Genomic DNA, 212675 nt, shown 5'->3' with positions numbered 1-212675 from the left:
TGAGAGTAAAAGTGTAAAAGAGCGATATTGTTAAGAATGAAATTTGCTACAACTTTTGTATTAAAACTTTTTTTCTAAAACGTTCCGAATTTCTCATTCATCCTCTACGAACAAGATGTAAAACCACGATTTCATCTAATTGTCACCTTTTCGAATTTTTCTCGATTTCTATGCATCTGAGAGTAAAAGTGTAAAAGAGCAATATTGTTAAGAATGAAATTTGCTACAACTTTTGTATTAAAACTTTTTTCTAAAGCGTTCCGCATTTCTGATTCGTCCTATACGAACAAGATGTAAAACCACTATTTCATCTAATTGTCACCTTTTCGAATTTTTCTCGATTTCTATGCTTCTGAGAATAAAAGTGTAAAAGAGTAATATTATTAAGAATGAAATTTGCTACAACTTTTGTATTAAAACTTTTTTTCTAAAACGTTCCGAATTTCTGATTCGTCCTATACGAACAAGATGCAAAACCACGATTTTATCCAATTGTCACCTTTTCGAATTTTTCTCGATTTCTATGCATCTGAGAGTAAAAGTGTAAAAGAGCGATATTGTTAAGAATGAAATTTGCTACAACTTTTGTATCAAAACTTTTTTTCTAAAACGTTCCGAATTTCTCATTCATCCTCTACGAACAAGATGCAAAACCACGATTTCATCTAATTGTCACCTTTTCGAATTTTTCTCGATTTCTATGCATCTGAGAGTAAAAGTGTAAAATAGCAATATTGTTAAGGATGAAATTTACTACAACTTTTATACCAAAACTTTTTTTCTAAAACGTTCGGAATTTCTCATTCCTCCTCTACGAGCAAGATGCAAAACCACGATTTTATCCAATTGTCACCTTTTCGAATTTCTCTCGATTTCTATGCATCTGAGAGTAAAAGTGTAAAAGAGCGATATTGTTAAGAATGAAATTTGCTACAACTTTTGTATTAAAACTTTTTTTCTAAAACGTTCCGAATTTCTCATTCATTCTCTACGAACAAGATGCAAAACCACGATTTCATCTAATTGTCACCTTTTCGAATTTTTCTCGATTTCTATGCTTCTGAGAATAAAAGTGTAAAAGAGCAATATTGTTAAGAATGAAATTTGCTACAACTTTTGTATTAAAACTTTTTTTCTAAAACATTCCGAATTTCTGATTCGTCCTATACGAACAAGATGCAAAACCACGATTTCATCTAATTGTCACCTTTTCGAATTTTTCTCGATTTCTATGCATCTGAGAGTAAAAGTGTAAAATAGCAACATTGTTAAGGATGAAATTTACTACAACTTTTATACCAAAACTTTTTTTCTAAAACGTTCCGAATTTCTCATTCCTCCTCTACGAGCAAGATGCAAAACCACGATTTTATCCAATTGTCACCTTTTCGAATTTTTCTCGATTTCTATGCATCTGAGAGTAAAAGTGTAAAAGAGCGATATTGTTAAGAATGAAATTTGCTACAACTTTTGTATTAAAACTTTTTTTCTAAAACGTTCCTAATTTCTCATTCATCCTCTACGAACAAAATGCAAAACCACGATTTCATCTAATTGTCACCTTTTCGAATTTTTCTCGATTTCTATGCATCTGAGAGTAAAAGTGTAACAGAGCAGTATTGTTAAGAATGAAATTTGCTACAACTTTTATATTAAAACTTTTTTTCTAAAACGTTTCGAATTTCTCATTCTTCCTCTACCAACAAGATGCAAAACCACGATTTCATCTAATTGTCACCTTTTCGAATTTTTCTCGATTTCTATGCATCTGAGAGTAAAAGTGTAAAATAGCAACATTGTTAAGGATGAAATTTACTACAACTTTTATACCAAAACTTTTTTTCTAAAACGTTCCGAATTTCTCATTCCTCCTCTACGAGCAAGATGCAAAACCACGATTTTATCCAATTGTCACCTTTTCGAATTTTTCTCGATTTCTATGCATCTGAGAGTAAAAGTGTAAAAGAGCGATATTGTTAAGAATGAAATTTGCTACAACTTTTGTATTAAAACTTTTTTTCTAAAACGTTCCGAATTTCTCATTCATCCTCTACGAACAAGATGCAAAACCACGATTTCATCTAATTGTCACCTTTTTGAATTTTTCTCGATTTTTATGCATCTGAGAGTAAAAATGTAAAAGAGCAGTATTGTTAAGAATGAAATTTGCTACAACTTTTGTATTTAAAGTTTTTTTCTAAATCGTTCCGAATTTCTGATTCCTCCTCTACAAGCAAGATGCAAAACCACGATTTTATCAACTTTCGAATTTCTCTCGATTTCTATGCATCTGAGAGTAAAAGTGTAAAAGAGCAATATTGTTAAGAATGAAATTTGCTACAACTTTTATACCAAAACTTTTTTTCTAAAACGTTCCGAATTTCTCATTCCTCCTCTACGAACAAGCTGCAAAATCACGATTTCATCTAATTGTCACCTTTTAGAATTTTTCCCGATTTCTACGCATCTGAGAGTAAAAATGTAAAAGAGCAATATTGTTAAGAATGAAATTTGCTACAACTTTTGTATTAAAATTTTTTTTCTAAAACGTTCCGAATTTCTGATTCGTCCTCTACGAGCAAGATGCAAAACCACGATTTTATCAAATTTCGAATTTTTCTCGGTTTCTATGCATCTGAGAGTAAAAGTGTAAAAGAGTGATTTTGTTAAGAATGAAATTTGCTACAACTTTTATACCAAAACTTTTTTTCTAAAACGTTCCGAATTTCTCATGCATCCTTCCACCAAAGCACTTACCGAAAAGCTCTAAAGGGATGGGATATTTACGTATTTACGAATAAACACGGAACATATCGAGATAAAAGTGAACGCTGTCGGTCGTTCCTACAAGAACTAGACAACGTTAGAGCGCGATAGAACAACAACAAGAACGTTGTGGTGTCGGAGAGCTGGAGATAAATTTCAAACTTGCCAAGCGATTTCCCATGGGAAACACAAACCTATCCGAGCTTTTCCGGTTTCGACTTTTCTTTTGGTCCTTTTCGAATCGACGTCAAAACTTCTCCTTCCCCACTTTCCCATTCTTTTCTTATTTTCTCTTTTTTCTCCTCACATCTTTCCAAAATCACCCGATGTTTACATTGTGTAAGTGTTTCGATTGAAACTGATGTTTACACGGCTTCTAATTCCCTAAAGGGGTTTCTTACAAATCATTTTGTTCGATTTTTAACAAAAAAAAAGAATGAAAAATAGAAAAGTAGTGTGGTACGGATGGAATATTAAGTTCGTTATAAAGTTTTTGTTTTGTATGTGGAAGAGACCGATTGGTATAAAACCGCAACTGAAAGTTTAACGATTTCACTTGCGGTACGACCCATTTGGATGGTTTATAACGTGCCCCTAGCGCGTTTCCTCTTTAAAATTGCAGGAAATATCTAGTGTTGGTGGGTACGTGCTCGTAAATTCCCACGAAATTGCTACGTACTGGTTCAGAATAGGGAATAAATGGGTTGAATTGTTATCAAAAACTATAAATGAAAAGTTAAGTTTTATTTTGTTGCCTATTAGACTTATTACGAAACTACACTTTTGCTCTCAGATGCATAGAAATAGAGAAAAATTCGAAATTCAATTAGATGAAATCGTGGTTTTGCATCTTGTTCGTATAGGACGAATCAGAAATTCGGAACGTTTTAGAAAAAAAGTTTTAATACAAAAGTTGTAGCAAATTTAATTACTAACAATATCGCTCTTTTACACTTTTACTCTGAGATGCATAGAAATCGAGAAAAATTCGAAAAGGTGACAATTAGATGAAATCGTAGTTTTGCATCTTGTTCGTATAGGAGGAATGAGAAATTCGGAACGTTTTAGAAAAAAAGTTTTAATACAAAAGTTGTAGCAAATTTCATTCTTAACAATATCGCTCTTTTACATTTTTACTCTCAGATGCATAGAAATCGAGGAAAATTCGAAAAGGTGACAATTAGATGAAATCGTGATTTTGCATCTTGTTAGTAGGGGATGAATGAGAAATTCGGGACGTTTTAGAAAAAAAGTTTTAATACAAAAGTTGTAGCAAATTTCATTCTTAACAATATTGCTCTTTTACACTTTTACTCTGAGATGCATAGAAATCGAGAAAAATTTGAAAAGCTGACAATTAGATGAAATCGTGATTTTGCATCTTGTTAGTAGGGGATGAATGAGAAATTCGGAACGTTTTAGAAAAAAAGTTTTAATACAAAAGTTGTAGCAAATTTCATTCTTAACAATATCGCTCTTTTACATTTTTACTCTCAGATGCATAGAAATCGAGGAAAATTCGAAAAGGTGACAATTAGATGAAATCGTGATTTTGCATCTTGTTAGTAGGGGATGAATGAGAAATTCGGAACGTTTTAGAAAAAAAGTTTTAATACAAAAGTTGTAGCAAATTTCATTCTTAACAATATCGCTCTTTTACATTTTTACTCTCAGATGCATAGAAATCGAGGAAAATTCGAAAAGGTGACAATTAGATGAAATCGTGATTTTGCATCTTGTTAGTAGAGGATGAATGAGAAATTCGGAACGTGTTAGAAAAGAAGTTTTAATACAAAAGCTGTAGCAAATTTCATTCTTAACAATATTGCTCTTTTACACTTTTACTCTCAGATACGTAGAAATCGAGAAAAATTCGAAAAGGTGACAATTGGATAAAATCGTGGTTTTGCATCTTGCTCGTAGAGGAGGAATGAGAAATTCGGAACGTTTTAGAAAAAAGTGTTTTAATACAAAAGTTGTAGCAAATTTCATTCTTAACAATATTGCTCTTTTACACTTTTACTCTCAGATACGTAGAAATCGAGAAAAATTCGAAAAGGTGACAATTAGATGAAATCGTGGTTTTGCATCTTGTTCGTAGAGGATGAATGAGAAATTCGTAACGTTTTAGAAAAAAAGTTTTAATAGAAAAGTTGTAGCAAATTTCATTCTTAACAATATTGCTCTTTTACACTTTTACTCTCAGATGCATAGAAATCGAGAAAAATTCGAAAAGGTGACAATTAGATGAAATCGTGGTTTTGCATCTTGTTCGTATAGGAGGAATGAGAAATTCGGAACGTTTTAGGAAAAAAGTTTTAATACAAAAGCTGTAGCAAATTTCATTCTTAACAATATCGCTCTTTTACACGTTTACTCTCAGATGCACAGAAATCGAGAAAAATTCGAAAAGGTGACAATTAGATGAAATCGTGGTTTTGCATCTTGTTCGTAAAGAATGAATGAGAAATTCGGAACGGTTTAGAAAAAAAGTTTTAATACAAAAGTTGTAGCAAATTTCATTCTTAACAATATTGCTCTTTTACACTTTTACTCTCAGATGCATAGAAATCGAGAAAAAATCGAACAGGTGACAATTAGGTGAAATCGTGGTTTTGCATCTTGTTCGTAGAGGATGAATGAGAAATTCGGAACGTTTTAGAAAAAAAGTTTTAATACAAAAGTTGTAGCAAATTTAATTCTTAACAATATTGCTCTTTTACACGTTTACTCTCAGATGCACAGAAATTGAGAAAAATTCGAAAAGGTGACAATTAGATGAAATCGTGGTTTTGCATCTTGTTCGTAAAGAATGAATGAGAAATTCGGAACGGTTTAGAAAAAAAGTTTTAATACAAAAGTTGTAGCAAATTTCATTCTTAACAATATTGCTCTTTTACACCTTTACCTTCAGATGCATAGAAATCGAGAAATATTCGAAAAGGTGACGATTAGATGAAATTGTGGTTTTGCATCTTGTTCGTATAGGATGAATCAGAAATTCGGAACGTTTTAGAAAAAAAGCTTTAATACAAAAGTTGTAGCAAATTTCATTCTTAACAATATTGCTCTTTTACACGTTTACTCTCAGATGCACAGAAATTGAGAAAAATTCGAAAAGGTGACAATTAGATGAAATCGTGGTTTTGCATCTTGTTCGTAAAGAATGAATGAGAAATTCGGAACGGTTTAGAAAAAAAGTTTTAATACAAAAGTTGTAGCAAATTTCATTCTTAACAATATTGCTCTTTTACACCTTTACCTTCAGATGCGTAGAAATCGAGAAATATTCGAAAAGGTGACGATTAGATGAAATTGTGGTTTTGCATCTTGTTCGTATAGGATGAATCAGAAATTCGGAACGTTTTAGAAAAAAAGTTTTAATACAAAAGTTGTAGCAAATTTCATTCTTAACAATATTGCTCTTTTACAGTTTTACTCTCAGATGCATAGAAATCGAGAAAAATTCGAAAAGGTGACAATTACATGAAATCGTGGTTTTACATCTTGTTCGTAGAGGACGAATCAGAAATTCGGAACGTTGTAGAAAAAAAGTTTTAGTATAAAAGTTGTAGCAAATTTCATTCTTAACAATATTGCTCTTTTACACTTTTACTCTCAGATGCATGGAAATCGAGAAAAATTCGAAAAGATGCCAATTAGATGAAATCGTGGTTTTGCATCTTGTTCGTAGAGGATGAATGAGAAATTCGGAACGTTTTAGAAAAAAAGTTTTAATACAAAAGTTGTAGCAAATTTCATACTTAACAATATCGCTCTTTTATACTTTTACTCTCAGATGCATAGAAATCGAGAAAAATTCGAAAATGCTTCACCACGTCATTATTTTCAATTTATTTTAATTTTGATTTTTTTTTTAATAAAATCCAAGATCTCCAAAAACAAATGAAACATAAATATTACGATAGATAATGAAGAAACGTTCAAAATGAGTCCAAACTCGACATATCTAAGTGTTACAACCCCCAAGATATCCTTGTTTTTACAAAATCAAGATGGCCGAAAACAAAACACCAATTATTCGTGTCATTTATGCTTCCAAAAGTGAATTTATGATAAACATGGGATGTGGCGCATCAAATTAGATCAAAATTTTCAGATTTTGACGAAAATCTTAGTTTTTTTAATGAAATTGAATATTTGTGAGATTCAAGATGGCCGAAAAGAAGAACTTACTATTTCTGGAAGGGTTGATACCATGTCTAAATACTTCTTTACTACTGGAAAAGGACTAAATACTGCTTGGGAAGACTTATTAATATTTGCAGAAGATTATTTACTACTTAGAAAGACTCCTTAGTGCTTCCAAAGGCTACATAGTGCTTTTAAATACTTCCTTAGTGTTGGCAAAAGACTAAATACTGCTTAGGACAGCTTCTTAGTGCTTGCAGAAGATTAGATGCTGCTTTGGAAGGCTTTTTAGTGCTTCCAAAGTGCTAGATAGTGCTTCTAAATATTCCTTTCTACTGGAAAAGTACTAAACACTGCTTAGGAAAGCTTCTTAGTGCTTGCAAAAGATGAGATGCTGCTTGGGAAGGCTTTTTAGTGCTTGCAAAAGATTATTTCTTGTTTGCAGAAGATTATTTACTGCTTAGAAAGACTCCTTACTACTTCCAAAGGCTACATAGTGCTTTTAAATACTTCCTTAGTGTTGGCAAAAGACTAAATACTGCTTAGGAAAGCTTCTTATTGCTTGCAAAAGATTAGATACTGCTTGGGAAGGCTTCTTAGTGCTTGCAAAAGACTGTTTTCTGTTTGCAGAAAATTATTTACTACTTAGAAAGACTCCTTACTAGTTCCAAATGCTACATAGTACTTTTAAATTCTTCCTTAGTGTTGGCAAAAGACTAAATACTGCTTAGGAAAGCTTCTTAGTGCTTGCAAAAGATTAGATGCTGCTTTGGAAGGCTTTTTAGTGCTTCCAAAGTGCTAGATAGTGCTTCTAAATATTCGTTTTTACTGGAAAAGTACTAAATGCTGCTTAGGAAAGCTTCTTAGTGCTTTCAAAAGATTAGATGCTGCTTGGGAAGGCTTCTTAGTGCTTGCAAAAGACTATTTCCTGTTTGCAGAAGATTATTTACTGCTTAGAAAGACTCCTTAGTGCTTCCAAAGGCTACATAGTGGTTTTAAATACCTCCTTAGTGTTGGTAAAAGACTAAATACTGCTTAAGACAGCTTCTTAGTGCTTGCAAAAGATTAGATGCTGCTTTGGAAGGCTTCTCAGTGCTTCCAAAGTGCTAGATAGTGCTTCTAAATATTCCTTTCTACGGGAATAGTACTAAATACTGCTCAGAAAAGCTTCTTAATGCTTGCAAAAGATTAGATGCTGCTTGGGAAGACTTCTTAGTGCTTGCAAAAGACTATTTCCTGTTTGCAGAAGATTATTTACTACTTAGAAAGACTCCTTACTACTTCCAAAGGGTACACAGTGCTTTTAAATACTTCCTTAGTGTTGGCAAAAGACTAGATACTGCTTAGGACAGCTTCTTAGTGCTTGCAAAAGATTAGATGCTGCTTGGGAAAGGCTTTTTAGTGCTTCCAAAGTGCTAGATAGTGCTTCTAAATATTACTTTCTGCTTTAAATGTACTAAATACTGCTTAGGAAAGCTTCTTAGTGCTTGCAAAAGATTGGATACTGCTTGGGATGGCTTCTTAGTGCTTGAAAAAGACTATTTCCTGTTTGCAGAAGATTATTTACTACTTAGAAAGACTCCTTACTGCTTCCAAAGGCTACATAGTGCTTTTAAATACTTCCTTAGTGTTGGCAAAATACTAAATACTGCTTAGGAAAGCTTCTTAGTGCTTGCAAAAGATTAGATGCTGCTTGGGAAGGCTTTTTAGTGCTTCCAAAGTGCTAGATAGTGCTTCTAAATATTACTTTCTGCTTTAAATGTACTAAATACTGCTTAGGAAAGCTTCTTAGTGCTTGCAAAAGATTGGATACTGCTTGGGATGGCTTCTTAGTGCTTGAAAAAGACTATTTCCTGTTTGCAGAAGATTATTTACTACTTAGAAAGACTCCTTACTGCTTCCAAAGGCTACATAGTGCTTTTAAATACTTCCTTAGTGTTGGCAAAATACTAAATACTGCTTAGGAAAGCTTCTTAGTGCTTGCAAAAGATTAGATGCTGCTTGGGAAGGCTTCTTGGTGTTTGCAAAAGACTATTTCCTGTTTGCAGAAGATTATTTACTACTTAGAAAGACTCCTTACTACTTCCAAATGCTACATAGTGCTTTTAAATACTTCCTTAGTATTGGCAAAAGACTATATACTGCTTAGGAAAGCTTCTTAGTGCTTGCAAAAGACTATTTCCTGTTACAGAAGATTATTTACTACTTAGAAAGATTCCTTACTACTTCCAAAGGCTACATAGTGCTTTTAAATACTTCCTTAGTGTTGGCAAAAGACTAAATACTGCTTAGGAAAGCTTCTTAGTTCTTGCAAAAGACTATTTCCTGTTTGCAGAAGATTATTTACTACTTAGAAAGATTCCTTACTACTTCCAAAGGCTACATAGTGCTTCTAAATACTTCCTAAGTGTTGGCAAAAGACTAAATACTGCTTAGGAAAGCTTCTTAGTGCTTGCAAACGACTATTTCATGTTTGCAGAAGATTATTTACTATTTAGAAAGATTCCTTACTACTTCCAAAGGCTATATAATGCTTTTAAATACTTCCTTAGTGTTGGCAAAAGACTAAATACTGCTTAGGACAGCTTCTTAGTGTTTGCAAAAGATTATATATTGCTTGGAAAGACTTCATTAGTATTTGTAGAAGATTAGATACTGCTTAAGAAGCCTCCTTATTACTTGCAGATAACAAAATGCTGCTTGGAAAGATTACTAAATACTTCCAGAAGACTGGATACAACTGGTAATATATTAAACACTGTCAAAAATTGTCAAAATCAAGTTTCAAATTAGTTCTTTTGCTCTCTTTTTGCTTCCTTCAATTTTATTAAAATTACTGCCTTCATTCTGACTTTTAGGAATGACTTGGATAAGATCCTAAGAAGAAAAAGACCATCTATCGGGCTACTCAAAAGTAACTGCACATTATTTCAATTAATAGAAAATAGGTCATTCAAAAATATTACATTTAAGATTATAATTTCATTTAAAACTATAATAAATCTTTTATGTGGTTGAAACCGCAAAATGATCGATACCAACTGGCACGACATTTTCTTTTCCAGGAAAATGATCGGTCAAACGCTACGTAGCCCACTAATATTCCATTATAAATAATAAAAACCCTAATTGCGTGTTTCAGTACACGTTACCTAGCGAAGAAGAATCAATATCAAAACGACCGTAAAAAGAATAAAATAACAAAAAAACGGAAATAGAATCGAATTTCGATTAAACACCAACTGGAACGCGAATGCCACTACAATAAAAGTCTCATTATTTAATTTAGAACAAGGTAACAAAGCAACAAAGGCGCATTCTTTTCCTGTACGGTTCATAACCCAAGCGTTACGAACAGGAAACGAGGACTTTTTGTATTTTATTTCAAAATTGTAATTCCCCACTGACATATTTGTAATCTTCATTAAAAATCCTTTAAAATGAGTACAAACACGACATATTTATCTTCAATATTAACGAAGTTATGGTCAACTTCCGGTTAGAAACGTCAATGTCAATTTTGATATATTTGTAATTATCGCGAAAAATCCTTTAAAATGAGCCCAAACATGATAGGTTTAGTTCCAATATTACTCGAGATATAAGCAACTTCCGGTTTGAAACGTCAATGTCATTTTGACAAATTCTTAATTTTTATGAAATGTCGCAAAATTTATCACAAAAATAAAAATGCAATAAAAAAAATTAAAAATTAAGGTTGGTATTACTATTTAAAAATTAAATTGATATCTTCATTGTTGCCAACTTCGGGTTTAACGCTTTTTTATTCAAACTTTTTTGTTTTTTGAGATAAGTGCGTCGTGTTTGGACTCATTTTAAAGGGTTTTTAATGAAGATGACAAATATGTCAAAATTGACGTTGACGTTTCAAACCGGAAGTGATTGTATTTCCGTTAATATTAAAGTTAAATATGTCGAGTTTGGACTCATTTTAAAGGATTTTTTATGAAGTTGACAAATATGTCAAAATTAAAAGTTGAAAGTTTTTTGAGATAAATTCGTCATGTTTGGACTCATTTTAAAGGATTTTTAATAAATAATGCATCATGAAGGAACACCATGAAGTTGTCCATGATATGATAACTAACTCCAGATTTAAAATGTCAACCTCAATTGTGACATATTTGTAATCCTCATTAAAAATCGTTTAAAATGAGTACAAACACGACATATTTATCTTCAAAATTAACGAAGTTATGGTCAACTTCCGGTTAGAAACGTCAATGTCAATTTTGACATATTTGTAATCGTCGTGAAAAATCCTTTAAAATGAGCCCAAACATGACACATTTAATTCCAATATTACTCGAGATATAAGCAATTTCCGGTTTGAAATGTCAATGTCATTTTGACATTCTTAATTTTTATGAAATGTCGCAAAATTTATCACAAAAATAAAAATATGATAAAAAAAATTAAAAATTAAGGTTGGTATTAATATTTAATAATTAAATTGCTATCTTCATTGTTGCCAACTTCGGGTTTAACGTTTTTTTATTGAAACTTTTTTATTTTTCGAGATAAGTGCGTCGTGTTTGGACTCATTTTAAACGTTTTTTAATGAAGATGACAAATATGTCAAAATTGACGTTGACGTTTCAAACCGGAAGTGATTGTATTTCCATTAATATTAAAGTTAAACATGTCGAGTTTGGACTCATTTTAAAGGATTTTTTATGAAGTTGACAAATATGTCAAAATTAAAAATTGAAAGTTCGAAGTTTTTGATTTTTTGAGATAAATGCGTCATGTTTGGACTCGTTTTAATGTGATAACTAACTTCAGATTTAAAATGTCAACCTCAATTTTGACATATTTGTAATCTTCATTAAAAATCCTTTAAAATGAGTACAAACACGACATATTTATCTTCAATATTAACGAAGTTATGGTCAACTTCCGGTTAGAAACGTCAACGTCAATTTTGACATATTCGTAATCGAAATGAAAAATCCTTTAAAATGACCCCAAACATGACACGTTTAATTCCAATATTACTCGAGATATAAGCAATTTCCGGTTTGAAATGTCAATGTCATTTTGACAAATTCTTAATGTTTATAAAATGTCGCAAAATTTATCACAAAAATAAAAATGCGATAAAAAAAATTAAAAATTAAGGTTGGTATTAATATTTAATAATTAAATTGCTATCTTCATTGTTGCCAACTTCGGGTTTGACGTTTTTTTATTCAAACTTTTTTGTTTTTCGAGATAAGTGGGTCGTGTTTGGACTCATTTTAAAGGTTTTTTAATGAAGATGACAAATATGTCAAAATTGACGTTGACGTTTCAAACCGGAAGTAATTGTATTTCCTTTAATATTAAAGTTAAATATGTTGAGTTTGGACTCATTTTAAAGGATTTTTTATGAAGATTATGAATATAATAATAAAATTAAGTTATTTAACCCTAAATTCTTGTAATGAATTCATGAAGGAACACTATGAAGTTGTCCATGATATGATAACTAACTTCAGATTTAAAATGTCAACCTCAATTTTGACATATTTGTGATCTTCATTAAAAATCGCTTAAAATGAGTACAAACACGACATATTTATCTTCAATATTAACGAAGTTATGGTCAACTTCCGGTTAGAAACGTCAACGTCAATTTTGACATATTTGTAATCGTCGTGAAAAATCCTTTAAAATGAGCCCAAACACGATATGTTTAATTCCAATATTACTAGAGATATAAGCAACTTCCGGTTTGAAATGTCAATGTCATTTTGACAAATTCTTAATATTTATGAAATGTCGCAAAATTTATCACAAAAATAAAAATGTGATAAAAAAAAATTAAAAATTAAGGTTGGTATTAATATTTAAGAATGAAATTGCTATCTTCATTGTTGCCAACTTCGGGTTTAACGTTTTTTTATTCAAACTTTTTTGTTTTTCGAGATAAGTGCGTCGTGTTTGGACTCATTTTAAAGGTTTTTTAATAAAGATGACAAATATGTCAAAATTGACGTTGACGTTTCAAACCGGAAGTGATTGTATTTCCATTAATATTAAAGTTAAATATGTCGAGTTTGGACTCATTTTATAGGATTTTTTATGAAGTTGACAAGTATGTCAAAATTAAATTTTTTTTTGATTTAATCCACTTACCTTGCTTATAATTTCATCCATTTACCCATTTTAAATTAAACACAACCTTTTAATCCAATTAATTATGTATTTTTCATTAAAAAAACTTAAATTCAATTTCAATTTTGACAAGCACCATATTGCGATCTTAATCACCATGGTAACGGAGTCAAGTTCAAGTTGGATATCCTAACAATAATAAAATTGGATATTTCGCTTTATATTTTCATATTTATTTAATTCAATTTAATTTTTTCTTTTTAATATCTTCGTATATTGCTTTTTAAGTGAAATATACTGTATAATTAAGAATATAGAAATGTCAATTGACAGCGAGGCTACGTTCATAAACGGACCTTGCGCATAACCCCAAAACATCGAACTAACCTCGAAATAAATCATGTCTAATACCCATTTATTCTTAAAATCGGGGTTTTTAACCACCCCGGGGTACAATGGGGTTGGAAGATACGTTTGTCAGCTTCAAAGAGTGGTTTTAAAGTTTTGTAAAAATAACGGTTCAAGTCGAGGAATGAGGTTAGATTTATTTCAATTTTTTGTCCTAATTTAGCTAATTTATTATTATTTTTTAAGGGATTTCGTCGAAAAAGGTTTAATTAACTTTGCTGAATCAAATCCAGGAGTTGTTGTTTATTTAAAACCAAGAAGACATCGATCTCCAGTTATTATAGCAGAATATTGTATTTGTTGTCTCATAAAATTGGTTAAATACTAATTAAATCTTAATTTTGTAGTAAACGGCGATAAACAACACATTTCTTGTCGAAATTACACCGAGGAGGAAGTTTTGAAGTGGTTAAATTTGCTTCGAACTCAATCTGGGAATCATGAAGGGTTTCGATTGAGGAAAATGTGGCATACGGATCACCCATCCATTCAAGGGCCATGGACGCCCTTTACTTTTAGAGAGGAGGGTTTAAATTTGGTTAAATTCCCCCAAGAAAACCTTTCTGTGCCTTTGAATGAACCAAAAAGTGCCACCCAACAGCTTTTGGAGGCTTTTAAGAGGCAGCAAAAGGATGTTTGTGACTTGGAGAAGCAAAGGGGGGAATAAGATTTATGTTTTTTAGTCTTATTTTGTAGTTTGGATTCGGATTTCGTTTTATAAAGGAAAATATTAAGGTAAAGTTGTCTTATTTAACCTATAATTGATGTGAGAGGTTTTTAATGCTATATAATTACTAAATTATTTGTTTATTGTTAACTATTTGTGTGTATAGGGTTACTCTTTATCAATTAGTTGCTAGAAATTGAGATAAATAAGTTTTGGGAGTTAAATTTGATGATTTGGCATCATTTAACCATGTTAATTTAAAAAAATCATAACTTCTTTATTTATGAAGGTGGAGAATTGATTTATATCTCAAATTAAAGCTGAAGATGTCTTCTTTCGAAATCTGTATAATGTTTAATACGTTTATATACAAAAATTTTGAGAAAAACATTAATTTAGATCGCTTGAAAAGTGGTTAATTTAAAAAAAATCATAACTTCTTTATTTATGAAGATGGAGAATTGATTTATATCTCAAATTGAAGCTGAAGATGTCTTCTTTCGAAACATGTATAATTATTAATACGTTTATATAAAAAAAATTTGAGAAAAAAATTAATTTACATCGCTTGAAAAGTGGTTAATTTAAAAAAAATCGTAACTTCTTTATTTATGAAGATGGAGAATTGATTTATATCTCAAATTAATGCTGAGGATGTCTTCTTTCGAAACATGTATAATTATTAATACGTTTATATAAAAAATTTTGAGAAAAAAATTAATTAGATAACTTTGCATCGATTGAAAAATGGTTAATTTAAAAAAATCGTAACTTCTTTATTTATGAAGATGGAGAATTGATTTATATCTCAAATTGAAGCTGAAGATGTCTTCTTTCGAAACATGTATAATTATTAATACGTTTATATAAAAAAAATTTGAGAAAAAAATTAATTTACATCGCTTGAAAAGTGGTTAATTTAAAAAAATCGTAACTTCTTTATTTATGAAGATGGAGAATTGATTTATATCTCAAATTAAAGCTGAAGATGTCTTCTTTCGAAACATGTATAATTATTAATATGTTTATATAAAAAAATTTTGAGAAAAAAATTAATTAGATAACTTTACATCGATTGAAAAATGGTTAATTTAAAAAAATCGTAACTTCTTTATTTATGAAGATGGAGAATTGATTTATATCTCAAATTAAAGCTGAAGATGTCTTCTTTCGAAACATGTATAATTATTAATACGTTTATATAAAAAAATTTTGAGAAAAAAATTAATTTACATCGCTTGAAAAGTGGTTAATTTAAAAAAATCGTAACTTCTTTATTTATGAAGATGGAGAATTGATTTATATCTCAAATTAAAGCTGAAGATCTCTTCTTTCGAAACATGTATAATTATTAATACGTTTATATAAAAAAATGTTGAGAAAAAGATTAATTTAGATCGCTTGAAAAGTGGTTAATTTAAAAAAATCGTAACTTCTTTATTTATGAAGATGGAGAATTCATTTATATCTCAAATTAAAGCTGAAGATGTCTTCTTTCGAAATCTGTATAATGTTTAATACGTTTATATACAAAAATTTTGAGAAAAACATTAATTTAGATCGCTTGAAAAGTGGTTAATTTAAAAAAAATCGTAACTTCTTCATTTATGAAGGTGGAGAATTGATTTATATCTCAAATTAAAGCTGAAGATGTCTTCTTTCGAAACATGTATAATTATTAATACGTTTATATAAAAAAATGTTGAGAAAAAAATTAATTTAGATCGCTTGAAAAGTGGTTAATTTAAAAAAATCGTAACTTCTTTATTTATGAAGATGGAGAATTGATTTATATCTCAAATTAAAGCTGAAGATGTCTTCTTTCGAAACGTGTATAATTATTAATACGTTTATATAAAACAATTTTGAGAAAAAAATTAATTTACATCGCTTGAAAAGTGGTTAATTTAAAAAAAATCGTAACTTCTTTATTTATGAAGATGGAGAATTGATTTATATCTCAAATTAATGCTGAGGATGTCTTCTTTCGAAACATGTATAATTATTAATACGTTTATATAAAAAATTTTGAGAAAAAAATTAATTAGATAACTTTACATCGATTAAAAAATGGTTAATTTAAAAAAAATCGTAACTTCTTTATTTATGAAGATGGAGAATTAATTTTTATCTCAAATTAAAGCTGAAGATGTCTTCTTTCGAAACATGTATAATTATTAATACGTTTATATAAAAAATTTTGAGAAAAAAATTAATTAGATAACTTTACATCGATTAAAAAATGGTTAATTTAAAAAAAATCGTAACTTCTTTATTTATGAAGATGGCGAATTAATTTTTATCTCAAATTAAAGCTGAAGATGTCTTCTTTCGAAACATGTATAATTATTAATACGTTTATATAAAAAAAATTTGAGAAAAAAATTAATTAGATAACTTTGCATCGATTGAAAAATGGTTAATTTAAAAAAATCGTAACTTCTTTATTTATGAAGATGGAGAATTGATTTATATCTCAAATTGAAGCTGAAGATGTCTTCTTTCGAAACATGTATAATTATTAATACGTTTATATAAAAAAAATTTGAGAAAAAAATTAATTTACATCGCTTGAAAAGTGGTTAATTTAAAAAAATCGTAACTTCTTTATTTATGAAGATGGAGAATTGATTTATATCTCAAATTAAAGCTGAAGATGTCTTCTTTCGAAACATGTATAATTATTAATATGTTTATATAAAAAAATTTTGAGAAAAAAATTAATTAGATAACTTTACATCGATTGAAAAATGGTTAATTTAAAAAAATCGTAACTTCTTTATTTATGAAGATGGAGAATTGATTTATATCTCAAATTAAAGCTGAAGATGTCTTCTTTCGAAACATGTATAATTATTAATACGTTTATATAAAAAAATTTTGAGAAAAAAATTAATTTACATCGCTTGAAAAGTGGTTAATTTAAAAAAATCGTAACTTCTTTATTTATGAAGATGGAGAATTGATTTATATCTCAAATTAAAGCTGAAGATCTCTTCTTTCGAAACATGTATAATTATTAATACGTTTATATAAAAAAATGTTGAGAAAAAGATTAATTTAGATCGCTTGAAAAGTGGTTAATTTAAAAAAATCGTAACTTCTTTATTTATGAAGATGGAGAATTCATTTATATCTCAAATTAAAGCTGAAGATGTCTTCTTTCGAAATCTGTATAATGTTTAATACGTTTATATACAAAAATTTTGAGAAAAACATTAATTTAGATCGCTTGAAAAGTGGTTAATTTAAAAAAAATCGTAACTTCTTCATTTATGAAGGTGGAGAATTGATTTATATCTCAAATTAAAGCTGAAGATGTCTTCTTTCGAAACATGTATAATTATTAATACGTTTATATAAAAAAATGTTGAGAAAAAAATTAATTTAGATCGCTTGAAAAGTGGTTAATTTAAAAAAATCGTAACTTCTTTATTTATGAAGATGGAGAATTGATTTATATCTCAAATTAAAGCTGAAGATGTCTTCTTTCGAAACGTGTATAATTATTAATACGTTTATATAAAACAATTTTGAGAAAAAAATTAATTTACATCGCTTGAAAAGTGGTTAATTTAAAAAAAATCGTAACTTCTTTATTTATGAAGATGGAGAATTGATTTATATCTCAAATTAATGCTGAGGATGTCTTCTTTCGAAACATGTATAATTATTAATACGTTTATATAAAAAATTTTGAGAAAAAAATTAATTAGATAACTTTACATCGATTAAAAAATGGTTAATTTAAAAAAAATCGTAACTTCTTTATTTATGAAGATGGAGAATTAATTTTTATCTCAAATTAAAGCTGAAGATGTCTTCTTTCGAAACATGTATAATTATTAATACGTTTATATAAAAAATTTTGAGAAAAAAATTAATTAGATAACTTTACATCGATTAAAAAATGGTTAATTTAAAAAAAATCGTAACTTCTTTATTTATGAAGATGGCGAATTAATTTTTATCTCAAATTAAAGCTGAAGATGTCTTCTTTCGAAACATGTATAATTATTAATACGTTTATATAAAAAAAATTTGAGAAAAAAATTAATTAGATAACTTTGCATCGATTGAAAAATGGTTAATTTAAAAAAATCGTAACTTCTTTATTTATGAAGATGGAGAATTGATTTATATCTCAAATTGAAGCTGAAGATGTCTTCTTTCGAAACATGTATAATTATTAATACGTTTATATAAAAAAAATTTGAGAAAAAAATTAATTTACATCGCTTGAAAAGTGGTTAATTTAAAAAAATCGTAACTTCTTTATTTATGAAGATGGAGAATTGATTTATATCTCAAATTAAAGCTGAAGATGTCTTCTTTCGAAACATGTATAATTATTAATATGTTTATATAAAAAAATTTTGAGAAAAAAATTAATTAGATAACTTTACATCGATTGAAAAATGGTTAATTTAAAAAAATCGTAACTTCTTTATTTATGAAGATGGAGAATTGATTTATATCTCAAATTAAAGCTGAAGATGTCTTCTTTCGAAACATGTATAATTATTAATACGTTTATATAAAAAAATTTTGAGAAAAAAATTAATTTACATCGCTTGAAAAGTGGTTAATTTAAAAAAATCGTAACTTCTTTATTTATGAAGATGGAGAATTGATTTATATCTCAAATTAAAGCTGAAGATCTCTTCTTTCGAAACATGTATAATTATTAATACGTTTATATAAAAAAATGTTGAGAAAAAGATTAATTTAGATCGCTTGAAAAGTGGTTAATTTAAAAAAATCGTAACTTCTTTATTTATGAAGATGGAGAATTCATTTATATCTCAAATTAAAGCTGAAGATGTCTTCTTTCGAAACATGTATAATTATTAATACGTTTATATAAAAAAATTTTGAGAAAAAGATTAATTTACATCGCTTGAAAAGTGGTTAATTTAAAAAAAATCGTAACTTCTTCATTTATGAAGGTGGAGAATTGATTTATATCTCAAATTAAAGCCTCAACTCTCTACTTTTCAATGGTATATAATAACATATAGGTTGGATTAAAAAAATATTGAGATAAATAATAAATAATTCATTTTGGTCATAATCTAATTACCAATAAAAATGAAAAAATTCAAAAAATCGCTGTGGCTTTATTGATGGATATTAATTAATGATTTTTATATCAAATTAAAGCTTCAACTCTCTACTTTTCAATGATATATAATAAGATATAGGTTGGATTATAAAAATTTTGAGAAAAATTAAAAATTATGATGACGTTATTTTGACAGGTTAAAATTAGTTAATTTTCAAAAAATCATAACTTCATTATTTATGAATATAAAGAAGTGATTTATATACCAAAGTGAAGCTTAAGATGTCTTCTTTCGATACCTATACAATATTAATGGGTTGTATATAAAAAAATTTCGAGATAAATTAAAAAGTATGATGACGTACTTTTGACAACTCAAAATGGATTCATTTTCAAATAACCATAACTTCATTATTTATCAATATAAAGAAATGATTTATGTACCAAATTGAAGCTTAAGAAAAAGATGTCTTCTTTCGAAACATGTATAATTATTAATACGTTTATATAAAAAAATTTAAGTTAATTTAATTTTTTAATTTTAGTTTCGAACCAAATTTAACTTCAAAATAATTTCGATTAGTTCCGTAATTGAATAACAGATGGCGATATTAATTAAATTTGCTGGTTTGAAACTTCACTAATTGCAAGTAAAAAATTATACCGGGTGATTCAAAAATAATTCAATTTCGAAAAAATTTCAATCACAATTTCAATTGTTATTTGGACCACTCGGTATAATTTTTTAATTAGCCGAGTTTCGAACCAAATTTAACTTCAAAATAATTTCGATTAGTTCCGTAATTGAATAATAGATGGCGATATTAATTAAATTTGCTGTGTTCAAACTTTACTAAGAAAAAAATTATACCGGAATCACTTCAAATCGATTTTTTTTAATTAATTTGAAATTTCCGTTAAATTCCGGTTAAAACGAGCCCAAACACTCCATATTTATCTTTAAAAATAACCGAGATAACGCAATAAAATAATAAATTTCATCAAATTTTCGTATTCTTCTCGATATCTATTCATCTGAGAGCAAAAGTGCAAGAGGGCAATATTGTTAAGAATAAAATTTGCTACAACTTTTGTTCTAAACGTTTTTTTATCACATGCTCCGATTCAAAAATATTACCATTACCTACTTAAAACAATAAAATTCATCAAATTTTCGTATTTTTCTCGATATCTATGCATCTGAGAACAAAAGTGCAAGAAAGCAATATTGTTAACAATAAAATTTGCTACAACTTTTGTTCTGAAAGTTTTTTTATAACATGCTCCGATTCAAAAATATTACCATTACCTATTTAAAACAATAAAATTCATCAAATTTTTAAATTTTCGTATTTTTCTCGATATCTATTGATCTGAGAGCAAAAGTGCAAGAGGCCAATATTATTAAGAATAAAATTTGCTACAACTTCTGTTCTAAAAGTTTTTTTGTGACATGCTCCGATTCAAAAATGTTACGATCACCTACTTTAAACAACGAAATTCATCAAATTTTCCTATTTTTCTCAATATCTATTCATCTGAGAGCAAAAGTGCAAGAGAGCAATACTGTTAAGAATCAAATTTGCTACAACTTTTGTTCTGAAAGTTTTTTTATAACATGCTTCGATTCAAAAATATTACCATTGCCTACTTAAAACAATAAAATTCATCAAATTTTTAAATTTTCGTATTTTTCTCGATATCTATTCATCTGAGGGCAAAATTGCAACAGGGCAATATTGTTAAGAATAAAATTTGCTACAACTTTTGTTTTAAAAGTTTTTTGATAATATGCTCCGATTCAAAAATTTTACCATTACCTACTTAAAACAACGAAATTCATCAAATTTTTAAATTTTCGTATTTTTCTCGATATCTATTCATCTGAGGGCAAAAGTGCAAGAGGCCAATATTATTAAGAATAAAATATGCTACTACTTTTGTTCTAAAAGTTTTTTTGACATGCTTTGATTTTAAAAATATTACTACTACTTGTAAAACAACGAAATTCAACAAATTTTTAAATTTTCGTATTTTTCTCGATATCTATTCATCTGAGAGCAAAAGTGCAAGAGAGCAATATTGCTAACAATAAAGTTTGCTACAACTTTTGTTCTAAAAGTTTTTTATAACATGCTCCGATTCAAAAATATTACCATTACATACTTAAAACAATAAAATTCATCAAATTTTTAAATTTTCGTATTTTTCTCGACATCTATTCATCTGAGAGGAAAAGTGCAAGAAAGCAATATTGCTAAGAATAAAATTTGCTACAACTTTTGTTCTAATAGTTTTTTTATAACATGCTTCGATTCAAAAATATTACCATCACCTACTTAAAACAACGAAATTCATCAAATTTTTAAATTTTCGTATTTTTCTCGATATCTATTCATCTGACAGCAAAAGTGCAAGAGAGCAATACTGTTAAGAATAAAATTTGCTACAACTTTTGTTCTAAAAGTTTTTTTGTAACATGCTCCGATTCAAAAATGTTACCATCACCTACTTTAAACAACGAAATTCATCAAATTTTCCTATTTTTCTCAATATCTATTCATCTGAGAGCAAAAGTGCAAGAGAGCAATACTGTTAAGAATCAAATTTGCTACAACTTTTGTTCTGAAAGTTTTTTTATAACATGCTTCGATTCAAAAATATTACCATTGCCTACTTAAAATAATGAAATTCATCAAATTTTTAAATTTTCGTATTTTTCTCGATATCTATTCATCTGAGAGCAAAAATGCAACAGGGCAATATTGTTAAGAATAAAATTTGCTACAACTTTTGTTCTAAAAGTTTTTTGATAATATGCTCCGATTCAAAAATTTTACCATTACCTACTTAAAACAACGAAATTCAACAAATTTTTATATTTTCGTATTTTTCTCGATATCTATTCATCTGAGGGCAAAAGTGCAAGAGGCCAATATTATTAAGAATAAAATATGCTACTACTTTTGTTCTAAAAGTTTTTTTGACATGCTTTGATTTTAAAAATATTACCATTACATACTTAAAACAATAAAATTCATTAAATTTTTAAATTTTCGTATTTTTCTCGACATCTATTCATCTGACAATGAGAGCAAAAGTGTAAGAAGGCAATATTGTTAAGAATAAAATTTGCTACAACTTTTGTTCTAAAAGGTTTTTTATAACATGCTCCGATTCAAAAATTTTACCATTACCTACTTAAAACAATAAAATTCATCAAATTTTTAAATTTTCGTATTTTTCTCGATATCTATTCATCTGAGAGCAAAAGTGCAACAGGGCAATATTGTTAAGATTAAAATTTGCTACAACTTTTGTTCTAAAAGTTTTTTTGTAACATGCTCCGATTCAAAAATTTTACCATTACCTACTTAAAACAATAAAATTCATCAAATTTTTAAATTTTCCTATTTTTCTCAATATCTATTCATCTGGGAGCAAAAGTGCAAGAGAGCAATACTGTTAAGAATAAAATTTGCTACAACTTTTGTTCTAAAAGTTTTTTTGTATCGTGCTCAGCTTACCATTTTTTTTCCATGAGCAACTTGTGTAACTCCGAATTTTACGAATTTTCAAATTTTTGAATATTTCTCTACACTGATGCATCAGAGGGTAATGTGTAAAGGATACAAAAAAGAAAACACACTAAGCTGATATACCTTGTACTAAATCGGGTTAAATACTTATCCAATAGATGGCGCACTTACAGAAACAAAAACATTTAACTCATACTATTCCCCCTAGATGGTTCTAACTATACAAATTACCCCCAAAAAATTTATTTTTATGGCTTTCTTGGTCTAAATCGTGCTCTATAGGCGAAATAAACAGATCAACCAGCCGATAAAGTCAGCTAAAAAATTTCTTTTTATTTTGATTGAATAGATTCTTTCGTTGCGAAATCGCATTTCCGTTAAAATGGGTGATTGTTATGTTTTATTTTCGCCCTGCCTGTCGTGACTGTCGGTTGGATCGATGACTTGAATTCCCCATACAACCCCCGGTTTAATAAACACCGGCTGGGGCTCTTGGTAGTGCCACGCTGCAAAAGAGCAATGCAGCATTCCGTATCAAAGTTATCGATTAACCGTTAAATCCATGCCGCAAAGCAATCCTTTGTCTACTAACCTTAATATTAATCAAGGTGTTCATTTAGAAGTATTATTTTTTTATTTTAGACAATATTTATGGTTCTTTTTGCACTTATTTTTCTGCTTTTTTGAAATGGAAAGTACTGTAAGTGTATCAATGGTGTGTCGTGTAGATAATATCATGTAGATAAAGTGTGTTATTTCCGTTATCTATGCTTACGTGTGCATAAAAAATAGAGTAATGGAGATAATGCGATTTTATTTTTAACTGGGCGTGTGGGGTCAATGCACCTCAATGCATAGTATGTATCAATACTGCATTAACAGGGATGTGGGGTGGGAGAGTGAGATTATATCCATTTTATTATCAAGTTGTGCATCATTTCTGCCCAGGCTACTAGTTAAATGTAATGTAATATTTTTGTCATTCTGGAGAATCTTTATCTACCTTATTAAAGGTAACACTTAAGAATCGGAGCTTGCTATAAGAAAACTTTTATAACAAAATTTGTTGCAAATTTTATTGCTAACAATATTGCTCTCTTACACTTTTGCTCTTAGATGCGTCAATATCGAGATAGATACGAAAATATGAAAATTTGTTGCTCTTTCAAGCTATCATAGGTAACACTTAAGAATCGGAGTTCGCTATAAGAAAACTTTTATAACAAAAATTGTTGCAAATTTTATTGTTACCAATATTGCTCTCTTGCTCCAATTTCCAAGTATTACCTATAATAACTTGAAAGAGTAACAAATTTTCATATTTTCGTATTTACCTCGATATTGACGTATCTAAGAACAAACGTGCAAGAGAGCAATATTATTAACAATAAAATTTGCAAGAATTTTTGTTATAAAAGTTTTCTTGTAGCATACTCCGATTCCTGAACGTTACCTGCAATATCTCGAAAAATAAACAAATTCTCATATTTTTGTATTTTTCTCGATATTGACGCATCTAAGAGCAAAAGTGCAAGAGAGCAATGTTATTAACAATAAAATTTGCTACAATTTTTGTCATAAACGTTTCATTATAGCAAGCTCCGATTTCCAAGTGTTACCTATAGTAGCTTGAAAGAGCAACAAATTCATCAAATTTATATACATATTTTGGTATCTATCTCGATAGTGACATATCTAAGAGCAAAAGTGCAAGAGAGCAATATTATTAACAATAAAGTTTGCAACAATTTTTGTTATAACAGTTTTATTCTAGCAAGCTCCGATTTCCAAGTGTTACCTATAATAGCTTGAAAGAGCAACAAATTCATCAAATTTTCATATTTTGGTATCTATCTCGTTATTGACGTATCTAACAGCAAAAGTGCAAGAGAGCAATATTGTTAGCAATAAAATTTGCAACAATTTTTGTTTTAAAAGTTTTCTTGTAGCATACTCCGATTCCTAAACGTTACCTGCAATAACTCGAAAAATAAACAAATTTTCATATTTTCATATTTTTCTCGATATTGACGTACCTAAGAGCAAAAGTGCTAGAGAGCAATATTGTTAATAATAAAATTTGCAACAATTTTTGTTATTAAAATTTTCTTGTAGCATACTCCGCTTCCTAAATGTTATTTGCAATATCTCGAAAAATAAACAAATTTTCATATTTTTGTATTTTCCTTAATATTGACGCATGTAAGAGCAAAAGTGCAAGAGAGCAATATTATTAACAATAAAATTTGCAACAATTTCTGTTATAAAAGTTTTTTTATAGCAAGCTCCGATTCTCAAGTGTTACCTTTAATATCTTGAAAGAGTAACAAATTCATCAAATTTATATATTTTGGTATCTATCTCGATAGTGATGTATCTAAGAGCAAAAATGCAACAGAGCAATATTGTTAACAATAAAATTTGCAACAATTTTTGTTATAAAAGTTTTCTTATAGCAAGCTCCGATTTCCAAGTATTACCTATAATAGCTTGAAAGAGCAACAAATTCGTTAAATTTATATATTTTGGTATCTATCTCGATATTGACGCATCTAAGAGCAAAAGTGCAAGAGAGCAATATTGTTAACAATAAAATTTGCAACAATTTTTATTATAAAAGTTTTCTTATAGCAAGCTCCGATTCCCAAGTGTTACCTATAATAGCTTGAAAGAGCAACAAATTCATAAAATTTATATACTTTGGTATCTATCTCGATAGTGACATATCTAAGAGCAAAAGTGCAAGAGAGCAATATTATTAACAATAAAATTTGCAACAATTTTTGTTTTAAAAGATTTTCTATAGCGAGCTCCAATTTCCAAGTATTACCTATAATAACTTGAAAGAGTAACAAATTTTCATATTTTCGTATTTACCTGGATATTGACGTATCTAAGAGCAAACGTGCAAGAGAGCAATATTATTAACAATAAAATTTGCAAGAATTTTTGTTATAAAAGTTTTCCTGTAGCATACTCCGATTCCTAAACGTTAACTGCAATATCTCGAAAAATAAACAAATTCTCATATTTTTGTATTTTTCTCGATATTGACGCATTTAAGAGCAAAAGTGCAAGACAGCAATGTTATTAACAATAAAATTTGCTACAATTTTTGTCATAAAAGTTTCATTGTAGCAAGCTCCGATTTCCAAGTGTTACCTATAATAGCTTGAAAGAGCAACAAATTCATAAAATTTATATATTTTGGTATCTATCTCGATAGTGACATATCTAAGAGCAAAAGTGCAAGAGAGCAATGTTATTAACAATAAAATTTGCAACAATTTTTGTTATAAAAGTTTTTTTATATCAAGCTCTGATTCTTAAGTGTTACCTATAATAACTTGAAAGAGAAACAAATTTTCATGTTTTCGTATCTATCTCGATATTGACGTATCTAAGAGCAAAAGTGCAAGAGAGCAATATTGTTAACAATAAAATTTGCAACAATTTTCGTTATAACAGTTTTATTATAGCAAGCTCCGATTTCCAAGTGTTACCTATAATAGCTTGAAAGAGCAACAAATTCATCAAATTTTCATATTTTGGTATCTATCTCGTTATTGACGTATCTAACAGCAAAAGTGCAAGAGAGCAATATTGTTAGCAATAAAATTTGCAACAATTTTTGTTTTAAAAGTTTTCTTGTAGCATACTCCGATTCCTAAACGTTACCTGCAATATCTCGAAAAATAAGCAAATTTTCATATTTTTATATTTTTCTCGATATTGACGCATGTAAGAGCAAAAGTGCAAAAGAGCAATATTATTAACAATAAAATTTGCAACAATTTCTATTATAAAAGTTTTTTTATAGCAAGCTCCGATTCTCAAGTGTTACCTTTAATATCTTGAAAGAGTAACAAATTCATCAAATTTATATATTTTGGTATCTATCTCGATAGTGATGTATCTAAGAGCAAAAATGCAACAGAGCAATATTGTTAACAATAAAATTTGCAACAATTTTTGTTATAAAAGTTTTCTTATAGCAAGCTCCGATTTCCAAGTATTACCTATAATAGCTTGAAAGAGCAACAAATTCGTTAAATTTATATATTTTGGTATCTATCTCGATATTGACGCATCTAAGAGCAAAAGTGCAAGAGAGCAATATTGTTAACAATAAAATTTGCAATAATTTTTGTTACAAAAGTTTTTTTATAGCAAGCTCCGATTCCCAAGTGTTACCTTTAATGACTTGAATGAGTAGCAAATTTTCATATTTTCGTATCTATCTCGATATTGACGTATCTAAGAGGAAAAGTGCAAGAGAGCAATATTGTTAAGAATAATATTTTCAGCAATTTTTGTTATAAAAGTTTTTTTATAGCAAGCTCCGATTTTCAAGTGATACCTATAATATCTTCAAAGAGTAACAAATTTTCATATTTTCGTATTTATCTCGATATTGACACATCTAAGAGCAAAAGTGCAAGAGAGCAATATTATTAACAATAAAATTTGCAACAATTTTTGTTATAAAAGTTTTCTTATAGCAAGCTCCGATTCCCTAATGCTACCTACCATTATCTGCTAGTAACAACGAATTCTTCAAATTTCCATATTTTTGCATTTTTCTCGATATTGACGCATCTGAGAGCAAAAGTGCAAGAGAGCAATATTGGTAAGAATGAAATTTGCTACAACTTTTGTTTAAAAATTTTTTTTATAAAATACTCCGATTCCCCAGTACTACCTACCATTATCTGTTAGTCAAACAGCGAATTAAAAATTCGTATAAGACACGTTTCTTGGAATATGAGTAAGAATAATTAAAAAAAAAACTTTATTTACAAAATCTCGATCGATATTTACATCTTAGTGACTCACAACGTTCACCAAATTCGACCAGAACGTGTTGTAATCTTTCAAAACGGTACCCCTACAACAAAAATTTCATTCAATTCAATTCACAAATTAAATTAAACGGATTTACGTGAAATAAACTCGTCCTCCTTGCTTATTTTTGGGGGCTCGCCATAAAAATACAGCTTGTTGCTTTTCTTTGGGATCGGCGTGGGTTATTGCACTACATTCCGGATGTATGGTTACATTGGGCGTTTCAACCCATTCTCCAATCCATTCATTGGTACGAGCATCTCTTGCTTGCACAAAGAATCCTTTGAAATATTCATCACCACGAATCGTTACTGGTTCAAAGTAATTAATTGTGAGTTATTTGGAATCATTCATTGCGAAATGATTGAAAGAAGAACATACCAGTTATTTCTTGTCCAGGTCCGTATCGATCATGATTAGCGATAATTTGATAAGGATTGGATTCGATTGGTTGTGGTTTAGCTTGACCGTGATAAGGTTGATTTGGTTTTGGTTTAACGCAAGCATCAACCGGAGCCCCATCGGGAAATGCAAAAATTTCACCACAAAAATCAAAAAGGACCACAACAACAAAAAAGATCTTAAAATTTATCACCTCCATATCGAGTTGTTTTGGAGTTGTCGTCTTAAAACGAACTGGCTGAACTGTTGGATTCGAGATTACTTTCACTCTCTTAATGTAACCCAGAAAAGAAATTGCCAAAGACGAATTATTCCATCGGTCTCTTTCAGTCATCTCATTGTGTTATGTAATAATAGGGGATTGGCTCAAACTTTTTTTTTATTACCAAAGAAAAATGCGTTACGAAATCAAATCGATCGAAATATACGCAATAACATGCAATTTCTAATAATCTGGTTTATTTATCAACGTTGTAACCTTTTAATCATTTTAGATTGAAACGAAAATTTGTTGGAATTGCTCGACCTCATTGCGTTTATTACGGTGTAGTGCTAGTTATTAAATTCTTTACGATCTCGACCCCATTTCATTCCTTTCCTTTCACCCCTATAACGGGGTGAGAAAAATTTAAATTTATTCGCGATTGTTGATATTTATCTCTTAATCATGTCATGGTTATTACGAGAAATTAAGCTATAGGAAAATTTTTATAACAAAAATTGTTGCGAATTTAATTGTTAATAATATTGCTCTCTTGCACTTTTGCTCTTAGATACGTCAATATCGAGGTAAATACGAAAATTTAAAAATTTGTTACTTTCAAGTTATCATAGGTAACACTTGGGAATCGAAGCTTGCTATAAAAAAACATTTATAACAAAAATTGTTGCAAATTTTATTGTTAATAATATTGCTCTCTTGCACTTTTGCTCTTAGATACGTCAATATTGAGGTAAATACAAAAATTTTAAAATTTGTTACTTTCAAGTTATCATAGGTAACACTTGGGAATCGGAGCTTGCTATAAAAAAACTTTTATAACAAAAACTGTTGCAAATTTTATTGTTAATAATATTGCTCTCTTGCACTTTTGCTCTTAGATACGTCAATATCGAGATAAATACGAAAATTTGATGAATTTGTTACTCTTTCAAGCTGTTATAGGTAACACTTGAGAATCGGAGGTTGCTATAAAAAAACTTTTGTAACAAAAATTGTTGCAAATTTTATTGTTAATAATATTGCTCTCTTGCACTTTTGCTCTTAGATACGTCAATATCGAGATAAATACGAAAATTTGATGAATTTGTTACTCTTTCAAGCTATTATAGGTAACACTTGAGAATCGGAGGTTGCTATAAAAAAACTTTTATAACAAAAATTGTTGCAAATTTAATTGTTAATAATATTGCTCTCTTGCACTTTTGCTCTTAGATACGTCAATATTGAGGTAAATACAAAAATTTAAAAATTTGTTACTTTCAAGTTATCATAGGTAACACTTGGGAATCGGAGCTTGCTATAAAAAAACTTTTATAACAAAAATTGTTGCAAATTTTATTGTTAATAATATTGCTCTCTTGCACTTTTGCTCTTAGATACGTCAATATCGAGATAAATACGAAAATTTGATGAATTTGTTACTCTTTCAAGCTATTATAGGTAACACTTGAGAATCGGAGGTTGCTATAAAAAAACTTTTATAACAAAAATTGTTGCAAATTTAATTGTTAATAATATTGCTCTCTTGCACTTTTGCTCTTAGATACGTCAATATTGAGGTAAATACAAAAATTTAAAAATTTGTTACTTTCAAGTTATCATAGGTAACACTTGGGAATCGGAGCTTGCTATAAAAAAACTTTTATAACAAAAATTGTTGCAAATTTTATTGTTAATAAAATTGCTCTGTTGCACTTTTGCTCTTAGATGCGTCAATATCGAGGTAAATACGAAAATATGAAAATTTGTTACTCTTTCAAGTTATCATAGGTAACACTTGGGAAGCGGAGCTAGGTATAAAAAAACTTTTATAACAAAAATTGTTGCAAATTTTATTGTTAATAATATTGCTCTCTTGCACTTTTGCTGTTAGATACGTCAATATCGAGGTAAATACGAAAATATAAAAATTTGTTACTCTTTCAAGTTATCATAGGTAACACTTGGGAACCGGAGCTTGCTATAAAAAAACTTTTATAACAAAAATTGTTGCAAATTTTATTGTTAATAATATTGCTCTCTTGCACTTTTGCTGTTAGATACGTCAATATCGAGGTAAATACGAAAATATAAAAATTTGTTACTCTTTCAAGTTATCATAGGTAACACTTGGGAACCGGAGCTTGCTATAAAAAAACTTTTATAACAAAAATTGTTGCAAATTTTATTGTTAATAATATTGCTCTCTTGTACTTTTGCTCTTAGATGCGTCAATATCGAGGTAAATACGAAAATATGAAAATTTGTTACTCTTTTAAGTTATTATAGGTAACACTTGGGAATCTGAGCTTGCTATAGGAAAACTTTTATAACAAAAATTGTTGCAAATTTTACTGATAATAATATTGCTCTCTTGCACTTTTGCTCTTAGATACGTCAATATCGAAATAGATACGAAAATATGAAAATTTGTTACTCTCTCAAATTATCATAGGTAACACTTCGGAATCGGAGCTTGCTATAAGAAAACTTTTATAACAAAAATATTTGCAAATTTTATTGTTAACAATATTGCTCTCTTGCACTTTTACTCTTAAATGCGTCAATATCGAGGTAAATACGAAAATATGAAAATTTGTTACTCTTTCAAGTTATTAAAGATAACACTTGAGAATTGCAGCATGCTATAAGAAAACTTTTATAACAAAAATTGTTGCAAATTTTATTGTTAACAATATTGTTCTCTTGCACTTTTACTCTTAGATACGTCAATATCGAGATAGATACGAAAATATGAAAATTTTATGAATTTTATGACTTGGGAATCGGAGCTTGTTAGAAGAAAACTTTTATAACAAAAATTGTTGCAAATTTTATTGTAAACAATATTGCTCTCTTGCACTTTTGCTCTCAGATGCGTCAATATCAATAAAAATGCGAAAACATGAAAATTTGAAGAATTCGTTGTTTTACTAGCAGATAATGGTAACATTGGAGAATCGGAGCATGTTATCAAAAAATTTTTAGTACAAAAGTTGTTGCAAATTTTGTTATTAACAATATTGCTCTCTTGTATTTTTGCTCTCAGATGCGTCAATATCGAGAAAAATATGAAAATTTGATGATTTTCGTTGTTTTTCTAGTGGATGGTAACACTCGAGAATCGGAAAACTTTACAAAAAACTTTTAGACCAAAAGTAGTAGAAAATTTTATTCTTTCTCCATGTTCAGTCATCATACTTTTGTAACGTCAGTTATTTTAGTTTGTATTTTAAGTATCCTAATTTTAATTTATTAGTTCGAGTAACCCTTTTTGGGTTTTAATGATGCTATGTTTTCTGGTAGACCGTTGAAATGTTTCGCAATCGTGCCGCTTATCAACTAACATTTTTTTGCCTATAGAAGAAACAATTAGTTTCGACATATAGCAAAGAAAAATTTAGTTCTCTTTTTTTTTTTTTTCTTATACCGATCGCTGCACCCAATAACCGTATCATATTTGTCAATTTTTGCGATCAAAATACTCCATCTAACGAATTTTATTCTTAACAATATCGATAAAAATAAGAAAATATGAAAATATTAAGAATTCGTTATAACTAGCAGATAATGGTAGGTAGTATTAGGGAATGGGAGCATTTTATAAAAAAACTTTTAAAACAAAAGTTGTAGCAAATTTCATTCTTACCAATATTGCTCTCTTTTACTTTTGCCCTCAGATGCGTCAATATCGAAAAATATAAGAAAATATGAAAATTTTAAGAATTCATTGTAAGTAGCAGATAATGGTAGATAACATTGGGGAATCGGAGCATTTTATAAAGAAACTTTTAAAACAAAAGTTGTAGCAAATTTTATTCTTACCAATGTTGCTCTCTTTTATTTTTGCTATCAGATGCGTCAATATCGAAAAAAATAAGAATATATGAAAATTTTAAAAATTCATTGTAACTAGCAGATAATGGTAGATAACATTGGGGAATCGGAGCATTTTATAAAAAAACTTTTAAAACAAAAGTTGTAGCAAATTTCATTCTTACCAATATTGCTCTCTTTTACTTTTGCCCCCAGATGCGTCAATATCGAAAAAAATAAGAAAATATGAAAATTTTAAGAATTCATTGTAAGTAGCAGATAATGGTTGATAACATTAGGGAATCGGAGCATTTTATAAAGAAACTTTTAAAACAAAAGTTGTAGCAAATTTCATTCTTACCAATATTGCTCTCTTTTACTTTTGCTCTCAGATGTATAGATATCGAGAAAAGCACGAAAATTTAAAAATTTGATGAATTTTATTGTTTTAAGTAGGTAATGGTAATATTTTTGAATGGGAGCATGTTATAAAAAAACTTTTAGAACAAAAGTTGTAGCAAATTTTATTCTTAACAATATTGCTCTCTTACACTTGTTCTCAGATGAAGAGATATGGAGAAATATAGGAAAATATGAAAATTTGATGATTTTTATTGTTTTAAGTAGGTAATGGTAATATTTTTGAATCGAAGTATGTTGTAAAAAAACGTTTGGAACAAAAGTTGTAGCAAATTTTATTCTTAACAATATTGCTCTCTTACACTTTTTTTCTCAGATGAATAGATATCGAGAAATGTAGGAAAATATGAAAATTTGATGAATTTTATTGTTTTAAGTAGGTAATGGTAATATTTTTGAATCGGAGTATGTTATAAAAAAACGTTTAGAACAAAAGTTGTAGCAAATTTTATTGTTAGCAATATTGCACTCTTGTACATTTGCTCTCAGATGAATAGATATCGAGAAAAATACGAAAATTTAAAAATTTGATGAATTTTATTGTTTTAAATAGGTAATGGTAAAATTATTGAATCGGAGCATGTGATAAAAAAACGTTTAGAACAAAAGTTGTAACAAATTTTATTGTAAACAATATTGCTCTCTTGCACTTTTGCACTCAGACATATAGATATCGAGAAAAATTCGAAACTATGAAAATTTTATGAATTTGTTGTTTTTTCAAGTTGTTGATGGTGACATTAGGAAATGTGAGCAAGTGAGAAAAAAACTTTTAAAACAAAAGTTATAGCAAATTTTATTCTTAACAATATTGCCCTCTTGCACTTTTGCTCTCAGATGAATAGATATCGAGAAAAATAGGAAAATATGAAAATTTGATGAATTTCGTTGTTTTAAGTAGGTAATAGTAACATTTTTGAATCGGAGCATGTGATAAAAAAACTTTTAGAACAAAAGTTGTAGCAAATTTTATTCTTAACAATATTGCTCTCTTTTACATTCCTAAAGTAAGACAGCTAACAAAAAAATTAAGCTCAATGGACACCCTCTATTTTATTCCATGTTGCAGTTCATTTCGAAATTCTAAGTAAAACTCATATAGCACAGCATAAACTTTGAAAATCATTTTCCACATATTTCTTTACTTTAATATGTCTGTTCTATTACTATTTTAATTAAAATATGAAGAAATACATTTGCTTTGCAAAATTGTATTAGTTGCATTGAGTATAATCGAAAGCAAAATGTGAAAGAGAAAATACTGATAAAGGAGAAATTCCTTGGCAGAAAAAGCAGCTGCATGGAACCAACATATTTTGGCAATTAGAATAATTACAGATAGAGCAACATGTTTTACAAGCGATAATTTTAGACAGTTTTGTGATAAAATTGATATAAAATTACTACAAGTGGCAGTAGGAGCATTGAGAGGAAATGGGCAAATTGAGAGAACATTTTTACCATCATTATTATAATCAGTAGAAGACAAACCTGAAACTTTTTGATAATTTTGGAAATTCTTAGAAACTTCTGGATAACCTAGTACATCAGAAGAGAGCTTTTACAGGCATTTTGACAAACTTGAGTATCGTCTGGGAATCTCCAAAAGTGTTTAGACAGCGTTCAGACACTTTTAGACAATTTTGGAAATTCTTAGAAACCTCTGGATCAATAGAATGTTTCTAGAGAGTGGGGGAAAAAAGTTTTGTTATTAAAAAATATTCAGTAACATCCCCTAAAACATTTTCCATAATCGTTTTTGTTCCAGCTTTGACTATTTCGAATTTATTTGATTAAAAGTTAAAAAACCCGATTTTGGAGTTTTGAACATCAATGTGGGTTATATCTCAAAAACTAAAAGTGGGAGGAAAAAGTTTTGTTATTAAAAAATATTCTTTAATACCCCCTAAAACAGTTTCCATAATCGTTTTTGTTCCAGCTTTGACTATTTCGAACTTATTTGATTATAAGTTAAAAAACCCGATTTTGGAGTTTTGAGCATCAGTGTAGGTTATATCTCAAAAACTAAAAGTGGGGGGGGGAAGTTTTGTTATTAAAAAATATTCTTTAATACCCCCTAAAGCATTTTCCATAATCGTTTTTGTTCCAGCTTTGACTATTTCGATCTTATTTGATTATAAGCTCAAAAACCCGATTTTGGCGTTTTAAGCGTCAGTGTGGGTTATATCTCAAAAACTAAAAGTGGGGGGAAAAAGTTTTGTTATTAAAAAATATTCTTTAATACCACCTAAAACATTTTCCATAATCGTTTTTGTTCCAGCTTTGACTATTTCGAATTTATTTGATTAAAAGTTAAAAAACCCGATTTTGGAGTTTTGAGCATCAGTGTAGGTTATATCTCAAAAACTAAAAGTGGGGGGGGAAAGTTTTGTTATTAAAAAATATTCTTTAATACCCCCTAAAGCATTTTCCATAATCGTTTTTGTTCCAGCTTTGACTATTTCGATCTTATTTGATTATAAGCTCAAAAACCCGATTTTGGCGTTTTAAGCATCAGTGTGGGTTATATCTCAAAAACTAAAAGTGGGGGGAAAAAGTTTTGTTATTAAAAAATGTTCTTTAATACCACCTAAAACATTTTCCATAATCGTTTTTGTTCCAGCTTTGACTATTTCGAATTTATTTGATTAAAAGTTAAAAAACCCGATTTTGGAGTTTTGAGCATCAATGTGGGTTATATCTCAAAAACTAAAAGTGGGGAGAAAAGGTTTTGTTATTAAAAAATATGCTTTAATACCCCCTAAAACATTTTCCATAATCGTTTTTGTTCCAGCTTTGACTATTTCGAACTTATTTGATTATAAGTTAAAAAACCCGATTTTGGAGTCTTGAGCATCAATGTGGGTTATATCTCAAAAACTAAAAGTGGGGGGAAAAAATTTTGTTATTAAAAAATATTTTTTAATACCCCCTAAAACATGTTCCATAATCGTTTTTGTTCCAACATTGAATATTTCGAACTTATTTGATTATAAGTTAAAAAACCCGATTTTGAAGTTTTGAGCATCATTATAGGTTATATCTCAAAATCTAAAAGTGGGGGGAAAAAGTTTTGTTATTAAAAAATATTCTTTAATACCACCTAAAACATTTTCCATAATCGTTTTTGTTCCAGCTTTGACTATTTCGAACATATTTGATTAAAAGTTAAAAAACCTGATTTTGGAGTTTTGAGCATCAATGTGGGTTATATCTCAAAAAGTAAAAGTGGCGGGGAAAAGTTTTGTTATTAAAAAATATTCTTTAATGCCCCCTAAAACATTTTCCATAATCGTTTTTATTCCATTTTTGACTATTTCGATCTTATTTGATTATAAGCTCAAAAACCCGATTTTGGCGTTTTAAGCATCAGTGTGGGTTATATCTCAAAAACTAAAAGTGGGGGGAAAAAGTTTTGTTATTAAAAAATGTTCTTTAATACCACCTAAAACATTTTCCATAATCGTTTTTGTTCCAGCTTTGACTATTTCGAATTTATTTGATTAAAAGTTAAAAAACCCGATTTTGGAGTTTTGAGCATCAATGTGGGTTATATCTCAAAAACTAAAAGTGGGGAGAAAAGGTTTTGTTATTAAAAAATATGCTTTAGTACCCCCTAAAACATTTTCCATAATCGTTTTTGTTCCAGCTTTGACTATTTCGAACTTATTTGATTATAAGTTAAAAAACCCGATTTTGGAGTCTTGAGCATCAATGTGGGTTATATCTCAAAAACTAAAAGTGGGGGGAAAAAATTTTGTTATTAAAAAATATTTTTTAATACCCCCTAAAACATGTTCCATAATCGTTTTTGTTCCAACATTGAATATTTCGAACTTATTTGATTATAAGTTAAAAAACCCGATTTTGAAGTTTTGAGCATCATTATAGGTTATATCTCAAAATCTAAAAGTGGGGGGAAAAAGTTTTGTTATTAAAAAATATTCTTTAATACCACCTAAAACATTTTCCATAATCGTTTTTGTTCCAGCTTTGACTATTTCGAACTTATTTGATTAAAAGTTAAAAAACCCGATTTTGGAGTTTTGAGCATCAATGTGGGTTATATCTCAAAAAGTAAAAGTGGCGGGGAAAAGTTTTGTTATTAAAAAATATTCTTTAATGCCCCCTAAAACATTTTCCATAATCGTTTTTATTCCATTTTTGACTATTTCGAACTTATTTGATTATAAGTTAAAAAACCCGATTTTATAGTTTTGAGCATCAGTGTGGGTTATATCTCTAAAAGTAAAAGTGGGGGGAAAAAGTTTTGTTATTCAAAAATATTCTTTAATACCCCCTAAAACATTTTCCATAATCGTTTTTATTCCAGCTTTGACTATTTCGAACTTATTTGATTAAAAGTTAAAAAACCCGATTTTGGAGTTTTGAGCATCAGTGTAGGTTATATCTCAAAAACTAAAAGTTAGGGGAAAAAGTTTTGTTATCAACAAATATTCTGCAACATTCCATAAAACATTTTCCATAATCGTTTTTGTTCCAGCTTTGACTATTTCGAACTTATTTGATTATAAGCTAAAAAACCCGATTTTTGGAGTTTTGAGCATCAGTGTGGGTTATATCTCAAAAACTAAAAGTGGGGGGAAAAAGTTTTGTTATTAAAAAATATTTTTTAATACCCCCTAAAACATGTTCCATAATCGTTTTTGTTCCAACATTGAATATTTCGAACTTATTTGATTATAAGTTAAAAAACCCGATTTTGAAGTTTTGAGCATCATTATAGGTTATATCTCAAAATCTAAAAGTGGGGGGAAAAAGTTTTGTTATTAAAAAATATTCTTTAATACCACCTAAAACATTTCCCATAATCGTTTTTGTTCCAGCTTTGACTATTTCGAACTTATTTGATTAAAAGTTAAAAAACCCGATTTTGGAGTTTTGAGCATCAATGTGGGTTATATCTCAAAAAGTAAAAGTGGCGGGGAAAAGTTTTGTTATTAAAAAATATTCTTTAATGCCCCCTAAAACATTTTCCATAACCGTTTTTATTCCAGCTTTGACTATTTCGAACTTATTTGATTAAAAGTTAAAAAACCCGATTTTGGAGTTTTGAGCATCAGTGTAGGTTATATCTCAAAAACTAAAAGTTAGGGGAAAAAGTTTTGTTATCAACAAATATTCTGCAACATTCCATAAAACATTTTCCATAATCGTTTTTGTTCCAGCTTTGACTATTTCGAACTTATTTGATTATAAGCTAAAAAACCCGATTTTGGAGTGTTGAGCATCAGTGTAGGTTATATCTCAAAAACTAAAAGTGGGGGGGAAAAGTTTTGTTATTAAAAAATATTCTTTAATACCCCCTAAAACATTTTCCATAATCGTTTTTGTTCCAACTTTGACTATTACGAACTTATTTGATTATAAGTTAAAAAACCCGATTTTGGAGTTTTGAGCATCAGTGTGGGTTATATCTCAAAAACTAAAAGTGGGGGGAAAAAGTTTTGTTATTAAAAAATATTCTTTAATGCCCCCTAAAACATTTTCCATAATCGTTTTTATTCCATTTTTGACTATTTCGAACTTATTTGATTATAAGTTAAAAAACCCGATTTTGGAGTTTTGAGCATCAGTGTGGGTTGTATCTCTAAAAGTAAAAGTGGGGGGGAAAAGTTTTGTTATTAAAAAATATTCTTTAATACCCCCTAAAACATTTTCCATAATCGTTTTTGTTCCAGCTTTGATTATTTCGAACTTATTTGATTATAAGTTAAAAAGCCCGATTTTGGAGTTTTGAGCATCAGTGTGGGTTATATCTCTAAAAGTAAAAGTGGGGGGGAAAAGTTTTGTTATTAAAAAATATTCTTTAATACCCCCTAAAACATTTTCCATAATCTTTTTTGTTCCAGTTTTGACTATTTCGAACTTATTTGAGTATAAGCTAAAAAACCCGATTTTAGAGTTTTGAGCAACAGTGTAGGTTATATCTCAAAAACTAAAAGTGGGAGGAAAAAGTTTTGTTATTAAAAAATATTCTATAATACCCCCTAAAACATTTTCCATAATCGTTTTTGTTCCAGCTTTGACTATTTCGAACTTATTTGATTATAAGTTAAAAAAACCCGATTTTGGAGTTTTGAGCATCATTGTAGGTTATATCTCAAAAACTAAAAGTGGGGGGGAAAAGTTTTGTTATTAAAAAATATTCTGTAATACCCCCTAAAACATTTTCCATAATCGTTTTTGTTCCAGCTTTGACTATTTCGAACTTATTTGATTATAAGTTAAAAAACCCGATTTTGGAGTTTTGAGCATCATTGTAGGTTATATCTCAAAAACTAAAAGTGGGGGGGAAAAGTTTTGTTATTAAAAAATATTCTGTAATACCCCCTAAAACATTTTCCATAATCGTTTTTGTTCCAGCTTTGACTATTTCGAACTTATTTGATTATAAGTTAAAAAACCCGATTTTGGAGTTTTGAGCATCATTGTAGGTTATATCTCAAAAACTAAAAGTGGGGGGGAAAAGTTTTGTTATTAAAAAATATTCTGTAATACCCCCTAAAACATTTTCCATAATCGTTTTTGTTCCAGCTTTGACTATTTCGAACTTATTTGATTATAAGTTAAAAAACCCGATTTTGGAGTTTTGAGCATCAATGTGGGTTATATCCCAAAAACTAAAAGTGGGGGAAAAAGTTTTGTTATTAAAAAATATTCTTTAATACCCCCTAAAACATTTTCCATAATCGTTTTTGTTCCAGCTTTGACTATCTCGAAGTTATTTGATTATAAGTTAAAAAGCCCGATTTTGGAGTTTTGAGCACCAGTGTGGGTTATATCTCTAAAAGTAAAAGTGGGGGGAAAAGTTTTGTTATTAAAAAATAGTCTTTAATACCCCCTAAAACATTTCCCATAATCGTTTTTGTTCCAGCTTTGACTGTTTCGAACTTATTTGATTATAAGTTAAATAACCCGATTTTGGAGTTTTGAGCATCAATGTGGGTTATATCTCAAAAACTAAAAGTGGGGGGGAAAAGTTTTGTTATTAAAAAATATTTTTTAATACTCCCTAAAACATTTTCCATAATCGTTTTTGTTCCAGCTTTGACTATTTCGAACTTATTTGATTATAAGTTAAAAAACCCGATTTTGGAGTTTTGAGCATCATTGTAGGTTATATCTCAAAAACTAAAAGTGGGGGGGAAAAGTTTTGTTATTAAAAAATATTCTGTAATACCCCCTAAAACATTTTCCATAATCGTTTTTGTTCCAGCTTTGACTATTTCGAACTTATTTGATTATAAGTTAAAAAACCCGATTTTGGAGTTTTGAGCATCATTGTAGATTATATCTCAAAAACTAAAAGTGGGGGAAAAAAGTTTTGTTATTAAAAAATATTCCTTAATACCCCCTAAAACATTTTCCATAATCGTTTTTGTTCCAGCTTTGACTATTTCGATCTTATTTGATTATAAGCTAAAAAACCCGATTTTGGCGTTTTAAGCATCAGTGTGGGTTATATCTCAAAAAGTAAAAGTGGGGGGGAAAAGTTTTGTTATTAAAAAATATTCTTTAATACCCCCTAAAACATTTTCCATAATCGTTTTTGTTCCAGCTTTGACTATTTCGAACTTATTTGATTATAAATTAAAAAACCCGATTTTGGCGTTTTGGGCACCATTGTGGGTTATATCTCAAAAACTAAAAGTGGGAGGAAAAAGTTTTGTGATTAAAAAATATTCTTTAATACCCCCTAAAACATTTTCCATAATCGTTTTTGTTCCAACATTGACTATTTCGAACTTATTTGATTATAAGTTAAAAAACCCCATTTTGGAATTTTGAGCATCGTTGTGGGTTATATCTCTAAAAGTAAAAGTGGGGGGAAAAAGTTTTGTTATTAAAAATATTCTTTAATACCCCCTAAAACATTTTCCATAATCGTTTTTGTTCCAGCTTTGATTATTTCGAACTTATTTGATTATAAGCTAAAAAACCCGATTTTGGAGTTTTGAGCATCAGTGTGGGTTATATCTCTAAAAGTAAAAGTGGGGGAAAAAAGTTTTGTTATTAAAAAATATTCTGTAACATCCCCTAAAACATTTTCCTTAATCGTTTTTGTTCCAACATTGAATATTTCGAACTTATTTGATTATAAGTTAAAAAACCCGATTTTGGAGTTTTGAGCATCATTGTAGGTTATATCTCAAAAACTAAAAGTGGGGGGAAAAAGTTTTGTTATTAAAAAATATTCTTTATTACCCCTAAAACATTTTCCTTAATCGTTTTTGTTCCAACATTGAATATTTCTAACTTATTTGATTATAAGTTAAAAAACCCGATTTTGGAGTTTTGAGCATTAATGTGGGTTATATCTCAAAAACAAAAAGTGGGGGGGAAAAGTTTTGTTATTAAAAAATATTCTTTAGCACCCCCTAAAACATTTTCCATGATTTAAATATAACAACAACTTCTTGTTTCCCTCCGACTTAGTTGTGCGTTGAAAGGGGCTAAAACGTATGGATCCCATCGCGAGGGGTTGCCTTTTTCTTGGTGGACGTTGAAATGTGACGCCGGCGCCGTACGGAGGCGACGTCTGGGCGCCGCGACGCCGTCCGCTTTGTAGTGGTTATCCTTCGCAGTGCGTTCGCAGCATGTTGTGCAAACCGGACGTAAAATGTGATAAAGGTGCAAGGGCCGAGTGACCGCGATGTCGGGCTGGCATAGGCTCATCACGGTGGGCTTAGTGCTCCTTGGGGCCCTTGCCATCGCCCAAGACAACTTGCAACAACCTGGTAATACCTCCAATTTCATTTTAACTCACTCCAAACACTTTTTTTTTCTGGTTTTTGGCCCAATCAAATAATTAATCAAGTATCACACTCTACGTGACTCCTTATCGATTAGGGCAATTTTAAACTGTCTAAATCAACTTAAAGCTCTTATTTATAGTGACATAATAAACTCGTCGTTGTATCTCTTGGTGTTGCTTGTTTATCTTTGTGTTGATGTGATTTGGAGTTGTGCCAAAACCGGAAACAAGTTCTTATTTCTGTCTACAGATTTTTTAAAGATCATTAAGAAAGAAAAACCACCCCCTATACTCGGTTATTTTTTTTTTTAACACAATGAGTCATAAAATTTCCTTTGACGTGTTCGCTCAGATTTTAGATATATTATGCATAAAGAGGTGGATATTTTGCGTCCCTTTGTAAGCTGGAATAAATATTTTCAAAATGGGGTTAGAAAATCGGATGGGTAAGCTTTTGGAACAAGTCCAACTCTTTATACTGATATAATAAAATATGGAGAGTATCGAAATGGAATAGCAAAAAGGAATATGTTTGTTTAAAAATTTCTAAAAAATCGAAATCTCGGATTATTTTTTTGAAATGTTTATTAATTATCATTAAAAGTATGATCTTTCTGATAAAAATACCCGCTTTGCAAAATCACTTTTAGTTCTTGAGATATAAACGTTTTAATTCGATTAAAAATGATTAATTTTTAGCATTTTATTGATAACTTTAAAAAAAAATTTGTATCGAAAAATGTTTGAAATAATACTTATTCAGAATTGGACGACGAACAATTTTTGTTAATAACATTTTTCAAAATATCCGCTAGGTGTCGCTGTGTACTGGTATCGAAAACCAGCTTTTTTTAGGTTATGTTATTAATTATTGTTTGTATCGAAAAATATTTCAAATAATACTTATTCAGAATTGGACGGAGAACAATTTTGGTTAATAATATTTTTTTAAATATCCACTAGGTGTCGCTGTGTACTGGTATGGAAAACTAGTTTTTTTAAGGTTATGTTATTAATTATAGTTTGTATCGAAAAATGTTTCAAATAATACTTATTCAGAATTGGACGGAGAACAATTTTGGTTAATAATATTTTTCAAAATATCCGCTAGGTGTCGCTGTGTACTGGTATGAAAAACTAGTTTTTTTTAGATTGTTTTTAATTATAGTTTGTATCAAAAAATGTTTCAAATAATACTTATTCAGAATTGGACGGAGAACAATTTTTGTTAATAACATTTTTTTAAATATCCACTAGATGGCGCTGTGTACTGGTATCAAAAGCCAGTTTTTTTGGGTTATGTTTTTAATTGTTGTTTGTATCAAAAAAAAATTCAAATAATACTGATTCAGAATTGGACGAAGAACAATTTTTGTTAATAGCATTTTTCAAAATATCCGCTAGGTGTCGCTGTGTACTAGTATGAAAAACTAGTTTTTTTAGGTTATGTTATTAATTAGTTTGTATCGAAAAATGTTTCAAATAAAACTTCTTCAAAATTGGATGGAGAACAATTTTTGTTAATAACATTTTTTTAAATATCCACTAGGTGTCGCTGTGTATCAGTATGGAAAACCAGTTTTTTTAGGTTATGTTATTAATTATAGTTTGTATCGAAAAATATTTCAAATAATACTTATTCAGAATTGGACGTAGAACAGTTTTTGTTAATAAAATTTTTTTAAATATCCACTAGGTGTCGCTGTGTATTAGTATGGAAAACCAGTTTTTTTAGGTTATCTTCTTAATTATTGTTTGCATCGAAAAATGTTTCAAATAATACTTATTCAGAATTGGACGGAGAACAATTTTTGTTAATAACATTTTTTTAAATATCCACTAGATGGCGCTGTGTACTGGTATCGAAAACCAGTTTTTTTAGGTTATGTTATTAATTATAGTTTGTATCGGAAAATGTTTCAAATAATACTTATTCAGAATTGGACGGAGAACAGTTTTTGTTAATAACATTTTTTTAAATATCCACTAGATGGCGCTGTGTACTGGTATCAAAAGCCAGTCTTTTTGGGTTATGTTTTTAATTATTGTTTGTATCAAAAAAAATTTCAAATAATACTGATGCAGAATTGGACGAAGAACAATTTTTGTTAATAGCATTTTTCAAAATATCCGCTAGGTGTCGCTGTGTACTAGTATGAAAAACTAGTTTTTTTAGGTTATGTTATTAATTAGTTTGTATCGAAAAATGTTTCAAATAAAACTTCTTCAGAATTGGACGGAGAACAATTTTTTTTAATAACATTTTTTTAAATATCCACTAGGTGTCGCTGTGTATCAGTATGGAAAACCAGTTTTTTTAGGTTATGTTATTAATTATAGTTTGTATCGAAAAATGTTTCAAATAATACTTATTCAGAATTGGACGGAGAACAATTTTTGTTAATAACATTTTTTTAAATATCCACTAGGTGTCGCTGTGTATTAGTATGGAAAACCAGTTTTTTTAGGTTATCTTCTTAATTATTGTTTGCATCGAAAAATGTTTCAAATAATACTTATTCAGAATTGGACGGAGAACAATTTTTGTTAATAACATTTTTTTAAATATCCACTAGATGGCGCTGTGTACTGGTATCGAAAACCAGTTTTTTTAGGTTATGTTATTAATTATAGTTTGTATCGGAAAATGTTTCAAATAATACTTATTCAGAATTGGACGGAGAACAGTTTTTGTTAATAACATTTTTTTAAATATCCGCTAGGTGTCGCTGTGTACTGGTATGAAAAACCAGTTTTGTTACGAAAAACACAATTTTCGCTTGTAATCTTAGTCTAAACCAATATTTTCTTCAATATTTTCTTCAAAATCGAAATCTCTGGTTATATTTTTGAAATATTTACCGATTATCATTAAAAGTATGATCTTTCCGATAAAAATACCCGCTTTCCAAAATCACTTTTAGTTCTTGAGATATAAACGTTTTAATTCGATTAAAAATGATTAATTTTCAACGTTTTATTGATAACTTTAAAAATTTCTAAAAAATCGAAATCTCGGATTATTTTTTTGAAATATTTATCGATTATCATTAAAAGTATGATCTTTCCGATAAAAGTACCCGCTTTGCAAAATCACTTTTAGTTCTTGAAATATAAACGTTTTAATTCGATTAAAAATGATTAATTTTCAACGTTTTATTGATAACTTTAAAAATTTCTAAAAAATCGAAATCTCGGATTATATTTTTGAAATATTTAGCGATTATCATTAAAAGTATGATCTTTCGGATAAAAGTACCCGCTTTGCAAAATCACTTTTAGTTCTTGAGATATAAACGTTTTAATTCGATTAAAAATGATTAATTTTCAACGTTTTATTGATAACTTTAAAAATTTCTAAAAAATCGAAATCTCGGATTATATTTTTGAAATATTTAGCGATTATCATTAAAAGTATGATCTTTCGGATAAAAGTACCCGCTTTGCAAAATCACTTTTAGTTCTTGAGATATAAACGTTTTAATTCGATTAAAAATGATTAATTTTCAACGTTTTATTGATAACTTTAAAAATTTCTAAAAAATCGAAATCTCGGATTATATTTTTGAAATGTTTATTATTTATCATTAAAAGTATGATCTTTCTGATAAAAGTACCCGCTTTGCAAAATCACTTTTAGTTCTTGAAATATAAACGTTTTAATTCCATTAAAAATGATTAATTTTCAACGTTTTATTGATAACGTTAAAAATTTCTAAAACATCGAAATCTCGGATTATATTTTTGAAATATTTATCGATTATCATTAAAAGTATGATCTTTAAGATAAAGGTACCCGCTTTGCAAAATCACTTTTAGTTCTTGAGATATAAACGTTTTAATTCGTTTAAAAATGATTAATTTTCAACGTTTTATTGATAACTTTAAAAATTTCTAAAAAATCGAAATCTCTGATTATATTTTTGAAATGTTTATTATTTATCATTAAAAGTATGACCTTTCTGATAAAAGTACCCGCTTTGCAAAATCACTTTTAGTTCTTGAGATATAAACGTTTTAATTCGATTAAAAATGATTAATTTTCAACGTTTTATTGATAACTTTTAAAAATTTCTAAAAAATCGAAATCTCGGATTATTTTTTTGAAATATTTATGGATTATCATTAAAAGTATGATCTTTCGGAAAAAAGTACCAGCTTTGCAAAATCACTTTTAGTTCTTGAGATATAAACGTTTTAATTCGATTAAAAATGATTAATTTTCAACGTTTTATTGATAACTTTAAAAATTTCTAAAAAATCGAAATCTCTGATTATATTTTTGAAATGTTTATTATTTATCATTAAAAGTATGATCTTTCTGATAAAAGTACCCGCTTTGCAAAATCACTTTTAGTTCTTGAGATATAAACGTTTTAATTCCATTAAAAATGATTAATTTTCAACGTTTTATTGATAACGTTAAAAATTTCTAAAACATCGAAATCTCGGATTATACTTTTGAAATATTTATCGATTATCATTAAAAGTATGATCTTTAAGATAAAGGTACCCGCTTTGCAAAATCACTTTTAGTTCTTGAGATATAAACGTTTTAATTCGATTAAAAATGATTAATTTTCAACGTTTTATTGATAACTTTAAAAATTTCTAAAAAATTGAAATCTCGGATTATTTTTTTGAAATATTTAGTGATTATCATTAAAAGTATGATCTTTCGGATAAAAGTACTCGCTTTGCAAAATCGCTTTTAGTTCTTGATATAAACGTTTTAATTCGATTAAAAATGATTAATTTTCAATGTTTTATTGATAACTTTAAAAATTTCTAAAAAATCGAAATCTCGGATTATTTTTTTGAAATGTTTAGCGATTATCATTAAAAGTATGATCTTTCGGATAAAAGTACTCGCTTTGCAAAATCACTTTTAGTTTTTGAGATATCAATTCTTAAACACAAATCTGTTTTATTCTCATTAAATCATTTTCAAAAAATCGATTTTTAAAGATATCGTTATAAAATTTTCAGGAAATACTCAAAAAAGTATTAACTTTTTAATAGAAAAAACCGCTTTTGAAAATATCAATTAGTGTTTGAGATAAACATTGTTAAAAATGACGTTACTTTAATAATTAAGGAGATAACCTCAAAAATTTTGATTGTTATCTAGAGTACAGGATTGTCTAGGAGAGATATTAAAAATTTTTATTATAATAATATATTCAAAATTAAATTCTAAACAAATCTTATACGAAACATTTTTCGATAAAACACTAAATAGGTTAAATATGCCATGTACTGGTATCAAAAACTAGTTTTTTTTAGGTTATGTTATTAATTATTGTTTGTATCGAAAAATGTTTCAAATAATACTTATTCAGAATTGGACGAGGAACGATTTTTGTTAATAACATTTCTTTAAATATCCGCTAGGTGTCGCTGTGTAGTGGTATGAAAAACCAATTCTTTTAGGTTATGTTCATAATTATAGTTTGTATCGAAAAATGTTTCAAATTATACTTATTCAGAATTGGATGTAGAACAATTTTTGTTAACAACATTTTTTTAAATATCCACTAGGTGTCGCTGTGTACTGGTATCAAAAACCAGTTTTTTTAGGTTATGTCCTCAATTATTTTTGGTATCGAAAAATTTTTCGAATAATACTTATTCAGAATTGGATTGAAAACAATTTTTGTTAATAACATCTTTCAAAATATCCACTAGGTGTCGCTGTGTACTGGTATGGAAAACTAGTTTTTTTTATTTAATTATGTTTTCATCCATTATCACTACTTAATTATTTAGACAATAGAATGACCAAGTATATACAAAGTGATATCTTTTATTTATTTTTATCTTAACCAGTTTCGGTAATTAAATTACCATCTTTAGAAGACACGTCAAATTATTACTTTAAAAGTTAAAACAATTACCACACATCTTTATACGAACACAATGACTTAACATCTTATTTCTTAAAATAAAATAAATAAAAGATATCACTTTGTGTAGATGGCCATGCTATTGTCTAAATAGTTTTTTTAGGTTATGTTCTTAATTATTGTTTGTATCGAAAAAAGTTTCAAATAATGCTTATTCAGAATTGGACGTAGAACAATTTTTATTAATAATATTTTTCAAAATATCCGCTTGGTGTCGCTGTGTACTGGTATGGAAAACTGTTTTTTTTAGGTTATGTTATTAATTATTGGTTGTATCAAAGAATGTTTCTAATAATACTTATTCAGAATTGGACGGAGAAAAATTTTTGTTAATAAAATTTTTTTAAATGTCCGCTAGGTGTCGCTATGTACTGGTATGGAAAACTAGTTTTTTTAGGTTATTTTCTTAATTATAGTTTGTATCGAAAAATGTTTCAAATAATACTTATTCAGAATTGGATGGAGAACAATTTTAGTTAATAACATTTTTTTAAATATTCACTAGGTGTCGCTGTGTACTGGTATTAAAAACCAGTTTTTTAGGTTATTTTCGTAATTATAGTTTGTATCGAAAAATGTTTCAAATAATACTTATTCAGAATTGGATGGAGAACAATTTTTGTTAATAACATTTTTTTAAATATCCGCTAGGTGTCGCTGTGTACTGGTATGGAAAACCAGTTTTGTTAGGTTTAGTTGTGTTTTTTTATTTGTAACATCCCCTAAAACATTTTCTATAATCGTTTCTGTTCCAGCGTTGACTATTTCTAATCTATTTGAGTATAATTAAAAAAAACGATTTTGACGTTTTGAGCATCAGTGTAGACGATATCTCGAAAACTAACGGTAGGGGAAAATAGTTTTGTTATTAAAAAATATTCTGTAATATCTCCGAAAACATATATATATATTTATTTATTTATTAATTGGATATTTGCTTGGAATAGCGATTCGAACTGGTACAAGTGGTACCGTACTGTTCACAGGGAAATTAAAATGTTGTTATTTTAAAAAATGTTGTTAATAAAAGTTGTTTGTAATCGAATTTATATCAAATATTGATTACAAAAAATTTTGATAGCATAAATAATTAAGTAGATAACCTCAAAAATTTTGATTTTTATACTAGTCTACAGCACCATCTAGAAGAGATATTAAAAATTTTTATTAAAATAATATATTCAAAATTAAATTCTAAATAAATATTATACGAAACATTTTTCGATAAAATCACAATTAAGTTTAATAATAACACATTTTTAATTTCCCTGTGAATAGTACGGTAACATTTGACGTTTATTCCGAATAAATTGTTATAATCAAACATTTTTGACATCTCCAAGCTGAATTTAGACTTGAATTCAACTACACCGCATAATCTAAAACTGCTCGAAATTAATTAAGAAGTTAAACAAGAAAATACGAGCACAATAAAGACGTTTTCGCAAAACTTTGTGCTTTTGGGCTTTATTAGCGAAATGACTAACAATGAGAGCCTCCTCCGAGTAGAATAAAAAGGTCCAAAAAGTTAATAATAATTTTAAAGCGACTTCACGTAATTCATTCATCGATTTTTAATTCTTTCCACGTATATTTATGCGCGAGGTGGCGCAAGTGCGTGCTCACAACTCACAAAAGCTTCTCTCTGGGGAAATAAAAGGTGTGTTATTGTTATTACCCCCATTTTAACTCCTATTTTAACCCCTCTTAACCCCCATATACGAACCAGCTTTGTTCTTTTTTTTTTCTTTTTTATATATGTCACTAAGGTAATAACGAAATGGATGAATTTTAAATAAGATAACCCAACAATTATTATACATCATTTTAAACAATAATTATCGAGATAATTAATTTTAATACCATACTATTCAGAGGGAAATTAAAATTTCAAGTTAGCAAAAAATTTTATTAACAAATACTGTTCCTGAAGTGATTCTAAACAAATTTTGTTAATAACATTTTTTGATTAAATCAACATTAAGGATATAACCTCAAAAATATTAATTTTTGTACCATACTATTCAGTGGAAAATTAAAATTTCGAGTTAGAAAAAAATTGTGTTAACAAAAATTGTTTCTGAAACAATTCTAAACAAACTTTGTCAACAGTTTTTTTTGATTTGATCAATAATTAAGAACATAACCTAAAAAAAGTTTTTATATATACAGGGTGATTCATAAGTAATGGGCCAAATTGTAAATGTACGTTCAGGAGGCCAAAATAATAATATTTTCATTAACAATAATGGGTCTTAGTCTGCTCCTTACTGAGATACAGGATGTTAAAGCGAAAAAAATAAAATAGATTTTTGTTAATAGATCAGCTACTTTTCTACATAATGACTCATAGTTGACTTATAGTTTTTGTAAGGGTAAACAATAATGTGTGAGAGGATTTGAGTTAACTCGTAGATGTCGCCACATGCGCCATATGAATTATGAAACGTCAATGAGCTTTTACGTTTAATGAATAGTTTAAAACATTTTATTGTTAAGTAAACTGATTCATTCTTGTCCTAACATAAATCAAAATGCCGAGACATAATCACTTTTCAAACGAAGAAATGAGAGACATGTTATGCGTTTACGCACAAGAACGTTTTTCTGGGCAAGCAGCATCCAGAAAATATCGTGAAATGTACCCTTACAGAAGGCAGCCAAACCGGAAGATATTTCAAAATATTTATAATCGACTGGGTGAAACAGGTTCATTTCGTCCAAAATATCATACAGGACGTCCTAAGATTATCACTCCGCAGCAAGAAGATGAAATTTTGGTAAGAATTGCGCAAAATTCTGAAATAAGCACTCGTCGATTGTCTGCAGCAACTGGAATAAGCCAACCATCCGTGACTAGAATTTTACACAAGGAAAATTTATATCCCTATCATTTTATACCTGTGCAAAATTTACTTCCAACAGATTATCGAATCAGAGTTCAATTTTGTCAGTGGCTAAAAGGAAAATTGAATAATAATCCAACATTCCTAAATAACATTCTTTTCACGGATGAAGCAACCTTTACCAGACGCGGAGTTTTTAATTGGCGAAATAGTCATGCCTGGGAAACCGAAAACCCTCGTTTAAAAAAAGATAGACATTTCCAGCACGAGTTTAAAATAAATGTGTGGTGCAGTTGAATTACCTCCTAATTTAAATGGAGCTCTTGGGAGATCTTCCATTACAACTAAGAAGAAATATGTGGTTCATGCAAGACGGTGCTCCTCCACATTTTTCACGTGCTGTGCGCGAACATCTGAATGAAACATTCCCTCACCGTTGGATTGGACGTGGTAGTGAATTTCAGTGGCCACCATGTGTGGGGTTACATGAAATCAATGGTCTATGCTGAACCTACTATAAATACACGAGACGAGTTATGGAATAGAATTCAAGATGCAGCCAATTCAATACGAAATAATCCTGCTACATTTTTTAAAGTCAGACAATCCTTAACCAAACGGTTAAATGCGTGTATAAATGCTGGTGGTGGTCATGTTGAAAACCTTTTGCAGTAGCTCATAATTAAGCTTAAATTTAATTTAACTTCGCACAACATTAACATGTAGGTTTTGATAACAGTTGTCGTAAGTGGTCTTAGTTCAAGTCTGTTCTAATGTTGTATTTCGTTTTATTAACTGGCGTACAATAAATTCAGTTTAATATTGTTATCAATTATCAATTACGGTTAGGTAAATGTCAACATTCCATGCCATGCTTGTGTCTTAACAGATTAATGCTACGTCGACCACCGTGAAATGTAGTGTAGTGAATTAGTAAAATTCAAATATCTCGAAAATCGTTAATATTTTCAAGATCAAAGAAGTATAGCTTTTTTCTACAGAAATGATGGGGCTATCCAAATTAAACAAGTATGTTGTAAAATAATGAGCGATAAAAAATTTGTAGCTGATTTCATCTAATTCATATGGCGCATGTGGCGACATCTACGAGTTAACTCAAATCCTCTCACACATTATTGTTTACCCTTACAAAAACTATAAGTCAACTATGAGTCATTATGTAGAAAAGTAGCTGATCTATTAACAAAAATCTATTTTATTTTTTTCGCTTTAACATCCTGTATCTCAGTAAGGAGCAGACTAAGACCCATTATTGTTAATGAAAATATTATTATTTTGGCCTCCTGAACGTACATTTACAATTTGGCCCATTACTTATGAATCACCCTGTATAATTATACTTAAATGCTTAATTAATAGAGCTGTAAATTTTTTTAATTAAGATAATTGATTCAAAATCGAAATTGCAACAAATTTTATTTAAAACATTTTTTGATAAAAACAATAATTATCGAGATAATTAATTTTGATGGCATACTATTCAGAGGGAAATTAAAATTTCAAGTTAGCAAAAAATTTTATTAACAAACACTACTCCTGAAGTAATTCTAAACAAATTTTGTTAACAACATTTTTTGATTAAATCAACAATAAGGATATAACCTCAAAAATATTAATTTTTGTACCATACTATTCAGTGGGAAATTAAAATTTCAAGTTAGAAAAAAATTGTGTTAACAAAAATTGTTCCTGAAACAATTCTAAACAAACTTTGTCAACAGTTTTTTTTGATTTAATCAATAATTAAGGAGATAACCTCAAAGTAATAATTTTTTCGTTTTTGCACATAATTACACTTAGATGCTTAATTAATAGAGATGTAAAAATTTTTTATTAAGATAATTGATTCAAAATCGAAATTAAAACAAATTCTATTTAAAACATTTTTTGATAAAAGCAATAATTATCGAGATAATTAATTTTGATGGCATACTATTCAGAGGGAAATTAAAATTTCAAGTTAGCAAAAATTTTTATTAACAAACACTGTTCCTGAAGTAATTCTAAACAAATTTTGTTAACAACTTTTTTTGTTTAAATCAACATTAAGGATATAACCTCAAAAATATTAATTTTTATAACATACTATTCAGTGGGAAATTAAAATTTCAAGTTAGAAAAAAATTGTGTTAACAAAAATTGTTCCTGAAACAATTCTAAACAAACTTTGTCAATATTTTTTTTTGATTTAATCAATAATTAAGGAGATAACCTCAAAATAATAATTTTTCCGTTTTTACACATAATCACACTTAGATGCTTAATTAATAGAGATGCAAAATTTTTTTATTAAGATAATTGATTCAAAATCGAAATTGAAACAAATTTTGTTTAAAACATTTTTTGATAAAAGCAATAATTATCGAGATAATTAATTTTGATGGCATACTATTCAGAAGGAAATTAAAATTTTAAGTTAGCAAAAAATTTTATTAACAAACACTGTTCCTGAAGTAATTCTAAACAAATTTTGTTAACAACTTTTTTTGTTTAAATCAACATTAAGGATATAACCTCAAAAATATTAATTTTTATAACATACTATTCAGTGGGAAATTAAAATTTCAAGTTACAAAAAAATTGTGTTAACAAAAATTGTTCCCGAAACTATTCTAAACAAACTTTGTCAACAATTCTTTTTGATTTAATCAATAATTAAGGAGATAACCTCAAAATAATAATTTTTCCGTTTTTATGCATAATTACACTTAAATTCTTAATTAATAGAGATGTAAATTTTTTTTATTAAGATAATTGATTCAAAATCGAAATTGAAACAAATTTTGTTTAAAATATTTTTTGATAAAAACATTAATTATCGAGATAATTAATTTTAATACCATACTATTCAGAGGGAAATTAAAATCTCAAGTTAGCAAAAATTTTTATTAACAAACACTATTCCTGAAGTAATTCTAAACAAATTTTGTTAATAACATTTTTTGATTAAATCAACATTAAGGATATAACCTCAAAAATATTAATTTTTGTAATATACTATTCAGTGGGAAATTAAAATTTCAAGTTAGAAATAAATTGTAATCACAAAAATTGTTCCTGAAACAATTCTAAACAAACTTTGTCAACAATTTTTTTTGATTTATACAATAATTAAGGAGATAACCTCAAAATAATAATTTTTCCGTTTTTATACATAATTATACTTAGATGCTTAATTAATAGAGATGTAAAAATTTTTTATTAAGATAATTGATTCAAAATCGAAATTGCAACAAATTTTATTTAAAACATTTTTTGATAAAAACAATAATTGTTGAGATAATTAATTTTAATGGCGTAGTATTCAGAGGGAAATTAAAATTTCAAGTTATCAAAAAAGTTTATTGACAAACACTGTTCCTGAAGTGATTCTAAACAAATTTTGTTAACAATATTTTTGATTAAATCTACAATAAGGATATAACCTCAAAAATATTAATTTTTGTAGCATACTATTCAGTGGGAAATTAAAATTTCGAGTTATAAAAAAATTGTGTTAACAGAAATTGTTCCTGAAGCAATTCTAAACAAACTTTGTCAACAATTTTTTTTGATTTAATCAATAATTAAGGAGATAACCTCAAAATAATAATTTTCCCGTTTTTGCACATAATCACACTTAGATGCTTAATTAATAGAGATGCAAAAATTTTTTATTAAGATAATTGATTCAAAATCGAAATTGAAACAAATTTTATTTAAAACATTTTTTGATAAAAAGAATAATTATCGAGATAATTAATTTTGATAGCATACTATTCAGAGGGAAATTAAAATTTCAAGTTAGCAAAAAATTTTATTAACAAACACTGTTCCTGAGGTAATTCTAAACAAATTTTGTTAACAACATTTTTTGATTAAATCAACAATAAGGATATAACCTCAAAAATATTAATTTTTGTAGCATACTATTCAGTGGGAAATTAAAATTTCAAGTTACAATAAAATTTTATTAACAAAAATTGTTCCTCAAACAATTCTAAACAATCTTTGTCAACAGTTTTTTTTGATTTAATCAATAATTAAGGAGATAACCTCAAAATAATAATTTTCCCGTTTTTGCACATAATTACACTTAGATGCTTAATTAATAGAGATGTAAAAATTTGTTATTAAGATAATTGATTCAAAATCGAAATTGAAACAAATTTTATTTAAAACATTTTTTGATAAAAACAATCATTATCGAGATAATTAATTTTGATGGCATACTATTCAGAGGGAAATTAAAATTTTTAGTTAGCAAAAAATTGTATTAACAAACACTGTTCCTGAGATAATTCTAAACAAATTTTGTTAACAACATTTTTTGATTAAATCAACAATAAGGATATAACCTCAAAAATATTAATTTTTGTAGCATACTATTCAGTGGGAAATTAAAATTTCGAGTTAGAAAAAAATTGTGTTAACAAAAATTGTTCCTGAAACAATTCTAAATAAACTTTGTCAACAATTTTTTTTGATTTAATCAATAATTAAGGAGATAACCTCAAAATAATAATTTTTCCGTTTTTATACATAATTATACTTAAATGCTTAATTAATAGAGATGTAAAAATTTTTTATTAAGATAATTGATTCAAAAGCGAAATTGAAACAAATTTTATTTAAAACATTTTTTGATAAAAACAATGATTATCGAGATAATTAATTTTGATAGCATACTATTCAGAGGGAAATTAAAATTGAAGTTAGCAAAAAATTGTGTTAACAAAAATTGTTCCTGAAACAATTTTTAGGGCTAGGTGTTAACATGTCTTATTAAAATAGACCTATTTTTGTGTGTAAAACCAGAATATGTAATAAAAACTATATCATTGCGATTAAAATAACAATGCTTACTTCAATACGTCGATATGGAACAGCCTGTATGCATAAAAATATTTTCAGTTTATACTGTGTTAAATTTCCTACATCTTTTATCTAAAGAAACATTTCGTATCTCGGTTCATTTGTCATTTATGTACTTTCCCGCTTTTGTAGGATAACTGTATACAGGTGTCCTACAATACAAGGAGTAACTTAAAAAACTGTGGAAATTAAGAAATGATTTTGGTATCAAATTAAAACTGAAACATTTCTGTTTAAGATGATGTATGAGATATGTTGGGTTCAATTATAAAAATTATTAGATTTTTTACATTTTAAGAAGCTGAAGATGTCTTCTTACGAAATCCGTATGCTGTTTAAAAATTTTATATATAAAAATTTTGAGAAAACACCTTTGTTAGATAATTTTATTAAAACAGTAAATTTTCAAAAAATCATAACTTTTTTATTTATGATAATGAAGAAGCGATTTATGGCTCAAATTGAAGCTGAAGATGTCTTCTTTCGAAATCTGTATGTTGTTTAAAAATTGTATATAAAAGAATTTTGAGAAAAAAGCTTTTTTAGATAATTTTATTAAAATAGTAAATTTTCAAAAAATCATAACTTTTTTATTTATGATAATGAAGAAGCGCTTTATGGCTCAAATTGAAGCTGAAAATGTCTTTTATCGAAATCTGTATGTTGTTTAAAAATTTTATATGAAAAAATTTTGAGAAAAAGGCTTCTTTAGATAATTTTATTAAAATAGTTAATTTTCAAAAAATCATAACTTTTTTATTTATGATAATGAAGAAGCGATTTATGGCTCAAATTGAAGCTGAAGATGTCTTTTATCGAAATCTGTATGTTGTTTAAAAATTTTATATGAACAAATTTTGAGAAAAAGGCTTTTTTATATAATTTTATTAAAATAGTTAATTTTCAAAAAATCATAATTTTTTTATTTATGATAATGAAGAAGCGATTTATGGCTCAAATTGAAGCTGAAGATGTCTTCTTTCGAAATCTGAATGTTGTTTAAAAATTTTATATAAAAAAATTTTGAGAAAAAAGCTTTTTTAGATAATTTTATTGAAATAGTAAATTTTCAAAAAATCATAACTTTTTTATTTATGATAATGAAGAAGCGATTCATGGCTCAAATTGAAGGTGAAGATGTCCTCTTTCGGAATCTGTATGTTGTTTGAAAATTTTATATAAAAATATTTTGAGAAAAAAGCTTTTTTAGATAATTTTATTAAAATAGTTAATTTTCAAAAAATCATAACTTTTATATTTATGATAGTGAAGAAACGATTTATGTCTCAAATTGAAGCTGAAGATGTCTTCTTTCGAAATTTGTATGTTGTTTAAAAATTTTATATTAAAAAAATTTTGAGGAATAACCTTTATTGGATAAAAAAAAATAGTTAATTTTCAAAAAATCATAACTTTTTTATTTATGATAGTAAAGAAACGATTTATATCTCAAATTGAAGCTGAAGATGTCCCGTTTCGAAACGTGTATGATATTTAAAAATTTTATATAAAAAAATTTTGAGAAAAAGGTTAATTACTTTTATTAGATAATTTTATTGTATAAAAAAATAGTTAATTTTTAAAATATTGCAATAAATTGAAGGTTTAATAATTTTTTATAAAATTATCAACCCTTGTTGAACAAATCATAAGCTATCCAATGAAAGAATCGGATTTTAAAAATATCTTGTAGTTATTGAGATATTAATTTTTAAACATGAACTCACTTTTTTCCAATTTTTAAGCTATATTTCCAAGAATTTTTTATAAAATCAAGCGTGTGATACATCATTTTAAAAAGGAATGTTTGTGCTTTAATTTAAAATAAGTCTCATTCCTTAATTTCAATAAACACGGCTTCCATGAATTTTTAAATTAGCATCTTTTTTGACACTATTAGGTTATACGAAAATGTAAGTTTTGTTTCAACATTTTTTTTCTCAATATTTTTCCAATCCAACCCAACAATTATTATACATCATTTTAAAGAGAAAGCTTTGAGCTTTAATTTAAAATAAGTTTCATTCCTTAGTTTCAATAAACACAGCTTCCATGAATTTTTAAATTAGCATCTTTTTTGACACTTTTAGGTTATACGAAAATGTAGGTTTTATTTCAACATTTTTTTTCTCAATATTTTTCCAACCCAACCTAATAATTATTATACATCATTTTAAAGAGAAAGCTTTGAGCTTTAATTTAAAATAAGTCTCATTCCTTAATTTCAATAAACGCGGCTTCCATAAATTTTTAAATAAGCATCTTTTTTGCCACTTTTAGGTTATACGAAAATGTAAGTTTTATTTCAAAATTTTCTTTCTCAACATTTTTCCAATCCAACCCTACACTTATTATACATCATTTTAAAGAGAAAGCTTTGAGCTTTAATTTAGAACAAGTTTCATTCCTTAATTTCAATAAACACAGCTTCCAGGAATTTTTAAATTAGCATCTTTTTTGACACTTTTAGGTTATACGAAAATATAATTTTTATTTCATCATTTTTTTTCTCAACATTTTTCCAACCCAACCCTACACTTGTTGTACATCATTTTAAAGAGAAAGCTTTGAGCTTTAATTTAGAACAAGTTTCATTCCTTAATTTCAATAAACACAGCTTCCAGGAATTTTTAAATTAGCATCTTTTTTGACACTTTTAGGTTATACGAAAATATAATTTTTATTTCATCATTTTTTTTCTCAACATTTTTCCAACCCAACCCTACACTTGTTGTACATCATTTTAAAGAGAAAGCTTTGAGCTTTAATTTAGAACAAGTTTCATTCCTTAATTTCAATAAACACAGCTTCCAGGAATTTTTAAATTAGCATCTTTTTTGACACTTTTAGGTTATACGAAACTGTAGGTTTTATTTCAACATTTTTTTTCTCAACATTTTTCACATCCAACCCAATAATTATTATACACCATTTTAAAGAGAAAGCTTTGAGCTTTAATTTAAAATACGTCTCATTCCTTAATTTCAATAAACGCGGCTTCCATAAATTTTTAAATTAGCATCTTTTTTGCCACTTTTAGGTTATACGAAAATGTAAGTTTTATTTCAAATTTTTTTTTCTCAACATTTTTCCAATCCAACCCAACAATTATTATACATCATTTTAAAGAGGAAGCTTTGAACTTTAATTTAAAATAAGTTTCATTCCTTAATTTCAATAAACAGGGCTTTCAGGAATTTTTAAATTAGCATCTTTTTTGACACTTTTAGGTTATACAAAAGTGTAGGTTTTATTTCAACATTTTTTTTCTCAATATTTTTCCAATCCAACCCAACAATTATTATACATCATTGTAAAGAGAAAGCTTTGAGCTTTAATTTAAAATAAGTTTCATTCCTTAATTTCAATAAATACAGCTTCCATGAATTTTTAAATTAGCATCTTTTTTGACACTTTTAGGTTATGCGAAAATGTAGGTTTTATTTCAACATTTTTTTTCTCAATATTTTTCCGATCCAACCCAACAATTATTATACATCATTTTAAAGAGAAAGCTTTGAGCTTTAATATAAAATAAGTCTCATTCCTTAATTTCAATAAACACTGCTTCCATGAATTTTTAAATTAGCATCTTTTTTGACACTTTTAGGTTATACGAAAATGTAAGTTTTATTTCAACATTTTTTTTCTCAACATTTTTCCAATCCAACCCTACACTTATTATACATCATTGTAAAGAGAAAGCTTTGTGCTTTAATTTAAAATAAGTTTCATTCCTTAATTTCAATAAATACAGCTTCCATGAATTTTTAAATTAGCATCTTTTTTGACACTTTTAGGTTATGCGAAAATGTAGGTTTTATTTCAACATTTTTTTTCTCAATATTTTTCCAATCCAACCCAACAATTATTATACATCATTTTAAAGAGAAAGCTTTGAGCTTTAATATAAAATAAGTCTCATTCCTTAATTTCAATAAACACTGCTTCCATGAATTTTTAAATTAGCATCTTTTTTGACACTTTTAGGTTATACGAAAATGTAAGTTTTATTTCAACATTTTTTTTCTCAACATTTTTCCAATCCAACCCTACACTTATTATACATCATTGTAAAGAGAAAGCTTTGTGCTTTAATTTAAAATAAGTTTCATTCCTTAATTTCAATAAATAGAGCTTCCAGGAATTTTTAAATTAGCGTCTTTTTTGACACTTTTAGTTGTCCACAAAATCCCATTTCTCAACTTCCGGGTCTCCCAAATCGGAACATTTCGATTTATTATTCTTCCGGTTTTATTACCACTTCTCGGCAAAAACAATTTCGCCCCAAAACTACACCCCGAGTAATTGCTTTTAATATTTAAGCTAACAATTCTGCCCCCAACAACATCCTCTTAATCCAACCTACGTTTTTGGGTTAGATAAATTCTCTACATCCCTAGGTTTCGAGAAATAACTCCGGTTCGATTAATACCCCCACACACACAGATTAGTTACTAAATTATTTATGGAAGAATAGATTAGTACTTTTTTAGCTTTGGAAAAAATTTTAAGAAATTTCCTTTTTTACCTTTCAAAGTTGGTTTCGTTTTAAATAATTTAAAAAGTCTAAACGCACGCTTTGTGTTCGCCTTTATTCTTTTCCCCTCTGGAATGAGAGTTGGAAGAGTTCCAAGAATTTTCCAACGACTTAGTGAGAGAGGTTAGAGGTCAGGTTATTCAGCGCTAAAGAATCTCACAACTTTAGTGTGAAAAATCTTATTATTTGTATATTAAATTTGTTGTTTATTTAATGTACTATACATATAGTTAGTATCGTGTATATTAATTTTGATGGGAATTAATTTTTAACGAAATGACGAAGGTCACACACATAAAGTTCGTGATCGCCCTGCAACGCCGCAGGAACGATATCGAACGGCTCACAAAACCCCTTTGCGTTCTAAATCGTTCTTGTTGCTGCAGTCCGGGGGTGTAACTGCTCCCGCAGGGCTACTTAAAGTGGTACAAAAATAAATCGGTGTTTTATGAAATATATATATTTCTTGTTTTAGAAAATATTGGTTTAGACTTAGATTACAAGCGAAAATCGCGTTTTTGTAACAAAACTGGTTTTCCATACCAGTACACAGCGACACCTAGCGGATTGTTTGAAAAATGTTATTAACAAAAATTGTTGTCCGTCCAATTATGAATAAGTATTATTTGAAACAGTTTTTGATACAAACAACAATTAAGAACATAACCTAAAAAAATTGGTTTTTCATATCAGTACACAGCGACACCTGGTGGATGTTTAAAAAAATGTTATTACCAAAAATTGTTCTCCGTCCAATTCTGAATAAGTATTATTTGAAACATTTTCCGATACAAACTATAATTGATAAAATAACCTAAAAAAAACTGGTTTTTCATACCAGTACACAACGAAACCTAGCGGATATTTTGAAAAATGTTATTAATAAAAATTATTCTCCGTCTAATTCTTAATAAGTATTATTTGAAACATTTTTTGATACAAACAATAATTAAGAACATAACCTAAAAAAACTGGTTTTCGATACCAGTACACAGCGAAACCTAGCGGATATTTTGAAAAATGTTGTTAACAAAAATTGTTCTTCGTCGAATTCTGAATAAGTATTATTTGAAACATTTTTTGATACAAACTATAATTGATAACAAAATCTAGAAAAAACTAGTTTTTGATACCAGTACACAGCGACACCTAGTGGATATTTCAAAAAATGTTATTAACAAAAATTGTTCACCGTCCAATTCTGAATAAGTATTATTTGAAACATTCTTTGATACAAACAATAATTAAGAACATAACCTATAAAAATTGGTGTTTGATACCAGTACACAGCGACACCTAGTGGATATTTTGAAAAATGTTATTAACAAAAATTGTTCTACGTCCAATTCTGAATAAGTATTATTTGAAACATTCTTTGATACAAGCAATAATTAAGAACATAACCTAAAAAAACTGGTTTTTGATACCAGTACACAGCGAAATCTAGCGGATATTTTGAAAAATGTTATTAACAAAAATTGTTCTACGTCTAATTCTTAATAAGTATTATTTAAAACATTTTTCGATACAAACAATAATTAAAAATATAAATTAAAAAAATTGGTTTTTCATACCAGTACATAACGCCACCTAGTGGATATTTAAAAAAATGTTATTAACTAAAATTGTTCTCCGTCCAATTCTAAATAAGTATTATTTAAAACATTTTTCGATACAAACTATAATTGAGTTATAAAAGTTATTTTATAAAATACACCGATTCCCGAATCTTACCATTAACATCTAATAAAACAACGAAATTCTTCAAATTTTGACATTTTCGTATTTTTCTCGTTATTGACGCATCTAAGAGCAAAAGTAAAAGAGAGCAATATTGTTAAGAATAAAATTTGCTACAACTTTTGTTTTAAAAGTTTTTTTATATAATGCTCCGATTCCCGAGTGCTACCATTATCTGCTAGTAACACAACGAATTGTTAAAATTTTCATATTTTCGTATTTTTATCGATATTGACGCATCTGAGAGCAAAAGTAAAAGAGAGCAATATTGTTAAAAATAAGATTAGCTACAACTTTCGTCCCAATAGTTTTTTTATAACATGCTCCACTTTCTAAGTGCTACCATTGACTATTTGTAAAACAATGAAATTCATCAAATTTTCATATTTTCGTATTTTTCTCGATATTGACGTATCTAAGAGGAAATATACAAGAGAGCAATATTGTTAAGAATAAAATTTGCTACAGCTTTTGTTATAAAAGTTTTTTGATAACATGCTCCTATTCCCAAATGTTACCATTAAGAGTAAGATAACAAAAAATTCATAAAATTTTCGCATTTTTGTGTTTTCTCGATATTGACGCATCTGAGAGCAAAAGTGAAAGAGAGCAATATTGTTAGCAATAAGATTTGCAACAACTTTTGTTCTAAAGGTTTTTTGATGACATGCTCCAATTCCCAAATGTTACCATTAGCTAATAGTAAAACAAAGAAATTTATCAATTTTTTAAATTTTCGTATTTTTCTCAATATTGACTCATCTGAGAGCAAATATACAAGAGAGCAATATTGTTAAGAATAAAATTTGCTACAATTTTTATTATAAAATTTTTTTGATGACATGCTCCGATTCCCAAATGTTACCATTAGCTGATAGTAAAACAAAGAAATTGATAAAATTTTCCTATTTTTCTCAATATTGACGCATCTGGGAGCAAATATACAAGAGAGCAATATTGTTAATAACAAAATTTGCAACAACTTTTGTTTTAAAAGTTTTTTGATAACATGCTCCGATTCCCAAATGCTACCATTAGCTAATAATAAAACAAAGAAGTACCAACCAAACACGAAATATTACAATCCTCCATTACCAAAAAACAAAAAATAAACACACCACAACAACGAGGAGATATCAAAAGTTATATAAATAATCATCAATAATATCAAATAACGGAAACAGAACATGGTGAAGTTTTTATTCATAAATTTGACGTAAGTTTGCTTTGTTTTATTATATTTTAAGATATTTAGCCAATTAAGAACAAATTCAATAACATAACCTTAGATAATTTAAAGCGTAATTAAGATAATAATAATGAACATTTGTAATTGTAACAGGATCTCTTCCTGATGATGAAGGCCCAGTTTCCTCGAAACATGTAGAAGAAAATAAATAAATAAATAACATCGATATAGTACAAGAAAAAAATAATTTAACCTTCATATCCAATATCACACGATGTTAAGAAGACAAAACAACAATTACAATAAAACAAAGAAATTCATAAAATTTTTAAATTTTCGTATTTTTCTCAATATTGACGTATCTGAGAGCAAATATACAACAGAGTCATATTGTTAATAACAAAATTTGCAACAAATTTTGTTATAAAATTTTTTTATAACATGCTCCGATTCCTAAGTGTTACCATTAGCTAATAGTAAAATAACGAAATTCATCAAATTTTCGCATTTTTCTCAATATTGACGCATCTGGGAGCAAATATACAAGAGAGCAATATTGTTAAGAATAAAATTTGCTACAACTTTTGTTCTAAAAGTTTTTTGATAACATTCTCGGATTCCTAAATGTTACCATTAGCTAATAATAAAACAAGGAAATACATCAAATTTTTAAATATTTGTATTTTTCTCGATATTGACGCATCTGAGAGCAAAAGTACAAGAGAGCAATATTGTTAATAACAAAATTTGCAACAATTTTTATTCTAAAAGTTTTTTGATGACTGCTCCGATTCCCAAATGTTACCATTAGCTAATAGTAAAACAAAGAAATTCATCAATTTTTTAAATTTTCGTAATTTTCTCAATACTGACGCATTCGAGAGCAAATATACAAGAGAGCAATATTGTTAACAACAAAATTTGCAACAACTTTTGTTCTAAAAGTTTTTTGATAACATGTTTCAATTCCCGAATGTTACCATTAGCTAATAGTATAACTAGCAAATTCATCAAATTTTTTAATTTTCGTATCTATCTCGATATTGATGTATTTGAGAGCAAAAATGCAAGAGAGCAATATTGTTAACAATACAATTTGCAACAATTTTTGTTATAAAAGTTTTCTTATAGCAAGCTTCGATTCCCAAGTGTTACCTATAATAGCTTGAAATTGCAACAAATTCATCAAATTTTCTTATTTTCGTATATATCTCGATATTGACGTATCTAAGAGTAAAAGTGCAAGAGAACAATATTGTTAACAATAAAATTTGCAACCATTTTTGTTATAAAAGTTTTCTTATAGCAAACTCCGATTCTCAAGTGTTACCTATAATAACTTGAAAGAGCAAGAAATTCATAAAATTCTCATATTTTCGTATCTATCTCGTTATTGACGTATCTAAGAGCAAAAGTGCAAGAGAGCAATATTGTTAACAATAAAATTTGTAATAATTTTTGGTATAAAAGTTTTCTTATACCATGCTCCGATTCCCAAGAGTTACCTTTAATAACTTGAAAGAGCAACGAATTCATAAAATTTTCATATTTTCGTATCTATCTCGATATTGACGTATCTAAGAGCAAAAGTGCAAGAGAGCAATGTTGTTAACAATAAAATTTCCTACAATTTTTGTTATAAAAGTTTTCCTATAGCATGCTCCGATTCCCAAGTGTTACCTTTAATAACTTGAAAGAGCAACAAATTCTCATATTTTTGTATTTTTCTCATTATTGACGCATCTAAGGGTAAAGATGCTGAAGAGCAATACTGTTGAGAATGAAATTTGCTACAATTTTCGTTCCAAAAGTTTCTTTGTAATATGCGCCGATTCCCGAGTGTTACCATTAAGAGCTTGTAAAAGAACAAAATTTATCAAATTTTCTTATTTTTATATTTTTCTCAATATTGACGCAACTAAATCAATATTATTATATCCAGTTTTTTCCCTTTTTCATACCTCTGGATAAGATATGAATTTTCGCACGGAGAACAAATAAAAAAAAAAACTGTTATAACATTGAAACGAAGTGGTTATCGATATTTTTGCACTTTTTTCCTGCGCTGAAATCCTTTGATATAGCGACGATAAGTACGAATTGTTTTTGCTTTCAAAGCAAGATTTTTTATCACAAAATTAAATGAGTTTTTCTCACGATTTTTTAAGTAAATAATCCTTTAATTAATTAGTTTTCCCGATATTGTCATGTAAAGTAAAAAGTACAAGGTGTGTTAAAGCACGATGAAAATAGGTTATTCAAACAACCATTACATTTTCGTTCGACATAACATATTTGATTTGCAATATAGCCGTCACTTTAGCTCTATCGGAAGTTTAGTTATACGCAAACATTGTTAATTGCTGCTATCATTTCATTATATGCCATGAGTTCTTGTTCTCTGTTACCAGTTCTTCTTCCTAGTTTAACATATTTCCAGTATTTTGCCTTGCTCCGTTAGAATTCGTCCCTCTTTATCTTTCTCTCTACGCATTGTTATCCTAGGATTAAACCATTTCCTATTCCTATTTAGATTCTGATAGAATTTCCTCGTACTTCCGCTAAAGTTTACTCTTGGTTTGATTCTTTGTTTCGAAATCCTAGAGCTTTATTCGGCCTAACAGAGACCTACACCGCTTAAATGCCGGTAGAATCAATGGTAACACACGGGAAACGGAGCATATTACAAAAAAACTTTTCAAGCGAAAGTTGTAGCAAATTCTATTCTTAACAATATTGCTCTCTTTCATTCTTGCTCTCAGATGCGTCAATATCGAGAAAAATGCGAAAATGTGACAATTTGATATGTTCGTAGTTTTAAAAGTAGTTAATGGTAATATTCGGAAATCGGAGTATTTTACAAAAGAATTTTTAGAACAATAGTTGTAGCAAATTCTATTCTAAGCAATATTGCTCTCCTTCAGTTTTGTTCTCAGATACATAGATATCGAGAAAAATGTGAAAATTTGATATATTCGTAGTTTTACAAGTAGATAATGGTAATATTCGGAAATCGGAGCATTTTACAAAAATTTTTTTGAACAATAGTTGTAGCAAATTCTATTCTTAGCAATATTGCTCTCCTTCAGTTTTGTTCTCAGATACATAGATATCGAGAAATATATGAAAATTTGATATATTCGTAGTTTTACAAGTAGATAATGGTAATATTCGGAAATCGGAGCATTTTACAAAAATATTTTTGAACAATAGTTGTAGCAAACTCTATTCTAAGCAATATTGCTCTCCTTCAGTTTTGTTCTCAGATACATAGATATCGAGAAAAATGCAAAAATGTGAAAATTTGATGTGTTCGTAGTTTTAAAAGTAGTTAATGGTAATACTTGGAAATCGTAGCATTTTACAAAAAATTTTTTAGAACAATAGTTGTAGCAAATTCTATTCTTAGCAATATTGCTCTCCTTCAGTTTTGTTCTCAGATACATAGATATCGAGAAAAATGTGAAAATTTGATATGCTCGTAGTTTTACAAGTAGTTAATGGTAATACTCGGAAATGGGAGCATTTTACAAAAGAATTTTTAGAACAATAGTTGTAGCAAACTCTATTCTAAGCAATATTGCTCTCCTTCAGTTTTGTTCTCAGATACATAGATATCGAGAAAAATACGAAAATGTGAAAATTTGATGTGTTCGTAGTTTTAAAAGTAGTTAATGGTAATACTCGGAAATCAGAGCATTTTACAAAAAAATTTTTAGAACAATAGTTGTAGCAAATTCTATTCTTAGCAATATTGCTCTCCTTCAGTTTTGTTCTCAGATGCATAGATATCGAGAAAAATGCGAAAATGTAAAAATTTGATGTGTTCGTAGTTTTACAAGTAGTTAATGGTAATATTCGGAAATCGGAGCATTTTACAAAAGAATTTTTAGAACAATAGTTGTAGCAAATTCTATTCTTAGCAATATTGCTCTCCTTCAGTTTTGTTCTCAGATACATAGATATCGAGAAAAATATGAAAATTTGATATATTCGTAGTTTTACAAGTAGATAATAATAATAATAATAATAAACAAGTTTATTGTTCACAAAAATCGATATAGGTACATATTATTGAAAATACAAAAAATTTACATATCTAAATTTAAATTTATGAACAAAAGGTGATGTTCGATAGTCTCTTATCGTTCTTTCACAATCACCCCCTTAAAAATAATAAACATAAACATAGACAAAACAGAAAAGAACATGAAAAGAGAAAGAAAACACGAACAAGAGAGAATTTATGCGCAAATACGGCAGATACGGCAGAGCTGAGGTATTAACATCATCGGTAACCCTGAAAGGTGCATTGAGCCGAAAACAAGGCTGCCCTATATCGACGTTTAAGTAATGCAACGGACGTGCACAGTCCTACAGATCCAGAAATCTCGTTAACCAGTTTTGAAATGAAGATAATGGTAATATTTGGAAATCGGAGCATTTTACAAAAGAATTTTTAGAACAAGAGTTGTAGCAAATTCTATTCTTAGCAATATTGTTCTCCTTCAGTTTTGTTCTCAGATTCGTCAATATTGGGAAACATAAGAAAATTAGATAATTTGATAAATTTCCTTGTTTTACTATTAGCTAATGGTAGCATTCGGGAATCGAAGCATGTTACAAAAATACTTTTACAACAAAAGTTGTAGCAAATTTTATTCTTAACAATATTGCTCTGTTGTACTATTGCTCTCAGATGCGTCAATATCGATAAAAATACGAAAATATGAAAATTTTAAGAATTCGTTGTGTTACTAGCAGATAATGATAGCACTCGGGAATCGGACCATGTTATTAAAAAACTTTTATAACAAAAGTTGTAGCGACTTTTATTGTTACCAATATTCCTCTCTTTTACTTTTGCTCTCAGATGCGTCAATATCGAGAAAAATACGAAAATATGATAATTTTAAGAATTTGTTATTTTACTAACAAGTAATGGTAGCACTTGGGAATCGGAGCATTTTATAAAAAAACTTTTAAAACAAAAGTTGTAGCAAATTTTATTCTTAGCAATATTGCTTTTTTTAACTTTTGCTCTTAGATGCGTCAATAACGAGAAATATACGAAAATGTCAAAATTTGATGAATTTCGTTGTTTTACTAAAAGTTAATGCTAAGATTCGAGAATCGGTGTATTTTATAAAATAACTTTTAGAACAATAGTTGTAGAAAATCTTGTTCTTAACAATATTGCTCTCTTGTACTTTTGCTCTCAGATGCGTCAATATCGAGAAAGAAAGAAAAATGTAGAAATTTGACGAATTTCGTTCTTTTACACGTTGTACAAATAAATTATACAGAAATCGAGAGTAGTATAGAAACGCCGATTCTAGATAGGAAGTTGCTCCTCCGTGACATCATCAGCCCAATGTAAAAGTATAGGGAAGGGTACCAACCTAAGGCTTGGGGGAAAATATAGGTTGGTAACTAGATCTGGTGACTTTTTAAAAAAAACTAACGCCCCACCTAGTGGTTGATAGTGGAACGAAAGCACTACCAACCAGGTAGACTGTTACTTTTTTTTAAACTACCAACCACTAGCTGGGGCGTTACTTTTTTTTTAAAAGTCACCAGATCTAGTTACTTTTCCAATACCAATCCTCCCGGAGGAGCGGAGGAACAACGTTCTCGACATGGCGCGCGCGTAAATTCAAAAATTTTAATTTACCTGTTGAACGCATAAAGGCGTGCCTCACAACACTTGAATGCGCGTGCGCAGGAATTTACAAATATTCCGGAAATAATAATAACGCAAATTTTAAGAATTCGTTGTGTTAAGCAGATAATGGTAACACTGGGGAATCGAAGCATTTTATAAAAAAACTTTTAAAACAAAAGTTGTAGCAAATTTTGTTCTTAACAATATTGCTCTCTTTTACTTTTGTTTCTAGATGCGTCAATAATGAGAAAAATACAAAAATTTGAAAATTTGATGAATTTCGTTGTTTTACAACTTGTCAAAGGTAGCACTCGGGAATCGGAGCATTTTATAAAAAAACTTTTAAAACAAAAGTTGTACCAAATTTTATTCTTAGCAATATTGCTCTCTTGTACTTTTGCTCTCAGATGCGTCAATATCGAGAAAAGTATGAAAATTTTGAAAATTCGTTGTTTTACAACTTGTGAAAGGTAGCACTCGGGAATCGGAGCATTTTATAAAAAAACTTTTAAAACAAAAGTTGTTGCAAATTTTATTCTTAGCAATATTGCTCTCTTTTACTTTTGCTCTCAGATGCGTCAATATCGATAAAAGTATGAAAATTTTGCAAATTCTTTGTTTTACTAGCAGATAATGGTAGCCCTCGGGAATCGGAGCATTTTATAGAAAAACTTTTTTAACAAAAGTTGTAGCAAATTTTATTCTTAGCAATATTGCTCTCTTTTACTTTTGCTCTTAGATGCGTTAAAAATGAGAAAAATACAAAAATATGAAAATTTGATTAATTTCGTTGTTTTACAACTTGTCAAAGGTAGCACTCGGGAATAGGAGCATTTTATAAAAAAACTTTTAAAACAAAAGTTGTAGCAAATTTCGTTCTTAACAATATTGCTCTTTTACACTTTTACTCTCAGATGCATACAAATCGAGAAAAATTCGAAAAGGTGCCAATTAGATAAATCGTGATTTTGCATCTTGTTGATAGAGGATGAATAGGAAATTCGGAACGTTTTAGAAAAAAAAATTTAGTATAAAAGTTGTAGCAAATTTCATTCTTAACAATATTGCTCTTTTACACTTTTGCTCCCACATGCATAGAAATCGAGAAAAATACGAAAATATGAAAATTTTAAGAATTCGTTATGTTACTAACATATAATGGTAGCACTCGGGAATCAGAGCATTTTATTAAAAAACTTTTAAAACAAAAGTTTTAGCAAATTTTATTCTTACCAATATTGCTCTCTTTTACTTTTGCTCTTAGATGCGTCAATAGTGAGAAAAATACAAAAATATGAAAATTTGATGAATTTCGTTGTTTTACAACTTGTGAAAGGTAACACTCGGGAATCGGAGCATTTTATAAAAAAACTTTTAAAACAAAACTTGTAGCAAATTTTATTCTTACCAATATTGCTTTCTTGTACTTTTGCTCTCAGATGCGTCAATATTTATAAAAATACGAAAATATGAAAATTTTAAGATTTCGTTATGTTACTAAGAGATAATGGTAATATTCGGAAATCGGAGCATTTTACAAAAGAATTTTTAGAACAATAGTTGTAGCAAATTCTATTCTTACCAATATTGCTCTCTTTTACTTTTGCTCTCAGATGCGTCAATAATGAGAAAAATACAAAAATATGAAAATTTGATGAATTTCGTTGTTTTACAACTTGTGAAAGGTAACACTCGGGAATCGGAGCATTTTATAAAAAAACTTTTAAAACAAAACTTGTAGCAAATTTTATTCTTACCAATATTGCTTTCTTGTACTTTTGCTCTCAGATGCGTCAATATTTATAAAAATACGAAAGTATGAAAATTTTAAGATTTCGTTATGTTACTAAGAGATAATGGTAATATTCGGAAATCGGAGCATTTTACAAAAGAATTTTTAGAACAATAGTTGTAGCAAATTCTATTCTTACCAATATTGCTCTCTTTTACTTTTGCTCTCAGATGCGTCAATAGTGAGAAAAATACAAAAATATGAAAATTTGATGAATTTCGTTGTTTTACAACTTGTGAAAGGTAACACTCGGGAATCGGAGCATTTTATAAAAAAACTTTTAAAACAAAAGTTGTAGCAAATTTTATTCTTAGCAATATTGCTTTCTTGTACTTTTGCTCTCAGATGCGTCAATATTTATAAAAATACGAAAATATGAAAATTTTAAGAATTCGTTATGTTACTAAGAGATAATGGTAATATTCGGAAATCGGATCATTTTACAAAAGAATTTTTAGAACAATAGTTGTAGCAAATTCTATTCTTACCAATATTGCTCTCTTTTACTTTTGCTCTCAGATGCGTCAATAATGAGAAAAATACAAAAATATGAAAATTTGATGAATTTCGTTGTTTTACAACTTGTCAAAGGTAGCACTCGAGAATCGGAGCATTTTATAAAAAAACTTTTATAACAAAAGTGGTAGCAAATTTTATTCTTACCAATATTGCCCTCTTTTACTTTTGCTCTGAGATGCATCAATATCGATAAAAATATGAAAATTTTAAGAATTCGTTGTGTTAGTAGCAGATAAGGTATCATTTGGGAATCGGAGCATTTTATAGAAAAACTTTTAAAACAAAACTTGTAGCAAATTGTATTCTTAACAATATTGCTCTCTTGTACTTTTGCTCGCTGATGCGTCAATATCGAGAAATTTCGTTTTTTTACAAGTTGTATAAATAAATTATACAAAAATCGAAATTAGGGCGGGAAAAGCGCGCAAAGCTGACTATTCATCACGAATTATAGATAGAGAGGAAGGAAGGTGGAACTGGAAAGCTATACTTATGTACTATTGATTTGGAAAAGGTGTTCGTTTGGCACGGAAGAAGATTTGGGAATTGCTTCCGAGAAGAGGAGTATCGAGCGCATTGCTACAAAGGATCCAAAGAAAGTAGAATTAAAGAAAGTTTCTCCACATTAATCCTAAGCAGATTATGATCGGTCAAAAATTTCTAGGTCCTTTAATTAATATTGTTTCCAACAAGATGAAATGATCACAATAAAGGTATTTTGCTCCAATTTGGAAGGATGGAAATTACTCACAATCAGATAAAAGCGCGAAGGAAACAGAAAATCAATTTAATATTAATGAAACCAGGTCAACATAATAAATTGAACAGCTCTCTGGGCTGTTTTAATATTTAAATATTACGTATTGGAATCGCTAGAAGGTAATGGATTCGATTTATATTCTCTGGTGGAATTGTACAGTTCGTTTTTTTTGAACATTGATGCCTAGTTTGATGTATACAATCAGGTGTTGCTTCCATATTAAATTTGCATTGCTGACACTCCTACTTTTGTGTGGGATGGAGACGTATCGACATGATCTATTGATTTCGACTTGGAACGTAAAGACTCTGTATAGACTGGGTGCATTTCAAAATCATAATAAGAGAAACTGACAAATATGCACTACAAGATTTGGAACGTTACAGAAACAAAATCATAAAATCTTCTATAGTTATAGCCTATCTAAACACACTGGGCACAGGCTAAAAGAATAAAATAAAAACCTTCATATAAGGCATATAAGGTGCAATAAATGTGTAAATACGACATGGAATCAAAAGCAGACGACGTGCAAACTTCAATGCAATATTGCTTAGAATAGAATTTGCTACAACTATTGTTCTAAAAATTTTTTTGTAAAATGCTCCCATTTCCGAGTATTACCATTAACAGTTTTACAAGTAAAACTACGAACACATCAAATTTTTACATTTTCGCATTTTTCTCGATATTGACGCATCTGAGAGCAAAAATTAAAGAGAGCAATATTGTTAAGAATAAGGTTAGCTACAACTTTCGTTGCAACAGTTTTTTTATAACATTCTCCGATTTCCAAATGTTACCATTAACAATTTTTAAAACAACGAAATTCATCACATTTTAATATTTTCGTATTTTTCTCGACATTGACGCATCTGAGAGCAAAAGTAAAGGAAAGCAATATTGGTAAGAATAAAATTTGCTACAACTTTTGTTTTAAAAGTTTTTTTATAAAATGCTCCGATTCTCGAGTTCTACCATTAACTGCTAGTAACAACGATTTCTTAAAATTTTCATATTTTCGCATCTATCTCGTTATTGACGCATCTAAGAGCAAAAATGCAAGCAATATTGTTAACAATAAAGTTTGCAACAATTTTTGTAATAAAAGTTTTCTTACAGCATGCTCTGATTCCCAAGTTACCTTCAATAATTTGAAAGAGCAACAAATTCATCAAATTTTTCTATTTTCGTATTTATGTCGATATTGACGCATCTAAGAGGAAAAGTGCAAGAGAGCAATATTATTAACAATAAAATTTGCAACACTTTTTGTAACAAAAGTTTTCTTATAGCATGCTCCGATTCTCGAGTGCTACCATTATCTGCTAGTAACACAACGATTTCTTAAAATTTTCATATTTTTGTATCTATCTCGTTATTGACGCATCTAAGAGCAAAAGTGCAAGAGAGCAATATTGTTAACAATAAAATTTGCAACAATTTTTGTTATAAAAGTTTTCTTATAGCATGCTCCGATTCCCAAGCGTTACCTTTACTAACTTGAAAGAGCAACAAATTCATCAAATTTAAATATTTTTGTATCTATCTTGATATTGGCGTATCGAGGAGCAAAAGTGCAAGAGAGCAATATTGTTAACAATAAAATTTGCTACAACTTTTGTTATAACAGTTTTTTAATAACATGCTCCGATTCTGAAATGTTACCATTAAGAGCAAATACATCTAATTTTCGTACATTCGTATATTCCTCGATATTGACGCATCTGAGAACAATAGTACAAGAGAGCAATATTGTTAAGAATAGAATTTGCTACAACTTTTGTTCTAAAAGTATTTTTGTAACATGCTTTGACTCCCGAATGTTACCATTAGCTAACACTAAAACAAGTAAATTTATCAAATTTTCTTATTTTTCTCAATATTGACGCATCTGAGAGCAAATATACAAGAGAGCAATATTGTTAAGAATAAGATTAGCTACAACTTTCGTCCCAATAGTTTTTTTATAACACGCTCCAATTTCCAAGTGTTACCATTGACAGTTTGTAAAACAACGAAATTCATCAAATTTTCATATTTTCGTATTTTTCTCCATATCGACGCATCTGAGAGCAAATATACAAGAGAGCAATATTGTTAAGAATAAAATTAGCAACAACATTTGTTCTAAAAGTATTTTTGTAACATACTTTGATTCCCGAATGCTACCATTAGCTAATAGTAAAACGAGGAATATCATGAAATTTTTAAATTTTCGTATTTTTCTCAATATTCACGCGTCTGAGAACAAATATACAAGAGAGCAATATTGTTAAGAATAAGATTAATAACAACTTTTGTTCCAAAAATTTTTTTATGACGTACTTCGATTCCCTATTATTACAACCACTTGAAAAAACAACAAATTCATCAAATTTTCATATTTTCGTATTTTTGTCGATATTGACGTATCTGAGAGCAAATATACGAGAGAGCAATATTGTTAATAACAAAGTTTACAACTACTTTTGTTCTAAAAGTTTTTTTATGACATGTTCCAATTTCCAAGTTTTACCATTGACAATATGTAAAATAACGAAATTTATCAAATTTTCATATTCTCGTATTTTTCTCGATATTGGCGCATCTAAGAGCAAATATACAAGATAGCAATATTGTTAAGAACAAAATTTGCTACAACTTTTGTTATAAAAGTTTTTTAATAACATGCTCCGATTCTCAAATGTTACTATTAAGAGCAAGTGAAACAACAAATACATCAAATTTTCATAATTTCGTATATTCCTCAATATTGATGTATCTGAGAGCAAATATACAAGAGAACCATATTGTTAAGAATAAAATTTGCTATAACTTTTGTTCTAAAAGTATTTTTGTAGCATGCTTCAATTCCCGAATGCTACCATTAGCTAATAGTAAAACAAGGAAATTCATGAAATTTTTAAATTTTCGTATTTTTCACAATATTGACGCATCTAAGAGCAAATATACAACAGAGCAATATTGTTAAGAATAAAATTAGCAACAACTTTTGTTCTAAAAGTTTTTTATAACATACTTCGATTCCCTATTATTACAACCACTTGAAAAAACAACGAAATTCATCAAATTTTCATATTTTCATATTTTTTTTGATATTGACGCATCTGAGAGCAATAGTACAACAGAGCAATATTTTTAAGAATAAAATTTGCTACAACTTTTATTATAAAAGTTTTTTGATAACATGCTCCGATTCTCAAATGTTACCATTAAGAGCAAGTAAAACAACAAATTCATCAAATTTTCATATTGTCGTATTTTTCTCGATATTGACGTATCTGAGAGCAATAGTGCAACAGAGCAATATTGTTAAGAATAAAATTTGCTACAACTTTTGTTCTAAAAGTATTTTTGTAACATGCTTCGATTCCCGAATGCTACCATTAGCTAATACTAAAACAAGGAAATTCATGAAATTTTTAAATTTTCGTATTTTTCTCAATATTGACGCATTTGAGAGCAAATATACAAGAGAGCAATATTGTTAAGAATAAGGTTAGCTACAACTTTCGTTGCAAAAGTTTTTTTATAACATGCTCCGATTTCCAAGTGTTACCATTAACAATTTTTAAAACAACGAAATTCATCAAATTTTAATATTTTCGCATTTTTCTCGATGTTGACGCATTGGAGAACAAAAGTAAAAGAGAGCAATATTGTTAAGAATAAAATTTGCTACAACTTTTGTTTTAAAAGTTTTTTTATAAAATGCTCCGATTCCCGAGTGCTACCTTTCACAAGTTGTAAAACAACGAAATTCATCAAATTTTCATATTTTTGTATTTTTCTCATTATTGACGCATCTAAGAGCAAAAGTAAAAGAAAGCAATATTGGTAAGAATAAAATTTGCTACCACTTTTGTTATAAAAGTTTTTTCATAAAATGCTCCGATTCTCGAGTGCTACCATTATCTGCTAGTAACACAACGATTTCTTAAAATTTTCATATTTTTGTATCTATCTCGTTATTGACGCATCTAAGAGCAAAAGTGCAAGAGAGCAATATTGTTAACAATAAAATTTGCAACAGGTTTTATTTTAAAAGTTTTTTTATAAAATGCTCCGATTCTCGAGTGCTACCATTATCTGCTAGTAACACAACGATTTCTTAAAATTTTCATATTTTCGTATCTATCTTGTTATTGACGTATTTAAGAGCAAAAGTGCAAGAGAGCAATATTGTTAACAATAAAATTTGCTACAAATTTTGTTTTAAAAGTTTTTTTGTAATTTGCTCCGATTCTTGACTGCTACCATTATTTGCTAGTAACACAACGATCTCTTAAAATTTTCATATTTTCGTATCTATCTTGTTATTGACGTATTTAAGAGCAAAAGTGCAAGAGAGCAATATTGTTAACAATGATATTTGCAACAATTTTTGTTATAAAAGTATTCTTATAGCATGCTCCGGTTCCCAAGTGTTACCTTTAATAGTTTGAAAGAGCAACAAATTCATCAAATTTTCATATTTTCGTATCTACTTCGATATTGACGCATCTAAGAGCAAAAGTGCAAGAGAGCAATATTGTTAACAATAAAATTTGCTACAACTTTTGTTCTAAGAGTTTTTTTATAACATGCTAGGATTCCCGAATGCTACCATTAATTGCTAGTAAAACAACGAATTCTATCTATCTCGATATTGACGTATCTAAGAGCAAACGTGCAATTGAGCAATATTATTCACAATAAAATTTGCAACAATTTTTGTAATAAAAGTATTCTTATGGCATGCTCCGATTCTCAAGTGTTACCTTTAATTATTTGAAAGAGCTATAAATTCATCAAATTTTCATATTTTCGTATATTTCTCGATATTGACGCATCTGAGAGCAATAGTACAAGAGAGCAATATTGTTAGGAATAAAATTTGCTACAACTTTTGTTCTAAAAGAATTTTTGTAACATGCTTCGATTCCCGAATGCTACCATTAGCTAATAGTAAAACAAGGAAATTCATCAAATTTTCATATTTTCCTATTTTTCTCGATATCTATGTGTCTGGGAGCAAAAGTGCAAAAGAGCAATATTGTTAAGAATAAAATTTGCTACAACTTTTGTTATAAAAGTTTTTTTGTAACACGCTCCGATTCAAGAATGTTACCATCACCTACTTTAAACAACGAAATTCATGAAATTTTTAAATTTTCGTATTTTTCTCGATATTGACGCATCTGAGAGCAAATATACAAGAGAGCAATATTGTTAAGAATAAAATTTGCTACAACTTTTGTTATAAAAGTTTTTTGATAACATGCTCCAATTCTCAAATGTTATCATTAAGAGCAAGTAAAACAACAAATACATCAAATTTTCATAATTTCGTATATTCCTCGATATAGACGCATCTGACAGCAATAATACGAGAGAGCTATATTGTTAAGAATAAAATTTGCTACAACTTTTGTTCCAAAGGTATTTTTGTAACATGCTTCGATTCCCGAATGCTACCATTAGCTAATAGTAAAACAAGGAAATTCATGCTATTTTTAAATTTTCGTATTTTTCTCAATATTGACGCATCTGAGAACAAATATACAAGAGAGCAATATTGTTAAGAATAAAATTTGCTACAACTTTTGTTATAAAAGTTTTTTTGTAATATGATCCGATTTCCAAATATTACCATAGTTCTAGGTCTAGTGTTAGTTATCAATTACATTTTATGTGGGGCAGTTTGTGAACGTTGTTAGAGCTCAAAAATTAATCGATTTCATTTTATGTTTTTACTAGTAAGTCGATTTACTTAATTGCTCCCATTCCTTGTTATACATTTTTGCTCGCTTTTAAAACATTTCTTTGCCATACAGAAATAATAAATAACCGTTCCACATATTCTTTTTTTCCTTTTTTTTTTCTCATTCGAGCATAATGAAAAGAACACAAAACGGAATAATACATGTCCTATAAACGGCGCCCAAAGAAAAGAACTTCTAAAACGTAAAACTTCTTGGGATGATTAAAACCCATAAGAATGGAAGGGGTAGTTAGAAAATCTTTTTTTGGGTACAAAATCGATGTAATAATTTCTGATAAAACGACGAACCATCACGTTAACTCGATCGATTTCGTTCTTTGTTACCAGAAAAATAAAAATTCGTGTCGCACGCAGTTTCTAAAATTGCACATCGCCATGCAAACTTTTTATTTAAAAACAAATTTGTTTTTATTTCCTTTTAGATGGCACAATAATTGGTACGAAAATGTTTGGAGATCGGTGTAATGCGACTTGGGAATGCGGATTTAATGGATCGATTTGCGTCGGAGGACATTGCCAGTGCACTGAAGATATGCCCGTAACCAATCATCTAAATAAATGCGGAAAAGGTAATTTCAAATCATCATTTTTCAACAAAAAAAAAAAAATAACCAAAGTTCCGTTTCTAAACTGGAATTATAATTTCCGTTTGAGCTTTTGTGCGGGGAAATTGAAGCTTTGCGTTTGAAAAGATCTCCCTTTTATCGCTAAAGTCTTTTTTTTTGGGATTTTTCACCCCATTTTTTTTCATATTTTCCTATTTTTCTCGATATCTATTCATCTGAGAGAAAAGTGCAAGAGAGCAATATTGTTAGGAATAAAATTTGCTACAACTTTTGTTCTAAAAGTTTTTTTGTAACATGCTCCGATTCAAAAATATTACCATCACTTACTTTAAACAACGAAATTCATAAAATTTTCATATTTTCCTATTTTTCTCGATATCTACTCTTCTGAGAGGAAAGGTACAACAGAGCAATATTGTTAAAAATAAAATTTGCTACAACTTTTGTTCTAAAAGTTTTTTTGTAACATGCTCCGATTCAAAAATGTTACCATCACCTACTTTAAACAACGAAATTCATCAAATTTTCATATTTTCCTATTTTTCTGGATATCTATGCATCTGAGAACAAAAGTGCAAGAGAGCAATATTGTTAAGAATTAAATTTGCTACAACTTTTGTTCTAAAAGTTTTTTTGTAACATGCTCCGATTCAAATATATTACCATCACCTACTTTAAACAACGAAAGTCATAAAATTTTCATATTTTCCTATTGTTCTCGATATCTATGCATCTGAGAGTAAAGGTGCAACAGAGCAATATTGTTAAGAATAAAATTTGCTACAACTTTTGTTCTAAAAGTTTTTTTGTAACATGCTCCGATTCAAATATATTACCATCACCTACTTTAAACAACGAAAGTCATAAAATTTTCATATTTTCCTATTTTTCTCGATATCTATGCATCTGAGAGTAAAGGTGCAACAGAGCAATATTGTTAAGAATAAAATTTGGTACAATTTTTGTTGTAAAAGTTTTTTTGTAACACGCTCCGATTTAAAAATGTTACCATCACCTACTTTAAACAACCAAATTCATCAAATTTTCATATTTTCGTATTTTTCTCGATATCTATGTATCTGGGACCAAAAGTGCAAGAGAGCAATATTGTTAAGAATAAAATTTGCTACAACTTTTGTTCTCAAATTTTTTTGATAACATGCTCCGATTCCCAAATGCCACCATTAGCTAATAGCAAAAAAAGGAAATTCATCAAATTTTTAAATTTTCGTATTTTTCTCAATATTGACGCATCTGAGAGGAAAGGTACAAGAGAGCAATATTGTTAAGAATAAAATTTGCTACAACTTTTGTTCTAAAAGTTTTTTTGTAACACGCTCCGATTTAAGAATATTACCATCACCTACTTTAAACAACGAAATTCATCAAATTTTCATATTTTCCTATTTTTCTCTATATCTATGTGTCTGGGAGCAAAAGTGCAAGTGAGCAATATTGTTTACAATAAAATTTGCCACAACTTTTGTTCTCAAATTTTTTTGATAACATGCTCCGATTCCCAAATGCCACCATTAGCTAATAGTAAAAAAGGAAATTCATCAAATTTTTAAATTTTCGTATTTTTCTCAATATTGACGCATCTGAGAGCAAAAGTGCTAGAGAACAATATTGTTAAGAATAAAATTTGCTACAACTTTTGTTCTAAAAGTTTTTTTGTAACATGCTCTGATTCAAAAATATTACCATCACCTACTTTAAACAACAAAATTCATCAAATTTTCATATTTTCCTATTTTTGTCGATATCTATTCATCTGAGAGCAAAAGTGCAAGAGAGCAATATTGTTAAGAATAAAATTTGCTACAACTTTTGTTCTCAAATTTTTTTGATAACATGCTCCGATTCCCAAATGCCACCATTAACTAATAGTAAAAAAGGAAATTCGTCAAATTTTTAAATTTTCGTATTTTTCTCAATATTGACGCATCTGAGAGCAAAAGTGCAAGAGAGCAATATTGTTAAGAATAAAATTTGCTACAACTTTTGTTCTAAAAGTTTTTTTGTAACATGCTCCGATTCAAATATATTACCATCACCTACTTTAAACAACGAAAGTCATAAAATTTTCATATTTTCCTATTTTTCTCGATATCTATGCATCTGAGAGTAAAGGTGCAACAGAGCAATATTGTTAAGAATAAAATTTGGTACAATTTTTGTTGTAAAAGTTTTTTTGTAACACGCTCCGATTTAAAAATGTTACCATCACCTACTTTAAACAACGAAATTCATCAAATTTTCATATTTTCGTATTTTTCTCGATATCTATGTATCTGGGACCAAAAGTGCAAGAGAGCAATATTGTTAAGAATAAAATTTGCTACAACTTTTGTTCTAAAAGTTTTTTTGTAACATGCTCCGATTCAAATATATTACCATCACCTACTTTAAACAACGAAAGTCATAAAATTTTCATATTTTCCTATTGTTCTCGATATCTATGCATCTGAGAGTAAAGGTGCAACAGAGCAATATTGTTAAGAATAAAATTTGCTACAACTTTTGTTCTAAAAGTTTTTTTGTAACATGCTCCGATTCAAATATATTACCATCACCTACTTTAAACAACGAAAGTCATAAAATTTTCATATTTTCCTATTTTTCTCGATATCTATGCATCTGAGAGTAAAGGTGCAACAGAGCAATATTGTTAAGAATAAAATTTGGTACAATTTTTGTTGTAAAAGTTTTTTTGTAACACGCTCCGATTTAAAAATGTTACCATCACCTACTTTAAACAACGAAATTCATCAAATTTTCATATTTTCGTATTTTTCTCGATATCTATGTATCTGGGACCAAAAGTGCAAGAGAGCAATATTGTTAAGAATAAAATTTGCTACAACTTTTGTTCTCAATTTTTTTTGATAACATGCTCCGATTCCCAAATGCCACCATTAGCTAATAGTAAAAAAGGAAATTCATCAAATTTTTAAATTTTCGTATTTTTCTCAATATTGACGCATCTGAGAGCAAAAGTGCAAGAGAGCAATATTGTTAAGAATAAAATTTGCTACAACTTTTGTTCTAAAAGTTTTTTTGTAACACGCTCCGATTTAAGAATATTACCATCACCTACTTTAAACAACGAAATTCATCAAATTTTCATATTTTCCTATTTTTCTCTATATCTATGTGTCTGGGAGCAAAAGTGCAAGTGAGCAATATTGTTTACAATAAAATTTGTTACAACTTTTGTTACAAATAAAGTTGGCCGAGGAGAAGATATTGTTAATGTAGATGACTAGATACTGCTAATAAAATACTAAGATATGCTTGCATAATACTAGCTACCAAATATTACTGACAATAGATAAGATATTGCTGAGAGAGGACTATACAGGTAGAAGATTAGATGCTGCTTGTAGAGGTAACAGGCAATTATACATCATATACTGCTGGTAGAGGATTGTAAACTGACAATAGACGACTAAGTAGTGCTGGCAGAAGATTAGGTATTGCTGCCAGAAGACTACATACTGCAGGCAGAAGATTAGTTGCCGCTTGTAGATGACCTAATCTAACAGGCAAAACAAATAACGAGTTTTGACATAATCAAAAATGATCTTAAGCGATTTCTCATGATAGCATTGCACAGTATGCCAAATTTTATCTTTCTAAGACAAACCTTTTTTATCTTAGCCATTTATTGCTTTAGACCAAATATTTTTGCACGAATCGTTTTTGTAGTTAAAATTATATTGTATTACAATTAAACAATATTCAAATTAAAATTATGCCACAACTTACAGAAACATCCTGTATACAGGTTCGTGAAAACTTTTTCAGGTTCCACTATTCGTAGAGGTTTGAAATTTTGGTAGTATGGGTTGTTCATTCGGAACTTTCGATCTAAAATATTTTCAAGATGGCCGCCACTTCCGGTCTACTGGAAGTAGACTATGACTCGTCATTTTAAATGGAATGGTTTAGTTTTTATTGCAGGTTTTAATTGTACCCAGCGTTGCCAAGCTATGCCGACCAAATCAACCAGAAATTGTTGTAAATTTTTAATGTTAACAATATTGCTCTGTTGTACTTTTACTCTTAGATGCGTCAATATTGAGATAAATACGAAAATATGAAAATTTGTTAGTTTCAAGTTATTATAGGTAATACTTGGGAATTGGAGCATGCTATAAGAAAACTTTTATAACAAAAGTTGTAGCAAATTTTATTCTTAACAATATTGCTCTCTTGCACTTTTACTCTCAGATGAATAGATATCGAGAAAAATAGGAAAATATGAAAATTTGATGAATTTCGTTGTTTAAAGTAGGTGATGGTAATATTTTTGAATCGGAGTATGTTACAAAAAAACTTTTAGAACAAAAGTTGTAGCAAATTTTTTTCTTAACAATATTGCTCCCTTACACTTTTGCTCACAGACACATAGATATCGAGAAAAATAGGAAAATATGAAAATTTGATGAATTTCGTTGTTTGAAGTAAGTGATGGTAATATTTTTGAATCGGAGTATGTTACAAAAAAACTTTTAGAACAAAAGTTGTAGCAAATTTTTTTCTTAACAATATTGCTCCCTTACACTTTTGCTCACAGACACATAGATATCGAGAAAAATAGGAAAATATGAAAATTTGATGAATTTCGTTGTTTGAAGTAAGTGATGGTAATATTTTTGAATCGGAGTATGTTACAAAAAAACTTTTAGAACAAAAGTTGTAGCAAATTTTTTTCTTAACAATATTGCTCCCTTACACTTTTGCTCCCAGACACATAGATATCGAGAAAAATAGGAAAATATGAAAATTTGATGAATTTCGTTGTTTGAAGTAGGTGATGGTAATATTTTTGAATCGGAGGATGTTACAAAAAAACTTTTAGAACAAAAGTTGTAGCAAATGTTATTCTTAGCAATATTGCTCTCTTGCACTTTTGCTCTAAGATGAATAGATATCCAGAAATATAGGAAAATTTAAAAATTTGATGATTTTTATTGTTTTAACGAGGTAATGGTAATATTTTTGAATCGCAGCATGTGATAAAGAAACTTTTAGAACAAAAGTTGTAGCAAATGTTATTCTTAGCAATATTGCTCTCTTGCACTTTTGCTCTAAGATGAATAGATATCGTGAAAAATAGGAAAATTTAAAAATTTGATGAATTTTATTGTTTTACGGAGGTAATGGTAATCTTTTTGAATCGGAGCATGTGATAAAGAAACTTTTAGAACAAAAGTTGTAACAAATTTTATTCTTAGCAATATTGCTCTCTTGCACTTTTGCTCTAAGACGAATAGATATCGAGAAAAATAGGAAAATTTAAAAATTTGATGAATTTTATTGTTTTAACGAGGTAATGGTAATATTTTTGAATCGGAGCATGTGATAAAAAAACTTTTAGAACAAAAGTTGTAGCAAATTTTATTCTTATCAATATTGCTCTCTTGTACTTTTGCTCTTAGATGCGTCAATATCGAGATAGATACGAAAATATGAAAATTTTATGAATTTGTTGCTCTTTCAAGTTGTCCAATTTTTTGTAAGATAGATATTTGCGACTAATTTCTGTTTCCATCCCCTGCCAGTATAAATATACTACACACCAATAATTAAAAACACGTGCTTATAATTATCAATTTCTTCCCCAGCAATTAAATGTATTTTTTTAAGTGCGAAATCGAGTTTGAATCCTCTTCTCAGTTTATCAATTAGATGAGATTATAGGCATAGCTATTTTAACTCTTAATTTAAGATATATTTTTTTTAATTTTAACTTTTTCGATTATAACTAACCCAAATTAACAAACTTTACTAACAAGCTGAAATGAAATTATTTTTTACCGGCATTTCTTGTTTTTCTACATTTTCGGTCTATTCGGCCAATTGCAGTACTGACACTGTTGCAAACGGAAGTGCTTTGAAATTGACCGGTTCGTTAGATTCAACCTAGTTGAACAGTTTTGCGTACGGATTTGTTCATTCGACAGTTTTCAGTATCCGTGTTAATGCAAATGAAGAAAAAAAATCCTGTTTTGCGATACTCTTTTGGATTGTTGAGCACTATCTATCTCTTGGAATGAATTGAAAAGTATTTGTAACTGTATTATTTTAATGTAATAAACCTTAACATAATGGTAAATATATTTGAGTATTTTGAGTATAAAAGTATTTTTGTAACATGCTCAGATCCCCTAATGTCACCATCAACAACTTAAAAAAGCAACAAATTCATAAAATTTTCACCATTTCGAATTTTTATCGATATCTATTTATCTGGGAGCAAAAGTGTAAGAGAGACTATTGTTAAGAATAAAATTTGCTACAACTCTTGTTCGAAAAGTTTTTTTGTAACATCCTCCGATTCAAAAATACTACCATCAACTACTTTAAACAACGAAATTCAGAAAATTTTCATATTTTCCTATTTTTCTCGATATCTATGTATCTGGGAGGAAAAGTGCAAGAGAGCAATATTGCTAAGAATAAAATTTGCTACAACTTTTGTTCTAAAAGTTTTTTTGTAACATCCTCCGATTCAAAAATATTACCATCATCTACTTTAAACAACGAAATTCATCAAATTTTCATATTTTCCTATTTTTCTCGATATCTATTCATCTGGGAGCAAAAGTGAAAGAGAGCAATATTGTTAAGAATAAAATTTGCTACAACTTTTGTTCTAAAAGTTTTTTTGTAACATGCTCCGATTCAAAAATATTACCATCACCTACTTTAAACAACGAAATTTATCAAATTTTCATATTTTCCTATTTTTCTCGATATCTCTGTGTCTGAGAGAAAAAGTGCAAGAGAGCAATATTGTTAAGAATAAATTTGCTACAACTTTTGTTCTAAAAATTTTTTTTGTAACTTGCTCCTATTCAAAAATGTTACCATCACCTACTTTAAACAACGAAATTCATCAAATTTTCATATTTTCCTATTTTTCTCGATATCTCTGTGTCTGAGAGAAAAAGTGCAAGAAAGCAATATTGTTAAGAATAAAATTTGCTACTTTTGTTCTAAAAGTTTTATTGTAACATGCTCCAATTCAAAAGTATTACCATCACCTCCTTTAAACAACGAAATTCATCAAATTTTCATATTTTCCTATTTTTCTCGATCTCTATTCATCTGAGAGCAAAAGTGCAAGAGAGCAATATTGTTAAGAATAAAATTTGCTACAACTATTGTTATAAAAGTTTTTTTGTAACACGCTCCGATTCAAAAATGTTACCATCACCTACTTTAAACAGCGAAATTCATCAAATTTTCATATTTTCCTATTTTTCTCGATATCTATTCATCTGAGAGCAAAAGTGCAAGAGAGCTATATTGTTAAGAATAAAATTTGCTACAACTTTTGTTCTAAAAGTTTTTTGTAACCTCCTCCGATTCAAAAATACTACCACCTACTTTAAACAACGAAATTCATAAAATTTTCATATTTTCCTATTTTTCTCGATATCTATGTATCTGGGAGGAAAAGTGCAAGAGAGCAATATTGCTAAGAATAAAATTTGCTACAACTTTTGTTCCAAAAGTTTTTTTGTAACATCCTCCGATTCAAAAATATTACCATCTTTAAACAACGGACTATTACTACATTAGCTCGGCTACCATCTCAGTCGCCCATCAATGATAAAACTAGGTTGCCTCGATGTTCAACAGACATTTATGATAGTATAGGTAGTTTCCGATGACCTCATTAAAGACAAAACTTAGTTACTTCAGTATAAACCGTCTCATTGTACTGCCTCGGCTATCATCTTTGTCACTCTTTAAAAACTAAACTTGATTGCCTCAGTATACAACATTTATTTGCATAAGTCCAAAACGTCTCAATCAGCAAAACTGTTTTAACAATCCATGCTGGTCAAATGCAGCTAAATTTGTCCATTTGTTGATTGGATCATGTCTAGATATTACATGATACTTGGAATTGTACTTTGCCCTTCGAAATGTCATAGGTCTCCTCGCGCGACACTGTATTTCATATTTTCGAATTTTTCTCGATATCTATGTGTCTGAGAGCAAAAGTACAAGAGAGTAATATTGTTTACAACAAAATTTGTAACAACTTTTGTCTTAAAAGTATTTTTGTAGCATACTCCGATTCCTTAATATCACCATCAACCATTTAAAAACAACAAATTCATCAAATTTTCACAATTTCGAATTTTTCTCGTTATCTATGTATCTGGGAGCAAAAGTGTAAGAGAGACTATTGTTAAAAATAAAATTTACTACAACTTTTGTATAAAAACTTTTTTTCTAAAACGTTCCGAATTTCTCATTCATCCTCTACGAACAAGATGCAAAACCACGATTTCACCTAAATGTCACCTTTTCAAATTTGTCTCGATTTCTATGCATCTGAGAGTAAAAGTGTAAAAGAGCAATATTGTTAAGAATGAAATTTGCTACAACTTTTGTATTAAAACTTTTTTTCTAAAACGTTCCGAATTTCTCATTCATCCTCTACGAACAAGATGCAAAACCACGATTTCATCTAATTGTCAAATTTTCGAATTTTTCTCGATTTCTATGCATCTTAGAGTAAAAGTGTAAAAGAGCGGTATTGTTAAGAATGAAATTTGCTACAATTTTTGTATTAAAACTTTTTTTCTAAAACGTTCCGAATTTCTCATTCATCCTCTACGAACAAGATGCAAAACCACGATTTCATCTAAATGTCACCTTTTCAAATTTTTCTCGATTTCTATCCATCTGAGAGTAAAAGTGTAAAAGAGCAATATTGTTAAGAATGAAATTTGCTACAACTTTTGTATTAAAACTTTTTTTCTAAAACGTTCCAAATTTCTCATTCATCCTCTACCAACAAGATGCAAAACCACGATTTTATCAAATTTTCATAATTTCGAATTTTTCTAGATTTCTATGCATCTGAGAGTAAAAGTGTAAAAGAGCAATATTGTTAAGAATCAAATTTGCTACAACTTTTGTATTAAAACATTTTTTCTAAAACGTTCCGAATTTCTCATTCATCCTCTATCAGCAAGATGCAACACCACGATTTCATCTAATTGTCACCTTTTCGAATTTTTCTCGATTTCAATGCATCTGAGAGTAAAAGTATAAAAGAGCAATATTGTTAAGAATGAAATTTGCTACAACTTTTGTATTAAAACTTTTTTTCTAAAACGTTCCGAATTTCTCATTTTTCCTCTACCAACAAGATGCAAAACCACGATTTTATCAAATTTTCATCTTTTCGAATTTTTCTCGATTTCTATGCATCTGAGAGTAAAAGTGTAAAAGAGCAATATTGTTAAGAATGAAATTTGCTATAACTTTTGTATTAAAACTTTTTTTCTAAAACGTTCCAAATTTCTCATTCATCCTCTACCAACAAGATGCAAAACCACGATTTTATCAAATTTTCACCTTTTCGAATTTTCTCGATTTCTATGCATCTGAGAGTAAAAGTGTAAAACAGCAATATTGTTAAGAATAAAATTTGCTACAACTTTTGTATTAAAACTTTTTTTCTAAAACGTTCCGAATTTCTGATTCATCCTATACGAACAAGATGTAAAACCACGATTTAATCAAATTGTCACCTTTTCGAATTTTTCTCGATTTCTATGCATCAAAGAGTAAAAGTGTAAAAGAGCAAATTTGTTAAGAATGAAATTTGCTACAACTTTTATACTAAAACTTTTTTTCTAAAACGTTCCGAATTTCCTATTCATCCTCTATTAACAAGATGCAAAACCACGATTTCATCTAATTGTCACCTTTTCGATTTTTTTTCGATTTCTATGCATCAGAGAGTAAAAGTGTAAAAGAGCAATATTGTTAAGAATGAAATTTGCAACAACTTTTGTATTAAAACTTTTTTTATAAAACGCTCCGATTCCCCAATGCTACATTATCTGGTAGCAACACAACAAATTTTTAAAATTTTCATATTTTCGCATTTTTCTCGATATTGACGCATCTGAGAGCAAAAGTAAAAGAGAGCAATATTGGTAAGAATCAAATTTGCTACAACTTTTGTTTTAAAAGTTTTTTTATAAAATGCTCCGATTCCCCAGTGCTACCATTATCTTGTAGTAATACAACGAATTCTTAAAATTTTCATATTTTCGCATTTTTCTCGATGTTGACACATCTGAGAGCAAAAGTAAAAGAGAGCAATATTGGTAAGAATCAAATTTGCTACAAGTTTCGTCCGAAAAGTTTTTTTCTCACACGCTCCGATTCCCCAGTGTCACCCACCATTGAATCTATTTAACCATCTATGGGTTGAAAGTGATATGGCAGAGTTTTCAAAACCGCCAGGTTAGAAGTATTGGGTCTACATTAAGTACTCATTTTTATGCAAGATATGATTTAACCACGTCTTTTTTTCCTTTTAGAGGCCAAAGTCAACGAATCATGCTCATTTAACGAACAATGCGAGGAGGTGACACCCCAAACGGAATGTCGCGACGGCGTTTGCGTCTGCATGTTCGAAATGCAAGCTATCCTTCAACAAGACGGGACCTACATCTGTCAAGGTTTTAACTACAAAATAAACAACAACACCATCTTAATAATAACACAATTCTTTTAGCCATAAAGAACGTAGTTACTCCAGTAAGATACGTCGATCCGACAATGATAGGGATTTTGGTGGCGATGTTTTTGATGTTTATCACGATTTGCGTCGTGTTGAGATTGTTTAGCAGAGCTCGCTGGCAAGAGAATCGCACGATATTTAACACGCCCAATCCGAGGTTGATGAACGTGTCGTTGTTGAGGGAGAGCAAGTTGGAGAGGAGAGGATCTAAAAGCAGCGCGAGAGGACCTAGTCGACAACCGAGTATGGTTTCGGTGAGGGCTGTTTCGCCAAATTCGCAAGGTAATTGGGCTAAAAATGTTTTAGGGCGAAATTTAATTTCCCAATTAATGCGGGATTTCAATTCGCCGATTATGAGTGGAGTGTATTGATTGGTGCGCTTTATTTCGCTCTAAAACGTTTTATTTCTCGTTTTGATGCAAAAATTAAGCACTAAATTTATTTTAGCTTTTATTTTGTGATGTAGTTGAAAAAATATTAATAATCAACTCAAAAATTATAATCGATAAGACGGAACTTTTGTAACAAAACTTTCATACAAAAGTTGTTCTAAATTAAATTCTAAAACGATTTTCTCAATAAAAATATATATAAATATATATATAAATTTTTTTTTGAGATTATTGATCAAATCAAAAAATGTTATTAACAAAATTTGTTTAGAATTACTTCAGGAACAGTGTTTGTTAGTAAAATTTTTTGCTAACTTGAAATTTTAATTTCCCACTGAATAGTATAAAATTAATATTTTTGAGGTTATATCCTTATTGTTGATTTAATCAAAAAATGTTGTTAACAAAATTTGTTCAGAATTACTTTAGGAACACTGTTTGTTAATAAAATTTTTTGCTAACTTGAAATTTTAATTTCCCTCTGAATAGTATGCCATCAAAATTAATTATCTCGATAATTATTGTTTTTATCAAAAAATGTTTTAAATAAATTTTTTTTCAATTTCCATTTTGAATCAATTTTCTTAATAAAAATTTTTTACATCTCTATTAATTAAGCATCTAAGTATAATTATATATAAAAACGGAAAAATTATTATTTTGAGGTTATCTCCTTAATTATTGATTAAATCAAAAAAATTTGTTGACAAAGTTTATTTAGAACTGTTTCAGGAACAATTTTTGTTAACACCATTTTTTTTTAACTTAAAATTTTAATTTCCCACTGAATAGTATGCTTCAAAAATTAATATTTTTGAGGTTATATCCTTATTGTTGATTTAATCAAAAAATGTTGTTAACAAAATTTGTTTAGACTCACATCAGGAACAGTGTTTGTTAATAAAATTTCTTTCTAACTCGAAATTTTAATTTCCCACTGAATAGTATGCTACAAAAATTAATATTTTTGAGGTTATATGCTTATTATTGATTTAATCAAAAAATGTTGTTAACAAAATTTGTTTAGAATTACGTTAGGAACAGTGTTTGTTATCAAAATTTTTTGCTAACTTGAAATTTTAATTTCCCTCTGAATAGTATAAAAATTAATATTTTTGAGGTTATATCCTTATTGTTGATTTAATCAAAAAATGTTGTTAACAAAATCTGTTTAGAATTACTTCAGGAACAATTTTTGTTGACACAATTTTTTTCTAACTTGAAATTTTAATTTCCCACTGAATAGTATGCTACAAAAATTAAGATTTTTATATATATATATCCTTATTGGTGATTTAATCAAAAAATGTTGTTAACAAAATTTGTTTAGAATTACTTCAGGAACAGTGTTTGTTAATAAAATTTTTTGCTAACTTGAAATTTTAATTTCCCTCTGAATAGTATGCTATCAAAATTAATTATCTCGATAATTATTGTTTTTATCAAAAAATGTTTTAAATAAAATTTGTTTTAATTTCGATTTTGAATCAATTATCTTAATAAAAAATTATTACATCTCTATTAATTAAACATCTTAGTATAATTATGTATAAAAACGGAAAAATTATTATTTTGAGGTTATCTCCTTAATTACTGATTAAATCAAAAAAAATTGTTGACCAAGTTTGTTTAGAATTGTGTCAGGAACAATTTTTGTTAAAACAATTTTTTTCTAACTTGAAATTTTAATTTCCCACTGAATAGTATGCTACAAAAATTAATATTTTTGAGGTTATATCCTTATTATTGATTTAATAAAAAAATGTTGTTAACAAAATTTGTTTAGAATCACTTCAGGAACAAAGTTTGTTAATAAAATTTTTTGCTAACTTGAAATTTTAATTTCCCTCTGAATAGTATAAAAATTAATATTTTTGAGGTTATATCCTTAATGTTGATTTAATCAAAAAATGTTGTTAACAAAATTTGTTTAGAATTACTTCCGCAACAGTGTTTGTTAATAAAAATTTTTGCTAACTTGAAATTTTAATTTCCCTCTGAATAGTATGCTATCAAAATTAATTATCTCGATAATTATTGTTTTTATCAAAAAATGTTTTAAATAAAATTTGTTTCAATTTCGATTTTGAATCAATTATCTTAATAAAAAAATTTTACATCTCTGTTAATTAAGCATCTAAGTATAATTATGTATAAAAACGGAAAAATTATTATTTTGAGGTTATCTCCTTAATTATTGATTAAATCAAAAAAAATTGTTGACAAAGTTTGTTTAGAATTGTTTCAGGAACAATTTTTGTTAATACAATTTTTTTCTAATTTGAAATTTTAATTTCCCACTGAATAGTATGCCATAAAAATTAATATTTTTGAGGTTATATCCTTAATGTTGATTTAATCAAAAAATGTTGTTAACAAAATTTGTTTAGAATTACTTCCGCAACAGTGTTTGTTAATAAAATTTTTTGTTAACTTGAAATTTTAATTTCCCACTGAATAGTATGCTGTTCTTTTAATCAAGATTTTCTCAACGAACGCCGCTGAGAAAGAGTGGAGGGAGGAAATCGTATTGTTTTGTTACAAAAGTTCCGTACCCTGGTTATTACCAACCTAGGGAAGTAGTATTGAAGAATTTTGCTATTTTGACACTCTTATACCCAGTAAACAAAGTTGCGTTTCAGAAACATTTCTGATACATAGTATTGAAACATGAAATGTTTCTTCGACATATTTCTGAAACATAGTTGAAACGTGCCTGAAACTGCTAATGTCCGGCCCTTCTTATGTTTCATTAAAACGTTTCTATTGAAATGTTTCTGCAACATACAGGTGACAACGTTTATGAATCTACGAAAATGTCTCCTAGAGATATTCAGCTTTAATTTTTTTCTTTCCATCTTATCTCACATCACACGAACGTAAAACTATATAACTATATAATTTTATATGATAGCAGGAGAAAAACAAAACTTGCACAGATCTAAACCAATATTCGAACGATTCGAACTGAGAACAGAACAAAACACACAATTGAACAAGACGTGACAAGACGCTGACCGCGATGAAGATGTTCCAGGCATGTTTCAGACACATTTGTAAAGAAATGTTGCAAATAAAATGTTTCTGCTACATATTTTAATGATATTTCATATACAGCGTGTTCATTTTCCCGCCGCCAGAAACCAACCCCTTAAAAATCTTAAATGGAAAGGGGTGTCAAGTGATATCTCATTTTAAAGGTCTTTTAAAGTACTACATGTTAGTATTTATTTTTTTTAAATTGATTGATTCATTTTCGAATTTTTTGCGAAAACCTAGCTTTAATTAATATTAAAAACTTTAATCACCTTCTTAAAAGCAAGAATAAGTAATCTTTTATTATTAATTTATAAAATTAAATTACCATGTTCGTTTTTACAACGACCATTAAACCTTTATTATTTCGGAGCAATCGGAAATATTTAAGAAAACTAAACACGTATAATTATGAATTAAACTAAATTTTATTGAAAGTATTTTACATTAAACCTGTATGAAAATTACTCTTGACTCGAATGGCCAAAAAAAGAAAAAAAGAGACGAAATTTTTCTCTTTCTATAAACTAGTTATAGGCAGGCTCGCAGTGCGAGAAAAGAATAAAATAAAAGTGCAATTCTAAACACAAGTTTATTTGGTTATTACTTAAACAACTTTGTGTTATCCACTTAACAAAGTTATTTAAATAAAACAACAATAATGGTTTACAGTTTGCAGGAAAGGATTGAAATTGTATTAATGTATGGATCCCAAAATGAATGTGCTCGACGAACTGCCGCAGTTTTTAATGAAAGGTCATACATACGTCCTGAATCTCACGAAGAAATTCACTCAGACTAGGTCCGTTGCCAACATAAAACATAATGAGTCGGGAGTTTTGAATGAAACCGCTCAACTGGAAGTGTTGGGTCATTTCGGTATCAACCCCAATACTTCATTGCGTGGGTTCTGTTCATAAAGTTGTAAAACTTCACAAATTCCATCCTTATAAACATAACTGCAGATATTGGAGTAATGAAAACCCTCATCTGACTGTAGAAGGGCATACACAATATCCTGAAAAAGTTAATGTCCAGTGTTTATCGATGGAAATTTAAACGGCGAAGTGTACTTGGATATGTTAGAAAATACTATCAATCCACTAATTACGGAAGCTCTCGAGAATCAGTTGGATAGAGAAAAAAATGCCTTACTTGATGAGAATGAATTACATTTTCAACAAGACTATGTTCTCCCAGTACGACAGTGGTTAGATAATACGTTTCCAAACAGATGGATCACCAGATTTGACGCCATTAGACTTTTTTTTATGGGGTCATTTAAAGTCTGTTGTATTTACCCCTCAACCTCAAAATTTAGAAGAACTTCGTCAGAGAATTACTGCAGCTTGCCGTGGAATTCAAAGGGAAGTTTTTGAAAATGTGCGCCGTAGTTTTGAACAACGGTTGTACCATTGTTTAGCTAATAACGGACAACACTTTGAACAATTATTAAGTTGATTTTCTCTGCAAAAAGTTTTTGTACATAATTAAATAACTGAAAATAAAATAGAATGTTTCAAGCAGTTAAAAGTTGTTTAAGTAATAACCAAATAAACCTAAAAGAAAAGAAAAATGAAACAGAAATCGTTTTTTCTAAATATCTCTGACAGACGCCAGCAAGCTAGCCAGCGTAGGTATATCATTGTCAAAATAACCTAAATATCAAAGATTTCGGATTGCCCCGAAATAATAAAGGTTTAATGGTCGTTGTAAAAACGAACATGGTAATTTAATTTTATAAATTAATAATAAAAGATTACTTATTCTTGCTTTTAAGAAGGTGATTAAAGTTTTTAATATTAATTAAAGCGGGAAATACAAATCAAAGATTTTCGCAAAAATTTCGAAATCAATTTAAAAAAAATAAGTACTAACATGTAGTACCTTAAAAGACCTTTAAAATGAGGTATCCCTTTCCATTTAAGATTTTTAAGGGGTTGGTTTCTGGCGGCGGGGGGTTGAAGTGAGTGAGTCAATTTTTGCATAAAAAGTTGTCCCCCTTGGTTTTATTCTTTACCTATTTCAGCGATTTTCTTTTTAAACTTCCGGATTTACAGAAATTGAGGTGGAAAGTTTTGAAATGAACACCCTGTATATTCCTACTGAAATGTATTTAATACATATCTTTAGATACGTTTCGTAAAAATCGTATCTGTCACGTATATGAAACGTAGATCTAAGATGTTTCATTTAATTCACTGTACGTTAAAATTGAAATGTTTCACAGATGTTTCATGTTTACTGGGTAGGTGATAAATTAAAGACTGAAAGTGATGGATTGAAATGATTTAGATAAAAAATATTAATAATCAACTCATAAATTATAATCCATAAAAAAATTTTCCTTATCGTTAGTTATTACCAACCTAGGAAACAAAGAGTGTTGAATTTTCATAATTCTGCATTTCTAACATAACTATAGGTAATAAGTTACGGGTTGAAGATGATGGAGTGAAATAGTTTAGATGAAAAACATTGATAATCAACTCAAAAGCTATAATCCATAAGAAATTTGCCCCTGTCATTGGTTATTACCAACCTAGGGAAGTAGTATTGAAGAATTTTGCTATTTTGACACACTTATAGGTAATAAATTAAAGACTGAAAGTGATGGAGGGAAAAGATTTAGATAAAAAATGTTAATAATTGAGCCATAAATTATAATCCATACAAAATTTTTCCTTATCATTAATTGTTACCAACCTAGGAAACAAAAAGTGATGAATTTTCGTAATTCTGCATTTTTAACATAATCATAGGTAATAAGTTACCACCTAAAGATGATGGAGTGAAATGGTTTAGATGAAAAACATTGATAATCAATTCAAAAACTATAATCCATAAGAAATTTGCCCCTGTCATTGGTTATTAGGTTATTACCAACCTAGGGGAGTAGTATTGAAGAATTTTGCGATTTTGACACTCTTATAGGTAATAAATTAAAAACTGAAAGTGATGGAGGGAAAAGATTTAGATAAAAAAACGTTAATAATTAAGCCATAAATTATAATCCATAATAAAAATGTCTTTATCATTAATTGTTACTAATCTAGGAAACAAAAAGTGATGAATTTTCATAATTTTGCATTTTTAACATAATCATAGGTAATAAGTTACGACCTAGAGATGATGGAGTGAAATGGTTTAGATGAAAGACATTGATAATCAACTCAAAATCTATAATCCATAAGAAATTTGCCCCTGTCATTGGTTATTACCAACCTAAGGAAGTAGTATTGAAGAATTTTGCGATTTTGACACTCTTATAGGTAATAAATTAAAAACTAAAAGTGTTGGAGGGAAAAGATTTAGATAGAAAACGTTAATAATCAACTCATAAATTATAATCCATAAAAAAATTTCTTTATCGTTAGTTATTACCAACTTAGGAAACAAAAAGTGATGAATTTTAATAATTCTGCATTTTTAACATAATCATAGGTAATAAGTTACGACCTAAAGATGATGGAGGGAAATAGTTTAGATAAAAAACATTGATAATCAACTCAGAAACTATAATCCATAAGAAATTTGCCCCTGTCATTGGTTATTACCAACCTAGGGAAGTAGTATTGAAGAATTTTGCGATTTTGACACTCTTATAGGTAATAAATTAAAAACTGAAAGTGATGGAGAGAAAAGATTTAGATAAAAAACGTTAATAATTAAGTCATAAATTATAATCCATAAAAAAAATTTCCTTATCATTAATTGTTACCAACTTAGGAAACAAAAATTGAAGAATTTTGCGATTTTGACACTCTTATAGGTAATAAATTAAACACTGAAAGTGCTGGAGTGAAAAGGTTTAGATAAAAAATGTTAATAATCAACTCATAAATTATAACCCATAAAAAAATTTTCCTTATCATTAATTGTTACCAACCTAGGAAACAAAAAGTGATGAATTTTCGTAATTCTGCATTTCTAACATAATCATAGGTAATAAATTACGACCTAAAGGTGATGGAGTGAAATGGTTTAGATGAAAAACATTGATAATTACCTCATAAATTATAATCCATAAAAAATTTGTTTTTATCATTGATTGTTACCAACTTAGGAAACAAAAAGTTTGTTATTTTTGAATTAGCTAATATAGCGATGTTATAAGCAAATATCTCAAAAACGGTGGCCAATATCAAAAAATTTTACTCTTTTTTTTCGTTTCTAAATTCGTTTTTATATCTAAATTTATTCATCCAAATCTTACACGCCTCGTGTTTTACTAAATTTACCTTCAAACAGTTTTTTTTGTTGAATTTCGCATCTCATCTCCAAAAATAAATGGTATACGTTTATTTTAGTTGTTGTTTTGTGTTGTTGTCGTTGTTTCTTATCATCACAAACCAGTTATGCACCAACTAAACAAGTCATATTGACCCTTCGACCCTAGGGCGTTTATTTCTAGGATCCAGAAGGGGTTCGAGAGGTTCCAGTAACGTTTCGGTGGGTTCGTTGAGATCCATCAACAAGAATGGGCCCCCAAACAGCTCGATGCCTCTCCCCACATCGGCAAGTCAAACTTTGGAGAGTGTCATCGTCGAGAAGAGATCCGAAGAGATTTAAATCGCATACAATCAAGAAATTAATAGATATGAAGTTAATTAGATGAATTTTCTAATAATAATCTAATATTTAACGATAGGCGTGATGATAGGGACCATATTTATGGGAAATTAAACTTTAAAAAGAATTAATAATTTAATCTTGTCCACCACATCACAAAAAACGACTTCTTTACTCTTCAAATCTGCAAAATGAGTTCGTACAAAATTTGAATTAAATTAAGATTAAAAAAGGAAATAATAAAGCACTAATATTGTATTAAAACAAATTTAGCACGATTAGCATTGAAGATCTTTTTAGTATAAGCCGCTTTCAACTGTGTTAAAACGAATTAAATTAAGTATTTAATAAAGTTGTTAAAAAAAATGAATAAATAAATAAATTGGTGGTTCAAAATATACTGGGAATATTTTGTGATACTACCAATAAGTTATTAATTAATTAATTAATAATAAAAGTTAAAAAATAGATATCTTTATATCAAAAATTTAAATTAAATTAAATTAAATTAAACCGTGTTTGAATTTCTCGAGCTGATCAAGGGAGAAAATGTTGGGAAAATTTTCTGGCTTGAGCAGACGAATCATATCTATTAATTAAACTTATCAGAAAAAAAAAAGTTTTTCCAACACGGGACTCAAAGTGTAAAATCTATCTTGCTCATTTCATACCAAAAGTGTAATAGAAATTGATAATAATCGCTTTTCAATGAGGACGTAGTGATATTTTACGGAGAAATCTAAATCTAAAGTGCTTTTGAAAAATTTACGAGACGTATTTAAAAAGTTAGTAACGAAAAAAAAGCTTCGCATCGCAAAGCACGTCTCTTAGAGAGTGCGGTTATGTAATTAACTTAGCTTGTAAAAAATACAAACTGACGAGATACTGTTTATATATTCTACTACAATTTTCATACTATTTTCACGATATATTCTATACATAATATGATATTGTACTTAATTAATAAAAAGTCCATCTTTAGTTTGTGTGTTTTATTCTGAATGCTGCTTAGGATCATACCAGATAAATCAAAAAATATAACCCGCATCGAAATCATGTATTAATAAAAGTTATAGCAAATTTAATCCTCTACAAAATCGCCCTCTTTTATTTTTGCTCTACGAGGCTTAGAAACATAGATATTGTGGAAAAAGTATTAATCCGATTTTGGCAAAACGAGATGTTACGATCATACCACATAAATCAAAAAATATATCCCGCATCGAAATCTTTGATTAATAAAAATTATAGCAAATTTAATCGTCTACAAAATCGCCCTCTTTTATTTTTGCTCTACGATGCTTAGAAACATAGATATTGAGAAAAAAGTATTAATCCGATTTTGGCAAAACGAGGTGTTACGATCATACCAGATAAATCAAGAAATATAACCCGCATCGAAATCATTTATTAATCAAAGTTATAGCAAATTTAATCTTCTACAAAATCGCCCTCTTCTATTTTTGCTCTACGAGGCTTAGAAACATAGATATTGAGAAAAAAGTATTAATCCGATTTTGGCAAAACGAGGTGTTACGATCATACCAGATAAATCAAGAAATATAACCCGCATCGAAATCATGTATTAATCAAAGTTATAGCAAATTTAATCTTCTACAAAATCGCCCTCTTCTATTTTTGCTCTACGAGGCTTAGAAACATAGATATTGAGAAGAAAGTATTAATCCGATTTTGGCAAAACGAGGTGTTACGATCATACCAGATAAATCAAGAAATATAACCCGCATCGTAATCATTTATTAATCAAAGTTATAGCAAATTTAATCTTCTACAAAATCGCCCTCTTCTATTTTTGCTCTACGAGGCTTAGAAACATAGATATTGAGAAAAAAGTATTAATCCGATTTTGGCAAAACGAGGTGTTACGATCATACCAGATAAATCAAGAAATATAACCCGCATCGAAATCATTTATTAATCAAAGTTATAGCAAATTTAATCTTCTACAAAATCGCCCTCTTCTATTTTTGCTCTACGAGGCTTAGAAACATAGATATTGAGAAAAAAGTATTAATCCGATTTTGGCAAAACGAGGTGTTACGATCATACCAGATAAATCAAGAAATATAACCCGCATCGAAATCATTTATTAATCAAAGTTATAGCAAATTTAATCTTCTACAAAATCGCCCTCTTCTATTTTTGCTCTACGAGGCTTAGAAACATAGATATTGAGAAAAAAGTATTAATCCGATTTTGGCAAAACGAGGTGTTACGATCATACCAGATAAATCAAGAAATATAACCCGCATCGAAATCATGTATTAATAAAAGTTATAGCAAATTTAATCCTCTACAAAATCGCCCTTTTATTTTTGCTCTACGAGGCTTAGAAATCTAGATATCGTGGAAAAAGTATTAAGACAGAACGAGATGTTAAGATCATGTCATAACTTCTAAAGAGACAATGATGGGGCAAAATTTATAGAAACGAAGAAAATATTTTAGATTAAATTTGCTACAAAATGGTGCATAAATCATCGTGATATCTCAATTACTTTTTGAGATATGATCTTTTAAAGATTGAGATGAATGAAAAAATTTAAAATTTTTTTTAAAGTTATTAACTCAAACAAAATGTTGTTATTATTTATAGTATTTTTGTTAAACATTATAGGGATTAATTTAATCAAAGATAATAAGAATTTAGTTTAAAATAAGAAATAAATTTCATTTTTTAATTTATAACTGTCATTTTTGACGTAACGGTTTTTTTCGTTATTATTATGATTTAGGTTGGTAACACAATCGGATAAAAAGATTATTTATTTAATTATAATGTTTAATTTTGTTATTTTCATCAATAATTAAGTATTACATTAATATTGATAAATTAATTTTTTATTAAAATAATTAAAAAAAAGATTTCGATGGATTGAGATGAAGTTGGTTAATTCATAATTAATAATTACAATTTCACAAAATCCCATAAAACTTAATAAATCGATTCATTTCATTTAATTATAATGAATCAACAAATATAATAAATAAATAATTACTTACAACAAAAATTTAATAATAAGAAACCAACTTCACGTTTGTTTTTTGGGTCGTTCGAAAAATTGACAGCTGTCACGCCGGTTTTATGTTAATTTAATTCTAAATTTATTTAAAAACAGAGCCGAATTAAACCAAAAATTAGTTTATTGTTAAGTGAAATAACGCGATTATGAAGTTTATAATGGATAACCACTCGTGTAGCGTTTACGAATTAATCACAAAATTATGCGAGCGGATGTTGATTTCTTCTGGAAAAAAGCCCAATAAGGAAAATATAAAGAAATTAAGGGCGATATCGTACGAGATCTTATTATCGAAGAAAATATCACGTAAGTTTTGATCATTCCAAAAATAAATTGATTAAAAAAATTTTTTTTTTAGGTTATGTTGGACTAAATCTTTTAGAAGACAACAAAGATCCGATTTGTAACTTATTGGCGTGGCAACTCATGCTTGTTTATCGCTACAAACTACCTGAACACGCCAAAAAGATCCAAAATAACTTAGATGTTTTAGAAAAAAGTGGTGCTATAAAAGATGATGTGGTTAAATCGGTTTTATTCTTTTTAATCCAACTTCGTAATCCCCCGGAGATAGAATCTGGGATTTCCTCACTCAGTTTATTATCAGGAGAGAGTTGCATTAAATATCGAATCTTTAGCAAGCACTCATTCCATTTAAATCTACCCCCAATTTGTAGCAATGCTAAATACAACAATTCATCCTTTTATTTCAACCCACCACCCTCAAAGTGTTGTGATAAAAGAAATTTTAATTGTGAGGCTTGTATGAGGTCACAAATTAGGAGTTCAAGTTGCTCTTTATTCAAAGATTTAGAGAGAAATGATGAAGTGGATCAAATTGGGGAGGAGGATTCGATTAAAAGTAAATTTGAGGACCCAACAGAGATTTGGGAGTTAGTTTCAAAGACTGTTTATACTAAACATAGGACTTGGGAGAGTTTGGGGAACCCCTGCCCAGAGAAAGAGAAAGATTTCTTAACAGATTCGTCTTTGGAGGTTATTAATTTGTTTCATGAATTTATTCGGGGGAAAGAAGCCAAATTAAAGCTAAATTTCGACTCAATTGGAGCTAATAAAGTCGTAAAACGGGAGAGCTTCATAAAACATCTCAGATTATTACTTGGTGAGTAATTAAATAATTGTTTAAATGATTTTTATGTCGTTTTTGGGGCTTATTTCAGAAATAATATTGTTTTTTTTTATCTATTATGTGAGGTTTGTCTAAAAAATGAGGTTTTATATTGATATTATTTATGTACAGGGTGTCCCAAATACTATAAAGCATAACTTTCTAATTATTGATGGAATCAAAAAATTTTTTAAACAAAATTTGTTCCAAATGAGATTATTAAAAGCTTTTATTAAAACAATTTTTTCAAAAAACTTCATTTATAACAATTAACTCAAAATGATCCGAAATGACTCATTTTAAAATGTGCCATAAAATTGTTTTAATCAAAAAATGTTTCGAATAATATCTGTTTAAAATATAATTTAAAATGATTTGTTTTAATTAAATTTTGCGATATCTCCACCAGATGGGGCTCCACACTGGTATAAAAAATCGTTTTTTGAGGTTATCTTTCTAATTATTGATCGAATCAAAAAATTTTTTAAACTAAATTTGTTCCAAATGAAATTATAAAAAGCTTTTATTAAAACAATTTTTTCGAAAAACTTCATTTATAACAATTAACTCAAAATGATCCGAAATGACTCATTTTAAATTGTGTCATAAAATTGTTTTAATCGAAAAATGTTTCGAACAATATCTGTTTAGAATATAATTTAAAATGATTTGTTTTAATAAAATTTTGCGATATCTCCACCAGATGGGGCTCCACACTGGTATAAATAATCGTTTTTTGAGGTTATCTTCCTAATTATTGATCGAATCAAAAAAATTTTTAAACAAAACTTGTTCCAAATGAAATTATTAAAAGCTTTTATTAAAACAATTTTTTCGAAAAACGTCATTTATTACAATTAAATCAAAATGATTCGAAATGACTCATTTTAAATTGTGCCATAAAATTGTTTTAATCAAAAAATGTTTCGAATAATATCTGTTTAGAATATCATTTAAAACGATTCGTTTTAATAAAATTTTGCGATATCTCCACCAGATGGGGCTCCACACTGGTATAAAAAATCGTTTTTTGAGGTTATCTTCCTAATTATTGATCGAATCAAAAATTTTTTTAAATAAAATTTGTTCCAAATGAAATTATTAAAAGCTTTTATTAAAACAATTTTTTCGAAAAACATCATTTATAACAATTAAATCAAAATGATCCGAAACGACTCATTTTAAATTGTGTCATAAAATTGTTTTAATCGAAAAATGTTTCGGATAATATCTGTTTAGAATATCATTTGAAATGATTTGTTTTAATAAAATTTTGCGATATCTCTACCAGATGGGGCTCCACACTGGTATAAAAAATCGTTTTTTGAGATTATCTTCCTAATTATTGATCGAATCACAAATTTTTTTAAATAAAATTTGTTCCAAATGAAATTATTAAAAGCTTTTATTAAAACAATTTTTTCGAAAAACATCATTTATAACAATTAACTCAAAATGATCCGAAATGACTCATTTTAAATTGTGTCATAAAATTGTTTTAGTCGAAAAATGTTTCGAATAATATCTGTTTAGAATATAATTTAAAATGATTTGTTTTAATAAATTTTTGCGATATCTCCACCAGATGGGGCTCTACAGTGGTATAAAAAATCGTTTTTTGAGGTTATCTTTCTAATTATTGATCGAATCAAAAAATTTTTTAAACAAAATTTGTTCCAAATGAAATTATTAAAAGCTTTTATTAAAACAATTTTTTCGAAAAACATCATTTATGACAATTAACTCAAAATGATCCGAAATGACTCATTTTAAATTGTGTCATAAAATTGTTTTAATCGAAAAATGTTTCGTATAATATCTGTTTAAAATATAATTAAAAATGATTTGTTTTAATAAAATTTTGCGATATCTCCACCATATGGGGTTCCACACTGGTATAAAAAATCGTTTTTTGAGGTTATGTTTCTAATTATTGATCGAATCAAAAAAATTTTTAAACAAAATTTGTTCCAAATGAAATTATTAAAAGCTTTTATCAAAACAATTTTTTCGAAAAACATCATTTATTACAATTAAATCAAAATGATCCGAAATGATTCATTTTAAATTGTGTCATAAAATTGTTTTAATCGAAAAATGTTTCGTATAATATCTGTTTAAAATATAAATTAAAATGATTTGTTTTAATAAAATTTTGCGATATCTCCACCAGATGGGGCTCCACACTGGTATAAAAAATTTTTTTTGAGATTATCTTTCTAATTATTGATCGAATCAAAAAAATTTTTAAACAAAATTTGTTCCAAATGAAATTATTAAAAGCTTTTATTAAAACAATTTTTTCGAAAAACGTCATTTATTATAATTAACTCAAAATGATTCGAAATGACTCATTTTAAATTGTGTCATAAAATTGTTTTAATCGAAAAATGTTTCGTATAATATCTGTTTAAAATATAATTTAAAATGATTTGTTTTAATAAAATTTTGCGATATCTCCACCAGATGGGGCTCCACACTGGTATAAAAAAATCGTTTTTTGAGGTTATCTTCCTAATTATTGATCGAATCAAAAAATTTTTTAAACTAAATTTGTTCCAAATGAAATTATAAAAAGCTTTTATTAAAACAATTGTTTTGAAAAACTTCATTTATAACAATTAACTCAAAATGATCCGAAATGACTCATTTTAAATTGTGTCACAAAATAATTGTTTTAATCAAAAAATGTTTCGAATAATATCTGTTTAGAATATTATTTAAAATGATTTGTTTTAATAAAATTTTGCGATATCTCCACCAGATGGGGCTCCACACTGGTATAAAAAAATCGTTTTTTGAGGTTATCTTCCTAATTATTGATCGAATCAAAAAATTTTTTAAACTAAATTTGTTCCAAATGAAATTATAAAAAGCTTTTATTAAAACAATTTTTTTGAAAAACTTCATTTATAACAATTAACTCAAAATGATCCGAAATGACTCATTTTAAATTGTGTCATAAAATTGTTTTAATCAAAAAATGTTTCGAATAATATCTGTTTAGAATATTATTTAAAATGATTTGTTTTAATAAAATTTTGCGATATCTCCAACAGATGAGGCTCCACACTGGTATAAAAAATCGTTTTTTGAGGTTATCTTCCTAATTATTGATCGAATCAAAAAAATTTTTAAACAAAATTTGTTCCAAATGATATTATTAAAAGCTTTTATTAAAACAATTTTTTCGAAAAACTTCATTTATAACAATTAACTCAAAATGATCCGAAATGACTCATTTTAAATTGTGTTATAAAATTGTTTTAATCAAAAAATGTTTCGAATAATATCTGTTTAGAATATAATTTAAAATGATTCGTTATAATAAAATTTTGCGATATCTCCACCAGATGGGGCTCCACACTGGTATAAAAAAATCGTTTTTTGAGGTTATCTTTCTAATTATTGATCGAATCAAAAAATTTTTTAAACAAAATTTATTCCAAATGAAATTATTAAAAGCTTTTATTAAAACAATTTTTTCGAAAAACATCATTTATAACAATTAACTCAAAATGATCCGAAATGACTCATTTTAAATTGTGTCATAAAATTGTTTTAATCGAAAAATGTTTCGTATAATATCTGTTTATATTATAATTTAAGATGATTTGTTTTAATAAAATTTTGCGATATCTCCACCAGATGGGTCTCCACGCTGGTATAAAAAATCGTTTTTTGAGGTTATCTCTCTAATTATTGATCGAATCAAAAAATTTTTTAAACAAAATTTGTTCCAAATGAAATTATTAAAAGCTTTTATTAAAACAATTTTTTCGAAAAACGTCATTTATAACAATTAAATCAAAATGATCCGAAATGACTCATTTTAAATTGTGTCATAAAATTGTTTTAATCGAAAAATGTTTCGTATAATATCGGTTTATATTATAATTTAAAATGATTTGTTTTAATAAAATTTTGCGATATCTCCACCAGATGGGTCTCCACACTGGTATAAAAAATCGTTTTTTGAGGTTATCTTTCTAATTATTGATCGAATCAAAAAATTTTTTAAACAAAATTTGTTCCAAATGAAATTATTAAAAGCTTTTATTAAAACAATTTTTTTGAAAAACATCATTTATAACAATTAAATCAAAATGATCCGAAATGACTCATTTTAAATTGTGTCGTAAAATTGTTTTAATCGAAAAATGTTTCGGATAATATCTGTTTAAAATATAATTTAAAACGATTTGTTTTAATAAAATTTTGCGATATCTCCACCAGATGGGTCTCCACACTGGTATAAAAAATCGTTTTTTGAGGTTATCTTTCTAATTATTGATCGAATCAAAAAATTTTTTAAACAAAATTTGTTCCAAATGAAATTATTAAAACCTTTTATTAAAACAATTTTTTCGAAAAGTAACATTTATAACAATTAAATCAAAATGATCCGAAATGACTCATTATAAATTGTGTCATAAAATTGTTTTAATCAAAAAATGTTTCGAATAATATCTGTATAGAATATTATTTAAAATGATTTGTTTTAATATAATTTTGCGATATCTCCACCAGATGGGGCTCCACACTGGTATAAAAAATCGTTTTTTGAGGTTATCTTTCTAATTATTGATCGAATCAAAAAATTTTTTAAACAAAATTTGTTCCAAATGAAATTATTAAAAGCTTTTATTAAAACAATTTTTTCGAAAAGCATCATTTATAACAATTAAATCAAAATGATCGGAAATGACTCATTTTAAATTAAGGTCAATTTTGTCATAAAATTGTTTTAATCGAAAAATGTTTCGAATAATATCTGTTTAGAATATAATTTAAAATGATTCGTTTTAATAAAATTTTGCGATATCTCCACCAGATGGAGCTCCACACTGGTATAAAAAATCGTTTTTTGAGGTTATCTTCCTAATTATTGATCGAATCAAAAAATTTTTTAAACAAAATTTGTTCCAAATGAAATTATTAAAAGCTTTTATTAAAAAATTTTTTTCGAAAAACGTCATTTTATAACAATTAAATTGTTACAAACAATTAAATTGTTACAAACAATTAAATTGTTATTAAATTACGCTAGATAATTAAAAATCGCGTAAAATGAGTCCAAACTCGATCTATCTATGTGCTACAACACCCGAGATATCTTTGTTTTTAAAAACCAAGATGGCCGAAAACAAAACACTAATTATTTGTGTCATTTATGCTTTTTTAAGTGAATTTTATGATAGATATGGAACGTGATATATCAAATTAGGTTAGAATTTTCCGATCTTTACGAAAATCTTATTATTTTTCGTGTTTTTTAAATTTTATAAAATCTAAAATATTTTTAATTATTATTAATTTAATATTTTTGTATTTTAGTTGGAACCTCATCGGATTCGTTCGATTTAAACGAAAATAACGAGATGTTTTTGATCAAAAACGTAACGATTGATGGGGTATCTCGCGAGGCTTTGGAAGATTACTCGAAAGATTTGATTTTTTGCGGCACCTTTTACCGCGTTTTGAACAATTTTTGCCAAATGGATATGAAAGGGTTCGTTTTGAAGGCTTTTTGCAACAGTTTGCAAGAGTATTTGTCGTTTTATCGAGTCGCGACGTTTACTATCAGTGAAAAGATGGGTTTATTGTGTGTTTCTAATCACATGAAGCCGCTTTATGAGCACCTGAAAAATCTTATTTCGATTTGTCGGATTGATAGGTCTAAAAATGGGGGATTACCGAGTGCTGTTGATTTATTAAACGATTTGTACGAGCGATTGAGCGATTTTCCAGTTAAGGAAATTGGGATGCTTTTGTGTTCGAGCTTCTCTACTTGCGTTCAAGTTTATTTTGGGTAAGTAATTTTTGTTGTTATTTAATAATTTAACCCTTTAATGCACAAAGTTTTATTTCATCAAAATTTATTGAATATTTATCGCTCTTCCTCTTTCGGAATTTTTATAAAAAAGAAACCGTTCAACCTGGAATGTTAAAATTTGGTATAAACTAACCTCAAACATTCTTTTATAAGTGGAAAAAGTTTTGTTTGTATCGGACAAACCGTTTATGAGAAAAAATTTTTTTTGTTTAACCTCGTTTTCAGAAGATGTCAAATTTTCAAAAAATCATAACTTTCTTATTTATGATAGTGAAGAAGCGATTTATGGCTCAAATTGAAGCTGAAGATGTCTTCTTTCGAAATCTGTATGTTGTTTAACAATTTTATATAAAAAAATTTTGAGAAAAAAGCTTTTTTAGATAATTTTATTAAAATAGTTAATTTTCAAAAAATCATAACTTTTTTATTTATGATAATGAAGAAGCGATTTATGGCTCAAATTGAAGCTGAAGATGTCTTCTTTCGAAATCTGTATGTTGTTTAACAATTTTATATAAAAAAATTTTGAGAAAAAAGTTTTTTTAGATAATTTTATTAAAATAGTTAATTTTCAAAAAATCATAACTTTTTTATTTATGATAATGAAGAAGCGATTTATGGCTCAAATTGAAGCTGAAGATGTCTTCTTTCGAAATCTGTATGTTGTTTAAAAATTTTATATAAAAAAATTTTGAGAAAAAAAGCTTTTTTACATAATTTTATTAAAATAGTTAATTTTCAAAAAATCATAACTTTTTTATTTATGATAATGAAGAAGCGATTTATGGCTCAAATTGAAGCTGAAGATGTCTTCTTTCGAAATCAGTATGTTGTTTCAAAATTTTATATAAAAAAATTTTGAGAAAAAAGCTTTTTTAGATAAGATTATTAAAATAGTTAATTTTAAAAAAATCATAACTTTTTTTATTTATGATAATGAAGAAGCGATTTATGGCTCAAATTGAAGCTGAAGATGTCTTCTTTCGAAATCTGTATGTTGTTTAAAAATTTTATATAAAAAAACTGAGAAAAAAGCTTTTTTAGATAATTTTATTAAAATAGTTAATTTTCAAAAAATCATAACTTTTTTATTTATGATAATGAAGAAGCGATTTATGGCTCAAATTGAAGCTGAAGATGTATTCTTTCGAAATCTGTATGTTGTTTAAAAATTTTATATAAATAAATTTTGAGAAAAAAGCTTTTTTAGATAATTTTATTAAAATAGTTAATTTTCAAAAAATCATAACTTTTTTATTTATTATAACGAAGAAGCGATTTATGGCTCAAATTGAAGCTGAAGATGTCTTCTTTCGAAATCTGTATGTTGTTTAAAAATTTTATATAAATAAATTTTGAGAAAAAAGTTTTTTTAGATAATTTTATTAAAATAGTTAATTTTCAAAAAATCATAACTTTTTTATTTATGATAATGAAGAAGCGATTTATGGCTCAAATTGAAGCTGAAGATGTCTTCTTTCGAAATCTGTATGTTGTTTCAAAATTTTATATAAAAAATTTTGAGAAAAAAGCTATTTTAGATAATTTTATTAAAATAGTTAATTTTCAAAAAATCATAACTTTTTTATTTATGATAATGAAGAAGCGATTTATGGCTCAAATTGAAGCTGAAGATGCCTTCTTTCGAAATCTGTATGTTGTTTCAAAATTTTATATAAAAAATTTTGAGAAAAAAGCTTTTTTAGATAATTTTATTAAAATAGTTAATTTTAAAAAAATCATAACCTTTTTATTTATGATAATGAAGAAGCGATTTATGGTTCAAATTGAAGCTGAAGATGTCTTTTTTCGAAATCTGTATGTTGTTTAAAAATTTTATATAAAAAAATTTTGAGAAAAAAGCTCTTTTAGATAATTTTATTAAAATAGTTAATTTTCAAAAAATCATAATTTTTTTATTTATGATAATGAAGAAGCGATTTATGTCTCAAATTGAAGCTGAAGATGCCTTCTTTCGAAATCTGTATGTTGTTTCAAAATTTTATATAAAAAAATTTTGAGAAAAAAGCTTTTTTAGATAATTTTATTAAAATAGTTAATTTTAAAAAAATCATAACCTTTTTATTTATGATAATGAAGAAGCGATTTATGGTTCAAATTGAAGCTGAAGATGTCTTCTTTCGAAATCTGTATGTTGTTTAAAAATTTTATATAAAAAAATTTTGAGAAAAAAGCTCTTTTAGATAATTTTATTAAAATAGTTAATTTTCAAAAAATCATGATTTTTTTATTTATGATAATGAAGAAGCGATTTATGTCTCAAATTGAAGCTGAAGATGCCTTCTTTCGAAATCTGTATGTTGTTTCAAAATTTTATATAAAAAAATTTTGAGAAAAAAGCTTTTTTAGATAATTTTATTAAAATAGTTAATTTTCAAAAAAATCATAACTCCAAAATTTTTAAAATCAAAGAATTAACGCTTGATTTCTTTAATATTAATTAAATTAGCTTTGAGATGCTTCTTATTTCATCGCGATATCTCAATTCGTTTTTGAGATATGATTTATTAAAGATGAATGTTTCAAATTCTTTCTTGTCTGGTTCTTTTTGTTTCTCAAGTTTGTGATTAGTTTCTATATTTCTAGCTTATTGCTGAGTTCTGTCTTTGTAGCTTCTTTGGGTTTTTTTCTTTCCGGTCTGCCCCTTTTTGTCTCCCTAGTTTTTGATAAGATTCTGCGTTTCTAGCTTATTGCTGGGTTCTGTCCTAGCTTTGTTGGATCTGACATTTTTCCGGATTTTGATTAGTTTTTGCAATTTTAGTTGGTTGCTCCTTTTCTGGCTCTTTCTATCTCTCTATTTTGTTATTAGTGTCTACGTTTCTATCAGATGCATCAATGTAGAGAAATATTCAAAAATATGAAAATTGGAAGAATTTGTAGTTACTCAAATGGAAAAAAAACGGTAATCCGAGCATGATACAGAAAAACTTTTAGAGCAAAAGTTGTAGCAAATTTTTTTACACATTACTATCTAACACTTTTGCTCCTAGATGCATCAATGTAGAGAAAAATTCAAAAATTTAAAAATTCCAAAAAGTCGTAGTTACTCAAGTTGCTCATGGAAAAAAAATGGTAATCAAAGTATGATACGGAAATAGTTTTAGAATAAAAGTTATAGCAAATTTTATCCTTTACACATTATTCTCGAACATTTTTGCTCTCAAATGCATCAATGTAGAGAAAAATTCAAAAATTTGAAAATTCCAAATAGTCGTAGTTACTAAAGTTGCTTATGGAAAAAAATGGTAATCAAAGTGTGATACAGAAAAACTTTTAGAATAAAAGTTGCAGCAAATTTTACCCTTTATACATTATTATCTAACACTTTTGCTCTCAAATGCATCAATGTAGAGAAATATTCAAAAATATGAAAATAGGGCCGTTAAGTATTTTTTTTTATTGACTTATTCGAAAGTTTTTTAAAATTGATTGACCCTATTGTTAGGTTTTTAAGATATAAAAGTCATTCACGTTTAATTTGATACATTTTATCCGCTGTCAATAATACTGTTAAAATACAAAGCGGAAAAAACATCGTTGCGTCGCGTGGCATGATTTAACACGTCTATCTTTACAACCCAACTGCTCAAGTTGCCCCGGTTGGTTCGACTTATTGGGGTAATATATGTAGATGGCGCTAGATGTCGAAACAGCTAACACTATATTTTTTAATTTTTGACTCTGAGGCTTAGTTTAAAAAAAAAATAAAGCTTAGATTTGAGCGTACGATAGGAGTGTATACAAATCAATAAAATTCCTGCAGAGAAATAATGCTACGAATCTTATGAGCTAGAAGAAAAAACTCTCTAACACTTTTGCTCTCAGATGCATCAATGTAGAGAAAAATTCAAAAATATAAAAAATGGATAAATTCCTAGTTACTCAAGTTGCTCATGGAAAAAAAATGGTAGTCAAAGTGTGATACAGAAATACCGTATTTTCTCGAATCTTATCCGCACTCGTATCTAATCCGCACCCCAATTTTAAAAATGCATAGTGGAAAAAAATTTAGTTTGCGAATGTAATCCGCATCTTTCTCTGAGCAATTCGACAACACCAAAACGATGCGATATATTTTTTCCGTTGACTGACGCTGATGCACCTAAAGAAACCTTGTTTACGACGAGTTTTTATTGGACTAAACTTTAAATTTACCAAGCCAGAAAAAATTGGAAAATAAATATAATTTTAAAAATAAATAGTAATGCCTTGCACGAATTCAGTTCATTTACCGCCCTCGTAGTAGCTCGAACGTGGTGTGTGTTTAATTATACATATAACAGCGTAATTATGGAAAAAAAGTAGCAAAAATCGAAGAGGTTCTTCTATACAGCGAAGTTTAAAGAGATGTTATTAAGTTAGCATTAAAAGAAAGAAATCGAAAAGCTGGTACAATTTTTGCCCTTAATGAGAGTAACGTTGCGGCTGTTGCGGAAAGACAAGGCAGCTATTGCAGATTGTGAGGCATCGTGCAAAAAATTTACCGGGTCAAAGAAGGAGAGACTAAAAAATTTTTAATACTAGCAAAGGTTGGACAAACAATTTCCCAAAAGCTCCTAATGATTTTCAAAAAAATTTCAATTTATCTCAAACTGTGAATGCCGACGAAATGGCAGTATATCTGGATATGTCTCCCAATTACACACTGAAAAGAAGAGGTGTGTGGGAAATTTCCTTAGAAACGAGTGGTTGCGAAAAATTGCGCATAACATTGATGCTAGCAGTAACAAGTGATAGGGAAAAATTGCTGTCATTACTAATATTGAGAAAAAAAACCATTCTGAAATCCGAAAGACTTCCCGAATGACGTCTTAGTTAGGGCACAACAAAAAGGATGGATAATAGAAAAGCTTATGATGGAATGGTTAAGACAAGTATGGAGTCGTAGACCAGGAACACACATGGAAAACGATCCCTGAAAACAATATTATAACATCATTTAAGAAGTTTTGTATAACCAATGCTTTGGACAGATCCGAAGATGACGTAATATGGGCAGAAAATGATACATAAAAATGTACATATCGTTCTAAAACCCTTAACAGTGTTAATTACACACTGGAAAGAAGAGGTGTGTGGGAAATTTCCTTAGAAACGAGTGGTTGCGAAAAATTGCGCATAACATTGATGCTAGCAGTAACAAGTGATAGGAAAAAATTGCTGTTATTACTAATATTGAGGAAAAAAACATTCTGAAATCCGAAAGACTTCCCGATTGACGTCTTAGTTAGGGCACAACAAAAAGGATGGATAATAGAAAAGCTTATGATGGAATGGTTAAAACAAGTATGGAGTCGTAGACCAGGAACACACATGGAAAACGATCCCTGAAAACAATATCATAACATCATTTAAGAAGTTTTGTATAACCAATGCTTTGGACAGATCCGAAGATGACGTAATATGGGCAGAAAATGGTACATAAAAATGTAAATATCGTTCTAAAACCCTTAACAGTGTTATTGTTATAATGCGACTTTATTTTACTATTTTCCAAATCGCAACTATACGACTGCGAATCTAATCCGCACTCGATTGTAATCCGCATTTGATTTGAGAGCATATAAAATTTGTAAAAAGGGTGCGGATTAGATTCGAGAAAATACGGTACTTTTAGAACAAAAGTTGTAGCAAATTTTATCTTGTACACATTATTAACTAACAGTTTTGGTCTCAGATGCATCAATATCCAGAAATATTTAAAAATTTGAAAATTGGAAAAATTCGTAGTTACACAAGTTGCTCATGAAAAAAAAATGGTAATCAAAGTATCATACAAAAAAACTTTTATAATAAAAGTTGTAGCCAATTTTACCTTTTACACATTACGATCTAACAGTTTTGTTCTCAGATGCATCAATGTAGAGAAATATGCAAGAATATGAACATTGGAAAAATTCGTAGTTCTACAAGTTGCTCATGGAAAAAAAATGATAATCAAAGTATGATACGGAAATACTTTTAGAACAAAAGTTGTAGCAAATTTTACCCTTTACAAATTACTATCTAACAGTTTTGTTCTTAGATGCATCAATATAGAGAAATATTTAAAAATTTGAAATTGGAAAAATTCGTAGTTACCCAAGTTGCTCATGAAAAAAAAACGGTAATCAAAGTATGATACAGAGAAACTTTTAGAATAAAAGTTGTAGCAAATTTTATCCTTTACACATTATTCTCGAACATTTTTGCTCTCAGATGCATCAATGTAGAGAAAAATTCAAAAATTTGAAAATTCCAAAAAGTCGTAGTTACTAAAGTTGCTCATGGAAAAAAATGGTAATCAAAGTATGATACAGAAACATTTTTAGAACAAAAGTTGTAGCAAATTTTATTCTTTACACATTATTATCTAACACTTTTGCTCTCAAATGCATCAATGTAGAGAAAGATTCAAAAATTTAAAAATTCCAAAAAGTCGTAGTTACTAAAGTTGCTCATGGAAAAAAAATGGTAATCAAAGTATGATACCGAAAAATTTTTAGAATAAAAGTTGTAGCTAATTTTATCCTTTACACATTACTATCTAACAGTTTTGCTCTCAAATGCATCAATGTAGAGAAAAATTCAAAAATTTGAAAATTCCAAAAAGTCGTAGTTACTCGAGTTGCCCATGGAAAAAAAACGGTAATCAAAGTATGATACAGAAAAATTTTTAGAATAAAAGTTGTAGCAAATTTAACCCTTTACGCATTACAATCTAACACTTTTGCTCTTAGATGCATCAATGTAGAGAAATATTTAAAAATGTGAATATTGGAAAAATTTGTAGTTACACAAATTGCTAATGGAAAAAAAATGGTAATCAAAGTATGATACAGAAAAACTTTTAGAATAAAAGTTGTAGCAAATTTTATCCTTTACACATTATTATCCAACAGTTTTGCTCTTAGATGCATCAATGTAGAGAAATTTTCAAAAATATGAAAATTGGAAAAATTTGTAGTTAGGCAATTTGCTAATGGAAAAAAAAATGGTAATCAAAGTATGATACAGAAAAACTTTTAGAATAAAAGTTGTAGCAAATTTTACCCTTTACACATTACTATCTAACACTTTTGCTCTTAGATGCATCAATGTAGAGAAAAATTCAAAAATTTGAAAATTCCAAAAAGTCGTAGTTACTCGAGTTGCCCATGGAAAGAAAAACGGTAATCAAAGTATGATACAGAAAAATTTTTAGAATAAAAGTTGTAGCAAATTTTATCCTTTACACATTATTCTCGAACATTTTTGCTCTCAGATGCATCAATGTAGAGAAAAATTAAAAAATTTGAAAATTCCAAAAAGTCGTAGTTACTAAAGTTGCTTATGGAAAAATAATGGTAATCAAAGTATGATACAGAAAAACTTTTAGAATAAAAGTTGTAGCAAATTTTACCCTTTACACATTACTATCTAACACTTTTGCTCTTAGATGCATCAATGTAGAGAAAAATTCAAAAATTTGAAAATTCCAAAAAGTCGTAGTTACTCGAGTTGCCCATGAAAAAAAAAACGGTAATCAAAGTATGATACAGTAAAATTTTTAGAATAAAAGTTGTAGCAAATTTTATCCTTTACACATTATTCTCGAACATTTTTGCTCTCAGATGCATCAATGTAGAGAAAAATTAAAAAATTTGAAAATTCCAAAAAGTCGTAGTTACTAAAGTTGCTTATGGAAAAATAATGGTAATCAAAGTATGATACAGAAAAACTTTTAGAATAAAAGTTGTAGCAAATTTTACCCTTTACACATTACTATCTAACACTTTTGCTCTTAGATGCATCAATGTAGAGAAAAATTCAAAAATTTGAAAATTCCAAAAAGTCGTAGTTACTCGAGTTGCCCATGGAAAAAAAAAACGGTAATCAAAGTATGATACAGAAAAATTTTTAGAATAAAAGTTGTAGCAAATTTTATCCTTTACACATTATTCTCGAACATTTTTGCTCACAGATGCATCAATGTAGAGAAAGATTCAAAAATTTAAAAATTCCAAAAAGTCGTAGTTACTAAAGTTGCTCATGGAAAAAAAATGGTAATCAAAGTATGATACCGAAAAATTTTTAGAATAAAAGTTGTAGCTAATTTTATCCTTTACACATTACTATCTAACAGTTTTGCTCTCAAATGCATCAATGTAGAGAAAAATTCAAAAATTTGAAAATTCCAAAAAGTCGTAGTTACTCGAGTTGCCCATGGAAAAAAAACGGTAATCAAAGTATGATACAGAAAAATTTTTAGAATAAAAGTTGTAGCAAATTTAACCCTTTACGCATTACAATCTAACACTTTTGCTCTTAGATGCATCAATGTAGAGAAATATTTAAAAATGTGAATATTGGAAAAATTTGTAGTTACACAAATTGCTAATGGAAAAAAAATGGTAATCAAAGTATGATACAGAAAAACTTTTAGAATAAAAGTTGTAGCAAATTTTATCCTTTACACATTATTATCCAACAGTTTTGCTCTTAGATGCATCAATGTAGAGAAATTTTCAAAAATATGAAAATTGGAAAAATTTGTAGTTAGGCAATTTGCTAATGGAAAAAAAAATGGTAATCAAAGTATGATACAGAAAAACTTTTAGAATAAAAGTTGTAGCAAATTTTACCCTTTACACATTACTATCTAACACTTTTGCTCTTAGATGCATCAATGTAGAGAAAAATTCAAAAATTTGAAAATTCCAAAAAGTCGTAGTTACTCGAGTTGCCCATGGAAAGAAAAACGGTAATCAAAGTATGATACAGAAAAATTTTTAGAATAAAAGTTGTAGCAAATTTTATCCTTTACACATTATTCTCGAACATTTTTGCTCTCAGATGCATCAATGTAGAGAAAAATTAAAAAATTTGAAAATTCCAAAAAGTCGTAGTTACTAAAGTTGCTTATGGAAAAATAATGGTAATCAAAGTATGATACAGAAAAACTTTTAGAATAAAAGTTGTAGCAAATTTTACCCTTTACACATTACTATCTAACACTTTTGCTCTTAGATGCATCAATGTAGAGAAAAATTCAAAAATTTGAAAATTCCAAAAAGTCGTAGTTACTCGAGTTGCCCATGAAAAAAAAAACGGTAATCAAAGTATGATACAGTAAAATTTTTAGAATAAAAGTTGTAGCAAATTTTATCCTTTACACATTATTCTCGAACATTTTTGCTCTCAGATGCATCAATGTAGAGAAAAATTAAAAAATTTGAAAATTCCAAAAAGTCGTAGTTACTAAAGTTGCTTATGGAAAAATAATGGTAATCAAAGTATGATACAGAAAAACTTTTAGAATAAAAGTTGTAGCAAATTTTACCCTTTACACATTACTATCTAACACTTTTGCTCTTAGATGCATCAATGTAGAGAAAAATTCAAAAATTTGAAAATTCCAAAAAGTCGTAGTTACTCGAGTTGCCCATGGAAAAAAAAAACGGTAATCAAAGTATGATACAGAAAAATTTTTAGAATAAAAGTTGTAGCAAATTTTATCCTTTACACATTATTCTCGAACATTTTTGCTCACAGATGCATCAATGTAGAGAAAAATTCAAAAATTTGAAAATTCCAAAAAGTCGTAGTTACTCAAGTTGCTCATGGAAAAAAACGGTAATCAAAGTATGATACAGAAAAATGTTTAGAACAAAAGTTGTAGCAAATTTTACCCTTTACACATTATTATCGAACATTTTTGCTCTCGGATACATCAATGTAGAGAAAAATTCAAAAATTTGAAAATTCCAAATAGTCGTAGTTACTAAAGTTACTCATGGAAAAAGAATGGTAATCAAAATATGATACAGAAAATTTTTTAGAATAAAAGTTGTAGCAAATTTTATCCTTTACACATTATTATCTAACACTTTTGCTCTCAGATGCATCAATATCGAGAAATATTTAAAAATTTGAGAAATTTTTTCCCAAAATTTGTGCATTAAAGGGTCACCCAATCAATCCTAAACCCCATTAACACCAATTTCTTTTAAAGCCGCTTTTTACAACAATGGATATTCGACGGAATTTTAAACGACCCCCACGACGAATTTTTCATCGCAAATTCGCGAAAATCATTAAAACCAATTTCCCGATCATATTGGACGAAATGTTTCGTAATAAAAGAGGAAAAAGTCCCCGATTTTTTAATCGATTTAGCTAAAGATGTTTTATATTGCGGCAAAGTTATGAATTTATTAAAAATTTGCGCCCCAAAGAACCCACTTTGTATTAATTTAGTGGCACAAAAACGAGCTTTATTGAGGTGTTGTTTAAGTTGGGGGGAAATCTCGGAGTTGGAAGAAAACGTAATTTGTTATAAATACGAGTCGATTTTGAAATGTGGCTCGAAGTTTTGTATTAAAGAGTATTTGTTGAAAATTGAGGAGGATGACGCGATTATTGCCGATTTGGTTGTTAAAAAGCGGGCGGAGGCGATTAAAAGATTAGAGAGTGAGTTGATTCTGTTTTGGGGGATTTTTTTAATTGAGGTGGTTTTTAGTGGAGAAATTAGAGGTGGCGAATCGGTTGTTGGAGGAGAAACGAAGAAATGTCGCGATTCTTAAAGCTGATTATGACAAAGCGCTTTTAGATAAAAAGGAGGCGATTACGAGGGGGATGTTGAAAGAGTTGGAGGTTAAAAGGGCGAATTTGAAGCTTTATTGTTTGAGGAAGCAGGTTGTGGAGGAGGAGGCGAAAAAGTTGGTTAATTATTATGATAAGTTGATGGAGGAGTCGGATAGGAAGCTTTTGGATATACAGAGGCATCTTAATCGGGGCAAAATGATTGAGATTAAACCACAAGAGTCGTTTTATTCGACTGTTGAAATTAAAAGTGATAGCAACTCTGATTCGTCGTTCCATTCGGCTATTTCGAACGATTTTGATGAGAATAACCCGAATGAAGGTGAGGGTAAAAAAATTGAATTAACTCCGTTAAAATTGACTCAAAACGTGGTTAAAGAAAATAACAAATCGATTTGTTCGGAGTTAGACTCGATTAATGCGAATTTGATAAATAACGAGGTTGAGAATGAGTTAATTAAGATGGTGAGGGAGAATAAAGAGGCGGCTTTAAAGAATAAAATGAGGGTCATGTCGGACGAAATGGGGTTTATTTGGAATAATAATAACAACAAAGATTGTTGTGGGGAGCCAAAAATCGAATCGAATTTAAACGTCGTAAACGAAAATTTTAAAAAAATCGACGAAAATGTGTTAAATAATAATAATAACACGAAAGAAATAAATTTAATCAAGAACGATCGGAATTTAACGCTAAATTTGGCCCAAAACGATTCAAAAACGATTTTTAGCCAATTTTGGAAAAGCCCAAATTTCGAATTTCCCAAACCGATGTCGATCGATTCAACCCCCTCAACATCAATTTGTTCCAAATCAACGATCGAATTCCAATTCAACCCCACACCCACTTCACCAGATCTAAACAACTTGGAAAAACAAATCGAAAAAAGCGTCTCGATTCCGCTAAAAGCTCAAATTAATCTGATCGATAACGAATTATTACGCCACTTTTTTGTTAATTTGAAATATTTGGATCATTTGAAATTGTTTCGGAGTTATTTCTTTTTGTTGGATGGCGAGTTTAGTCGGAATATAACGGAGGAGTTGTTTAATAAGTTGTATAAGGGGAAAGATTCGAAACCGACGGATTTGTTGAATGTGAGTACTTTGCAAAATTTGATTCGACACGCGTTGGATTCGTCGATTAAATCGAAGGGGGAGTTTGCCTCGATTTTGTCGTTTAAGATTAATAATATTCCGAAAAATTTCGATTTGAACGACCCGGACGTGCTGAGTTGTTTGTCGCTGAGTTATGAAGTAAAATGGCCGTTAAATGTGTTGTTGCCGAAGGATATCGTCGCGAAGTACGATGAGGTGTTCAAATTTTTGTTGAAGTTGAATATGGTGTCGTGGGTTTTGAAGGAGATGTTTCAGGTGAGTAATTTTTTTTTGTTTAATCTATTTTAATCTACACGTTGCTCTTTAACACTTTTGATGATAAATGCATCAATGTAAAGAAAAATGAAAATTCTAAAAATTCGTAGTTACACAAATGTAAAAAAAAAACGGTAATCCGAGCATGATACAAAAAAATTTTTAGAATAAAAGTTGTAGCAAATTATATCTTTTATAAATTATACTGGAACACTTTTGCTCTCAGATGCTTCAATGTAGAGAAATATTTAAAATTTGGAAAAATTCGTAGTTACATAAATGTAAAAAAAATTAGGTAATCCGAGCATGATACAGAAAAGTTTTAGAATAAAATTTATAGCAAATTTTACACTTTACACATTATTATCTAAAATTTTTGCACTCAGATGCATCAATGTCGAGAAATATTTAAAAATATAAAAATTTTAAAAATTCGTAGTTACGCAATTTGCTACTGTAAAAAAATAAGGTAATCCGAGCATGATACAGAAAATTTTTTAGAATATAAGTTGTAGCAAATTTTATCTTTTATAAATTATACTCAAACGCTTTTGCTCTCAGATGCTTCAATGTAGAGAAATATTTAAAAATTGGAAAAATTCCTAGTTACATATATGTAAAAAAAAATGGTAATACGAGCATGATACAGAAAAGTTTTAGAGTAAAATTTATAGCAAATTTTACACTTTACACATTATTATCTAAAATTTTTGCTCTCAGATGCATTAATGTCGAGAAATATTTAAAAATATAAAAATTTTAAAAATTCGTTGTTACGCAATTTGGTAATGTAAAAAAATAAGGTAATCCGAGCATGATACAGAAAAACTTTTAGAATAAAAGTTGTAGCAAATTTTATCTTTTATAAATTATACTCGAACGCTTTTGCTCTCAGATGCTTCAATGTAGAGAAATATTTAAAATTTGGAAAAATTCGTAGTTACATAAATGTAAAAAAAATGGTAATACGAGCATGATACCGAAAAGTTTTAGAGTAAAATTTATAACAAATTTTACACTTTACACATTATTATCTAAAATTTTTGCTCTCAGATGCATCAATGTCGAGAAATATTTAAAAATATGAAAATTTAAAAAATTCGTAGTTACGCAATTTGCTAATGTAAAAAAATAAAGTAATCCGAGCATGATCAGAAAAATTTTTAGAATAAAAGTTGTAGCAAATTGTATCTTTTATAAATTATACTCGAACACTTTTGCTCTCAGATGCTTCAATGTAGAGAAATATTTAAAAATTGGAAAAATTCGTAGTTACATAAATGTAAAAAAAAATGGTAATACGAGCATGATACAGAAAAGTTTTAGGATAAAATTTATAGCAAATTTTACACTTTACACATTATTATCTAAAATTGTTGCTCTCAGATGCATCAATATCGAGAAATATTTAAAAATATAAAAATTTTAAAAATTCGTAGTTACGCAATTTGCTAATGTAAAAAAATAAGATAATCCGAGCATGATACAGAAAAACTTTTAATATAAAAGTTGTAGCAAATTTTATCTTTTATAAATTATACTCGAACACTTTTGCTCTCAGATGCTTCAATGTAGAGAAATATTTAAAAATTGGAAAAATTTGTAGTTACATAAATGTTAAAAAAAATGGTAATATGAGCATGATTCAGAAAAGTTTTAGAGTAAAATTTATAGCAAATTTTACACTTTACATATTATTATCTAAAATTTTTGCTCTCAGATGCATCAATGTCGAGAAATATTTAAAAATATAAAAATTTTTAAAAGTCGTATTTACGCAATTTGCTAATGTGAAAAAATAGGGTAATCCGAGCATGATACAGAAAAGTTTTTAGAATAAAATTTATAGCAAATTTTACACTTCACACATTATTATCTAAAATTTTTGCTCTCAGATGCATCAATGTCGAGAAATATTTAAAAATATAAAAATTTTGAAAATTCGTATTTACGCAATTTACTAATGTAAAAAAATAAGGTAATCCGAGCATGATACAGAAAGATTGTTAGAATAAAAGTTGTAGCAAATTTTATCTTTTATAAATTATACTTGAACACTTTTGCTCTCAGATGCTTCAATGTAGAGAAATATTTAAAAATTGGAAAAATTCCTAGTTACATAAATGTAAAAAAGAATGGTAATACGAGCATGATACAGAAATGTTTTAGAGTAAAATTTATAGCAAATTTTACACTTTACACATTGTTATCTAAAATTTTTGCTCTGAGATGCATCAATGTCGAGAAATATTTAAAAATATGAAAATTTTAGAAATTCGTAGTTACGCAATTCGCTAATGTAAAAAAATAGGGTAATCCGAGCATGATACAGAAAAATTTTTAGAATAAAAGTTGTAGCAAATTTTACCTTTTATAAATTATACTCGAACGCTTTTGCTCTCAGATGCTTCAATGTAGAGAAATATTTAAAAATTGGAAAAATTCGTAGTTACATAAATGTAAAAAAAAATGGTAATGCGAGCATGATACAGAAAAGTTTTAGAATAAAATTTATAGCAAATTTTACACTTTACACATTATTATCTAAAATTTTTGAACTCAGATGCATCAATGTCGAGAAATATTTAAAAATATAAAAATTTTAAAAATTCGTAGTTACGCAATTTGCTAATGTAAAAAAATAAGGTAATCCGAGCATGATACAGAAAAACTTTTAGAATAAAAGTTGTAGCAAATTTTACACTTTATACTTTGTTCTCAAACACTTTTGCTCTTAGATGCATCAATGTAGACAAATTTTCAAAAATGTGAAAATTGGAAAAATTCGTAGTTTCACAAGTTGCTAATAGGAAAAAAAATGGTAATCAAAGTATGATACAGAAAAACTTTTAGAATAAAAGTTGTAGCAAATTTTATCCTTTACACATTACTATCTAACACTTTTGCTCTCAGATGCATCAATATAGAGAAATATTCAAAAATATGAAAATTGGAAAAATTTGAAATTTCGCAATTGGTTAATGGAAAAAAATGATAATCCGAGCATGATACAGAAAAACTTTTAGAATAAAAGTTGTAGCAAATTTTACCCTTTACACATTACTGTCTAACATTTTTGCTCTTAGATGCATCAATGTAGAGAAATATTCAAAAATATGAAAATTGGAAAAATCGTAGTTTCACAAGTTGCTAATGGGAAAAAAAATGGTAATCAAAGTATGATACAGAAAAACTTTTAGAACAAAAGTTGTAGCAAATTTAACCCTTTACACATTATTATCTAACACTTTTGCTCTCAGATGTATCAATGTTGCGAAATATTTAAAAATATGAAAATTAGAAAAATTCGTAATTATAGTTTCCGATATCTCTGGTGATTTTTATAACTTAATTGCAGTCATATAACGAACAAAGACTGAGTTGTAAACATGTAGTTTACAAATCGCAAACTGTGGCGTGAGTTGTTCAGTTCCGCATTAAATTACAAAAACATAACATTTAAAAACTTAAATACCATTACTTTGCATAAAAATACAACAATTTATTTAAAATTTGTATTTTTCGAATGTAAACAATAATTTGGTACTCTAAATACTGTTTAAGTGTTTTTTCTTTTTTTTTTAAGGTATAAATTTTTTTCAACTTATTTCAAATTTATATTTTTAAAGTCTAAACTAAATACCGTTAATAATTTTTATATTATTAGTTATCACTTGTTTTTTTTTTGTAAAATCATTTATATAATTTTGAATAAAAAAGAAGTGCCAAGAAGTACCTAGTTCGCTAGGAGGGCCTATCATAAATCACGTCCAGGTACTTTTTCGAGGTAATAATTGCTGCCACTACTGTTTCTAAGGGTCATAAAAACCACCAGAAGTATCGAAAACAATACACAATTTGCTAATGAAATAAAAACCAGTATTTTTTTTTCCATTAGCAACTTGTGCAACTACGAATTTTTCGAATTTTCTAATTTTTGAATATTTCTCTATATTAATGCATCTGAGAGCAAAAGTGTTAGATAGTAATGTGTTAAGGGTAAAATTTGCTACAACTTTTGTTCTAAAAGTTTTTCTGTATCATACTTTTATTACAATTTTTTTTCCATAAGCAACTTGAGTAACTACGACTTTTTCCAATTTTCACATTTTTGAAAATTTCTCTACATTGATGCATCTGACAGCAAAAGTGTTAGATAGTAATGTGTAAATGGTTAAATTTACTACAACTTTTGTTCTAAAAATTTTTCTGTATCATACTTTGATTACCATTTTTTTTTCCATTAGCAACTTGTGAAACTACGAATTTTTCCAATTTTCATATTTTTGAATATTTCTCTACATTGATGCATTTAAGAGCAAAAGGGTTAGATAGTAATGTGTAAAACATAAAATTTGCTACAACTTTTGTTGTAAAGATAAGTTGATGGAGGAGTCTGATAGGAAGCTTTTGAATATACAAAAGCATCTTAATCGGGCCAAAACGATCGAGATTAAACCACAAGAGTCGTTTTATTCAACTGTTGAAATTAAAAGTACCGATAGCAACTCAGATTCGTCGTTTCATTCGGCTATTTCGAACGATTTTGATGAGAATAACCCAAATGAAGGTGAGGGTAAAAAAATTGAATTAACTCCGTTAAAATTGACTCAAAACGTGGTTAAAGAAAATAATAAATCGATTTGTTCGGAGTTAGACTCGATTAATGCGAATTTGATAAATAACGATGTTGAGAATGAGTTAATTAAGATGGTGAGGGAGAATAAAGAGGCGGCTTTAAAGAACAAAATGAGGGTGATGTCGGACGAAATGGGGTTTATTTGGAACAATAATAACAACAAAGATTGTTGTGGGGAGCCAAAAATCGAATCGAATTTAAACGTCGTAAACGAAAATTTTAAAAAAATCGACGAAAATGTGTTAAATAATAATAATAACACGAAAGAAATAAATTTAATCAAGAACGATCGGAATTTAACGCTAAATTTGGCCCAAAACGATTCAAAGACGATTTTTAGCCAATTTTGGAAAAGCCCAAATTTCGAATTTCCCAAACCGATGTCGATCGATTCAACCCCCTCAACATCAATTTGTTCCAAATCAACGATCGAATTCCAATTCAACCCCACACCCACTTCACCAGATCTAAACAACTTGGAAAAACAAATCGAAAAAAGCGTCTCGATTCCGCTAAAAGCTCAAATTAATCTGATCGATAACGAATTATTACGCCACTTTTTTGTTAATTTGAAATATTTGGATCATTTGAAATTGTTTCGGAGTTATTTCTTTTTGTTGGATGGCGAGTTTAGTCGGAATATAACGGAGGAGTTGTTTAATAAGTTGTATAAGGGGAAAGATTCGAAACCGACGGATTTGTTGAATGTGAGTACTTTGCAAAATTTGATTCGACACGCGTTGGATTCGTCGATTAAATCGAAGGGGGAGTTTGCCTCGATTTTGTCGTTTAAGATTAATAATATTCCGAAGAATTTCGATTTGAACGACCCCGACGTGCTGAGTTGTTTGTCGCTGAGTTATGAAGTAAAATGGCCGTTAAATGTGTTGTTACCGAAGGATATCGTCGCGAAGTACGATGAGGTGTTCAAATTTTTGTTGAAGTTGAATATGGTGTCGTGGGTTTTGAAGGAGATGTTTCAGGTGAGTAATTTTTTTTCTGTTTAATCTATTTTAATCTACACATTGCTCTTTAACACTTTTGATGTTAAATGCATCAATGTAAAGAAATATGAAAATTCGAAAACTTCTTAGTTACATAAATGTAAAAAAAAACGGTAATCCCAGCATGATACAAAAAAATTTTTAGAATAAAAGTTGTAGCAAATTATATCTTTTATAAATTATACTCGAACACTTTTGCTCTCAGATGCTTCAATGTGGAGAAATATTTAAAATTTGGAAAAATTCATAGTTACATAAATGTAAAAAAAAATGGTAATACGAGCATGATACAGAAAAGTTTTAGAATAAAATTTATAACAAATTTTACACTTTACACATTATTATCTAAAATTTTTGCTCTCAAATGCATCAATGTCGAGAAATATTTAAAAATATAAAAATTTTAAAAATTCGTAGTTACGCAATTTGCTAATGTAAAAAAAATAGGGTAATCCGAGCATGATACAGAAAAATTTTTAGAATAAAAGTTGTAGCAAATTTTATCTTTTATAAATTATGCTCAAACACTTTTGCTCTCAGATGCTTCAATATAGAGAAATATTTAAAAATTAAAAAAATTCGTAGTTACATAAATTTAAAAAAAAATGGTTCTGCATCATGCTCGCATTACTTTTTTTTCCATTAACCAATTGTGGAATTTCAAATTTTTCCAATTTTCATATTTTTGAATATTTCTCTACAATGATGCATCTGCGAGCAAAAGTGTTAGATAGTAATGTGTAAAGGGTTAAATTTGCTACAACTTTTGTTCTAAAAGTTTTTCTGTATCATACTTTGATTACTATTTTTTTTCCCATTAGCAACTTGTGAAACTACGAATTTTTCCAATTTTCGTATTTTTGAATATTTCTCTACATTGATGCATCTGAGAGCAAAAGTGTTAGATAATAATGTGTAAAGGATAAAATTTGCTACAACTTTTATTCTAAAAGTTTTTCTGTATCATACTTTGATTAACATTTTTTTTCCATTACCAACTTGTCTAACTACAAATTTTTCCAATTTTCAAATTTTTGAAAATTTCTCTACATTGATGCATCTTAGAGCAAAACTGTTAGATAATAATGTATAAAGTGTAGAATTTGCTACAACTTTTATTCTAAAAGTTTTTCTGTATCATACTTTGATTACCATTTTTTTTCCATTACCAACTTGTCTAACTACAAATTTTTCCAATTTTCAAATTTTTGAAAATTTCTCTACATTGATGCATCTAGGAGCAAAAATGTTAGATAATAATGTGTAAAGGATAAAATTTGCTACAACTTTTATTCTAAAAGTTTTTCTGTATCATACTTTGATTACCATTTTTTTTCCATTACCAACTTGTCTAACTACAAATTTTTCCAATTTTCAAATTTTTAAAAATTTCTCTACATTGATGCATCTTAGAGCAAAACTGTTAGATAATAATGTATAAAGTGTAGAATTTGCTACAACTTTTATTCTAAAAGTTTTTCTGTATCATACTTTGATTACCATTTTTTTTCCATTACCAACTTGTCTAACTACAAATTTTTCCAATTTTCAAATTTTTGAAAATTTCTCTACATTGATGCATCTAGGAGCAAAAATGTTAGATAATAATGTGTAAAGGATAAAATTTGCTACAACTTTTATTCTAAAAGTTTTTCTGTATCATACTTTGATCACCATTTTTTTTCCATTACCAACTTGCCTAACTACAAATGTTTCCAATTTTAAAATTTTTGAAAATTTCTCTTCATTGATGCATCTAAGAGCTAAAATGTTAGATAATAATGTGTAAAGGATAAAATTTGCTACAACTTTTATTCTAAAAGTTTTTCTGTATCATACTTTGATCACCATTTTTTTTCCATTACCAACTTGCCTAACTACAAATGTTTCCAATTTTGAAATTTTTGAAAATTTCTCTTCATTGATGCATCTAAGAGCTAAAATGTTAGATAATAATGTGTAAAGGATAAAATTTGCTACAACTTTTATTCTAAAAGTTTTTCTGTATCATACTTTGATCACCATTTTTTTTCCATTACCAACTTGCCTAACTACAAATGTTTCCAATTTTGAAATTTTTGAAAATTTCTCTTCATTGATGCATCTAAGAGCTAAAATGTTAGATAATAATGTGTAAAGGATAAAATTTGCTACAACTTTTATTCTAAAAGTTTTTCTGTATCATACTTTGATCACCATTTTTTTTCCATTACCAACTTGCCTAACTACAAATTTTTCCAATTTTAAAATTTTTGAAAATTTTTCTTCATTGATGCATCTAAGAGCTAAAATGTTAGATAATAATGTGTAAAGGATAAAATTTGCTACAACTTTTATTCTAAAAGTTTTTCTGTATCATACTTTGATCACCATTTTTTTTCCATTACCAACTTGCCTAACTACAAATGTTTCCAATTTTAAAATTTTTGAAAATTTCTCTTCATTGATGCATCTAAGAGCTAAAATGTTAGATAATAATGTGTAAAGGATAAAATTTGCTACAACTTTTATTCTAAAAGTTTTTCTGTATCATACTTTGATCACCATTTTTTTTCCATTACCAACTTGCCTAACTACAAATGTTTCCAATTTTAAAATTTTTGAAAATTTCTCTTCATTGATGCATCTAAGAGCTAAAATGTTAGATAATAATGTGTAAAGGATAAAATTTGCTACAACTTTTATTCTAAAAGTTTTTCTGTATCATACTTTGATTACCATTTTTTTTCCATTACCAACTTGTCTAACTACAAATTTTTCCAATTTTCAAATTTTTGAAAATTTCTCTACATTGATGCATCTAGGAGCAAAAATGTTAGATAATAATGTGTAAAGGATAAAATTTGCTACAACTTTTATTCTAAAAGTTTTTCTGTATCATACTTTGATCACCATTTTTTTTCCATTACCAACTTGCCTAACTACAAATGTTTCCAATTTTAAAATTTTTGAAAATTTCTCTTCATTGATGCATCTAAGAGCTAAAATGTTAGATAATAATGTGTAAAGGATAAAATTTGCTACAACTTTTATTCTAAAAGTTTTTCTGTATCATACTTTGATCACCATTTTTTTTCCATTACCAACTTGCCTAACTACAAATGTTTCCAATTTTGAAATTTTTGAAAATTTCTCTTCATTGATGCATCTAAGAGCTAAAATGTTAGATAATAATGTGTAAAGGATAAAATTTGCTACAACTTTTATTCTAAAAGTTTTTCTGTATCATACTTTGATCACCATTTTTTTTCCATTACCAACTTGCCTAACTACAAATGTTTCCAATTTTGAAATTTTTGAAAATTTCTCTTCATTGATGCATCTAAGAGCTAAAATGTTAGATAATAATGTGTAAAGGATAAAATTTGCTACAACTTTTATTCTAAAAGTTTTTCTGTATCATACTTTGATCACCATTTTTTTTCCATTACCAACTTGCCTAACTACAAATTTTTCCAATTTTAAAATTTTTGAAAATTTTTCTTCATTGATGCATCTAAGAGCTAAAATGTTAGATAATAATGTGTAAAGGATAAAATTTGCTACAACTTTTATTCTAAAAGTTTTTCTGTATCATACTTTGATCACCATTTTTTTTCCATTACCAACTTGCCTAACTACAAATGTTTCCAATTTTAAAATTTTTGAAAATTTCTCTTCATTGATGCATCTAAGAGCTAAAATGTTAGATAATAATGTGTAAAGGATAAAATTTGCTACAACTTTTATTCTAAAAGTTTTTCTGTATCATACTTTGATCACCATTTTTTTTCCATTACCAACTTGCCTAACTACAAATGTTTCCAATTTTAAAATTTTTGAAAATTTCTCTTCATTGATGCATCTAAGAGCTAAAATGTTAGATAATAATGTGTAAAGGATAAAATTTGCTACAACTTTTATTCTAAAAGTTTTTCTGTATCATACTTTGATCACCATTTTTTTTCCATTACCAACTTGCCTAACTACAAATGTTTCCAATTTTAAAATTTTTGAAAATTTCTCTTCATTGATGCATCTAAGAGCTAAAATGTTAGATAATAATGTGTAAAGGATAAAATTTGCTACAACTTTTATTCTAAAAGTTTTTCTGTATCATACTTTGATCACCATTTTTTTTCCATTACCAACTTGCCTAACTACAAATTTTTCCAATTTTAAAATTTTTGAAAATTTTTCTTCATTGATGCATCTAAGAGCTAAAATGTTAGATAATAATGTGTAAAGGATAAAATTTGCTACAACTTTTATTCTAAAAGTTTTTCTGTATCATACTTTGATTACCATTTTTTTTTCCATTACCAACTTATCTAACTACAAATTTTGCCAATTTTCACATTTTTAAATATTTCTCTACATTGATGCATCTAAGAGCAAAAATGTTAGATAATAATGTGTAAAGGATAAAATTTGCTACAACTTTTATTCTAAAAGTTTTTCTGTATCATACTTTGATCACCATTTTTTTTCCATTACCAACTTGCCTAACTACAAATGTTTCCAATTTTAAAATTTTTGAAAATTTCTCTTCATTGATGCATCTAAGAGCTAAAATGTTAGATAATAATGTGTAAAGGATAAAATTTGCTACAACTTTTATTCTAAAAGTTTTTCTGTATCATACTTTGATCACCATTTTTTTTCCATTACCAACTTGCCTAACTACAAATGTTTCCAATTTTGAAATTTTTGAAAATTTCTCTTCATTGATGCATCTAAGAGCTAAAATGTTAGATAATAATGTGTAAAGGATAAAATTTGCTACAACTTTTATTCTAAAAGTTTTTCTGTATCATACTTTGATCACCATTTTTTTTCCATTACCAACTTGCCTAACTACAAATGTTTCCAATTTTGAAATTTTTGAAAATTTCTCTTCATTGATGCATCTAAGAGCTAAAATGTTAGATAATAATGTGTAAAGGATAAAATTTGCTACAACTTTTATTCTAAAAGTTTTTCTGTATCATACTTTGATCACCATTTTTTTTCCATTACCAACTTGCCTAACTACAAATGTTTCCAATTTTAAAATTTTTGAAAATTTCTCTTCATTGATGCATCTAAGAGCTAAAATGTTAGATAATAATGTGTAAAGGATAAAATTTGCTACAACTTTTATTCTAAAAGTTTTTCTGTATCATACTTTGATCACCATTTTTTTTCCATTACCAACTTGCCTAACTACAAATGTTTCCAATTTTAAAATTTTTGAAAATTTCTCTTCATTGATGCATCTAAGAGCTAAAATGTTAGATAATAATGTGTAAAGGATAAAATTTGCTACAACTTTTATTCTAAAAGTTTTTCTGTATCATACTTTGATCACCATTTTTTTTCCATTACCAACTTGCCTAACTACAAATGTTTCCAATTTTAAAATTTTTGAAAATTTCTCTTCATTGATGCATCTAAGAGCTAAAATGTTAGATAATAATGTGTAAAGGATAAAATTTGCTACAACTTTTATTCTAAAAGTTTTTCTGTATCATACTTTGATCACCATTTTTTTTCCATTACCAACTTGCCTAACTACAAATTTTTCCAATTTTAAAATTTTTGAAAATTTTTCTTCATTGATGCATCTAAGAGCTAAAATGTTAGATAATAATGTGTAAAGGATAAAATTTGCTACAACTTTTATTCTAAAAGTTTTTCTGTATCATACTTTGATTACCATTTTTTTTTCCATTACCAACTTATCTAACTACAAATTTTGCCAATTTTCACATTTTTAAATATTTCTCTACATTGATGCATCTAAGAGCAAAAATGTTAGATAATAATGTGTAAAGGATAAAATTTGCTACAACTTTTATTCTAAAAGTTTTTCTGTATCATACTTTGATCACCATTTTTTTTCCATTACCAACTTGCCTAACTACAAATTTTTCCAATTTTAAAATTTTTGAAAATTTTTCTTCATTGATGCATCTAAGAGCTAAAATGTTAGATAATAATGTGTAAAGGATAAAATTTGCTACAACTTTTATTCTAAAAGTTTTTCTGTATCATACTTTGATCACCATTTTTTTTCCATTACCAACTTGCCTAACTACAAATGTTTCCAATTTTAAAATTTTTGAAAATTTCTCTTCATTGATGCATCTAAGAGCTAAAATGTTAGATAATAATGTGTAAAGGATAAAATTTGCTACAACTTTTATTCTAAAAGTTTTTCTGTATCATACTTTGATCACCATTTTTTTTCCATTACCAACTTGCCTAACTACAAATGTTTCCAATTTTAAAATTTTTGAAAATTTCTCTTCATTGATGCATCTAAGAGCTAAAATGTTAGATAATAATGTGTAAAGGATAAAATTTGCTACAACTTTTATTCTAAAAGTTTTTCTGTATCATACTTTGATCACCATTTTTTTTCCATTACCAACTTGCCTAACTACAAATTTTTCCAATTTTAAAATTTTTGAAAATTTTTCTTCATTGATGCATCTAAGAGCTAAAATGTTAGATAATAATGTGTAAAGGATAAAATTTGCTACAACTTTTATTCTAAAAGTTTTTCTGTATCATACTTTGATTACCATTTTTTTTTCCATTACCAACTTATCTAACTACAAATTTTGCCAATTTTCACATTTTTAAATATTTCTCTACATTGATGCATCTAAGAGCAAAAATGTTAGATAATAATGTGTAAAGGATAAAATTTGCTACAACTTTTATTCTAAAAGTTTTTCTGTATCATACTTTGATCACCATTTTTTTTCCATTACCAACTTGCCTAACTACAAATTTTTCCAATTTTAAAATTTTTGAAAATTTTTCTTCATTGATGCATCTAAGAGCTAAAATGTTAGATAATAATGTGTAAAGGATAAAATTTGCTACAACTTTTATTCTAAAAGTTTTTCTGTATCATACTTTGATCACCATTTTTTTTCCATTACCAACTTGCCTAACTACAAATGTTTCCAATTTTAAAATTTTTGAAAATTTCTCTTCATTGATGCATCTAAGAGCTAAAATGTTAGATAATAATGTGTAAAGGATAAAATTTGCTACAACTTTTATTCTAAAAGTTTTTCTGTATCATACTTTGATCACCATTTTTTTTCCATTACCAACTTGCCTAACTACAAATGTTTCCAATTTTAAAATTTTTGAAAATTTCTCTTCATTGATGCATCTAAGAGCTAAAATGTTAGATAATAATGTGTAAAGGATAAAATTTGCTACAACTTTTATTCTAAAAGTTTTTCTGTATCATACTTTGATCACCATTTTTTTTCCATTACCAACTTGCCTAACTACAAATTTTTCCAATTTTAAAATTTTTGAAAATTTTTCTTCATTGATGCATCTAAGAGCTAAAATGTTAGATAATAATGTGTAAAGGATAAAATTTGCTACAACTTTTATTCTAAAAGTTTTTCTGTATCATACTTTGATTACCATTTTTTTTTCCATTACCAACTTATCTAACTACAAATTTTGCCAATTTTCACATTTTTAAATATTTCTCTACATTGATGCATCTAAGAGCAAAAATGTTAGATAATAATGTGTAAAGGATAAAATTTGCTACAACTTTTATTCTAAAAGTTTTTCTGTATCATACTTTGATCACCATTTTTTTTCCATTACCAACTTGCCTAACTACAAATTTTTCCAATTTTAAAATTTTTGAAAATTTTTCTTCATTGATGCATCTAAGAGCTAAAATGTTAGATAATAATGTGTAAAGGATAAAATTTGCTACAACTTTTATTCTAAAAGTTTTTCTGTATCATACTTTGATCACCATTTTTTTTCCATTACCAACTTGCCTAACTACAAATGTTTCCAATTTTAAAATTTTTGAAAATTTCTCTTCATTGATGCATCTAAGAGCTAAAATGTTAGATAATAATGTGTAAAGGATAAAATTTGCTACAACTTTTATTCTAAAAGTTTTTCTGTATCATACTTTGATCACCATTTTTTTTCCATTACCAACTTGCCTAACTACAAATGTTTCCAATTTTAAAATTTTTGAAAATTTCTCTTCATTGATGCATCTAAGAGCTAAAATGTTAGATAATAATGTGTAAAGGATAAAATTTGCTACAACTTTTATTCTAAAAGTTTTTCTGTATCATACTTTGATCACCATTTTTTTTCCATTACCAACTTGCCTAACTACAAATTTTTCCAATTTTAAAATTTTTGAAAATTTTTCTTCATTGATGCATCTAAGAGCTAAAATGTTAGATAATAATGTGTAAAGGATAAAATTTGCTACAACTTTTATTCTAAAAGTTTTTCTGTATCATACTTTGATCACCATTTTTTTTCCATTACCAACTTGCCTAACTACAAATGTTTCCAATTTTAAAATTTTTGAAAATTTCTCTTCATTGATGCATCTAAGAGCTAAAATGTTAGATAATAATGTGTAAAGGATAAAATTTGCTACAACTTTTATTCTAAAAGTTTTTCTGTATCATACTTTGATCACCATTTTTTTTCCATTACCAACTTGCCTAACTACAAATGTTTCCAATTTTGAAATTTTTGAAAATTTCTCTTCATTGATGCATCTAAGAGCTAAAATGTTAGATAATAATGTGTAAAGGATAAAATTTGCTACAACTTTTATTCTAAAAGTTTTTCTGTATCATACTTTGATCACCATTTTTTTCCATTACCAACTTGCCTAACTACAAATGTTTCCAATTTTAAAATTTTTGAAAATTTCTCTTCATTGATGCATCTAAGAGCTAAAATGTTAGATAATAATGTGTAAAGGATAAAATTTGCTACAACTTTTATTCTAAAAGTTTTTCTGTATCATACTTTGATCACCATTTTTTTCCATTACCAACTTGCCTAACTACAAATGTTTCCAATTTTAAAATTTTTGAAAATTTCTCTTCATTGATGCATCTAAGAGCTAAAATGTTAGATAATAATGTGTAAAGGATAAAATTTGCTACAACTTTTATTCTAAAAGTTTTTCTGTATCATACTTTGATCACCATTTTTTTCCATTACCAACTTGCCTAACTACAAATGTTTCCAATTTTAAAATTTTTGAAAATTTCTCTTCATTGATGCATCTAAGAGCTAAAATGTTAGATAATAATGTGTAAAGGATAAAATTTGCTACAACTTTTATTCTAAAAGTTTTTCTGTATCATACTTTGATCACCATTTTTTTTCCATTACCAACTTGCCTAACTACAAATGTTTCCAATTTTGAAATTTTTGAAAATTTCTCTTCATTGATGCATCTAAGAGCTAAAATGTTAGATAATAATGTGTAAAGGATAAAATTTGCTACAACTTTTATTCTAAAAGTTTTTCTGTATCATACTTTGATCACCATTTTTTTCCATTACCAACTTGCCTAACTACAAATGTTTCCAATTTTAAAATTTTTGAAAATTTCTCTTCATTGATGCATCTAAGAGCTAAAATGTTAGATAATAATGTGTAAAGGATAAAATTTGCTACAACTTTTATTCTAAAAGTTTTTCTGTATCATACTTTGATCACCATTTTTTTCCATTACCAACTTGCCTAACTACAAATGTTTCCAATTTTAAAATTTTTGAAAATTTCTCTTCATTGATGCATCTAAGAGCTAAAATGTTAGATAATAATGTGTAAAGGATAAAATTTGCTACAACTTTTATTCTAAAAGTTTTTCTGTATCATACTTTGATCACCATTTTTTTTCCATTACCAACTTGCCTAACTACAAATGTTTCCAATTTTGAAATTTTTGAAAATTTCTCTTCATTGATGCATCTAAGAGCTAAAATGTTAGATAATAATGTGTAAAGGATAAAATTTGCTACAACTTTTATTCTAAAAGTTTTTCTGTATCATACTTTGATCACCATTTTTTTCCATTACCAACTTGCCTAACTACAAATGTTTCCAATTTTAAAATTTTTGAAAATTTCTCTTCATTGATGCATCTAAGAGCTAAAATGTTAGATAATAATGTGTAAAGGATAAAATTTGCTACAACTTTTATTCTAAAAGTTTTTCTGTATCATACTTTGATCACCTTTTTTTCCATTACCAACTTGCCTAACTACAAATGTTTCCAATTTTAAAATTTTTGAAAATTTCTCTTCATTGATGCATCTAAGAGCTAAAATGTTAGATAATAATGTGTAAAGGATAAAATTTGCTACAACTTTTATTCTAAAAGTTTTTCTGTATCATACTTTGATCACCATTTTTTTCCATTACCAACTTGCCTAACTACAAATGTTTCCAATTTTAAAATTTTTGAAAATTTCTCTTCATTGATGCATCTAAGAGCTAAAATGTTAGATAATAATGTGTAAAGGATAAAATTTGCTACAACTTTTATTCTAAAAGTTTTTCTGTATCATACTTTGATCACCATTTTTTTTCCATTACCAACTTGCCCAACTACAAATTTTTCCAATTTTCAAATTTTTGAAAATTTCTCTACATTGATGCATCTAAGAGCAAAACTGTTAGATAATAATGTGTAAAGGATAGAATTTGCTACATCTTTTGTTCTAAAAGTTTTTCTGCATCATATTTTGATTACCGTTTTTTTTCCATGCATCACTCCAACACTCCATCGTGTTGGAAGATAAACCTTTTGGACATAATACTTGTATTCATGTTAAATTTTTCTGCCACACCAACATAACACTTTCTCTTATGTTTTTTAGACATTAAAAATATTTTCAAGACAATGTGGCCAACGCGAAGGATTCCTAATTTTATCACCACACTTCAAAAAAATCCAATCGTTTAGACACCGAATGAGCCAATTTTTGCAAGCTCTCCAAAACTACGTGATGAGCGAAGTCCTTCAACCGAGTTGGAGCGTTTTTGAAAAAAAGGTAACCTCAGCCATTAACCTCGACGATCTTTACAACATTCACACCGCTTACATCAAAGACATCCTTTTCAAGTAAGTCCAAAAAAAAGAATTGAAATTCGTAAGTATTTTTTTTTTCTTTTTTGACAATCTTTTAGGTGTTTATTAAATAAGCGATTCACCCCAGTTCGAGAAGTGATCGAAAACGTTGTTACATTAATTTTGAAATTCTTTCGTTACTTGTCTTCTGGACGGTGGGTTTTTGATGATGATGAGGGAGTTTATTCGCACACTAATATGAAAAAGCTCGAAACGATCTTTAGGAATTTCGAGGAATTCGCTGTTTATATATTTAAAGTTGGTCATAAAATCGTTAGGGTTGGATATCAACCGCATTTGTTACAATTATTGGATATGTTGGATGTTAATCAGTATTATTCGAAAAATATCAATTCTGAAATTTAAAAAAAAATTTTCTTTTCAAACAATTCTGTGCTTTATTAAACACTTTAGTATTATTTTGACCTAAAAAAAACCATACAAAAGTCATCTCCTTCTATTCCTACTAAAATTAAGTAATCCGGAAGTTTTTAAAAATTTTCAAAATTGTCTAAAAGTGTCTAAACGCTTTCTGGACAGTTTTAGACATTAGAAAAAGTAGCTAATCGCTTTCTGGGGCGAGACTCATCGATGTCTAAAAGTTTTCAGAAGCTTTTTAATGTTTTTTTTGCATAACCCAGAAATTTTTAAAGATTTCCATAATGATTAAAAAGTGTCTAAAAACATTTTGGAGATTCCCAGACGATACTCAAGTATGTCAAAATGTTTTTAGAAGCTCTTTACTAGATGTACTAAGTTATCCAGAAGTTTCTAAGAATTTCCAAATTAATTAAAAAGTGCCTCTAAATAATTTTGGAAATTCCCAGACGAGACTCAAGTATGTCAAAATGCCAAAATATGTTGGTTCCATGCAGTTGCTTTTTCTGCCAAGAAATTTTTCCTTTATCAGTATTGTATAAAAAGCTTTCTTTCACATTTTACTTTCGATTATGCTCAATGCAACTAATACAAGTTTGCAAAGCGAATATATTTCTTTATATTTTTAAAATAATAATAAAACAGACATATTAAAGTAAAGAAATGTGTGGAAAATTTCGAAATGAACTGAAACATGGAATAAAACAGCGTGTCCATTAAGCTTAATTTTTTCGTTAGCTATCTTATTTTAGGAATTTTTAAAATTTTCATATTTTCGTATTTTTATTAATTTTGACACATCTGAGGGCAAAAATAAAAGAGAGCAATATTGGGTAAGAATTAAATTTGCTACACCTTTTGTTTTAAAAGTTTTTTTATAAAATACTCTGATTCCCCAGTGCTACCATTATTTACTAGTAACACAAAAATTTTTTCAAATTTTCATATTTTCGCATTTTTCTGGATATTGACGCATCTGAGAGCAAAAATAAAAGAGAGCAATATTGGTAAGAATGAAATTTGCTACACCTTTTGTTTTAAAACATTTTTTATAAAATACTCCGATTTCCCAGTGCTACCGTTATTTACTAGTAACACAAAAATTTTTTCAAATTTTCATATTTTCGTATTTTTTTCGATATTGACGCATCTGAGAGCAAAAATAAAAGAGAGCAATATTGGTAAGAATGAAATTTGCAACAACTTTTGATTTAAAAGTTTTTTTATAAAATGCTCCGATTCCCCAGTGTTACCATTATTTATTAGTAAAATACCGAATTCTTAAAATTTTCATATTTTTCTCGATGTTGACGCATCTGAGAGCAAAAATAAAAGTGAGCAATATTGGTAAGAATGAAATTTGCTACAACTTTTGTTTTAAAAGTTGTTTTATAAAATACTCCGATTCCCCAGTGGTACCATTATTTACTAGTAACACAAAAAAATTTAAAATTTTCATATTTTCGCATTTTTCTAGACATTGACGCATTTGAGAGCAAAAATAAAAGAGAGCAATATTCATAAGAATGAAATTTGCTCCAACTTTTGTTTTAAAAGTTTTTCCATAAAATGCTTCGATTCCCAAATGCTACCTATATTTACTAGTAACATAAAAAATGTTTAAAATTTTCATATTTTCGCACTTTTCTCGATATTGATGCATCTTAGAGCAAAAATACAACAGAGCAATATTGGTAAGAATAAAATTTGCTACAACTTTTGTTTTAAAAGTTTTTTTAATAAAATGCTCCGATTCCCCAGTGCTACCTACCATTATCTGCTAGTTACAACAAATTTTTAAAATTTTCATATTTTCTTATTTTTTTCGATATTGACGCATCTGAGAGCAAAAGTAAAAGAGAGCAATATTGGTAAGAATGAAGTTTACTACAATTTTTGTTTTAAGAGTTTTTTTATAAAATGTTCCGATTTTCCAGTGCTACCTACCATTATCTGCTAGTAACGACGAATTCTTCAAATTTTCATATTTTCGTATTTTTATCAATTTTGACGCATCTGAGAGCAAAAGTAAAAGAGAGCAATATTGGTAACAATGAAATTTGCTACAACTTTTGTTTTAAAAGTTTTTTTATAAAATGCTCCGATTCCCAAGTGCTACCTACCATTATCTGCTAGTAACAACGAATTCTTCAAATTTTCATATTTTCGTATTTTTCTCGATATTGACGCATCTGAGAGCAAAAGTGAAACAGAGCAATATTGGTAAGAATGAAATTTGCTACAACTTTTGTTTTAAAAGTTTTTTTATAAAATGCTCCGATTCCCCAGTGCTACCTACCATTATCTGCTAGTTACAACGAATTCTTCAAATCTTCATATTTTTATCGATATGGACGTATCTAAGAGCAAAAGTGCAAGAGAGCAATATTGTTAACAATAAAATTTGCAACCATTTTTGTTATAAAAGTTTTCTTATAGCAAGCTCCGATTTCCAAATGTTACCTTTAATAACTTGAAAGAGTAACAAATCTTCATATTATCGTATTTACCTCGATATTGACCTATCTAAGAGCAAAAGTGCAAGAGAGCAATATTGTTAACAATAAAATTTGCAACCATTTTTGTTATAAAAGTTTTCTTATAGCAAGCTCCGATTTCCAAATGTTACCTTTAATAACTTGAAAGAGTAACAAATCTTCATATTATCGTATTTACCTCGATATTTACCTATCTAAGAGCAAAAGTGCAAGAGAGCAATATTGTTAACAATAAAATTTGCAACCATTTTTGTTATAAAAGTTTTCTTATAGCAAGCTCCGATTTCCAAATGTTACCTTTAATAACTTGAAAGAGTAACAAATCTTCATATTATCGTATTTACCTCGATATTGACCTATCTAAGAGCAAAAGTGCAAGAGAGCAATATTGTTAACAATAAAATTTGCAACAATTTTTGTTATAAAAGTTTTCTTATAGCAAGCTCCGATTCTCAAGTGTTACCTTTAATAACTTGAAAGAGTAACAAATTTTCATATTTTCGCATCTACCTCGATATTGACGCATCTAAGAGCAAAAATAAAAGAGAGCAATATTGGTAAGAATGAAGTTTACTACAATTTTTGTTTTAAGAGTTTTTTTATAAAATGTTCCGATTTTCCAGTGCTACCTACCATTATCTGCTAGTAACGACGAATTCTTCAAATTTTCAAATTTTCGTATTTTTATCAATTTTGACGCATCTGAGAGCAAAAGTAAAAGAGAGCAATATTGGTAACAATGAAATTTGCTACAACTTTTGTTTTAAAAGTTTTTTTATAAAATGCTCCGATTCCCAAGTGCTACCTACCATTATCTGCTAGTAACAACGAATTCTTCAAATTTTCATATTTTCGTATTTTTCTCGATATTGACGCATCTGAGAGCAAAAGTGAAACAGAGCAATATTGGTAAGAATGAAATTTGCTACAACTTTTGTTTTAAAAGTTTTTTTATAAAATGCTCCGATTCCCCAGTGTTACCTTTAATAACTTAAAAGAGTAACAAATTTTCATATTTTCGTATTTACCTCGATATTGACGCATGTAAGAGTAAAAGTGCAAGAGAGCAATATTGTTAACAATAAAATTTGCAACAATTTTTGTTATAAAAATTTTATTATAGCAAGCTCCGATTTCCAAATGATACCTATGATAACTTGAAAGAGTAACAAATTTTCATATTCTCGCATCTACCTCGATATTGACGCATCTAAGAGCAAAAGTGCAAGAGAGCAATATTATTAACAATAAAATTTCCAACAATTTTTGTTATAAAAGTTTTCTTATAGCAAGCTCCGATTCTCAAGTGATACTTTAATGATTTGAGAGTAACAAATTTTCATATTTTCGTATTTATCTCGATATTGACGCATCTAAGAGCAAAAATAAAAGAACTTTTGTTTTAAAAGTTTTTTTATAAAATGCTTCGATTCCCCAGTGCTACCATTATCTGCTTGTAACACAACAAATTCTTAAAAATTTCATATTTTCGTATTTTTATCGATTTTGACGCATCTGAGAGCAAAAATGAAAGAGAGCAATATTGGTAAGAATAAAATTTGCTACAACTTTTGTTTTAAAAGTTTTTTATAAAATACTCCGATTCCCCAGTGGTACCATTATCTTCTAGAAAAACAACGAATTCTTTAAATTTTCGTTTTTTTTTCGATATTGACGCATCTGAGAGCAAAAGTAAAAGAGAGCAATATTGGTAAGAATGAAATTTGCTACAACTTTTGTTTTAAAAGTTTTTTTATAAAATGCTTCGATTCCCCAGTGCTACCATTATCTGCTTGTAACACAACAAATTCTTAAAAATTTCATATTTTCGTATTTTTATCGATTTTGACGCATCTGAGAGCAAAAATGAAAGAGAACAATATTGGTAAGAATAAAATTTGCTACAACTTTTATTTTAAAACTTTTTTTATAAAGCGCTCCGATTCCCCAGTGCTACCATTATCTGCTAGAAAAACAACGAATTCTTCAAATTTTCATATTTTTATCGATATTGACCGGAGCCTATGATATTCCAGGCCGTATTGTAATGGTGGGGGTTCAGGGTACGATGACAAGGAAGGAATGTAACCGTTTTAAGACGACGTTCAATGTTATACGTAGATAAAAAAACATCACCTTCTATGACATTAAATTTTCATACTTTTTTCACAGTTTCTACAAAATTATTAAGAATTATTTATGATTTATGTATAATTATTTAATAATATATTGCACAAAACCAATGATACTTTATTTTCCAATGAATTAATTAGCTCATTAAAATTACAATTAAAATAATTTAGATTAACTTTTTGTACCAGTTGGTTTAAGAATATAGTTTTTAGCAATTGTGTATGGTTTGTGGACTTTTTAAAGTACGTTTCATACTCTTCTATAGTAATTTTAAATACAATATAAAGTAAATTCTGCAATAGTTCAGAAGAAAGAAAACATTAAACAAGTCGCAAATAATCTACAGAAGAAACCCTGAAAGTCGCTAACGTTTAGAAGCATGACAACGGTCCAACAACCTCATAACTCAACGGTTAAAACAGAACTGAGCGATGCCCCGAGATGAAGAAGCGTATTCTGAGATTTCAGTCTCCCCACCATTACAGTACGGCCTGGAATATCATAGGCTCCGTATTGACGCATCTGAGAGCAAAAGTTAAAGAGAGCAATATTGGTAACAATGAAATTTGCTACAATTTTTGTTTTAAAAGTTTTTTTATAAAATGCCCCGTTTCCCCAGTGCTACCATTATCTGCTAGTAACACAACAAATTCTTAAAAATTTCATATTTTTGTATTTTTATCGATATTGACGCATCTGAGAGCAAAAGTGAAAGAGAACAATATTGGTAAGAATAAAATTTGCTACAACTTTTGTTTTAAAAGTTTTTTTATGAAATGCTCCGATTCCCCAGTGCTACCATTATTTACTAGTAAAATACCGAATTCTTAATATTTTCATATTTTTGTATTTTTCTGGATATTGACGCATCTGAGAGCAAAAATAAAAGAGAACAATATTGGTAAGAATAAAATTTGCTGCAACTTTTGTTTTAAAAGTTTTTTTATAAAATGCTCAGATTCTCCAGTGCTACCTATCATTATCTGCTAGTAAGAACGAATTCTTAAAATTTTCATCTTTTCGCATTTTTCTCAATATTGACGCATCTGAGGGCAAAAATAAAAGAGAGCAATATTTGTAAGAATGAAATTTGCTACAACTTTTGATTTAATAGTTTTTTTATAAAATGCCTCGATTCTCCAGTGCTACCATATCTGCTAATAGAACAACGAATTCTTAAAATTTTCTTATTTTCGTATTTTTATCGATATTGACGCATCTGACAGCAAAAATAAAAGAGAGCAATATTGGTAAGAATGAAATTTGCTACAACTTTTGTTTTAAAAGTTTTTCTATAAAATTCTCCGATTCCCGAATGCTACCTATATTTACTAGTAAAGCAACGAATTTTTCAAATTTTCGTATTTTTCTCGATATTGACGCATCTGAGAGCAAAAGTGAAGGAGAGCAATATTGGTAAGAATGAAATTTGCTACAACTTTTGTTTTAAAAGTTTTTTTATAAAATGTTCCGATTCCCCAGTGCTACCATTATCTACTAGTAAGATTCCGATTTTTTAAAATTTTCATATTTTAGTAATTTTTGGCGCTCTCTTCCGTGTTGCCAAATCATTCGAAAGTGTCACTCAGGTAACGGAGATCCATTGCAAACATCTTCTAAAAATTGGTAGCGTCTGTTTACATGAGTGGTACTCTAGTAAACAGACATTATATCTCAAAACTTAGCAGAATATCCCGTGTATCTAACTTTATACTTCTGATTGATTGCACAAAATGTACAAAATCTGTGATATATGATTCTGTTTTACCTGTATAAGAAGACAAAATCTTGAAAAGGTTTTTTGCCAGCTGATACGTTGAAAAATTTATAGCATTAATAATAGCGGAACATGCAGTTTATGCTTATGAAGGTAGCAGCGAAGTTTTTTCAAAGTCTGGAAACAGAAGTAAACCCTGAACTTGTGAAATTTTGCAATTTTCGTCGATTAAGTTTTAAAAATTCGTATAAAATCGATTTCTTGGAATATGAGTATGAAAATCGCTTTTCCTACGGATTTTCACATTTTCGTATTTTTCTCGATATCTCTACGCCTGAGTGCAAAAGTGTAAGAGAGTAATATTGTTAAGCATAAAATTTGCTACAACTTTTGTTTTAAAAGCTTTTTTATAAAATGCTCCGATTCCCAAGTGCTACATTATTTGCTAGTAACACATAAATTCTTAAAAATTTCATATTTTCCTATTTATATCGATATTGACGCATCTGGCAGCAAAAGTGAAAGAGAGCAATATTGGTAACAATGAAATTTGCTACAACTTTTGTTTTAAAAGTTTTTCTATAAAATTCTCCCATTCCCGAATGCTACCTATATTTGCTAGTAAAACAACGAATTCTTCAAATTTTCGTATTTTTATCGATTTTGACGCATCTGAGGGCAAAAGTAAAAGAAAACAATATTGGTAAGAATGAAATTTGCTACAACTTTTGTTTTAAAAGTTTTTTTATAAAATCCTCTGATTCCCTAGTGCTACCTATATTTGCTAGTAAAACAACGAATTCTTCAAATTTTCGTATTTTTATCGATTTTGACGCATCTGAGGGTAAAAGTAAAACAGAGCAATATTGGTAAGAATGAAATTTGCTACAACTTTTGTTTTAAAAGTTTTTTTATAAAACGCTTCGATTCCCCAGTGTTACCATTATCTACTAGTAAAATACCGAATTCTTAAAATTTTCATATTTTCGTATTTTTCTCGATATTGACGCATCTGAGAGAAAAAATAAAAGAGAACAATATTGGTAAGAATGAAATTTGCTACAACTTTTGTTTTAAAAATTTTTTTATCAAATGCTCCGATTCCCCAGTGCTACCATTATCTGCTAGTCACACAACAAGTTCCTAAAATTTTCATGTTTTGGTATTTTTCTCAATATTGACGCGTCTGAGAGCAAAAGTAAAAGAGAGCAATCTTGGTAAGAATAAAATTTGCTACAACTTTTGTTTTAAAAGTTTTTTTATAAAATGCTCCGATTCTCCAGTGCTACCTGCCATTATCTGTTAGTAACCACGAATTCTTAATATTTTCATATTTTCGCATTTTTCTCGATATTGACACATCTGAGAGCAAAAGTAATACAGAGCAATATTGGTAAAAATAAAATTTGCTACAACTTTTGTTATAAAAGTTTTTTTATAAAATATCCCGATTCCCCAGTGCTACCATTATTTACTAGTAACACAAACAATTTTTCATATTTTCGCATTTTACTCGATATTGACGCATCTGAGAGCAAAAGTGCAAGAGAGCAATATTGTTCACAATAAAATTTGTTACAACTTTTGTCTTGAAAATATTTTTCTAACATGCTCCGATTCCCCAATGTCACCATCAACAACTTAAAAAAGCAACAAATTCATGAAATTTTCACCATTTCGAATTTTTCTCGATATCTATGTGTCTGAGAGCAAAAGTGAAAAAGAACAATATTGGTAAGAATAAAATTTGCTACAACTTTTGTTCTAAACGTTTTTTTATAAAATGCTCTGATTCCCCACTGCTACCATTATACAGGGTGTTTCAGGTTTTTGTAGCAGGACTTTAACAATCGACAGATCTTTTAAAATTAACACAAAAACTTCATATCAACATAGGTCGCTAACGCTTTGTCTTGGAGATACAGGGTGTTCAAATTAAATTTTTAAATTGATTTTTATTTAATATTACACGTGTATTTCAACCGATTCTTTTCAAATTTGGTATACGGAGGTTTTTTGGCATGAGAAAGACGATTATGGAGTCCATTTTATTATAGCCGGTAGCCGGCGCTCTGTAACGTATTCTTTACGGATGAAAATGACTAACTTTTCTGACAGCATACTTTTTGGCTTTTTCAATAAAAATTCTTATTCTCGGTATTTTTTTAAGCAAAAACGGTACTCTTATCAAATTGCGCTGATGTTGATCGTGTTCAAGATAATCCGCTTTTTATTATTCGATACAGACCAATTTTTTTAGAGGATTGTTAAAGATAGGTATAATAATGTTTGCCATTGAAACAAAGTAGGTAAGTTCACTAATGTTTTGATGCATTTGAGAGCAAAAGTTAAAGAGAACAATATTGGTAAGAATGAAATTTTCTACAACTTTTGTTCTAAAAATTTTTTTATAAAATGCTTTGATTCCCCAGTGCTACCTACCATTATCTGCTAGTAACAACGAATTCTTAAAATTTTCATATTTTCGTATTTTTCTCGATATTGACGCATTTGAGAGCAAAGGTGAAAGAGAGCAATATTGATAAGAATGAAATTTGCTACAACTTTTGTTTTAAAAGTTTTTCATAAAATGCTTCGATTCCCAAATGCTACCATTATCTACTAGTAACACAACGAATTCTTAAAATTTTCATATTTTCATCGATATTGATGCATCTAAGAGCAAAAATGTTACATATTAATGTGTAAAGTGTAAAATTTACTACAACTTTTGTTCTAAAAGTTTTTCTGTATCATGCTCGGATTATAGTTTTTCTTTCCATTAGCAACTTGTCTAACTACGAATTACTCCAATTCACATTTTTGAATATTTCTCAACATTGATGCATCTGAGAGCAAAAATGTTAGATAGTAATGTGTTAAGAGTAAAATTTGCTAAAGCTTTTGTTCTAAAAGTTTTTCTGCATCATGCTCGCATTATTTTTTTTTTCCATTAACCAATTGTGAAATTTCAAATTTTTCCAATTTTCATATTTTTGAATATTTCTCTATATTGATGCATCTAAGAGCAAAAGTGTTAGATAGTAATGTGTAAAGGGTAAAATTTGCTACAACTTTTGTTCTAAAAGTTTTTCTGTATTATACTTTGATTACCATTTTTTTTTCCATTAGCAACTTGTCTAAACTACAAATTTTTTCAATTTTCATATTTTTGAATATTTCTCAAAATTGATGCATCTGCGAGCAAAAGTGTTACATAATAATGTGTAAAGGGTAAAATTTGCTACACTTTTGTTCTAAAAGTTTTTCTGTATCATGCTCGGATTATAGTTTTTCTTTCCATTAGCAACATGTCTAACTACGATTTTTTCGAATTTTCACATTTTTTAATATTTCTCTACATTGATGCATCTAAGAGCAAAAGTGAAAGAGAGTAATATTGGTAAGAATAAAATTTGCTACAAATTTTGTTTTAAAAGTTTTTCTATAAAATTCTCCGATTCCCGAATGCTACCTATATTTGCTAGTAAAACAACGAATTCTTCAAATTTTCGTATTTTTATCGATATTGACGCTTTTGAGAGCAAAAGTTAAAGAGAACAATATTGATAAGAACGAAATTTGCTACAACTTTTATTTCAAAACTTTTTTTATAAAATCCTCCGATTCCCCAGTGCTACCATTATTTACTAGCAACACAAAAAATTTTTCAAATTTTCATATTTTCGCATTTTTTTCGATATTGACGCATCTGAGAGCAAAAATAAAAGAGAGCAATATTGATAAGAACAAAATTTGCTACAACTTTTATTTTAAAACTTTTTTTATAAAATTCTCCGATTCCCCAGTGCTACCATTATTTACTAGCAACACAAAAAATTTTTCAAATTTTCATATTTTCGCATTTTTCTCGATATTGACGCATCTGAGAGCAAAAATAAAAGAGAGCAATATTGATAAGAACAAAATTTGCTACAACTTTTATTTTAAAACTTTTTTTTATAAAATTCTCCGATTCCCCAGTGCTACCATTATTTACTAGCAACACAAAAAATTTTTCAAATTTTCATATTTTCGCATTTTTCTCGATATTGACGCATCTGAGAGCAAAAATAAAAGAGAGCAATATTGATAAGAACAAAATTTGTTACAACTTTTATTTTAAAAGTTTTTCTATAAAATGCTCCGATTCCCCAGTGCTACCATTATCTAGTAGTAAAACAACGAATTCTTCAAATTTTCGTATTTTTCTCGATATTGACGCTTTTGAGAGCAAAAGTTAAAGAGAACAATATTGATAAGAACGAAATTTGCTACAACTTTTATTTCAAAACTTTTTTTATAAAATCCTCCGATTCCCCAGTGCTACCATTATTTACTAGCAACACAAAAAATTTTTCAAATTTTCATATTTTCGCATTTTTCTCGATATTGACGCATCTGAGAGCAAAAATAAAAGAGAGCAATATTGGTAAGAACGAAATTTGCTACAGCTTTTGTTTTAAAACTTTTTTTTATAAAATACTCCGATTCCCCAGTACTACCATTATTTACTAGTAACACAAAAAATGTTTCAAATTTTCATATTTTCGCATTTTTCTCGATATTGACGCATCTGAGGGCAAAACTATAAGAGAGCAATATTGGTAAGAACAAAATTTGCTACAACTTTTATTTTAAAAGTTTTTTTATAAAACTCCCCGATTCCCCAGTTCTACCATCATCTGCCTCGCGTTGGTTTTCCAGAAACTTTTTTTGAAATATTAATTTTTAAACGTAATAAGATTACTCATTTTTCGATTAAGCAATTATTAACTCATTCTTCAACACATCGTAATAAATCGTAGCTTTAATTAGGTCTTATGAAACTATCAGCATTTCTAGTTTAAATAATAGGCATTCCAACCGTTTTAAACATTTTTAAACGTAATAACGAGAGGAACCTTCGAATTACCAAAAATGATATATTTACTTAATTAAATGGATTTTATTGGAAGTGCAGCCGAACTTTTTTTATATACAAATATTTAATTAAGCGTTTAATCTAAATGTTGACACATTATTTTAAGAAAACATCGCGCCAGGAAAATTTTCAAGTACATAGCTTTGATCATAATTATTATTATTAACGCCTAATCGGGATTTACTTTCGGCATCATCTCTCTATGGGAATATTTACCCCGTTTTATTGTGAACTTAACGCTTTATTTATTAATAATTAATAAATTATTAGGTAAAGAATTATTTCTTAAAAAAAAATAAACGAAATAAAACATTTTAACGTCAAAGTGGCAATAAAATCCTGTCACCTCAATATTTACTCACCTTAAAATGAAAAAAAAAAAATAAATAAAGAGATAAAATTAAATTACAACGCAAAATTACGAAATCACTTCTCTTTTAACCTCACGACGGTAAGAAATTTTAATTTTAACACTTAAAATTACTCAAATAGAGGCGCTTGCAGTTTCTAGTTTCTAGTTGTAAAGTGCGTGCGTAAAATATTACTTCTTTTGTAATGGTAACGCGAGCCACATCGGCCACATCGCGTGCAAACATCGTTATCAACTCGTGGTAAAACTTTAAAAGCCCCCATTTGGATCGAAAATAATCGAGTGTTATCTTCGAAATTGAAACGCGAAGATCGAAAAGGAATTGAAACCTAACTGTTTGGAATTTCTTGGGTGTTGGGATTAGAAGTTGTTATGGGAGACGTTTGCAAGCAAATCAAGATCGAAAGGCCGTTGTACGAGCAGGCGCAGTTGCATGATGAACTTGAGTACCACAAATCAAAAAAAACTTGTAAGTTAACAAAATAAATTAATTATTTTTTATAATCTAACCTAATGTGTGTTATACGCCGTTATATAAAGATTATTTCCTCATTTTCGTAAAATTTTTAAATTTAGATCGTTTTTCAAATTTTCGTATTTTTATCGATTTGACGCATCTGAGAGCAAAAATGAAAGAGAGCAATATTGGTAAGAATGAAATTTGCTACAACTTTTGTTTTAAAAGTTTTTTTATAAAATGCTTTGTTTCCCGAGTGCTACCATTATCTACTAGTAAGATTCCGATTTTTTAAAATTTTTATATTTTAGTATTTTTCTCGATATTGACGCATCTGAGAGCAAAAGTAAAAGAGAGCAATATTGGTGAGAATGAAATTTACTACAACTTTTGTTTTAAAAGTTTTTTTATAAAATGCTTTGTTTCCCGAGTGCTACCATTATCTACTAGTAAGATTCCGATTTTTTTAAATTTTCATATTTTAGTAATTTTTTCGATATTGACGCATCTGACAGCAAAAATAAAAGAGAGCAATATTGGTAAGAATGAAATTTGCTACAACTTTTGTTTTAAAAGTTCTTTTATAAAATGCTTTGTTTCCCGAGTGCTACCATTATCTACTAGTAAGATTCCGATTTTTTTAAATTTTCATATTTTCGTATTTTTATCGATTTTGACACATCTGAGAGCAAAAGTAAAAAAAAACAATATTGGTAAGAATGAAATTTGCTACAACTTTTGTTTTAAAAGTTTTTTTATAAAATGCTCCGATTCCCCAGTGCTACCGTTATCTGCTAGTAATACAACAAATTCTTAAAAATTTCATATTTTCCTATTTTTATCGATTTTGAGGCATCTGAGAGCAAAAGTAAAAGAGAGCAATATTGGTAAGAATGAAATTTGCTACAACTTTTGTTTTAAAAGTTTTTTTATAAAATGAACCGTTTCCCCAGTGCTACCATTATCTGCTAGTAACACAACAAATTCTTAAAAATTTCATATTTTCCTATTTTTATCGGTATTGACGCATCTGAGAGCAAAAATAAAAGAGAGCAATATTGGTAAGAATGAAATTTGCTACAACTTTTGTTTTAAAACTTTTTACATAAAATGCCTCGATTCCCCAGTGCTACCATTAACTGTTAGTAAAACAACGAATTCTTCAAGTTTTTGAGTGAGCTGTTGAATGATAGATTTTAGTTTGTTATTATTATCTTTGAAGAGGAAAAGAAAGAAAAATATATATTTTTTTTAATTCAATTTAGTTATTTCTGTTGAACAGTCATGTCGCTTTGGTTTTTTTTTATTGACTTGAATCGTTCGGTTGTACCTTTTTGATTTTGTTGTTGTATTCAAAATGGGGGTCTTTGAAAAACGGAGTGATCAGGAGACTATTGGTCTTGGTCGACCTGACATGATGACCTTCTTTGATCAGATTTAGACACATCTCATTAGTTTCTTAATTTTATTTGTCTTTGTATTACTCTTTGTTTTATTTTGTTTCTTATCTGATCAATAAACATCTTTATTATGATTATTATTATATTGAGGCATCTGAGAGCAAAAGTAAAAGAGAGCAATATTGGTAAGAATGAAATTTGTTACAACTTTTGTTTTAAAAGTTTTTTTATAAAATACCCCGATTCCCCAGTGCTACCATTATTTACTAGTAACACAAAAATGTTTCAAATTTTCATATTTTCGCATTTTTCTCGATATTGACGCATCTAAGAGCAAAAGTGAAAGAGAGCAATATTGGTAAGAATGAAATTTGCTACAACTTTTGTTTTGAAAGTTTTTTTATAAAATGCTCCGATTCCCCAGTGTTACCATTATCTACTAGTAAAATACCGAATTCTTAAAATTTTCATGTTTTCGTATTTTTTTCGATATTGACGCATCTGAGAGCAAAAGTAAAAGAGAGCAATATTGGTAAGAATGAAATTTGCTACAACTTTTGTTTTAAAAGTTTTTTTATAAAATACTCCGATTCCCCAGTGCTACCTACCATTATCTGCTAGTAACAACGAACTCTTAAAATTCTCATATTTTCGTATTTTTCTCGATATTAACGCATCTGAGAGCAAAAGTAAAAGAGAGCAATATTGGTAGGAATGAAATTTGCTACAACTTTTGTTTTAAAAGTTTTTTTATAAAATGCTCCGATTCCCCAGTGCTACCATTATTTACTACTAACACAAAAAATGTTTCAAATTTTCATATTTTCGCATTTTTCTCGATATTGACGCATTTGAGGGCAAAAATAACAGAGAGCAATATTGGTAAGAATAAAATTTGCTACAACTTTTGTTTTAAAAGTTTTTTTATAAAATGCTCCAATTCCCGAGTGCTACCATTATACAGTGTCCGCCAAAAAATCAGCAACACCCGTTTAATTTCTATTCCATTGTATCTACGTTTCTGAAATTTAGTTTATTTAGGAGGTTCATACCGATCTTTCGATCTAAATTATTTTCAAGATGGCCGCCACTTCCGGTCTACCGGAAGTAGACCACAACTTCGTTACTTTAAATGGAATGCTATAGTTTTTATTGCACCTTTTAATTATATGCGGAAAAACAAGTTGAGTTTGATAAAGGTTATTGGTACCTAGCGTTTTTCGTTTTCGAGTTATTTTGATTTTAAGTTTTTCTTGGCATTGAATATGGAGAAACGATAATTCAATTTTTGACCACCCTGTATATAGTACTCTGATACAACAAATGGCAATCTATTTGATATCATCTGAAGAGTAATCGTACCAAGTTAGAGCTTTCTTAAATTAATATTGGCTGAGATATGAGGTTTTAAAAGCATGGTGAAATTTACCAAACAAAAACTTAAAATCAAAATAACTCGAAAACGAAAAATGCTAGGTACCAGTAACATTTATCAAAGTCAACATATTTTTTCGCATACAATTAAAAGCTATAGCATTCCACTTAAAATAACGAAGTTGAGGTCTATTTCCGGGGGACCGGAAGTGGCCACCATCTTGAAAATACCTTAGATCGAATGATTGGTATGAGCCTCCCATATAAGCTAAATTTCAGAAACGTTGATGTAATGGAACAGAAATAAAACGGTTGTTGCTGACTTTTTGGAGGACACTGTATTACTAGTAAAACAACGAATTCTTCTCATTTTCGTATTTTTCTCGATTTTGACGCATCTGAGAGCAAAACTAAAAGAGAGCAATATTGGTAAGAATAAAATTTGCTACAACTTTTGTTCTAAAATTTTTTTTATAAAATGCTCTGATTTCCCAGTGCTACCTACCATTATTTACAACGAATTCGTCAAATTTTCGTATTTTTATCGATTTTGACGCATCTGATAGCAAAAGTAAAAGAGATAATATTGGTAAGAATGAAATTTGCTACAACTTTTGTTTTAACAGTTTTTTTATAAAATGCTCCGATTTCCCGAATGCTACCTATATTTGCTAGTAAAACAACGAATTCTTCAAGCAAAAAAGAGCAATATTAAAAGTTTTTTTATAAAATGCTCCGATTCGCCAGTGCTACCATTATCTACTAGTAACACAAAGAATTCTTCAAATTTTCGTATTTTTATCGATTTTGACGCATCTGAGAGCAAAAATAAAAGAGAGCAATATTGGTAAGAATAAAATTTGCTACAACTTTTGTTTTAAAAGTTTTTTTATAAAATTCTCCGATTCCCGAATGCTACCTATATTTGCTGGTAAAACAACGAATTCTTCAAATTTTCGTATTTTTCTCGATATTGACGCATCTGAGAGGAAAAGTAAAAGAGAGCAATATTGGTAAGAATGAAATTTGCTACAACTTTTGTTTTAAAAGTTATTTATAAAATGTTCCGATTCCCGAGTGGTACCATTATCTGCTAGTAAGAGCGCGTTTAAGTTTGAAGCGAAGCAACGAAATTGTTGTCATAGTTTTATATGTAGGTGTTTATATTGGAGCGACGCGTTGTCACACGCTTGACAGTCGACTAACGATAAGAGCGACGCTAATTGTATTCCTTATTTTCTTTGCTATTATCAGGTGTGGTCGGCATGGATATCGACTGTTTAATTAGTGAAATTTTTGTAAGATTCCCCTTGTGGGACCAAAAAGATAAAAATCACCACAACAGATTTGTTCTGACAAATCATTTTCAATTCATGTTGCGCAGCACTTATCGGTGCTCTCATTGCTGCTCTTATCGTTTATCGCCGCTCTCGTTCCAATATAAACTCCTGCATATAAAACTATGACAACAATTTCGTTGGTTTGCTAGTATTGTCGCTATTACCGTTTATCGCAGCTCCAACGTAAACACACCTTTAACACAACAAAATCTTAAAAATTTCATATTTTCGTATTTTTATCAATTTTGACGCATCTCAGAGCAAAAGGAAAAGAGAGCAATATTGGTGAGAATGAAATTTGGTACAACTTTTGTTTTAAAAGTCTTTTTATAAAATTCTTCGATTCCCCAGTGCTACCATTACTTGTTAGTAAAATAACGATTCTTTCAAGAACAGTAGAATCTAAAAGGACTGCTACATCAATTGTTGTGACAACCTGCCCGCAAACTACGTTACACCATTTTTCACGCCCAGCTATTGTTATGGTCTATGCGTTTACTGTGTATTTTTAAAGGTTGTATCCTAGACGTCTTCATATTATTTTTGAAGTTTTATGTTTTTAGACGTATTAATGTCTATCATATAACCTCTAAAAACACAGACAGTTACCAGGCGTGGCGAATAGTGTGACGTAGATTGCGGGCAACCAACCCGTAGTGGACTACAAAAATATACTGGATGTAGCAGTCCTGTTAGATTCTACTGTCCTTGGAATTTTTCAAATTTTCGTATTTTTATTGATTTTGACGCATCTGAAAGCAAAAGTAAAACAGAGCAATATTGGTAAGAATAAAATTTGCTACAACTTTTGTTTTAAAAGTTTTTCTATAAAATTCTCCGATTCCCGAATGCTACCTATATTTGCTAGTAAAACAACGAATTCTTTAAATTTTCGTATTTTTATCGATTTTGACGCATCTGAGAGCAAAAGTGAAAGAGAGCAATATTGATAAGAATGTAATTTGGTACAACTTTTGTTTTAAAACTGTTTTTATAAAATGCTCCGATTCCCCAGTGCTACCTATCATTATCTGCTAGTAACAACATATTCTAAAAAATTTCATATTTTCCTATTTTTATTGATTTTGACGCATCTGAGAGCAATATTGGTAAGAATAAAATTTGCTACAACTTTTGTTTTAAAACTTTTTTTATAAAATGCTCCGATTCCCCAGTGCTATCATTATTTGCTAGTAACACAACAAATTCTTAAAAATTTCATATTTTTGTATTTTTCTTTATATTGGCGCATCTGAGAGCAAAAGTAAAAGAGAGCAATATTGGTAAGAATGTAATTTGCTACAACTTTTGTATTAAAAGTTTTTTTTATAAAATGCTCCGATTCCCCAGTGCTACCATTATTTGCTAGTAAAACAACGAATTCTTAACATTTTCGTATTTTTATCGATATTGACACATCTGATAACAAAAATAAAAGAGAGCAATATTGGTAAGAACAAAATTTGCTACAACATTTGTTTTAAAAGTTTTTTTATAAAATTCCTCGATTCCCCAGTGCTACCATTATTTACTAGTAACACAAAAAAATTTTTAAATTTTCATATTTTCACATTTTTCTCGATATTGACGCATTTGAGAGCAAAAATAAAAGAGAGCAATATTGGTAAGAACAAAATTTGCTACAACTTTTGTTTTAAAAGTTTTTTTATAAAACGCTTCGATTCCCCAGTGTTACCACTATCTGGTAGTAACACAACAAATTCTTAAAAATTGCATATTTTCGTATTTTTATCGATTTTGACGCATCTGATAACAAAAATAAAAGAGAGCAATATTGGTAAGAACAAAATTTGCTACAACTTTTGTTTTAAAATTTTTTTTATAAAATACCCCGATTCCCCATTGCTACCACTATCTGGTAGTAACAACAAATTTTTAAAATTTTCATATTTTCGCATTTTTCTCGATATTGACGCATTTGAGAGCAAAAATAAAAGAGAGCAATATTGGTAAGAATGAAATTTGCTACAACTTTTGTTTTAAAAGTTTTTTTATAAAATGCCCCGATTCCCCAGTGCTACCATTATCTGCTAATAACACAACAAATTCTTAAAAATTTCATATTTTCGTACTTTTCTCAATATTGACGCATCTGAAAGCAAAAGTAAAACAGAGCAATATTGGTAAGAACAAAGTTTGCTACAACTTTTGTCTTAAAAGTTTTTTTATAAAACGCCCCGATTCCCCAGTGCTACCACTATCTGGAGGTAACACAACAAATTCTTAAAAATTTCATATTTTCGCATTTTTCTTGAAATTGACGCATCTGATAGCAAAAATAAAAGAGAGCAATATTGGTAAGAATGAAATTTGCTACAACTTTTGTTTTAAAAGTTTTTTTATAAAATGCCCCGATTCCCCAGTGCTACCACTATCTGGTAGTAACACAAAAAATTCTTAAAAATTTCATATTTTCGTATTTTTATCGATTTTGACGCATCTGAGAGCAAAAATAAAAGAGAGCAATATTGGTAAGAATGAAATTTGCTACAACTTTTGTTTTAAAAGTTTTTTTATAAAATGCCCCGATTCTCCAGTGCTACCATTATCTGCTAGTAACACAACAAATTCTTAAAAATTTCATATTTTCGTACTTTTCTCAATATTGACGCATCTGAAAGCAAAAGTAAAACAGAGCAATATTGGTAAGAACAAAATTTGCTACAACTTTTGTTTTAAAAGTTTTTTTATAAAACGCTCCGATTCCCCAGTGCTACCACTATCTGGTAGTAACAAAACAAATTCTTAAAAATTTCATATTTTCGCATTTTTCTTGAAATTGACGCATCTGAGAGCAAAAATAAAAGAGAGCAATATTGGTAAGAACAAAATTTGTCACATCTTTTGTTTTAAAAGCTTTTTTATAAAACGCCCCGTTTCCCCAGTGCTACCACTATCTGGTAGTAACACAACAAATTCTTAAAAATTTCATATTTTCGTATTTTTATCGATTTTGACGCATCTGAGAGCAAAAATAAAACAGAGCAATATTGGTAAGAATGAAATTTGCTACAACTTTTGTTTTAAAAGTTTTTTTATAAAACGCTCCGATTCCCCAGTGTTACCGCTATCTGGTAGTAACACAACAAATTCTTAAAAATTTCATATTTTCGTATTTTTATCGATTTTGACGCATCTGATAACAAAAATAAAAGAGAGCAATATTGGTAAGAACAAAACTTGCTACAACTTTTGTTTTAAAATTTTTTTTATAAAATACCCCGATTCCCCATTGCTACCACTATCTGGTAGTAACAACAAATTCTTAAAAATTTCATATTTTCGCATTTTTCTTAAAATTGACGCATCTGAGAGCTAAAGTAAAAGAGAGCAATCTTGGTAAGAACAAAATTTGCTACAACTTTTATTTTAAAACTTTTTTTATAAAACGCTCCGATTCCCCAGTGCTACCTATATTCTAGTAAAACAACGAATTCTTCAAATTTTCGTATTTTTGTATAATTAATTTAGATGAAATGTATTAATTAACGAAACATTCTTTTACATTTAGTGTTTCAAAAATTCTGCTCAAACTGCAAAAATAGCAAGCCAAAAAAGATTTTGTACAAAACAATCCCCGCTTTGGATTGGTTAATCCATTACAAATGGAAAGAGAATTTATCGGCCGATTTAATCGCTGGATTCACGGTCGCGATTATGCACATTCCTCAAGGTAAATTAATTATTTAAGTATGTCGATAGTCTAATTTACATTAATTTGATTCGATTTTATTTCAACAAGGAATGGCTTATGGTTTATTGGGCAACGTTGACCCTGTAATTGGAATTTATATGGCTTTTTTCCCCGTTTTAATGTACGTTTTGTTGGGTACGTCCAGACACAATTCTTTGGGGACTTTCGCCGTGGTTTGTTTGATGACTGGAAAGGTCGTTTTGGAACATAGCAACTCAACAAATTGTTTAACAAAGAATTCCACGGAAATCGCCGATTTAACGACACCAAATAATTGTTATTCGCCTATCCAAGTGGCTACTGCGGTTACTTTTATGACTGCCATTTTCCAATTGATGATGTACGCTTTACGATTGGGAGTTATAAGCAATTTAATTTCTGAAACGATGGTTAGTGGATTCACAACGGGGGCTGCTGTTCATGTTTTAACGAGCCAAGTTAAAGATCTTTTTGGATACGTTATTCCGAAACACAAAGGACTTTTCACCGTTGTTAATGTAAGTTTTTAATCTTTATAAATTAATTAATATCTCAAAAACTAAAAGATATTTCCAAAAACAGTTTGATTCATTGAAAAGGTGACACTTAACTCTATGATTTTCGAAAATTGCGTCGCGATATTTTAAATACCCGATTTTTGGCGATTTTTTTAAAATTTAATTGTCTAATTTTCTTGTGAAAAATCGGCTCAATTTGAAAAATGCTTTATCTCAGGAACTAAACGATGTTTTCAAAAACGGTCTTTTTTGCTAAAAAGGTTATGATTTTGGGTAAAAGTGGTGATAATTTCGTTTTGATTCGTTAAAAATTGGATTTTATACGATTTTTTGATTAACCCTAACTCATTTTTCCCCTAAAAATTGAAAAATGATTAAAAATTTTTATCTCAAAAACTAAAAGATATTTTCAAAATCGCTTCACTTGACTCTATAATTTTTGAAAATTGCGTTGCGATTGGTCTAAAAGTTTTTCTGTAAAGTTCTCCGATTCTCGAGTGTTACCATCCACTTTTCATATTTTTGTATTTTTCTTAATATTAACGCATCTGAGAGAAAAAGTGGAAGAGAGCAATATTGGTAAGAATAAAATTTGCTACAACTTTTGTTCTAAAAGTTTTTTTGTATCATGCTCCTATTCCCAAGTGCTACCTATTAACTTGTAGGAAAACAACGAATTCTTCAAATTTTCATATTTTCGCATTTTTCTCAATATTGACGCAACTGAGAGCAAATATACAAGAGAGCAATATTGGTAAGAATAAAATTTGCTACAACTTTTGTTCTAAAAGTTTTTTTATATCATACTCCGATTCCCAGGTGCTACCTATTAACTTGTAGGAAAACAACGAATTCTTCAAATTTTCATATTTTCGCATTTTTCTCAATATTGACGCATCTGAGAGCAAAAATACAACAGAGCAATATTGGTAAGAATAAAATTTCCTACAACTTTTGTTCTAAAAGTTTTTTTGTAATATGCTCCGATTCAAAAATTTTACCATTACCTACATAAAACAACCAAATTCATCAAATTTTCATATTTTCCTATTTTTCTCGATATCTATTCATCTAAGAGCAAAAGTGTAAGAGAGCAATATTGTTAATAACAAAATTTGTAACAACTTTTATTTTAAAAGTTTTTTTATATGCTCCGATTCAAAAATTTTACCATTACCTATTTAAAACAATAAAATTCATCAAATTTTCAAATTTTCCTATTTTTCTCGATATCTATTCATCTGACAGCAAAAATGCAAGAAAGCAATATTATTAAGAATAAAATTTCTTACAACTATTGTTCTAAAAGTTTTTTTATGATATGCTCCGATTTAAAAATTTTACCATCACCTATTTAAAACAACGGAATTCATCAAAATTTCAAATTTTCGTATTTTTCTCGATATTTATTCATCTGAGAGGAAAAGTGTAAGAGAGCAATATTTTTAATAACAAAATTTGCAACAACTTTTGTTCTAAAAGTTTTTTTATAATATACACCGATTCAAAAATTTTACCATTACCTACTTAAAACAACGATATTCATTAAATTTTCATATTTTCCTATTTCTCTCGTTATCTATGCATCTGACAACAAAAATGCAAGAAAGCAATATTGGTAAGCATAAAATTTGCTACAACTTTTGTTCTAAAAGTTTTTTCATAACATGCTAGGATTCCCAAGTGCTACCTATTAACTTGTAGGAAAACAAGGAATTCTTAAAATTTTCATATTTTCGCATTTTTCTCAATATTGACGCATCTGAGAACAAAAATACAACAGAGCAATATTGGTAAGAATAAAATTTGCTACAACTTTTGTTCTAAAACTTTTTTTATAACATGCTGCAATTCCCAAGTGCTACCTATTAACTTGTTGGAAAACAACGAATTCTTCAAATTTTCATATTTTTTTATTTTTCTCAATATTGACGCATCTGAGAGCAAAAGTGAAAGAGAGCAATATTGGTAAGAATAAAATTTGCTACAACTTTTATTCTAAAAGTTTTTTTGTATCATGCTCCGATTTTCGAGTGCTACCTAGGGATATGCCATGGACAATTGACCGTCAGCATTTGACCATCGTCTATTACTTGGTCAAATATAATAATGCCATCTATATTCAAGTAGCGATAGTAAAGTATTTTGTAAGTTTAAGTTATGAACTGCAGTGAACTGATTTTACCATATTTAGCTAATTAGATTCATGGAATTCCGTGAATCATTTTTGACACGTAATTTCCTATAGTAAACTTTTTTTCAAAGTCTGGAAACAGAAGTAAACCCTGAACTTGAGAAATTTTGCAATTTTCGTCGATTAAGTTTTAAAAATTCGTATAAAATCGATTTCTTGGGATATGAGTATGAAAATTGCTTTCCCTACGGATTTTCATATTTTCGTATTTTTCTCGATATCTATGCATCTGAGAGCAAAAGTGAAAGAGAGTAATATTGTTAAGAATAAAATTTGCTATAACTTTTGTTTTAAAAGTTTTTTTATAATATGCACCGATTCCCAAATGTTACCATTAGCTAATCGTAAAACAAGAAAATTCATCAAATTTTCATATTTTTGTATTTTGCTCAATATAGACGCATCTAAGAGCAAATATACAAGAGAGCAATATTGTTAATAACAAAATTTGCAACAACTTTTGTTTTTAAAGTTTTTTGACAAGATGCTCTGATTCCCGAATGCTACCATTAGCTAATAGTAAAACAAGGAAATTCATCAAATTTTCGTATTTTTCTCAATATTGACGAATCTGAGAGCAAATATACAAGAGAGTGATATTGTTAAGAATAAAATTTGCTACAACTTTTGTTATAAAATTTTTTTTATAAAATGCTCCGTTTCCCCAGTGCTACCATTATCTGCTAATAAAACAACGAATTCTTAAAATTTTCATATTTTCTTATTTTTATCGATATTGACGCATCTGAGAGCAAAAGTGAAAGAGAGCAATATTGTTAAGAATAAAATTTGCTACAACTTTTGTTACAAAAGTTTTTTTGAAATATAATCAGATTCCCTAGTGTTATCATCAGAGCTCAGACAGTTTAGGAAAGTGATCCTAAAACGCCTCCCACTCCTGTCTCAATATTCAATGAATTAAATCGAAGCGTAGGCTTATCAAGGCATTCGTTTAGTGTGGAGGGGCGCACGTTTCCTAAACTGTCCGGGCTCTGGTTATCATCAATGACTTCAAAGCAGAGCTGGGACGGATACAGGAAAAAAGTATTCGAGTACCCGATACCGGATGCTTACAATGTATCCGGATGCTGTTTTAAAAAAGTACGGATACTTTCTCCGTAAAAGTATCCGGATACATGTATCCGGCAGTTTCCGGATACATTCTCGGATACTTTTAAAATGACCTAAATTATTGTTAAATTAATATATTGTCATCCATATTTTACTTCTAGTGACTCCTAATTTTTTCTCCTATATTTTTAAAAAAGGAAATTCATAAAATTTTTAAATTTTCGTATTTTTCTCAATTTTGACGCATCTGAGAGCAAATATACAAGAGAGTGATATTAGTAAGAATAAAATTTGCTACAACTTTTGTTCTAAAAGTTTTTTGATAACATGCTCCGATTCCCAAATGTTACCATTAGCTAATCGTAAAACAAGAAAATTGATCAAATTTTCATATTTTCGTATTTTTCTCAATATTGACGAATCTGAGAGCAAATGTACAGGGTGTCCAAATTTCGATGGGTTTGCAGGGTATCTCAGTTATTATGAAAGATAGAAAGTTGCGGCTTTCACGAACCTGAGCTACTTTTTTGTGAAAGTTACAATGGCGCAAACCAAATTGTCATAGCCCTCTTCGTTTTTGATATACAGGTAGTCTTTGAAATTTACGATTTTCAGACACCTCATGTATCTCGGCTATCCGGAAACGTAAAAGCGGGTTCTAATAGATTTCATACAAATTTGGACAACCCTGTACAACAGAGCAATATTATTAAGAATAAAATTTGCTACAACTTTTATTATAAAAGTTTTTTGATAACATGCTCCAATTTCCAAGTGTTACCATTAGCTAATAGTAAAACAAAGAAACTCGTCAAATTTTTAAATTTTCGTATTTTTCTCAATATTAACGCATCTGAGAGCAAATATACAAGAGAGCAATATTGTTAAGAATAAAATTTGCTACAACTTTTGTTTTGAAAGTTTTTTGATAATATGCTTCAATTCCCGAATGCTACCATTAGCTAAGAGTAAAACAAGGTAATTCATCAAATTTTTAAATTTTCGTATTTTTCTCAATATTGACGCATCTGAGAGCAAATATACAAAAAAACAATATTGTTAAGAATAAAATTTGCAACAACTTTTGTTTTAAAAGTTTTTTGATAATATGCTTCAATTCCCGAATGTTACCATTAGCTAATAGTAAAACAAGGAAATTCATCAAATTTTCAAATTTTCCTATTTTTCTCAATATTGACGCATCTGAGAGCAAATATACAAGAGAATAATATTGTTAAGAATAAAATTTGCTACAACTTTTATTATAAAAGTTTTTTGATAACATGCTCCAATTTCCAAGTGTTACCATTAGCTAATAGTAAAACAAAGAAACTCATCAAATTTTTAAATTTTCGTATTTTTCTCAATATTAACGCATATGAGAGCAAATATACAAGAGAGCAATATTGTTAAGAATAAAATTTGCTACAACTTTTATTATAAAAGTTTTTTGATAACATGCTCCAATTTCCAAGTGTTACCATTAGCTAATAGTAAAACAAAGAAACTCATCAAATTTTTAAATTTTCGTATTTTTCTCAATATTAACGCATATGAGAGTAAATATACAAGAGAGCAATATTGTTAAGAATAAAATTTGCTACAACTTTTATTATAAAAGTTTTTTGATAACATGCTCCAATTTCCAAGTGTTACCATTAGCTTATAGTAAAACAAAGAAACTCATCAAATTTTTAAATTTTCGTATTTTTCTCAATATTAACGCATACTAGAGCAAATATACAAGAGAGCAATATTGTTAAGAATAAAATTTGCTATAACTTTTATTATAAAAGTTTTTTGATAACATGCTCCAATTTCCAAGTGTTACCATTAGCTAATAGTAAAACAAAGAAACTCATCAAATTTTTAAATTTTCGTATTTTTCTCAATATTAACGCATCTGAGAGCAAATATATAAGAAAGCAATATTGTTAAGAATAAGATTAGCTACAACTTTTATTATAAAAGTTTTTTGATAACATGCTCCAATTTTCAAGTGTTACCATTAGTTAATAGTAAAACAAAGAAACTCATCAAATTTTTAAATTTTCGTATTTTTCTCAATATTAACGTATCTGAGAGCAAATAAACAAGAGAGCAATATTGTTAAGAATAAAATTTGCTACAACTTTTGTTTTGAAAGTTTTTTGATAACATGCTCGGATTCCCGAATGCTACCATTAGCTAAGAGTAAAACAAGGTAATTCATCAAATTTTTAAATTCTCGTATTTTTCTCAATATTGACGCATCTGAGAGCAAATATACAAAAGAGCAATATTGTTAAGAATAAAATTTGCAACAACTTTTATTTTAAAAGTTTTTTGATAACATGCTTCAATTCCCGAATGTTACCATTAGCTAATAGTAAAACAAGGAAATTCGTCAAATTTTCCTATTTTTCTCAATATTGACTCATCTGCGAGCAAATATACAAGAGAACAATATTGTTAAGAATAAAATTTGCTACAACTTTTATTATAAAAGTTTTTTGATAACATGCTTCAATTTTCCAGTGTTACCATTAGCTAATAGTAAAACAAAGAAACTCATAAAATTTTTTAATTTTCGTATTTTTCTGAATATTAACGTATCTGAGAGCAAATATACAAGAGAGCAATATTGTTAAGAATAAAATTTGCAACAACTTTTGTTTTAAAAGTTTTTTGATAACATGCTTCAATTCCCAAATATTACCATTAGCTAATGGTAAAACAAAGAAATTCATCAAATTTTCATATTTTCGTATTTTTCTCGATGTTGACGCATCTGAGAGCAAATATACAAGAGAGCAATATTATTAAGAATAAGATTAGCTACAACTTTTATTATAAAAGTTTTTTGATAACATGCTCCAATTTCCAAGTGTTTAAATAATATCTGGGTTTCTCTGGGTTGCACTGGTTAAAAAACTTCTTTCGGTGAAAAATACCTTATTTTTAGTTGTTTGCAACAGTCAAACATTAAAAGACGTGAGTTCGAGTTGTGAATAATTATTTTTATATTTTTTTGTTTTGTTTGTTATCGCGTTGACGACGAATCAATTTTTACGCCGTGCAACGGATAACTTGATAACGCGAGGGTAAATACATATAATAAAAAATATATAATTAATAAAATAACAAATAATTAACACCAAGTGTTACCATTAGCTAATAGTAAAACAAAGAAACTCATAAAATTTTTAAATTTTCGTATTTTTCTCAATTTTGACGCGTCTGAGAGCAAATATACAACAGAGCCATATTGTTAAGAATAAAATTTTATACAACTTTTGTTATAAAATTTTTTTGATAACATGCCTCAATTCCCAAATGTTACCATTAGCTAATAGTAAAACAAGGAAATTCATCAAATTTTCAAATTTTCGTATTTTTCTCAATATTGACGAATCTGAGAGCAAATATACAAGAGAGTAATATTATTAATAACAAAATTTGCAACAACTTTTGTTCTAAAAATTTTTTAATAACATGCTTCAATTCCCAAATATTACCATTAGCTTATGGTCAAACAAAGAAATTCATGAAATTTTCAAATTTTCGTATTTCTCTCAATTTTGACGCATCTAAGAGCAAATATACAAGAGAGCAATATTGTTAAGAATAAGATTGGCTACAACTTTTATTATAAAAGTTTTTTGATAACATGCTCCAATTTCCAAGTGTTACCATTAGCTAGTAGTAAAACAAAGAAACTCATAAAATTTTTAAATTTTCGTATTTTTCTCAATTTTGACGCATCTGAGAGCAAATATACAAGAGAGCCATATTGTTAAGAATAAAATTTGCAACAACTTTTGTTTTAAAATTTTTTTAATAACATGCTTCAATTCCCAAATATTACCATTAGCTAATGGTAAAACAAAGAAACTCATAAAATTTTTAAATTTTCGTATTTTTCTCAATTTTGACGCATCTGAGAGCAAATATACAACAGAGCCATATTGTTAAGAATAAAATTTTATACAACTTTTGTTATAAAATTTTTTTGATAACATGCTCCAATTCCCAAATGTTACCATTAGCTAATAGTAAAACAAGGAAATTCATCAAATTTTCAAATTTTCGTATTTTTCTCAATATTGACGAATCTGAGAGCAAATATACAAGAGAGTAATATTGTTAATAACAAAATTTGCAACAACTTTTGTTTTAAAAAATTTTTAATAACATGCTTCAATTCCCAAATATTACCATTAGCTAATGGTAAAACAAAGAAATTCATGAAATTTTCAAATTTTCGTATTTTTCTCAATTTTGACGCATCTGAGAGCAAATATACAAGAGAGCAATATTGTTAAGAATAAGATTGGCTACAACTTTTATTATAAAAGTTTTTTGATAACATGCTCCAATTTCCAAGTGTTACCATTAGCTAGTAGTAAAACAAAGAAACTCATAAAATTTTTAAATTTTCGTATTTTTCTCAATTTTGACGCATCTGAGAGCAAATATACAAGAGAGCCATATTGTTAAGAATAAAATTTGCAACAACTTTTGTTTTAAAATTTTTTTAATAACATGCTTCAATTCCCAAATATTACCATTAGCTTATGGTCAAACAAAGAAATTCATGAAATTTTCAAATTTTCGTATTTCTCTCAATATTGACGCATCTGAGAGCAAATATACAAGAAAGCCATATTGTTAAGATTAAAAATTTCTACAACTTTTGTTATAAAATTTTTTTGATAACATGCTTCGATTCCCAAATGTTACCATTAGCTAATAGTAAAACAAGAAGGAAATTCATCAAATTTTCAAATTTTCGTATTTTTCTCAATATTGACGAATTTGAGAGCAAATGTACAAGAGAGCAATATTATTAAGAATAAAATTTGCTACAACTTTTTTTATAAAAGTTTTTTGATAACATGCTTCAATTCCCAAATGTTACCATTAGCTTATAGTAAAAAAGGAAATTCATCAAATTTTCATATTTTCGTATTTTTCTCGATATTGACGCATCTGAGAGCAAATATACAAGAAAGCAATATTGGTAAGAATAAGATTAGCTACAACTATTATTATAAATTTTTTTTGATAACATGCTCCAATTTCCAAGTGTTACCATTAGCTTATAGTAAAAAAGAAAATTCATCAAATTTTCATATTTTCGTATTTTTCTCGATATTGACGCATCTGAGAGCAAATATACAAGAAAGCAATATTGTTAAGAATAAGATTAGCTACAACTTTTATTATAAAATTTTTTTGATAACATGCTCCGATTCCCAAATGTTACCATTAGCTAATAGTAAAACAAGAAGGAAATTCATCAAATTTTCAAATTTTCGTATTTTTCTCAATATTGACGAATTTGAGAGCAAATGTACAAGAGAGCAATATTGTTAAGAATAAAATTTGCTACAACTTTTATTATAAAAGTTTTTTGATAACATGCTTCAATTCCCAAATGTTACCATTAGCTTATAGTAAAAAAGAAAATTCATCAAATTTTCATATTTTCGTATTTTTCTCGATATTGACGCATCTGAGAGCAAATATACAAGAAAGCAATATTGTTAAGAATAAGATTAGCTACAACTTTTATTATAAAAGTTTTTTGATAACGTGCTCCAATTTCCAAGTGTTACCATTAGCTAATAGTAAAACAAAGAAACTCATCAAATTTTTAAATTTTCGTATTTTTCTCAATTTTGACGCATCTGAGAGCAAAAGTAAAAGAGACCAATATTGTTAAGAACAAAATTTGCTACAACTTTTGTTTTAAAAGTTTTTTTATAAAATACTCCGATTCCATGATAGACCTGCAATTTTCGCCGATTAAACTTTCATAATAAAATAAATTAATACAAATCAACATTAATGTAGTATTAATCATAAATTTCTCTTTATTACAGACCTACATCAGCTTATTCGCCGAAATAACCCATTTGAATTTCGTGGCAACCCTCATTTCCGTCGTAACAATCGGCGTCATGTTATTCAACAACGAAATATTAAAAGTAACCAAATCAAATTAACAAAAACTCCCAAAAATAACAAATTTTTATAACTAATTTCAAATTTTAGCCCAAAGTCGCCAAGTTATGCTCATTTCCAATCCCCATCGAGCTCATGGTCATCGTTTTTGGCACTTTAATTTCATATCTATTCAATTTGAACCAAAATAACGGGATTAAAATCGTCGGGGAAGTCCCAAAAGGGTATTTATTATATTTAAAAATTTTTTATTTAATTTATAATTTAATAATTAATTTTAGATTACCTTTTCCAATGGCGCCCCCTTTTTCTTTAATGAATGAAATCATGTTGGATAGTTTTATAATAGCCGTCGTATCTTACACGATAAATTTATCCATGGGGATGATTTTTGCTCAAAAATTAGGATACGAAGTCGATGCCAATCAAGAACTTTTAGCTCAAGGAGTTGGGAATATGTTTGGCTCATTTTTCCAATGTATGCCTTACACAGCTTCGTTATCTCGCTCGGTTATCCAACAAACAGTTGGGGGAAGAACCCAATTAGCTTCTTTGGTGTCATGCAGCTTATTAGTGATCGTTTTGATGTGGATTGGGCCATTTTTTGAGCCTCTCCCAAGATGTGTCTTAGCAAGCACGATAATCGTGGCGTTAAAATCGATGTTATTCCAAATAAAAGATTTTTTCAAATTCTTCAAACTCAGCAAAATGGACGCGATGGTTTGGTTATCAACGTTTTTAAGCGTAGTTTTCATCGGAATCGACGTCGGGCTTTTAATCGGATTTATAATGTCGCTTTTATCGATTTTCTTTTTAACCATGAAGCCATACACGTGTTTATTAGGTTCGGTCCCTCAAACCGATCTCTATCTAGACATAAACCGTTATAAAGGAGCCCAAGAAATCGCAGGATTAAAAATTTTCCACTACCAAGGCGGGGTTAATTTCGCAACGAAAAACTTCTTCAGATCCGAATTATATCGATTAATCGAGATGGATCCGCAAAAAGAATTAATCCGCCGAAATAAATTAGAAAAATTAACCTTAATCGACGATAAATCGGACAAATTTAGCCAATTATCTCCGACCGCTGTGGATAAAATGCGAAGAAAACAAGAAAAATTAAAATCGAGATCAAACTCGAACGTTCAATGCGTTATTTTGGACTTCTCCGCTTTGAGTTATATTGACCCATCGGGGGCGTCGATGTTAAATTTGGTTTGTAAATGTTTTAATAAAGTAAATGTGCCGGTTTTTATTGCTGGGTGTTCGGCGCCGGTTTATGAAACACTTTTGAAGTGTGGATTGATCGAGACGAAGAGGAATATGTTTAGGATTTTTCCTACGACGCACGATGCGGTTCAATTCGCCGTGACGACGCAGTATTTTAACGAAGCTACGATTCCTACAGTTAATTAAACGTTTATTTTATTAAAAATATATTTTAATTTAAATTTGTTTGTGGTTTTAATCTCCTAATCTAATGCTAGCACATTTAGACACCTTAACTTTAAGAAAACGAAATTCATAAAATTTTGATATTTTCGTATTTTTCTCGAAATTGATGCATCTGGGAGCAAAAATACAAGAAAGCAATATTGTTAAGAATAAAATTTGCTACAACTCTTGTTCTAAAAGTTTTTTGATAACACGCCTCAATTCCTAAATATTACCATTAGCTAACGATAAAACAAGGAAATTCATCAATTTTTTAATTTTCGTATTTTTCGCAATATTGACGCATCTGAGAACAATTATACAAGAGAGCAATATTGTTAACAACAAAATTTGCAACAACTTTTGTTCTAAAAGTTTTTTGATAACATCCTCCGATTCCCAAATGTTACCATTAGTTAATAATAAAACAAAAAAATTCATCAAATTTTTAAATTTTTGTATATTTCTCAATATTGACGCATCCAAGAGCAAAAATACAAGAGAGCAATATTGTTAAGAACAAAATTTGCAATAACTTTTGTTTTAAAAGTTCTTTGATCACATATTCCAATTCCCAAATGTTACCATTAGCTAATAGTAAAAAAGGAAAATCATCAATTTTTTTAATTTTCGTATTTTTCTCGAAATTGACGCATCTAAGAGCAAAGATACAAAAGAGCAATATTGTTAATAACAAAATTTGCTACAACTTTTGTTTTAGAAGTTTCTTGATAACTTGCTCCAATTCCCAAATGCTACCATTAGCTAATAGTAAAACAAAAAAATTCATGAAATTTTCAAATTTTCGTATTTTTTTCAATATTGATGCATCTGAGCGCAAATATACAAGAGAGCAATATTGTTAATAACAAAATTTGCAACAACTTTTGTTCTAAAAGTTTTTTGATAACTTGTTCCGATTCCCAAATGTTACCATCAGTTAATAGTAAAACAAAAAAATTCATCAAATTATCAAATTTTAGTATTTTTCTCAATATTGACGCATCTGAGAGCAAAAATATAAGAGAGCAATATTGTTAAGAATAAAATTTGCTACAACTTTTGTTCTAAAAGTTTTTTGATAACATGCTCCGATTCCCAAATGCTACCATTAGCTAATACTAAAAAAGGAAATTCATAAAATTTTTAAATTTTTGTATTTTTCTCAATATTGACGCATCTGAGAGCAAAAATACAAGAGAGCAATATTGTTAAGAATAAGATTAGCTACAACTTTTATTATAAAAGTTTTTTGATAACATGCTTCGATTCCCCAATGTTACCATTAAGAACTAATAAGACAATGAAATTCATCTAATCGCTTCTAAGATGAATATAAAAGTGATGGAGGAAAATTATTAAAAAAAAAAATGATTATTTATCCATCATTTACTATTGAACAGTTACAACGTCTAAATTCTGGAAATTCTTAAAATTGATGTTTTTGATGTTAAAATCACTTCTAAGATGAAAAGTAAAAGTGATGGAGGATAATTATTTTAATAAAAAATGTTCTTAATGTACTCAAAGAACATCATCCGCAAACATATTTAATGCATAATTCATTATTAGAATGTTATAATGTCTAAATAATGGAAATTCTTAAAATTAATGTTTTTGATGTTAAAATCACTTCTAAGATGAAAAGTAAAAGTGATGGAGGATAATTATTTTAATAAAAAATGTTCTTAATGAACCTAAAGAATATTATACGCAAACTTAGCTAATAGTAAAACAAAGTAATTCATCAAATTTTCGTATTTTTCTCAATATTGACGAATCTGTGAGCAAATATACAAGAGAGCAATACTGTTAATAACAAAATTTGCAACAACTTTTGTTTTAAAAGTTTTTTGATAACTTGCTCCGATTCCCAAATGCTACCATTAGCTAATAGTAAAATAAGGAAATTCATCAAATTTTCGCATTTGTCTCAATATTGACGCATGTGAGAGCAAAAATACAAGAGAGCAATATTGTTAAGAATAAGATTAGCTACAACTTTTATTATAAAAGTTTTTTGATAACATGCTTCGATTCCCCAATGTTACCATTAAGAACTAATAAGACAATGAAATTCATCTAATCGCTTCTAAGATGAATATAAAAGTGATGGAGGAAAATTATTAAAAAAAAAAATGATTATTTATCCATCATTTACTATTGAACAGTTACAACGTCTAAATTCTGGAAATTCTTAAAATTGATGTTTTTGATGTTAAAATCACTTCTAAGATGAAAAGTAAAAGTGATGGAGGATAATTATTTTAATAAAAAATGTTCTTAATGTACTCAAAGAACATCATCCGCAAACATATTTAATGCATAATTCATTATTAGAATGTTATAATGTCTAAATAATGGAAATTCTTAAAATTAATGTTTTTGATGTTAAAATCACTTCTAAGATGAAAAGTAAAAGTGATGGAGGATAATTATTTTAATAAAAAATGTTCTTAATGAACCTAAAGAATATTATACGCAAACTTAGCTAATAGTAAAACAAAGTAATTCATCAAATTTTCGTATTTTTCTCAATATTGACGAATCTGTGAGCAAATATACAAGAGAGCAATATTGTTAATAACAAAATTTGCAACAACTTTTGTTTTAAAAGTTTTTTGATAACTTGCTCCGATTCCCAAATGCTACCATTAGCTAATAGTAAAATAAGGAAATTCATCAAATTTTCGCATTTGTCTCAATATTGACGCATGTGAGAGCAAAAATACAAGAAAGCAATATTGTTAACAACAAAATTTGCAACAACTTTTGTTCTAAAAGTTTTTTGATAACATGCTCCGATTCCCAAATGCTACCATTAGCTAATACTAAAAAAGGAAATTCATAAAATTTTTAAATTTTCGTATTTTTCTCAATATTGACGCATCTGAGAGCAAATATACAAGAGAGTAATATTGTTAAGAATAAAATTAGCTACAGCTTTTGTTATAAAAGTTTTTTGATAACATGCTCCAATTTCCAGATATTACCATTAGCTAATAGTAAAACAAAGAAATTCATCAAATTTTCCTATTTTTCTCAATATTGACGCATCTGAGAGCAAAAATACAAGAGAGCAATATTGTTAACAACAAAATTTGCAACAACTTCTGTTCTAAAAGTTTTTTGATGACATGCTCCGATTCCCAAATGCTACCGTTAGCTAGTACTAAAAAAGAAAATTCATCAAATTTTCATATGTTTGTATTTTTCTCAATATTGACACATCTGAGAGCAAAAAGACAAGAGAGCAATATTGTTAGTAACAAAATTTGCAACAACTTTTGTTTTAAAAGTTTTTTGATAACATACTTCGATTCCCAAATGTTACCATTGGCTAATAGTAAAACAAAGAAATTCATCAAATTTTCGTATTTTTCTCAATATTGACGCATCTAAGAGCAAAAATACAAGAGAGCAATATTGTTACGAATAATATTTGCTACAACTTTTGTTCTAAAAGTCTTTTGATAACATACTTCGATTCCCAAATGTTACCATTAGCTAATAGTAAAACAAAGAAATTCATCAAATTTTCGTATTTTTCTCAATATTGACGCATCTAAGAGCAAAAATACAAGAGAGCAATATTGTTACGAATAATATTTGCTACAACTTTTGTTCTAAAAGTCTTTTGATAACATGCTTCGATTCCCAAATGTTACCATTAGCTAATAGTAAAACAAAGAAATTCATCAAATTTTCAAATTTTCGTATTTTTCTCAATATTGACGCATCCAAGAGCAAAAATACAAAAGAGCAATATTGTTAATAAAAAAATTTGCAACAACTTTTGTTCTAAAAGTTTTTGATAACATGCTCCGATTCCCAAATGCTACCATTAGCTAATAACAAAACAAGGAAACTCATCAAATTTTCAAACTTTCGTATTTTTCTCAATATTGACGCATCTGAGAGCAAAAATACAAGAGAGCAATATTGCTAAGAATAAAATTTGCTACAACTTTTGTTTCAAAAGTTTTTTGATAACATGCTCCGATTCCCAAATGTTACCATTAGTTAATAGTAAAACAAGGAAATTCATCAAATTTTTAAATTTTCGTATTTTTCTCAATATTGACCATCTGAGAGCAAATATACAAGAGAGCAATATTGTTAAGAATAAGATTCGCTACAACTTTCGTTCCAAAAGTTTTTTTATAACAGTCTCTCTTCATCTCATCCCACCAATACATCTTTAATACGATCTTAAAGATTTACTCGATTTTCTAATTTTTTAACATTCCACACTTTTTAACGTCGCCATTCCTATTTCATCTTTTATCTTCATTTTGTTTATCCATCAGATAGCAAAATGCTTTACTTTCATTTGATTTCCAGGCTATACCTATTATAGCTTCATTGACTTTGTCGCTGATCATGAGGTAACCCGAAACTGATATGACTTTATATAAATAAATGCAAGTTAGAAGTTTTTACACGGTTTTTATTTGATCATTAATCTTGCAACATGGATAAATCTTTTAAAATTCATTAAGTTTTCGCATTTTTGTGTTTTCTCAATATTGACACATCTGAGAGCAACAGTGCAAGAGAACAATATTATTAAGAATAAATTTTGCTACAACTATTGTTCTAAAAGTATTTTTGTAACATGCTCCAACTTCCAAGTGTTACCATTAGCTAAAAGTAAAACAAAGAAATTCATCAAATTTTCCTATTTTTCTCAATATTGACGTATCTGAGAGCAAATATAGAAGAGAGCAATATTGTTAATAACAAAATTTGCAACAACTTTTGTTCCAAAAGTTTTTTGATAACATGCCCCGATTCCCAAATGCTACCATTAGCTAATACTAAAAAAGGAAAATCATCAAATTTTTAAATTTTCGTATTTTTCTCAATATTGACGCATCTAACAGCAAATATAGAAGAGAGCAATATTGTTAAGAATAAGATTAGCTACAACTTTTATTATAAAAGTATTTTGATAACATGTTCCAATTTCCAAGTGTTACCATTAGCTAATTGTAAAACAAGGAAATTCATCAAATTTTGAAATTTTCGTATTTTGCTCAATATTGACGCATCTGAGAGCAAGAATACAAGAGAGCAATATTATTAACAACACAATTTGCAACAACTTTTGTTCTAAAAGTTTTTTGATAACATGCTTCGATTCCCAAATGCTACCATTAGCTAATAGTAAAAAAGGAAAATCATCAAATTTTTAAATTTTCGTATTTTTCTCAATATTGACGCATCTAACAGCAAATATAGAAGAGAGCAATATTGTTAAGAATAAGATTAGCTACAACTTTTATTATAAAAGTATTTTGATAACATGTTCCAATTTCCAAGTGTTACCATTAGCTAATTGTAAAACAAGGAAATTCATCAAATTTTGAAATTTTCGTATTTTGCTCAATATTGACGCATCTGAGAGCAAGAATACAAGAGAGCAATATTATTAACAACACAATTTGCAACAACTTTTGTTCTAAAAGTTTTTTGATAACATGCTTCGATTCCCAAATGCTACCATTAGCTAATAGTAAAAAAGGAAATTCATCAAATTTTTTAATTTTCGTATTTTTCTTAATATTGACGCATCTGAGAGCAAATATACAAGAGAGCAATATTGTTAATAACAAAATTTGCAACAACTTTTGTTCTAAAAGTTTTTTGATAACATGCTTCAATTTCCAAATGTTACCATTAGCTAATAGTAAAACAAGAAAATTCATCAAATTTTTAAATTTTTCTATTTTTCTCAATATTGATGCATCTGAGAGCAAATATACAAGAGAGCAATATTGTTAATAACAAAATTTGCTACAACTTTTGTCCTAAAAGTTTTTTGATAGCATGCTCCAATTTCCAAATGCTACCATTAGCTATGAGTAAAACAAGGAAATTCATCAAATTTTTAAATTTTCGTATTTTTCTCAACATTGACGCATCTGAGAGCAAAAATACAAGGGAGCAATATTGTTAACAACAAAATTTGCAACAACTTTTGTTTTAAAAGTTTTTTGATAACATTCTCCGATTCCCAAATGTTACCATTAGCTAATAGTAAAACAAAGAAATTCATCAAATTTTCATATTTTTGTATTTTTCTCAATATTGACGCATCTGAGAGCAAAAATACAAGAGAGCAATATTGTTAATAGCAAAATTTGCAACAACTTTTGTTTTAAAAGTTTTTTTATAAAATGCTCCGATTCCCGAGTGCTAGTAAAACAACGAATTCTTCAAATGTTCGTGTTTTCGCATCTCTCCCAAACATGTGTTTTAGCAAGCACCATAATCGTGGCGTTAAAATCGATGTTATTCCAAATAAAAGATTTTTTCAAATTCTTCAAACTCAGCAAAATGGACGCGATGGTTTGGTTATCAACGTTTTTAAGCGTAGTTTTCATCGGAATCGACGTCTGGCTTTTAATCGGATTTATAATGTCACTTTTATCAATTTTCTTTATGAAGCCATACACGTGTTTATTAGGCTCGGTCCCTCAAACCGATCTCTGTTTAGACATAAACCGTTATAAAGGAGCCCAAGAAATCGCGGGATTAAAAATTTTCCACTACCAAGGCGGGGTTAATTTCGCAACGAAAAACTTCTTCAGATCCGAATTATATCGATTAATCGAGATGGATCCGCAAAAAGAATTAATCCGGCAAAATAAATTAGAAAAATTAACCTTAATCGACGATAAATCGGACAAATTTAGCCAATTATCTCCGACCGCCGTGGATAAAATGAGAAAAAAACAAGAAAAATTAAAATCGAGATCGAATTCGAACGTTCAATGCGTTATTTTGGACTTCTCCGCTTTGAGTTATATCGATCCGTCGGGGGCGTCGATGTTAAATTTGATTTGTAAGTGTTTTAATAAAGTAAATGTGCCGGTTTTTATTGCTGGGTGTTCGGCGCCGGTTTATGAAACGCTTTTGAAGTGTGGATTGATCGAGACGAAGAGGAATATGTTTAGGATTTTTCCTACGACGCACGATGCGGTTCAATTCGCCGTGACGACGCAGTATTTTAATGAAGCTACGATTCCTACTGTTAATTAAACGTTTATTTTATTAAAAAATATATTTTAATTTAAATTTGTTTGTTTTTTATCTCCTAATCTAATCCTAGCACGTTTAGACACCTTACCTTTAAGAAAACGAAATTCATAAAATTTTAATATTTTCGTATTTTTCTCGAAATTGACGCATTTGAGAGCAAATATACAAGAGAGCAATATTGTTAATAACAAAATTTGCAACAACTTTTGTTCGAGAAGTTTTTTGATAACATGCTCCGATTCCCAAATGATATCATTAGCTAATAGTAAAACAAAGAAATTCATCAAATTTTCGAATTTTTCTCAATATTGACGCATCTGAGAGCAAAAATATAAAAGAGCTATATTGTTAACAACAAAATTTGCAACACCTTTTGTTCTCAAAGTTTTTTTATAGCATGCTTCAATTCCCAAATATTACCATTAGCTAATGGTAAAACAAAGAAATTCATCAAATTTTCGTATTTTTCTCAATATTGACACATCTGAGAGCAAAAATACAAGAGAGCAATATTGGTAAGAATAAGATTAGCTACAACTTTTATTATAAAAGTTTTTTGATAACATGTTTCCACTCCCAAATGTTACCATTAGCTAATAGTAAAACAAAGAAATTCATCAAATTTTTAAATTTTCGTATTTTTCTCAATATTGCCGCATCTGAGAGCAAATATACAAGAAAGCAATATTGTTAACAACAAAATTTGCAACAACTTTTGTTTTAAAAATTTTTTGATAACATTCTTCAATTCCCAAATGCTACCATTAGCTAATAGTAAAAAAGGAAAATCTTCAATTTTTAAATTTTCGTATTTTTCTTAATATTGACGCATCTCAGAGCAAAAATACAAGAGAGCAATATTGTTTAGAATAAAATTTGCTACAACTTTTGTTTTAAAAGTTTTTTGATAACATGCTCCGATTCCCAAATGTCACCATTAGCTAATAGTAAAACAAAAAAATTCATCAAATTTTTAAATTTTCGTATTTTTCTCAATATTGACGCATCTGAGAGCAAAAATACAAGGGAGCAATATTGTTAAGAATAAAATTTGTTACAACTTTTGTTATAAAAGTTTTTTGATAACATGCTTCGATTCCCAAATATTACCATTAGCTCATAGTAAATCAAAGAAATTCTTCAAATTTTTAAATTTTCGAATTTTTCTTAATATTGAAATATCTGAGAGCAAATATACAAGAGAGCAATACTATTAAGAATAAAATTTGCTACAATTATTGTTATAAAATTTTTTTGATAATATGCTTCGATCCTTAAATGCTACCATTAGCTAATAGTAAAAAAGGAAATTCATCAAATTTTTAAATTTTCGTATTTTTCTCTATATTGACGCATCTGAGAGCAAAAATACGAGAGAGCAATATTGGTAAGAATAAAATTTGCTACAACTTTTATTCTAAAAGTTTTTTTGTATCATGCTCCGATTCCCAAGTGTTACCTATTAACTTGTAGGAAAACAACGAATTCTTAACATTTTCATATTTTCGCATTTTTCTCAATATTGACGCATCTGAGAGCAAAAATACAACAGAGCAATGTTGGTAAGAATAAAATTTGCAACAACTTTTATTGTAAAAGTTTTTTTGTATCATGCTCCGATTTTCGACTGCTACCTAGGGATGTGCCATGGACAATTGACCGTCAGCATTTGACCATCGTCTATTACTTGGTCAAATATAATAATGCCATCTATATTCAAGTAGCGATAGTAAAGTATTTTGTAAGTTTAAGTTATGTACTGCAGTGAACTGATTTTCCATATTTAGCTAATTAGATTCATGGGATTCTGCGAATCATTTTTGACACGTAATTTCCTATAATAGACTTTTTTTCAATAATAACTTTTGGAATTTATAAATTCCTTTATCTGGGATCGATAAGTACCCCTCCAAAATTAGTTGGTTAATTTTAAAGTTTAGTGAATAAGAAACTAAAGTTTTATTAAAGTTTATATGTATATTGGTCAATTGATGACTAGTCAATTGATTGATAATTGACGTAATCATATTTGACCTATCAATTGCACAACTAGTAAAACAACAAACTCTTCAAATTTTCATATTTTCGCATTTTTCTCAATATTGATGCTTCTGAGAGCAAATATACAACAGAGCAATATTGGTATCCATTAGAAAAACAACGAAAATCGTAAAAATTTCATAGTTTTGTATTTTTCTCAATATTGACGCATCTGAGAGGAAAAGTAAATGAGATCAATATTGTTAAGAATGAAATTTGCTACAACTTTTGTTTTAAAAGTTTTTTTGTAACATGCTCTAATTTTTGAGTGCTACCCATTAACTTGTAGTAGAACAACGAATTCTTCAAATTTTCATGTTTTCGCATTTTTCTCAATATTGACGCATCTGAGAGCAAGAGTAGAAGAGAGCACTATTGGTAAGAATAAAATTTGCTACAACTTTTGTTCTAAAAGTGTTTTTGTATCATGCACCGATTTTCGAGTGCTACCTTTAACTACTAGTAAAACAACTAAAATCATCAAATTTTAAAGTTTTTCTTATTTTTCTCAATATTGATGCTTCTGAGAGCAAAAATGCAATAGAGCAGTTTTGGTAAGAATAAAATTTGCTACAACTATTGTTCTAAAAGTTTTTTTATAACATGCTAGGATTCCCGAATGCTACCATTAATTACTACTAAAACAACGAATTCTTCAAATTTTCATATTTTCTTATTTTTCTCAATATTGACGCATCTGAGAGCAAATATACAAGAGAGCCATATTGTTAAGAATAAAATTTGCAACAACTCATACTAAAACTTTTTTTCTAACACGTTCCGAATCCCGTCTACCAACAGCATGATGTGAAATCACGATTTCATCTAATTTTTACTTTTTTGAATTGTTCTTGATATTAATGCATCTGAGAGTAAAAATGTAAAGGAGTAATATTGTTAAGAATAAAATTTGCTACAACTTTTGTTATAAAAGTTTTTTGATAACATGCTTCGATTCCCAAATATTACCATTAGCTCATAGTAAAACAAAGAAATTCTTCAAATTTTTAAATTTTCGAATTTTTCTTAATATTGACACATCTGAGAGCAAATATACAAGAGAGCAATACTATTAAGAATAAAATTTGCTACAATTTTTGTTATAAAATTTTTTTGATAACATGCTTCGATCCCCAAATGCTACCATTAGCTAATAGTAAAAAAGGAAATTCATCAAATTTTTAAATTTTCGTATTTTTCTCAATATTGACGCATCTGAGAGCAAAAATACAAGAGAGCAATATTGTTAACAACAAAATTTGCAACAACTTTTGTTCTAAATATTTTTTGATAACATCCTCCGATTCCCAAATGTTACCATTAGTTAATAATAAAACAAAAAAATTCATCAAATTTTTAAATTTTTGTATTTTTCTCAATATTGACGCATCCAAGAGCAAAAATACAAGAGAGCAATATTGTTAATAACAAAATTTGCAACAGCTTTTGTTCTAAAAGATTTTTGATAACATGCTTCGATTCCCAAATGCTACCATTAGCTAATAGTAAAAAAGGAAATTCATCAAATTTTTAAATTTTCGTATTTTTCTCAATATTGACGCATCTGAGAGCAAAAATACAAGAGAGCAATATTGTTAACAACAAAATTTGCAACAACTTTTGTTCTAAATATTTTTTGATAACATCCTCCGATTCCCAAATGTTACCATTAGTTAATAATAAAACAAAAAAATTCATCAAATTTTTAAATTTTTGTATTTTTCTCAATATTGACGCATCCAAGAGCAAAAATACAAGAGAGCAATATTGTTAATAACAAAATTTGCAACAGCTTTTGTTCTAAAAGATTTTTGATAACATGCTTCGATTCCCAAATGCTACCATTAGCTAATAGTAAAAAAGGAAATTCATCAAATTTTTAAATTTTCGTATTTTTCTCAATATTGACGCATCTGAGAGCAAAAATACAAGAGAGCAATATTGTTAACAACAAAATTTGCAACAACTTTTGTTCTAAATATTTTTTGATAACATCCTCCGATTCCCAAATGTTACCATTAGTTAATAATAAAACAAAAAAATTCATCAACTTTTTAAATTTTTGTATTTTTCTCAATATTGACGCATCCAAGAGCAAAAATACAAGAGAGCAATATTGTTAATAACAAAATTTGCAACAGCTTTTGTTCTAAAAGATTTTTGATAACATGCTTCGATTCCCAAATGATACCATTAGCTAATAGTAAAACAAAGAAATTCATAAAATTTTTAAATTTTCGTATTTTTCTCAATATTGACGCATCTGAGAGCAAATATACAAGAGAGCAATATTGTTAACAACAAAATTTGTAACAACTTTTGTTTTAAAAGTTTTTTGATAACATGCTTCAATTCCCAAATGTTACCATTAGCTAATAGTAAAATAAGGAAATTCATCAAATTTTCGTATTTTTCTCAATATTGATGCATCTGAAAGCAAAAATACAAGAAAGCAATATTGTTAATAACAGAATTTGCAACAACTCTTGTTTTAAAAGTTTTTTGATAACATACTCCTATTCCCAAATGTTACCGTTAGCTAATAATAAATCAAGAAAATTCATCAAATTTTTAAATTTTCGTATTTTTCTCAATATTGACGCATGTGAGAACAAAAATATAAGAGAGCAATATTGTTAATAACAAAATTTGCAACAACTTTTGTTCCAAAAGTTTTTTTATAACATGCTCCGATTCCCAAATGTTACCATTAGCTAATAGTAAAACAAAAAAATTCATCAAATTTTTAAATTTTCGTATTTTTCTCGATATTGACTCATCTGAGAGCAAAAATGCAAGAGAGCAATATTGTTAATAACAAAATTTGCAACAACTTTTGTTCTAAAAGTTTTTTGATAATATGCTGCAATTCCCAAAAATTTTTCAAATAAAAGTTGTTTCAAATTGGATTTATAACAGCTTTTCTTAATAAAATTTTTAGATTTTTTTATAAAATAAGTATATTTTATCCTTTTTTAGGTTTTTTATAAAACCAAAACAATTCTAAACAAAAAACAACGCTCGATACGAACAACCCCGTTAGCAGCGCTACAAATCCCACCCCTAATTGATTCAAATTTAACCCCGATTGATGGCTATCCATCAAAATTTTCATCTCAAAGCTCCTTGTGTTGTTATAAAACGTGTCGCTTTGCCACTTCCGAAAAAACCCACTTTGGCTGATTCTATGGACAAGCTCGTTAATGGAGTCTCTTAAAGGGTGTCCTTTCCACATCAGCATCTCAATAGGGTAAGAGGCAACCACTTCATTAAAGCAATACAGCTTCGGAACGGAATCTTCATCAATAAAATTCCCCATTAAGTATTCCACGTTCAACTTTGGGGCGCAAATGGCGAAATTTCTTTCGTTAGCCGTGCGATTAATACAATTTTGAATCACATCGCAACTATCGGTCATTAAAGGCTTATTCGATGATATATTTAGCCCTCTATAGAAAGTGCGACATAAAGGATAATACAACACGATTAATCCATTCTCAATAATCTCCTCCAAAGTCTTAATTTGCTTCTCATATCTCCTCCGGGTCAACGAACTCACTAAAGTCGATTGGTACGCGGTTTGAGTGTAAAAATTAAAAACAACCCAACACAAAATTAATAATCTCAACTTATAAGTTTTCGGCATTTTTATGGTAATCGCAAAAGCGCATCTTGCCACGTTCGAAGCAACCATCCAAAACTGTTTGTATCTTTTAATCTCGTTCGTTTGGTATTTGGAAATCTTCGTGATTAAGATCGTAATAAAAATAGCGATGATTAACATCGTGAAGATGACCGATTGGTCGAAATCGGCGGTTAATTTGGTCCAATCTCGCAATTTTTCGGCGTGAGGGACGCATAAAACAAGAGCGTCGTTGTAATACGAAGAAATTGGGTCAAAAACTTGTTGAGTTTCCACCCGAGAAACGACATATCCCAATAAAACATCGACCATTTCATTTTTTAGGTCGCTAAAAGACCCGGTGAAATGATTCTTCCCCAAATAATCGCCATAAAAATTAGGCTTCTTAGTTAAAGAATAAATAAAAGTTAAATTTCTTAACTCAGCGATCGTGTTCATTAATTTAATTTCTAATCCTTCTGTTAAATCGAGACTTCGAGAGTCTTTTTGGACGATGAATGGTTCGATTATGCTCGTTCTAACTTTTAAAGTGCACCCCATTAAATTCTTCGGGATTTTTTCTTTAAATAAATTCTCGTTGCTCATTTCACCATCTTTACACTCCCCGAGATACTTCACTTTGTAATCATCGCCACATTTTCCTGCAGAATAGGGGTACCAACTCGAAACGTTATAAATTTTACTCTCCAACTTAATCGGGACGAAAATCAGCACATTAATCACTTTAACTTTGGATAATTCCTCAACGATTTTCGCTAAAACTTTATTTGTATCGTTAAAAGTGCTCGTTGTGATCACAAAGAAATAAGCGTGAGGATTCCAATGTTTTTGGGTCCTCAACGTTTTTAAAACTGGCTTAATCTCCTCTAATTCTCTTATTTGTATCACATACCCAGCTAATTTAATCAAACAATCCTCGCATTTAACAAAACCACCCTCTTTTTCGGTTACCACGGTTAATTTTCCTTCTTCGAAAATATCGCTTAAAACGATCTTGTCTAAAGGAACCGCGGAGGGGCGATTAAATCGTGGTGGTTTCGTTGATAACGAGACGGAAATCGTTTCTCCATTATCCAAGTATTTGACTACTTTTGAAACGCATTTAGATAACGAAATTCTCGAAGAAAGCTCGTCGGGGAGTGGTAATAAAGTCGGGTTTACGTTTTGGAATAAAATTGAGAAAATGATGTAGTTGGGAAACATTTTGCAGAATGAATAAATTTGTAGTGAGTTTAATGCTATAAACGTCGCGTGCGAACTTTTTTGTGATAAGATCTTGCGTAAACTTTAAAATTATGGTGGTGGTTAACCTTGACTTCAACTTTGTGATAAAGTGTATCGTAAAAATTAATTTATCAAGATGGAATTATTTTATTAGATGATAATCAGAATATTCAGAATAAAAGTTGTTGCAAATTTTGTTGTTAACAATTTTACTGTTAGCTAATGGTAATATTTGGGAATCGGAGCATGTTATCAAAAAACTTTTAGAACAAAAGTTGTTGCAAATTTTGTTATTAACAATATTGCTCTCTTTTATATTTGCTCTCAGATGCGTCAATATTGAGAAAAATGCGAAAATTTGAAAATTTGATGAATTTCTTTATTCCACTATTAGCTAATGGAAACATTTAGGAATCGGAGCATGTTATAAAAAAACTTTTAGGACAAAAGTTGTTGCAAATTTTGTTACTAACAATATTGGTCTCTTGTATATTTGCTCTCAGATGCGTCAATATTGAGAAGAATGTGAAAATTTGAAAATTTGATGAATTTCTTTATTCCACTATTAGCTAATGGTAACATTTGAAAATCGGAACTTGTTATCAAAAAACTTTTAGAACAAAAGTTGTTGCAAATTTTGTTATTAACAATATTGCTCTCTTGTATTTTTGCTCTCAGATGCGTCAATATTGAGAAAAATGCGAAAATTTAAAAATTTGATGTATTTCCTTGTTTTACTATTAGCTAATGATAACTTTTGGGAAACGGAGCATGTTATCAAAAAACTTTTAAAACAAAAGTTGTTGCAAATTTTGTTATTAACAATATTGCTCTCTTGTATTTTTGCTCTCAGATGCGTCAATATTGAGAAAAATACGAAAATTTAAAAATTTGATGAATTTCTTTGTTTTACTATTAGCTAATGGTAGCATTTGGGAATCAGAGCATGTTATCGAAAAACTTTTAGTACAAAAGTTGTTGCAAATTTTGTTATTAACAATATTGCCCTCTTGTATTTTTGCTCTCAGATGAGTCTATATTGAGAAAATGCAAAAATATGCAAATTTAATGAATTTTTGCTTTTTCATATAAATGGTTAATTTCATACTTGGAAATTGCAGCATGTTATACAAAAACTTTTGGAACGAAACTTGTAGCTAATCTTATTCTTAACAATATTGCTCTCTTGTATATTTGCTCTCAGATGCGTCAACATTGAGAAAAATACGAAAATTTGATGAATTTCCTTGTTTTGCTATTAGCTAATGGTAACATTTGGGAATCGGAGCATGTTACAAAAATACTTTTGGAACAAAAGTTGTAGCAAAATTTATTCCTAATAATATTGCTCTCTTGTATATTTGCTCTCAGATGCGTCTATATTGAGTAAAATACGAAAATTTGATGAATTTCCTTGTTTTACTATTAGTTAATGGTAGCACTGGGAAATCGGAGCATTTTATAAAAAAACTTTTAGAAGGAAAGTTGTAGCTAATCTTATTCTTAACAATATTGCTCTCTTGTATACAGAGTGCCCATTATGTATGGAATATAGCATATATCTCGGTAAATGTTGACTTTATAAAAATACATTTTATATAAAAGTTGCTTAATATTTTATTTGCCGTAATAAGACTGCATTCAATTGTTTTTAAGTCAGAAAACTTAGGAACTTAAAATCTTCAAGTGCTATTCGTTAATCATTTGTTTTCTGAAATAAAACCAATTGAATGCTGCCTCATTATGGCAAATCAAATATTAAACAACTTGTTTTTTGTAAAGCTGATACCTACCAAGATATATTCTATATTCCATACATAATGGGCACTCTGTATTTGCTCTCAGATACGTCAATATTCAGAAAAATACGAATATTTAAAAATTTGATGAATTTCCTTGTTTTACTATTAGCTAATGGAAACATTTAGGAATCGAGGCATGCTATAAAGAAACTTTTAGAACATAAGTTGTTGCAAATTCTATTCTTAACAATATTGCTCTCTTGTATATTTGCTCTCAGATTCGTCAATATCGAGAAAAGTACGAAAATTTAAAAATTTGATGAATTTCCTTGTTTTACTATTAGCTAATGGTAATATTAGGGAATTGAAGCATGTTACAAAAAAACTTTTATAACAAAAATTGTAGCAAATTCTACTCTTAACAATATTGCTCTCTTGTATTTTTGCTCTCAGATGCGTCAATATTGAGAAAAATGCGAAAATTTGATGAATTTCTTTATTCCACTATTAGCTAATGGTAACATTTGAAAATCGGAGCTTGTTATCAAAAAACTTTTAGAACAAAAGTTGTTGCAAATTTTGTTATTAACAATATTGCTTTCTTGTATTTTTGCTCTCAGATGCGTCAATATTGAGAAAAATGCGAAAATTTGAAAATTTGATGAATTTCTTTATTCCACTATTAGCTAATGGTAACATTTGAAAATCGGAGCTTGTTATCAAAAAACTTTTAGAATAAAAGTTGTTGCAAATTTTGTTATTAACAATATTGCTCTCTTGTATTTTTGCTCTCAGATGCGTCAATATTGAGAAAAATGCGAAAATTTAAAAATTTGATGTATTTCCTTGTTTTACTATTAGCTAATGATAACTTTTGGGAATCGGAGCGTGTTATCAAAAAACTTTTAGAACAAAAGTTGTTGCAAATTTTGTTATTAACAATATTGCTCTCTTGTATATTTGCTCTCAGATACGTCAATATCGAGAAAAGTACGAAAATTTAAAAATTTGATGAATTTCCTTGTTTTACTATTAGCTAATGGTAATATTCGGGAATTGAAACATGTTATCAAAAAACTTTTAGAACAAAAGTTGTTGCAAATTTTGTTATTAACAATATTGCTCTGTTGTATATTTGCTCTCACATGCGTCAATATTGAGAAAAATGCCAAAATTTGATGAATTTCCCTATTTTACTGTTAGCTAATGGTAGCATTTGAGAATCGGAGCATGTTATCAAAAAACTTTTAAAACAAAAGTTGTTGCAAATTTTATTATTAACAATATTGCTCTCTTGTATATTTGCTCTCAGATACGTCAATGTTGAGAAAAATACGAAAATTTAAAAATTTAATGAATTTCTTTGTTTTACTGTAGGATTTATTTCTTTGTCTAAGTTTAATTAAGGTCCGAGAACTTTGGATATTGATGTTTATTACATAAACATTTAATAACAAAACTAACACGAATGAATGTATTTAACACTAATGACAATATACGGCTTTTTTACTAAATTATATCTAACTTTGCTAACGACACATCTGTACGTGGACACGTCTTGTCGCCATCTTTCTTTTTTAACCTCTCCCGTCCGCGACCTCTATTATTAAAATTAACCACCAACAATAAATAAAAACTACAATTCCTACATTACTTTTAGCTAATGGTAGTATTTGGGAATCGAAGCATGTTATCAAAAAACTTTTAGAACAAAAGTTGTTGCAAATTTTGTTATTAACAATATTGCTTTCTTGTATATTTGCTCTCAGATGCGTCAATATTGAGAAAAATAGGAAAATATGAAAATTTGATGAATTTTCTTGTTTTACTCTAAGCTAATGGTAGCATTTGGGAATCGGAGCATGTTATCAAAAAACTTTTAGAACAAAAGTTGTTGCAAATTTTGTTATTAACAATATTGCTTTCTTGTATATTTGCTCTCAGATGCGTCAATATTGAGAAAAATAGGAAAATATGAAAATTTGATGAATTTTCTTGTTTTACTCTAAGCTAATGGTAGCATTTGGAAATCGGAGCATGTTATCAAAAAACTTTTAGAACAAAAGTTGTTGCAAATTTTGTTATTAACAATATTGCTCTCTTGTATTTTTGCTCTCAGATGCGTCAATATTGAGAAAAATACGAAAATTAAAAAATTTGATGGATTTCTTTGTTTTACTATTAGCTAATGGTAGCATTTGGGAATCAGAGCATGTTATCAAAAAACTTTTAGAACAAAAGTTGTTGCAAATTTTGTTGTTAACAATATTGCTCTGTTGTATATTTGCTCTCAGATGCGTCAATGTTGAGAAAAATACGAAAATTTGAAAATTTGATGAATTTCCTTGTTTTACTATTAGCTAATGGTTAGCATTCGGGAATAGAAGCATGTTATCAAAAAATTTTTAAAACAAAAGTTGTTGCAAATTTTGTTATTAACAACATTGCTCTCTTGTATTTTTGCCCTCAGATGCGTCAATATTGAGAAAAATGCGAAAATTTAAAAATTTGATGAATTTCCTTGTTTTACTATTAGCTAATGGTAGCATTTGGGAATCAGAGCATGTTATCAAAAAACTTTTAGAACAAAAGTTGTTGCAAATTTTGTTATTAACAATATTGCTCTCTTGTATGTTTGCTATCAGATGCGTAAATTTTGAGAAAAATACGAAAATATTGAAATTTTATGAATTTCCTTATTTTACTATTACCTAATGGTAGCACTTGGGAATCGGAGCATGTTATCAAAAAACTTTTAGAACAAAATTTTTTGCAAATTTTGTTATTAACAATATTGCTCTCTTGTATATTTGCTCTCAGATGCGTCAATATTTAGAAAAATACGAAAATTTGATGAATATCCTTGTTTTACTATTAGCTAATGGTAGCATTTGGGAATCGGAGCATGTTACCAAAAAACTTTTTGAATAAAAGTTGTTGCAAATGTTGTTATTAACAATATTGCTCTTTTGTATATTTGCTCTTAGATGCGTCTATATTGAGCAAAATACAAAAATTTAAAAATTTTATGAATTTCCTTATTTTACTATTAGCTAATGGAAACATTTAGGAATCGGAGTATGTTATCAAAGAACTTTTATAACAAAAGTTGTAGCTAATCTTGTTCTTAACAATATTGCTCTCTTGTATTTTTGCTCTCAGACGCATCAGTATTGAGAAAAATACGAAAATTTAAAAATTTGATGAATTTCCTTGTTTTACTATTAGCTAATGGAAACATTTAGGAATCGAGGCATGCTATAAAAAAACTTTTAGAACAAAAGTTGTTGCAAATTTTGTTATTAACAATATTGCTCTGTTGTATTTTTGCTCTCAGATGCGCCAATATTGAAAAAAATGCGAAAATTTGATGAATTTCCTTGTTTTACTATAAGCTAATGGTAGTATTTGGGAATCGGAGCATGTTATCAAAAAACTTTTAGAACAAAAGTTGTTGCAAATTTTATTCTTAACAATATTACTCTCTTGTATATTTGCTCTCAGATGCGTCAATATTGAGAAAAATACGAAAATTTAAAAATTTGATGAATTTCCTTATTTTACTATTAGCTAATGGAAGCATTTAGGAATCGGAGCATGTTATAAAAAAATTTTTAGAACAGAAGTTGTTGCAAATTTTGTTATTAACAATATTGCTCTCTTGTATTTTTGCTCTCAGATGCGTCAATGTTGAGAAAAATACAAAAATATTCAAATTTGATGAATTTTTCTTTTTCATGTTATTAATGGTAACACTGGGGAATCGAAGCATGTTACAAAAAAACTTTTATAACAAAACTTGTAGCAAATTTAATTCTTAACAATATTCCTCTCTTTCACTCTTGCTCTTAGATGCGTCTATATTGAGAAAAACACAAAAATATTTATAACTAGGTTATTACTAAGTTATGCAGAAAATGGGAGAAATTCAAACGCATGAAGCAATTTTTCCTTAATCGCTCTTAAAATAAAAAGAGAGTACCACATTTACTAAAAGCACGTTTTTGTAATCCCCTTCATTTCTTGTACAACCTCCGTCCGGTGAAGAAGTAGAACACCGTCCAGTTCATTCTCACCATGCATGCCATCAACACCAACTCGTATTGTTATCTCATATTGCTCACTCTCGTTTATTTAATCAATATTAAATCAGCCGAAAGCAAAGAAGAAATGAAAAATGTCTCGAATGTTGTTAAAAATCAAGATGTTTTATTCCTAAATCAAGGTAAATTAAAAATTATTATTAAATTTTTTAAACTTGATTTAATTTAATTTTTGCAGAACGAAGTAAAAAAGATAAAGAAGGTTTAATACAAAAAATCCTCCCATTTATGGTGATCCCATTTATGATTTCATCAATGATGATTCCAATGGCTTTAATCGGATTAAAATTGATGTTGTTAAAAAGCGCTTTTATAGGAAAAGTTGGGATCATTTTGCTTTTAATCAGCATGTTTACCCGATTTAATAACCAAGGAGGAGTTTATAGCCATAACATTAATTTGAGTCCGGTTGAAAAGGAAATTTCTATGGGTCATTATGGTTATAACGGAGACGAAGAATACGGTGCTTATATAAATCGAAAAAAACGAAGAAAAAGATAGACTTTAACAAAATTATAATGTAAATTAATTTATTAATATTAATAAATAAAAATAAATTAATTTTGGTTGAAATTTGAGTGTCTAATCTAGGTTAGTGGAGTAAAATCGTGATTTGCCCCGAGGCTAATATATAAATTAGACTTAATTCATTCATAACATCAAGTTAATTTTAATAATTAAGAAATCTTCCTCATCAAAATAACGGTTAATTCAAAAATTAATTAAATCACCGTTTTGAATTTATTTTTTTATTTAACTGTGCTCGTAACGGCTCGTGTAAGCGATTTACTTTCAAAAATTACTTTACAAAAGAAGAACCGCATCTTCGAACTGTATATTTTGATGGAAAAGAGATAACGGGTGATTTTAATAGAAAATTATGTGTTTTTGATTTGATGATTTATTCTATTTTGATTTGAGATTGAACGTTCTTATTATAACGTTTAGTTCGGTGTTGTTACTCTTGTACCATAAAAAGAGAAAAAACTTAATGGTGGTACTCGGGAATCCTAGCATGCTATAAAAAAACTTTTAAAACAAAAGTTGTAGCAAACTTTATTCTTAATAATATTGATCTCTTCTAATTTTGCTCTCAGATGCGTCAATATTGAGAAAAATATGAAAATTTGAAGATTTTCGTTGTTATTCTAATGTATGGTAATACTTGGGAATCGGAGAACTTTACAGAAAAACTTTTAGATCAAAAGTTGTTGCTAATTTTATTCTTAACAATATTGCTATCTTCTATTTTTGCTCTAGATGCGTCAATATCGAGAAAAATACAAAAATTTAAAAAATTCATGAATTTTCTTGTTTAACTATTAGCTAATGGTAATATTCGGGAATCGAAGCATGTTATAAAAAAACTTTTAGTACAAAAGTTGTTGCAAATTTTGTTATTAACAATATTGCTCCCTTGTATTTTTGCTCTCAGATGCGTCAATATTGAGAAAAATATGAAAATTTGGTGATTTTCGTTGTTTTTTTAATGTATGGTAATACTCGGGAATCGGAAAACTTTACAGAAAAACTTTTAGATCAAAAGTTGTTGCAAATTTTGTTATTAACAATATTGCTCTCTTGTATTTTTGCTCTCAGATGCATCAATATTGAGAAAAATACGAAAATTTGAAAATTTGATGAATTTCTTTGTTTTACTATTAGTTAATGGAAACATTTGAAAATCGGGGCATGTTATAAAAAAACTTTTAGAACAAAAGTTGTTGCAAATTTTATTATTAACAATATTGCTCTCTTGTATTTTTGCTCTCAGATGCATCAATATTGAGAAAAATACGAAAATTTAAAAAATTCATGAATTTTCTTGTTTAACTATTAGCTAATGGTAACATTTGGGAATCGAAGCATGTTACAAAAATACTTTTAGTACAAAAGTTGTTGCAAATTTTGTTATTAACAATATTGCTCCCTTGTATTTTTGCTCTCAGATGCGTCAATTATGAGAAAAATACGAAAATTTTAAAATTTGATGAATTTCCTTGTTTAACTGTTAGCTAATGGTAATATTCGGGAATCGAAGCATGTTATAAAAAAACTTTTGGAACAAAGGTTGTTGCAAATCTCTCTTGTATTTTTGCTCTCAGATGCGTCAATATTGAGAAAAATACGAAAATTTTTAAATTTGATGAATTTATTTGTTTTATTAGTGTTAATGGTAACATTCGGGAATCGGAGCATGTTATAAAAAAACTTTTAGTACAAAAGTTGTTGCAAATTTTGTTATTAACAATATTACTCTCTTGTATTTTTGCTCTCAGATGCGTCAATATTGAGAAATATACGAAAATTTGAAAATTTGATGAATTTATTTGTTTTATTAGTGTTAATGGTAACATTCGGGAATCGGAGCATGTTATAAAAAAACTTTTAGTACAAAAGTTGTTGCAAATTTTGTTATTAATAATATTGCTCTCTTGTATTTTTGCTCTCAGATGCGTCAATGTTGCAGAAAAAACGAAAATTTAAAAATTTGATGAATTTTCTTGTTTAACTATTAGCTAATGGTAACATTTGGGAATCGAAGCATGTTACAAAAATACTTTTAGTACAGAAGTTGTTGCAAATTTTGTTATTAACAATATTGCTCTCTTGTATTTTTGCTCTCAGATGCGTCAATATTGAGAAAAATGCGAAAATTTGATGAATTTATTTGTTTTATTAGTGTTAATGGTAACATTTGGGAATCGGAGCATGTTATAAAAAAACTTTTAGTACAAAAGTTGTTGCAAATTTTGTTATTAACAATATTGCTCTCTTGTATTTTTGCTCTCAGATGCGTCAATGTTGCAGAAAAAACGAAAATTTAAAAATTTGATGAATTTTCTTGTTTAACTATTAGCTAATGGTAACATTTGGGAATCGAAGCATGTTACAAAAATACTTTTAGTACAAAAGTTGTTGCAAATTTTGTTATTAACAATATTGCTCTCTTGTATTTTTGCTCTCAGATGCGTCAATATTGAGAAAAATGCGAAAATTTGATGAATCTATTTGTTTTATTAGTGTTAATGGTAACATTTGGAAATCAAAGCATGTTATAAAAAAACTTTTATAACAAAAGTTGTTGCAAATTTTGTTCTTAACAATATTGCTCTGTTGTATTTTTGCTCTCAGATGCGTCAATATTGAAAAAAATACGAAAATTTGAAAATTTGATAAATTTCTTTGTTTTATTAGTGTTAATGGTAACATTTGGGAATCGGAGCATGTTATAAAAATACTTATAAAACAAAAGTTGTTGCAAATTTTGTTATTAACAATATTGCTCTCATGTATTTTTGCTCTGAGATGCGTCAATTTTGAGATAAATACGAAAATTTGAAAATTTGTTGAATTTCTTTGTTTTAATATTAGCTAATGATAATATTTGAGAATCGGAGCATATTATCAAAAAAATTTTATAATAAAAATAGTAGCTAATCTTATTCTTAACAATATTGCTCTTTTGTATTTTTGCTCTCAGATGCGTCAATTATGAGAAAAATACGAAAATTTTAAAATTTGATGAATTTCCTTGTTTAACTGTTAGCTAATGGTAATATTCGGGAATCGAAGCATGTTATAAAAAAACTTTTGGAACAAAGGTTGTTGCAAATCTCTCTTGTATTTTTGCTCTCAGATGCGTCAATATTGAGAAAAATACGAAAATTTTTAAATTTGATGAATTTATTTGTTTTATTAGTGTTAATGGTAACATTCGGGAATCGGAGCATGTTATAAAAAAACTTTTAGTACAAAAGTTGTTGCAAATTTTGTTATTAACAATATTACTCTCTTGTATTTTTGCTCTCAGATGCGTCAATATTGAGAAATATACGAAAATTTGAAAATTTGATGAATTTATTTGTTTTATTAGTGTTAATGGTAACATTCGGGAATCGGAGCATGTTATAAAAAAACTTTTAGTACAAAAGTTGTTGCAAATTTTGTTATTAATAATATTGCTCTCTTGTATTTTTGCTCTCAGATGCGTCAATGTTGCAGAAAAAACGAAAATTTAAAAATTTGATGAATTTTCTTGTTTAACTATTAGCTAATGGTAACATTTGGGAATCGAAGCATGTTACAAAAATACTTTTAGTACAAAAGTTGTTGCAAATTTTGTTATTAACAATATTGCTCTCTTGTATTTTTGCTCTGAGATGCGTCAATTTTGAGATAAATACGAAAATTTGAAAATTTGTTGAATTTCATTGTTTTAATATTAGCTAATGATAATATTTGAGAATCGGAGCATATTATCAAAAAAATTTTATAATAAAAATAGTAGCTAATCTTATTCTTAACAATATTGCTCTTTTGTATTTTTGCTCTCAGATGCGTCAATATTGAGAAAAAAACGAAAATTTAAAAATTTGATGAATTTCCTTGTTCTACTATTAGCTAATGGTAACATTCGGGAATCGAAGCATGTTATAAAAAAACTTTTATAACAAAAGTTGTTGCAAATTTTGCTATTAATAATATTGCTCTCTTGTATTTTTGCTCTCAGATGCGTCAATATTGAGAAAAATACGAAACTTTAAAAATTTGATGAATTTCCTTGTTTAACTATTAACTAATGGTAATATTCGGGAATCGAAGTATGTTACAAAAATACTTTTAGAACAAAAGTTGTAGCAAAATTTATTTTTAACAATATTGCTCTCTTTCACTTTTGCTCTCAGATGCGTCAATACCGAGAAAACACAAAAATTCGAAAATTTAATGAATTTTGTTGTTTACTAGCTCTTAATTGGTAACATCATACAATCATACAACAATAAAGACAGGTGCTGGTCTCAAAAAGAAACAAATTAAATGTAAATTATAAAATTAAATATATTCTTGGGATAAATAAAATAAAAAAAATAAACTTGAAATAATGAAATAAATTTGAAGTAGCAAAAAAATAAAAAAGGAGTATAGAATTAAGTACCTCATTCAGCAAAGCGAATGATAACTTAAGCGTCGTGGCGATGTGAATGCGATGTAATAATTATGCGATACTTAACAATATTGCTCTCTTTTTTGCTCCCAAGTGCATAGATATCGAGAAAAGTTCGAAAATATGAACATTTTATGAATTTCCATATTATACTAGTTGTTGGAAATTGGAACAATTTATGAAAAAACATTTAGAACAAAAGTTGTAGCAAATTTCATTGTTAACAATACTTTCCTCTTTCACTTTTGCTCTCAGATGCGTTAATATTGAGATAAATACAAAAATATGAAAATTTCATGATTTTCGTTGTTTTTCTAATGTATGATAATACTCGGGAATCGGAAAACTTTACAGAAAAACTTTTAGATCAAAAGTTGTAGAAAATTTCATTCTTAACAATATTACTCTCTTGTACTTTTGCTCTCAGACGCATAGATACCGAGAAAAATACGAAAATATGAAAATTTGAAGAATTCGCTGTTTTACTAGTACTTAATGGTAGTACTCGGGAATCCTAGCATGCTATAAAAAAACTTTTAAAACAAAACTTGTAGCAAATTTTATTCTTAACAATATTGATCTCTTTTACTTTTCCTGTCAGATGCATCAATATTGAGAAAAATACAAAAATATGAAAATTTTACGTTTTTTCGCTGTTTTTCTAGTGGATGGTACTACTCGGGAATCGGAAAACTTTACAAAAAATCTTTTAGATCAAAAGTTGTAGAAAATTTCATTCTTAACAATATTACTCTCTTGTTCTTTTGCTCTCAGACGCATAGATATCGAGAAAAATACAAAAATATGAAAATTTGAAGAATTCGTTGTTTTACTAGTACTTAATGGTAGTACTCGGGAATCCTAGCATGCTATAAAAAAACTTTTAAAACAAAAATTGTAGCAAATTTTTTTCTTAACAATATTGATCTCTTTTACTTTTCCTGTCAGATGCATCAATATTGAGAAAACTACAAAAATATGAAAATTTTACGTTTTTTCGCTGTTTTTCTAGTGGATGGTACTACTCGGGAATCGGAAAACTTTAAAAAAAAACTTTTAGATCAAAAGTTGTAGAAAATTTCATTCTTAACAATATTACTCTCTTGTACTTTTGCTCTCAGACGCATAGATACCGAGAAAAATACAAAAATATGAAAATTTGAAGAATTCGTTGTTTTACTAGTACTTAATGGTGGTACTCGGGAATCCTAGCACGCTATAAAAAAACTTTTAATACAAAAGTTGTAGCAAATTTTATTCTTAACAATATTGATCTCTTTTACTTTTCCTGTCAGATGCGTCAATATTGAGAAAAATACAAAAATATGAAAATTTGATGATTTTCGTTGTTTTTCTAATGGATGGTAATACTCGGGAATCGGAAATCTTTACAGAAAAACTTTTAGATCAATAGTAGTTGAAAATTTCATTCTTAACAATATTACTCTTTTATACTTTTGCTCTCAGACGCATAGTTATCGAGAAAAATACAAAAATATGAAGATTTGAAGAATTCGTTGTTTTACTAGTACTTAATGGTAGTACTCGGGAATCCTAGCATGCTATAAAAAAACTTTTAAAACAAAAGTTGTAGCAAATTTTATTCTTAACAATATTGATCTCTTTTACTTTTGTACTCAGATGCGTCAATATTGAGAAAAATATGAAAATTTTATGATTTTCGTTGTTTTTCTAATGGATGGTAATACTAGGGAATCGGAAAACTTTACAAAAAAACTTTTATATCAAAAGTTGTAGCAAATTTCATTCTTAACAATATTACTTCCTTTCACTTTTGCTGTAAGATGCATAGATATTGAGAAAAATTGTAAAAATTGAAAAATTCGTTGTGTTACTAGTAGTTAATGGTAGCACTCAGGAATCCTAGCATGCTATAAAAAAACTTTTAAAACAGAAGTTGTAGCAAATTTTATTCTTCACAATATTGATCTTTTTTACTTTTGCTCTCAGATGCGTTAATATTGAGATAAATACAAAAATATGAGAATTTCATGATTTTCCTTGTTTTTCTTGTAGATGGTAACACTTGGTAATCGGAGAACTTTACAGAAAAAATTTTAGAACAAAAGATGTAGCAAATTTCATTCTTAACAATATTACTCTCTTGCAGATTTGCTCCCGGACGCATAGTTATCGAAAAAAATGTGAAAATCGAATTGTGACCAATTTGTTTTTTTTAAGTTATTTTTATTACAATAAAATAACTAATTATTTCATGAAATACCAGATTATAGTCTTTAGCGGTACATATACACTTCTGTCAACAATATAGCATCAGCACGCGAGCTACTTCGACGGGTAACGTTGTATAACACGTGTAACACCTGTCTTGCTATTATTATCTCTACTAATTATACAGAGCGGTTTCATCACACAATAGCATTACTCTTGCCTTTACATCCGTACCGATAAGTCGCTGTCTGTGTGTTTAATATTTTGATGATCAATATTTAGTCTACGAAAATTACAGATCCGTAATCAGTTCCTTTTCTTTTTTATATTTTACAATGTTGCAAGAAATAAAGTGTTTTGATAAAGGACTTTCACTAAATATTCACTTCTTTTTATACATAGACTTAATAAACACCTTTTATTTTAACATCTGCAGCTATTTTGTCATCCGAGCACAATATTTTACTAAATTATTGCATTGAATCTATGGAATTGAATCACACGCATTTCCCGCATTTATAGACTTGTTACTTTTAAAAATTTCTTTGAATAACAGTTTATTATCATTTTCTTTGACCTTTGACCTCTTCGATTTATCGGAATACCCGCTGAATTACCTGTATACCTCACGACTCAGTGTAATTATCCGGGCTTCGCATTTCTCGATTCGTCTATCTTCCGGGTAAACACGAGAGATATTTACTATTTTTGCAGACTTCTCAGTGAACGTCCACGTTTTCATGGATTTTATAATTACAATGCGAAGTTATTAGCCTCTATTGTGACTTCTCCTTCATCTGCATCCAGTCTTGATAATTCCATGCCAAACTATGCAAAAAACTGACATCGCATTCGATATTGTTGTGGCAACTGGACGGATTTGTTGATTAGTAGACTTGATTTGTCCACTTCCATTTTTCTTATCATATATTCCAAAGCCAATTAAATAGGGTTGTGTCATGCCATCTCCTTTTATCAGATTGTATATCGATTTATTTGGAAGCATCTAGGTTAAAAATGAACTACAAAGAGATGTTGGAATTATCCTGGTATGTAGCTAGATGTAGGAGAATTCCAAGTATATTTGAGGAGCTAGTCTTTATTGTAAGTTGCTCTGATTCGTAAGTGATCTTCATATTTTCGTATTTTTCTCGATATTGACGCATCTGACAGTAAAAGTACAAGAGAGTAATATTGTTAAGAATAAAATTTTCTACAACCTTTGGTCTAAAAGTTTTTCTGTAAAGTTCTCCGATTCCCGAGTGCTACCATCTACTAGAAAAATAACGAAAATCATCAAATTTTCATATTTTTGTATATTTCTCAATATTGATGCATCTGAGAGCAAAAGTAAAAGGGAGCAATATTGGTAAGAATAAAATTTGCTACAAATTTTGTTTAAAAAGTTTTTTCATAACATGCTCCGATTCCCGAGTGCTACCATTAACTACTAGTTAAACAATGAATTCTTCAAATTTTCATATTTTTGTATTTTTCCTGATATCTATGCGTCTGAGAGCAAAAGTAAAAGGGAGCAATATTGGTAAGAATAAAATTTGCTACAACTTTTGTTTAAAAAGTTTTTTCATAACATACTCCGATTCCCGACTGCTACCATTAACTACTAGTTAAACAATGAATTCTTCAAATTTTCATACTTTTGTATTTTTCTTGATATCTATGCGCGTGAGAGCAAAAGTAAAAGGGAGCAATATTGGTAAGAATAAAATTTGCTACAACTTTTCTTTAAAAAGTTTTTTCATAACATGCTCCGATTCCCGAGTGCTACCATTAACTACTAGTTAAACAATGAATTCTTCAAATTTTCATACTTTTGTATTTTTCTTGATATCTATGCGTGTGAGAGCAAAAGTAAAAGGGAGCAATATTGATAAGAATAAAATTTGCTACAACTTTTGTTTAAAAAGTTTTTTCATAACATGCTAAGTTTCCCGACTGCTACTATTAACTACTAGTAAAACAACGAAAATCATCAAATTTTCATATTTTTATATTTTTCTCAATATTGACGCATTTGAGAGCAAAAGTAAAAGAGAGCAATATTGGTAAGAATAAAATTTGCTACAGCTTTTGTTTAAAAAGTTTTTTTATACCATGCTAGAATTTCCGAGTGTTATCATTAACTACTAATAAAACAACGAACTCTTCAAATTTTTATGCTTTTGTATTTTTCTCGATATTGATGCATCTGAGGCCAAAAGTAAAAGAGAGCAATATTGTTAGGAATAAAATTTGCTATTAATTTTGTTCTAAGAGTTTTTGTGTATCATGCTTCGATTTCCGAGTGCTACCATTAACTACCAGTAAAACAACGAAAATCATCAAATTTTCATATTTTTATATTTTTCTCAATATTGACGCATTTGAGAGCAATAGTAAAAGGGAGCAATATTGGTAAGAATAAAATTTGCTACAACTTTTCTTTAAAAAGTTTTTTCATAACATGCTCCGATTCCCGAGTGCTACCATTAACTACTAGTTAAACAATGAATTCTTCAAATTTTCATACTTTTGTATTTTTCTTGATATCTATGCGTGTGAGAGCAAAAGTAAAAGGGAGCAATATTGATAAGAATAAAATTTGCTACAACTTTTGTTTAAAAAGTTTTTTCATAACATGCAAAGTTTCTCGACTGCTACTATTAACTACTAGTAAAACAACGAAAATCATCAAATTTTCATATTTTTATATTTTTCTCAATATTGACGCATTTGAGAGCAAAAGTAAAAGAGAGCAATATTGGTAAGAATAAAATTTGCTACAACTTTTGTTTAAAAAGTTTTTTCATAACATGCAAAGTTTCTCGACTGCTACTATTAACTACTAGTAAAACAACGAAAATCATCAAATTTTCATATTTTTATATTTTTCTCAATATTGACGCATTTGAGAGCAAAAGTAAAAGAGAGCAATATTGGTAAGAATAAAATTTGCTACAGCTTTTGTTTAAAAAGTTTTTTTATACCATGCTAGAATTTCCGAGTGTTATCATTAACTACTAATAAAACAACGAACTCTTCAAATTTTTATGCTTTTGTATTTTTCTCGATATTGATGCATCTGAGGCCAAAAGTAAAAGAGAGCAATATTGTTAGGAATAAAATTTGCTATTAATTTTGTTCTAAGAGTTTTTGTGTATCATGCTTCGATTTCCGAGTGCTACCATTAACTACCAGTAAAACAACGAAAATCATCAAATTTTCATATTTTTATATTTTTCTCAATATTGACGCATTTGAGAGCAATAGTAAAAGGGAGCAATATTGGTAAGAATAAAATTTGCTACAACTTTTCTTTAAAAAGTTTTTTCATAACATGCTCCGATTCCCGAGTGCTACCATTAACTACTAGTTAAACAATGAATTCTTCAAATTTTCATACTTTTGTATTTTTCTTGATATCTATGCGTGTGAGAGCAAAAGTAAAAGGGAGCAATATTGATAAGAATAAAATTTGCTACAACTTTTGTTTAAAAAGTTTTTTCATAACATGCTAAGTTTCCCGACTGCTACTATTAACTACTAGTAAAACAACGAACTCTTCAAATTTTTATGCTTTTGTATTTTTCTCGATATTGATGCATCTGAGGCCAAAAGTAAAAGAGAGCAATATTGTTAGGAATAAAATTTGCTATTAATTTTGTTCTAAGAGTTTTTGTGTATCATGCTTCGATTTCCGAGTGCTACCATTAACTACCAGTAAAACAACTAAAATCATCAAATTTTCTCAATATTGACGCATTTGAGAGCAATAGTAAAAGAGAGCAATATTGGTAAGAATAAAATTTGCTACAATTTTTGTTTTAAAAGTTTTTTTATAACATGCTCCGATTTCCGCGTGCTACCACTAGCTACTAGTAAAACAACGAAAATCATAAAATTTTCATGTTTTTGTATTTCTCTTAATATTGACGCATCTGAGAGCAAAAGTAAAAGAGAGCAATATTTGTAGAAATAAAATTTGCTAAAACTTTTGTTTAAAAAGTTTTTTATAACATGCTAGGATTCACGAGTGCTACCATTAACTACTAGTAAAACAGTGAATTCTTTAAATTTTCATATCTTCGTATTTTTTTCGATAGCTTTTTCCTAGTCAGATACTGTCTGCCTAGGCAAACAGTAGTTCGTTACAGTTTTATCATTAAATGTCTAGGCAAATACTATTGAATAAGACAAATACTATCCGTCTAAGCTTGTTTTAGGTAAATACCATTTTTTCCATACAACAATGCAATATGGAGTAGGTACCTATTCACAATAAAATAAAGTAGTTCCTATCGTTAACAACCTACTTTTCTTAAATTAAAGTCACTAATGAGTGTCAGACGAGTCAAATTATTTGCGTATTATTTTCAAAAACATGCATAACAGTTTCATATACTGTTGTTAAATTTAATAAAAATACAAATAAATGATTTATTTCTTGAAGACTTAAATACTAAATACAAAAATTGCAAAAAAAATTGCTGGAATTACATTTACTACTGCACATCAGCTTATTTTTAAAACAAGCACACCTGGCATTTTGACATCCCTTGCCCAGAAAACAGTAACGGTGAAGTGCAGGCCTCTTTTAAAGAAATAAAGCTTTCCTGGGGAACATCCTTATATTCAAAGGATCACAAACAACCGCATATATATGATAACAGTAACATAACCTCAAACAGCAAGCAACGAATTAATGAAATTGAAGAGCTATTTGCCTGAAAATATTTTAGCCATATGCTATTTGCCTAGGAAGGTAGAATTTAGACTGAAATTGTTGGAATAAAACTATTTGCCTAGGCAGATAGTATCTGACTAGGAAAAAGCTATTTACCTGAAACAACCAAAAATGCCTGCGCATATGCATTTGGGAGCAAAAGTGAAAGGGAGTAGTATAGTTAAGAATAAAATTTGCTACAACTTTTGGTCTGAAAGTCTTTCTGTAAAGTTCTCCGATTCCCGAGTGTTACCATCCACTAGAAAATCAACGAAAATCATAAAATTTTCATATTTTTGTGTTTTTCTCAATATTGACGCATCTGAGAGCAAATATACAAAGGAGCAATATTGTTAATAACAAAATTTGCAACAACTTTTGTTCTAAAAGTTTTTTGATAACATGCTCCGATTCCCAAATGTTACCATTAGCTAATAGTAAAAAAGGAAATTCGTCAAATTTTTTAATTTTCGTATTTTTCTCAATATTGACGCATCTGAGAGCAAATATACAAAGGAGCAATATTGTTAATAACAAAATTTGCAACAACTTTTGTTCTAAAAGTTTTTTGATAACATGCTCCGATTCCCAAATGTTACCATTAGCTAATAGTAGAACAAGGAATTTCATCAAATTTTTAAATTTTCGTATTTTTCTCAATATTACGCATCTGAGAACAAATATACAAGAGAACAATATTGTTAATAACAATATTTGCAACAATTTTTGTTCCAAAAAGTTTTTTGATAACATTCTCCGATTCCCAAGTGTTACCATTAGCTAATAGTAGAACAAGGAAATTCATCAAATTTTTAAATTTTCGTATTTTTCTCAATATTGATGCATCTAAGAGCAAATATACAAGAGAGCAATATTGTTAAGAATAAGATGCGCTACAACTTTCGTTCCAAAAGTTTTTTGATAACATTCTCCGATTCCCAAATGTTACCATTGGCTAATAGTAAAACAAGAAAATTCATCAAATTTTTAAATTTTCGTATTTTTCTCAATATTGACGCATCTGAGAGCAAAAGTAAAGGAGAGCAATATTGGTAAGAATAAAATTTGCTACAACTTTTATATTAAAATTTTTTTAATAAAATACTCCAATTCCCGAGTGTTACCATTATCTTGAAAAAACAAAAAATTCACCAAATTGTGATATTTTTATATTTTCCTCAATATTAACGCATCTGAGAGCAAAAGTAAAACAGAACAATATTGTTACAAATAAAATTTCCGACAACTTTTGTTCTAAAAGTTTTTATGTAACATGCTCCGATTTCCAAATGTTACCATTGGCTAATAGCAAAACAAATTCATTAAATTTTTTAATTTTCGTATTTTATGATTATTTATTTAATATTGATGCATCTGAGAGCAAATATACAAGAGAGTAATATTGTTAAGAATGAAATTTTCTACAACTTTTGATCTAAAAGTTTTTTTGCAAAGTTTTCCGATTCCCGAGTATTACCATACATTAGAAAAACAACGAAAATCATCAAATTTTCATATTTTTCTCAATATTGACGCATCTGAGTGCAAAAATACAAGAGAGCAATATTGTTAAGAATAAATTTTGCTGCAACTTTTGTTTTAAAAGTTTTTTGATCACATGCTCCGATTCCTAAATGTTACCATTAGCTAATAGTAAAACAAGGAAATGTATCAAATTTTTAAATTTTCGTATTTTTCTCGATATTGACGCATCTGAGAGCAAATATACAAGAGAGCAATATTGTTAATAACAAAATTTGCAACAACTTTTGTTCTAAAAGTTTTTTGATAACATTCTCCGATTCCCAAATGTTACCATTAGCTAATAGTAGAACAAGGAAATTCATAAAATTTTTTAATTTTCGTATTTTTCTCAATATTGATGCATCTGAGAGCAAATATACAAGAGAGCAATATTGTTAATAACAAAATTTGCAACAACTTTTGTTCTAAAAGTTTTTTGATAACATGCTCCGATTCCCAAATGTTACCATTAGCTAATAGTAGAACAAGGAAATTCATTAAATTTTTAAATTTTCCTATTTTTTTCAATATTGACGCATCTGAGAGCAAAAGTAAAAGAGAGCAATATTGGTAAGAATAAAATTTGCAACAATTTTTGTTCTAAAAGTTTTTTGATAACATTCTCCGATTCCCAAATGTTACCATTAGCTAATAGTAGAACAAGGAAATTCATCAAATTTTTAAATTTTCCTATTTTTCTCATTATTGACGCATCTGAGAGCAAATATACAAGAGAGCAATATTGTTAAGAATAAGATTAGCTACAACTTTTGTTATAAAAGTTTTTTTGTAAAATGCTTCAGAAATAGCTTGTATATGGAGATGGAGATGATTTAAACTCAAAGAATTCGGTTATAACACGATATTTGTGGCAATTTTCTTTATGAGGACAAAATAGTTTCACATCCAATCGTTAGATTTTTTTCTAGTGATAATTCGCCTTGTACGACTTCCACGTATCGCTCTACTTGTCTCCAATTTATAATTCAGGACGGATAGTTACTAAACAATTCGGTCGTAAACTTCAAACATCCGTCAAAGAATCTAACTAGACACAATTTCTAATTGGAGAAGAAAAAATTAGACACATTTTTTTAAAAATCTTTATTATTATATTAATTAATTAAATTAAATTAAAATAAATAAATTTTTATAAAAATAAATTAAATTATTGCGTCGTGTAGTATTTTCCATTATAAACATAATTATTATTATCTAAATTACTATAAGTAACATATGGTAAATTCGTCGTGGGGTTATTAATTCTTGCTTCTTTAACTCCAACATCATCACTTCTATCCAAAAAGTGTTGATGATGACTCAAACCGAGAGGAATCGGGGAATGTAATCCGGGAATAGGAACCGGAAGGATTCGTTTTGCTTCTTGCAATCGAGCCAAAACGCTACTCACTCCAACGATTAATAATAAGAACCCAATAAAACCGTTATTTACCGCAACAATCGTTACTAGAAGGAGAAGACTGAAAGCGATTCCTAATTTGAAGAAAATCGCCGGGAGAATTATCGCTAAACGTTTAATATGGTGATGAACAAAAGTTCTGCCTAAAAAAATAAAAAGATGAGACGAGATGGAAATAAAAAAAATGGTGCAGGTGAAATTATCTGGGTCAACCTTTCTATATCAAGATGATCACCTACATTCACGCAAAAGAATCAAAAAAAAGAATTCTTTTTCGGGAACTTTCACTTGAGACGTTAAAAAAATTTATTACCTTCTTCAATTAACTCTGAAGTTTCATTCTCGCAAGAACCATCTTTTGAAAGAACCAAAATTAAAAGAATTAACGAAAAAATTTGCGCACACTTCATCGTTAACTTTATTTTTATTTAACTTCTTCTTCTTCGTTTATCGAAGTTTTTTTAAGTACTGGCTCAATCGGTGGTAATTAGTCCTATATTATACCTCCGTTAGTGCCCAAAAAAGAACAATGAGGTCCAAATCACGTAGTAAGTGACATAGTAAAAGCTAATTTGGTTACAATAGGACACCGAAAAGTGAAGGAATGTTGCGGTAAAATCGTCAATTTAAAGTTCAAGATTAATTTAATTAAATTAAAAAATTGTTGTGAATGTAATTTATTCTCCTCACGTTGGCAAAGACAAGCCGGAAAGTTCCTTTAACGACTACGAGTTTGTAAAACTGGTACAATTCGGAGTTAACGGTAAAAAATTCGGTTTAATGTCACGAAAATTCTTCACCTAGAAAGTAATAAGAATTAAATTTATAAAATTTTCGTGGTTTTCTCGATATCTATGCATCTGAGTGTTTTTGTAAATTGCTCCAATTCTTGAGTGTTACCATCCACTAGAGAAACAAAGAAAATCGTCAAATATTTGTATTTTTCTCAATATTGACGCAACTGAGAGCAAGAGTAGAAGAGAGCAATATTGGTAATCATAAAATTTGTAACAACTTTTGTTTAAAAAGTTTTTTTATAACATGCTCGGGAATCCTAGCGAGTGCTACCATTAACTACTAGTAAAACAACGAATTCTTTAAATTTTCATATTTTGGTATTTTTCTCAATATTGACGCATCTGAGGGCAAAAGTAAAAGAGAGCAATATTAATTAAGCAATTATAATTGTTAGAAATAAAATTTGCTATAAAGTTTGTTCTAAAAGTTTTTGTGTATCATGCTTCGATTCCCGACTGCTGCCATTAACTACTAGTAAAACAACGAAAATCATCAAATTTTCATATTTTTGTATTTTTCTCGATATTGATGCATCTGAGGGCAAAAGTAAAAGAAAGTAATATTGTTAGGAATAAAATTTTCTATAAATTTTGTTCTAAAAGTTTTTATGTATCATACTTCGATTCCAGAGTGCTACCATTAACTACTAGTTAAACAATGAATTCTTCAAATTTTTATATTTTTATATTTTTCTTGAATCTATGCGTCTGAGAGCAAAAGTAAAAGGGTGCAATATTGGTAAGAATAAAATTTGCTACAACTTTTGTTTTAAAAGTTTTTTTATGACATGCTAGGATTCCCGAGTGCTACCATGAACTACTAGTAAAACAATGAATTCTTCAAATTTTCATATTTTTGTATTTTTCTCAATATTGACGCATCTGAGAGCAAAAGTAAAAGACAGCAATATTGGTAAGAATAAAATTTGCTACAACTTTTGTTTTAAAAGTTTTTTTGTATCATGCTCCGATTTCCACGTGCTACCATTAATTACAAGTAAAATAATGAAAAACATCAAATTTTCATATTTTTGTATTTTCCTCAATATTGACGCATCTGAGAGCAAAAGTAAAAGACAGCAAAATTGGTAAGAATAAAATTTTCTACAATTTTTGTTTTAAAAGTTTTTTTATAACATGCTTTAATTCCCGAGTGCTACCATTAACTGATAGTAAAATAACGAATTATTCGGATTTACATATTTTTCTCAAAATTGACGCATTTGAGGGCAAAAGTAAAAGAGAGCAATATTGGTAAGAATAAAATTTGCTACAACTTTTGTTTTAAAAGTTTTTTTATATCATGGTCCGGTTTCCGCGTGCTACCATTAACTACAGGGTGCAGCAACATAATTTCCTTTTTCAAAATGTGCGCCATGTAATCGGTTGATGTCATAGCGAAGCGCTAGTGGTCTCGTTCGAGAGGGTGAATTATAAAGTTTTGTTCTGACAAAGTTCAGGCGCCATCATGCGTTGGAACAGCGAAGAGCGTGCGTTTTCCGTTAATGCCTACTTTTTGAGCGGATATTCTATTATCGCAACCCAGCCTTTCGGAATCGCTTTAATTTAGCCCCGTTGGCCCCTATCCCAGATCGGAAATCAATTGTTACGTGAGTCATTACGTTTAAACAAGCTGCAAGTGCGACAAGATGAAGTACTGAAGTCCCATTAGAGCACCTCAGAACATTGAGGCAGTGAGAGCTTTAGTGTTGCGATCACAACGGCTAGATGAGTTGGACTTAGGGGATGTTTGGTTACAACAAGACGGTGCAACGACTCACATTTCAAGAGTATCGATGGCTGTTTTGAGGGGACACTTCCCAAAGTGGCCGGCCCGGCCTCCCGATTTGGCACTTTGTAATTTCTTCCTATAGGTTTTTTTTAGAATGCCGTGTTTATGTGAACAGTATTATGAGACCCTACAAGATTTGAAAACCAAGATCCAGGAAGAAATTGCCAACATAACTCCTGCTATACTGGCAAGAGTCATGATAAACGCCAGAAATCGGTTTACTCAGTGTATGGATAGTGGGAGACGTCACCTACCTGATTTAATCTTCATAACTGTAAAATAAAAGTTTATGTATGTGCCTACATATAAAAGAAAAATAAAAATTTTCTGATTCATACAATAGGTTTTATTAAGTTTTGAAAAAAGGAAGTTATGTTGCCGCACCTTGTACTAGTAAAACAACGAAAAACATAGAATTTTCATATTTTTATATTTTTCTCAATATTGATGCATCTGAGAGCAAGAGTAGAAGAGAGGAATATTGATAAGAATACAATTTGCTACAACTTTTGTTTTAAAAGTTTTTTTGTATCATGCTCCGATTTCCGAGTGCTACCATCAACTACTAGTAAAATAATGCATTCTTCAAATTTTCATATTTTTGTATTTTTCTCAATATTGACGCAACTGAGAGCAAAAGTAAAAGACAGCAATATTGGTAAGAATAAAATTTACTACAACTTTTGTTTTAAAATTTCTTTTGTATCATGCTTCGATTTCCGCGTGCTACCATTAACTACTAGTAAAACAACGAAAAACATAAAATTTTCCTATTTTTGTATTTTTCTCAATATAGACACATCTGAGAGCAAAAGTAGAAGAAAGCAATATTGGTAAGAATAAAATTTGCTATAACTTTTGTTTTAAAAGTTTTTTTAAAACATGTTAGGATTCCCGAGTGCTACCATTAACTACTAGTAAAACAACGAATTCTTTAAATTTTCATATTTTTCGCGATATCTGTCCGTCTTACAGCAAAAATGAAAGAGAGTAATATTGTTAAGAATGAAATTTGCTACAACTTTTCATTTAAAAGTTTTTCTGTAAAGTTCTTCGTTTCCCGAGTGTTACCATCCATTAGAAAAACAACGAAAATCGTAAAATTTTCATATTTTTGTATTTTTCTCAATATTGACGCATCTGAGAGCAAAATTAAAAGAGATCAATATTGTTAAGACTAAAATTTGCTACAACTTTTGTTTTAAATGTTTTTTTTATAGCATGCTAGGATTCCCGAGTACCACCATTAAGTACTAGTAAAACAACGAATTCTTCAAATTTTCATATCTTCATATTTTTCTCGATATCTATACATCTGAGAGCAAAAGTGAAAGAGAGTAATATTGTTAAGAATGAAAATTTCTACAACTTTTGGTCTAAAAGTTTTTTGTAAAGTTCTCCGATTCCGGAGTGATACCATCCATTAGAAAAACAACGAAAATCGTAAAATTTTCATAATTTTTTTTTCTCAATATTGACGCATCTGAGAGGAAAAGTAAATGAGATCAATATTGTTAGCAATAAAATTTGCTACTTTTGTTTTTAAAGTATTTTTATAACATGCTAGGATTCCCGAACATTAAATTAATAATTATAGAGTATATATATATATATATATATATATATATGTTTATTATAGATTTATTATACGTTTATTATTATATATTTTCTTTTTTTTAAATAGTCGGGGTCACCAATTATAGAGTATATTTATTTGTAACTTTATATTAATTAATCGAACAAAAAAAATATTAAAAATTAAAATGGAGTATTTGATAGACTGTTTTATGTGTGTCTATCTGTTTATTTATTTTTTATAACTATAACAAAATTGTCATGGGAAAATACATTATGTTGATATAACAACCCATGGTGATATAACATTATGTCTATACAGGGTGTCACTCAAAAAACGCCCCAAGCTGTAACTCTGTCATTTATATTCCGATTTTCATGAGTGAGGTATCAAATGAAATGGTTTGATAAATACTATTATTCATGCTACAAATAATTTTTTTCCAATGCCATCTTCAATTTTAAAGGATTATTAACTTTTGTTTTTCAAATTGCTCCATATATTTTTCTTCACGTCATTGGATAGAGATTCTTTTTCTGAATCCATTAATGTACAATACATCCATTTTGAATGCAATTTTAGCAGAGAAAAAACAGCTGTATACAGGGTGATTCATTAGCTCTATGACAAACTTTGGCAGATGAAAGGTCATGTGATTCTAAGGAAAAAATTTTATATGAATATCGGTCCGATTCATTTTGGTTAAAGAGTTACAAGCCTTTGAAAATTTTACACAGTTTAATAGGCAAATGAAAATGTAACATAAAAAATAAGTTTAAAAATGACAAAAATTGTTCGAAATGTCCGCCTTCAGCTTGAATGCACGCTTCACATCGACGAAGTAAAGATTTGCAACAATAATTATGAAACACAAATACAGAGTTGACTGTGATAACAAAACTGAGTTCTTTATGTCAAACATTTCAATTTACTCTATTCTGTGTGTTTCAAAGTTTATAATTGTCAGAGTTTTGATCGAAAATAGACATCAACCTGCCCATACAGTGTTTACTGCATCATTTCGCAGACTGAGAGAAACAGGTAACCCCGCTCCACTACATTCCGTTCGTCCCCATGATGTGAATGTACAAAATGAAGAACGTGTTATTGATTTAGTACTTGACGACCCTTCAATTAGTACTCGGCGTATAGCGAGCATGTTACAAATATCCCAAAGTTTTGTATGGCGTGTATTGAATCGAGAAATGTTACATCCGTTTCATCGCCAAAATGGTCAAGCATTACATCCTGGAGATACTGAGCAACGCTTAGCATTTTGCCACTGGAGTATTCAGCAACATGCTCAAAATAATAACTTCATTTCCCAAGTTCTGTGGTCTGATGAAGCGTGTTTCACTAGGGACTGCATAAATAATTATCATAACGAACATGTGTGGTCCTTGCAAAATCCACATGCAATTAGACCAGGAAGATTTCAGCAACGGTTTAGTGTAAACGTTTGGGGTGGCATTTTTAACAATTCTTTGCTACCTGTATGGGTGATAAATGTACAGAAATTTCTTGGGACATAACCTCTTCGATTTTATCGACGACGTACCACTTAACATCGTTCAAAATATGTGGTATCAGCACGATGGTGCACCACCACATCGAGGAAGAGAAGTCATCGCTTGGTTACATGAACATTTTCCAAACAAATGGATTGGCAATGGAGGTCCAGTAGTCTGGCCACCACGATCCCCAGATCTAAATCCGCTGGATTATTATTTCTGGGGACACATGAAGCAGCTTGTGTACCATGTAGAAATTACTACCCGTCAGCAACTACTGGACAGAATTCAAGATGCAGCTAATAGCATACAGAATGATCCAAATATCATACGTCGTGTGATAGAATCTTTACTTCGTCGATGTGAGGCGTGCATTCAAGCTGAAGGCGGACATTTCGAACAATTTTTGTAATTTTTAAACTTATTTTTTATGTTACATTTTCACTTGCCTATTAAACTGTGTAAAATTTTCAAAGGCTTGTAACTCTTTAACCAAAATGAATCGGACCCATATTCCTATAACATTTTTTCCTTAGAATCGCATCACCTTTCATCTGCCAAAGTTTGTCATAGAGCTAATGAATCACCCTGTATACAGGTTGTCACACAAGAACGCCGCAAACTGTAGCTGATTTTCATGAACGAGGTATCAAATGAAATGGTTTAACGAATTCATACTACAAATAAACTTTTTCCAATGCCATCTTCAATTTCAAGCGATTATCAACTTTTGATTTTCAAATTGCTCGGTATGTTTTTCTTATGGTTGGGTCACGAAAATCGGAATGTAAATAACAGAGTTTTTTGTGTGTCACCCTGTATATAAAAACTTTTGTTCTAAAAGTTTTTTGATAACATGCTGCGATTCCTAAATGTTACCATTAAATTAAGTAAAACGAAAAAATTTGTAAAATTTTCATATTTTCGTGCTTTTCTCGATATTGACGTATCTGAGAGCAAAAATACAAGAGAGCAATATTGTTAATAACAAAATTTGCAACAACTTTTATTCTAAACGTATTTTTGTAACATGCTTCGATTCCCGAGTGTTACCATTAGCTAATAGTAACGTAATGAAATTCATAAAATTTAAATTTTCGTATTTTTCTCAACATTGACGCATCTGAGAGCAAATATACAAGAGAGCAATATTGTTAAGAATAAGATTGGCTACAACTTTCGTTCCAAATGTTTTTTTATAAAGTTCTCCGATTCACGAGTTTTACCATCTACTAGAAAAACATCAAACGAAAATCATCAAATTTTCATATTTTTCTCAATATTGACGCATCTGAGAGCAAAAATGAAAGAAGCAATGTTGATAAGAATAAAATTTGCCACAACTTTTGTATAAAAAGCTTTTTGTATCATGCTCCGATTTCCGCGTCCTACCATTAACTATTAGTAAGACAACGAAAAACATCAAATTTTCATATTTTTATATTTTTCTCAATATTGACGCATCTGAGAGCAAGAGTAGAAGAGAGCAATATTGGTAAGAATAAAATTTTCTACAACTTTTGTTTTAAAATTTTTTTTATAACATGCTATGTTCCCCGAGCGCTACCACTAACTGTTAGTAAAACAACGAATTCTTAAAATTTTCATGTTATCTTATTTTTCTCAATATTGACGCATCTGAGAGCAAAAGTAAAAGAGAGCAATATTGGTAAGAATAAAATTTGCTACAACTTTTGTTTCAAAAGTTTTTTTATATAATGCTCCGATTTCCGCGTGCTACCATTGATTACTAGTAAAACAATGAAAAACATCAAATTTTCATATTTTTGTACTTTTCTCAATATTGACACATCTGAGAGCAAAAGTAACAGATAGCAATATTGGTAAGAATACAATTTGCTACAACTTTTGTTTCAAAAGTTTTTTTGTATCATATTCCGATTTCCGCGTGCTACCATTAACTACTAGTAAAACAATGAAAAACATCAAATTTTCATATTTTTGTATTTTTCTCAATATTGACGCATCTGAGAGCAAGAGTAGAAGAGAGCAATATTGGTAAGAATAAAATTTGCTACAACTTTTGTTTTAAAAGTTTTTTTGTATCATGCTCCGATTTCCGCATGCTAGCATTAACTACTAGTAAAACAACGAAAAACATCAAATTTTCATATTTTTGTATTTCTCTCAATATTGACGCATCTGCGAGCAAAAGTGAAAGAAAGCAATATTGGTAAGAATAAAATTTTCCACAACTTTTGTATAAAAAGTTTTTTTATAATATGCTAGGATTCCCGAGTGCTACCATTAACTGCTAGTAAAACAACGAATTCTTCAAATTTTCATATTTTTCTCGATATCTATGCATCGGAGAGCAAAAGTGAAAGAGAGTAATATTGTTAAATTATCTACAACTTTTGATCTAAAAATTTTTCTGTAAAGTTCTCCGATTCGCGAGTGTTACCATTCACTAGAAAAACAACGAAAATCATCAAATTTTCATATTTTCGTATTTTTCTCGATATCTATGCATCTGAGAGCAAAAGTGGAAGAGAGTAATATTGTTAAGAGTTAAATTATCTACAATTTTTGATCTAAAAGTTTTTCTGTAAAGTTCTCCGATTCCCGAATTTTACCATCTACTACAAAAACAACGAAAATCATCAAATTTTCATATTTTCGTATTTTTCTCGATATCTATGCATCTGAGAGCAAAAGTGGAAGAGAGTAATATTGTTAAGAGTTAAATTATCTACAATTTTTGATCTAAAAGTTTTTCTGTAAAGTTCTCCGATTCCCGAATTTTACCATCTACTACAAAAACAACGAAAATCATCAAATTTTCATATTTTTGTCTTTTTCTCGATATCTATGCATCTGAGAACAAAAGTGAAAGAGAGTAATATTGTTAAAAATTAAATTATCTACAACTTTTGATCTAAAAGTTTTTCTGTAAAGTTCTCCAATTGCCAAGTATTACCATCTAAAAGAAAAAAAAAGGAAAATCATGAAATTTTCAATGTTTTCCAACCACGTTGCCCCAGCCACTCTACACTAGCAGGAGGATGAATTTCTACACCCTTTAACCCAGACCTCACCTCCAAACACGTTGCCCCAACCCCTTCGGTGCTACAGCTACGCTTTGAACGTGCCTTGCAGCCCCTACGATACTACTACTACTACGTCAGATCTGGACTCCGCTGCTTCAACCCACCCCTTCGTTAAATCCTCATCAAATGTACCCTGTTTTGCCCCTTGTGCCGTTTTGCTTCGACCCGTTATACATCTCGACCTGAAGGCTATACTTTTTGGGAATTTTTCTTTGCATTCGTGGAGAACGGTTTGTGTAAGGCTTTAGTTATTTTTTCTTAATCGAGAAATTTTAAACGAAAAAAGCAGCAAGTTACATTTTATATTCTCTATCATTTGTCAAGTGTTTTAATTATATAATCACTACTCTTTAGCAGGCTAGGATTCCTGAGTGCTAGAAAAACCACCAATAATTATCAAATTTTCATATTTTTATATTTTTCTCAATATTGACGCATCTGAGATCAAAAGTGAAAGAAAGCAATATTGGTAAGAATTAAATTTGCCACAAATTTTGTATAAAAAATTTTTTTATAACATGCTAAGATTCCCGAGTACTATCATTAGCTACTAGTAAAACAACGAATTCTTCAAATTTTCATATTTTCGTATTTTTCTCGATATCTATGCATCTGAGAGCAAAAATGAAAGAGGGTAATATTGTTAAGACTTAAATTATCTATAACTTTTGATCTAAAAGTTTTTCTGTAAAGTTCTCCGATTCCCGAGTTTTACCATTCACTAGAAAAACAACGAAAATCATCAAATTTTCATATTTTCGTATTTTTCTCGATATCTATGCATCTGAGAGCAAAAGTGAAAGAGAGTAAGTAATATTGTTAAGAATTAAATTATCTACAACTTTCGATCTAAAAGTTTTTCTGTAAAGTTCTCCGATTCCCGAATTTTACCATCTACTAGAAAAACAACGAAAATCATCAAATTTTCATATTTTCGTATTTTTCTCGATATCTATGCATCTGAGAGCAAAAGTAAAACAGAGTAATATTGTTAAGAATTAAATTATCTACAACTTTTGATCTAAAAGTTTTTCTGTAAAGTTCTCCGATTCCCGAATTTTACCATCTACTAGAAAAACAACGAATATCATCAAATTTTCATATTTTCGTATTTTCTTCGATATCTATGCATCTGAGAGCAAAAGTGACAAAGAGGAATATTGTTAAGAATTAAATTATCTACAACTTTTGATCTAAAAGTTTTTCTGTAAAGTTCTCCGATTCCCGAATTTTACCATCTACTAGAAAAACAACGAAAATCATCAAATTTTCATATTTTCGTATTTTTCTCGATATCTATGCATCTGAGAGCAAAAGCAAAACAGAGTAATATTGTTAAGAATTAAATTATCTACAACTTTTGATCTAAAAGTTTTTCTGTAAAGTTCTCCGATTCCCGAATTTTACCATCTACTAGAAAAACAACGAAAATCATCAAATTTTCATATTTTCGTATTTTCTCGATATCTATGCATCTGAGAGCAAAAGTAAAACAGAGTAATATTGTTAAGAATTAAATTATCTACAACTTTTGATCTAAAAGTTTTTCTGTAAAGTTCTCCGATTCCCGAATTTTACCATCTACTAGAAAAACAACGAATATCATCAAATTTTCATATTTTCGTATTTTTCTCGATATCTATGCATCTGAGAGCAAAAGTAAAACAGAGTAATATTGTTAAGAATTAAATTATCTACAACTTTTGATCTAAAAGTTTTTCTGTAAAGTTCTCCGATTCCCGAATTTTACCATCTACTAGAAAAACAACGAAAATCATCAAATTTTCATATTTTCGTATTTTTCTCGATATCTATGCATCTGAGAGCAAAAGTAAAACAGAGTAATATTGTTAAGAATTAAATTATCTACAACTTTTGATCTAAAAGTTTTTCTGTAAAGTTCTCCGATTCCCGAATTTTACCATCTACTAGAAAAACAACGAATATCATCAAATTTTCATATTTTCGTATTTTCTTCGATATCTATGCATCTGACAAGGGAAGTGTCACAACTGTGTCTCACCGATTTCGATGCAATTTGGTACAGTCATAGAATGGGCCAAAATAAGGTTCGCACATTTTTTTATACGTGCGGTAAAAGCCCCTGGGGCGAGTTATAGGGGTTGAAAGTTTGGAGAAAAAGTACGTTTTCACTTATATTTTGAAAACGAAAAGTGCTATCAAAATTTGGTAAATTGTAACTGATATTCATTTTAAAAGAGCTTTCTTTTGATGTGTCACACATATAGCAGAGGGTTAAAAAGGGCGAACTACCCCTATTTTTTTGGAATTATTTAAAAACCACCCTATCGATTTTGGCGGCATTAAGTATACTTCTAGTGCGTTCAAAAATATTAGTTAAGGGTTTTTTCCCATTCGCCCTAGATCAACCCCAGCGAAGTTACGGGGGTTAACATGTAAGCACTTTTCGTAAGAATGATGTGATAAAATTGTCAGGTATTTTGAAAATACTTTAAACAAAACCGTAAATTAGTCGCACAATAAAATGTTTAGTGTAAAATAAGGCATAATACACCATATAGGGGTTGTTGGGGTTATCCACCCCCTTAAAAATTAATTCTATCCCGGGCGTTATTTGTCGATTACGGCGAAATTTGGTACTGTGTTTGTTTTATATTTGAAGTAAAAATTTTTGAAAATGGTTATAAGGGTTACAAATTAGGGGTAGTTTTTTGTTTATACCTCGAAGATGAAAACTGCCATCGTAACTGTGGTATTGTTTTTTAAAAATCTATCTATCGATGTTCCACGAGGTAAACTACCCTCATTTTCTTTAAATAATAAATATAAAACTACTAGATAAATAAGATATTTTATTTATTTATGAGTTAAAAAGCAACTGACAAAAAAAATAGTTCAATATACCAAAGAAGTTTATTCTACATTACTAATTGACGTTTTTTATGTATTATATTAATTTTCAATATTAAATTTATTTTTATTCTACGTAGTGTTGGCAAAAATGAAAGTCGTGGAAAAAATGTTTTAAACATAAGGATTTTTTACACCATGCACATGTTATGACCGCTATATCCCCACAGATATCACACGTTGGCTTCTCACTCGAAAAGCAAACTTCCACGGGATTTTCAAAATGGTCTGGTCTCTCCTCTATATAGCCACTTGCAAACCATGCGTATTTAAAAACATTTATAAACCGAGGGGAAGCCAACTGGTTATGCGTCAACGATTGCAATTTTAATATGTTATCCCTCTGATGTAAATTGACATCATACTGGTAAAGAATAATCTGATCAGAGAATCTTCTAATAAAATTTTTCCATATTCTGAAACCAAATACATCTAGGGGCTGTATTTGACCTGTTGTCCCTGCAGGTATAGATAAATGTTTAAAATTAGTACCTGATGGAGTTATTTCACTAATAACTTCAGGAC

The 212675-nt window shown here is 28.5% G+C and overlaps 7 protein-coding genes across 9 annotated transcripts; 4 read left to right on the top strand and 3 right to left on the bottom strand.

Moving 5' to 3' along the window:
* The first annotated feature begins 13371 nt into the window (after nucleotides 1–13371).
* On the top strand, nucleotides 13372–14186 carry LOC111416041 (mitochondrial ribosomal protein L43). Its single transcript, XM_023047984.2, has 3 exons — nucleotides 13372–13575; nucleotides 13633–13739; nucleotides 13794–14186. The coding sequence occupies exons 1-3, from the start codon at nucleotides 13439–13441 to the stop codon at nucleotides 14111–14113; spliced, it is 564 nt and encodes a 187-aa protein (XP_022903752.1). The 5' UTR covers nucleotides 13372–13438; the 3' UTR covers nucleotides 14114–14186.
* A 13309-nt stretch (nucleotides 14187–27495) lies between these two features.
* On the bottom strand, nucleotides 27496–28203 carry LOC111416043 (putative defense protein 3). The gene is made up of 3 exons (XM_023047987.2): nucleotides 27944–28203; nucleotides 27660–27873; nucleotides 27496–27605 (listed from the first exon to the last, which is right to left on the bottom strand). Exons 1-3 carry the CDS (start codon nucleotides 28161–28163, stop codon nucleotides 27542–27544), a joined length of 498 nt encoding a protein of 165 aa, XP_022903755.1. The 5' UTR covers nucleotides 28164–28203; the 3' UTR covers nucleotides 27496–27541.
* Nucleotides 28204–40991: 12788 nt separating this feature from the next.
* LOC111416042 (julius seizure) lies at nucleotides 40992–96145 on the top strand. 2 transcript variants are annotated; one of them, XM_023047986.2, is made up of 5 exons: nucleotides 40992–41164; nucleotides 77203–77349; nucleotides 87717–87857; nucleotides 87914–88201; nucleotides 95762–96145. In XM_023047986.2, exons 1-5 carry the CDS (start codon nucleotides 41080–41082, stop codon nucleotides 95917–95919), a joined length of 819 nt encoding a protein of 272 aa, XP_022903754.1. In that variant the 5' UTR covers nucleotides 40992–41079; the 3' UTR covers nucleotides 95920–96145. The 2 variants fall into 2 exon arrangements, with proteins under 2 accessions (XP_022903754.1, XP_022903753.1); XM_023047985.2 differs by having other exon boundaries at nucleotides 95747–96004.
* A 2845-nt stretch (nucleotides 96146–98990) lies between these two features.
* Nucleotides 98991–134839, top strand: LOC111416040 (gamma-tubulin complex component 6). The gene is made up of 10 exons (XM_071199388.1): nucleotides 98991–99269; nucleotides 99322–100086; nucleotides 105430–105904; nucleotides 115923–116380; nucleotides 116430–117886; nucleotides 118273–118355; nucleotides 119957–120024; nucleotides 122265–123508; nucleotides 134200–134444; nucleotides 134510–134839. The coding sequence occupies exons 1-10, from the start codon at nucleotides 99110–99112 to the stop codon at nucleotides 134814–134816; spliced, it is 5262 nt and encodes a 1753-aa protein (XP_071055489.1). The 5' UTR covers nucleotides 98991–99109; the 3' UTR covers nucleotides 134817–134839.
* Nucleotides 134840–142890: 8051 nt separating this feature from the next.
* LOC111418504 (prestin-like) lies at nucleotides 142891–165924 on the top strand. Of its 2 annotated transcripts, XM_071199342.1 has the most exons (7): nucleotides 142891–146551; nucleotides 146605–146939; nucleotides 154574–154735; nucleotides 154805–155253; nucleotides 164386–164490; nucleotides 164558–164691; nucleotides 164749–165924. In XM_071199342.1, exons 2-7 carry the CDS (start codon nucleotides 146843–146845, stop codon nucleotides 165884–165886), a joined length of 2085 nt encoding a protein of 694 aa, XP_071055443.1. In that variant the 5' UTR covers nucleotides 142891–146551; nucleotides 146605–146842; the 3' UTR covers nucleotides 165887–165924. The 2 variants fall into 2 exon arrangements, with proteins under 2 accessions (XP_071055443.1, XP_071055442.1); XM_071199341.1 differs by having other exon boundaries at nucleotides 142891–146939.
* A 12032-nt stretch (nucleotides 165925–177956) lies between these two features.
* Nucleotides 177957–179837, bottom strand: LOC139431508 (glutamate receptor ionotropic, delta-2-like). Its single transcript, XM_071199387.1, has one exon. The coding sequence runs from the start codon at nucleotides 179835–179837 to the stop codon at nucleotides 177957–177959; it is 1881 nt and encodes a 626-aa protein (XP_071055488.1).
* A 20406-nt stretch (nucleotides 179838–200243) lies between these two features.
* On the bottom strand, nucleotides 200244–201089 carry LOC139431568 (apnoia). Its single transcript, XM_071199477.1, has 2 exons — nucleotides 200825–201089; nucleotides 200244–200654 (listed from the first exon to the last, which is right to left on the bottom strand). Exons 1-2 carry the CDS (start codon nucleotides 200919–200921, stop codon nucleotides 200260–200262), a joined length of 492 nt encoding a protein of 163 aa, XP_071055578.1. The 5' UTR covers nucleotides 200922–201089; the 3' UTR covers nucleotides 200244–200259.
* Nucleotides 201090–212675: the final 11586 nt, after the last annotated feature.

Source organism: Onthophagus taurus, chromosome 10 (genome assembly GCF_036711975.1).
Source record: "Onthophagus taurus isolate NC chromosome 10, IU_Otau_3.0, whole genome shotgun sequence".
Classification (NCBI taxonomy): Eukaryota; Metazoa; Arthropoda; class Insecta; order Coleoptera; family Scarabaeidae; genus Onthophagus; species Onthophagus taurus.
The sequence above is the reverse complement of the archived record's forward strand: the minus strand, read 5'-3'. Positions and strand labels throughout refer to the sequence as shown.

Excerpts from the sequence above, each read along its gene's own strand:
- LOC111416041 (XM_023047984.2), top strand. The coding sequence starts at position 13,439 with ATGTCTAATACCCATTTATTCTTAAAATCGGGGTTTTTAACCACCCCG. Across the intron at positions 13,576-13,632 it reads GGTTCAAGTCGAGGAATGAG|GGATTTCGTCGAAAAAGGTT; the intron begins GTTAGATTTATT and ends TTATTTTTTAAG. Across the intron at positions 13,740-13,793 it reads AGTTATTATAGCAGAATATT|TAAACGGCGATAAACAACAC; the intron begins GTATTTGTTGTC and ends TTAATTTTGTAG.
- LOC111416043 (XM_023047987.2), bottom strand. The coding sequence starts at position 28,163 with ATGGAGGTGATAAATTTTAAGATCTTTTTTGTTGTTGTGGTCCTTTTT. Across the intron at positions 27,874-27,943 it reads ACCTGGACAAGAAATAACTG|TAACGATTCGTGGTGATGAA; the intron begins GTATGTTCTTCT and ends ACTTTGAACCAG. Across the intron at positions 27,606-27,659 it reads GGAGGACGAGTTTATTTCAC|GGGTACCGTTTTGAAAGATT; the intron begins GTAAATCCGTTT and ends TTTTTGTTGTAG.
- LOC111416042 (XM_023047985.2), top strand. The coding sequence starts at position 41,080 with ATGTCGGGCTGGCATAGGCTCATCACGGTGGGCTTAGTGCTCCTTGGG. Across the intron at positions 77,350-87,716 it reads TCTAAATAAATGCGGAAAAG|AGGCCAAAGTCAACGAATCA; the intron begins GTAATTTCAAAT and ends TTTTCCTTTTAG. Across the intron at positions 87,858-87,913 it reads CGGGACCTACATCTGTCAAG|CCATAAAGAACGTAGTTACT; the intron begins GTTTTAACTACA and ends CAATTCTTTTAG.
- LOC111416040 (XM_071199388.1), top strand. The coding sequence starts at position 99,110 with ATGAAGTTTATAATGGATAACCACTCGTGTAGCGTTTACGAATTAATC. Across the intron at positions 99,270-99,321 it reads ATTATCGAAGAAAATATCAC|GTTATGTTGGACTAAATCTT; the intron begins GTAAGTTTTGAT and ends TTTTTTTTTTAG. Across the intron at positions 120,025-122,264 it reads CATAAATGTAAAAAAGAATG|ATAAGTTGATGGAGGAGTCT; the intron begins GTAATACGAGCA and ends TTTGTTGTAAAG.
- LOC111418504 (XM_071199342.1), top strand. The coding sequence starts at position 146,843 with ATGGGAGACGTTTGCAAGCAAATCAAGATCGAAAGGCCGTTGTACGAG. Across the intron at positions 146,940-154,573 it reads CCACAAATCAAAAAAAACTT|TGTTTCAAAAATTCTGCTCA; the intron begins GTAAGTTAACAA and ends TTTTACATTTAG. Across the intron at positions 154,736-154,804 it reads GATTATGCACATTCCTCAAG|GAATGGCTTATGGTTTATTG; the intron begins GTAAATTAATTA and ends TATTTCAACAAG.
- LOC139431508 (XM_071199387.1), bottom strand. The coding sequence starts at position 179,837 with ATGTTTCCCAACTACATCATTTTCTCAATTTTATTCCAAAACGTAAAC.
- LOC139431568 (XM_071199477.1), bottom strand. The coding sequence starts at position 200,921 with ATGAAGTGTGCGCAAATTTTTTCGTTAATTCTTTTAATTTTGGTTCTT. Across the intron at positions 200,655-200,824 it reads TTCAGAGTTAATTGAAGAAG|GCAGAACTTTTGTTCATCAC; the intron begins GTAATAAATTTT and ends TTATTTTTTTAG.